Source organism: Pezoporus wallicus, unplaced genomic scaffold, assembly GCF_028554395.1.
Source record: "Pezoporus wallicus isolate ANWC-B61680 ecotype Strahan unplaced genomic scaffold, APGP_CSIRO_Pwel_v1 contig_6566, whole genome shotgun sequence".
Classification (NCBI taxonomy): domain Eukaryota; kingdom Metazoa; phylum Chordata; class Aves; order Psittaciformes; family Psittacidae; genus Pezoporus; species Pezoporus wallicus.
In genome coordinates, this window is record NW_026638763.1 from 2,893,377 (window position 1) to 3,099,373 (window position 205,997).

The 205,997-nt window shown below is 43.8% G+C and overlaps 4 protein-coding genes and 1 long non-coding RNA gene across 7 annotated transcripts; 2 read left to right on the forward strand and 3 right to left on the reverse strand.

Annotated features, from left to right (window-relative positions):
• Positions 1-1,049: 1,049 nt before the first annotated feature.
• On the reverse strand, positions 1,050-18,203 carry ACADL (acyl-CoA dehydrogenase long chain). The gene is made up of 11 exons (XM_057412303.1): positions 18,099-18,203; positions 15,842-16,003; positions 12,720-12,857; positions 12,118-12,282; positions 11,107-11,173; positions 9,736-9,900; positions 8,979-9,080; positions 7,622-7,735; positions 5,434-5,561; positions 3,396-3,482; positions 1,050-1,698 (listed from the first exon to the last, which is right to left on the reverse strand). The coding sequence occupies exons 1-11, from the start codon at positions 18,170-18,172 to the stop codon at positions 1,605-1,607; spliced, it is 1,296 nt and encodes a 431-aa protein (XP_057268286.1). The 5' UTR covers positions 18,173-18,203; the 3' UTR covers positions 1,050-1,604.
• A 5,123-nt stretch (positions 18,204-23,326) lies between these two features.
• Positions 23,327-65,293, forward strand: LOC130600727 (uncharacterized). Its single transcript, XR_008972520.1, has 3 exons — positions 23,327-23,507; positions 23,600-23,673; positions 65,160-65,293. It is a non-coding gene; the product is annotated as an uncharacterized LOC130600727 (long non-coding RNA).
• MYL1 (myosin light chain 1) lies at positions 31,473-49,743 on the reverse strand. Of its 3 annotated transcripts, none has more exons than XM_057412307.1 (7): positions 49,480-49,743; positions 38,311-38,338; positions 35,046-35,189; positions 33,767-33,940; positions 33,206-33,283; positions 32,627-32,679; positions 31,473-31,773 (listed from the first exon to the last, which is right to left on the reverse strand). In XM_057412307.1, exons 1-6 carry the CDS (start codon positions 49,597-49,599, stop codon positions 32,651-32,653), a joined length of 573 nt encoding a protein of 190 aa, XP_057268290.1. In that variant the 5' UTR covers positions 49,600-49,743; the 3' UTR covers positions 31,473-31,773; positions 32,627-32,650. The 3 variants fall into 3 exon arrangements, with proteins under 3 accessions (XP_057268290.1, XP_057268291.1, XP_057268292.1); XM_057412308.1 differs by lacking the exons at positions 38,311-38,338; positions 49,480-49,743 and adding exons at positions 38,587-38,611; positions 39,399-39,536; XM_057412309.1 differs by lacking the exons at positions 38,311-38,338; positions 49,480-49,743 and adding exons at positions 38,587-38,611; positions 39,376-39,490.
• A 904-nt stretch (positions 65,294-66,197) lies between the features above and the next one.
• On the reverse strand, positions 66,198-83,649 carry LANCL1 (LanC like glutathione S-transferase 1). Its single transcript, XM_057412304.1, has 9 exons — positions 83,485-83,649; positions 83,139-83,256; positions 75,673-75,880; positions 72,192-72,327; positions 71,724-71,870; positions 69,986-70,168; positions 69,392-69,568; positions 69,037-69,109; positions 66,198-68,172 (listed from the first exon to the last, which is right to left on the reverse strand). The coding sequence occupies exons 1-9, from the start codon at positions 83,566-83,568 to the stop codon at positions 68,096-68,098; spliced, it is 1,203 nt and encodes a 400-aa protein (XP_057268287.1). The 5' UTR covers positions 83,569-83,649; the 3' UTR covers positions 66,198-68,095.
• Positions 83,650-85,332: 1,683 nt separating this feature from the next.
• CPS1 (carbamoyl-phosphate synthase 1) lies at positions 85,333-192,953 on the forward strand. Its single transcript, XM_057412335.1, has 39 exons — positions 85,333-85,614; positions 104,120-104,270; positions 110,417-110,520; positions 115,698-115,842; positions 116,940-117,029; positions 117,737-117,793; positions 120,154-120,246; positions 124,361-124,450; positions 125,536-125,664; positions 126,221-126,327; positions 126,728-126,869; positions 127,391-127,468; positions 128,881-128,976; positions 129,637-129,732; positions 133,224-133,413; positions 133,892-134,049; positions 134,622-134,750; positions 138,225-138,369; positions 138,737-138,947; positions 140,053-140,251; positions 142,948-143,124; positions 146,759-146,877; positions 157,239-157,380; positions 159,868-159,933; positions 160,500-160,563; positions 163,601-163,782; positions 170,042-170,236; positions 170,811-170,878; positions 172,667-172,742; positions 176,627-176,704; positions 177,311-177,418; positions 178,078-178,167; positions 179,506-179,676; positions 181,050-181,124; positions 184,457-184,555; positions 188,979-189,038; positions 190,536-190,648; positions 191,194-191,323; positions 192,587-192,953. The coding sequence occupies exons 2-39, from the start codon at positions 104,142-104,144 to the stop codon at positions 192,683-192,685; spliced, it is 4,500 nt and encodes a 1,499-aa protein (XP_057268318.1). The 5' UTR covers positions 85,333-85,614; positions 104,120-104,141; the 3' UTR covers positions 192,686-192,953.
• The last annotated feature ends 13,044 nt before the right edge of the window (positions 192,954-205,997 follow it).

Consider the following 205,997-nt stretch of genomic DNA (forward strand, 5'->3'; position numbering starts at 1 on the left):
AACTAATTCCTGTTCTGTCTATAATGCCATGTATTTGTAATATAACATCTGAAGTTGGTTTTAACATATGCTAAACTTAAACACTTTCTGTAGTACATGACAGGTGCCTCTCTGTGTAGGTTGTACATGTCTCTAATATAAACACACATAATGCTTTCAGATCCATTTCCCTATCAACATTTCAGTTATCCTTACAAATTTCACTCTTTGAAGAATGGGCCATAAAACCTGGTCTTAAACAGCACCCATTCAGCTCTTAGGCACTGATTCAGATGACTGGAATTTAAACTCCACAAAATATTGACAGGACTTCACAATGCGATCCAATAAGGAAGGAGAGTCCTAAGGCACACAGAGTAGCTCTCTGAGTCGGTACATCTATTAGCATTATAACCATGCTCTGCTCAGTTTAATTTTTAGTACTTCGTTTTTATTAAATTAAGCACACAAAAGAAATATCACTTGGAAAAATCGACTGGATTTCTCTTCTTGCATAATGGTTACTTTGCTTCCCACCGCTAACGGGTATCAACCTCAGTGGTTTACAACCAGGGAGCTGATGCACAAAGTGGATTAAATCCTTGCTCAAGAGCACACGAAGCTGAGGGGACGCACCTGGAGCTGGGCTGCTGTCCAGAGTTTTGCTATCTACTTTATCTACTCAGTTTTATGAGTAATGATCTGGGGGCTGGGAAGCCAACTGTGTCAGGGTCACTAGGAGGCAAAGGAATCAGTGGTAATCTGTTTACCACAAGGAAGTTTCAAAGGGGGAACTTAAAAAAAAAACAACATAAAAATCACACATGAAAACGCTGGGTGAAGCTTTCCGCCCATCTGCTGACCAAAATATTAAAAAAAAACGATGAAAAAAGGTCAAGGCAGCACAATTTCAAACTTTTTTAAACGCGTACAACTTCGAAATGTTCGATAGCATTCGCCAGCCTCACAGTCCGCTTCCTCACAAGTCCTCTTCGGAGCCCTGAGACGAATAAGGGCACAGAGGAAGCAACTCTCTCTCAGGCTTTAAAGTAATGCAGACGACTGTAAGATTGCATAGAAATGCTTTATTATATTTATTTGAACAAAGTAATTAAAATAAGGCAGCTTAGATTACATGTAAACATCGAGGTCAGCTGTACAGTCCCTCCCCAAACTGTATAGTGACAGTAGTTAAGTTTCAACACCAGGTTGTCAAAGGGGAATACAAATTCAGTGATAAATGCTAACGTAAGTTCTGTTCATTTGTGAAGAATGTGGCTTCTCTGGAACTATGATTCTGAAAAGCAAGGGCTGGATTCGATATAATGGCATCAAGTCTGAAATACTACCCATAATGGCCCAGACACAAAACTGCCTTTCACCACCAGAACTGTTAGAACCCAGAGGATTACTCTGTGTTGTCCCGAAATACTTAAATTAAAAGGTCATTTAATATTAGATATTCTGCATAGAGCACACTGTTGTTACTATTTTTTAATACTATCACTTCCTTGACGGAATACAATATACCACATTTATTTTACTTACATTCTGATGTCTGATTTTATACCTTACATTAATACATAGGATTCTGGGAAGACTCTTCAAACTAGTAAGCACCTGCCCTACTTGTCACTGACAATGTCTCTAGCAATAAGTTCTTTCATTATTTCATTGGTGCCACCATAGATTGGCTGAACACGGGAGTCCACAAAAGCTCTGAAGGAAAAAAACAAAAAAAGGGAAGATTAAAAACAACTCTTCAGAATGGACACACAATCAGAACAAAAAGATACCACTATCCCCCTTAATTAAATAATTACATTAATTAAATAATTACATTAATTAAATTAATTAAATAAAACTCTATAAAACAACACTCTTACTACTTCACCTCTCAACTCTTATTCCCTCCCTCTAATGCTCCCTCTCAGCACCAGAGCATTAACCCAGCTCCAGACACCAAAGCTCCCATTCCCCCATCACACTTGTCCCGCAGAACAGCACGCCTGCATGAACTGCTACACCCAGGTGCTTCCTTGTTGTTAAAAAACAACTCCTGCAGAGCCAAACTGATAGTTATCGTGGTAGATTGCTCTAATGCCCTGGCCTGTCTGATCCTGTCAAGAGGAGTGCTAATGGTGTTGTCAGTTCTTTCTTTGAGGTGGGCCTCAAACACCCTGGGAGGAGAGGAAAGTGTCAATGGTTTTCACATCAGCTGGCTACAGCCTTCTACTGACACCAGCTCTATTTGGGCCAGCAGCCGAAAGCTGCATGCAGCCAAACCATTTCCATCCTTATGCTGGAACCGGCCCCAGTACAGGCATAGCTGGTGAGAGCACACAGGACAATGACAGCTTGCTTTTCCATCTTGATTCTGCTTCATTATTCAAAGAGCAGCCCAGGAGCAATACAGCATTCTCTGGAAACAGGCATGTTGCTGAACCATGGGGATAATAAAACCCTGTATGGACAACTACTGCACACACAGATAAGCAGCGGTTCGAGGACATCCTAAACAGAACTTGCTGGCCTTCCAACTTAGATAGGCTGCAGGACACTCACAAATTATACTCATTAAAAACATGCAGAAAAGTTATTTTAAAACAACATTTCACACTCAATGTATTTAGAATAATACTGATTTTTTTAAAAAAGTCAAACCTACTCAGTTAAACTTAGTTTGTTACTTATGACAACCGCACAGCACTCCTGGTTTTCCTATTCCTCCTATCAGATCACATCCACTTTCTGTTTTATTAAAAACAGCTCCAGAAAAGTCTACTTAGTGTGGCAAATGGCACGTACACAAAAGGAAACACATCTTGACAGATAATACACAAGGAAATATGTAAGAACTCCACAAATATCCCTAAATTCATAAAGTAAGACAAAAATTTGGAATAGCTAAACCCTGTTTTTACACGTAGATCTCTGAGCTTTTTCACTTAAAAGGATGTAAAAAGCTGAATGTAGTCAATCATACTCTTGTTTGGGCAATTTGTTATGCTAGAGTATTACACAAGATTTAGACTGACCAATGGGTTTTCCTTCCTTCATACACATGCATTTTATTTCAGATAAAACATGCTAACTACCTGTCCTCTTTTTTACTTTTACATTGCTTCCCTTTTTTTTACAGTTAACATTTTCTTCTAGAAAAGCAACTTCTGTTTTGTGGAAAACAGATAATAATATAGATTAATTGCTCATCAGCTTATGAATTATTTGGAGAATCAAAACAAAGCCTTCCTGCAAACATCCATACAGTAGACTGCCTTTCAATAAACATGATGAGAAAAGGGACAGTAAATCAGTTCTAAACATTAAAAAACTGACAAGTAGATGTAAAGGGGGTGCCTCATTTTAGTTTGCTGGTAATCTCTCATCATTCAAGTCTGAAATGCTACACTTACTTTGCAATTGGATACTCCCACATGTACCCCCATCCTCCATGCAGTTGCACGCACTGAGTAGCTATGCTGTTTTGGAGATCAGAAGCCCTTAAACAGTCAAAAAAAAAAAACTGGTGTTTAGAAGAATGTTATGCTATGAAACATCACGAGATACACAGATAACGGAGCAAGTCAAAAATAGAAGCAAACTTTTATTCTATATACAGACAAGCTTGCTTACCTTTCTCATAGCCACAGAGGTTTCTTTTGTAATGCAGGTTGATATAGTCTCTTTTCTTACCAAATCCCTCAGCTTTGTCAAAAAGTAACAGCAATCACAGGCTGCCCCTTACACTCCCACTAGCAATACACCACGATGCTCTTGAGTATATCCATCACCTGAGCATAATTTATTTTCCCTAACAGATGTTAGTCTTCAATTCTACAAAAAACTGTAATTCTTAAACAGGATTTCTTGCTGCAAAATTCAGATTTTACTTCAAAATAAAGATCTGAACTGCACTGGAAGGTCAAGCTAAATTTGAAAGATACCAACCCTCCCACACACACTTTCTAAGCATGTAACTTTCAGAGAAGGAACAGGAAAAAAAAATTACAATTCAAGTCAATTTCTTCTCAATGAAGAATGTAAGAGTCCTCTTCTTCAAACTACTCCTCTCCTATTCTCCAAACCATTCCCTCATCCAGTTAAATCCTTACAGTTTATTATATGAACTTTTAGTCTACAGCAGTGAGTTATTGCAACTCTCTTTCCTAAATATATGTTCAAATTAATTTAGGTACACAAAACAAACTGTCACCACAAAATAAAATCTTCAGACCTTTCATCACATATTAGAAATGAAATGCACAAACTGTGCTTTAAAATCCTTCAAAGCTCTAACTCAAGTCGAAGACTATACAAAAGGTTTGAAGCAAAACTAACAGGAGACGGTCTCCTGAAGTAATAGGGAATAAAGCAATTCTACATTTTGGCATTTTCTAGACTCCATTAGGGAAAGGGGAAATCCATAACAAATTGTGCCACTAAACAGTTGGGAATGTAGGGGAGTTCAGATGGCTCACTCTGTGAAATTTGTTGAGGAAGTAAGTCTACATATCTGAGCTGACACTAGTTGCTTCCTCCTCCTCAAAACTGAATGCCTCTGCTTACGTACCTGGTACTTCTAGGTAATCACTGCCAAGAACAGCACTCAATCAAAATCCTTCCTTTCACTGTAAATACTCTCCCTGGATTTCCTCAGTAATCTCTGCTCATTTCTAGGAGCTGTACACCAGTGCATCTTCCACAAAATTATTTTTTCATGTCTGATGTGCTTTTTTTCCCTCCCATCTTTGCAAGCAGAAAGAAAACTATACAAATTTATGTGCCACTATCTTAGATGTTTCTACTCATCCAGCTTTCTCTGGTTAAATGTAAGTTAGCAGATAACACCACCAAGTACAGGGAGAGGAAGGAGGAGCTCTGGCCAATAAAGGAAAGCACTGTTTAGTCTCAGTTACAGCAGTAACTGTAGCCAACTATTTCTTTCCTAAACCAGACAGCTTCAGAGACTGGGTGGGCAAAAGGGCTATAGCAAAGTAAAATTAATTCATTAACTATTAATAACCATGTGAGCTTCAAATAAACCTGTGCTTTAAAACAACAAAACAAACACCCCCTTTAAAAAAAAGAAAAATAACCCCCCAAAAAAAAAAACCTCAACAACAACTTGCTACAGAAAAATATAAATGTTTGTCTGAATACCAACAAAATACTCACTTCTACTCAAAGCTAAAGCCGAGTCCTGATCTGGTTATTAATGGAAGCATGTTTTAAAAGCACACTATGGCTTGGAAATCGATCTGTTTAAGCAACACTGGTTTTCAATGTAATAAAGTTTTTTGATGGCTACACTATTAAATCTAAAGCTAGTGGTCTGTATTAGAAGCTGACTACGTTATTATTAATCAGCCAGCAATGTTACCTTTTCAGTAAATCTGAACAGTTCAGTGTTTTTATCAGCCTCCTATCAAGATCATACAAGTAACTACATACCAATACTTTGCCATGGAAGCTGTGGGGGAGTCCAGACGTTTATCTGCATGCAGCTGCAAACAGCTGTCCAGAAAAGCTCGGCCCACACAGATCTGTGTTTTCATTTCTGCCAACTTGTGCTGCACCGTCTGATGTTGGAAATGGACAAAGAAAGAGCAGAAGCAGGACAGTTGTAAGTGATCCATGAAGTAGAAAATGGAGCATTTTCTAAAAGGGTTTATGTTAGAAATTGCCATTTCAAACCACTTTGGCTCTGTGCACCAGAAGACAGCTTACTCTCCATACAATTATGGCTTTATCAATCTTATTAGAGAAAATTACAACCCTTTACTTCTCAACACCAACTCAAAACATGACTTTACAAGAATCTGAACCCCAAGAACCTGGACACAAATTCCTAGAGAGCAGAGAAGGAGGCACTGGGTGCTCTGTCCCTCTTGGCTGCCTCTTGTGGGGGAATGTCCCTTCACTTCATAGAACCACCAACTTCCCCAGTTAATATCATTTCATTATCTACTGAAAGCTTTTTCTATGCATTCAGCTCTTGAGAGTTTAAGTCATATGCAAAGGGACACAAGCAAAACCAAAAGGAACTTTTAGACTAACAATCAAAGTTTTTCAACACTAAGTTCTGTCACATTGTAAGAGTTTCTAAGTAGAAGAGGTAAAAGAAACTTAAAACAAATCCATTGCTAAGATTCTATAAAGCCAGGCCACGCAAGCATCCACCCATCTTTGTTATTCTGGTAGGAAGGGGATAAAACCAGCACTCGGCAACAACAGGTTTTCTAATCTCACAGTTCTGAAACTGTGCGTGTGTGTATATATATATATATATATATATATAAAAAATACCTTCTTGCTTCCCTTGACAAGAAATATAATGGACCAGTCTACTATTACAAAGATTTGATTTCAAACACTACTGTGGCATGACTAATCGAATTAGACAAGGCAGAGTTCTAATTAGAAAGGATTTTTCATTATATGCATATTCTAGCTGTCAGCAACAAAAAGGAAACTGAAGAGATATGCAAGAATGGATTACTTCAGCAAAAATAATATACTTCATTAAGTTTATTTGCCACCTGGTGGTTGGTACTGGGCTAGCCTAAAAAAGGGGATTATTTTGGAGGTCTCTGCGCAGTGAACTATCAGAATTAGGAAGCATCCTTTACCTACATTACAAAAAAGGTAAAATAAATTTCTTTTGTGTTAAAGCTGCACACTGCATATTACTACATTTCTGAATGTTAGCTTTAAAAACAGATGAAAATCATAATTTTCTGAAAGACATCAAGTAGTCCAGCCTTTAAAGGGCCTGATTCTGCTGCTATTCACAGCTAAAGGTTTGATTTTGACAAAGGAAGTCTCAACAACATCCTCCAACCCATATAAATCACTTCTGTCCTATAAACCAAATGTGCAGGAGCTTGGTCTGCTCCAGTCCTAACAGCTAACGTGGTTTTCAGGAAAGTTCGAACATCACACTACTGGGGAAAGCAACATCTGTTTTATGACTGCAACTAAAGAGCGTAGGCAGAAGTGTCTCAAATCACAATTAACTACCACTGTCAGGAGTGAGGTATGCTCACAGAGAATGATTCAACACTTTCATATGCAGTCACTTGAATACACAGCTAGCTGGTAGCTGAGGAATCTCATTACAATACCCATACAGCAGAATACAAACACCTTTGTATGCAGGCAGCAAGGTCACTGCCCAGGAGCAGCCCCCAGCATCAGCCTTGAAGCTCATTTTTCTGCAATGCATTGTGTGCACAGGAACGCAGCACCTGCACATGCACCAAGCTCCTCTGCAGTCTGTAGAACTTCAGGCAGATACAGACGCATACGCACGTGTAACAGACCCTGTGGTTAAGACCTCCGACAGTAAAACACAAGCCTAAGAGCAACAAGGCGATTTTGTCTCACCAGCAGAAAAAAGCCTGTTTCAGCTTGCACATTTCACTTCCAAAAGCAGCATTGCTGGGAGGTATCTAACTGAACACGTACATTAAGGCTTTTGTGGTGTTGGGCATGGAAGCAAACAACAGCCATGGTCCAACAGTGGAACTGTGCAAACAGTCCTTTGCAAACAGCCCAGTGATTTTCCTTTGCTCCCTACTTCACATATAAAGCAAAAACACACTGGTATCTGTACACAAGTCTCTCAGCTCAAACTCACCTGTAAGTGTGCAACTGTCTTCCCAAAAGCTTTTCTTTGCTTCACGTAATTCCTTGTTTCTTCAAACATGAATTCACAGCTGGCAAGAGCTATGTCAGCAATTAGCAGTCTTTCCTTTTGAAACACAAATTACAGAATCCATCTGAATGAGACCTACATTTCTCCGTATCAGATGCACAACTGGGGCACAGGGGTTCAGTGTTGTTCATTAAGAGAGGGGGGCAGAAGTCACATGAAGTATCAAATCAGACACATTGCATTACTGAAATTAATGAGTGGGACAAATGCCTCCTGCCTGAAGCTCTGTTAAGTCTTTTCCAGGGTAGTATTCTACCACAACGACTCAGAAAATAGCTACAAATCAACTACAGGCCTTGTGCTGACTGAAAAATACACACCAAATTCTGGTTCAATCTTTGGTTTTCACTGCTGAGGTTAAAGAACAACTGTATTTAACCATTTCAATGGGACAACTCAAAAATAAACCAAAACAAAACCTACCAAAAAACAACTAAATCCCTGGCTGTTTTTTTCCTTCATCATAACATGTTGAAAAACAGGAACTAAGTACAGAACAATTGCTTCTAGCACCACTGAAATCATCTGATGCATCAGATTGAACCTGTTCATGAATGCAGCTATTTCTTTAAGGCAGTAAAACATTTCCTTTGATCAGGTTTTGTACTTGCTCACAGGATAAAATTAAATAAACATGTCCCCTAACAGATAAGGCAAGTACATAGTTTTGACAAAGCAGTCATGCTTTGAAAGACCACATTGCTTCTTTATCCTCTCAAATAATTACAAAACTTCATAAACTAAGTCGTAAAAATGTTATTTCCACTAGCAAGGTATTTTGGCAACTTCTTTACTTTGCTATAGGGACAAAGAAGAGTTCCTTATATCTTTAATATGCTTCTACTGGTGTAAGAGCTAAAATAGCAGTGTTTGCTTGTTTCTGTAAAGAGAATGCCAAATGCATCTGACACCTCCAAGCTGTATTTAATTTCCTAAGCAAAGTGGTTTCATGATAAAATTATACAGAAAAACTGTGGGACATTCTTTTAAATACACTACCTTCAGCTTCTTCAATAGCTAGGGCGTTGATTAAGAGATAGGGCTGAGCTGGTGGGATATCAACATTTTTATCAATGCCCAAAGAATTACACCATTAGCACTAGGAACTGTGTACTCCAGTTAAGCAGCAGTTATTGACACAGTCTTGCCTACAGACATCCCGATTCTGAGCCCAAGGCGGCTCCCCATGATACACTATCATCAAGTGTATCAAATTCTAATGATGACAAAAATCATCCTGTATTCGTCCTACAGACAGCAAACACTCAGTTCCTCTTACCTGAGGGAGTTCTGCCATCAGATAATAGAAGCCTTTGTTCTCTTTTCCAAGCAAGGCACTGGCTGGCAACCGCACATCTTCAAAAAACAGCTCTGCCGTGTCCTAAGAGGATTTTAAACATAACCATTCAGAGCCTGACATCCTCCTCTCTTCATTCCATTTGCCTCATTTTTTTCTTGCTATTGTACACTTTAATTTGAAATCATAGAACCATTTAGGTTGGAATCGTCCTCTAGAAGTTACCTTGTTTCTCTCCTTCCAACAGCAGCTCCAGCAAAGCAAGCAGCTGAAGGCCTCGTCCACTTCTTTCCAAAGCTCCTAATATGAAGGCTCCACAACTTCCCTGGCCCCCTGTTCCACTATATGATCACATTTATGGTGATCTTTTTTCTTAATACCTACTTAGAATTTTCCTTAACATAACTTGTGTCCCTTGCCACTCTCACTATGCTCCTCTGAGAAGAATCAGGTGCTACCACCTCTACAGCTGACTGTCAGGTAAGCTGAAGACTCCAATAAGATCCTGTACTTTCAGGCTTCTTCAGAATGAAGAAATCCAGGTTCCTCAAGTCTCTCCTTACTGAATGCTGCAGACTTACGTAGCCAAACTCAGCATCATACCTTGCATGTATATCACTTGTGCTCTAGAGCCTAAGAACTTGAATAGCATCAGTTTTTATATTTATTTAGCTAATGCCAGGCATGAAGTGATTTTAGACTTCCTCCAAGCTACCTGTTACGGATGGTAGGAACTCACCTGAGCTTTCAAGCCAATTTTGTTCAGCTTGCGTCCCTTGATGAAACCTTTTGTTCCATTTTCCACCAGGAAAAGGCTGATCCCATGAGCAGGAGATCGGGCCTCCCGGTTGGTAACTGCAACCACGATCACTACATCACTCATCCAACCATTAGTGATAAATACCTGCAAAAAATGCAACTTGGAATAAAGCAACATGCTAGAAAAATGGCATTAGCTCTTTCAGGGGTGAGCTGCAAGTGTCCAAAAGACGTTAAAGCTTCCAGAATTAAGTGTTTTTAAACCAGGTCTATGAAACTAGGAATTAGTTTGAGAACTGCTGCATGGGTCAGAAGTATGAACTTAAATGCAAATATCTGTTTCTTTTGCCTGCCCCATGATAAAGAAGGAGTATGTTATTGAATGTAGAGATCAAATGAACACAGAGGATCTCTTTCCCAGAAAATTAAATTAGCAAGGTATAACATCTAAAACTATCAATGGCTCCTTGTCATAACTGCTTATTATAATCCTGCAAATTAACTCATGAACCTGCCAAAGTGATCCATCTTAACTCCAACTAAAGAAATGAGCTATCTGCCCTGCTTGGCCTCAACTGTGCAGCATGAGCAAATACCCTTTTGAATAGCTATACATACATACTTCCTTGCACACATTCTCACCACTGGAAATTCTGCTAATGAGAGAAGTCACTATCAGTACCATGTTATCAGCAGGAGTACAAAAGAAAGTGGGGAGAAAGAAGATTAAGACATTTCATAGCTTTAAAACCAACCCTGTTGAACCCACACTTCCATTTGCACTACCCACTGCCGGCAGTGAAGAAGAAGTTAATGCTGCCAGCTTTGCAATAGCTTGACAACACACACACAGCATCTGATCCAGTTGGGTTCTTTCTCCTAACACAACCAACGGGTTCCTGAATAAAGATTCCACAGCCTGCATTACGGCAATGCCAAGTTTTCACTTGGGCCACAGATTTCACAGTGATAGCATATCTGTTTTGTTGCTCAACCTCAGTGCTAAAAAACAGCTCTGGTGCCGCTTATTTCTATGCAGAACTTATTTTCTCCCCTCTCCCCTCTTCTTCCTAGTTTAAGAGAAAATGGGCCTTTTGATAAGGTTATTTAAAAGTTACAAAAATAACTTACTCAAGCCCTTCCATAACTTGGTCTGCAAACTGACAGCACCATCTCAAGTCCTAGGAAAAAATAACTGGGGAACAAAAAAACTCACCATCACAGCATAACCCACAAAATCCCCCAAAAATGACAGGGCTGGGGGGAGATAATAACACTGGCAAACATCCTTCACTGTCTTGGATGCATTCACTTCCTGAAGCCTATGAGGTGCGTATGTCTGTTCACTTACCTTGCTCCCATTAAGAATCCAGTCATTTCCATCTTTTTTTGCATATGTTCGGATTCCCTGCAAGTCACTAAAATGAAATTCAAAAGGTCCTTCAAGAAACCATTGCAGAAGCTTCAATTTGCATCTTGAATTCTACCCAATATAAAAGAAAGTAATTTTATACTGTCCACGAATGGGGTCAGTGAAAATGCAGACAGTGAAACACGGCGAAAGAACTTGAAGCATAACACAGAAACCACAAGCATGTTGTGGAAAGCGATGATAAATCCATACAATTGTACAAGAACAGGAGGTCCTGTTTTCATGGGTCTGCTTGTGGAAGGTGGTGTCATAAGCACTAACACCAACAGGTCAGTATCCCCTTACACAAATATGTCTTAAACGATAAGCACCAGACAAAACCGCATCTTCTAAGCAGGCTCAACCCTTATCAGGAGGTTCTGTAAAAAGCCACTGGCAACATCTACCATTTGTAGAAGCACGACACCAAGTTTTGCTTTTCACCTGTCCCTCTCTGTTTTGGGAACTGGCCAGATCAGCTGTGTCTACTTCGAACGTGTGCTGTCTGCCCTTCAATAATGATGGGCAAGGAGGGACACTTCTCTGTTTGAAAGGATTCAGAGGAGACAAAACAGGGCATTCTGTTCCACAACAAAAGCTAATAGTAAAAGTCAAGCCCTCTTTACTGAGGTATATAATTTTCTCCTGACTACCTTGGGTATTAAAATTATGTTCACATGACAAGCAAGTTAGTAACTATAAACTCAGACTATAAAAGCAAACACAAAGCATTATTTGCCCACAGTGGGATGATACAGAAATGGGTTGTCATCAAGCATCTTGAAAATGACAAAGCTGTAAAGTATAACAGGGTTTTTGAGGTCCTACCTAATCACGGGTATTGTCTAATAACCAAAATGACCACATAACCAGGAGGCTCAGAATTGCTTTCACTGACAAATCAACAGACAGCACATAATGTTAAGACCATTGTTTTACTATTTAGCTTACCTGCCAGCCCCAGGTTCTGTCATGGCAATAGCTCCAATGCACTTGCCTGCGATCATTTCAGGGATAAAGTGTTTTATCTGCTCTTCAGAGCCATAGTTTGCAATGTAGGGCATGACTATATCTGAATGAAGGCTGAATCCTGGGCCAGTACAGTTAACATACATCCTTGGGGAGTAGGGGAAAAGAAGTCAGAAGTTCAGAAAAAGTGCCACAAGGATTAAACACTGAGCTTTACACTGTTACAACACAGACCCAACAATGAAGAAAGCCCCACCACACAGAAGTCTCACACAATCTGAGCTGTGGCACTTGCACTGTTATTTATAGAATGTATTTTCACAGCCAAATGGGTATATAGCTTACCAGACTAATGAAAACCCTTCTCCCAGCCACAAAGCCCTAACAGTGGAGCACAATGACATTTGTTACTTAAAACAATCATCCATAATACTTAAAACAAGAGGGTCTAAGCTATTAGTTCTATGAGGAAGATAACACTATTTTCTGTAAGCAAACATATTCTACAATGAGGACACCTAATGGAAAAATAACAGTCTCTTGATAATATCACTGAAATTCTTCCCAAAGCATGTGATACTCACTGCTCCTCCCAGACCACAGCTGAAGAGAGGATATCCGCTCCGATGCCTCCATGCTTTTCAGCGATAGCAACACCCAGCAATCCCTGCTGCCCAGCCTTTTCCCAGAGCTCCCTGCTCACCTGGCCATCCTTCTCCCACCTGCAAAATGAGCACAAGGACAGCTATACATTAAATCCCCCATGTGCTACTGCTTATTTATCAAGGCTGCTGGTTCACACTGCAACACCCACAGGTGGGTTTTACCACACAGGAAGAGGCGTTCAGTCTCACCAGCAGACAATGTGTAGGGTATGTGGACAACGATATTTTGCAGCTAAGAAGTGATAGCTTAATAATAGTTCTTTTATTCTTCAAGTCCACAGATGCCACTGTGGACACAATGGGGCACCAACTGTACAAGAAGTTTTAACTCCTGCTTCCAACATATAACCTGACATCTCTTTCAGAATTGCTATGGAAAGCAGTGCTGTCTATTGCACTGAGTACCAGACTGCTTTAGCTACAACCAGCTGGATAATTATGAGCAGGTGTTTATCTTCCTGATATTCCATTTTCCCCATATACAAAATGAGTGGAACACATCACTACCTTTTGTGAAAGATTTCAACTCTACCAATGAGAACTGCTTCATCAGAACCGAGCATTAACATATTTGTCACCTTTATATAAAGTCAGCTCCTGTGCACTTACCACAAGTCAGTTCTGTATCACGGTAAATTACTGCTTTAAGGAAGTTTCAAGGCTGTAAACAGATACTTGAGGCTTATTTGCTGACACTTTGCAAACTTTCAACACCACAGGAATCACTTACTCTTGGAAAAATGGTGCCTCTTTACAGAGTTTGCCAACTCACCGGCAAATCAGACAGACATTAATGGCCCAGCTTTTGCTTTTAATGCCTTTTTTTTTTTTAAACCACAATTTTAAGGTCCTATGGAAGATAGATTATACCAGAACCTCTCCTCTGACACACCTGTGTGCAGCAGAGCCATGCCACAGAACTTTATCCACAGTTAATCAAGTATCTTATCCTACATATTTAAGCTCATTCCCAGACCTTTTGTTCTTACAGGGGAAATCTAAAACAAACCTCTCTCATGAGCATCTCTGCTTCCCCACCACCACTTTCAGGGCCATTCTTGTCTCTACTTGATAAACTAAGCCTGAAGCCTCCTTTAATTGAAAGGTCTGAAAAAAGAACAGTTCATAGGTTGATGAAGTGATATAGAAATACAAGTGCAGCTTATTCCAGTTTGCCTGGCAAGCTAGCTGGATATTCACCAGTCTCAAGCAGAGCCAGTACCCATTCACAGACCTACATTAGAAGTCATTTTAACAAAAGATGAGGGAAAACATCTGTTTTTGTGGATAGGATATGACTGTTCAGTGGAAAAGCATCCTGCTTTGAGGTCACGGCTGGAGGATGAAAAAAAATAGCTGGCAACAACCCTGATGCAAACTGTTTCCATTGCCTCCTGCTGTTCATTTCTGCCCCAGAGCCTCAACACCCCACCCACTCAATTGTGCCACCTCAGCTGTTTATGGGAACACACTGTGAGCTGCATCAGGAAACTCATCTAGCAGTGAGATTCAAGAACAATGCAAGTGCAATAATTAATACTGCAAGGCCTGGGTTGGGGCAATCCCAAGTACAAACATAGGTTGAGCTGATAATGGGTTGAGAGCTACCCTGAGAAGAAAGACTTGGGGGTGTTGGTTGATGAGAAGCTCAGCATGACCCAGTAGTGTGCTCCTGCAGTCCAGAACCACCCCTGTGTGCTGGGCTGCACCCCCAGAGCATGAGCAGCAAGTCATGGAGGGGATTCTCTTTGCTGCGCTCTGGGGAGACCCCCCCTGCAGTCCTGATCCAGCTCTGGGGCAACAGCACAAGAGGGACATGGAACTGCTGGAGCGAGTCCAGAGGAGGCCATGGAGATGCTGCAAGGGCTGGAGCAGCTCTGCTCTGGAGCCAGGCTGAGAGAGCTGGGCTGGTTCAGCCTGGAGAAGAGAAAGCTCCAGAGAGACCTTACAGAAGCCTTTCAGTATTTGAACAGGCCAACAAGAAACCTGGAGAGAGGCTTTCAAGAAGGGTTTGTAGCAATAGGACAAGGGGGAATGATTTAAACTGACAGAGGGGAGATTTGTATTACACATTAGGCAGAAGTTCTTCCCTGTGAGGGTGCTGAGACGCTGGCATAGGGTGCCCAGAGAAGCTGTGGCTGCCCCATCCCTGGCAGTGCTCAAGGCCAGGTTGGACACGGGGGCTTGAAGCAATCTGCTCTAGTGGAAGGTGTCCCTGCCCGTGGCGGGGATTGGAACTGGATGAGCTTTAAGGTCCCTTCCAACACAAACCAGTCTGGGATTCTACGAACAAGCCCTTCACTAACCCCTGGTGTTTTTGCAAGGCTATTTTTCAGATAAAGAAAAATTGCTTAAAGACACTTCTGCAGCTTAAGGTTTTTTGTTCAAAAACATGTTCTTAGCTAATTTACTTTCCCCAACTATAACATGACTTGCTATAACTAAAACAAAGTAGAAAAACACCCTCCAGCTCTAGTTCAATAGAAGTACAATGCTTCTAATCAAGACCACACATTTCCATGGAAGCAAAAATTAAAAGACAGAAATGTAAACAAAGATACTCTGTGCAAGTGTGTTGGTAATACATAATTACCATCCTACCTGTACCGTGTTGACAAACCTACTGCAATGTAACCCAGACACAGTGTCAATGTTTTTTTTAGATCACAGCAGTGCAATAGCTCAAGAACTGAATTGTTTCCCTAATTCCACCCCCAGGACATTAGTGTCAGAGTTACTACCTACAAGCAGAGATTCTTTTGCTGCAACTCAACAAACTGCATTTACCTGTTCATAGGATTAAAGACAAGATTGCCTGCACTGGAGCTCAAATAATGCAGTGAATTTTGTTTAGGTGTGATTTCTCCTCCCCTCCCCCCATATGATTTTCACAGGCATGTTTGTTTTAACTGAGTAAATTAAAAAAGCTTGTGATGAGAACAAAAATTCTGTTTATCCTGTCATATTAACACCCCAAAAAAGCATTTTTGGGGAAAAATGCATATTATTTGGCAAACCAGAACTTGTAAGAGCTATCTTACTCTGCATGAAAAGGCAGCACTTCTTCCTGAAAGAACTTCCTGGCACTCTCCCTGAAGATATCATGTTCTGATGAGAAGATCCTCCGAGTGCCTATATCAAGCAAGCTTTTAGCAGAAGATGGTTCAGGGCGCTTTGTGCCATGCTGCTCAGCTTGCAGAGGACTAAAAAAGACAAATGAAAGCATCTGTTAGCACACCCCATTTGCATAACCCTTTAAAAGAAAGGGGACACCTGCTTTGTTAAACATATTTCACGTCCCAAGCCTTGCACACTGTTAGGTCTAAACGATACCCACAATAAATGTAAAACTTAACAATGTACTTCACTGGGCTATGAAAGGTGGTAAAGCAAGACCAGTTTGTCCTTAACACTTCAGCTAAACTAAAACCAATAATAATACATACGTAGGTGAGAGGGTAAAGTTTCTACTCATTAGAGATGCTAAAAATCATCACTGCCTTCTCTCTCTGCCACCCAACCTCCAAGATGCACTTCAGCTCAATTTAAACTGAAAGGGTAAAACTTTTTGAACAAGTACACTTTGTCAGTTTTGTTCATTCTCTATACACTCCCAACAGCCTCCAAACCCATGACATTGAAAATTCACACACTCAAAATACAAGCAAGTATGATATGGATTTGCTTGCTCTGAGGGCGGTAGTATACGCTGCATTCTCATATATATACCTGCATAGTTCTAACCTAAACTTTGAAATTCCTTCTAGCTTTCAGTATCTTTGCTGTAGAGGAAGGCTAATCCTCCCAAAACTCTGATACAAACAAATCTAAAAGCAGAAAAGCTCCTTTAACAATAAGCAAGAACTGAAACAATGGTAGATGTCAGTAGCTGAAACCACAAGGGAAGTGCAATTACAAAGTAACAAGGAAGGGTTTGAAGCTTTTGAAGGGGCTTAGAGTGTCAAGGATGACATACAACTTTAGGGCTGAAATAAAAAGTCATTTCTTTGTGTTCCTTGACTTGCTTTTATTTTATTGCCACAAAACACCAGAAATTAGAAATACAGAGCTGAGCTATATTAAATAGAAAAGCATTCACTGTTCCTTTCTCAAACTATTTTGTTCCTCTCTCCTCAGATCCTCAGCACAGTAATTTTGTGCAGTCCCACAGGGCTTAACTGAGCCTACACTTACTCACTCCATTACCGAGACAAAGGTCTTTATTTACTGCCACATGAAGTTACTCATACTGTTGCTGGTGCAAAGGATTAAACGTTCCTGAAACACAGACTCTATTTACTCCTAGTGATAGCTGAAAGCAGCAGGCTACTGCAACTTGCTTTGGACCCCCAAGCACAGGCTTTCCATGCTGGGCTCTCCCAAAAGCTCCATCTTATGTTTAAAGCTGTTTAAGATGCTGCTGAGCTATATTTAAGACCACTTAATTGTGGCTCACAGCTCATGAGGCACACAGGAAGGGCCAGGCTGCTGCAGCACACCAACCACATCCCTAGGAGACACAGCCTAAAGGTCAGAGGAAGGATGAAGATGTCCCTGCATTTCTGCTCCCCAAAAACACCATTCCAAGTGCCCTGCTGCCATGGGTCCAGTGTTCCCAGGAGAAGGCATGTCCAGCCTGTCACCTGCTGTCATTATGGGACTCGATGTTCCCAGAGCGTGGATGGGAAGTGGAGCAAAGGTCGGCCCGATCATGGGATACGTAGGAGATTCCGAACCTGTCAGGCACTGGGGGCTCAGCAGGCTCCTGGGCCTGGGGCAAGGTGGCGGGGGGGGGGGCGGCATGCCACAGCCCAGAGTATCCAGGGGGGCTCCCAGGCCTGGGGGGAGCCAGGCCACAGCCCAGGGCATGGGGCGGGGGGGGTGGGGTGAGGGGGTGGTGTCCAGACCTGGGGGCCACCAGACCCCAGTTACCTCCTGCAATGGAGGCACAGGCACACACATAGATCAGTATATACACATTATACACATAGACCTGTGCCTATAATCTTCCTGCCACACATACACATAGCACGCACCCGCACCCCTCCAAATGCATACACAGGGACGCCCACAACGTATGTATATTCACACAGTATACATACGGATATATATACACACATAGTATATATATGTGCATATATACATATAGCATGTGCAAGCCCATCAACACATATACGGAGTTATACCCCAGACTCTGGCAGCCGGGCACCCCCACCACACATCCACCTCCCCACCCGCGCCTCAACCCCGCTTTATCCCCGGTGCTGCCCACCAGGGCAGGCCCCACGCCCCGCTAACCTGGCCTGGGCAGAGAAGGGCCGGGGGCCGACGGCCCGCAGCAATCCCCTCAGACAGAACAACCGAACCGCCATCTTACGCAGCGGCGGGACGGGACAGGACAGGACAGGGCAGGGCAGGGCGGTCCGGCAGCAGGCGGGGCACGGTCACGTTAATAACAGATTATTGTTTTCTTTCCGGGTCGCTCTCCGGCGGCTCCTGGGTTCCGTCTGCCTCCCCTCAGCCTCTGTGGTGTGGGCGTTTCTGCTGCCCGGAGTCTCTGTCACAACACGCACCCCTGGAGCCATCCCGGCTCCCGCCTTAGCGGGGTACAAATCCTCGGCTTGATCCGGGCAGGATTACGCTGAAACATCTGTATTAATTGTTATAATAACGCCGTTTTAAAATCACGTTCCAGAGGGGAGCGGGAACAAAGGCCGCTCGTGGGCACCGAGGGAGGGGGCGCGAAGGGGATTTCGGCTCCAGGGGTTCCCGTTGTTGCGCGGGGTCACAGCCGCTCCCGGCTTTGTCCTGGCTCCATCCGTACCCCCTCCTCAGGGGCGGGTCTGTCACCCCTTCCGGGTCTGCGGGAACGAGGGAGCCGGGGGAACCTGCGTTCTCCTGCGGTGCGGGACGGGACGGGAGGGCACAACCCGGGCCAGCGATGGCCCTCGGGGCCCGTATTGGCGGTAGGACCCTGGCGGCCTCACGTCAGTGGGTTTTGGTCTGTGGAACCTGCACACCAAAATCCTTCAGTGAAGGTGAGGAAGGTGTTTATGATCGTTGTGTGCAGGAGGATGAGAGAGCATTATTGTCAGAAAAACAGTGGAGGTGGGGAAAAGAATAAAGATTTAGTTCTTCCTCCCTTCAGCTCATGTGCTCGCCACGCTGCACAGGTGATAGGTAATACTCTCCTGAATCCACTGTTTTGAGCTACAGGTGGTCATCTGGAGAGGGGCTTTGGGCAAGGGCCTGTAGGGTCAGGACAAGGGGAATGGCTTTAACCTGCCAGAATGGGGGAGACTGAGATGAGCTCTTAGGCAGAAGTTCTTCCCTGTGAGGTTGCTGAGGCGCTGGCACAAGGTGCCCAGAGAAGCTGTGGCTGCCCTGTCCCTGGCAGTGTTCAAGGCCAGGTTGGACACAGGGGCTTGGAGCAACCTGCTCTAGTGGAAGGTGTCCCTGCCCATGGCAGGGGTTGGAACTAGATGACCTTTAAGGTCCCTTCCAACACAAACCAGGCTGGGATCTTTCAGTGAGAAAGGAGCTCCTCCCTGCTTCCTTTACCTACAAAGCCCTGAGCTACAAACTGACTAGAAACTACAACCACCACTGTGATGAGAATTGGGTTAAAGCAATATACAGGCCCCATCAATAGGGTTTTACCTGCTTTTCTCCCTCTCCACGTGGCGTTGGGGAGCCGTCACGCGTTGCGGAGTCACGAGGTGGCACAAAATTTGTAAGCAATCAGCCTTTGTGTTTCCTGAGAAATAGAACAAAATCTAAAAAGCAAGATTGCAGTGGCTCAAAACACAAAGCAGATTGAGCCAGAAAACAATGGTCAAAATCTTGTCATTTAAAAGCTAATAATTGATTGAGAGGTAAACTGTAGATAATCTGTTGAGAGAATTCCCGTGGTTTGGCTGTTTCGACATATTGATCCATAGTCTAAAGCTGTTGTAACAGTTTTTAACAGATAAATATCTTTTGATAAATCCATTTCAGCTAGATTGTTCCTACACCCTAATCCAGAAGATGGCACTACAGGAAAAGCTATTCCTATCGATGGCCCTGCCTGGAAGGACTCCAGCCTCTTGAAGGGTGTACGTGTATTCAGTGTGATGTAGTGGCAATGCAGAGAGCTGTCTGTCTGTCTACTTACAGCCAGAAGCACCCATGTTACTAAACCAGTTGCAGGCTGAAAACTTGTGCTATGTTTTCATTTGGGTCTGATCTCGTATTTTCAGACTTAGGCAGGAGGAAACCATGCAGGGGCAGTTGAGAGGAAAGAAGTGAAATAGAGTCTGGTGGGAATTACTGAATCTGGGTGCCAAGAGGTAAGATTTGGGCATTGTCTGTCAGATAGAGCCTCCTAGGGAGTGTCCTCCTTCGGCTGACATAGGCTACCAGGTGAGCCCATCACCTTGGCCTTCGGGCTGTTAGCAGGCAGGAGGCTGGCAGGGAGGTTCACATTCCCGGGGGTGCCAGGTCACCCAGTTCACTGCCTTGTACAGTCAGCTTTGTTACAGCAAAAAAAGATCTGTCAGGACCTGTCTCATCACCCATGCACAGGGTAAAGTGATGAAGGAACTGAGCGATGGTAGATCCTGCCCTAAGCCACAGAAAAGCAAACTGTCCAGGTTGCAAGTGTCAGTTCCTAGGGTCAGAAAGTACCTCAAATGGACAATGACAAACAGATTGACATTTTTTTTATACCATTTTTGGTGGGAGAAGGTTGGTTGTTAAAAATTGGTCATTAAGAATAATGTTGAGGTTGTTTTGGGTTTTTTTTTTGCATGTGCTTGCAGAAAACGGAGAAGAGATAGATACTGTAGCAAGGCAGAGAGTTAAAATGCATTCTTGGCCTTCTCCCAGATGCTGTTTCCAGTGCAGCAGCCTAATGGTACTTTCCAGAGACACAGCATAGCCAGTGTTAACTGACAGTGGTGGACCCCTTCCTAGTGCAGGCTGGTCCTGGCACCTCCATTGCTCATGTGGGTGAGCTTGTAATGCTGATTTTCCCCTTTTTCATGGTGCTGCCTTCTCTTTGTTGTGGTTATCTCCACACTAGTAAATGGCCTGTCCATTCTTCCTGACCTGTAGTATAGATGGATCAGGGGAGAGGAACAGTTTGCCATGTTATTGGGTGCAAATTCTCCTGAATTAGTAGCTCTGCTGCTGTCATATTGTGTGGTTAGTGGTAAGCTTTTTCCTTTGAGACTCCAAACTGCTGGAGATCTCTGTGTTACACTGGGAAACACTGCATTCCCCCAGTCACACCCAGAACTAGCAATATCCACCCCTCTCATATTAGAAGTATTGAGAGCCTCATGTGAAGGCACCAGTCAGTGGGCTCCTCGTGTACAGAATACTGCCCTGACCTGAGGACTCTGTGACATTTGGGCTTTGTTACAAATTAGTTTTGTTGAACAGTCTCTTTTGAGTAAGATACGTTCTTTTTCATGATTTTCAGTGTAAATAGCTAATTGCTACAGCTGGAAAGGACGTATCCTCTTCAGTGCCTGCTTTGTTGGGAAGAATGTCCAATGTGTTTAATACAGTGAAAGTAACTTAAAGCATTATCTTGCTGAAAAAAAATGCATGTCTTGTAAGACACAAAGTTAGCAAATAAGGGAGTTGTAGGTTACCTGGAGTAAAGGTGTTCAAGTAAAGCTCTGTGAGTAAGGCAGGTTGAAATGAAATTTGCTTTGGTTTTGATCAAAATCAGTGTTTCTGTTGTTCCTCTGAGGAGTACCTGTTTTCCAGACATGAAGACTGTACAAGTATATTCAGATCAGAACAGCCATAAAGGATGAATTGTCTTTTTTTTAGGAGAGATACTCTTTGCTGTATCATTCCTACAGCAACTCAAAGAAATGTTAAAGGAATTGAGCACACAAATCTCATTGCATGTTTTTTCTGTCAGATAAGTCACCTACTACTCTCCAGGTGTGTTCTTGAGCTGGGACATCATTAGTCCTATCACATCTGCAGCAGCATCTGTTCCTGTGGAAGAGTGTTCTCCTCCAGGGTTAGGTGTGTTGGATTTGGGTTTGGTAACAGACTGCTTAATGTGGAAAACTACCCTTGGATGCAAATGTCCTGTTTTTATTCAGAGCTTTTCTCGTGCCACTGGAATGTACTTGACTTCTAATAATTTTTGATATCCAAGGTACAAATCTGTAACGGAAGAACTGCTTATAGGTATGTTCTTCTTGGCTGATCAGTCATTTAAAAGAGATCCTCTGACAGTTGATAAACATCATATACAAGCCCTGCAGGTGATTTCTGCCAGATGGCTCTCTGTGTATTTGGGTAATAGAGACTCCTGTTAAAAGAGCCATGGTTATGTTTATTCCTGTGTGCTACATGTGATGATGATGCTGCCTGTAAAGCCAAGCTGTAGGATCTGACTAGAAGTTTTGAAAACACAGCAAGAGTCAGCACTGACTCCTCTCACAAAGCACTTTATCCCCTTTTTAGACTTCCAGTCTGTGTTGCGAAGAGTGTGTCCAACTGTTCATGTCTGATATGAATAGCCTAGAGGTCTGGTTTCTGAGGAGGTTATTTAAAGCTTATTTGCTGTCTTCTTTCGAGAAGAAGGGGACCTGTGTGCTCTTCATCCAACTTTTTTATGTTGGCATTATAGCACAGGGCAAGCTGCAATAAGATGCAGAACTCTCAGCTTACTTCTCCGTTGATACGTGACTCTCCTTAGGGTGCCTTTGCATGGGGTCACGCAATGTCAGTCATGTGGGTGTGACATGAGGTGGCCAAGAGAGATAGGCTGCAGCTGATGGCTTGTTCCTTCAAGTGGGTCTCCTTAGGGCACAGACCCCTGGTAACCACCTCACCTTCCTCCATCCTGGCCTCAATTCCAAAAAACTGCTCCATTTGGCTGGTTTAATAGAGCTGAAATGCTAACGCTGAGATTAGCCTTCATGGAGTGCTTTTTCTTTGTAAGTGATAAGTAACTTTGATGCTATGGTTTCCTAATCCTAAATTTTGTATCTTTACTGCTCTTTTAAGAGTCTTTTATGTTTAGAGCACATATGTATCCTTTCAGTCAAGAATCACTGGGGGTTTGGATATAATAGCTCTAGTGAGATGCTGTATCTACTACTGTGGTAGTTAGCTGTAATGGACTGCTCATCATTTCCTCCACATGTCTTCGTCTGAAATTCAGCCATTAACTAAAGCCATTCTCACCAGTTCAGAGTTGGTGTTGTGAAAGGAGCTTGAGAGGTCTCAGCTTCATTCCCATCCTTTGTGCTAGTTGTGTTACACACAGAGACCAGGAGTTGTTGAGCAGCCATGGCTGCACCTGTTTGTCCAGGCAAATAGAAAAGTTTTCTTATCCACAGTTTAGCAAGGGACTGAGAGAGAACTGGTCTGCGTGGCAGAAATGGTGTGAAGGAAGCAATTATTGAACTGGGTGAATTAATGCAATGGGTTTAACCTGCCCTGAGGAAAGGATTTCTTTAACAGGTGCTTTGCTGCTTTCAACAGCCTAGATTAGATGAGTACCACTCTTGCACAGGTGTAGGTGTTGAGCTCAGAGGATGTAGAAAATTATGCTGAATGGTTGCATTACTAATGTAGGGATTAGCAAGGCTGCCTTGTGATTGTAGGGATGTACTCTGAGCTTGTGTAGGTAGTGGCATGCCTACTTTGTGGGACTTGTTTCACAACCTTAGCAAACTTGCTGAGAAGGTAGATAACTCCTGCTCTTCTGAAAGCATGTTTTTGCTATGTGTAGTGTAGCTTATATGTATTCAACTAATCGCTGGGTTTTATTCTATCAGGGATGTGTGGGAGATTCAGATTAGAAGATCAGATGCTTTTCTGGGTGACTAAGGAACAGACCAGAGGAAACTTCGTATGTTGAAGAAAAGCAGAGGTGTTTAGTTTGTTGTCTTCTGAAAATAACCTTAGCTTTTTAGATATACAGGAATGTTACAGATGAGAAACTCTGAATTGAAACCACTTTTTAAACTAATGAGGCAGTTAATAAGCACTGTCATTTGCATGGAGGAAAACAACTTGAAAAACGGTAATATTCAGTATAGCATGGAGTAAAAAATGGATCTGTTTCAGTCTCACAAAGAGCCAAAGAAAATGCTTTCCTGACCAAACAGTTAGGAGAGCTGATATTGAGAAAGATAAAGAGAAAACTTGTTTGGTTTTTGTGCCTCTGAATTGGTAGAGGTGAGTTGTGTAATAGCCTAAGGAGTGTAAAGAATATGAGAATTATTCGTGTCAAGAACTTAGAAATCATTGTTACCAGTGTACCTATGACCAGTGTACCATGTGTGGAATGTATAAAAAGGACCTTGATTATAATAAATGTTGGTGTCAAAGTAATGATGGGAAAGAAGAAGAAACAAGGGAATAAGCTAGTCCCCTCTTTAATCATTTAGACTGTTAAAACAATAAGGAACGCTTTCAGCTTCGTTTAGCTGCTTGAATGCTTTAAGGGGGTTAGGTAACCAAGGAGATGCATCCTGTTAAATATACGGGTCTAAGATTGTGGTTAAGCTTGTGATAGACATCTTTCTGTTAATGTATTACCGAGAAGTTTCAGTATGTTTCTTTACCTGGAGAGAAGACCACAGCAACGGGACAGAAACAAATGAAAAGGACCCACATCGAGTTTCGGGCAAAGAAGACAACAGGATTGGCTGAAACTCAAAACCAGTAACTGAAACCCTGGACTGAGAAGTATAAGAGACTGTACCCCAAAAACCCTGGTGTGCGTTGTTGGCGGAGCGGAGACTCCCCGCACACCCAGTGCTGCTTGCTTATTGCCTCTTGATATTAATCTATTGTAATAAAATAATTAAATCAGATCATGGCCAAGGCTAAATTTTTATAACAGGAGTGTGCATAAAATTCCCATCCTCACTTTCCCCTGGGGTACCAGGTGATTCTGGCGCATTAAAATACTCAATGCTTATGTTTTTCCTTGAATGATACCCAGTTTAGGATATGCACATCTTCTGTAACAAGAGCATAGGAAGCAATTAATCCCTTTTACCTGGAATGAGGTGTAGCTTTCTCTCCTTTTTGCTGGGGCTTTTGGGATTCTGTGGAGCATGTGTTTGTTTGAGCCCTGGAAAAGTTTACTTAATGGGGACTAAGAGCGTGTGAATAGAAGCTTTCCCGTCAGAGCGAAGAGACCTTCTATGCGCCTTAAGTACCAGGAACTCTGGCAAAAAGTCTAGAAAATTTGCCTGCTTACTTTAGGAAGCAGATCTCTATACTATTCTGCACTTTAATGATGGGGTGGACAGCAGTTTCAGTTTTAGTAGCTATTTTAAAGCCTTATTCTGTCATCATTTCTTGTAAATTAAACTTTAGAACTGACCCACAGGTGCTCTGTAGCGTCTCTCTAAGCATTTAATACTGTATGGTATCTCCAGACATAAATTTACTGCAGGGTAGCTGAGGGTCATGTTGTTACCACTAGCTACTTAGCTAGATTGTAGGAAGCGCTCTCTCTCCAGCTACCTAAAAGGAGGATGAAGTGAGGTGGGGGTCAGTCTCTTTTCCAAGGAAAAAGGGATGGGACAAGAGGAAATGGTCTCAAGCTGCACTAGGGGAGGTTTAGATAGAGAATAGGAACAATTCCTTCCCCGAAGGGTGCTCAGACATTGAAACAGGCTGCTCAAGGCAGTGCTGGAGTGACTGTCCCTGCAAGTGTTCATACACTGTGTAGACAAGGCCCTCAGTGACATGGGTTAGTGGTGGCCTTGGAAATGCTGGGGAACAGTTGGACCTGATGTTCTTAAAGGGCTTTTCCAACCTGGTTAAGTCTATGAAACTAAATACCACCGTCCTCACTGTAGGTGTGGGCAGAGATGATCACTGTTATGTTGTTTTGGAGCATATGAAGAGAATATTGAACAAAGGAGACATCTAATGAGGTTTTTGTGATAATAAGCTTTAACTTTTGAGGTTGTGAACCCTGTGCTATACTGACCTTCCTATAAGCTACACCTGACTTCAGTATTTTTTTCCTTATATTCTGCTGTGAAAAGTTAAATGTGGCTGTGTTGTAGTGCTTTTTAAACTCGAGCAACGGTGCCAGTTCAGGAGGGGCTTTTATTCTGAAAATTAACTTCTTTTTTTAATTGGCCTTATCACAAGGCTCCTTCCATGTAGTGGAAGCATTCTGTGGCTCCCAACTGCAAGTCTACATAAAGTTTCAAGTGATTGGCTTAAATACACAAGACTTGGTTTTCCTCAGGTATAACGAATGATGGGTGCTTTGTTTCTTCACCTGTCCACTTCTAAGCCTGTTTCACAAGTTTAATGGCAACCATGACAGAGAGAGAGAGAGAGGTTTACTCTTTTTATTTCATGTGGTGCCTGTCACTTGTGACCTCCTAGTCCTTGTAGCTGAGAAAAATAACCTCAAGTGTGGCCAGATGTGTTGAGGTAGAAGCACTCCTCCTTGCTTCTGCTTCTCTTAAGGATCTGCCTTTGCGAAAAGTGGATGTGACCTGTACTACATAGCACTGTCCTGCTAACTATGCTTAAAAGTGGTTGGAAGTTGTTCAGACCTATGTGCTCTGATGTAGACCAGAGGCACAGCAGTCTGTCCCCGGCATACAACAGAGAGGCAAGGAAGGAAAAGGTCAGCACAGAGAACAGTGCCCCCAGGGAGAAATGTTCCAGATGGCTGTAGAGAACATAACTGAGGAGCCAGTTTGAGGTGCTGCTTTTTTCCTTGGCTTTCTCAAGATTTTGTGCTGTCCACCTGTCCTGGTTCCTCTGTTAACATGCTCCTCATTGCCCAGTTTTACTCATGAGACCATGAAGAGGCCAAGTGAGCTTCAGCAGATGGTTGTGAGGTTGGGCAGGAGCTGAATTCCCTCAGAGCCATGCCACTGGCTGCAGTTCAGCCCCTGACATTTCTCTGTGCCTGAATGCTTTTCACCCAGCAGAAAACTGTACGCCATGAAGGAAGTACACAACGCATGTAAACTGTGGAGACACAGTAAAAATAAATTTGTCTGTTTAAAAGTATAATGGCAAATAATAATCATCATAATTGTTCCTTTTAACCAGCATAAATAATCCCTCTTGAAATCTTTTTCATGCACATGCATTTTCATTGCTTTTATTCACCTCCCTCATTCACTTCTTAGTGCAAGGCCTTTCCAGAGGATTTGCTATAGCCTTTCTTTTACAACAAACAGTTTGATTTAGGAGTACTGCTGCCTGTTATTGCTACATTGGTGGAGAAATGAAATGTTTATGGACCAATCTATACCATTCTCCCAAACCATAGATTTTGGTAATGGAAAGTGCAGGTTAATGCTTTAATAAAGCATGGTCTGATATGTACTGTGCCAATTAATCTAGAAGGTAGATGTGAGAGCAAGATTTTATATTTTCAGCAGTATTTCAGATTTCATTTTGAAGTAAATGTAAGTGCCTTGGTAAATGAAAGTGTTGCGTTTTTCATTATAAAATAAAGGAGGAATAATAGGTTGCTAAGGAAGCATTTCTTCTTCATTACACATTTGAGCACTTCCTTGTACCCCTGTAGAAGTTAGCCTCCCCAGCATAAGAATGGAGTAGACTTAAAGCTGTAGAAGATAGTACTTGGAAGAAGACTGTTTGAATGTGTTGTGTTTAAAGCCTGAGATTTGGTTGAAAATCTGCTGAAGTGGAGCAATTGTTCTTGTAATAATGATATGAAATACCTGTAAGAGGGGAGCTATGGGAAAGGAATGTATTTTGGTATGGAAGCAACTTCACATCACTGTGAGGGTTACCCTTGTGGAGTTTGTTCAGACAGCAATCTTGTACATGCTGTGGCTTTTTAATACCTCAATAAAAATGGAGAGAAGATGGATATGAAGGCTTAGAGGGCTTAGTGGTGTGAACAGCCAAGTTTGCCTACCAGAAAGAGTATGTCTTTTTGCCAGACTTTCTCTTCTTGGTTTTGCTGTCACAGCACGAGGGCATGAGACTAAGCAGATCTGTGTGAAGGACCCAGGTTACCTTATATAGTGATGTCAGACACCTCAGAAATAGGGAATAATCACGTATGCTGCTGTTGTGTAAAAGTATTGGAGATGTCTCCAAATAGGTGGCAAATTTTCAGGGCCTTGGTCAGCTGCTGTGAGGTGGCAGTGAGTATATACGCTGGTCCTGCACTGTTTGGGTCAAGTGTTCCTTCTTGCTCTAGGGAAAAGTGATGCATCTGTTGTGCTTCCTTGGTTTCTTATTTTGTAGTTAGGCAGGAGAGAGGGTTGTGAGGAGACATGTCTGAACAGCCTTTGCCCAAATGAGCTTGGGGCAGTAGGTGGAGTGTGCTGTGTACAACACTCAGGTGCTGTAAGACCAGTAAATAACTCCTGCACCATCAGGCACACCTGACAGCTGTGTTTTGTTGCCATGGATAAATTCGCCTTCCTATCCATCTGGTCTCTCTTTCTGCACAGAACTGCACCACCCACTGGCTGGAGACCATTCTTCTAAAATAAAGTCTGGTTCAAGACTAGGGAGAACATCGATGCAGTGCAGAAACAGCTCTTCATTTTAAGAGCCCAGTGTCCGTGATTTTGACACGCAACTCCTGCATGTAAGAGGGAAGCACCTGTAATGTAAGTGGGACAATGTGGACAGGTGACTGTGTCTGATGGTCTCTTTGGCGGGTGTTGATACTGTGGATGGCTGTGCAAGCCCATTTGGGTCTGGGATATTTCCAGAGCAAAGCACTGTGAGTAGTGCAAAACAGCTTCTGCCTTTTCCTAGCTGAGGATCCAGACCCTCAAGTGATGCTAGACAGAGGGTCACTGTTCCTCTTTGCAGTTCCCTGCCCTCTGAAATTCATCTTGCTCAGTGCATATGGATCCCCCTCTTGGAGGGGCTTCTTGGCTATCCCTGACCTGGCAGAAACAGCTGTGGGGATGTCTTTGCTCAAATGTGTGGTGGTAGCTTGCTCTCAATGAATACAGCCTGTGTCAAGAGCAGAGTTGCATTCTTGGGCTTGGTGACCACCTTTCCTCAATTGTTCTGACCTTTCTGCCTAGGTTTTGTAGAGTGCCTGTTCATGGGGCTGGTCTAGGGCTGCATACCAAGAACTGGAGTTCTGCAGCTTGACCTTTCTCTGGGGATTTAGCCCTGCTCCTGAGGAGATAAACTCAATTGTGCTGAGTAGTGGAAAGTATGTATATTAACAGTGTTCTATTTAAAATACAAAGCACATGGAATGATGGCAAGAGGTGTCAGATGGCAGGGACTGAGAATTACTTTTTCTATTTGGAGCCTGAGCAGATGCAGGGCAGCCTTCCCCAGCTGCTCTCTGTGGGTAAAGGAGGAGCTTGCTCAATGGGGCATCATGTGCTGTATGGGACTGAGTGGTGGGACTTGTATTTCTTTCCTTTGGTGAACAGAAAAGCAGCCTTTTTTGAGGAACTTCCCCTGTGACAATGCTCATGTTTCAACCTACTGTCTCCATACTAGAAATAAGTTCAACCTTTAAATAGGTTGGAGGCAAAGCAGGAGGTTTCCCTGCTCTCCTGTAGATGAAGCATTTCCAAACTGTACTTTCAGGTTGGGTATCTCCTGGATGGGATTTACTGATGAAATTCAAGCTGACTGCCAGAGAAGGTTTGGTGTGTTTCTCAACTAAAAAATCCCCACACCATGTCATTAAAGTTCAAAAATGCCTTGATTTTACATTTTCAAAGTAAGTAACAAAAGAAATTAGTTTGTGTTGGAGCTGTCCCTGGCTCAAATAAGCTCCTGTATAAGGAGTTTGTAAATGACTGAATTAATTAAAATCACACCAAAATGGTTTTGTCTTGTAAGAACATGAAGTTTTTTTTTTTTTCAGATATTTGCCTCTGTCTAAACTTGGGATCTTGTAAAATCGCTAAAACCTTTGAATAGTGTCAAAAATCTATTCGTTGTGCAGCTCTGTGAAATACTTTGAGACTCGGTTTATTGGGAAAGGAGTATTCTCTTTGTTTTCATCTGTTTTGTCTGTCAAAATGATTTCTGGTTTAATTTTGGAGAGTAGAGTGTAGGTGATGTTACCTTCATTCCTTCAGTTATCATTCAGAGCGATGTCTCGTCACCCAGTTCCAGCCCCCTGCCATGGGCAGGGACACCTTCCACTAGAGCAGGGTGCTCCAAGCCCCTGTGTCCAACCTGGCCTTGAACACTGCCAGGGATGGGGCAGCCACAGCTTCTCTGGGCACCCTGTGCCAGCACCTCAGCACCCTCACAGGGAACAGCTTCTGCCTTATATCCAACCTGAACTTCCCTTGTTTCAGTTTGAAAACATTACCCCTGAACGTGAGCTTTTACAAATGGGTGGCTTAACAACCTGTATACTTCTGCAGTGGTGAGGAGTCATCCCATTTTGCTTGTCCTGAAGGTTTGGGCCCCAAATAGTTTAGAAATTTGTAAAACTTGTGATTTCAGCAAGGAAAATACAACGGAAATTTCTGCCTTTCCTTTAGGGCTGTCCAGTCTCGGATTAGGCTGGTTCTGTGACTTCATGTCAATGCAGTGTGACGGAGCAGCGTAAAAAGGAGGCTGACAGCATATATGGTGAGATGTTTTGAGTTTTGTTTGTTTGCTTTCCCAGCAACTGAGATCTGTTTGTGTGTGTGTGTAGGCAATATGTTGAGGAGCAGCAGGGTGTCTAGCAGTCCCCTGAGAGAAACACTCTATAAATAACTTGCTTCAATGTGTATCTCACTTATTTTGGCTGCCTTTTCAGGATGAGGTTAAATAGCAACTTCTATCGAGTGTTACCCAATGTGCATGTGGCAGCTGTAAGCCCCTGTAAACTACCTGTCTTTGGGCAGGTATAATTCAGAGATTCATTTAGCCCTTCCTACCAGCACGGTGAGGGTTTAAATGGGAGGTGATTTTTGGGAAGTTTCAGGAAAGCTGCTGTTTGAACGGCTGCACCTGCTGGAACTTGAATTATGGTTATCCCATTCATAGTAACTTCAGATGAAATTGGAATGCAATAGAACAATCTTGACACTCAGATGGGGATTAAGGCGGTTTCAGGAGTGCTTAAGGAAAAGAGAGGAGCTACATTTAGGGTTAGGGTATGTAGGTAATGATTTCCCTGAGTGATAGGAGAGTGTCACTGGAGAAGAGGTAGTTGGACTCCTCTTGCCGTGGCCCGGGGAGTGATGGCCCCAGGGCTGGTCCTTTGGGGTGGTTGGCAACTCTGACTGCTTTTTCTAGTTGTCCATAAAGCTGTAAACAGACACAGTATCTAGGATCCTTTCGTAGTAGTGCTGTGGGCCTGCTGTTACAGCATTTTGGAGGAGGTTTTGTAAGGAAACCCCACAAAATCTCTTCATGGGCCACCCTGGCTGGGTCTGGGTCTTGCCTGGTGCACAAGGTGCCACACTGGGAGCTGTTCTGACACCAGCTACCAGGTCTCCTTCTCCTAAAACTTTAAGTGCTGATGGAGGTGATAGTTCCCAAATTACTCCTCTTCCCAGTCCCCAAAGAAAACACTTTTCATTCAGATTAAGTAGAGTGACCTGGAGATGTCTGTCTTTTCCTTTTTCCCTTTTTTTCTGATAAAACTTTATTTTGTGAGATACAATATACAGAGAAAACAAATCAGGTCCTGAGTGCATTTGAGCAGCTTTAGAGGAAAAAAGGTACTTTATAGCCACAAAATGACCACAGGGATGTATTGATGCTTTATTTTTTCCAAAAGATTCCATTGTTTCAATGCAAACAACATGGAAAGAGATGCTCAGGATGGATGGATCCTGGATGGCAGCTTGCCTTGGTGAAAGTTCATGTTTTTGAAATGAAAGTGTATGACCCAGAGGTGATACCTATGGATGCACAGGTAAAACTGGTGGGGTCGGAGGCATATATCATCCAGTTCTATCCAGTTTCCATGTCAGTGGTGACAGACTGAGCAGACAGGCAGATCTCGAGTGCCATCTGGTCTTCCTGAATTTGGCTTGTTCTGGGAAGGAATGGGAGAGTTGGACTTGAAGTTGGCTGAAAAAACATTTGCAAAATGACAAACTGAGCCCTTGATTTCTGTTTTAAGGCGTTTGTTGCTTCATACGAGAGTTGGCAATGTATCTTTCTTGGATAGAATAACTAATAGGTCAAATAAGACCACACAGACATTTTAAAGACAGCTGCTGGGTTTTACTTTGGACAAAATAGCGGCATATCAAGGTTGTGTGAGGGTTTCTGTTTAGGGTGTTTTTTACCTCCTACTTGTAGGACAACTGCTAAATGATTAGGTATTTTTGAAGCCCTCTTTTTGCTGTTGATCGTGCCTGTCAGAATACTCTTTTTCAGATGATTATTGAAGAGCTGTTCTGAGTAGTTCACACAACTATTCAGGCTACATAATTTGTTACAGATTTCTGTAACATTATCAGAAGGTGTTGCTTTGATTTCCTTTAGAAAACCAAGCAAACCACAAAATCTCAAGATGCTTATAGAATAAATATGTTAGGCTGTCAGTTTGCATAGCTCAAACTCTTGATTTTTTATGACAAGATCTAGGGTGATATTTAAGCATGAACATTTCCATGCTTGTGAATAAAAGGAGCATTTCTTTTCACAGTTTATGTATGTTTGAAAAACCCACTAAACAGTTTTCAACTACTTACAGAGCTGTGAACATGACCCAGGGATCTGCACTCGTTTGCTGTTAGACAACAGTCTCATTTTGTTCTATTTGGACTATTGAGGAGAAGGTGTCATCTTGGTTTTGTAACTTATACTTGGCCCATGGGCATGTAGAAAGCTTTAAGCATAGCAAACGTACCAGGTTAAGTGTGCACATGAGAAGAACATACCGTGTGGCATCTGAGGAAGTCCACTTAGACAGACAAGATGTGCTTTACAAATGCTGTGGCAAAAATACAGATATGCTAGTTAGAAAGAGCAGCAAATGTTAATTTGGGAAATACCTTTAAAAATAACAACTGTCCCTGAGCTGGTGGCATTAAAATACATGATCCTGATCATATTTGACCCAACAATGTGATAGAAAGTTGTAAGTGTCGTGTTTGTTGTAAAAATATATTCTCTTCCTGCTTAAGTGTGGTAAGACTAAATCTATAATGAATAGAGCACTTTTCCTAAGCATTAGCTATAGGGTTGGTTCCAATCACTGCAACTGCTCTACAGAAAGCCGGAGAGTTTAGAGATACAGTGTTGATCAAAGTAGCCTTCTCAGTGACTGAATCTAGTCCTTTCAGTGGTGTGACTGCAGGCTAAGCATGTTGCAACAGTCATTTCCACACATAAGCCTTTCAACCTAACTCAGCTGTAGTTGTGTATATTTGCCTGAGAAGCTAAAAGCAAACTGCAATGAAGCTCTGAGAGAGGAAGAAGAAATGTAGGATGAGAGGGTGTTGAGCTCTTGCACCTACCCTCGTAGTTGATGCAGCCGTTGGAGTCTTCCTGACCTTTCATGAGTTCGTCTACTTCCTCTTCTGTCATCCTCTCACCTGAAGAGTTGAGAAACCTCTGTTAAACCTACAGGTTTTCCAGGGGCTTTCCTTATTTCCTGAGTTAGTATCAAAAAGACCTAGACATGAACTGAGTGTTAGTAGTCTTAACTTTCAGTAGCAGTTTTACATGTGCTTATAGACACAGGGATTCCAATTATTCCTACAGAGTAAAGAAATTATGCAGCAAATCCTCTGCCTTTGTCCATGTGTGTTATGTCCCTGAGGTATAGAGCCTTTTCTCCCTATTCTTTATATAACGAGCACTCAATACTTCCTCTGAATTTAGAAGTAATAAACTAAGCCTTTTCCTTTGGGATTTCTACTGAGTTTTGTGTTTTGTGGGTTACCAGTTAGGAAACCCAGTTTTGTTTGGCTTTGTAGGCTCCTACTTCTCCAAACTGGTTAGAACATCCTTCCTCCCTCTCATGCCATCTACCAGAAGCAATTTTTAAAGTGCTTGTAATGAAGATAATCCCTTACCCAGAGTAGCCAGTACGTGACGGAGCTCAGCCCCCATGACTGTGCCATTGCCTTCCTTGTCGAAGACACGCAGACCTTCAACGAAGTCTTCATAGGTACCCTGCTCCTTGTTGTTAGCAGCTGCTTGCAACATGGGCAGGAACTCCTCAAAAGTGATTTTCTTGGCATTCATCTCTGGAAAGAAAGCATCAGTTGCTGCTACATGCTAGACACTTCAATGTGTGTTCTTTTGGCATATTTGCCCCGAGCCTCCCACCTCATTTGCACACCTCTTTCAGTCCTTTACTCTAGTCTTTGCCTGGGGGTTTGGCAGTTCCTCTGCAAAACCTGCATTCTCTCTTATGAGAGTTAGTTTTCACATCCATCTGATTTTTCACCTACTTGCTCCAGCGCTCTTCTCATATAACTTTATATGCTTACATGCACATCGTATTTCTCTTTCAGAAATGAAACTAGCTGGCTGAGTTGATCTTTGAAAGGATTTTATGAATGGGGGAACTACAGAATACAATAACCAGAAATCTTGAGCCCAAACAGTGGGGAAAAAGTAGAGAGTGCGGTGGACAATTGAGATGAGCCCCTGAGGTTGCTGGCATGTTAGTGACCTCTTCAGGGCCTCTTGGATGTGGTAGCAGAGACTATTAGTGTAAGAGCATAGCAACTATTAGCATAAGAGCAGAGACTATTAGCATAAACTAATTGAAAATATGAATGTCCAGTGGGGGTGGTGTCCAGATTTACTACTGACATCTTCAGTGTGGAGGCTTAAAGACTTGCAAGCTCAGTGCATCTGAGCCAGATGGTCTTATCTCTAAGAGGGGACAAAATGAAATGGAAAATGACTGCTACGTAAGTGGCCAGCATATGCCTCAGCATGCCCTGGTTTGTGTGAGTTTTGAGCAGACCACCTCAGCCAGCAGAAATTTATGGGTGGGTTTCCATTCCCAGGGCGTGTCTTGGCTCATGTAGAAGATCCTGCACTAGAAGCATCTGAAGAGAATCAGCTATTGGAAATGGACTTAGCAAGGGCTGGGGCATAAATGGACTATGTTGCACCTACGTCAGATTGGCACCAGAATGGTTCCTACAGGAACTTCTGTACATCTGAAGGAGGTTTTTCTCCTCATGAGCATGGATTTCATCCTCTTCAAAAGAAACTAGAGAATTTCCACTCCCTTTCAGAGCAAAAGATCTTCTCCCTCCTGCTGCGACTGCTGATGTTGCCTAATGACAGTTCCCAGCCTCAGGAAGGGCCCAGCAGAGACTATAGGGTACTTACCCTCTTTGCTGGGGTTGCCCAGGATCTTGTTGATCTCAGCATTTGTAGGGTTCTGCCCCAGCGCCCGGATAATATCACCAACCTGGCTCAGGGTGATCTTGGCATCACCAGTCCTGTCAAAGAGGAGGAAGGCCTCCTTGAAGTCTGCAAGGGAAGAGCAACGGTTAAACTGGGCCAGGCAGCTCCCTACTGACAAGTTGTATTGACAAAGACGTGAGCCTGTTGTCTCCTGGCACTGCTCCACGGGAGTTAACCAGGGGAACCTTTGGCCCACAGTCGCAAGAAAAACTCCTCCCCTCTGACATTTTGGTTTCACTATTTTTAAACTTTTATATCTACATTTCATGGCTCTAATAGCCATCAATAGCTTTCTGATTGACCCCATGGTTATTTCAGGCATGGGGCAAGATAAGCTTTCTACAGACACTGCCATTCAAAGACAGGTGTCTTTGCATGACACAGAAGCAGAAGGTACCTCACCAAGGACTGGGATTCTTCTGTCAAAGCACCTTGCAGTGCAAAACATCTGGCTGTTTCGATGGGTCCTGCCTGCAGTCCCAGCATTTCAACTACACAGTGCTAATGGGAAACAAGAAGGTGGATTTCAAATGCTTCTACTTTCGTTTGCCTTTAAAGTTGCCTTACAATAGCAGTTCTGCCCATGTCTGCTCCCTCTCTTCTCTGCTCTTTGTAGTCCATCCCTGCTTCTTACACATGCACAAATATCCAGCTTTTCCAGTGGTAATACTTGTGTGATGCCTTATTCCAGTGCATTTCCAGTGTGTACACTTTGACACTTCGTTTCTTTCAGTGCTGCCAAATGATCAGCCTTCACTTATTTCCCCCTTGTTGCTGACCAAAGAATTGAGGCACACACATTTCTACTACAGAAATCAACCCAGGTGGTTGCCTCATTGCATTGCCAGTCCTCATCTTCTGTTGCAAAGCTCCATGTTAATCACCTTACTATATTTGTTGCAATGAATAAAGAAATGTGCTGAAGGGGGGCAAAATCCAGGGTCCAGCTGAAAAAGCATCCTTGAAACTCATATGTCAAGAGCATCTCAAGACTGCTGATGATCTTTCCTGCACTGCAGTATCTGACGCTGCTGTGTTTAAGCTCCAAGTAAACCAAGTGAAATGTCTCCTGTGGTTGTGATATGCTTCCAGCAGCTAGGCAGGCTTTGTTTCACAGCTCGTGTAGGTGGAATGTTCTTTCTGCCTTGGGGCATGTTTAGAAGCAATAAACCACATTTCAAATCATGTCTTCATTCATCTTGTGCTGGGGACAGGTGACGCAGAGGTATTTAGGTTCTTGCTTTAGCCATTCATATACCTATGCCTTAGTGGGGGTGTTGCTGGCACCAGTAAAGCTGCTGATACACAATGTTGGCCTGCTAGGCTGTAATCTAATACATCTGAAACTAACCCTCTTACTGTCTGATGTGAGAGACCTATAACCCTTTACTGTGAACCCTCTCCCCTTACAGCTTTTATTGCAGGGTATGAAATCAAGGCCTTCTGGACCTGTGTGGAGCTTCCCCTTACAATATATCAACTTAATATCACGGTCTGCTTTAGCGGCTGAGGTCGATAGGGCTGTAGTGATTTATACCATATGATCCCATCTTTCATTCAGTGCATTAATGACATTTAGCCAGACTGAGGTATAAAACAATGCCAGTTTGCTATTAGCAAAGCCATCAGGAGAGTTTCTCGTTTGTAAATCCTATGAAGTTTTATCTTCACTGGTTCTGAACACTGGGAGAAAAGGCCTGATTTTTTTTTTGTGTGTGTCTCAGGCATGCATTTCATTGAGTTATCTTTGCTGTGGGGTTTATCTTTTTAGGTTTGAGTGGTGTGTGTATATATGTGTATATACATATCTATTCCTAGTTTATACCTCTGCTGGAATAAGCATGTCTCAAATCTCTCTCTGAGGAGGGTACCACCCAGCTGCTGGTGCATCAGCCTGTGTGGATGAAGATAGTTATGGAGGGTGGGACACCCCTTTTCCTGGGAAATTCTGCCTCTCAAGTAGCTTTAATTGCTCTGCTGCTTGGATCAGTTACCACAGCATTACAGCAGCCGGATGAGCTGAAATATGTAGGGAAGCTGAACAAAGCCTTTTTCTTTGTTATAAATGCCAGCAGCTTGGGGTTGATGACATTTTTCCATAAACTCTCCCAACCCTTTGGTAAAAGTTTTGGAATTAAAAAGTGAGGAAGAGTCCAAATGATCTTTTTTGTGACCAGGAGTGTTCAGACTGCAGGAAGAGAAACATTTCCTGTCTCACTTACTGCGCTATACCTGTCCTTTATTGCTTTGATAGTGTAACCCAGAGCAGGCTGATGTTCAGGAAGTTTAGGTTTCTCCCTTAAGACCTGCTTCTAGCTATTCCTCTCCCTCTGGATTTCTAGTAAATCCCTGTATCTTCCTTTCTAAGCACTTTGTTCACAGTGAGAAGTCTACTATATTTGCTACTGAATTTTTGACATTTCTTTAAAAACTGTATTATTTAATATAGCCTAAATGCATCTCTTGGAATATTTGAAACACTCCAGTATAGATTTCCAGAGCTTCAGTGGGGATTTTTGTTCATGCCAGAATTTTCAATCTCTTTCTAGCAGATTTAAAAACCAATTTGTAACTTGCTGGTGAAGCAGAGAATATAGCAAGATGCTCAAGAATTGCAGCATAGCCACACCGCATTTGTAAGTAACAGTTTAGATAAGTCACTTATTTGCTAACTATTCTCATGCGTAATGGATGTATTTACAGTAAAGCAGCCCTTGTTCCTTCCTTCCACAACACCTTCTAGTAAAAGTGATGTACAGGACTCCTACATCTTCTGTTCATGTAAAATTGCAATGTCATTGGAGCTAAGTTAAGTTTTCAACCCACTCCCTTCTGCTGTCCTTCATCTGCCTATTCCCACTGTGACTTCCAAATGCAAGACTTGTTTTCAGCATCCTTGTGAATGGCCAGTACAGGAGCACAACTGAAAAATGTTTAGTAGGTAGAGCTGGTAACATGGCATAGACTTCTCAGCTTAGGCAGCATCTAAGCACCTAGATAAATGATATGTAAATCTACAGTCACATTCTTGTTCAGCATAAGTCAGCACCGCTCCTCTGAAGTCAGGAGTGTGGTGATTTATAGCAGAAGTCTTAGCTCATCCCTTCATAAAGGTTGAGCTTCTGAGCTTGTAGCTCCTCTCTGAACCCATGTACATGTAAAACACATCAGGTCTCTTGTAACTTACCATCCTGTTGCTCCTTGGAGAACTCGATCTGTTGGAAGGAAATCAATCACAAAAAAATAGCTTAGGAGGGGGGGGCTGGGGGAGAACCTGTTTGTTTCCTAAAGCATCCAGCTCAATCCATGAGTCATCTTCCAAAACAGCAAAAATGGGTCTGTCAGATGCGCAGAAGTAATGCAGATAGCAACAGAGCTGTTAAGGCTAGTGAATATTAGCATTTGGTGGCCATTATATACCCCCTCCTGCCCCATGTTAAAGTTTAACTTTTATTTCACTTACCGTTAATTTGGTCAGGAGTGAAGGACTGCAGTTGGGAAGAAAAAAAGAGAAAAGAGAACTAGTACTGCTGAAAATGCACTGAGGGAAATCAAATAGCACAGAGTAGTTGAGTGCTCACATTTGTCTTGCCTGGTCTAATGAGGCCATAGCAACCTAAGCCAGCAACTTCCCTTGTAAAAATGCATCACCACGTCTATCTTTAAAGATTCCATTAAAATCTGCATCCCAGGGTAAGCCAGGGTTGTGGCTAGAAGTAGCAAAAGTCTAAAGTCTCTTAGCTAACAAAGAAGTCACTAATCCGGCCTTTTACTGTTTTATCATAGACCCGTTTCGTTAAGACCATTTGAAGCAGTATTGCTCAACAAGCAGCTTGGGTTTTTTACATGAACATAGCAATTAAACCAATCCTTTGCAGTCTGTGTTTCAGATTACTTTTTTGGCAGTAAATTGTTACATAAAGTACTAAAAATTACATTTTCTTATATTAAATATTACTCTGCTCCTTTGCCACTTTAGCAGGTTGCATCTGATCTCAGAACTAAACTAAAATGCGTAGCAGACAGCAGTAGCAAATTTTAACACTCCTGTCTGAAGCTATAGGAGCTGCACATTTACCACTGCCTGGTGCAGAACTTGAGACTAACTGAAGAACCTCGCATAGCCCTTTAAATTTAAGGAGGAAAGCCAAGCAAACCTAAGCTGTCTTCTGGTCTGTCCTTCCCCACCCCAGCACTACCTTGAGCAAGAAGCCTGATTTACTTAGGTAAAATACGCTGGCTCGCTGCTAACCATTAGCTTTCCAGTGGACCCACCATAGTTGAGTTGGAAAAGCAGAGCAGCAGACGGGCAGGAGGGATTAGCTGAGAGGTCTCGAGAGTGGTCCTGCTTTTCTGGCCTTTCTTCCCCTTATTTATCCAGTGGCGCTGACGGCATCGCCTGGATTAGGTGTCAGAAGGAAGCAGTCCCTCCCCTTGGCGAGTTCTTTAGCTTTCTTAGGGCAAAGTGACAGAAGGCTCCATGTCTTGATGGACATCTGATGATGGCTATTTTTAGGAGGCTGGAGAGGGGCAGGGAGTAGCAAGCAGTAAGTTTGATTCAGGTCAGCAGTTTCTGGATCCATACTGTCAAGAGGAGATATTTCTTGTCCAGGCCTAACAAGATTTCCTTCTAGGGAAGGACTCTTATTTCTCCAATAAGCTATAAAGTCAGAGAGCAAGGAGAACAGAAGATGAGAGGTGCCATGTGTTTGTCCAGCTGACTGGTTTTACACATGGCTTGCAGGTTGTATTAGATGCAGCTGGCTGGTCCTCATACCTTTGCTGGGGTTTGCTCGGCTTTACTCAAGCCCTTAGATGATAGTGCAGTGCCGAGAATTAGGTGAGTGGTGCTGCTGCTTGTCTGCTCAGTGATCCAGTTGTTGGCGTTGAGCAGAAGATTAACCTGTTGATGGAGGTGGTATCCAACTGTGAAGCTCTTCATCTGCACTCATTACATTGTCCTGTTTCCCAAAGCTGGAATGTTTAAGGAAGAATTTATCCAGTTTTGGACCCAACTGTTGCTAGAGGCTAGCAGCTGATGTGGTGCTGGGAGAGCCTGTGCTCCCTAGGACACTTCTAGGGCTGAGGTTAGGCAGGGCACCAGCATGCCAGCTTCAGAGCTCACTGGTGTGGTGAGAGTAGGTATTGCTGAGGTTTTTGTGATGTGGAGGCAAGGGAGAAACTGTGATAGGAGCTAAGACCCCCAAAAGCTTTGTGAACTGGGAGGATTACTATTCATGGTGCGGCGAGGAGTTGCAGAGTGAAAGGGCCATGGTAGAGCTATAAATGGTGAGTTTCTAGGTAGGTTCCAGGAGATAGAGTTTGCACTTTCTTTGGTAGCAAAGACCTAGTCCCACCGTGTAGAATCCTCCAAGGCCAAGGTCAAATCTCTGAACTGATGCTGTGAGACATTGTAAATATCTTTGAAAACCTTACTCCAAACTTCTTCCTTTCCCTGTCACCTCAACTGGGTCAAGCGTCTCATGGAGCCAGGGTTGGAATGGTTGTGTGACAACAACACACTCCCTGTTGCAAACTGAAATCCCCTCACTAAATTCTGTTAATTTATTTTGTTGAGCATTCCCTGCTCCAGGTTTTCTAATGACAAAATGAAATTAGTGAGGGACATTTTCTCCTGTAGCTCGCTTCGTTACCCGAAGATAAGCATAGTGCTTGTAAATGTCTCTTTGCAGTATATTGAGGTCTCTGAGAGCAAGAATCAAACCCAAGCACTGGTTTGGTTTGGTTGTTTTTTAAACCAAACAATCAAAGTCAAAATATTTAGTTGGATTTGAGACCTAAACTTCCTACCTGCTATTTTAAAACCTAAAGATACAACTGCAAAGAGTTCTCAAAGCTCAGCATTTTAGCTGGGAAACATTCTGAACCAACAGATTTAGTTGCATTTTTGAGAAATAGTTAGAAAATATGCTGAATAGGGAAAAACGCTCCACTGCCAACGTGCATGTTTGTGTTTTCTGCTATTTGTAATCTATGAACCTGTGGGACCAGGTATGCATTGAGAACAAAGCTTAGCTGTGACCAGGTGTGGTTGTATAGAAAAGGGCATTGATATTTTTGTCTGAATTGGCTAACATAGGTTAAGTTAACACAGTGCAGACCACCTGGTTAACGCTGGCTGGAACTCAGTGAGAAAGCTAACATGGATCTTGGCCATCAGTCCCACTGCATTAATAGAAGAGCTTTCTAAAGGCTTTGGCAGAGCTGAAATGTTGCCTGGGTCAGTTCAGTGTGTTGTCTTTGGCGGAATTTTCCTTCTGCCCTCAGTCTCTTGCCTCCCCAGTGCTGCTACTGGGAAATGTTCCCCTGAAAACAGGATTTAAACTAAATATATATATGTAAAAAATTAAGGGAAACTTAGAACAATTTTCTTCAATGTTTTTTCTTCCTTCTAGATAATCTTTATGATTGGCTACAGCAAAACTTGTCCCAGAGGACTTTAGATGCCAAGCAGAAAATAGTTTGGGTGTGTTTGGCTTGGGCATAGAAAACTGATACCTGGATTAGCCATGTGGCTTGAATGGGCTATCAAATATGTATAGATTGAGAGAAGCCCACATGTAAACTGTGAGACTTTGGCTCAGAATTTAGATGAGGAAATACTAGCACACCACATGAGCCTTTTATAACTGATTCTGAATAAAACCTCACAAGAGTTTTGTTGGGGAGAAATATTCTAACACGGGCATGTTGCATTCACTTGAATTAGGAACCACCTTGCTTTAAGCCAATAGAGTCAGTTGGGTGCTGAAAATGCTACTTGCTTTGAGTAAGGCCACAGTATAGAAAATATTTCAGCCTTAAAAAAAACTAAAGGTAGGGTTTCTGATCCTCTAAGGGTCTCTCATGAGCTTCAAGAGATAGAAAGAAGTATTCTGCAGTGATCTGATCTGTTTTAATCCTGGCAATGGCCTCTGCATTATCAAAGAATGTGTCTTGGGTCTTCAGGGAAGATGTTGAAAGTTTAGGGAGCTTGGCTTTACAAAAAAAGAATGCACCTCCTCCGGAGGAATAATGAAAGGTTGAAGGAACCACAACATGTGGAAAGATCACAATGACCTGGAGTTCTGTAACTTGGCTTAGCCCTTGTTTATGGGCAAAGTTATTATCCAGAAGGTTATCACCAAGGGGTGGGGGTAGGAGGTGGTGGTGTTTGGGTTGGGAATTTTGTGATTAAGGTTTCTTTGATGTTGTGTTTTAAGGCTTTTCCCTGTATAATATATGACCACCTTATAGTCATCTTGTTGCTTGATAGAAACATTTTGACCAGGTTTCAAGTTGTATAGGGTGGGGTGAATAGGGTTATATGCAACTCTATTGACAGCTAAGCAGAAGACCCAATCCACACACATCTTTATTTCCAAATTATTACCAAAGTTCCTAATTTCCCAACAGGTCATTAGTTCATGGGCCTTAGGGCCCTGACCCTTGCAGCATGGTGATGTGCTCACCTATTTACCTATGAGACTAATACAGGCCTGCTGAGTGACAGTCACTTTGTGCTCCTTGTAAATGTGTAGGTGTCTGGCCAGAGTGAAAAGCCTTGGGAAAAGATGCTGCTGGGAGTTAAAGCATTCAGCTGCTCCATCCCCTTGTTACCCTTTGGGTGAATATAAAGAAGGGAATCATCTTAGCATTTTGTTAGAGAGTCACTAGGTATTTCAAAGTACTCTCTCTGTAGAAGAGACCAAGAACGTATCAGATGCCTTGGAAAATCAGAGAGGGGAAAATTTGAGAGTCTGTCAGGATACTCACTGTATATTTAGCTTTCTGTTCAGGACTGGTGGGATTTCTCTATTTTTGGCTGGAGATAAGGTAGGATTGTGCCTACAGCAGTTCATGTGATACCTACTCACCATCAGTGCCTGCTCCATGATTACTACAGCTGCACATCTTTTCTAGTAGACATCACTGAGTGCAGGATTACACAGCTCTCAAACCCCTCTGCAAAGCAGGCTGTGATTCCCCTGTCCTTCACCCCAGTTTGATAGCTCTTGTGATCAATGCCACAGATCTAAGAGAGGCTACTTCTCATTTAAGTAGTAATCAATGGCCTGATGGATTTAGCCTCATGTCTTTTATGAAGCAGAGAAATATTAGGAGCACGTATGCCTTGAGAAAGAGAACTCTGTTTTGAGAACAGAGCTGCCTGGCAGCACGGTTGAAGAAAGAACAAAACCAACCACCTTTAATGTAGGTGAGAATATTGCACATGGAAGGCACCATGAGGTTTGGAAGAAGAGTTTGAAACCTCCTTGAGTTTAATGGACTTAACTGCAGATGAATTTGACCTTTTTTTCTAAGCATTCCATATAACTTCCCATTTTGTTTATTTTGAAAGGGTTTAGTATTGGTTTGATTTGTATCAATGCGTGTCGGTGGGAGGAAACGCGAGGCTCTGGAGCTCTGCTCTCCAAGGGATTTGTTGTTTTAACGTGCCTCCCAGCGGCAGTGTTGGAGTACTGACAGTATTTAGCCTACTGCTGCTTGACATTTAAGTGCTATGTGGCAAATCAGCCCGCTGAAAGTGCTTTTTGGCAATGGGTATAAGATGTAATAAAGCCTCAGTGACATGGGGTGAATTTCCAGATCGGTTGTTTCATATCTCCTTACAGACAACTTCTTTCTTTACTTGTCATTGGCTAAATTAAGTCACCTTCTTGCCTTCTGTAAGATGAACTCAGATATCTTGTTACTGTCTGTTACAATCTCTCTGTGCTCCAAGGGGGCTTAAAACAGTGTTTTAGATATACTGGGGGGTCGTTTTGATGTATTAGTTGATAGGAGAAAGGCTCTTCCACACAACTGGTGTTAACACTTGAAATTACTCGGTGAGCTCTTGAAATGTTACTAATTTGCTTTAAATTCCACACTTTATGCCAAAGTGTGTTGCTCTCCAGACTCTCCAAAGCCTATAGCTAACACTTTAAAATGCTGCCAAAGCTGTGAATTACTAAGAATGGATCCTGGAAACAATTCATTTCCAAATGATTTTTCAGGTTAGTAAAGTGTCTCCTATATGTATGGACATATATATAGTAGTATATATATAAATTGAAGGATTCCTTGTTTAGGAAGAAATGGAGGCAAAGTTCTTCTGGAAACCTTGTAAAGAAAACTAAGTGGTGGCTGTTCAGTTTGCTTTTCCTTCTGCAGTTTTCAGCAGTACCTGAAGGGACGTCTTGGTATGTTGCTGAGTCTGATGTCCAGGTTGCTTGTCCTGGGATACCTTCATGCCATGCCTTGCCCATGCAGTGATTTAACAACTGCCACCAATGCAGGTCTAGTATCAGTAGTGAGATTCATGGGGGCAAGGGGGTTGGCTGGGGTGGTCTGCTCTGGGTTGAACCCTGAATGATGCTGTACCTCAGTGGTCAAAGCAGTAGCAGAAAGATGGTCTGGATGGTGTCAGATAGGCACCTTTACATTTCTTAAGGCTAAGCCATGTTTGCCCTTGTCCCCTTCCTATCTGAAAGAGCACTTGGTACTGGTGACCTTGTGCAACAGGTATATCAGTCCTAGAGGATCCTTCTGGAGTCATTGCTGGAGCTATACCAGGCATAATCTGAAGACCTGAGCCAAAAAAATTCAGGGAAAAACCTGCCAGTTACCAAGAAAGCCCTTAGCACTCTGAGCAAAGCTGCTGTTACCATTCCTGTTCTGACACCACAGCTTCACACTGAGTTTGTCTGCAGTGTAATAGTGTCTTGCAGCTGCAAGTGCTCCTGCTGACATTTGCAGCCCTGCTTGCCCTCCAGCCCAGAAGGTTTCTGTCAGTGCATTTTAGTGAGTTTCTCTTTGGTTATACCCAATGAAATGTCTGTTCAGAGATGACCTACTTGAGTAGTGAATATCATAAGAATTAAGGACACTTGGTGGAACACTTTCTACTGCCTTAAGAGCTCTGTATTTAAAACCAAATAATCACACAGGTTTGCTTCCATGCAGCAGGCTTCAGCATGCATCACACAGTTATACAAGGTCTTTGCAAGCCTTTACTAGTTGATAGCTTCTAATCATTTTTCCCCTAAAGATGTAGGTAGCTTATCTGCAGTAGGCCATGGAGTCCTGGCATTTTGGTCTTGTGAACACCAGCATGGGAAGCCTTGTGTAAAGGCTGAAGTAGAGGGCCTGGTGTGACACCACATCCGGGTGCTACATATTCAGAGCACCATGTGCAGAGCAGAAGCCTTAGGAGCACTGCACTCAACATCTCCAGCACCAAAACATCACAGTGCTAGGAGCCTGGGCTTGGTCCAAGGATAGGTTGTGTGTGCTGGGAAAGGCCCTTAGATTTCCCATTAAAAAAAACCCCACATTTAACATGTTGGTGATAGGGACAGAGTTAAACCAATTTGGGCAATATGAAATTTATCCATTTCCTACTGCTTCTATTGGAAAACCAAGCATGAGACATCTCATCCCAGTTATTGCAGACACAGACCCATAGTAATGCTGTTCCTCAACTCAATGTTTCTTCTCACTCAGGCTCATGTGGGAGAATGAAGTTAAAGCAGATAAGCTGTCTTTTGGGGAATGTCCTTGGCTACAGTTTTAAGAGAACCCCAAGAATTCTGTAGTTAAGAAGAGGAACCATACAGTCATTTTGCCTTCAGTTGCAGTTGGTTCCTGGTGGTAATGCTCAGACAAATCCATTACCCTGTTCTTTGCTTCTCAGTTACGATTTAATCTTTGATCTTTGTATCTATTGCTTAAATCCAGGCCATGCTAGTAATAAGGAAAACTGAAGATGTAAGTTTGGTCTAGACAGATTTGTGCAAAGCAGATTGAGTTTTATGTTATTTCCTGAGTAGGGGAGAAAAGGCTCTTTACATCTTCATTTAAACCCAAATTCTTCCACCCTGCCTTGCCTCTCTTCCTGTGATTGTTGCTCTGTAATCTGAAGTGAGCCGAGAAAGGGCTGAGTTTAGAGATTTGAACCCTTAAGTTACATCTTCCTGTTACTCAGTTTTATAGTCAATAGATGGTGCTCAAAAATAGAAAATCCGACACCAGCTGCTATCAGTATGAACAAATTACCAACTATTTGCTTTAACTGGGTTAATTTAAAGTGGGGAAAAAAGAACAAAAGAGGCTAAAAGACCTGCCACAACTTCTGCTGGTGACAGGCAATTGGGGGTGCCTGTATTTGCAAGAACACAGCCTGAGACTTCTTAAGAGGGGAAAGAAAAAGGTACCTAACTTTCAAAGTGTGCACTTCAAAAGGCCCACAAAACCAGATTCCCTGAAGATGGAGGGGTACCGTTGAAAGAATGGCTACCCATGTTTGTAAACCACCTTCTTGTTTGTTTTGAAGAATATTATGATCTCTGCTAATTTAAAATGAGGTGCACTGCCAAATGTGGCTGCTGTGGCTGCTGTAAAACCCTTATTAGGCAGCTCTACCCTTACCTGCTCCAGCTGTAACAGTTAAAAGGGGGTTGGATGTCTCCTTATAAAAGCTAACAAAGCCTTTGTGTGTGTTTGCCTGCTGCGTGACTCCCTAGATCATCCTGGTGCTGCAGCCTGGCATTCCCAGACACCTCTCATCAGTAGCAAGCTCCAGCATGGCTGCTAACTCCCCTGCAGAGTGGAGGGGAGCCCCTTGATGCCCTTGTTCAAAGTGCTGGAGGCTCTGGCTCCACACCTGGTAAATCAGCGCAAGGAGCCCCAGGACAGGATCATTCACTGAATCTCAATCAAAAGCTTAGCTTTAAGTACTCCCTGGCTCCAGAGGTTTGCTGGAGGTGGTGCTGTGCCTTTTCTCATGCTGAGACTTTGGTGCTTGAGCAGAAGGCTTAATTAATGCTGATTAAGAGACTGGGCTAAGACTCTGCCACATCTCCCAGGAAATGGCTTACAAGAAGACATTGTTTCCCTTCACTGCCTGAGCTCCCAGAGATCGAAAAAGGATAACCCAGGCTGGCTGGCCGGGACCCTGGGCGGTTGTCCAGTCCCTGCCCTGCTCCAAGGCAAGGTGGAAAGCACCATGGTTGTTCCTCGTGCCTCTCAAAGAGCCCATCACTGGAGGTGCCACAGTCTGCCTGGGCAGCCCTTGACCATTGTGGGGTCTCAGGTGAGAGGAGGATCAGGGATAGAGGGGATGTGGGTTTCTGCATCACCTTGCAGCCATATGGTTGGGTAGAGTCCCCTGCTGAAGCAGGGGAAGTTCATTCACTCCTGCAGCTCTGAGGCACCCTGCTCCTTGCCTGGTAAGGGCATGATGAAGAGTGGAGGAGATACTTATAGAAAGAGATCTGGTAGTGATAAATATGTGGGGCAGGAGGCTGTGCCACCCACTGCATTGCAGAGTAGTACTGTAACCTCCATCGTGCTTCTCATGTCACAGAATGGTTTGGGTTGGAAGGGACCTTAAAGCTCATCCAGTTCCAACCCCTGCCATGGGCAGGGACACCTTCCACTGGAACAGGTTGCTCCAAGCCCTGTCCAACCTGTCCTTGAACTTATCTTCACTTATTCACAAATAGAAATAGTAATGTTTATGTGTTGCCATTAGTGTTAAAAGACTAGTTTTCCCTTACAAGCCAGTTCCTTACCTCCCTTTCAAGGAGAGATATATTTTGTCTGATATTAGCTTTCAAAAGAAAGAGACTTCAGGGAGGCTATCTTCCTTTAGCAGTCTGACTATGATAAAACCTGTGCTACCAGGATGCATTTCCTGCCATTACAGAGAGCTGTCTGGGTAAAGGAGTGAACAGAGATGTCTCAGGCTGCAGCCAGCCATTGTTTTTTTTAGCTGGTAATGTGCTATTAAGCCTATTTATGTAAAGATAGATTAGGTAGGATCACTGGAGTTGAAAATTCTATTTTCTCCTAATGAACTGGCCATAGAAAGCTATAAAATCCCATTAAATTATTTAGTAGGAAATCTAGCTTGCATTCCCTTTCATTTCTGGAGATGAGTGAAATGTGAGGTCTGATCTGATTTTCAGACAGTATTCTAAGAAACCAGTGGGCTTTTTATATAGCCTTTACTATGATCACCCAAAGTGTTTCAAAGTGTCTTTTTTGCCCCCTCTTGCACTTATTTTACTTTGCCAGCAGGTTCAGCTTCTGTCTCATGGGAAGCTACAGACTATCCCAGAAAAACACTGACTACTGATTGTGAAAATTAAAGTAAACTTCAAGAAATCTCATTAAATGGGTCATAATCCTGGCACTACATGTATTAAGATACCTGAAACAGAATTCACCGTAAGATGAAAATGAGTATGTCCTATTAGGAATCTTTGTACTCCTTCTTTTCCCCTTAATAGGCATGATTCCTTATGTAGAGTTCAGCAGATAGGTCCCAGGACCAATCAGCTTGGTGGGTAGGTGGAGAATAGCTATTTATAGTCCTACCCAGAGAAACTGGTCTGACTTCATCTCTTTAACCATTTAACCTCCTGCTCCTCTTTCTCAAGTAAAGAATTGCCCAACATGGAGGAGTTTTCTTTGAAGGGGTAAGGCAGCAACCAGAGATGCAGGTTGGCATGCGAAGCTAAAGACAGCATGAGATCAAATAGAAGTTCAGTCAGAGGGAAATCTCCAAAAGACTCTTCCTCTTTGTTGCTTTCAGTTTGCAGCCAATGACAAATTCTGAGCAAATCTGTAAAGGTGAGAGGAAATCACTTCCATTCATGGCTTTCCAGCTCATGGTCTCGACCAACCAATGTTTGTTGTACAATGCAAATGGAAATAGGCAAAACTCCTAATTCATTGAATGGTTCCCTCCTCTTAAATCTGTTTTCTTTCTGCTTTTAAAGATAAGCCATGCTGACCTCGAAATACATGACCAAAGGGTCATCAGGTGCTAGCAAAAATTTGAGAAGGAATTGAGGGCAAACTGCACAACAAGATTTGGTTTTAGTACACCACTATGGGAAAACATTGTGCTTCAAGTTTCAATAGTCCCTTCCTGTCCTCATGCACCTTTTCTGGGGGGGGGGGGGGGGAAGTGAACAGGGAATGGGGATGTTGTTGCTGTTTTTCATTTTCTTTTATATTTAGTTTTACCAAACAGATCAGACTGATACTGATTTGGTAAAAAGTTCTAAGGGCCACACTCCAAAATACCTTGGAAATCATCAGGTTTCCCTCTTGTGTTAAATCATGCGCCATGCCTTACACCCATCAGCTACTAACACAATCAAAAGCTCAGGCAGGTCAACAACTCCATCCACTGAGGTTACTCATTCATTTCACTCCAGTCCCCAAACCGGAACCAGCCACACACAATGTTTCACTGCAGGTCTCTGTTAGCTGGGACTCTGCTAGCTTTCCCCTTTGGAAGGGCTTTGGCTCCATGATCAGCACGCTTTCATCCATTTACCTTGATGCTCTTGAGGTCGATTGCGGGTTGTTTGGGTGCTGCTGGCGCGGGTGCTGGTGCTGGCGCGGGTGCTGGTGCTGGGGCTGCTGCTGGCTTCTTTACGTCCTTCTTTGGTGCCATTTTGTGTTGCTTAAACTTGAAAGTAAAGGTGCCCCCCAAAAAAACCCTGCAAAACCCCTAAAAGTGATTCCTGGGAGAGAAGCAGTGGTCAGAATGAGCTACAGCCTGTGCCCTGGAGGTGGACCCAATGTGTTAAACTCTGTAAGGGCATATATATATTTCACTTAGTGCCTCGTACAGTCCTGACACATCCAGCTGGATTGGACAGCTTGCTAATCAAGGGGGATGTCATTCCAGCTCGAGCTATAAATGGAATATAAGAGTTCAGGGCTTCGTAAGATCAAGGGACTTCAATGGCTTTCCCCCCCCTCTTTAAAAACTCCAACCACCTCCCCTGTGTGTATATGTGTATATATATATATATATATAATTATTTTAATGCAGGCAAAGGAGAGGGCAATACAGCAAACCCAGTTTTGGATCTGCTGTTGATATTCGGGCATGGATTGAACAGTCCTTTTTCTCATCAGAATTTCAGTTCTGCTTAAGTAATAAATCTTTCTTTCCTTCCCTCCTCTTTTACCCCCACGCCGCTGTAGTGGTTCAGGAGGATTCAGTTTCCAGTAGGAATTTTGACTTTCATGGCTGGGAAGATCATCAATTTCCACCCTCATTTGCCTATCTCCCCACAGCCCCTCACTCCTTCTCTGGTTCCTTCTTTTACAAGGAAGTGTTGATCAAGCAAAGGCTCTGCGTGTTTAAAAATAAAGCAGACAAATATGGAAAACACTGCAGGACCTTCAGCCAAGGCATCTGTCCTAGACCCAGAGTGTTCTTACTATTTCAGCTCTTCTTACTATTCCTTTCTATCATGTTAAGACTGTACTTAAAATTGAAAATCCTTTTAATGATTTTAATCTTTTCCTTTAATCTTTTCCTGTCACCTTTCTTCTCTCCTTATGGATAAGCTGTGCCCTGATAGACTGGAGATCAGCTGGACAGTATGTTTTCGTACACAAAGGCTTCCTTTTATAATGTAATTATGACTGGAAACTAGCCATGAAGCAAAGGAGGCACTTCTGTTTTCACCTTTTTTGCTTGCCCATCCTGTGACTTTTGTGTCTCTTTCCACTCCTAGGTCTCCTAATGGACCTCCCTGTTCCCCATGCTCTCCAGGAGACACAGCTTTCAGGAGAAGATGGCTTTTCGGGTTTCAGTAGACTTTTTCCAGCACAGCAAAAGAGCTTCTAACTCTTTAAAACCTGATGGCTCCCCCAGGTTGGTACATTGAGATTTCCTGCAGGAAAACCCAGGCCAGCTGATTGTTGCTCCCTTGCCCAGCAGTCTCTCCCCCATTTACTCTCCAACCTCCTGAAGTTCGGTGCTACTGAGTGCAAGGCTTTTGATGGGCTCCTTATTTCTGTCTTGTGAACACTGTGTAGTGTTTTGTAATGAGAAACAGAGCCTGAAGTCTTGGACAGACACTTTGCATCCAAAGGCTGGCAGTGTATCCAGGCACGTTCATTTTAGATTAATGGGCTTTAAGGAAGGAAAACTTACAAAGATGCACACCAAAAAAAAAAGGATGGAGAGTGGGTAAAGGTGTATTTTCATGTAAGAAAACACGTGCTCAGGTTTAGCAAAATCCACCAGATCCTGGAGGTATGGAAAAATGGATCCTGGAGGTGTAATTTGAGGGTGGAAGTAGGCAGTGTTTACAAATTGTGGAAATAGATCTACACCTATGAGAATTTCAATTGCAAGGAAGAGCCAGTGATGATCTAGTCACTTCTACAGTCACCTGAGGTGACTTGAAGTGAAATAAGACTGAAAGCCACCATCAAATATATTTTGAAAGGAAGACAGGTTTTCAGAAATGAGCTATGAACAACATAGTCCTGGCTCTGCACAAGTAAGAACTTGGATGTGTCTGAACATGCTTTATGCTGCCAGGAAAGGAGGGTTTGTGAGGAACTGCCATAAAATAAGTGTGTATTGATCAGGTGAGAAGATAAACAGGTACAGAGGAGGGTGGCAGGTCACTGCTTCAATTGCTGGGATAAGGATTTGGATCCAGTCAGTTTTTTGAGCTTGGGACAGGGTTTATCTGCCTGGTAAGTTTAGATGAGTCCCAAGACATCTCTGGGAGTGCATCGGGTCTGTCCCTAGGGAGCAGAGTTGTCCCAGGTGATGCAGAGATGTGTCCCTGTGCTCTCGCATGGAAGCTGATGTTGTTGTACCATCTCATCCAGGGCTGCAGCAGGAAGGCTCCTTTCCTGCTTTTAGCAGCAGCTTGGTGTGAGCAGAAATACAAGCACAAACCCCTCATGCTTGCTGGAACTTGCCCAGATCCACTTCTAAGGGAAAGCAGCAGCAGCTGAGGATGTGAGTTATCACTGGCATCTGCCTTGTCTGCTGCACAGCTCCTAGGGAGTGCATGGATGCCCCTCTCCTGCAGGAGAATCCATGTCAAGGGGAGGCATAACAAACAATGACAGAGCTTCAGATTTCTTAAGGCCCCAGAAAATCCAGTAGTGAGAAAGCTGCTGATTGGAAACCATGCCCTTGTAGTCCTGCTGCTCACTGAACTAGGGGTCAGCTTGCTTGGGGCTTGCCCGGTTTTTACAAATGGTTTAATTGATAAGGATGAAGTTCTGGTCAACACAAAACTTCCATGCATTTGGGCTGCATTTAGTTCAGTTAATGCAAGAGAAGTGTGTTTTCCACCCAGAGCATTGATAGGATTTATTCTGAAACTTCTGAAGTGGAATATGTTCCTCTTCTCAGGCTAAAGTCACACAGAAGTGGCATTGACTGCAGCGCCAGAATGGGAGTTTCATTGGACTGCTGGATTGCAGTTACTCTGAAGTCTCTGCGTTTCTGATCCAGTTTTAAGAGGATGCCTCTGTCTTCAGGTTTACTATAGCCCAGGGAGTCAGGCCCTCCTCTGTGAGGAGTGAAGCAATGGTTTAAATCCATGCAATGAAGTAGGAGTCTCGATCTCCCTATTTCAGGGGAGCGTGCAAGTCATGGAGCTGTTTGAAAGGGTGAGCACTGCTGCTTCTGTTTCACAATGAACTTTGAGACTTTTGCCTTTTGCTGTCCAAAGTGCCTAAAAAAGCAATTAACTTCGCATTTTGCCAGCAACTTAAAACCAAAGTGTTTGCTTTTTCATTATCCACATAGCAGCTTCTCTTTCCTTTTACACTGCTGATACGTCCACCAAGCCTCACATGCTATAGTGACTGCCCAGCAGACATTTGTGCTAGTTAGTGTTGTGCAGGGGTCAGAAGATAAAGCATGCTTCTTTCAGGGTAAATTTGCTCAGAGGAGCTTAAGCCAGTGATTTCTTTCTGGGCGCTTCACTTTGCTCAAGGTAGCCAGAGTACTGGTTTAGGAGGCCACAGAGGAAAAGATGCTTTTTGGGCAAGCACACGCTAATTTATATGCTATGACCAAAAGGGCCACTGCAAGTTTAGTGCATCTGTTTACCTGTTTCAAATGCGGTTTCCTTGCTTGTTGTCAGGTTGATCCCAGGGTGTCAGATCAAGCGGCTGGGGAAGTGTTGGTTACTCAGAAAGATCTGGTGGGAGTTTCCTTTCAGACAAGGTGAGTACCAGTGAGAATACAGACTGTTTATGAATACCAAAGAACAGTCAACCTATTCCGGTCTCTTCTTGGACCCTTTCTCCTGTCCCATGCACACTTATCTTCTATGTTTCAGCTGTCTGACATGTTCTGTCTTTCCTGTGATCAATTCCTGTCTGACACCTGTTGCTGTTACATATTTGCCATGCTCCTGTACTGAAGGTTGGGCGGCTGCAGTGTCAGCAGGAAAAATCCGAGTGTACGTGTACCATGTGGCAAGTATGAGCTTTGAGAAGGACCGCAATGGTTTGGAGTTACGCCGTGGTACGACAACCTGCTTTATTCAGCCCATTAGTGGGAAGCAATGCCATTATCCAAAGTTACAAGTGCAGGGAAAGTGCACTTGTAGAAGTGCAGGGAAATTCATGGAAAAGCCTTTTGAATGCAAATAGGGGGAGGTTTAGTGAAATTGAAAACTAATACATGGGAATTGTTTTTTTCTAGCACCAGTGTCCTGGTTTTGGCTGTGATTGGGTTAATTTTAGATTGTGAAACTCATTGCCGGGGGACTATTTCAGGCAAAGAACCTAATAAGAAGCAGGAAGGAACTGGCCATTTAGGCAGTTATCGAGATTATCAGTGTTACTGTAATTCATAACAAATTTGGAAGGAACATATATTCCATTTCATTGAGCTTAAGCAGTTCTTGAACTTGATAGAGACTGGGTGCATTTTCCCAGATGATGTAGAGATCTCTGTGTTCTCTCTTAAACATGTGGGTTTGGTCGTAAGAGAGAGCTGACCACCTCTGCTGGATGCTCCTCTCGTTTGAGTCTCACACATTTCACCACACACTTCAAGGAACAAGGGACCTGCTGCCGGAAAACCATCTCAAGACCTGGGATCCAGGCTGTAATGCTGTGTGCAGCAGGGTGCCTAATTAACCTGCTAATGATCTGGATTTGTCAGTACTTACAATGCGTGAGGCACTGTCAACACAGAAAGGCAAAGCCATTTGCTATACAAGCTGCTCGCAGCTGCAGGACATCCTGATGAGTGTGGAAGCTTGTGCAGAAGAGAGTCAAGCCCAATAAATGGCCAGGTCAGCATGTTTCAGTGATCTTTGTCCAAAAAGGGTTGTCCTTGGGAAGGTGATCTGGGAGCAGGGCACAGCACAGGAGGTGGTGTACACTGGGGTGACAGTGCAGGAATGTCACCAGGAAACAGTCAGGGCACCATGGAATTTGCAGGTGGTGGGCAATAGGGCAGTGATGGATGAATGCTGGAGACAACATTGCATTTTATTCTTTCACTGTGAGGCTGCTAAAGCACTGGCACAGGGTGCCCAGAGAAGCTGTGGCTGCCCCATCCCTGGCAGTGTTCAAGGCCAGGTTGGACACAGGGGCTTGGAGCAACCTGCTCTAGTGGAAGGTGTCCCTGCCTCTGGCAGGGGGTTGGAGTTGGATGAGCTTTAAGGTTCCTTCAACCCAAACCAGTCTGGGTTTCTATATAATGCCACAAAGGCTGGATTATGTGCACAAGTGAAGGGCTCCGTTGGTTTGAGGGAGGTGATGAGTGTGTTCTGGACGGATTCACCTCTTGGCTTCTTCAAGTGCTGTGTAAGGTGTTGGTAGCCTGAACGCAGCCAGGACCATGAGGAACCACTGGGCAGAGTAGGGCTGAAGGAGCAGGCGCAGGAATGAGTATGTGAAGAACGGGAAAGAAGGCACCAACTGGAGAGCCTCATATAGCCTGTGGCTGACTTAGCACTTGTGCTGCATTGCCCTCCTGCTCAAGGTTTTCTAATTCTGTCCCAGCCGATGTCAGTGTGTCCCAGCAACTGGCAGTGACATACAAGGCATTCCTTGGGCAGCCTGCAGCATCTCAGTCACTGGCTGATGGTTGGGAGCAGCTTGCTGAAGGTGTGCTGCTTCTCACCTCTGCTAGGTGACTCGGGGCTGCCTTCAGGTCACCTTCCCAATGACATCGTTCCCAGAGGAAGAAGATGCCACCCAAGTGCTCTTTGCAGCTTACTTTCTACTGCCCTCTAAAGCTTTCGATCATTTCTTTGATGTCTTGGTTTGCTTTGCATGAGCAGCAGTTTATAGATCACTGAGCAGCCAGGCTCTGAAGTACACGTGCCTGGTTGAAATGCAACTGAAATATGCAGGACTGTGCCTTGCTCCTGTTGCCCAGCTCTTCTGGCAAGGGCTGCTGCTGAGGGAGAATGTGTGTATCAAATCCTACTGCACAGGACTCTTTACCAAGTAAAACGCAGGCTGACAGGCCCAGAGGGATACTATGTAATTTTAAACATAAAGGTTAGGCACTACATAAGATGTTAATCTCTGCATGCTTTCTCACACTACATAGGACAAAATACCCAATGGCTGCATTTAGAAATTGGGATTCCTGCAGCTTCAGGGTCCCACAACCTGTGCGTGAGCTGAAGAGATTTGATGCCTTTCACCTCCTCTCTTTTCCCTGGAGCATGCGGCAGAGGAGTTAAATTGGTGCCCATTTAAAAGGAAATGTGTCTTTCTAAGATCCCACTCTTTGTGATCATACATTCTCTGTCTCTGTTGTTGAAATCCTGTCTCTGGCAAGCACGTGGTCTGCATTTGCTTAATATTGCTAAATGCCCAAACACTCCAACATATGTTCGATGTACCAGAACACCCTGCTTTCTAACAGCATGAATATGTCTTGCTGTTGTATTAGGGTTTAAGTAGCGTGTAGCTCAGTCATGCAAACCTCGAGACAGCCCAACAAGAATAAAGCTGTAGGAACTAAAATTTTCCAGCTATTTCCATGTCTAGAGGTAAGTTCTTCAGAGTTATGGAAGCTGTGTAGGTTTCAGACAATACCTGTGTGTTTTGAATCATATCCATGAAGATGATGTCCTTTGGGCAAAGTTGTTCTATGATCAACCGTATGTATCTCAGAAAACTATTTGAAGAATCTAAGTAGCATTGTCAAGGCTTAGTAAGCCTGATGAAGATCCACACAAATATCTAGAATATAACGTGTACCACGCTTATCTGAGTGAACACAAATGGGCATATCACATTTGATGAGCTCCTTCATTCTCATGAATTGCTATGAGAGTGTTTCTGAGCATCCAGTGTAAAAAGTGTCTGCATGTAGAGACTGACATGGAAAGATTCTATAATGCTAAGATGGAGCTGACATCTTGCTTTTGATGTTTGGGGATTTGAGGCAGAGTGTTCTCTGTGTCACTCCAGCTGCAGCATCCTTGTATAATTGACACAGCACCTTTGGTCCAGCCTCCCAGACAGGCTGGATGTGGTTCTGGGCAACCTGGTCTAGTCGAAGATGTCCCTGCTCATTGCAGGGGATTGGACTAGATGAGCTTTGAGGGTCCCTTCGAAGCCAAACTATTCTATGATTCTGTGGTGTTCAGCTCGATGTTATCTATGGACTTGCAGTCTTCCATAGCATTAACAGGTGCTTTCTAATGGTACCGTGTCCTATTATCCTACTAGGATTTCTATTCTCAGTGCCCAGCCCGCGACTGGAGAGGCGTCCTCCAGCCAGCAGGCAAAGATGCTGCAGGGCCTGGCAGGGTTTCCTTGCACTCCTCTAGTCAGCCAGGGATAGTGACCATCAGCTTAGAAGTGTCGTGAGAAGATGATGTGGGTCCCTTAAGGATTTCGGTGGGAGAGGGGATACTCAGCAACCAGTTGTGCTGTGGACCAAGGGGACAGAGCACACAGTGAGCTTCCATGTGCTTCTTACAGGAGGCAGGAAGGTCTCCCTGCTGCCAGCGATAAACTGGATAAACCTTGCCAAGCTGTGTAAAAGTAGCTGTGATAGATAGAGCTTGGCCTTTTGTGCTGTGCTCATGACACCTCTGTTCCCTCTGCATGTGAAAACAGACCTTGGTAAAGCACTGCAGAACCCTCCCATTGAAGCCGCTCGTGAGTGCGAGGCCGCTGTTTGGGGAGCAGTGATGCACACACGTGTCACGTCTGTCCTCCAGGATGTGTCAAGTAGCTGTGCTGGCTTTCTTTAAATAGCCTGCTACTGCTGCACCCCTTATTTAGCTGTAGGGAGGCAAGTGGCATGGTGATGCTCAAGAATGTCATTTTGCTGCTTGTTTGACCTATGAGATCAGAAGTGGTTCGCAGGAGATCACATATATGCTCTCACAGAAGCTGCTGCTGAATTGAGGACCTGGAACTCATGTGAGGTTGGGCAAGATGTCAGAGCACAAGGGCTTAAGGGGACCCTCTGAGAGGTCCCTCTGGCCCTAGGGAGTGACTGAGCACCATAAAAACCCTAATGAAGCTTTGTGTGCCCCATGTTTGGCAGCCAGTGTGAGCTGCCTCCGCCTCCATCTGCAGCTCCCTGAACTATTGTGTTTAAAGATGATATTTTGTAGAAGATGCATGGAATCAGGACTCTGGAGGTTTGCTTACAGAGTGCAATATGAGCAAGGCTTCAGTTCCAGCCACTTCTGCTTGAAGAGCCAGCCCTGAGAGCTTCTCTCCTGCTTGTTAAACCTCTGTCAAAGTCAGTTGCTTTGCAATATGAGATGCCTTCAGTGCTGCTGGTGAGAAGCTGATGACACACTATATGAAGACTGTTACCCCCAAAGGTAGTTCAGAAATGCCTGTTATTTTTATTAGATACCTTTCTCCCAAACTCATCTCCCCCAAGCGACTCTGCTGATAGAACTGTAGCAGTTGGCTGTGGGCCGCTGTGTGTGTACGTGCGGGTGTGACTTAACCCTTCTTGCTTACAAGATTCTTTCTACCTTTCTCCTTGAGAAATATTGGATCATAGAATGGGAACAGCAAGTGCAGCTGCACCCTAAATGCCAAGCTGATTTGGATGACTCTTTGTAGCAAGGACAGCTTAAATGACAGTGGTAGGTACTGTGGAAGAGGCTTTCATTCACACCTTCTGGGGCTTTGAGTTAGGTGAGAGATTGGATCCCGAAAGGTGATGCTGCCATGCAAGTCTCCTGATAGCAACTCCAACCTCATGATGTCGAATCAGTCGAATCACCCTATTTCTTTGGCAACGGTCAAATTTGATTTCCTCCCCCTACCCCAATTCATTTTGGCAAATGAACTTTACTTTCCGGGTTTGTCAAAGAGGGTTAAACATAACTATTCACAACTGAAAATCCAGCCAGGCTTGATTAACAGGTAGACCACATAGTATTTTTACTTCCTGCCTGGTTTGTCTAACTCTCAGCATATGGTGATGATAAATTTCTGCAATAACAAGTTCATCATGAGTTTTAAGCAAATATTTTGAAAAGCTTTTGTCAAGTAAATAGATTTGGAGAAGACTTTTGCTGAAGAATATAAGACATTTCCACAAAATGGAAGTGATGTATTTAGTAGTGATTTCCCTGCCGCCGCCACCACCACCCTGTACTCAAAGAGCAGCATTATCTACGAAGGTATCTAGTGTGTTTTACAACATTCAGACACGCTTTTCACCTCTTATGTAGAAATGAATTATCAGTTTCTGATACTGACTTGCTATTTCAGTACCAGTCTGTGGCACCCTTCTGTCCCAAGAGAGCAGATTTCTGGTAGCGTTTTGCAACTGGTGTGATAAAATGAATTAAAGTTGGCTTCATCACAAAGGAGCTTCCTCCACCTTTGCCAGTGGCTCCCTTCCGTCTTTTCCCAAGTTGAATGTCAGTTTGGCACAGCTTTTAGGATAGCTTGGAGAAGGGGGGCTTTTCAGAACGCCATAGCTACCAGCCTGTGAGGTTTGAGGCTGTAATGTCGCTTTTCCTGCCCACTGCTTTTGGAGTTGGGAGCATCTCTCTCCCATTTGTGCTTTTTATGGTCTGAAATCAATTCAGTCCCTTAAAATCAGATGGCATATATGCTCCTTTAGAGCATCACTGTGGAGATGCCTCCAAGGAAGCCTCCAGTGTGGATGCAGTCCCTACCATCTTCTCTTGGAATTGTTTTTTCTTACTTCTTACAGTTCCCTTCTGTTGTCATTATGAAGGGAAACAAACCTTCCTGAGAGCTTCAATTTCCACAAGGATTTTGCTTGGCTTTTTCATCGTCATTTTGACAGCATTTAAAGAGGAACTGTAACCAAGTCCCTCAGTCTGCTGTGGGGTTTAGCATTTAATACCAGCAGGCTGCAGATCCTGGGTAGCACATTTGCTTCTCTACCTGAGGGTGGTGAATGCTCAAAAGCACCTTGCCTCAAAAGTCCCAGCACATCTCATTTAGCAAATCTGCTTCCTTCACAGTAGAGTTCAAATCCGACATTCGTCAATTCCTAATCCACTTGACAAGTGTGTTTTGTCCCACAAACCTGTCCCGTAAAGGGAAGCAGAAACCCAAAGCTACATCACACTGTGAACACTTGTGGTCTGTCTGCTCTGTGGGAGGAAGAGGAGCTGTGTGTTTGCTGCAGCTCAGGATTAGACAGCTGAGGAAAACTGTGGCAATGGTAGCTCTTGGGAGAAGGTGACATCTGCTAGCAGGAACGTGGTGCTGGTAGCTTCAACTGCTCTTCCCCTCTGTGTGCTCTGATGCAGACCCACTTTCCCTGTCAGCCTTTGCTTGGTAATGAGGATGGTAATTGTTATTTATTGGCCAAGGATTTCAGTAGTCACAAGTGATTTTGAGACCAATTCTGGCTTTTCAGACAGTGATGAACACTCTCCTCTTTAACAAACCCAAATCAAACTCCTCAAAGTCCCCCTGCAGCCTCTTTTCATGGATGTTTAAGCTGAACATCCTCCAAATCAAGGTGTCTCAACTCACTTCACTTAGAAAATCTGTTACTGCAGATGGGATTTTAAAGAGCAAGTGATAGCTAAGTCTGCTTCTAATGATGTCTCTGGGGCCATGAGGATGTGTAGTATACTATACATTGTATGTTGCATGATCAGGGTTCAAATTAAGGAGAAAAAGAACCTAATGGGAAACAGTAGTATGAGGAGGATGAAATCAAAGACATAAATACAGCAAGGCCTCAGGTAAGTGGGTTCAAGGGATAGGGAGAGCTAGGAAAATATGTACAAACAGGATTCAGGTACCCAGCACAAAGGTGTTGCCTGTGAATGCTTGGGTGCTGAATTGATGGGACCAGGTACACCTTTCCTTTCTGAGCTCTGGGCCCAGAGCAAGTCTGTGCAGTGGCCACACCATGGGGCCTCAATTCCCATCCCAGCGCTTTCATGATTAAAACAGAAAGTGCTCTGTCCCTCTGGAAAGCAGAGATACAGGGCATTTCATTTCCAGTTCATTTTAAGAAGATCACAGTTCAGTGTGGTTTCTAGCTCCCTGTTTTAGGGTCAGAAGAGACTCTTAGTATGCTGCCTTCTATTTCTTTTTAATGCATTTCTTACCACCTTCTGTCTGGTCCTAAAGGATGCCACTTTTCACCTTCCATGGCCATTGCAAAATGCCAGTCGGACTCTTTTCCCTCTGTGTGTTGTCTTTTCATCCATTCCTAAATTTGTGTTCATGCAGGCTCCCAGCTCTGTGTCACATCTAAAGGTTATGTCCAGTGGTTTAGCTGGAACTGAAGATGATGTGCCCAACAGCTACCGGGGCTCTTGGGATGCTGTAGAATGGATGGCCAAGAGAGCCTTGCTGTTTCTATCAGCTCTCTGACAGTTCTGGCTGGCAAACGTGGTACGCTTCATTATAACTCAGTTTTCCATGCAGGCAAGTGACCTTTGCAGTGGTTAAGTAAAGCCCCTCATGGTGTTTTTAAAGACCTGATGATAGTTTCCTTGCTGTGTGCTCTTCAGAGCTCCTATGGGGTAGGCTTGCATGTAGGCAAAGGGCAGGGCTGTGATCCATATCCTAACAGAGAATACTCCACCTCAGTCTAGTTTCCTGGCACCTACCTTCACTGAGCACACCTCCTGCAAGCTCCCAGGACTGGGCAATGCTGGCTGGGAGCAGGGGGTGTTCTGCCCACCTTTCCCCCCCTTCTAGCTGAGCTGGCGGGCCTGGCCAGAGGCAGGGAGAAGGGAAGTTTGCAAAGCAACAGGGCTGGCAGCTATCTGTGAGATGTGGGATGCTGCTGCCCTCCTGATGGCTGTGAATCCAGTCCCAGCTGCAGGGCATGATGGTAAAGGGTTAATCATAGGAGAAATGATTCAGATGTTTCTTTGCCTGGGAAATGAAGCACTTTTTTTCCCCAAGGTATTCTCTCACAAGACTCGAAAGGCATAATGTTGGAGACAGAGCATTAATTTCGCATTGCTTTCAGTTCTGTATTTGTACACTTGGGGTTTTGGGTACCGATTTCTTCCTTGGCAGCTTGTGAGCATTTTGAAGGTGCTGTAAAATTCTTACTATTTTCAATATAGCAAATGCAAATGTTTTCAGAGTTCAAGCTCTAGCTGGGGTCTCTGTGATGTGCGGACACCAGGAAATAATGAGAAACCCTCCCTCAGAACTGCTGGGAAACAAGCAATAGAAATGGGAGAAAACCAAAGCAGAGAGCATCTGAATCACTTGTTGGAGGAGCTCAGCTTGGCAGTTGCAGACAGAGGAAGTCGATTTGGCTGCTGAGTCCCAGTTGAAGGCAAAGCGCATGGAATCATAGAATAGTTAGGGTTGGAAAGGACCTTAAGATCATCCAGCTCCAGCCCCCCTGCCATGGTAAGGACACCTCACACTAGACTGTGTTGCTCCAAGCCCTGTCCAACCTGGCCTTGAACATTGCCAGGGATGGAGCACTCACCACTTCTCTGGGCACCCTGTGCCAGCGCCTCACCACCTTCGCAGGGAAGAACTTCCTCCTTATCTCCAACCTGAACTTCCCCTGTTTCAGCTTGAACCCATCACCCCTTGTCCTGTCACTGCAGTCCCTGATGAAGAGTCCCTCTCCAGCATCCTTGTGGCCCCCTTCAGACACTGCAAGGCTGCTCTGAGTTCTCCACACAGCTTCTCTTCTCCAGGCTGAACAGCCCCAACTTTCTCAGCCTGTCTCCATACAGGAGGTGTTCCAGTCCCCTGATCATCCTCATGGCCTCCTCTGGACTTGCTCCAACAGCTCCATGTGTTTCTGACGTTGAGGACACCAGAGCTGCACACAGTGCTGCAAGTGGGGTCTCACAAGAGCGGAGTAAAGGGGCAGGATCACATCCACTAGAACGAGCTGCCTCACCTGAGCAGCTTTCAGACATCACCTCCAGCCCCTCTCCTCCAAGTTTTTGTTCTTTTGGTGAAACTATGGTGATTAGAGCATCGTTAGGGCATCACATAGAAACTTTTTAGGCTGGAGCCCAACCCTATGGTCCCACATGCGTTGAGGCTTTCTCCCAGTTCCTAGTAGAGCTCCCAAAGCTGCCTTTGGAAGTGGTCTGAAGGCACCATCCTGAACTGATCATACAGAGAAGACAGCTGCTGGAGCAAACCTGAGTTTTCCATGTGGATGCTGCATCTCATTTGGATCAGAAGTGGTGGCAGGATGGGATGTGAAACTTCCATCATCTGAAATCATTAAAGGGCTCAGCTTGGCCTGCATGGGCACAGCATAAACCTTTTACAGTAGAAAATGTGTTTAGGCTACTAATGCTCCCAAATGGTGCCATTCACTGGGGAATTTATCCCTCATTTTATCTAAGGGAGATCCAAGCTGCACATGGATCACTGAAGAGTTCTGTTCAGGTACATCTAATACATTTGCTAAGCCAATAGTTTGGCTGCAACTTCCATGCTCAGAGTAATATGATTCACTGTTCTTGGCCTGGTTTCCTAAGAAGGTGAGGCTTAAGGACTTGCCTTGCTTGTCCATATTTCTGTATTCTCCCAGTGATGTTTGTGTCTTTTGGACTATTTCAGCCAATTTAGAAAGGACAGAAGTGTAGGAAGGTGATCACCTTTCTATAGGCTTTGTGAGAACTGCTGCTGGGAAGAGTCCCAGGTCAGGCCCTCTTATTATAAAGCATATATTTAAATCTTCAAGTGAGAAAAGCAGGGTAAGAGAATGTCTTATTTTACCCTTGCTGATATCGCCTGTCACAAATCAGGGGTATGGGAACTAAGTGCTAATATTGCTCGTTCGTTTTACAAGGCAGTAATTCAACACTGGCATTCATGGACTATGCAGTGCAAGGCTAAATGGTTACTGGAGTGAAGGGATGAGATTATTGCTGATGAAAACCAGGGAACTGGAGCTATTGGTATTGTGAAGATAATAAAAGAGAGGGGAAAGGCAATTGTCCTGTTTTAAAAGGGTCTGTGTGCTGACACATCTGTACTCATTTGGGATCCCTACATCAGGCTCTGTCTTCTCTGTGTGCTTGTAAAGCATGGGCTCAGCCCTGCTGGAACAGGATATTTCCCAGCTTTGGGTGGTATAAACACCCTGGAATTTATCCATCCTCTGTGGTGATGAATCACCAGGGCTTCCCAAATGCTTCCACTGGCAACTTCCCACTTCTGGTCCAGAGCCCAGCTTCCTGCACGTCAATTTGTCAGGCTTTTAAACACTCAGCACTGCAGTCTGGTGGGTGGTGAGCCCTGTTCTGGAGCTGCTGGGCTGTACCTTGGTGTGGCTTTCACCTAACTGCAACCCACTGAAGCTGCACCCAGATGGGGTTTGTCCTCTTTCCCACGGGGATAAATGAACTATGAATTCCTGATAAGGGTATCCCTGGATATAAGAGGCGCTCTCATCCAAAGCTTATGTTTCATGGTGACCCTCTTGCAGTCTCTTAGACTTTGTCTTCTGAGGTTTCTCTCTCTTAATTTTCCCAGCCACTTGTAATGATCAGATTGATCCCTTCCTGTTTACTACTGGGAGCATCAGCATGGAAGAGGAGCACCTCAGTGACAGAGCAAAGTGCTACAAAACAGCTCCAAAAAGCTTCTGAGAATAGGGAGTACCTCTGCACCTTAAGGGGTACATTGGGTATCCCCTGCAAGGAAGCTGTTTGGCACTACTGGGGTCTCCCCTGCACTAGTGAGGACTATCCTTAAGGAGGAATAATTATAATAGAACTCAGCCAAATGGTGGAAATATGATTGACTCCTCAAGCTGATCAGAGCCAACAGCCGTTATGTGGAACATTTGCTCCCACCCTGCATGCAGCTGCATGCTCCACAGTAACTATTTTTGGGCCCGGCTCCAATGGGATTTAGGGATGGTGAAGTACTACCAGTGGATTCAGTTACTGCCCGAGATCACTGCAAACGCTGCAGCAAACTGGCTGCAGAATGAGCTTTTCACAAGGGCTGCCTGACACGTGTCCTGCCAGCAAGAAATGCCCCAGCTATGAGGAGATGGAGCTAAATGGCTCCCCACATTCCCTTCCTAAGGCTTTCAAGTTGGTTTTGGTGCTGCCTCTGTGCCTTCTCCATCACTGGCTGGAAGGAAGCAGAGCAGTGTACTGCCATCCACAGGCTTCAAGGGTGGCTGTCCATTACAGGATCTGTTGTACTTTCTGGCTAGATTTGCCATCTTTCACCCTCCGGGAGAAGCAGAGGGAATGCTCAGTGTCTGAGCATGAAGGTGTCCCATCCAGCACAGAGAAGGGCAGAACGAGATGCCTCTTGTGCCTGTGGAGTTGAGGGCATTGTGAAAAATAACTTAATCCTCTTCTCCCCTTTCTGCTGGCAACTCTTAGCATCTAGATGGCCCAAATACCGCCCTCGGGTGGTCCTGGGCTGTGTTCAGACGCTTGCTCCCTGTGAGATATGCAGGGAGGGCACAGGTTTCCTTGTGCTAAACTGGTTCTGCCTTCCTCCCGCATGGCGTTTTGCCTTCCACTTGCTGTTGTGCTGTACACTGGATTTGTGCTGTGTAAAATCCACCACCCTTTTCCCCAAAAAGGGCAGCATGGAGACAGAAACGAGTGGGTGAAGGGGTTGAGGAGAGAGGTAAAACCAGAAGTGTGTTCAGGCAGATCTGCTGCAGGAGGAAACAGTAGGGACCACTATGCTGGGAGTGAAACCAACACTTGGGAACACAAAGCTTTGTGGGTGAGGCAATAGCAAGCTTTGTCTCAAAGCTGCAGCTGTAATGAGAGCCTTTGTTCTGCTTTTCCCCAACAGCTTTTGAGGAAGTGGTTTTGATTCTGAAACAGCAAAAATCCTGTGGGATGCCAAGATGTGACGGTCCTCTTTGGCTCTCAGAGCAGCTGTGCCTTGTGCCTGACACAGAGACCTTCATCGTCTGCTTTCAAAGGTCAGTTGTGCCATTGGGTTGTACCGTGATGGTGGGAACCTGCTCTAAGGACATAGGACTCACTTAAGAGGCTATGCACTTTTGAGAGGTGTCCACGTTTCTCCCATCTCTGTCATCCCACGCAGTATTCCAGTACAGCCTCACCTGTGTGTGCTGTCTGGTTTGAATGACATTCCCAGGGCTACCCAAGAGCTGAACGACAACTCTCAGGTGGGATTTAGCTGCCAGGGGTGCTTGGCAGTGGCTGGGTGGCTCCTGCTGCCGAGCTGCATTGCTACCTGCTGGGTCCACCCAGCCCTTTCCAGAGGCCACCAGGACCCAGTGTTCCTGCTAGGGGCCAGCCCAGCTGTGTCCCAGCATGTTGACAAACCATGTGGATGACCCCCTCAGTGCCATGGGTTAGTGGTGGCTTTGGCAGTACTGGGGAACAGTTGGACTGGATGAGCTTAAAGGGCTTTTCCAACCTGATTGATTCTGTAAATGTATCCTTCCTCAGATGCTTATTTTGGGCAGATATGCTGCCTCCTCCTCTACTGGGTTTTGTCTTCAGTCACTTCACAATGTTGTAACTCTTGGGGTTTAGATTTCCTGGTCTGGGTATAGGTTTTCCATTCAGGCTTTTTTGATGCAGGGGACACTGTGGCAAAGGGGCTCAGGCATTCTGGGCAGGAACATGAGAAACCTGAGTTGTTCTTCCCTGTAAGAAAAAACTTATTTAAACATAAAATCTCTTGCAACAAATCAACTGCACGTGCTGGGACACAGGGAAAAATGTGAAATACTCTTCACACTCAGGGTGGGTGGGAGGCCAGTGAGCCCCCAGAGCAGCTATTGTGGCATCTCTTGATCTCTTTGGACATGAATCCTCATCATAAAGCTGGGGGTAAAAATAACACAAAGTTCAGTAGTTTTGGTGTTTTTATTAAACAGTGCTCCACAAAACACTTGTACACCAATACGCATGGACCCTGATGATCCCCTGACCATCAGTGTACCAACCCTGGGACTTGATGCTGCCATGGCACCAGGCTGCAGGAACTATTTCCTTTGCAGCAGCAGTGCCCAGAAGAAACCCAGGCTCAGAGCAGTGTCCTGCACTGCCATCACACCAGCCAAGCCGGAAGGTAACTGACAGCAGACCTCATGTCCTGCAGGATCCTACCCCCAAACTGTCTGATTAGCCAAATCCTGCCCTCAGGGCTGTGCTTCCTCCTTTCCAGTCACCTCCCTGTGTTGTTTAGGCTCTGTGAATGACAGGGAAAGGTTTGCACGAGCTTGAGGCTTCCAACAGGGATGCCCAGCCCAAAGCAGATAGAGCTTCTCTGCATTTCAGGCCGTCTTTGGATGAACTTTGAGAAACATGTGATGGCAGCAGGAGGCTGGGTTTTGAGGAAACAAGTAGCCTTCCAGGAATGGTTTCTACTCTTTGCTGGAGCAGCCCATCCAGGAGGTTCTTGAGGGTCTGCCTATGCTGTGGCTAGGCTACCTTGCATTCAAGCACATGGGAGCTAGCTGTGTTAGTGTGGCAGGTTTGGTCCTTCTGCTTCACTGTCACTGGTGCAGGAGTGCTGGCTTGGAGGCTGCTTGTGCAGGCTGAGGAGCTGCTCTCAAACAGCATCAAGCACTATGGCTGCATCAGTAGCTTTTTCACTGTGCTCAGTGCTTAGCTTATGCTCAGTGCTAAGAATGTCCTTTACAGGATCAAGTCCCTTGCAAGTATCTGATCTGCTCAATGGGTCAAACCTATTTAACCTAGAGCAGATGTTCCAGGTGGGTAGATGTGTGGTTGCATATCAAACTACAAGAAGCAGTAACAAGGCAAACAAGTGATTCAAATTATCCAGGTTCAGAAAAGCTTATAAAAGCATGTAAACAACATCCATACAGGGAATAGGTTAAAGGTGGCAGAACTCAGTGGAATACGTTGCTTTTCCCATGCTGCTGCTGGTGGGCCTGGAACCACCTCTCACCCATCATATTCATATACAACTGTAACAAAAGACTTCATAAGAAACCTTCAAAGCTAAGCAGAAGAGACCACACCAGCAAGCATGCTTAGCTCACTTTTGGAGTTTACCATTAGATGATCAATGGCCTTTTGCAAGGTTTAGCGTAACATGGCAAATAGGCACAAAAGCCAGTGGATTATTTGTCTGTCACTGGGAAAAAGTGCACAGAAGTTATACATAGCCTTTGTCTTTAAAGCAGGTAAGTGGAAATTCAGGACAGACCCAGCTGTGCCACTTGCAATTTGATGTTTAAAAAACATATACAAACTCTCCACAGCCCATCACATTTGCTTTATGTGGAGCAGCCCAGATACTGAACTGCCTGTTCCCTGGGTGTTCAGGCAGGAAACTCTTACAAGCAACTTGCAGGCCAATAGTCCCAGTTTTTCATCTTTTGTTTTCCAAAGGCAACCAAATCCCTGCTAGTATTTGTCAGCACAAAATAATAAACAGCGAAAGATGCATTCAATAGAAAACTTTCACCCAGGAAACAGGATACAGGAAATGGGATACAAAAAACAGCAGAACACTCTAGCCAACAGAATACTGTGTATCTTCTCCCTGCTCCCACCTGCAGCCCTGTGTTTTTAAGACACCAGCCAAACCTGCATTCTGTCTTTTAAATGGAAACAATGCAATGAGATGACTAGAAGTATTAGAGAACTCAGCATGCCCTCAGGAGGATGGGTTTCCCTTCAGTTAGGTGAACAACAATGACTTCGGAAGGAGAAAGCGGATCCAAACTGCATTTCCAAGTGCAGACGGATTCAGGCATGAAACTGCCAAGCTCAGATTTAGAGTTCAAATGCAGGGAACTTGGCCTTGGTTGGCACCAGCAGGTCAGCAAGGAAATAAATCGTTCCAGCCATTCCTGAGGGTCAGAAAACACAACGTGCTTCAGAGAGATTCCCCATGGGCACCCTTCCTATCAGGGGCTGAATGGGTCATAAAGACAGAAGAAAGAAAGATGTTTTCAGATGGTCCTAAATGACTTCCGAGGTCTGAAGTTTCACAAACAATTTAGGTATGCCAGTGGGGAAGCATCTTGAAGTTCATCAGATGTTGGAAAGCACCTGATGGATCTTCCCCCCCTCCTGCTTTACTTACCCACAGGTTTAACAATACGACTGTCTATGCAAAACTTTGGACCCTGTGACATTGCTGCCTCAGGTCCCTGCTGAGGTAACTGCCCTTGTTCCTTGGCCTGTGGCAAAGGCAGGGAGATCCCTGTTAGCTGAGGAACCTGCTCTTTCAGCAATACCAGGTGATGGTGGATTTTGGGGGGAACTGTTAGCAGGAGCCATAAGGTGCCAATAGGAACCAATGAGTCTTATAAAAGCAGCCCCATTTGTTACTCACTCACCTTTGGAATGGCACTGGAAAGCTCATGAAGGATTTTAATCCTTAAAAATGCATGGAAAAGAGGCTGTCCAAGAAACCAGGATACAGATTACTATAAGGCAGGCTTTGGCCTGTACCCATTACGGAATTCCCCTTGACACCTGCGTGCAGGATTTGTACAAGAGGCCAGAGAGGACAAGATGCTCCAGCTAAGACAGCCTGTGCTGAAAGCAGACTGCTTCTGGGAAAAAGGGTAAGAACAGGGAATACAATTTCCTCCCCATCTTCTATACTGACTTTTGCAAACACTTCAGTGGAGCATGTATTTGGGTTTCTTTGGTGCTGTACTGGCTCAGACCCAGGAGCAAAACACAAGCCTAGAGATGAAGGTTACCTTCAAAGAGAGAGAATGGAGTGTCTGGAGTCCGGCACCCATGCTGGCCATAGCTTAAACACCACTCTGCAAACTGAGGAAAGAGGAACAAAAGGTGTTCAGGTTTTGTTAACAACAGATCTTACAATACCACCTTCATCCTCACATTATTCCTTCCAGAGCAAGGCTTCTGCAGGATGTTCCTGCTCTACAGGCTGTCAGACAGTGACTGTGCTGCTGAAGGACTACTCTGGTGGAGCTGCTCAGATCTGAGCTGCATCTCTGCCACACTAGAAATCGGATTTCAAAGGCAATGGCAGTGATGTAAAAGGTAGAAGAGAATGATCCCCTCTCCCTTTCTCACACAGGCTCTTACCTTGCAGGCCCTGTAAAGGTATTTCATGTTCTGAGTGAGGTTATACAGTGCCAGGAAGCTGTAAGCATTGCCAGCTGTGCCATGGCACAGTCCATAACCTTTCTTCAGTAACCCATACTGCCAGATGACTTCTGCACACTGCAGGGCATCATTTAGGTACTGCTGTTCCCCAAAGACCTGTAGAGACAAGAAATATTCCCCCTTACTGAGGCAATCTCCTCTATACAAAGAGCATCCCTGTGTGATGGGGAGGCTTGGGTTAATTGGTCGCTCTCCTTCTGAAGTCTTAATGCTATGACTTTGCTCTCTACTTTAAAGGAGGATGGTTTTGATATGATGAATGGGGCTGTGTGATCATTACTTTGCACACTATTGTCACCAGTCAGCTGCAACAGGACACCCCATGCAGCTGATGGCCATTTTCAGATATAATTTTAAGAGACTGATTTCTCTATCAGCCAGTGGTCCCCATGGGATGATTTCATTTTAACCAGCAATCCTACTCTCAGGCAGGCAGGGTCTCAACAGAGCTTTCTCCATGATGGAGTTTGACATTTAGGGATTCCTAAAGGGTCTCTGCAAGATTTCCGGTACCTTGTAGGCCTGGAGAAGCATGTAGATAACACCTGGTGCTCCGTGGCACCAGTGCACGAGTAGGTCTCTGGTGTCATTGATGCAGGGAGGGTAATTGCCAGATGGGAACTTGAGCTGGCAGACGTAGTCCACGCTGGGTTTTACTGTGTTGTGCAGTTTTACTTGACTTACTCCAAGGCCAGGCTAAGAGACAGAAAGCATTAAATCAGGCAGAATTACTGTTCTCTCTATCTCCAAGAGGCCCAAGATCTTCATGAAAGGCAGAAACAAAACCAATTGTGGTCATGGTCCCCTCTTGCTCCTTGTAAATGAAGCACCTTTTTCGTTCAGGCTTTCACACATCACAAATACTCACTTGGCCTGAGGCTGCTCTGCCCTTCTGAAAAGACTTATCTCCAGTCATATGCTTGCACCCTCAGAGACAAAGACTGCCCTGGCATGTAATCTAGCCCTCTAAGGAAGGGTGCTTGCTGCTGCTTCTCCTGAATAGTTTCAGGTACCCACACTTGGAGTAAAGACAAAAACTGTCTAAAATCAGAATTAAGTATGAATAGAAGGGCATCCTTTTACAAAGGCCTGTAGGGACAAGGGGAATGGCTTTAACCTGCTAGAGGGGAGATTGAGACGAGCTCTTAGGCAGAAGCTCTTCCCTGTGAAGGTGCCGAGGCGCAGAGAAGCTATGGCTGCCTCATCCCTGGCAGTGTTCAAGGCCAGGTTGGACAGGGCTTGGAGCAACCTGCTCTAGTGGAAGGTGTTCCTGACTGTGACAGGGGTTGGAAATGAGTGAGCTTTAAGCAAGGGGGTAACTTCACTGCTGACCTCAGATGGAAGCAAGGGAGTGACTTCAGTGTCCTCTTCTAATGACACTGCTGCATATGCAATCTGTGCAGCTTAATTTCCCACTGCAGGCTGCACTGAGCACTCCAATCTAAGGATCACACTGTTCCCAGGTTGAAAACTTGAAAGTTAAACATCAATACTTGTGCTGTAAAACTATTACAGATAAAAGTTCAATGCTGTCCTCTCCATTATTTCCTGTGTTTGCTTCCCCCAAGGCTTTCTGTGCATCCTGCTTGGCTGATCCTGGTTCCCTGTACATCATACAGCTGAGAAGTGTGAAGCCCATGCAGTATTTTATGGGAGACTTACAATGATTTAAAACATCAGCCTGGGAACAAGTGCAGGGACTTGGTGCACATTTGAGCTCACAGTGTATTGCTGCCTTCCCTGTTCCCAACTAGCTCTTCTGTACAGCTTGCATCCGCCTCTTGTCAAATCTCCTTCTGTTTAAGCACCACCAACCACTCCTTCCTCTCTGAGTCATGTGAGGGGGTTATATTCACAGGAACTCTGCTTATCCTGTGTATGGGCTTGAACTTTGAGGGCCCTGAAGCAAAGTACTTGAAACCTGGTGGCATATTTTCCACCTGCTGTGAGACTTGGGTCTAATAAAAGATCTCACCTATTTCGATGAACATTGCTACGCTAAGATCATCTGCCTTGCTCAGTGGGTGCTCTTAATGCTTTGAAAATGCAATGTTATTTATTGCTGTTGTTCTTCTAAGAGCTTAAGCACTGTAAATTTATGCACAGCGACCCACAGAGGGGAATTACCACCCTAGATACAGGCCCTGATTTGGAAACAAAGGCATTTCCCACATCCCTATGATGAACACAATCTCTGCTGGTATAATGCAGGTCACATTTCTCTACGCCCCTCCGCTCCAGTGCCTTTTACCTGCATCAGATAGTAGTAAATCCCAGCCAAGCCATGGGCTGCTCCTACATAGTACTCCTGGTACCACTCATACATCAGTGGGCTCTTTGCTGTGAAGTTCCTCCTTTTGGCCAAGCTCTCTCCTGAGGCAACAACAGCTTCACAGACCTGTGGATGGGAACAGGTGCAGGTGAGGGAAATGCTGCTGCCTTGGACACAGCACAGTCAGTATCCCGACCACAACAACAGAGTTGGTTTGCTGCCCAAGCAGAGGGAAGAGTGTGGGTGAGGGAGTTAAGTGTATGGCCTAGGGATTTATATGGATGGGGGGGTGGTGGTGCTTTATCCCTTTGGAAGAGCAGCAGGAATACCATGGTGTGCTATATACCCTTGTTGCCACCGTTCTCTACATCTAGCATCGACTTTTACCTGCCCAAAGATGAGCTGCATAGGAAGGGACAGCTAAAAAGTCAGAGGAAGCCATAGTACCTGCTGAATATGACTCTGAGGGATCTTTTCCTCTCCGAAGTGCTTGTTCACAAACATCAGTGCATAGAGATAGCCCATGCGCCCGTACAGCAGCTCATCTGGCACTCGGGGGTCAAGCTTGTGAAGGTGGAGCAAACTGCAAAGATAAATTCACATGGGAGAGATTAGAGGCCACTCAAAGCCACTTAACTAAGCAGTGAGACTGGAGCTCAAGACCATGGTTTGTTCCTTCATGCTGCCCACACCCTGGGAGGTGTCAGTCCCGTCTCTGGGTCTCAGCCTTCCACCTACGCAAGGTGTGAAATCCCTCCTTCCGCTCTGCTTTTTGTTTGGCTTATTGCTTTATTCTGCACAGATTTTACAATGTACTCATACTATGTGCTTGGTTACTTGTGGGGAAACCTGGGCTATAGGAAACGTTCAGCATACAGCTGCTGACTGCTCAATTCAGCATGAATTACCTCCCTATGGTGCTGTTGACAAGGCAGACCCTCAGCCAAAAATGACTGTTTTCAAGTAAAACTGCTATCTGTTTAACTTGGCTGTTTGAGGAATGCTAAAAAGTCAAACTAGTGCTGACAGGATGTGGGAAAACTCTCACCTCTTGTGCTTATAAATCCTGATAGGAAAGCACCTTTCTCTCCATGCCTGCAAATAGGGCTCTACTGTCAGTGGAGAAATAGGTGTCTCCATGAGCTAAACAACTAGGTAAGAGGTGGGGAGAAGCAGCTGAAAATGATGTTTAACATCAAGCCTCTGTGGTACATGTAAGCAATTGTCTCTAGGAAGAGCTGAGCAGTAGTGAGGACAGCCTAGCAGTGAGTGCTGTGGGCTGTGACTGTGGTACAACCCCACACCGAGGGGGTTGTTGCAAAGGAAAGAAGCAACTAAACATCCAGAGTACCCTCAGAGCAGAGAGAGGATGCTGGGCTGTGACTCCCCACAGCAGGAAACTTTCCCTTGGCAATGGACTCAAAGTGAGCAGGGATATTGAAGGAGAAAGCAATGTCCCAGAGTGGATGGGCCTCGTCTCCTCCTGTATCACTTGAGACGTGTACTGCTCCATGCAGGAGATTTCTCATGGATTAAACCTAAGAGACAGATTTTACATCCAAGACTAGGAGGAGTAAGCACAAGGTCCCTCTCTCAGCTGTGTGGCCTGCAAGGAAAGCCCTGCTACCTCCTCATGTGCCCTGCCCCCAAGTCCGAGGAAAGCAGATGAAGTTTCCAAGGAGGAATAGTGTTTCAACAGATGGACTCTCTTCTGGCTGGTGATGTTGTTCAGCTCTGAGATGTCAGGAAGATGTCAGGTGCAACAGAAGGAATGGATGGGTGGATAAACAGTAATACCCGCAGTAGGGATTTTCTGAGGTCTGGATGTGAGATCATTTTGTGGGGAGATCTGGAGCTACCGTCCTTGCTCCATATGTGTTACTGCTTCTAACTCTAGCTGCTTTTTCAGGCAGTATCATCAGGGGAGGAAGCCTGCCAGTGATTTCTGGGTTTGAAATGTGGCGCAGGGCTGCACGGCATGCGTGCAGCAAGAGACGCCTGGGATGCTGCTGGACTGACTGCATGCACAATGCATTTCTCAGGTGTGAGGGGGTAAATCAAGGTCCCTGAAAGGAAGAGCCACTCCTGCTCACATATTGCCTCAACTGTCAAAAATCACTAGTTTCTGGCCCCAGGGCAAGCGAGGCAGCTGTAGAGCAGGATGGGATATTTGTATCCACCAGCTCTAAAAGCAAACCTTTGACCTTCTGAATTGGTGTAAGACTGGTGGGAAAAGAGGACTCCTGGACCATGGCTAAGATTTTCACAGGCTCTTGGAAAATGGGCTGCCCTGAAGCACTAGTCTCCAGAGCATGAAAACACATTTGTTGGTCATGAACTTATTTAGGCAAGAGCAAGGAGCTAAGGAAAAACAAGCTTCTGTCTATTCCACTGCAGGTAAAACCTGGCTGATCGATTCTCTCCTCGGGCTCTGTAAAGATGAGGTGCTTTAAAAGACAATAAAATGGAGAGAGGCCTTCCTTCTCCCCAGCTGCAATGGAGGGGAACTTTCTATGCACCTGCACTGCATAACTTAGCAACTGTTCTGTAACTAAACAGCATCCTCCAAACCCATTTAAGAGTTGTGATTAAAGGCGCTATTTCTCAACAAAATCCTCTCTTTTTAAAGGTAGCATGGTCAGGTTAACTGCTCTGGGAATTGGTAGCACACAAGGACAGTCTAACTGCTCCTGTGAGAAAGCCACGCTCGTCTTACTGCCTCCCTTCAAAATGCATGAAGAAACCAATTTCCAAGGCTCTGCCTTCATCGTGCCATTAGGTGGCAGTGCAGAACTAATCATGAGTTTCCATTCTTCCACAGAACTAACTGTAGGCAGAAGGGATACAGATACAGAAGGGAGAGCTGCTACAGCAAGAATTAGGGATTTTTCACAACTTGGGGCTTATGCATTGAGCACAACTGACCAGTACTATTTGACGGATTAGATCCTTTTTTGTTAGCATTTAATCATAGTGAGTCACACTACTCACTATGGGATTAAGCAAAACCTGAACCATAGATTATTTCAAGGACAAAGAGGAGAGTTCTGTCCTCAGACTGACCGTATCCATGTAAACCAGGGCATTAAAGGGTGTTCAAACCATACAGGCACCTGATTCCCACCCATGGCTTTCTTTAATTGCTACTATGCATCACTTGCTCATGGCTGTTTAAGGGCACTCAGTGTGTTCTGAATCGTCAGGGGTTTTGTCTTGGTTTTGTGCTGACCACAGGTAAATGGAAACTCTTTACAGGGCTGTTTCTCACATTCTTAAAGCTGATCTCCCTTAAGCAAGAAAAGCTTGCAACTGCATCTCCTTTACTTTCTTCCTTCCTCTGCCACATGCTGATCTGACTGTAGGACTGCTTTATTTGTCCTTTTTTTGTCTTAAGTACCCAACAAAAATACATTTGAAAATAGTTGAGGAAAGGCAGGAAATAGAAAGAAATGAATCATAACCAGCTGCATTCAGCAGTTGAAAGGATGCTGTCAATCTTAGGTTTAAGTCAAAGTCAACTAACAAATAGCAAGTGGAAGCAAGTGACAAAATTTATCTAATAATCCGACCACTTTCCTCCTCTTCATCAGAATAGCTGCAAAGCTAAATTGAAGGGTTCTGAAAATACATCAAACCTCACCTTCTGGGGTTTAATTCAGGCATTTTTGTCTTCCTGTGTTGATCGGAACTATTTTTAAGATAGCAATAGCAGCTGAACTTGCTCCCCAGCCTGCAGGCTGCCAGGCAAGCACGTCTGTCCTTGAGCTAGCTCTTTCCCTAGGGCACAACTAGTTTGTGTTACTGGATTATCCCACTCATAAGGTTACAAAAAACTTATCCAGGCTTGGCAGAGAGTGCCCGGTACAAGCCCAGACCAGCTCTATGAGCAAGAGGAACACTAGGTCCAAGACATAACCAAGCTTTTTACCGAGTGATACAGTCCTCTGACTGCTTCTGGTTCTGCAGTTTGTGGTAGACAACAGCAGCTACTGCCAGGGGCCCGGCATCTCCACACAAGAATGTGATGGATCGTCTTGTCAGACAGCTCAGGCTCTTCTTTACATACTCATGGGCAGCTTGAAGGTAGGCTGGGTCTCCATACACATCATAGAGGTGCAAATACAGCACAGCAATGCCTGCAAAAGGAACATAAAGGTTGCACTCGCCAGAAAAGTTTACCTTCCTTGCTCTCTGTCCTGGCTGTTGAACCTAAAAGCCCAGCCTCATCTAGGGCATAAGCCTTCTAGACAGGTTTCTTGAGCACATCCAGGGGCATAACCCATAGCTGCACCATCCACAGCTTCTTTTCCTGCTTTGTGACCTCCTTGTACTTGATGCTGCTTATGAGTGGACTGCAGGTCAAGACAATCAGCAGTGTGTGTGACCCAGGAGGATCTGATCACTGGTCAGTGCTGATCCTGGAGGACAGCAGAGCTTCTGATACACAGGTTAAACACAATTCAGCAAGGAGCAAAAGATAAGATCTCAACAAACCCACCTAAATCTATCAACTGTACCTGCGACTGTTGCTAAACAGTGGAGGGTAAAGAAAGAATCATCTCTGGGCAGGACAGTACTTGTGGCAGAGTAGAACTGGATTGTTATTATCCTTTATTTTTTGCCAGGCCATGAGGTACAGGGCTGGGTCTCTTAGCCTGGACTGGATTTTACAAGAAGTGACACATCATCAGCACTTGGGAGCAGCACCCATAAGACTTGGCTTTTCCCCACCACCTCACTCCCACTGGGAAGCACCAGTAAGGTTGTTACAGCTCTGTGGACATTACCCCCTGCTGCTGAGCAGGTCCCAAGCCCTACACCAAGGACTGGTGTGCCCTACAAAAGTCAGGGCTGCTTGACTCTCCTCTGTGGTACATCATTCATGCAACCAGCCCTTGGGTGAAACATGAATAGCTACCTGGAATGCTGGAAAAGGCTGTGTGGCTCTCCCTGGAGGTTTTCAATGGGCTGGCCCGATACAGAAACAACTCTGCTACATCAGTTGCTGTCCTTTGCCTGTCTGCAGCCAGCTCTTGAAGCTTTTAGTAGGTGACTGAGGAGTCCTTAGTCTGTGTCTGAAGGGTCTGCCACATTTGAACCATCCTTCAGATCTGGAAGGTATCCTCAGACACGCACAGAAGAAAGCTATTGGCCTACATTACTTTGAGAAAAGCTTATTTCTCCTTTTACCAGCATCCATTTCTAAGACACTTCAGCTCCTGCATTTAAGCCTAAATTAATACAGCCCATCTCTGCAGACTTTGCTGAGGTAAGGTAAATGGGGACAAGATGCTGCAAAATTAATTTCCATGGTACTGAGAACAATTTTAAATGTAGGTTGTTTTCTCATTTTGCATGGGTAATCTCCAAAGGCTCATGCTATAGACAATTCAATTCCACGTGTATATTAAGGGCAAGTTTCTATTTCCTGCTGAAGCTAATAACCTTGTCCTCTCTCTAAGCAGTTCAGTGTTAGGTTAGTATTTCTAGAGAGAGCTCAGACGTACGGTGCCATCACTCAAGTGCATAAGGATGTGCATATGAAGCCCATCTTTAAAGGGGAACCCTCCTCTTCCAGCTTGCAGATGATTTATTTAGCAGCTAGCACAGCTTCTAGACTTTAACAGGCCTGAGAGCTGTCTGAGCACAATGTGCACTCTTGACTTACCTGCTTTAATATACAACTTTGTGCTTTGTAAGTAGCTTCTATTCCCACTGCCATCGTACCACCCTTATTACATATGTAACTACCACACTAAGACCACTTCCAGAACTGAATTCTTAGAAAGTCAATGTCTCAGCATTGTTTTCCTCTGCCTTCTTTTGCCTCTCCTCTTTTATAGTGTTTCTCCCTCCCTTTCCTCCAGGCCCAAGCATCTTTGGGAAAGGCTCTGAAGAAACACTGACCTATACTAAAAGATGAAAGGGGTAAGTTGCTTCCCCAAATCATTCATTTTCCCTTTTACTTCAAAACCAAAGGCCTTATAAACTGAATCTAAAGCAAATTTCCTCAATTCAGTCCTGAAGGAATTCATACACCCAGGCTGATTAGAAGGCCCAATGCAGTGCTGCTTTCAGCCCGCTGCGTGCTCTATTACTAGGAGCCCCAAAGTAGGGGAGGGCAGGCCCATGCATGAAGAGACAATGTTTAGACATGTAGAGGAATACAAAATGCAGTCAGCTGGGTGGGGATTCTCCTATATCCTGTGTGCCAAGATACAGGAAGTGTATTTCAGAGCTTGGAGACAAGAGACTTTCCACACCTGATGAACTTGGCTCAGTGAGAGTGTTGTTCTGCAGAAGCTATTCCACAGATCCCTCTAAAGTAATACCTTCTTCACTCTGACTGATGGGGTGTTTGGTATGCAGTAAGTGCTACGCAAACATAGCATCATCATTCAAATGTGGCTAGATAAGCAGTGGATCTGCTCCATTTCTGTGTTCAGCGTCTCAGTTGGAAAAGTGACCTATTTTTGAGACCTCTGAGTCTCCTGGTTGCTTCCAGCAGAACAGTGGCTGCCTGTGGCCTGCTACTGCCAAAGATGTATGGGCTTTTATCTGTTTATTGGTTACTCTTGGACCTTTTTCTATGTAGTTTCTCCAGACTTCCAAGGTTTTTTTGCTCCTTGAAGTGCATGAAGCCAAAATACTGCTACATAGCCACGTATGAAGGAGACTGTATCAGACATCACTTGATGGTGCAGGACTGCAGCAAACACATGTGCTACTGGCATATCCTTCAGCAGGGCTCTGATGATTGAAACTGTCACCTCTAGTATGCAGGAAGCCAATACACTGGAGTGTTAATGCTTGAGGTGCTTGCTCACTGCAGGGAATGAGGAGGCAAAAATGAGTTCTGCGTGTCTCTCACAAAACCTGTTTATTTAACATCTTCAGTAGGATAGTCAACATCTCTTGCCATCCTGTATGAGGAGTACTGTAGATGCAGAGGGGTGATTTGCCTTAGAGATTTCTTCTTAGGTGGGCAGAGGAGGAGACTTAAATCTACATAGTAGAAATGGACTTGTCTGCACCAGTTGGCTAGAGCTGATGGCCCTGACTTTCAACATTGGTTTCAACAGAGCAGACATCACTGGAGGTACCAGAAAAGTTCTTGCTTGAGAGCTAAAGCTCTATAGCAGGGTGAAAGAGTAGCTCCTCCAGATGACTGTTCTGCTGATCAAAGCGCAGTAAAGATGCACCTCAGCTTCCTTGCATTACCACTGCAAACAGTTCTGCTGGTGGGAGAACAGCAGTAGTGAGACAAAGCTTCCCCTTCACGCTGAACAGAGAGGATAAAAGTGAGAGGTGTCAGCACCACTGCAGTCCCCTTGCTGACAGCACCAGCAGATATGTCCATTAGGCTGTTCTGAACATGCCTCCTTGTCCATTAGAAGCTAAGCTGCAAAGTGGTCCTTTCACAAAAGGCACTAGGTTGTCATAAGAGGATTTCTTGACCTAATTTGGACCATTTCAAAACCTGCCATCTGCAGTAATAAAGAGCTCTGAGATCTTGCACTGATCCAGGGAAGTAAGCACCCTCACAGCACAGTGTCTAACACAGAGAGCAAAAGTGGGAACCCATCTCTGCACATAGTGATGGAGCCTGATGTCATTTTAATGAGTCAGGCATGGGGTAAGTTACAGAGGGGGTGGCATAGCTTTACTGCCCAGCTCAAAGGAGAAGAAACATCTTTTCTGGTGCAGACACATGGGATATTGTATTTATAAATACGTGCCAAAGCCATGCTGAATGGGACAATGAGACATCTCTGGAGAACTGTATTATTCCATGTCCAGAACTGTCTGGTGACCCACAGGTGCATTTGACTACTGCTTACTTTTCTAGTGCACCGTGGGACATAGGGCATTCCTTAGGGTGCCTCAGCTTCTCCAGCCTTAAAACCTGCATAACAAAACTTCTTTTGTAAAGCAGAAGAAGCATTTCACTAAAAAAAAAAACAACAAAACCAAATGAACAAACAAACAAACCCCAGCTCAGGCCAAATCAAAACTACCCATTACCTCATCATAGAACCCTGCAACATGTTAGGTTAGAAGGGATCTATGGAGGTGATTTGATCCAACCCTCTGAAAGTAAGGCCAACTTCAAATTTATATCCCATTGCTCTGATCCTTGTCCAGTCAAATACTAAGCCCAGAAACAGAGATGTCACAAAAAAACAACTCACCAAGCACTTGGCAGCAATGTGGTTTATGTGGGTGACACAAGGCACTCTATTCTCTCTCATCAAATGCAGCCTCACTGGCTCTTACTCTGTAGGGATTGTCTGAGGATTTCTGTTTTCCTGAACAGAACTCTCTGTTGATGCAATTTCTCTGGGTTCCAAGATGAAAACAAAGATATTAAACTAAAATGAAGGAAAGGGTTTTTTCCAGAAGCTTTCCTGAACTGGTCTGGTCAGGATTTCTATCCATTCTTAAATGGCTTTTATTTCATCTGGTGTGTCTTTTGAATAGCCCTTTCAAAAGGTAACTCAGCCCTGTTCCTTGTCTCCACTTGTCAGCCAAAAGCTCTGGATGGGGCAGGCCAGGTGGACTCATCAGTCTCAGAGGCCCTCAAGCTCCAAAAGCCACAACTGCTAGAGAAGGGAATGCTCACATGGAAAACAAGTTCCCAAGGCACTGCCATAATGTGGAGGAAGGGGAATATATACCTTATATATACCCTTATATACCATTTCAGATGGCAGATCACCTCATTGTCTGAAAAGGACACAACAGTCCAGCAGGCACTGGACTTGGGAGCTTCCCAGGTTCTGCAGTCAGCTAGGTGACAGGAGTGAAGTCAGTCGCCTTCCATTCCCTTTTCATTGTCTCTGCTTCCAGCCAAGGTAGTCTTTGGTGCAAGGCCCCATGCACTATAAGAAATACCAGCACACAGAGTATGTGCTCTTCAGCATCCTCATGTGAAAATCGATGAGGTAGCTGTACTTCTGCCAGGATTTGAACTGATTCTGATCCAGGATTAGCTGATGGCAGTTTACCTTCCCTCAGTCAACTCTTTGATACCAGTGAAACAGATTAAGACCACAAAAACTCTTACAGCAGTCTGGCTAAACTGCTTAAAAGACAGAACATAACAGCCAAATCTGGTCTATACCCAGCCACATACCTCGTGCTGCCTATGGACCTTGGTCTCTATGGAGAACTGAATGAAACTAACAAGCCAATTCAAATCTGTTTTGAGGGCATTCAGCCGTATGCTGGATAATCTTGATCCAAAATGTGTATTTACTGCCTCTGAGCTGAAAATATAAATTCTTCCCTCCCTCTGCTCCAACTTCACGTGCCAAGAAGCCGTGGCTTCCCTAACACAAATGCTGGCTGGAGGAACAGGGCTCCATCAAGTGTGTTGGGAAAGAAGCAGGCACCAAAGTAAAACGCCAGCATATGCTGTGTATTACTGGGTGTAATGTAGTATACTCAAGTATGTTACATTTCACGCAGAGTTTGTGCTGAGAGAGCCATATTTCAAATCTCTCTTATTAGCAGCCACAAGAGTGTGGGTTGATTTCAGACTGCTGGGCAATGATTTACATGAGAAGATACTCAACAAGCCTTTTCTACATAAGCAATTACAAGGAAAAGCTGCTGTCTTGGCCCAATTAATTTTGTCTCCAGGAACCAGCACTGAATAAATTAATGTAGCCACGATTAGAAAAGAAGGGAGGGTGGCAAAGATACAGTGTAATATCTGCAAACTTCCCTTCGCTGGCTGGGACCTGCAGGAAATCTGCCTACAGGGTTTTTTCTAATCCTATTAGCCAAGGTAGGAAGATTGTGTTCCAATGGGGAATGATCCCTAGGAGGAAAAGAGAAGAATCCTTCTTGAGAAACTCCCTTCCAAATAACAGTGAGCTGAAATCCTGACAGTGCTCTCAAACACTGCTTCAACAACTGCAGTTACTTTCCAATATGAAGCTCTTTAAGACACCCTAAGGAAAGGAATACAGCCTCTGGGCTTTCAGAGTACTCCTAACATCAGCTAATTGTCCTCCTCCTTTATCTCCTGGCGAGAGATAGACTACCATCATACCAAGTAGTACCCTCGTGACTTCAGACCATCTTTACATATGGGGTGCTTCCCATCTATGGGGACCTCAGAGCAGGGTCACACAGACTGTAGGACTGAACCTGCCTCCCAGTGTAAAATCAGCAAGCACTGAAAAATAAAACCCTTATAAATTAACAGGCAGCAGCAGACTGCTGTCAGGCAGCAACTGATGAAAACAGTGTTCTCCCACGCTAGAATTTAATACTAGCATCCTAGCGTTTCTTAGGAACTGCTCTAGAGTGCTCTCAGTCTGTCCACCTTACTAAAATTGTTAAGCTGTCATCGAGCTGCAGTTATTTTAGCACCAACACAACAAACACCATTCTGCCAAGCAAACTGTTGGCATCAAGTTCCACAGGATCCAAGCACAAGCCAGCCACACCCAGATCATCATGTAGAAAGTTGTCCTTTAGGATTGCAGTGCATTGCCAAAGGAAAAAGGCAGCAAAAAATCTCGCAGTAAGCATGAGAATAATACAGGATTAACTGCAAGCACTCCAGAGTCCCTCCCTAGAGTCTGGCTCGGTGCAGAAGTCAGGCAAGCTGACAAAGCACACAGCACTAGCCAAGGATCAGGCATCAGTGAAAGGTGCATGCTCCCTGGCTCCAGTGGTAGGAATAGGGAGGGGAAGGCAAGGCATGCTCCCAAGGAAGGAAAGCCAGGTTGAAAATGCAGAACAGGAGAAAAACAAGCTCCTGGAAGCTTTGCAGACAGAACTTAGCGTGAGGAAGGCTTCCATCCTTCATTATACTCACATTTGCATTTCTGCTCCCTCCAGCAGGTACTGGAGCAGAATTAGCCCTGGCTATGCGGAGGGGCACTGCCTGAGGAACAGGAATGCAGCAACCTGCCCATCAGACAACATCATGAGGTAAAATTCAGTCCAAACAGAGAAGGCAGACATCATCTCAGGCCTTAAGTTCACCGCTGCCATGTGCAAGGACTAAATGATCTACCACATGCATCTGCCTACTTCAGGGAGCACTGGTTTACTTGTCATCATCCTCACTGGGACCAGATTTGGAACTAGTCCCTTCGAAGGCTCCCATGTTTGCTCTCTGTTGTGTAAGTTTGACTCTATTAACCATGAGAAGGCCCTGCAATGCTACAGTCTCTGCAGCTTCAAAGCCGCTCCAGAAACAGGGAGTCCTGGGAAAGTCAGCCTCTTATTCTAATGGTTTAAAACACACAGAAGCAGCACCGTTCTTGACTGGTATCTACGCTGATCATTCAAACCCTGTGATCTGCCTTGGCCTGAACCTAGAATTCAGCTCTGGAGAGCTCCTGCTCCACATGATCTGCTCGGCCGCACTACCTGCCCAGCCAGTGTATGCGGTGCAGTCCTGCGGGTCTGCAGACTTGAGGCCCCTCTCCATGTGCTGGAGCAGCTCCCGGATCTTGTTATTCAGCCTCTGCGTGAATTCGGGGGTCAGCTGTGGAAATAAAAACCCCCAAGCTACTAAATACGAAGGAAACACCATCAGGCGGGTGGGGTTTTGGTCAGCTGGGGATGCCCGCAGGGAGCACAACCGGGCGCTCTTTCACCTGACAGCCCCCAAGGGTACCTCAGGGCCGGGCTGGCTCCCGGCTCCTCAGCCTGGCTTAGCGGCCCGGGCGGGAGCAGGCACCTCCCGGCCCCAGCCCACCGCGGCCACACTCACCCTCCCGGCAGCATCGAAGTAGCCGGTGGCCAAGGACTTGTCGTAGTCGGCATAAGGGTTCGGAAGTGCCCGCTGCGCCATCATGGTTCCGCCGGCCCCGATCCGCCTCGCTCCGCTGCGGCCCGCCCGCGCTCCGCCCCGGAAGGCGGCGGGTGTCGGTGTAAGCGCCGTCGCTGCTCCCGCGCTCCGCCGTATTGAGGCGCCGGTGCGGGTCGCGCCCTAAGGCTGAGGGAGCTGTATGGGGGATAGGGAGCCCGGTGTGGGTTAAAGGCCTCTTGCAGCCGCCTCTGCGGGGTTTAGAGGCGGTTTTCGACTCGTCCTGTAGGGTTTAGGGAGTGATTTAGGGGTCCCTTGCTGCACCTCTAGGGTTTAGGAACACATGTTTGTTTGCTGACCCTGTGGTACTTGGGGTCCTACGTTGCTGGCTCTGCGGTGGTTAGGGAGCTGTGTGGGATTTAGGGGTGGTATGTCAATGCTCTGTGGTGTCTAGGGGTCCCGTGTGGCTGTTTCTGTGGTGTTGAAAGTTCCGATGAGGCCAACGTTGTGGAGTTCAGGGAGCTCTGTGGTGTTTATGTTGATGGTTCTGTGAGGTTTTGGGGGTCTTGTGGTTGGTCCTGTGGGGTTTAGGGCTCCCAATGTGGCTGGTCCTTTGGTGTTCAGGAGCTCTGTGGTGGTTGGGGTTGCCATGTCATCAACTATTTGATGTTTAGGGAGCCCTGTGCAGTTTGTTTTGGCTGTCGTTTGGGACTTGAAGGCTCTGTAGGGGTTTGGGGCTTCTTGAAGCTGGCCTTGGGGGCTTTGAGGTCTTGTGGGGATCGGCACCGTGGTGGGCCTATGGGGCTGGTGGCCGTATGCATGTGGTGGCAGAAGGTCATTCCCAGGAGCGCATGTCGGGCCCTGCTCCTCTCAGCAGCAGTAGCTCCTCATGCAGGTAGGGCCTTGATGAGGGACAGGAGCTCTTCCTTGCTGCCCCTGCTGAGCTGCTCTGTCTCACTGTGTTGGCTGAGCCATGTCTTCCTTGTGAGGGCTGATCCCTACAACTCAGTCCTGAGCAGTGCTTTGCTCAAATTCCACTGGTGTTGGGGTTCTCCTTGCAGTCATCCTGTGGCAGTGAACCTCTGAGCAGCCAGCCATGTTGGCTGCATGGCAGCATTCACTGGGCAGTGTAGTCCTTATGAGCTGTATTTCTGGATCCAGGCCTTGCTGCCTTTCTGCTTAGTGTAACTGTGCCCAGCTCCCCTTTTCCTGACCCTGTAGGCCTGAGATGGGTTGTAACATCCCTGCTTGGGGTCTGGCTTGCTGAAGTGCAGCTCTGGAGCTCCCCAGTACTTCTAGCTCTGCAGGAAAGCCCAAATGAATGTGGCTGAGCTTGAAGCTCTTGGGTAGGTCTAAGTATAGTGATGCTGACCCTTGCAGGAGCTGAATCCATCTGGGTGGGTTTAAGGGAAACAGGTGCTGTAAGAATTTACTTTTTGGTAGTGATCAAGAGCACTCATGGGAATACTGCATTCATGCTTGAAACAATTGTATTATATAAGGGATTCTGGTTTTCTACCCATGTGTCAATTCTTTATTACAATCTGTAAAAATCAGAGCTCAAAGAAAAGAAAAAAAGATATTATTGCAGGAGGTGGTGACAACCAAGCAGCAAAGAGGGAATCCCAATTGGATTTGCTTTCAGTTCCTTTTCACTCAGCTGTTTCTTGTTTAGAGAGTTTCAATCATGTCATTGCCTTGCATTCAAGTCTGGGAGGAAGGTTATACAGCTCTAGCATCAGCAAAAATAATGTGGGGTCTTTTGCTTATGGCTAAATTCCCAGCCCTGTGGTTTCCCTTCCATCTGCAGGTCAAAACAATACTCTCTGCTGTCTTTCCCCCAGGCACAGTTCAGTATTAACTTCCAGCGCAAGGCATTTCACCTTTAGAGTCTTTCTTTTGTCTTTGATTCCTCTTGTATTCTCTTTTTCTTTTTCCAGATCACTTAACAACAAAGATACTTCTCCCAAATTATCCTGCCTGTTGCCAAGCAGTTTCGTTTCAGTATGTTGTTTTCTAAATGGTTATGGTCAGTTGGACCTGCTGCTGCCCAGGATAAATCCAAAGTACCTGTGACTGTCACCCAGAGCTCAGGTAAGTGACTCATGATTCATCCTTAGTAACCTGCCTGTGCAGAACAGGGAATGAAAGAAGGAAATGAGCCTGAGAGGGAAGCTGCTCATGTGTTCTCATTGAAGTCTGTGTCACATTGGGGTGTTTGGGGTGAGGAACTTGTTTGTTTGCTTTCTCTGGAAAGGGTCATGCTGGATTTGCTGAAAAAAAGACAATTAAAGCAGGTCTGCTCTTTTTCAGTCATCAGAGTGGATGGAGAAAATGGTGAGAAAATGGGTGCAGTAGCCTTCCTGGCAGGCCCGTCACAGCCCTAGAAAAACCTGATTCTGAAGTGACTCATCATCAGTGGTTGAAAAGATGTCCCAAAATCTTTCTGCCTGTGAGAAGAGTAATATTTTCTGCTCCACAGCATTCCCTGAAAGACAGATCCTTACTGAATTTTAACAGCATAATGATCCTGCCTGTTGGTAGTCTGTACTGCACTGGTAGCATGTCTGTTGGTCCTGGGACTACATGGGTAAAATAGATGTTTCACAGTCTTTCTTGAAGAAAACCTCAGGATGCTTGGGTGTCTGTTCCCTCCTCATTCCAGTGAGGATGCAAATCTCTGCCAGGTATACAGCTGCCTACAGACTTTGGCATCCTGCCTGAGGACTAACTGAAACACCTGCTTGAGAGGAGATGCTTCCTCCTGGTGTTACTGTCCTTCACTGGCTATGGGCATCCATCAGGTCTGTAATCTCACCTAGTGCTAATCTCGTCAGCAGGTGCCCACATTGGGCAATGCACATGTGGAATTGCAAGTGGCCTTTCCAAAATGGTGCTTTGGCATCTACCCCTCCTCATAGCCTCCTCTCAGGGTCGGATTGACCTGGCACAGAGGCCTCCATGCTGTGGGCCAGATGGGCTTGGCATGGTAATCCCATAATAATAAATGTGAAGGTTGCTTGTTTTGCCTTTGTGAGTGCATGCTTTATGTGAGGGGAGTGCAGTGAGCAAGGATAAGGTGTCCTTCATAGACTTGTCAAATAGAAAATGGGATTTGGGAGGCTGTGTGTGGAAGTGCTCTACAGAGCATAGCTCTCCTGGAAAACTGTACAAGCAAAGCACTTGGGCAGTGAGAGAGGTTTTACCTGCTGAAGAGTTGCTCCAGGGGTGTCTTGCCATGGTCACAGAACAGCTGCAGTATGGAATTTTTTGGACAGTTAAGATGTCATCAAACCTGGGGCATTTATCTCTCAGTTTCTCTTTGTTTTGTCTCTTTTTTCTGTTGAATTCTTTGTGTTCAAGCTTCAGACAGTGCGGAGTAGAAGTGAGAAGCTTCCCAGCTCCGTTTGTTAGCCTCTCTTTACATGTTGTTTATTCAGCAGCAGCATGGCTAAAGGTATTACGTATTTAGGGTGGATATCCAAAGTGTCCTAAGAAATATGAAAGATCAAAGGTGTCAGTTTCCTCTTTTAAAATAATAATTTTGAATATTGGTATTATTTCAGCTGTAATGCTCTGTATAAACCAGGGATGATTCTAGAAACTTTGCTGTGCTTTCCTATTAGAGCCATGGCTCACTGTATTTGCTCTCAGTAAAAACTCAAACCTATATTAAGAGATTGAAAGCCTTAGTGCCATTTGAAGCTAAGCAGACTTGTTTTTGGAACGTAAAACAAGTGTTATATCTTGGCATTATGATGGCAAAGTTTTTCATTTTAGGAGGATATCCAGGAGAGGGAAAAAGCCTCTTATTTTATTGGATTCTTTTTTCCAATGCGCAGCAGCCATGATTGCAGGTGGCATTGATTGTTTTAGCACCTTCTATGAAGAGCCCAAAGCCTCAATGTTGGTCACAGTAGCTGAACTAAGCTAATTGATTATATTAATAGTATGTGTGGGGCACAGCTCCCCTATATCCTGCCTGCATTTATTGTGGTCATAGGTTAAGCTAAGTGTTCAGTAACAACAGATTGACTCTGTATACACACCATAGTAGACTTTGAGCTAGCAATTCCCATTCACATCTTGGGGAACATAGTGGGTGATTCAGTGAAAACACCTGCTCACTAGAAGGTAAAAGAAAGTCAATTGATACTGGGAAAGGAGAAGAGCCGAAAACTAAGAATGCTGTTATGTATGTCTGTGGCTCACCTGCATCTCACGTATTTGTTCTGATCTCAAACAGGACAGCAGAGCTAGAAGTGGTACAAGTTGTAGAACTAATCAGGCCAAAACAAAGGTCATCAACTGTATGGAATGGCATATGTGCAAGCACTGAGTAGCTAGGCTAGGACTACTCAGGCTGAAAAGAGACATCTAAAGAGGGCTGTTGTAAATGTCTGTAAAGTCTTGAAGTGTCATGGATGTGAAGAGGGGAAGGTGACACTTTGGCTTTCAAAGCTAGCAGACATCAACTGAAATGGCTGGAGTAGCATTCAGGGGTGAAGGAGTTAAGTCATGACAGGTTGTCACTGTGCTTGTGTACAGGAGGTGCCTGAACCACCAGTTTCTGGGAGTTATGAGAGCATGTTAGGGGCAGCTTTCCAATATCTGAAGGGGGCCTACAAGGATCCTGGAGAGGGACTGTAGTGATAGAACAAGGGGTGATAGGTTCAAACTGAAACAGGGGAAGTTCAGGTTAGATATAGGGATGAAGTTATTTACTGTGAGGGTGCTAAGGCACTTGCACAGGTTGCCCAACGAAGTGGTAAGTGCCCCATCACTGGCAGTGTTCAAGGCCAGGTTGGACAAGAGCCTTGGGCAATATGGTCTAGTGTGAGGCATCCCTGCCCGTGGCAGGGGGTTAGAGCTACATGATCTTAAGGCTGTTTCCAACGCAAACCTTTCTATGATTATATGATTCTGTGATTTGGTGTTACTGCATGTGTTTGCTGATATACTGCCTGAGCATCAGACAGGAAAGGTGGTATTGGAGGATTTCCTCAGAGCTGGTGTGCCTGATGCTATGGGTTTATATTTTGCTTTATGGCATGTTAGCCTGAGTAGAGCAGTTAATGGCCTAACGGTTTTGTTTCCAACATCTGTCTCCGTGTCGGCAGCAGCTGCATCCCGTTTCAGCTACCAGCATATCCCTAGTCGCACGGTAGCTGCAACTTGTGTTGCTGTTGCTTTACCCTGCTCTTCTTGTTCTCAGCCGCTAGATGTCCCTGTCCCACAAGCAAGAAGCTGGAGGAGCCCTGCTCTGCCTGCCATCCAGGGAAGGCAGCTGTATACTGCTCAGTGCGGGCCATGTGGCTGGCTTCTGCTGCAAGAAGCAGAGGTCAGTGGTTCTGAGCATCAGGCCAGAACTCTTTGGAGAAACGCATGTAGCAATCCTCTGTGACATTCTTCCATTTTCTTTCTGTACCGTAGGAGATCTACTCCAATACAATGGGAATCCATCTTTCTTAGCAAATGAAAGGGAGAGGTTGGAAACTGAGGAGCTCAGTAAGGGCTATATGTGGGCAGGAGCAAAGAAAAACAGACAGGAAACTGCTGAGAGCTGGATTAAAGACTGTTTTGGTGATGAGGTCATCTGGAAGACAGTAGGGTTTGTTGAGACTTTGATACACTTTGATCCCTGGACAGGACTGACGTCAGATTTCTTTTGCTTTGCTGCAGTGACTAAAGCAGTCTGCATAGGGCACTTGCATCCTTAATTCTGTCTTTAAAGTTCAGCATGAGGACTGGATATGATTGCTGGTGAAAACATGATGTGGGTTACGGCTGATTGCTCACCCTGACTTTGTATTTGACATCCGTCTGCCCCTGCATTCACCTTTGCATGTCTACAGGACGAGCAGTGCACAAGCATGACTATTGACTTGTTTGCTTAGTGATGTGAGCAGTTTGGAGTGGCAGTGACCAGGGACTTTGTGATACTGAGCAATAAAATTAAGCTGTAGAGGTGATCTAAGGACTCTGAAGGGCACTGAAAGAACCCTCTTTTTTCATTTGGTACCCTATGAAGGTACATATTATGCGTTCCTTCTAGTGGAATCTGCTATTGCTCAGAGTGTGCTAATGGTTTTTCTGAGGGGTGAAACTTGGGTGTCATGTTTTTAAAGGACCTTCAGTCTTGAGCATTGTCGTGGTTTAAACCCAGTCAGGTAACTCGTTCGCTCACTTCCCCCCCCCCTTTCTTGCCCTCCCCCTGCTCTCGGAGGGACGGAGAGGAGAATCGAAAAGAATGCAACTCCCACGGGTTGAGATAAGAACAGTTTAGTAACTAAGGTGTAACACAAATCACTACTGCTACCACCAATGATAATAATGATAAAGGAAATAACAAGGGAAGAGAATACAACACCTCACCACCAGCCGACCGATAACTTACCCCCCCAGCCCCGACCAAGCACCGACCGATACCTCCTCCAACCCTGCAGTCTCCCAGCCCTTCCAGCTAACTCCCAGTTACATCCTGGGCATGACGTGCTGTGGTATGGAATACCTCTTTGGGTCAGTTTGGGTCAGGTGTCCTGTCTCTGCTTCCTCCTGGCTTCCCCTCCCCCCTGACAGAGCATGAGGCTCACAAAGTCCTTGGCCAAACCGAAACATCACTATCAGCTCTGTTCCCAGGCTGAAAGTCAAAACACAGCACTGCACCAGCTACCAAGAAGGGGAAAAATGACTGCTACTGCTGAACCCAGGACAAGCATCTATACCATCAGCAATGGAGACACCCAGGCAGCATCGCAAGGTCTGTTCTGATCTGGCAATGCTTTGGCACCTCTGCCAGTATCTTGATATTCATTCTCTGCCTCTACCTTTATGGTAATAGGTTTGTCCTGGTCAGGAAGTATGTGCCATCAGACCCCTGCATCTGGATTACCCACTGAGTTCACTCACTTTGACTCTTGTCCCCTGCCCCTGCAAGGCTTGTGGCTGACTTGTGTTTCTGTGGCTCTTTCCAGAGAGAGAAGTGTGGTGGCTGGCTCTGAGGAAGGACTTCTTCAGAGCTTCTCATCTCCTTCAGGGAAACTTGGTAGAGGCTGATTCATTTCATATTCCTCAGTATGAGGATGATGAGGCATTGGCACAGGATGCCCAGAGAAGCTGTATCTGCCCCATCCCTGGCAGTGTTCAAGGCCAGGTTGGATGGGGCTTGGAGCAACCTGCTCTAGTGGAAGGTGTCCCTGCCCTGGGCGGAGGATTGGAAGTGGATGAGCTTTAATGTCACTTCCAATCCACACCATTCTGTGATTCTGTGATACTTGTCCCTTATAAATGTGTAATGCCACCTAATCAACCTCCTTTCCTACAGATTTCTGTTTCCTGTTGAATATCTCAGCGGCTATTAAGCTGTGAACCTTTGCTGAACTCTTTCTCATGGTTCAGATATTCAGAATGGCCCTTTGCAAACAATTCCAATGTCTGATATCCCCCATATGCAGCTGGGCACTTCTTGGAGTGAAGCTGAGCACTGTTTCATGCCTCAAATGTGTCCGTAACTCTACATGCTTTCATTTTCCCTACAAAAATCAAGCTGATGTGCTGAGGCTTTCAGAGGGAGGGCTTGTCCCAGCTGGTGCAGGGCCAGCACAGCTGTCTGTCACTCAGCCACAAGCCATGCTCCAGTGCCAGGAGACAGAAGCAGGCTTTCTTCTCCAGAGTGACATCTCTTGGTGGGTGGCTGCCTAGAACACAGGAACAGAGCTTGCCATGTGTGCCGCAGTTTCTTGCTCTCCTTGTCTGTTATATATTTTGGCACGGTTTTGTTTTCAGAAAGGCTTTATAAAGCTTAGCTTTTAAGGACTGAAATAGTTTGCAAATTCATGATGTTGCTCAAGGCAAAGGGGCAGTTTCCCCACTACATTCTCAACCTTGTGGCTTCCCACTGTGCAAGGATAATGTTTCATCTTAGTTACTTTCTTGTGACTTCTCTCAAGATGCAGATGAAAGGAAACTAATTGCTCAGAGTACCAGTGTACATGTTATACTGAAGATACTCTTCCTTTGGGATTCTGTTCTGCAATTACCTCATTTCTCACTTTCTAATTTTCCTGTTCAAGGAGTTCTCAAAACAGTATACAATGGAAACAAGAGGAGATCCTTTGCACAAGGAGGGAGCCTTCCAAAGTAAGTGTCCTGGATTTGGTGGTGCAGATGTTTGGCACTGAAAATGTTTGCCACTCTGCAGGTTATTGTGTGCTCATGACCCCATGTGCTAGATCAGTTGATGTGCTTCACAGAGAGTGTGCTCAGGTGCTGGAACAGGCTGCCCAGGGCAGCGGTGGGGTGACCGTCCCTGGAAGTATTCACGCAGTGTGTAGATGAGGCCTTAAGTGCTGTGGGTTAGTGGTGGCCTTGGCAGTGCTAGGTAATGGTTGGACTTGATGATCTAAAAGGTCTTTTCCAACGTGGTTGATTCTATGATTTTACTGCTTCCAGTTTGAACAACTAAAGATACATTGACAAGGCCCTTGCAGGCAACTCTGCGTGAGGGATATGAGATAGGACAGATTCCTGCATTTAGTCAGTAGCAGCACTGTGCTCGAGCCGTGAAGTTCATGAGCCTCTATTTTGGCCTTGTCTTGTTCCGAATGGTTCATGAATGCAGGCAAAGCAACCGCAGGCTTGTCTGTGAAGGACTGTCTAGACTTATGGTAAATGACACAGATGTGGCTTTAATGCTTATATATTCCTCAGCCATGGAGCAATATGATGGAAATGTCCCATCTGTATTGTCCCACTATTTTAAGCATGTGGAGGGTAGGGAAAGGGTGTGCATAACGCCCTTTGTGTTAGGTGGTGAGTTTGAAAGCTGATGACTGTCAAAACATAAAGAATTTCTTATTTTACTTGAGTGATTTTTAGTTATTTTTTTTACTTGCTCTCTGGAGAAGCCTAAAATGGGTTGTACTATGGCTTTTTCTTACTGAAGCAGGAGCCCTTCCTGCCTCTCCCTCCCTGTTATTGAACCTTCTTGTGCCTGTGAAATCACAGTCCATCTGTTGTAGGAAGCTGATGGGAGGGTGGTGATAAACAGACAACTGGAAGCATTCACACCATACCAGCACTGCTGTTCTACCTGCTGGATTGCACAATTAAATGTATTGGGGTCAGAACTCTGATGCAAAAAGGTGTATTTTGCCAGGATGAGGTGCTGTAGTAAGGGAGATGAGAGGAGAAGGGCTAGGGCAAAGCCAGACATTTGTGTGGGTAAGGGTTTTGAGCTTCATGCGGATCAGCAGAATAAAGAGTTGGAGACTTTTCCGAAGTCATGACTTGAGACCAATTTCTTGTGCTGTTGATGGTGGAAATCAGACCCATGCTGCCTAAAATGAGCCTCTAAATTCTTCAAAGCACGTTCCTGAGTGTGCCACAGCTGCAGGGGGATTGCTAGGGGCGGAAGGGAAGCAGAGAGATAATTAGGTTGTCTGGAAAGATAAAATCTGATTGCAGGAGTGCATGACTGGCTTGACTCCCTGACTGAACAGGAAAGAGTGAAACTTGTGTAAAGCACTCTTTGCAGATGATGTCCCTACCATCATTTCCATCCACCCTGCCTACCAGCTGATAGGCTCTTTCCACTATATCATTTCTAAATGCCGTGTGCTCAGGTCAAATGGTGCTTTCTGTTTCTGTGACTTTGTGTTGCTCAGAGGCACTGTGTGAGGCTCATACAGTGGCAAGTTGTATCCTGGTTTCCTGTGGCTCTTCTGCATTGCTTGAAGCATTGCTGAGCTCTTCCTTTACAAAGCTGTCTCTAGATAAGCTTTCTCACTTCTAGGAGTCTGGTTTAGAGAACTCAGTTTAATTCTTTTCTGTGCCAGCCATGCTGTGACACTTCAGATGCTAATGCTGCAAATAATTACCTCCTCCCTTGCCTCTGCTTTCATGTATCAGCTTTGGTGGTCCTGTTCTGTAGCCTGAGAGTCTCCTGTGCAAGATGACCCCGTTTCTAGACAGTTGTCTGAGATAGAGAGCTTATGCTTGCAAGAAGCCTGTGTGGCAGGGAGTAAATGCAGTAATATACAGTTGTTTAGGCAAAGCAGCACTTCAGTGTATTTTTGTTCCATATTTGAACAACCTTGGCTAAGCTTGAACCAGAGATACAGCATGTCAGCTTACCATGGATGACAGCCAGTGATTTTGGATGCCTCACTGTATGGATACCTTCTATTGGAGGGCTTCCAGTTCTGAGGGGTCTGTATTTTTCAAGCCTTATTTTCTCTCTCAAGTTAGAAATGACAAACTGAAGCTCTTCTTGACTACATGGCCCATATGAGCCGGCTCCTTATTTTTGCTGTGAACTCCAAAGCACATGCTGTTGTTGAGACCTCTGTGATCAAAGTAATGAAATGAAAACTTTCCAGTTATAATTAACTGTCATGAAATTTCATCACTTTAATGCGATTTCATTGCACTGGATGTGGTAGTTTATGATTGCTTTGGTTATAATGGATTGTAGCATGATGGAATCCATGGGAAGTGGGAATAGGTGACTAGAATTTATTTTGGTTTGTTTATGGCAGTGGATAAAGATGGAAACCTGAGTATTTAACTTATTTAATCAGTACTGGCAAGTGAATAAGCTGCCTTTATACTATTCTCCTTTAAATTTGATTGCTCATTTTACCAAAAATCTGGTAATAGCTTAATCACATCTGTTCATGAAGTCAGCTATTTGTACAGTAAAACCTGTGTTTAGTGTTTTCCTCCCATGGGTTGGTTAATTTAAACCCTGCTGAACACCGGTAGGTGTCAGGGTGAAATGAGTGATGAGAACAGTACAATACAGAGTATCTTCAGGGAAAGGGCATCTTAACTTCACTCAAGGCCTACATTAGTGGTCCCACTCATTTCTGCCAGGGTTGTGTGTGATAAAAGCCCCTGATCCAAAGCACAGACTCTCTTTAAGCCAGCTGGTCTTTGTGGGCAAGAACCTGTTTCTGGGGGTTTTACTGGTGTGAAGAGCTGTATTTGTTGAAGTACAGCAATGTATATTGCTGGGCATAAAACTGTATCAGTGGTCATTGTCTTATAATTAACTTTCTTTGCTATTATAAGAAAACTAGCTGAATAGACAGTTTTGGAGTTGCGGGGTTAAAGTCCTGAACACAACCTGACAGCATCAATTACTTCTTCAAACATCTTTGCTTTCCTGCCCTAAAATGTTTTTCAGTCAGTCAAAATTGTGTCCCGTCTCCTACTTCCCAATCAAATGACATTGCAGATCTATATAGCAAGAATTTGTTGTGCTATTTGAAGAGAGATCTTCATCCTCAGGCATGTTGTCTGCTTAATCTGTAGGTTCAATGAAATGCTTCTGTGCATAGCCCAGTGTACAAGAGCCAAAACTTTTGTCTTTTTTTTTCCCCAGGGTAACCACAGGAAGGTTATAAAAAGAAATAAAAAGACAAACAAGGTTTGCAGGTCCTTCCAATCTGGAGCTCCAGGCATGAAGCAACAAGGAAAATGCTGATTGACCAGGGATGCTGGATTTATGGTGAGAGGCCAAGGCCATGTTAAATAGCTCTTATGAAATGTTAAGGCCCCCTCCCACCAAAACCAGGGATATCCAGCCCTTCATAGATGTGTGCCAAAGGGTAAGAAGCTAGCATGGGGAGAAATGTGATGTATTTCCTTTTCAAAGAATAAACATATTTATTCCAAAGGGAATATTAAATCACTTTTATTCACTTGAAGTTAGGGAAGGACCTTTGTGTGGAACACTTTCTGTGTCTTCTCATATAGAATACTTAAGTTGGAAGGGACTTGCTGTAAGCATCCAGTCCAACTGCCTGACCAAAAGTTAAAGCAGGGTATGAAGGGCATTGTCCAAATGCCTCTTAAACACTGACGGGCTGCGGCATCAATCACCCCTTTAGTAAGCCTGTGCCAGTGTTTGACCACTCTCTCAGTAAAGCAATACATCGAAATGTCAAGTCTGAACCTCCCCTGGTGCAGCTTTGAGCCATTCCTATGTGTCTTGTCACTGGATATGACATCTGTTGTAGTAAAAAAAAATGTTAGAGCACATAATTATTAGACTATTTCTTGTTCAGAACAAGCTTGATTGAATAAGGCTTACTGTCCAGAAATCCTGAAGGTACTAGCTCAGAAGCTAATCATCAGGACTCATCTTGTGCTCCACTACTGCAGTGGAGCTGCTTTTCTCCTTGGAATGAGCCTAGCTTTAGGCCTGACCCAATAATGTGCTAGGAACAAGAACTCTGTTTTTATTTGGGCTGTTTTATAGTCTGGGGAATGGGTAGAAGTTACTGTGAATCATATTCCATAGTGCCTACCTGTGATGACCTGTTGTTCTAGGAAATATATAGGTCTATAACATACCCTTCTGATCTGGTGCTTACCATCTTATGATGGATGTTTTATCTCTCTACTCATTTCCTTACTTTCCTTTTGGGTCACCCTAGTCATAGATCTGAGATCACAGGGTGGTGTGTGGTGCGTCTGGCCAAAATCCTCTGTAGATGTCCACCATGAAGGCTGGACCAAATGGTCTGTCCCAGGTCAAAATGTCCATGAAAACAATTTGGTCATAGAAGTTTTAATTTTAGCAAACTTATATTGCGCTTGGGGGGGGTGGGGAGGAAGGGACTATCAAGTCAAATTAAAATGACCAAACTGTCCAGTGAACACAGTATGTGCCTGTGCAAATGCACATCTGCAGTTTTATGTGCATAAATTAGCAGTTTAGGGGCAGTTTCTGTTGTAGCCTTCATTCTAGGAAAAGCTTATTTACTTATCATCTAATCAAGGGCGAGTCAATTTTGTTTTCCTTTGCTACAACAAACACACTGGGCTATGATAACCTATCAAATATTCACCCATGACAGGATGGCCACAGAAGGCAGCGGGTGGAACATGAATCCTGAGCAAATGTAGCTAATCTTGCATTGTAAGGTCATGTTATTCTTAAACTGTGTAAAGAATGTGCAGCATGGGGGAGCCAGTGTTTGTGTAGCCCTTTTGATTTGTTTTTATTTCATAAAGCCAGTTTGGCCTTTTTAGTGTTCCATGGGAACAAGCCAGCGGAATGCCTGAGCCTCTGGAATCACAAGGGAAAAGGTATGACTCCTAATCCTGGCCCCTATTTGTAAAGATGTCTTCTTAGAAAATGTCAGGGAATGAGAAGTCTTGCTGCCTCCAAACATCTTCCAGTAAATAGAGTTGAGCTCTGGACTGAAGTCAGACAATGCAGACTCCTATCTGGCAGCTCTAAGATTCCTGGCCCCGTTTCCCTTGGTTGCATCAGCATGGACATAAGACTCGTGTCTGAGGTGTGGTGTTCAGTTGTGTCACTGGGAGCAAACTGCACTTTGTATAGTCATTATTACCCCTCAGGCAATGCTCTTCTGGCAGCATTCAGTTTTAGCTACCTAAGGGGTTTCAGAAATTGGCCTTTTGGAATAACATCAGTGTCTTTCAGTAATTGCAAGGGTTCTCTCTTATTTCTTCCAAGTCAGCTGAACTAAGAGGAACTGATAATCCCAGTGGCAATGGAATTTGACCCATTTTCAAGACATTGATTCTTTTTTCTCTTGCTGAAGATAAGGGCCTTATCTTTGTCAAGTTTGGGTGAAGCATGGGCTCTGTGTCCCAGACAGCAAATGAGTATACCCTGGGCTGCTCAAGCTTTAAGGAAAAGCTTTAATCTTCTTGAAAATGGATTTTCTGCGACCTGGGAATAGATACATAAGTCTTGTCAAGCATTATAGAAACTTTATTAGTCAAAAGGCGGTCTTGGTTACTGCTTATACACAAGATATGTAAAAGAAGAGATGTGCAAAGATAGGCAATTCAGAATCAATAAGAAATTTGCCCTTTTTGTTAACTCTCTTTCACATGGCCTTGGTTTGAGATTTTCTTTTGTTACAGTACTTTTTTCATGTTATAAGATGAAAAGCCTTTATTAACTTTTCAAACTCTCGCATAAGGTGTGAACTGAAACTTTTTCACAGGGCCTGTTGGTTGATGGTTAACCCTTCCGCATCCTGAATCCCTTTGGTACTTGCAACCACCCCTGGATGCTTTGTTTTCAGGCATATTTCCTTAACTTCATAAAACTGAGCATTGGGCATGAGGGTCTGTTTCCACAACTGAGGATTTGCCTTGCAGAACTCAATTACTATTAGTTGTCAGACAGACTGAACTAATATTTGTGAAGAAAGGCAAAATTACATCTCAGTTTGAGTCTGATGCTTTTTGACATTTTAATTAAAGTCCTGAAAAGAAAGTCTTCATTTTTTTTTTTTTTTTGTTTTTAACCAAAATTCACTTTTCAGTTTGTGCTTTGAAAACACACAAAAAAAGAAGGAAAAAAATAATGAAAAAGAGGGAAAAATTTGATTTAAAAGAGGAAAAACATGTTTCTCTAAAAAACCCAATCAGTAGTTCCAGTAACTGCTTGGAGTATGTCATAAAGTGAGATTTTGAGCAACTCTGTTTAAAACATGTCTTTATACTTTTTGGTTGGTTTGGACTCCCAAACAAAAGTGACATTCAGTCAGAATTAGGAAGATGTTTCAAGTTATAGTTACAGTATGAATGTAGTTTAGCACATCTTGTTCAAAGCACACTTGCACGTTGTGTTGTCCATTGATTCTTATTGTTGGCTTAGGGCTCAGTTCTTTGAGGTCTCCTTCACCCAGACATGATGTTTTCAGTGAGCAAGGACTGCAGGGCTGGGATTTAAGACTGTAGTCTTGTTGTGTTATTAAAACCAGGTTTCATGCTGGTTTTCATATTGATTATTGCCTTCTGCAGAAAATGGTTAAGGTTTGGTAGGATTTTTACTGTTTCTATTAGCAGACATGGCAGTCATAATCTGGCCTTGCAGGAAAAAAGAAAAGTATATGAAAACCAAAGAGAAAAGGTTTAAAGACAAGAATTGATTCTGCTTTTCAGGCTTATTTATATAATCCAATTACAGCTATCAATATTGTCTTTGGAAGCAGATAAAACTGTCCTTATATTCTTTGTTCAGTAGATACAGAGGATAAATAAAGGAGTGTGAAGACATAAAAAGGCCCCAAAAGGTTAACATCTGATGCTGTGACTGATCTGATATGAACTTGCCATCATTCTGGTGGCTGTGAGGTGATACTTGCCACGTACTCTTCCTAATAATTTTAACTCCACTGTGTTATTCAAGAGGTGCTGATCTTCAAGAGGAGGGCCTTTGTCAACATCACTTGGAACTGAAAAGAGCAGGATTTGTGACACTCTTGCAAAGTAAAATGGTTGGCATAAGGAAACAGTTCACTTGTGGATGAATGTAGAGTGTGCTTCCCTGAGACATCTGAACCTGCATTTAAAGTCTTATGGTTGTCTGATATCATGCTTGCAAAATGGAGAACAGTTCCTGGTGAAGTCAGCAGACCTATTTGTAAGGTAAGACACCAGCTGCCCCATCAAGCTGATGTGTTACATATTGATAAATGAGATTTTCAGGGAATTACAGGAGAAATGCCTGCCACTACCACACAGATGTATATATAAAAATATATATTATAAAATGTGCAACAAATGGTTTGTTCACTCTTATTTTTGTTCCGTTCCTGTAAATGAGTACTAATGGGGGAAACTGAACTTCTGTAGATGGGAAGGGTGATTTTTTTTTTTTTTTTTTTTTTTTCCTTTGGAAGTGTGCTCAAGAGAAAGCAGCTTTCAGGACCCATGAAGTGTGATTGGCAGGAGAAGTCCCATCACGGAGCTGGGAGAATGGTATTCATGCAGAGAAACTGTGTAAGGAGGCAGAGATTAAAAAGCCAGGACTCGGTAGTAGAAAGGATTAGGGACCAGAGAGGAAAGGGGAGTTTACATCTCAGAAAGGCACTGAGTTGGATGGAAACAAGCTTCAAGCAGGAGCACACCTATAAAGACACAGTGGGCAGCTAGGAGCAGTCTATTTTTACTTCTTACTTCTTCTTGCCTTGTCACTTGGAATTGTTTCCATCTAAAAAATAAATCATGTGAGTTTATGTTCAATCATTCCTGTCACGGTCATGAGAGTTGCTAAGGGTGAGTCAAAATGCAGCACCCCAATCTAAAGATCTGCTATGAACCTCTCCCATTAAAATTTAAAATACCCTTTCCCCCAGACCTCCTCTAAAATAGAACAAACTGTATAGAAAAAAACCACCTGTTCTGGCTGTGGCTTAAATAACAGAATTAAGGAGAGCCAAAGGGCAAGATCTCCACTTGATTCTTATTCCTTTCATTTTCCTGCTATACACTCAAGCGAAGATCAGCCTTAGTTTTGGAATCCTTGGCTTGTTGCACTTTACGTTGCAATTACTGTGTTTCCTAGACATTGTGAGTTTTGTTTGAAATGCTTCATTTAATCTGAGATTGGCTCAAAGCCGCCCATCTGAAAGTGTACCTGAGCTTGCTTTCTGTCTTGGAGCAACCCAAGAGGGTCAAGTGATGGGGAAGCCTGGATGCTGTTAGTTCATTTGCATGTGAAAAAGAGAACTTTAGTTTAGTCCCCCCTACATACTGCAAAAAGACTAAGTTGTGGTCTCTGAGGTAGTGGAGTTGTTAGCCATGTGCTAAGAACAGAAATTGTTATCTGGCTCAAACCTATTCCTGTATCCATTGCAGTGATATTGCTTGATAAACTAACACCTGGTTAGAAAATACATAGCAAATCTTAATATTTTTCAGGTACTTCCCAAACTCTTCCTGAAAGTTCCTTGGAAAGCACGTGGAGCTTGCCTTAAAGGCAGGGTTTCCAAATCACTGAGGGCTTTTCTCCTAGCTGTAGGGATGGAGAAGAGCATTTATCTTATTCCCTGTGGCAGCAGAGGATTTCTGTTGTGCTGCCACCTTCAACTATTCTGCTTTTCCACTCAATATTTTTGAAATGTGTTAAATATGTTTTAGTTGGGGCAGGACAGAACCTGACAGATGGCAGGAGTGATTTCTGAAAGCATCTGAAGGACACTTAAAGGGGGAAAAAAACTCCTCTCTGATCTCACAAGAAGGAGAGTCCAAGCAATTCACATGGACTGCTTGTTACACTGATCCCAGTCCAGGAGAGATTTTAGCCTCTGGAGCTCCACTGAGCTGGAGGCAGTTACTTTGGTCTTGCACTATCATGAATCTGGGCCACTATGCCCACAAATTGGCCCTGATCTCTGGTCTTCCAAGCTTCTCTTCTGGAGTAGCAGTCCTGTGGCACCTAAGCAGGGCCGCAAGTGCTCTGAGCACTTCTGAAGATCAAGCAGTTTGCAGTTTGTTTTAAGCCTCTGAAATGTAGGCACTTAGCTTGCTTTGGATCTCTTGGCCCTGGGGATTTGCAAAGCCATAGACCACTGATTTTGTTTGATCTTTACAGTTCAGTGGGACTGTGTGACAAATTTAATTCCTGGTGTTTTTTTACTTGTAAACAGTAAGAAAAAGCTCCTCATTTTAATGAGCACTTTGCTGTCCTTGTCCTACTTCCTATCTGTGTAGGATATAGTGTAAATGAATATGAAACAAAAGGTAGTTTGCCTTTTTCTAAACACCTATGCCAAGTGAAGACCCTGTTAAGGAAGCCTGAATTGTGAATAGTTCCCCCTCCACTGTTTGAATTGGTCTTACAGTTCACAGAAGAGTGACTCTTCTGCCTTTGTGGCTTTACGTTCCTGATTTCTCTGATGAGAATCCTTCTTCCGGAGCCCTGCCCAAACTTCCTTTCCTGAAGGGGTGATACAATTGCAAGTCATGTACTGGCAGGCAGGTTTTAAGCTCAGGCAGCATGGTTGCACCTCCATAAAACCATTTGGTTGCTGCTCTCCTTTTTCCACTCTTCTATGGTTGGTTCCGTTTTCCTTATTGATTCCCTGCAGCAAGCGAGGAATTCCAAAACTAAGGCTGAGTTTATAGAGCGAAAGTGAAAGGAATAAGTGATTCTGCCTCTTCTGGTCTTTGTGTTAAGCAAAGCACATACATAAGATCTGCCCAAACCACAGAAGGCTTGTTTGTATGTTGACAGGTTTTTGTGAACTGGGGCTTCTCTCAGGAATACCTGGTATATTTTCCTGGCCTTAGAGTCAACAGTTCATCACCTCTTTTTAGCATGTTCGCAGTGAGACAAATAGCTTGATTTGCTGGCAGAGGGAAGTTCCTCTGTAATGGTGGAGGCTTTAAAAGGGAAGGTGGTTCATGGACTGGAAGGATAACCTTGCTAATCTCAGAAGGTCTGAGGTGGGCTTAATTTTGATAATAAAACGTGGGTGAATGAAAGGGAAGACAGCAGTGTCAAATCTATAGCAGTTGTCAGTGAGGCATCCTTGCAGTGGAGAGGAAAGCATTTTTTGCCTATTATTCCCCATATAGCATTTTGTCCTTAACATATATGTCTATGTATGTATTCCAGATCCATAACTGAAGCCAGTTCATTATGTGGTTATGCAGCTCTTTTCACCTGGCAAAAGATGCTGCTCTGCCAAAAGGCATGGCTCTTCTTCCCCTCGCTCCTTATGTTCGTGAATGGCCTAGTGGCAGAAGGCAAGGGTTTGTTTTAAGCTGGATCTGTCTCCTTGTGTAGCCACACTGAAACTCAGGTGGTGGAGAGAGGATAGTTGGGAATTAGCAGTTAGGGTGCTAAAACTGCCAGTGTGAATTGGTTCTAGTTCAAGCACATCTATGCCCAGGGCCAAAATAACTGCCTCATGTTGGCAAAGAGTAAAATGGAGTGCAGAATTTGCCCTTCAGTATGGCCATAACAAAGGGTAGCGTTTGTAACCTTCCAAATGCTGTGTCTGACATTCCTGGTGGTGTAAAGCTAACCGAATGTGAAATGTGACTTTGGAAGAAAGCTGGCTGCTGAATTGCATGTGTGAATGCACGTGTGCTTGTATATTCAGATGACCTTTCCAGTACAAGATACAGGTCTTTGCCATCCATTTGCCTGTAAGCATGGCTTTGCTTTCTGTACCTTCTGTCTCCTGTGTGTATCTCCAACCTGGATCTCTACAGGCTGGACCCAAACAAATAGAGCTAAAAACCCAAACCAACCCCCATTTCCCAGTTCTCTGTATTTTGTTGTTGTTGCAAAAAGCAGAATCTGCGTGTCTCGAGCTCCTTCTATGAATCAGAATGATTGTCAGGTATCTTCTTGTAGGAAAAACAGTTCTGTCTTTTCTAAACTGCACTCAGGTTACCAGAGAACATTGTGGACTTGCTTCTCCCAGCTCTGCACACATGGAAAGCTCATATTAAAGCAGTGAGCTCCTCCACACCCAGTCTGTCTTCCACCCTGTGTCTCTTTCAGTCACCTGGATTCGGGGCTTTCCCATGTGTCTTTCTCATTCAAGTTTCCAGTAAGCTGTCCGTGTACCAGAGAGTACCCAACCCCACTGCCCTCTCTTATTTGTCTTACTGTGTGCATGACTGTTCAACCTGGTGCTAGAATGAGCTGTGCAGGAAATATTTGTATGTGATGCTGGCATGAATTTTGACTAATCTCAAACCACTGTGTACAAAGAAGTCCTGATTATTATTGTCAATGATTAGAAAAGGTCAACTAAATCCTTTACAACAGTATGTGTCCAGCTGCAAAAAAGCTTATATCTCTTGGTTTGCTTTCTTTTTCCTCCTGTGTCTGAGTGAATTGAAGTTTTAATCCCCTGGGTTTCAAAACAGGCCTCACCAGTTTTTGTTCTTGAAGAGTATCAGTAATGTACATGTTTCTCCCAAAGCTTTTGCCTTCATTAGGCGTTTTCATGTCTGGATAATGAGCAACATGTTTCTTATAGTTTAGGTGTCCTGTTTTCAGAAGTGATAGTCACAAAGGTCTGTAGTCAATCAGGGGAAAGCATATGGAAAACTTCACCTTATTTCAGCTGCTGTCCATTGAAATTTACCAAGAAGAGGTTTTTCTCTTGTAGCCATTTATTTTTCGTGGTGATGTGCTTTTCATTTCTTTGGGAAGGGGCAGAAAGGGACCTGTGCTAGGGCTGGTGCCTGTCTGTTCTCCAAACAGAATAAAAGACTATGGCTTTCCACAGAATTTGGTGGCATTTGTACTTCCTTTAGTACAAATAGCTTGCAGCAGCCTCAGGCTGTCCAACTAGCTAATATGCAGACCCCAGATCGCACATTGAAGAGCACTCAAAAGCACACTATGAACAGACTCTTAATTTCCTCAGACCATGTGCTGTGAGGAGAACAAGTGGTGCTGTTGTCTCTTCCTGAAACATAAAGTGTTTATTTCAGAGTGAGAACTGTCTTCACTGCTGTAGCTGTGATTTCTCCAGCAGGTTTTGCCGTCTTCCAGCAAGCCTGGCCTATGATACAACCCCTGCAGCAGTGCTTAGAGACCAGCCTGAAGAACGTGTTGCAAGGGTGTCTAAGCAAGCCCCTCTCTGAGGGGCGGGAGGAGGTGGGGCTGCACCAGAGGTGTTTGATGGCAGAATAAATGGGAAGGTGTTGGGCAGCTCTGTACAGTCAGTCCACGACACTCTCTGTGTCTCTGTCCTCTTCTCATGTGAGCTGCAAGAGTGTATTGTCTGCACCAAACCCTGAAGAAATACCTACAAGCAGACTGTTGTTTTGTCTCATCTTCTGTAAACTTCAGCTGCCCATCAGCAACTTTCAAGATGACAAGAATTTTGACAGCTTGCAAAGTGGTGAAGACTTTGAAAGGCAGATGGGAGTTTTGCAATTTGTCTGCTGATCACTGGAGTTTCTCAAGGGCTGCTACGAGGTTGTTGAGCATCAAGGTAACAGTAACTGAGCTACTGTGGTTTAATAGATGGCTTTGGTATGCTGAGGGATAGCTTGCTACAGATAACTGGGCTTATCTGGACCAAAGCAGGTTTGTCTGAACCCTGAGCAAAGGAATTGCTTGGCTAGATGCTTATATTAGCAAAGCAAACACGCTTTTTGTGTAGTCTGGAATGGAAATTACAGGGTAAATTGCACCAGAAGGTGGAAGTTCAGGGTTTCAGTTAATTACTATATGGTATCTTCTTTAGAAACAGCCCAGCCTTCTATAGGACTGATAGCTAATAGAGCAGGTCTTTCAGTCCGTGTTAGCATGAATCAGATTTAAAAACATGCATCACTTGAAGCATGTGATTAATCCCGTTGGATTCACAGAGGATTTATTTTTGATGTATTGGGAACTATGGTGGCTCTGAGATTAATTAGAGAGGTAGACAACTCTTTGTGAATGCACGAGTGTATCAGCTCTTGATTTACCGTGGCTGTGGTTATAAGTATGCTGTGGTAAAAGGCATCTTCCACTGGCAAAACTTTGTAGGCCATGGTTAGGATTGCTGCATCGCCTTTTGAACAGACACAGGATAATTCTGGTAGGCACCTGAAGTAGGCTGGATCTGATGAATTCTTACACTGACGGATTAGCATCTGAAGTTTGGATTTGGCATCTTAAATGACAGATTGATGGTGTTAGGTACGTGTTTTGTCACTCATTCAAGGACCACACGGTGATAGACCTACAAGGTCACATTTCATAATGCTGAGGCATCCAATTAAGAAGTTTCATGCTTGTGGAAAACTGCTGCCCTACTCTGATGGAGTTAAAAGTACCAGCTGTTCTAGCATCTACCTAATTCTGTACTTGTAAAGCTAAAGACTGATGGCTTAAAGCCAATGACACCAATGCTGAAGGCAAGGAGAATGAATACCTGTTAAGAAAGCAATGCCAAGTGAAACCCCAAACCCTATTTTAACCTTGCTCCCAGCAATTGCAGATATACCTGAAGTGGGTCAGAATGAACTGGGCCCCTCTTCTGTTTCAAGGTGTATGACAGGATCTATTGCAGTGTGGCCAAGACCTGCTGTGCATCTGAAATGCTGAGTCTGGTGAAGCATCTGTCCTGGCACTGGGCTCACTAGATGTGGTGCTAGCCAGCCAGCCCCAGAAGTCTCTTTCTGACACGTATTATGTGACAACTCCTGCCTTGGCATTACAACTGGGGAAAGCTGTTTTCTTATTAGACTTGGTTATATGAGTTCAATACCTGCCGGAGTTTGTGCTGTCAGAGTGGATGCTTGTAATCACGGAGACTAAGAAGGCGAATACCTATTGTAGTTTAAGAGCCTGTGGCTCTTGAGATCTTGGCTGTGGATTTTTAGTACCACCTTTGTAGGGGCTGCATGATTTCGTTTGAATACAGGATCTGGAATACAAAGCCGTGAAGCTTTCCTGGCCTGGGGATTTTGCTTTGAGAGAGTGACTTGCTTATACACTTTTTTTCCACGGTAGCAGAAGTACAAGAGACTCTCTAATACATATATGAAGCAATAAAGCAGCAGACCTGAGGGAAAAGTTAAGGAAGAGGTCTTAAAAAGCCAACCTATTGCATGGCTTTGTGTCAAAGTGTGGAAGTTAACTGTATTTGTGAGACAAGTGACCAAGTAGTGACTTATGGCTGGGTTCGGGGTTCCAGCCATCATTAGAGGTAATAGATATGTGTAAGAAGTTTGGAGATGGAGTGAAATGCAAAGTAATTAAGATGTGTAGGCTAATGATGGTACAGGTAATGATCCCATTCTCTCATTATCGCAGGCTTAAATGAGCTTTAGTTGCCTTTTACTGCTTTTTCTCAGTGGGCTATTTTAGGGAGCATAACAAAATACAATGAAAATGTGTTTCTAACCAACATATAAGCTAAGTAAAGTATTAGAAAGCATTAGGGAGAGGAGGTAGTTATTAGAAAGCCTAATAATTCTTCTCCCAAGTCCCTTTTCTGTCCAGTTAACTCAGCCTGTGTGGGGAAACACAACTGTAGGTGAGCAGTCTGAGGTGTGGGGACACGCGGGTCCATATTTCCCTATTGCATCCCACCCTTCAGTTGTAATGGAGAGATGAAGCATCCAGGAGTGAAAGAGGGGCACAGACAAAAGATCAGAGAGCCCTATGGGCTTTCTGAAGGGGTGCTTAGCATCAGTGGTGTGGAGGTAACCAAGCTGCTTGCTAATTCAGGAATGGGCAGAGAGACTGCAGCTCAAAGCTCCTCTCATTTAATGCTCATCTGAGGCCAATATAGTTAAGTGGGGATGTAAAGAGTAGTACATGCAATAAATAGGTGGCTTGTAGGAGTATAGCTGGATCAGTAAGGAGAGGACTGGGAGAGCTATAAAAACCACCAGGAACAAGCTAAATATATAGTTAAAAATGAAAGGGAGAAGAAGGAAATTTTTGAGCTCTGGCTGTAGAAACTGTTTCAGGTTACTGTAAAAGGGGCTTTCACATGTATTTTGAGACAGGTGAAAAGTAACTGAGAAAATAACTCCACTATTCTCCCTCTGGAGGTGGGAGTGAAAGGGAGGTAAAACAGGGCCTGTTCCCTTAGAGACTGGGGGAACTTAGTGAGCTGCTGCAGTGGGGACACAGAGGGGTGCTCATTTCCTTGGGTGCTGAGTGGCTTCTCTGAGGTGCCTCTACATTCCCCCTCCTCTGATTTTTGTCACAAATATTTGTGACATTGGTGTGAACAGCCTTAAGAAGAGGTTAAGTTGTAGGAGCTGTGACTTTTCTACCATGGTACTCGTGTTGCGTTTCTGGCTTTGGTTTGGATGGTAAAGGAACTCATCCAAAGCTTCTCCCCAAAGTTAGCATAAGCGACTCTTCTTTGGTTTATCCCAAGATCCATTCTTTAGTCTTTCCCTTTCTTCTTGTCCTAATACTAGCTAGAAGCAAATGTGCCAAAATAAAACTATATATATATATAAGGGGTTAGCAAAGGAAGTCTTAGCAATGTTCAGACAGTTTTCCAGAGTACTCACAAGAGGAGACATTTTTCTGTCAAAGAGAAATAATCTGCCTTTGTTGCTGATTATTTGGTCTTGAGACAGTGATGTAGCACAGTCCTGGCACCAGCTTTCTACTGTAGAAGAAGTCTGGTGTCTTTTGGATGCTTCTGTACTTGTATTTTGGCTGTTGTGTAGCCAGCCAGAACTGTACGCCAAGAGACTATCATCCTGCATGGAATCATGGCCTGCCTTAGACAGATGTTTTGCCATCTTCTACTGGAAGGAAAGAAACTGGTCTGCACTGAAACCAAGACCCAGCTGTGTCTCTGCTGTACAGCAGTGTCCATTCTGGCTTTGGCACTCTGCATACACGCAGCTCTCCAAGCCAGCGTTCAGTATTTGGCTTGCCCTTGCCAAGATAAACTGAGGGATTTCTTTGGAGGGGAAAGACGTGACTTCCTTGGCTGGTTACTTTGTGAAACAAGTAGAAAAGAGGAGAAATAGCCTGTTCACTTTCCAGTACAGGGGGTTATAGCAGACATACTTTAAGAAGTAAATTGTACTGCAGGTATTTTGAGCTGTTGCAAGTCTCCATTATCCATTGTGTAGATGGGAAGGGCAGGAAACTAACTGCAACTAAGTTAATCTGGTTTGTTACATATTGTTTTGGGTTTGTTTTTGAACTGCTACAGTGTTTACTTCATGTGGGAAGTCCTTAGTGAAGTAGGGCCTGAACTAGTTAACTTTGGAATCTGCTTTGACAAAATGCACCAAATATAGCAATGCTGTAGCCAAGAGCATGACCCTTTCTGTTAGTCATCTCCATCCTCAAAGCTCTTCAAGAGCCCAACAGCCTCTCCGTAGCACAGGGAGCTCTGCTAAAGGTAAAGCTACTGGCATGTGGGAGGGACAAATCAAGTTGCAAACCATGTCTCACGCTGGGGGTGTGTGTGGAAGAAACATTCCAGTTGAGACTACAACAGAGACTTGAGTGAAACTTCATGGGGATGCTTCTGAGAAGGCTGGAGACAAAAGGTCCTCACAGAAGCTTTAGGAGCTTTGTTTATTTCTTGTTGGCTTTGTGAAAGCAAAAATCTCTCTCAGCTAATCCCTGACAGAGCCAGCTGGCCTTCTTGCTAGCCTGTAAATCACTTTCCACATTAAAACATAGGTGCAGAGGCAAGGTAGGCTGGCAGCGTGGGGAGATGCTAACACCTCCGCTAGAAATCTAAGCAGGAATAATTGCTTCTAGAATGCTCAACAAACAAACCAGCCACTTAATTAAGAATAATAAATCAAGTAAGGGAGGGAAGCATTTGAACATCTATCCCTTGCTATAGCTGAACTTGCAGGCAGGTTATGGCTGCTCGGGGACATTCTGCATTACTTAAACACTGTGTAGGGGATCTAATAGTACAATGGGGGTTTCTGTTCAACAGAAATGGGTTCTGTGCTAGTGTGTAGAAAGGCAGGTGGTCTGTGGTGGGAGTGAAGACATGCAGATTTGTGTCAAGTACTAAAAAGAGAGTAAGGTTCTAGAGGTCACACTGATTGCTCTAGGTTTTGGCCCCTCAGGATTTAGATGGATCTTAACTTTTCTGGTCATTCCACTATTATGGATGTTGCTTCCTGAAGGATTTTCCCAGCCTGTTTGCAGTTGGGACTGTGATTCAGATCATTATCCTAACTTGTGCCAGCAAAGGGCAGGACTTGCTTGAACTGGAGCTGATGTTTGGGTGGGCTCAAATAATGTGGCCTGTGGGGGGAAAGGGTCCATCTCTTCCAAGGCTGAGGAAAACCAGTTCTTACAGCCAGTCTCCCATGTCTACAGCATGGGCTTGGCTTTCAGCAGGCTTCAGAAAGGGCAGGGGGCCTGTCCAAAGCCCAGTCTGAGGCACCCAAGTGACCTCTGTGCTTTGTAATGGTTTAGGCTTTCTGTAATAAGAAGCTTAGTGAAATATGGGAGCTGACCAAACTGTAAGTTTTATTTGGGCTAAACCTAGGGGACATATTTATAACTGGGGAGGGAAGGGTTTTTGGCACTGATGACACTTCAGTGATTTCTGAACCTTTGGAGAATGCCTGGATGTTTGGCATTAATGAGGAAAAAATGCAAGGCTAAAAGCATCCCAGATGCACAGAATTCAATTACCTGTTGGTGCAGTTTGATTTTTACCATGTTTTTCAGTACATTAGTAATTGATCTGTGCAGTATTTGTAACTGCAGAGGAGCTCGAGATGAATGTTTGCCATAATTGTTACAAAATGTTCAATGCTGGGAATGAAATTTCTCCTTGCTGTGATTGTTCGTCTGATTTATGGCTAATGGAAAGTAGTTCTGCTCCTTTCTACAGCAAATTGATCTTGATTCTTCTTAAAATCCCAGCAAGAGGAATTGTTCTGTAACAAAACCCCAGTATGAAGTTAAATCATGGTGAGAGCTGCTGCCTGGTGGACATGCTTGGCACATCCCCTGTGGGGTTTTGCACTGGTGGTCACTCTGTGACTGCAGCTCTGTGCCCAGGAGGCAGCTGTGCTGGCATTCCAGAAGAGAAGTTCTCAGGGCCCAAAAGGTTCATCATCAAGTTCTTTTAAGCCCGGATCTATAGAAGCAGATCTATTTCCAGCTTTGCTTTCTGTCTCCCCCTGCATGTCACCAGTGATGCTGGTGTGTGAGGGAATCTCCCAGCTCATTCTGTCATTTCTGGTGTACATGTACTCATTACTTTTTTGGTGGAAGCTGGAGTTCCCAGGTGGTTTCCCAACCAATATGTGGACAGGCTAAGCAAGCCTTGAGCAAAAACTGGGAGGAGAGGTGATCCTTTCTCTACACCTGGTTAATTCCAAGGTATAATGGGGGAAGAAATTAAAGTGATATGGAAGGGTGATCCCACAGTGATAACAGCACATGCTCTGCTCGCGCTGAGGTTTGCCTTGCCCTCATTAGGAGCATAATGTGTCCCAAGTGTTGGAAGGAAAATGAGCATCAGGAGACTAGTAAAGGAGACTGTATCTTGGGAGCTGGATTGGGAAAGGGGCATGAATATTTCCCAAGTAAGGCATAAAAGGCAGGTTTCTTGGGTATTACCTCTATAAACATCAAGCCTGTTCTTGTGTTTGAGTCTTTTCATGTGCCTTTCTCCAATTGCAGACTGCGAACTTGGTGCTGGAAGATGGGATGAAGATGAAGGGCTATTCTTTTGGCTATCCATCCTCCACAGCAGGGGAAGTTGTATTCAACACTGGTCTTTCTGGGTAAGATAAAAGCAAATGAGTGATAAGCACCAAAATTTGTCTGGGAGACTGTTAAAGTGTGAAAGCTGCTTTTCCCAAGCTTGTAGGGTCCTGATGCAAGCATGTAGAACGTACTCCAGTGTTGTGTATTGGGTTTCGATAGTGTGGGGCTACAGGGGTGGCTTCTGTGAGAAGTTGCTAGAAGCTTCCCCTATATCCAATAGAACCACTGCAGCTGGCTCCAAGATAGACCCACTACTGGCCAAGGCTGAACCCAACAGCAGTGGTGGTTGCCTCTGTGACAACATATTTAAGAAGGAAAAAAGCTGAAGTGCAGAAGAAATTGCAGCTGGAACATATGAGAGCAACAGCTCTGCAGGCACCAAGTGCAGAAGGAGGGAGGAGCTGCTCCAGATGCCATAGCAGAGATTCCCCTGCAGCCCGTGGTGCAGACCATGGTGAGGCAGGCTGTGCTCCTGCAGCCTTTGGAGGAGATACCCACCTGCAGCCCTTGGAGGATCCCATGCCAGAGCAGGGGAATGCCTGAAGGAAGCTGTGGCCCTGTGGGGTCCCCACACTGGAGCAGGTTTAGTGGCAGGAGCTGTGACCCTGCAGGGGACCCCAGGCTGGAGCAGCCTGTCCTGAAGGACTGCACCCCATGGAAGGGACCCACGTTGGAGCAGCTCATGAAGAACTGCAGCCTGCGGGAAGGACTTGTGTTGGAGAAGCTTGTGGAGGAGGGACCCCTTGCTGGGGCAGAGGAGGAGTCTCCCCATGAGGAAGGATTGACAGAGAAAATGTGTGATGAGCTGACTACAACCCTAGTCCCTGTTCCTCCACACTGCTGTGAGGACAGGAGATAGAGAATGGGGGAATAAAGCTAAGGAGGGGAAAGGTGAAGGGAGGTGTTTCTAAGGTTTAGTTTTATTTCTCATTACCCTTTTCTCATTTGATTGGTAACAAATGAAACTAATTTCCCCAAGTCAAGTCTGTTTTGCCTGTGAGGGTTATTGGTGAGTGATCTCTCCCTGTCCTTATCTTGACACAAGAGCCTTTTGATGCATTTTCTCTCACCTGTCCAGTTGAGGAGGGCAATGACGCAGCAGCTTTCACGGTCACTTGTTATCCAACCAGGGTGAATCCACCATCTCCAGATATATATATATATATATAGTGATAGTTAATGAAGAGACTTCAGACAGTCCATTTGTGTCATAGCATTTGTTGTGATGAGCAACTTTAAAGACTGATAGAGCTAACCATGATAGTGAGTTATGTGTGGATCTGATCACCTCCCATTGAAATGCAGCCATTGCAGAGGAGCTGTCTTTGTTCTTCCAGCAGTGCCCTGATCAAACAGAGGTTTGAATCATTTGCAGCCTTTTGAGTAATGGAACTTGGCTTCCAAGTTGGTCATGACCTATCTCTTATGACATTCATTGGCTCATACCACAGTTAAGGATGCATTTAAGCTCTGTGTGGTTTCCAGATAAAAGGTAGGATCAGCCTCATGCCTAACCTTGCATGACTCTCTCCTCTTGAGGGATAGAAGCCAGTGGCTGACTGAAGATGGCAGCCAAATACTGCCAGTGCTTTTATTGAACTGCTTGAGTGGAGGAAATCTGCCCAGAAGAATGAGTGTTTTGGGTAGAAGAGGGACATGTCCCTGGGGATGTGAAACAGCTCTGAGGTGGCTGGTGCTTGAGCTTTTCCTGCAGTCATTCATAGCTGTCTTTGTCCAGCTGCCTTGCATTTCCCAAGTTCTGCTCTCCTTTGGAGAAACCTGCACTCTGAGGATGAGTTTTTAAATGACCTCATTGATGAGAGTGTTCAATTGCTGTGGAGGGGAATCCGGTTGCAGGGTTTTGCATTAGAAGGCAATTATTTAAGTATTCTGACAGCACTAATTACTGACTGTGTTAATATACCCGCCAAAAAGCAAGTGTTTAATGTAGAGCAGAATGATGCAGGGCACCAGAGTTCTTTTCTTGGTGATAGATTATAGGCAATAAATCTTGTCACATCACAAAAGTCAAGGAGGACCTGGTGGGTTAATTTCCTCTCCACATGTTACTGTGGCAGCAGAAGCTGCATTTTCTCATTTTCAAATGATTTGGAGAAGATGCCTCTGAAAGAGATCTCTTCTGTGCTGGGGAGCATATGGGCACGGAGGGAACATTCAAAATGTAAGGTTGTATCTTCAGAGCGCTCCAGGAACATGATCTTGATTGATTCAGAGAAGAGAAAAAGTTTGCAGCATTGCTGCAGATCGTAGAAGTGACAGATTTGCTATTAGTCCAAGGATTGCTGTCATAGAATCCTGTACTGGTTTGATTTGGAAAGGACCTTAAAGCTCATGCAGTTCCAATCCTCTGCCACGGGCAGGGACACCTTCCACTAGAACAAGCTCCAAGCCCCTGTGTCCAACCTGGCCTTGAACACTGACAGGGATGGGGCAGCCACAGCTTCTCTGGGCACCCTGTGCCAGTGCCTCAGCACCCTCACAATAAAGAATTTCCTCCTTATATCAAAACTAAATCTCCTCTGTAGCTCTGCCCAGTGCTTCTGAGCATAGAGATCAAGACCTTATGTATCTAGAGGAACCCAGCTACCTGTTTCCATTGACTGAGTCAGAGGCTAAGTGTCTGTGTGAAAGACGTGCCCAAGGTTGGGGTGTTCTACAGACTGTCGGGGTCCATAGTGATTTGTCAGAATAGAGAGCAAGAGGCTGCTACAGAGGTGCTTTTGCCATGGCTGCTGTTAAGCCTCAGACCATACTTTCTGTGAAGCAGGCGTTTCTAGATGCTGAGTGGGGTCAGCCTAAGCTCTGTGCTGGGATGATTAATATGCTGCTCTGCACCTTGTCTGCTTATCTGGGCTCCTACATTTTGACTCATGTCATAGAACTGAGAGACAGAACACTTTATGTGCATACAGCTTTCAGGCTTGAAGTAGCTAAAGCTGTCTGAAATGTTGTCATTGCTCTGGAATAGAGGGCAGAGAGCAGTGTTTTGGGGGTGAAATGGTGAATTTTCATTGGAAAAGCATGAGAAGGAACTTTTCAGAAAGATTTGCTCAAAAAGAAAATAAATCCTGATATTGCAGCCATCTGTTTGGTATAGGAAGAAAAAGGAAGAGAGATTTCCAATTAGGAAAGAAAAAGAATTACAACCTATAAAATGTCCCCATGTTTGTAACAGCTCAGTAAATGCATTTGCCTCTCATAAGTCTGTGTGTGTTCCCCATGATATTCTAGCAAGAGAATTGATTAACTGTAATTTACTGAACTCAGGCAGGCCTTTGGGCAGGCACAGCAAGGATTAGACCTTGCAGTATCTTTGGAGCTTGTGTTCCCATCTGCTCTTCTGTGCTGTACGAGGCGTTGTCCCTGCTTAAATGCCATTGTGTCTCAACACAGGGCTGTGTCTTCATGCCCTACCCAAATGCAGTGGCTCTCTGTACTTGCTTGCTGATTACCAACAGCATGCAAAGGTTAATTACATTAGCTTTGTCATTAACAGAGTCTTTTGGTAGCATAACCAGTTGACTTGGAAGGAGAGAGCAATGCCAAATGTACACATGTCATGCACTTACTGCAGCATTGTGATCACACTGCACCTTATGTGGTTGTTTACCTGCAGCAGGAAGTATGGATCTGAACAGCAGGAGAGGCTTACCTGAAACTGTTTCATGGCCATTGTTCATTTGATGATTCATTTGTCAGAGCTGGCTGGTGTGCTGTGTTGTCTGTATCTGCCTGCAACCATTCCAGGTTTTGTGAAGTTTCCCAACATTTAGTAATGAATCTTCCGGCAGGACGTCTGATGTTCCATAAAAAATGTCTCTTGTGACTTGCTGATATCTGGTAGATGGCTGAAGTTGCCAATTATGTATTGTTTAAACAATAATAAATTATATTCTGTATAGGGCAGATTAATGCTGAATTGTCTTCATGCATTTGGCTGAATATTGGTGTGGATAACTTCATTTGTTGCTAAATTACAGCTGCTTTTGGGTTAAAAGACAGCAATTGTGTAATGGATTGCCATATCCTGCAGGATAAGGGAGAAAGTAAAGGACTGGTGTTAAGTTAAAGCTGAGGAGCAGGAGCATGGGCATGTAGACCATGTTTACTCTGTTCCCCTCTACTGGATCCAGAGCTGGTACTTTGCAAAGACCCTTGGTTTGCTCCTCCACTGCAGAACACTGTTTCACCACACTTCTAGATCTGTCCTTGCTGAGAAAGGTATTCAGGCAGGTGCTCAAAGCTGCTGTTCCTGAGGCTTCAGCCTGCGCTAGAGATACAAGGACATGCTCTGGGGACTTGTGACCAGGGAAGACTGCTGAATTCTAAAGCATTGCCTTCAACCTGCCTTCTTCCAAACCAGCTTCCAAGCAGTTAGGAGTCTTGTCAGGTAAAATGTATGGTGGAACCTGGAGATTGCTTAGGATGGAGGCCAGGCCTCATGCTGTGAGAAGCTGCAGAAGTGTTATTATGGCAGGGCTTGTTGACAGAGCAAGTAGGAGAGAACACAGAGCAGTAGTGAGGAATCACAAGGATGGTTCACAGCTGCCTTACCAATCCCCAGACAAAAAAAGGTAGGCACAGATTTGTCTACCTGCTTCCCCACAGCAAGAGCAGTTACAGCCTTGAACATCTCAAGACCTACAAGCTCCAGAGCACGAAAGGGACCAACTCTGGACAATTTACTCTGGCTTTTCAGTTTGAGCTTTCTATTGCTGCTGAGAGGGATAAGTTCTTACACCTCATGAAGGGAAGGACACAGCAGTGCCAAAGTACTGCCCACACATGGGGAATGACCAAGCCCAAGCAATAGCTTGGGTGAAGCAGTGGGCCATGCAATTACTGCAGTTTGCAATGGCTCTGCACTTTGTGCATTTGTTCGCCTTATGTTATATCACAAGGAGCCTGAGTTTAACAGCTCTTGTGCTTTTCTTAAATGAAACATGAGAAGCCAAAGCCTTGCCTTGTTCTCAGTATCAAATGTTTAATCACAGATGGCAAAGTCAGAACAGATTCATGGATGTGTTTGCTTTTATACTGAGACTACTTTCACACAAATTCCATTTATGACTTTTTGTCATATAGGAATTCAGACCTGTCTTGTTTTAGTGGCTCTTTTGTTTTTCTTTCAACTCCAACAAAGGTATTTTTCTTCTATTGCTTCTTCATCTAGATACACCGAAGCCTTGACAGATCCCAGCTACAAAGGACAGATTCTTACACTAGCTAACCCCATAGTTGGGAATGGTGGCGTGCCTGACACAGCTGCTTTGGATGAAATGGGTCTCAGGAAGTTCCTGGAGTCTGATGGGATCAAGGTAACAAGGGGAGATGCAGACCTGATCAAACGGTGGTGTTAGCAGCCTGAGCATGTGTGTGTGCAAGAGTTTACTGCCAGCCTTATAAAAGTTAGAAGGAATCAATGATACTTAGCCTTTCACTTTCTTCTTCTGGATAGTGTTCTTTGGAGGAAGGTGGGAAAAGATAATCCATCTTTCTTTCTGTGCTGGGCTCTGTGCTGTCTGAAAGCAGTGTATTTCCCGTCAGTGATGGACATGCTACAGTTCTTGTGAACTGCTGTCTTGTGAACTGTTGCCCCAGAGAGAACAAACGCCAGTGAGAATGAGAAGCTTCTGCATACTGAGACTTTTCTCTCTATATCTGCTCTACCATAAACAGGGGAGGTGACAGTTGTGTGAAGAAGGCTGTATGTACTAGTGCAGGAACCAGTATTTACACTGTGGTGACGGGGAATGTTGAAGTAGGGCTGTGTCCATGCAGTGGTGGCAGTACTGAAAAATGGAGCAAAACCGAGTGATTGCAGAACCTGAGGTGAAATGGCTCCTTTATAAGCTAACTCCACTGGAAAATGGAGCTGATGTTTGAAATGAAATGTCACTTCAAAGTGAAAAGCTTTCTTAAGCAAAAGATGAATCAAAATAAAACATTTTGTTTTGTCTTAAACTTCCATTTTCTTTCTGATAAGAAGTGTTTTCTCAGTTCCATGCAATTTGCAGCTTTGGTTACCTGGAAGCCCCATTACTCTACGAATTTCCTAAGTAAAATGGCCCAGCTACAATCACAGAATGGTTTGGGTTGGAAAGGACCTTAGAATCATCCAGTTCCAACCTCCTGCCAAGGGCAGGGATGCCTCATACTAGACAATGTCACCCAAGGCTCTGTCCAACCTGGCAGTCATGACAGAACATGAAGTCTTTAGCCCTTTGCAGGGTGCACTCTCTCTATGAAGACTCAGATCTGCTGTCTTTTTGTTATAGAAGAGCAGCCATGCCATGCCTAGCCTTGTGTCCTGTCCATGATACGGTTTGCTGTGGATGAACAGTGAAAACTCGGGAGGTGCAGAGCAAGTACAAAGTGATCCTTCAGTGCAAAATGACATTTCTTCTCTCTGTAGGTTTCAGGTTTGCTGGTGCTGGATTACAGCCATGAGTACAGCCACTGGCAGGCTGCTAGGAGCCTTGGAGAGTGGTTGCAGGAAGAAAAGGTGAGTAATCTAGGGGTAACTACATGAGAACAGAGCTGTATGTGTGGGAACAGGGGGAAGAACTGCTGTCTTTGAGCTGGTAACAGCTCTTCTCCTCAGGTATCTTCACCAGTCTGTACTGGGTTCATTCTGTGCCTCTTAGTTCTCCGATTCTTCATCCATTTCTCTTTTTCAGGATGCCGTGGTATTTCCAAGATCTGTCTAGAAGGAATGTTAATTAAATGGGAATGTTTGCTTTTCCATGAAAGTGATACACATTAGCATTCTGTCAATTGTTTCTGTAGAGCTGCTCCTAGTAGTGCTGTTGTGGTCATAAGCACAAGAGATGTTGGCTGCCAGAACCCCACTGGCTTGGAGCCAAGGGGGTCAAGGATGTGTCAGTAGACTGCCACTGACTTGGGACAGCTGGGAGGGTTAGGTGCTTATAAGTAAGACAAAATGGGGCTCAGAAATGAGATTGCTACTTGCCACATGAGCTTTTTCATTTAGTGCTTTTTAGGGCAGAAACTAGACTTGAAGAACAAGGCTATTTTTGGGTGGAAATAGGGAGAAGTGTATAACAGGAAGGAAGGCAGCCTAGGTAGGAATGCTGCTCTTGCCAGAGCTCCTTAAAGGACACGTTCTTCTCAGCAAAGTGAGCTGGCTGCTATCTTCTTCTGTCCTAGCTGCTTGTTTTCCAGCTTACCCTTCTCTTGTGTTTTCTTCAGGTGCCTGCACTGTATGGGATTGATACCAGAATGCTGTCGAAATTAATTCGTGACAAGGTATGATCTGCTTCCCTTGATCTGGTGTGTTAACCTTGCTACTTCTGGGCCTTTTTATTATCAGAGCAGCAAACCTGGGGTAGCAGTGTTACTGCTGGGCTGCCTTGACCTCAGATGCTGCTCTTCCTGTGCCCTGTGCTCTTCCAAAGGCTCCCTATCCTCTCTACACAATGGTTTGAGGCAGAGCAGATCCCAGGGAGGCCCCTCTTCTTAGCTCTGCTTCGAGTTTTCTGTTCCACATAAGTGAACCAGTGTAAGCTGATGTAGATGAAAGGCCTCAGGTAGCTGTGTCTGACTAGTGTGCCAAACACAACAGGTACTAGTGTCAACTGCATGTTGCCTTGGATAGTGACAAGAGAGAGCGACAGTTCTGTGAGGCATTTTGCATATTAGGTCACAGACAGCACCTTTGGTCAGTGGAACTACTCCTGCTCCTCAGAGACAAAAGAAGGCCTACAATAAACTGATCTGGCTCCCTAACTCAGGCTGAAGCCTGTTATTATCTTTAATAGTCATTACTATTCTCTGGTTTCCAAGAGCTGACAATTGAAGGACATGAGCAGGTTTATGTTACTGAGTGGAGGTTAATGTTAAGGTACACTTCACACTGGTTAAAAGAGTGATCAAAGCCAGTCTGAATGTAAATGTGCCTTGGAGGATCTTTTGTAATGGATTATTTAAAGTTGCTTTTTTCTGTAGGTGATCAATTTGCAGTCTGTAGTTCAAGCCCACACCCCCTTTCATTCCACAGAGCAAAATGTGAATGATCTAGCTTGAACAGATAAGTAGCAGGAATGAGCTCTGGCAGGAAGACAGATTATTGTCCTGCTCTTACAGACCGCAGACAAGTGCAGTTTAATACAATAGAAAATGGCAATATGTTTTCTACTTTCAGAAGACCTACTGTTTAATGGATCAGCGTTCCTTTCATCCGAAGTGAAAGCACTTCCCATGTTTACCCTGTAACTTAGCAGTGCATGGGAGTAATGCCCATTATACTGGGCCTCTGAGTGGTATTGGTTTATGGCTTTTAAAATAGTGCATAATGTAGCCTTTTCTCCCATTCTGAAAGAAACAGCACTTCACTCCATGTCTGTTTATAAATTGAGGGGTGAGAACAGGGATTCATTATGATAAATTACAGAAATGAGTGGTGACTTGTTAAATTAGTCTCCAATGGTAAATGCAGGGGAACAATCTGGCAGAATAACCTGGCAGCAAGGCAAGACATGGGGTTCCTGTTTGAGAGCAAGGGCTTTAGGGCTTTGTCATCAGTGTATATGGGACTGACTGGTGTCTCTCATCATCTTCTGTGGGTCCCAAGAACCTGACTTGTTTAAGGTGATGCTGAATTTCTCAGCTCTGGTCCGTGCAAAGCAGCCTGGAGTTGCTTTTGTTGTGCTACTCAAGATGAGGTAGGATGTCAGATACTGATATACTGTCTTTAAAATTTACCCATAGTAGTGTGCATGGCAATGCAGGATGCTGTCTCCATCTGGCCCTGACAAGGATATTTCAGGTATGGCCAATGATGGCAGTATCTCATGGAAGTGTCACCAAACCCAATGAATAATCCAATGAGAGTGCATGCTAGTGTGATGTCCACAGGGTGGACTAACATCTTTTATATGAAAGTTAAAAGTTACAACAAAACATTGACTTATTCTGTGTTACTTTCCCCTTCCATCCTTGAAAAGTTCTGTACTGCACACCCTGTCCCCATGCTGAGAAGAGGTTAACCCTAGGTTAATCCTACTTATTTCAGGAGTGGGGCAAAGCCAAACCACTGAGAATTTGAACGAGCAGAATGCTGCTGGCAGAGCAAGCGTGGCCTGGCTTCTGTGAGGTGCTAACAGCAATAAAGAGTAGAGCTTGTGGAGGTGTTTTTTTTAAGCAGTTTCTTCAGAAAACAGTGTGCAGACCTGCCTCCTACATAGCTTTGCCTTACACCAGCTCTACTTCCTTGTATCTATGCACAGGAGGTGGCTAAAGATCTCACAGTGAGTTTCTATAAACCAGAAAGCTTCAAACTGCTTTGTGGATTACTCCCAGATCTATGGGGATCTGAATTCTAACCCTCTTGGAAGGCAACCCATTTCACGCTCACTAGACAGCTTGCCAGGCTGCCTATTAACAAATGTTACTGCTGACAATGCCTCCCCTGAATGAAGGATTTTAAATAGGTTATTTGATACCAAGTAAGGTTCAGGAACTTCTCTAAGATGCTAGAAATGGTTGTAAGCTACCAAGAAGCCATCTCTAAACAGCTGTTTCAGTTGCTGTGCCTGTCAGCACCTTGTCCCTGTGTTCACAGCCTTTCCTTTGCTAGTGCTTTTTTGTTGACTGGTGTATTTCCACAGGGCACGTTACTTGGGAAGATTGAATTTGAAGGTCAACCCGTGGAATTTGCAGATCCAAATAATCAGAACTTAATTGCAGAAGTTTCAACAAAGGTGAGAAATTCTTCTGTGGTCCCAAGGCTGTACACTCCAGGTGGTAACTGCTCCCCATTTGCTCTGGGGATTAGCCAGTCAATTTGGGAACCTTTTATATACCATGTACCTTTCCAGACCTTTGAAGGACTGTTGTCTCAACATCGTCCTTGCAGAATCCCCATGGCTTCTCGGGTACAGAGCTGAAGCTGTAAAATGAGCTGCGTTGAGCTAGATGTAGTCTGAACAGTACTCTGATCAGAGGACTGTGTGTTACAAAGACAGGATTGAGAAGTATTAGTGATAAGTTAGACCTAGTATATAGTGGGCATTTTCAAATGGAAGAACTACTAGTAAAAAGAATGGTTGTTTTAAGTTTCAGGAAAGCTCACAAAAAGATTTTGATAATCTGTGTTCAGGCATAGCTTTGTTGAGGTGATTCCAGAAGATATTTCTAGATTTCAAAAAGAGACCAGGTGAGGAATCCCCTGGATCTAATATTACTGGTGTTAGCTGGTTTGTCTGTGGATGTGTACAGATAAGCAGTTAAATTCGTGCCTCTGTTAGCTGGATATACAAACTATCTTCCACCATGAGCTGAGAAGAACATTACCAATCATGAGGACTTAGGAAACCAGGCCCATACTAAAATTAGTAACTATTCTTGTACCAATGCAAAGGCTAACATCTTAAATTGTGGACCCTTTGGGGTTTAAAGTGGGATAAAGTGTGTGTTTGGGTGCTTAATCCCATTGAAGTGAGAACAGGGTGTATGAATCTCTTCTACAAATTCCATGCTTACTGCAGCTTATTCCATGCTGTTTGCAGCTCCTTCAAGATCAGTGAGGCTGTGGAAGAGCTTTGCAAATAGTTGCTTGTTTACTGTTCTGCACACAAGCTGATATGAGAGTGAGCATGTGTGAGAAGCAGTCCTAAACAGGCTGGTCAGTGAGCAAGTGGGAATTTGAAGCACAGTCTCCATTCAGGCTTGGATTTACAGCAGTACCTGGTTACCTAGGATGCTGTTGGAATCAATAGGCCACTTCGTGAATATCACCTTCAGGGATCTCGCCAAATCATGCCAAAGCCTCCACTGTATTTTGAGTCAGGGCCTTGTTGCTACACAGAAGGATGGCAATTGCTTATTGAGATTGTGATCTATGATTGCAAGATGCAGGTGAAGCCATTTTGAGCAGTAACTCAGGAAAAGGTAAGGTTGCTGATGCTGAACTCTGCAATTACTAAGACAGAATTGCTGTAAAGATGCTGAAAATAGCTTCTCAGATGGAGATGCAATGAGATTAACAGAGCCTTGGTGGTCTCATTATGTTCATAACTTTATTTTATAGGCTTAAAAAGCAGCATTGCAAATAAAGCTGAAAATGAAGTTAGCTGTTCAGTGTTGATAATTACTGGACGTGATAATCTATATGTTGCCAAATAACTATTTTCATGTAAATCAGGATACAGTAAGATCAGGAATCTGCTTATCAACTGTATATTAGGAGTGATTGATTCCCCTCACCTCCCCACTTCTTTAGAAGGCTGATGGTATAGCCCATATTCGCCAACATTGCCTGTACAGGGTGGGGAATATAGAAAGCTGCCAGTATTCTGCAGGGACTTCTGTCAGAGACTTATTTTGGTGCACGTGGTGATCAGGGTCCCAGAGCAGATGAGAAGTATTTAACCACTTGAGCCTAAAAGGCTACTTCCATCCACACATAAAGATAGCCCTATTCCCACATCATCCTTTCAGACTGAGACAGTTTCTTATAGGCTGTGCAGTGAACAGATGAGGGAAGTCCTCTTGCTTTAGAAGGAATATATTTGAACAGCTCCCTGATCCAGTTCCCAGTCTGGTTTCTGTCTAGGCATACTCTGGGCCGGATGCGGAAGTCAGAACTCTGCAGTACAGAGGAATAAGAAGTGTGAGAAGAGGGGCGAAGGTTGTGAAGAATTTGGCACCTACAATCAGCCTAGCTGCTGAAGGACATGTAACAAATCACAACCTAAGTAATTAGACAGGGAAGAGCTTAGAGAGTGAAGTAATTAAAGTATCTCAAAGCAGTTTTGTACCTCAACTCCCTCTGGCCATTAGAACAGCCAAGGAGAACATCTGAGAGAGATCTTTGCCTCATAATGTTTTGAGACTTTAAAGTATGGATGTTGTGAAGAGTTGGGGGGTCTCCAGAAGCCCTTTTGAAAGATAAGGTGAATTTATTCTAAGGGACTCTGGCACATGACAATAAATTAGTTTCTGTGGAAACTGAACACCTTAATCTTGAGATTATTGAAACCCACCTTCCAGAAGCCTGAAGGTCAGCAGGTAAAAGACCCGTACAATTCCTGTGCAGTGCTGCAGTTCCACCATAGACTATGGAAGTAGAATCTACTTGTGTATTGGTGACTGTGAAGACATTGTCGTATTTGATGTCAGGCATGGCTTCATATCAGAAGTCTTGAGTGATCTAACAAGACCCAGTTTCAATATGATTTCCATTCTACTCATTCTCAAAAAGAGATTGTAGGGTACTTTGCCATCTGATGTAATAGCATGAACTACAAGGAATCTTCAGATACAAAATAACTCCTTTCAGCATTGCACAACAGGAATTATGACAGCAGTCATGTCCTCACAGGTCAGCTAGGGACCATTGGTGACTCATGTGTTGTGTTGCTGCTCAAAGCCTTGTAGTGAAGAGAGGTGGCTCTTTGCAACCCATCTCTTCCACCCTTCCTCCTTAGATGTCAATAAGTCACTCCTGTTAACGATCAGAGCTTGCCTCACATGGGACATGCTCTTGCATCCTAAAACTCTGCTTCTCAGTCTTTGAGCAGGTAAAAGTTCAAACAAAAACTGAGTTAGGAGAACACAGGGGGAGGAGTTGTAATATTCTGCTAACAACCTTCATCTTGAGTTCCCTGTAGGGGGGATGTCTCTCCTTCTGGCTGGTCATAATCCTCCCATAAAAGGTTCGGTTTGTCACCCTGCAACAGGTGTATTGGGGATGGATTTTAGCATCTCTTCATAAAGGGCCCAGCAGTGAAATATGAATGCCAGGGAAGCTGATTAAACAGGAGTTACTTAGTTTAAAAAATTAAATAGAGACTTTATTTTCAGTGGTGTGTTGCACGAGAGAAAAGCCACTTAAAGTATGCTTATCAATATCAGCTTGCAGAAGCTGAGTGTAACTAAAGGGAAGCACAGAGATTTTTACAAGGAAGAAGACTGCCTTATGTGCTTATTGATGAATAACATCCCAATGTGGTGATAACAGCAGTCATGTAACAAGTAAAGTATTTCAACAAGCTTCAGAAAGAAGCTGTCTGTAAATAACCTTATATTAGTGCTACAGCCATCTGTCAGTATATCTGCGTGTTGCAGTATCAAGGCCCATATGGTGGTTTGACCATTTTTTTTTTCATGACTAAAAGATAAGTGGATGTACAAAGCATAATAGTTCGGATTTGGGACTGGTGATGATTAACTTTGTGGACTGGGTTAAGGAAGAGTAGCTGAAGGAGGAGGAGAAATGTTGTCTGACATGTCAAACTGTCAGGCCCATATGAGCAAAAGCCGTGCTCGGTGACATGCTTAGCCTGGTCTGTACTGCTGTGATGCACTGGAGGTCACCCATAGGCGATCTCCAGCTGTGCTATGCTTTGGTCTTACTGTGATTGGAGGGTCAGCATAGTGTTGATGTGGTGGATCTGCAGCTGGTGTGGAGCAGCCTCACTCCACTGGCATTAGCAGGATGACTTAACTGCAGCTGAAAGTCTCTTGCTGTGTATCTGGTGTTTCTCTCGGGCTGCACTAATCAGTGAGAACTGGCTTGCTGCTTCACTGCTAATGAGGTAAAACACAGGAAAAAGCTTGTCATTAGCTATGGAAACAAGTGATTTCTTAGGAATTGCTGTAATCAAGAGTGTATAAAAGAGCATTATAACTTCTGGTCTCACAGAAAAATGAAGGAAGTGCTAATGCCTGCAGTGCTTCCAGAGATTTCCCTGTGAATTGATTGTTAAGTACTAGTTCTGGACGGTGGTGAAATGTTACTCTGCTCCCTGTCTTCCCTGTGTTCTGTGAGCAGGGGGTGATCGGTCATTTACAGCATGGTCTGTCTTTCTATAGGAAGTGAAGGTTTATGGCAGAGGAAATCCAATTAAAGTTGTAGCTGTCGACTGTGGGCTGAAGTACAATATTATCCGCCTGCTAGTAAAGGTAGGTCAGTGCTTTATGTCCTTCATCTCTTGTTTTGCTTTGTCAAAAGCCTAGACTGTTCTCATTAGCCTTCCTTCTACCTGGACACATCCATTCCAGTAGCAGTTGTGCTCCTAAAATGAGGTACACTTTTTAGGAAGATTTTTATGGGAATGTGGTGCACTGTATTGAGGAGGTAAGGAGCAGGACCTGTGCAGCAACCTCTCAGCCATGAGAGGAGTTCCTAGGTGAACTTTAAAAAAGACAAGGCATGGCTTCTGTAAAGAGCAAGCAAGGAAGGTCAAGCCAACACTGTAAATAACAAATAAATGGGGATAAGATTTTGCAGTGAGGGTAGTGAATAGCTGAAACAGGCCCAGAGAAGCTGTGGAATGTCTGTCCTTGAAGATATTAAAAACTCAACTGACCAATGCTCTTAAGCAACCTGCCAGCAAGCTGAACTTACCCCTGCTTTGAGCAGGGATTGGAGCAGGTGACCTCCTGGAGTCCCTTCATCCCAAGTTATTCTTTAAGCCTATGATTCTGTGAAAATCTTTTCCTGTTGTTAGCACAGTGATTGAGCAGTCCTCACTTCTGTAACCACACAGGAGGATTAAAAGGGGTGTCCTCTCATTCTCCGGATCTACTGGGTTTCCCTGTTTTTGTTCTTTAGTTTATGTGGATATTCCCATTTTTCCCATTTTTCATGTGCAGGATCATTTTTCACATGGCACAGAATGAGGTTGTGAAGTCCTAATTTAGCATTTAGGATGAATGCACTGTGTAAAAATGACCATGTTTTACATGTGTGCATGTGTTCACATGTGTGTATGCTTTGTTTTTGCATTCCATTAGTAAGTTTTGATCTTGGTGAATTTCAGACAAACTTGACAGACATCGAAACAGCTCAAAGTTACTAAATCTACCAGTTTTGTGAAAATAATCTGGTCAGATATGGAGAGAAACCTTGTTTTTGTCCCTGGCAAAGGGATGACTTGAAATCCAAACTCAGCCTTTGGGACATAAGAGCACAAGAACAACCTCCTCACAAAAATGCATTTCTTCCCCCCCTCCCCATTTCTTGTTCCCTGTTCTTTTTCTCCTAGCGAGGTGCAGAAGTGCATTTGGTTCCATGGGACCATGATTTCACCAGCATGGAGTATGATGGGCTCATAATTTCTGGAGGTCCAGGAGATCCCATGAAGGCCCAGGAGGTGATTCAGAATGTCAGAAAGGTACAGTGTAATAGCCATAGGTCAATTGTTCTTCTTTGCCCCTCTTTTCAAGTGCCTGACTTCTATACAGTTGATGGTACTAACATGTTACAGACCAACTGTTAAATGATTTCATCTGCCTGGGATATTTCTCATCTTCATCCCCTGGAGTTGCCTTCAGACCAGTAGTTACAGTAAGGATATACAGACCTCAGTGAGCAATACATGATTACTGTGCTGACCTTGCCGGTGCCTCAGAGTAGCCTGTGCTCTTTCAGGACCTCTGTGACCTTTTGAAAGGACACTCCCAATTTCACAGTGTTCCCATTTGAAACAATGTCACACACTGAATGGCTGTAATGCAGAGTGTCACTGCATGTTCTCCTCGAGGAGACTGAGACATCAAACCGTGTTCTGAGGCTTCCCTCTCAAAGGAGAGGAGTAAACTTTTCCTTTATAGGCTGTTACCACCCATACATTCAGCTTTGTTGTGAGTTTGTGAGAGAACTGGCATGGTTTGTGCTGGAATTGCTGAACACAAACACTTCAGTGTCTCCTGAAAACCTTTTTGTTTTAGGTCCTGGAGAGCAATCGTCCACAGCCTTTGTTTGGAATTAGCATGGGGAATCTAATCACTGCGATAGCAGCCGGAGCTACTTCCTACAAGATGCAGATGGCCAACAGGTATGGCAACTCTTCTGCTTCCCAAGACCCAGACAAACCAGCTCAGCATTGCAAAAGGCCACATAGAAGCAGTGCATTACTTCTGAACTGACTTAATGAGAGCTATCATGTCGGTAACATTACTTCTTCATTCCAGCTCTTCTCCTTGCCTTTAATTTAAACTGCCATGTCATGTATTACTTTTTCTGAGGGTATTTTGAAAGTCTTTGATGTAATTGATCCCCATCAAACTGAAGAATAGCAGAGCTTCTCCTAGGATTTATCATTTTGAGATTGGCTTCCAGTATTGAACAGCTAGTATTGAACTGCTCTGTATAGCCCCAGAGTTATCTGCTCTAATAGTGATATTTGAACACATCTGACTCTTCTGCCCTTGGTTCTCTGATCTTTTCTCTTTCAGAGGACAGAACCAGCCTGTCCTGAATGCAGTGAATGGACAGGCTGTCATCACTGCTCAGAATCATGGTTATGCTATTGACAGCTCTACCCTCCCACCTGGCTGGAAACCTCTCTTTGTGAATGCCAACGATCAAACGAATGAGGTGAGCTCATGCTTTCCAGGAACCTGCACATAGCAGCCCCTAGTGAATGAATACTCTCTCTTACTTTATTTCACCTCCTGGAAATTTGCTGTCAGATTACTATTAGTTATTAGGGCTAAACTTGGTGATCTGACCATCTGCTTTACTTGGGGTTTTGCCTGACAGGCCAAAAGGGGTTGAGCCATTACCACTGTTCTCCATACTAGCCCAAAGTGTAGGATTGCAACACTGACCATGTGATTTCTCTTGAACAGCTGCCTTATTAACTTTTGAGATCTCCCTGCTATCAGTGATGCTCATTCAGTTACTGTCATCTTAGGACTGGTACCATAGGTGTCACAGCCTGGGTCATTATTCAGTTGTGTTGCTTCTGTGTTGCCCAGCACAGAAAAGGAGTATTATTGCAGTCTACTTTGGCCTGTTGTTGTAATTTATATCAGTTATTTAGGTATTTTCAAAAGAAATTTCCCCCATGGAAAGGAGCAAGGAAGTATCTGAGACAATCATTTTCATTCCTGCAGGGAATTATGCATGAGACCAGACCGATTTTCACAGCACAGTTCTACCCAGATGCAAATCCTGGGCCAAGGGACACAGAGGTACTGTATGAGGGCTGATATGAACTTGGTTTCAGAGGTAGCCTAGGGGGTTCAGATATGTATCAGCTACAATTACAAGTCTTTATGTTGGTGACAGTCCCAAATCTTGGGGTTTGAAATGTTGGGATCCTAACAGAGGGCCCAGTCATGCATAGGCTTGTGTCTGCTTAGCTTGATCCCCAGCTAATTCAATCAACAGCAAGGCATCTATTGACTTCTGTATGCTTTGGATCAATGATTCCATTCATAGGATGTGTATGCTTGGAGCCCTGATGGGATTATCTGTGTGTTCGAAGTTACTGAAGTGTTTAAGCCTTTGCAGGATCAGGCTCAAATCTCTTGAGGGGTAATTGCAAAAGGAAAAGGTTTTGTTTTTTTTTTTTACCAGGAAAATACGCTAGCCAGATGCTTTGTAATAAAACCATTAACTTTCTAGTATGTTTTAGTTCCACTTTCAAATCTTATAATTACCGTAGAGTTATGTAAATGGATTCACACTTCCTCACTCTGGTTCTCCTAAGTGAAATGAAATTTTAATCCCCCATCTGTGACTTTGCACAAACTCTGTAACAACTGGCTGTGTAGCTGCAGAGTATGACTAAGCAGCAACAGGGGATGTGGAATGCAAAGGGGGCATGTCTAAACATAAATAAACCATTTAGCATTACTTGAGATAGGAGGATGGAAGAACGTATCGAAGTGCTTATTTTAATCTTAATTTCATGATATTGATTAAACCTTCAAGTAAATATCTTGATATCAAGAAGTTTCATAGCAATCTGATTGACTAGTGAATCTTAGAGAACTCAAAACAACCCTCAGCTGTACCTTTCCCCAGTCTGTGCACTCTGGCTGCTGGCATGAGTTCTATAACACAGTGCCTATCGTGATGGTCATGCAGGACCCATCTGTGCTCCTTCCATAATTCCCAGCAGACAGCTTCAGGAGTGGTGTGGACAAGGCTCTGCAAGTGTGTGGTCAGATGGGGAGCCTTTCCCACTGTCTGTAGCTTCCTCTGGAAGGACAGTACTGATGTAGCACAACTGATGTTTAGAGATACCTGTTCAGATCCCAGATCTGCAGCAGGCTTCATTTGAGATGGTTCCTTTGAGCTAGTTAATGTCTGCTTTTCTGTATTTTAGCTTTTAATGCACGTTCATTCATTGCATTGCCAGCCATATACAAGCAGAGGATACAGATGTGATTGATATGTGTTTTCTTCCTGATATGATCTCACTTCCTTGAATTCAGCTTTGTCAGATACATCAAACTTGTTAGACAAATTTCAGGCAATGATCCCCTCTTCTCTGATGGTGTAAATCTACCTTCTGAAGGCAGCAGAGCAGAGCTAAGAGCTTGGCATTTATTTAGTTCCACTTTGGTGATTAAATACATGTGTTTATTTTTCCTAGTTCCTATTTGATTCATTTATTGCACTGATTAAGAGAGGGAAAAGCTCAGTTTCCTCGGTCCTGCCCAAAGCTGGAGTGACAGCTTCCAGAGTGGAGGTCAGTGTACAGACACTCATTATTCATGCCTGTCAGTGAGGCACTTGTTAATTCCTACTGAACCTATGGTACAAAATGGCACAAAAAGCTGACCAAGGAAGTCAGAGGAGGCTTCCCTTGCAAAAGACTTGTCAGCTGCCTATCTCACTGTCATCAGGGGTTTCATGTGTTAACAACTCCTTTTTCTTTGAAGGTTGTAAGATCTGATGTTTCATGTGGGGTACTCTCATGGCAGTATTCGAGGTGCCCTGGGATAATCTGGCCTTGAGATTCTGTGCCAGCAGCATAATCTTGGTGTTCTGTTGCTTAGCAAATAAGTCTGCAATTCTTAGTGTGAGCTGAATTTCACAGTGTTGCTGTCTTAGAAGGCAGCTGGATTTTGCGGGCAGCCAAAGTTAAGCTCATGATACAACTAACAGGTTTACTGTATGCCCTGAATATAAGTCATGTGTTTCTCTAAGCAGAGATATATAGGACAAGTCCAGTAGAAATATTCTTGGAAGTAAAACTGCAGTGGTTTTGGACTTGACTTTTCTCTCTTTAAGACTTCTGTTTTGTAATTTGAGACCGTTCAGTGCTGAACAGTGTCTGTTCATTCCAACATCCTCTATGATAGGACTGATTTTTTTTTTTTTTTTCCATGCTGTTTGACATTTCTAGGTCTCCAAAGTGCTCATTCTAGGATCCGGGGGTCTGTCAATCGGTCAAGCAGGGGAATTTGATTACTCTGGATCCCAGGCTGTGAAAGCCATGAAGGTGAGAGGATGCTCTGAAAATACTGACTTCATGTGTTTCATTTTTCCCCTCTCCCAGCTAACTCCTCCTCTGACTGGGGCAGGGAAGCTGGTGAGAAAAAAGGACTAGGAAAATCTAGTCATTTTTTGTTTGTGAACTTGTTGGTTGAGTGATGTGAATTAACCGCTCGGAATTATCTTCCAAAGAGATATGTTCTTAAGCTTTCCATTGCAGTCTTCGAGCAGTCTGTTGTTTGGGATATGTGACTGGTGACTCCAAGCTTGTAAAGATCAGTGGAAATGAATCACAGAATAGTTAAGGTTGTCAAGGACCTTAAAATCATCTAGTTCCACCCCCCCCTGCCGTGGGCAGGGACACCTCACCCTAGACCATGTCACCCAAGACTCTGACCAGTTGGGCCTTGAACACTGCCAGGGCTGGAGCATTCACCACTTCTTTGGGCAGCCCATTCCAGTGCCTCACCAGCCTCACAGTAAAGAACTTCCTCCTTCTATCTAATCTGAACATCCCCTGTTTAAGTTTGAATAGAAGGAATAGGGTCAGCAACACGTGAGCTGCAATTACTGGAAGTTTTGTGTTGTGCCAACACATTGCAATGCAGAGAAATATCAACAACAGCTAAGATGGTTGGCTGCTGTCAAGATTGTTATGCAAAAGATTTTGAACCCCTTATCAAGGCAGGTTTTCTAAATGCTATTTGTTTTAAATGGGATGAACTTTTTAAAGGTCATATATGCCAAGTTTTGTTTCCAGAATAGATTGATAATCTTGAAAGGAATGAATGAGAAGTCATTGCTTTGGGTGAATTGATGAGAACTTGATGATCTTTAAGAAAGTTCCTTTCAACCCTAACCATTCTGGGTTACATGCTATGGGAATTCTCCCAACTGTTCTGAATACAGGTGGGTTTACACCAAAAGAGGAATGGAACCCTTCTGGAGTATTAGTCATGCACTGTCTTAATTAAGTTGTAACAAAGGTCCCCAGTCAAGATGGGTGGCCGTTGTGCAGAGTGCCCTGTGTTTAAAAAGGCAGAAGTTGGAGGAAGGGGTTGCAAGGGCAAAAAGTGAGTGGATTAAAATCCAACATCCCAAACAATGTGTTATCAGTAAAATGTGTCCCTCTTAGCAACAGTGAGCATTAATTCTCTCATTAATTGTCTTCCTTATCACTGCTAGCTGGTCCTTAGACACCCTGCCCCAATAAGTAGGGAAGAAAGGGCTGAGCTGTACAGATACACTGTTGTTGGCAAGTGAGGTACCTCTCCCTCCCCCATTCATTACTACCAGAATTATAGCTATGAATTTCTGAATATGTTCATTAGAGAAGATAATTTGCTCAAAGATCTCCCCTTTTCCTTCATCACTGCCGTGAAAGCTACCCAGTTTGGGGTCATTTCTCTCAATTTTCCATAAGGATTTTCTCCCTTCTTTCCCTTTGCTGCACCACACATTTCCAAGGAAAGTGTTTCATGGGGCAAGAAGGTCAGCAAAAATTTACATCTGGTCTTCAAGGCAGTATTTGAAGTTATCAAAGGACAGAGCAAAAAGGTTATACCTGAACGGAGGAGTCAGAGCTTTGAGTGAGAATCCCACTGCTCTTGGCAAACTGTGTGTTTGTTCCCCCAAACCAATGGGTCAAACACTCACAAGTTTTAATCAAACACAGAAAAACCCTATGGCATTTTCATGCTTATTGTAAGCTGGGCAAAACTAGCAATTTCTGTACTGGTCCTAGGAAGACTTTCATAGCATTTACGTGAGGAATGGCTGACTGAATCCAGCAACATTCTTCCTATCCTTTATTACTCTTCACAATTCCTGTTTTTATTACAGTCACAGTTGTTTCTTAACCTCCACAACTTCCATGTCACAAACCTTTCTATTCAGGTGTATTCTGCATCTCTAATCAGCATAGTTGGCAAATGGTTTGTTTGTAGAAGTTTATTGCTTTCCAAGAAGTTGATGGAGATCAGAGTGAGTCAGAAAAATGAGGCCACAGCCTTTGCTCTTCCCAACCCTCCTTTGCAACAAAGCACTAATACACTTCTTTATCTGCTTGTGGTTAGCTTGGGTCTGTTTTTGAGCTTGGCCACATTCTGGTCTCATCATTATTAGTAAAACTTAGTAGGCTTCCTCATTACACTAATATTCACTATATGAGGAGAGTTGATCTCCCTCAGACTTTTTCTACTAATGAGCCAACTGCAGTGAATGTCTGTAACTGTCCTGGGTTCAGCAGTAGCAGTCATGTTTCTCCTTCTTGGTAGCTGGTGCAGTGCTGTGTTTTGACTTTCAGCCTGGGAACAGAGCTGATAGCGATGTTTTGGTTTGGCCAAGGACTTTGTGAGCCTCATGCTCTGCCAGGGAGGAGGGGAAGCCAGGAGGAAGCAGAGACAGGACACCTGACCCAAACTGACCCAAGAGGTATTCCATACCACAGCACGTCATGGCCAGGATGTAACTGGGAGTTACCCGGAAGGGCTGGGATCTGCAGGGTTGGAGGAGGTATCGGTCAGAGCTTGGTCGGGCTGGGGGAGGGGCGAGTTATCAGTCGGCTGGTGCTGAGGTGTTGTATTCTCTTCCCTTGCTATTTCCTTTATCATTATTATCATTGGTGGTAGCAGTAGTGATCTGTGTTATACCTTAGTTACTAAACTGTTCTTATCTCAGCCTGTGGGAGTTGCTTTCTTTTCGATTCTCCTCTCTGTTCCTCCGGGAGTAGGGGGAGGGCAAGAAGGGGGGGAGTGAGTGAACGAGTTACCTGACTGGGTTTAAACCACGACAGTAACCAAGAGTGGTAAAACTCCCACTGGTATAGCAGGAAACAGATAAACTTTATCATCACCCTATTTCTTATATGTGACAGAGAAAATACAGCGTGAAGTTTTGGCTAACCTTTGTCCTGCGTTTAAAGGCAGAGTTTGTCTGAGTACATGCAGTATCAAATAAAAATGTAATAGGACAAGATTCTTAAAGCAATAACACCGGGAAAAGTAAAGTATGTTTAAGGAAAGTCAGAGCAAACAATGTGGGTTTGTACTGTTACTAATTGGTACAAAAGCTGATAACTACCTGGATATCCCATCAAAGACCTACTGCTTGGCAAGAAAAGATTGGGTTTTCATTAATTTTTGGTGACTTCTAGACTGACTTTCAACAGAACACAGACATGAGAATGCTGGAGTTTGTTCCTGTCTCCGCTGTGTAACTCCTAAATGTACTAAGCAATTTCAACCATGTTTCTGAATCAGGTGGGAATCACCATTCCCTGAAGAGCCATTGACATGCAGAGGCACGAAAGTAAAGAATTTCCATTAGCTCAGCCTGTTACAAGAAAGCGGGGATCCCTTATGGGAGAGTACATAGGGAACCGGACTTTTTAAATGCTGCTGTTGGTAAACAGCTTGTTGAGCCCCATCTCTCCTTGCTGCTGCTGTTAGATCTTTTTCCACATATTCTTAGTTTTAATGCATATTTTCATTTTTTCAGGAAGAAAATGTGAAAACTGTCCTCATGAATCCCAATATTGCTTCAGTGCAGACCAATGAGACTGGCTTAAAGCAGGCTGATGCTGTCTACTTCCTCCCCATCACTCCACAGTTTGTCACAGAAGTCATCAAAGCAGAGCGTCCTGATGGATTAATTCTGGGCATGGGTGGCCAGACTGCTCTCAACTGTGGTGAGTACAATATAGGCATTTTGGCACTCCTTGCAGGCAAACTCATGGTTTTTACTATGTGTTCAGCAGGCTTTATTTGTGCAGACATGCAATACCCATGTGCCTGGTACATTGTCTAAGTTACTAAGGACTACAGGCAAAGATACTGACCATGGGGGAGTGAGTAATTGCTGAGTTGTGAACATAACATCGAATTGCTGATTTTGATACTTGTAGACCACCTTGAGGCAGAGATCAAAAGGAAAAGTTAGCTTCTTCCAAACACTGCGCTCCTTTGCTTTGTGTTGGAGGTGATGGCCAAGTAGTAACTTTACTGATATTCCAGGTTTCATAGATATGAGGACAGAAACTTTCATGTTATGGTTCTGAGTTCTAATACTGACAACCTATAATAAAATAGCTGCTGAAGAGGCCAGAAAAGTTGTCAGCTAGTCAGCTACCTTTTGAATACTTTCTTCTTCTTCTGTTTACTCTGCAGGAGTGGAGCTCTTCAAGCAAGGAGTCCTACAGGAGTATGGTGTGAAGGTCCTAGGTACATCAGTTGAATCCATCATGGCGACAGAGGATAGAAAGCTTTTTTGTGATAAGCTGACTGAGCTAAATGAAAAGATTGCTCCTAGCTTTGCAGCGGAATCGGTAAATCAGATGATTTTGAAGATGTGATTACTATTACTGTTGTCCATTGGAGTTGCTAAAAACTAAATCTAGTTTTGTTGAGTGAAAGCTGAATACAACTGTGGCTACTGTAGTTTGTACGCTTTCACCATCACTCCCCACTGACTGATGCTGGTTCACCAGGATTTAGAATGAGTGCAAATGCAATTAAGCACTCATTTACTTGTTGACAAGAAAAAGAAATTGGGTTGAGGTGGCTTCTGTACTGCTCTTGTTGGAGTTTGGAGGAAACTGAACCAGGATGTTTGTTGGAGGGGTTATTTCATGCTAAAAAGTCTGTGAAGCCAGACCAGATAAGGACTTTGTCAATAAGGAAGTCCACACATAACTAAGGACAGAAGCCCCTCCTTGAGTCCATGTTCCTGTTTCCTGCTGTTTGGCAGAACAAAGCAGTATTATAAAGCCAACTGTTACTCTTTTCATCTTATAGTGTCTTACTGATGTGATTTCCAGTTAACAGTGTAACCAGAGTTGAGACTTTGTTCATTTGAATTGTTATTATACCTCTGAAAACTATTTCCATGTCCTTCAAGGTTGAAGATGCTCTGAAGGCAGCTGAAAAGATTAGTTACCCAGTCATGATACGTTCTGCTTATGCCCTTGGTGGTCTAGGGTCAGGAATATGTCCCGATAAAGAAAGTTTGCTGGACCTTGGTACAAAGGTACGTCTGCAATTGCAAGCTCCAGGAGTAGACCTGAACATCCGGTTTTCTTAGATATTCTTCTGATAGTCACAGACACTGGAATTGTACATACCCCACCTTTCATCTTACCTGTAAATTGTTATCCTGATTCCTTCTCATGCCCTCTGTTCATGATTCCTGCTGACTCGGATAACAAACATGTTAAAATTACAGATCTATTCAATTCATGAGAAACAAGTCATTACTTGACTGTTTCAGCAATTTGGGTCTGAAAATAAACAGATTGGACTATATTCACCTACTTGCGGGAGTAAATGGCACATGAAGGCTGTCAAGGAAGTTGAAATGTTTTAAATGCTGAGTGACAATGCATTATCAAGGACAGAAGATAGGCTTGGGCCTCTGTTGTGTTTCTGTCTAAAGACAGCATTTTTGATGGTCAAAAGCTCATGTAGGGATTTAATGGGATGACACGTCATAATTTGACATCTACCAGCTGTCTCTGGCTATAGAAACAGCTCTTCCATAGGAAATCTGGGATTGGTTTTATAAATTTGCTGTGAAAAGTAAGCAGATAATTGAGGAAAACAAAACGAAACCCAAAAAGCTTTTTCCTTGGCAAAAATGTGGAATTTTAGGAAATAAATCTCTGTTTCTTAGTTTTTTTCTTTCCCTGATTTGCTGAACCTCTTAATCTTTCATGTATCTCTAGGACAAAACACAGCAGTGTTTTGTCTCCAGTGTCTTACTGGGGCCAGTAAGATATGTCTGTGAAAATGCCATTTGTGTATCCTTCCATGCTGCTCCCATGCAAACGGACTTTGGGTTTAGTGTGCTTAGTGCTGAGCAAATATCTGCTCAGGCAGTGTCAGTTGCAGGGAGGCCCAGTGGACAGGACTTGACAGATACAGGAGGAGACATTGGGTGCAGTAACCCCACCTCACAGATTGATGGCTGAAGCTGGAAACACTTTGCTTGCCCAACACACATGGGCTTTGTTCAAAGAAAGCAGAAATTCACTCAGGAACTCTGGGAGTGCAGCTGTCTGAAAAAGTTGATATCCAAATATTTTTCAGTAGGAAAACCTGGTTTTGATCAGTGTTTCTTGGTGTTCTTTTAAGGTGATTTTGAACATCTCAGTTTTTCCCTGAGATCTGTAAACCAGCTGCTCTTGATAAGCATCTTATTAGCTATGAAACTTCAGAGTTGGGCAGTTCATATCTTTAGTAAGTGTTTCACAGTTCTGAAACTCTTTCTTTGAAAAGCCTGATTCTGTTTTACTTTCTAAATAAATGTTTTCATTTTCTCAAAAGTTATACTAAAAGAACTTCGGCATTTTGAATTGGAGTAGAACAGAGTATTTAAGTTGGAAGAGAGCTACAATGATCATCCAGTCCAACTGCCTGACCCACTTCCATGCTCACCAAAAGTTAAGGCATTGTCCAAATGCCTCTTAAACACTGACAGGCCTGGGGCATTGACCACCTCTCTAGGAAGTCTGTGCCAGTGTTTGACCACCCTCTCAGTAAAGAAAAGCTTCCTAATGTTAAGTCTGAACCTCCCCTGATGAAGCTTTGCAGAATTCCCATGCATCCTGTCACTGGATACCAGGGAGAAGAGACCAGCACCTCCATTGCCACTTCCCCTCCTCAGGCAGCTGTAGAGAGCAGTGAGGTCACCTCTCAGCCTCCTTTTCTCCAAACTAGACAAGCCCAAAGTTCTCAGCCACTCTTCATAGGACTTTCCTTCCAGCCCTTTCACCAGCTTTGTTGGCTCCAGCAACTCCTGTCCCAGTTTATGCTTGTGCCTGGCATTAGTCCATCCTGGGTGCAGAATCTGGCATTTCATCTTGTTAGATTTCATTCCATTAATCACAGCCTAATGCTCCAATCGATCTAGATACTTCTACAAGGCCTCCTGTCCTTCAAGAGAGGCAACAGCACCTCCCAGTTTGGTATCAACATTTCAAAATGTGCAGCGGAAAACAGTTTGGGTTAGAAACCTAGACTCATAGATAGGGTTGGAAAGGACCTTAAGATAATCCAGTTCCAGCCCCCTTGCCATGAGCAGGGACACCACCCACTGAACCATGTCATCCAAGGCTTTGTCCAACCTGGCCTTGAGCACTGCCAGGAATGGAGCATTCACACCTTCCTTGGACAACCCATTCCAGCGCCTCACCACCCTTACAGTAAAGAACTTCTTCCTTATATCCAATCTAAACTTCCCCGTGTTTAAGTTTTATCCTGTTACCCCTTGTCCTATCACTGCAGTCTCTAATGAATAGTTCCTCCCTAGCATCCTTATATGCCCCTTATAAATTAAATGAGTTAAATTAGCTCAACTTTGGATGCTCGTGTCTACAGTCCAGCAGAAACTCCCTTGTTCTCAATTACAAAGGTGATCTGTAGTAATTGTGTGAACTGGGTTTTCAGACATAGGACTCTGAATTGTATGTAATTCAGAGGACTGAACAGTGGATGTTTCATAGCCCACATACTTCAAGTAATCTGTTCGTGTTTCCTGAGACTGCTCATTTTGAGTGAGAGAAGGCAATAGACAGTAACACAGGAGCAGCTTGGATTGTTTTACAAGTGTGATTGGGCATTCCTGCTACATCCCCACAGATTCAGTGTTTGTGCTGAGTGTGAATGTGAAGTGCCACTCCTCAAACTACTTTTGCTTTTCATTTTCTGTGTGCAAGTTTGACAACAGAGCTAAGGGCAACAGCTGACTAACAGCTTGAGCTAACTACAGAGGGCACCAGGCTGCAGACTGATGGATGGGCAGCATTAAAACAAGAAGCTTTGCTAAAGGATGGATGAATAATGTAGCTCTTATTTTCTAGGATTTTAGGAGACAATTGATTAATGTTTTTTATCTGCTAATATTAAGGCCATTTATTCACTTTGATTATGCTTGTTTACCAACAAGCTGTATTTTTCATTTTGTCGCTTTCACTGAGGAGTGCTCTGAAGATCTGCTTAAGAATAGATCATGAATCTTGCTTCTGGTTAGTATGCCAATGATAAGCAGCATTATTAATACTATTAATTACATAGTGTTTGCTGGAACCCACATCCCCATCACTTAGTCAATTCAGTCTTCTGCAGTTCTGTTGAAGTCCGTGGGGCTACCCACATCCACAAAAAAAAACCCACGTGTCTGCTGCATGATTGAAGCCTTAGATGTTTTTATATTCCTGTTTGTTACTTATATGCCATTGCAAGCTCATGTGCCCTGCCTTTGTTTTCCCATCAGGTCACATAAATATTTTCCTGTACTTTTCAAATGAAGCTAATCTTTTTTTTTCCTTTAAAAAAGAGAAATATAAAGTGCTTGTTGTCAGTGCTGTGAACTTCACTTGCCTTTATCTTTCAATTTTCATGTTGGTCTGGGATGTCTGAAGATAAGCCATAGAAGTCTTAAATATGGAACATGGTCTAATAAGTTTTTCTTTTTTACTGTTTCTTTTCCCTAACATATTCCCAGGCATTTGCAATGACTAACCAAATTCTGGTGGAAAAATCAGTTGTTGGCTGGAAGGAGATAGAGTATGAAGTTGTGAGAGATGCTGCTGATAATTGTATTGCTGTCTGCAATATGGAGAACATAGATGCTATGGGAGTCCACACAGGTAGGCTTGGCCACAGGCTGGGTAACTGGAAATTAGCTTTTTTTATGCCATGCCCTTCTGGCTGCTGTTACTGACATAGGTTTGTGGTTGATGAAGTCACTCTAGAAATACTCTTCAGATCTTGGGTACAGCCAGCTACAGTGTGAAATGGACCCCTATGATCCCTTTTACTGTGTGACTGCCTGACCACTCCAACTCTGGGCTTCTGACTATCTGTGCTTTTCATCAACTGTGCATCCACAGGTTAGAATGTCTGTGCTAACTTCATTATTGCAGTGGGTTAGCAAAGAAAGTGACCTGTGTGGCTAGAATTTATCTGCCACTGAGCAGCTTCTTATTTTCCTTTTCTGCTACCTTGTGACAACAGGAGATTCTGTTGTAGTGGCTCCAAGCCAGACACTCACTAATGAGGAATTTCAGATGCTGAGGGATCGTGCCATCAAAGTCGTCCGGCATCTGGGCATTGTGGGAGAGTGTAACATCCAGTTTGCTCTGCATCCAACTTCCCTGGAGTACTACATCATTGAAGTTAATGCCAGGCTCTCGAGAAGTTCAGCTTTGGCTTCCAAGGCAACAGGGTAAGATTATTTAACCCCCCACCCCCCAAGAAAAAACCAACACAAAACTACAGAACAAACAAATGAATAGGCAAAAAAGGAGGGGAGAAGAACAGGAAGAGAGAATTCTGATAAGGAAATTGGATCAGTGTTTATTTAAATATATGGGAGACAGCTGCAAGGAAGAAGAGCTCCTGCATCTGCTTTCCATTCAGTTAAGACAAGGATGTGTAAGCCTGATTTGCAGCAAGGAAAACTGAAGTTGGTTGTTAGGGAGAGCTCTGGAGCAGTCAGGACAGTAAGGTGCAGATTTATGCATGAGAAGCTGCTAAGAACAACTCTTGTCAGCATCTGCTAGGCTTGACCCTTGGAGAGTCAGTCCTGCTGGGAGATGGAAGAAGGGGTTAGTGAGCCCTCCAGGTCTAATCCAACCTGCTGCTGCTGTTACTACAAGTGGAAAAACTCCCAGGAGGTGTGTGTGGGGGAGCCTAATAGCTGTCCTTACAAAGCATATCCACTGTATCCATATGTTGGCTGCAAATCATCTCTAGGACCCAGAGGACACAGTTATTAATGAGCTGTCTGTCAGATTGATGCAAATGGTGTTGCTAGCTGCCTTTGTTTAGTTGGCTAATCATAAACTAATCAAGATAAGGATGGTCAGAGCAGGCTATTTAAAAATTGGCTTAATAACACTTTGCAGATGCTGTAGAGAGGCACAAATTAATCTCTACTTTTCAGTTCTCAACAATTCTTGTGGTTGTTGAAGTGCCACAGCAGACTGGAGGTAAGCCATGATGTTGGATAGTGGACATTTGATTGGATGCCATTCTTTTTGGATGGTAGTCTTGCAGCAAAACAGATCTCTGTGTGTGGTCTCACTGTGGGCATGACAGGTACTTAACACAGGTGGCTTTGCAGATAATAAGTCCCAGATCTCGGTAGGTAGCTCTCCAACTTATTAAGGTAGGAAGCTGGATGAGCCTGCCTGCATTCAAGCACAGTAACCTTCTGTTGTGTTGAGGAGGGAAAATCACCTCACATGTGTTTAATTTGATCCATTCCTGGGATTTGCAAAAGCAAAGTACTTCCCACTCTGCTATTCTCTACTTGTCCTCTATGCCAGGTATCCATTAGCGTTTATTGCTGCCAAAATTGCCTTGGGGATCCCTTTGCCAGAAATCAAGAATGTGGTGACAGGAAAAACTTCTGCCTGCTTTGAGCCCAGCCTGGATTATGTTGTTACCAAGATACCCCGCTGGGATTTGGACCGTTTTCAGCATATGTCCAACCAGATTGGAAGTTCCATGAAGAGTGTGGGAGAGGTGAGTGCAAGACTCTCTTTTTCTCTTCTTTTCCACCACTTGGGAAACTCATTTCTTTTTCTTGGAAACCCTCATATCATCTCTTTTCAGGGCTTTTGAAGGTATTTATCCAGCTCAAATAATTTTTATCCAGTACTATAATTAATGACAATGAGTTAGGATTGTGTAATCTTGGATATCACAGAGTGGATTCCTAAATGGTTTGATTCCTAAGGGAGGAGACCACTGCATCACCTGAGGTTGACTTCATTCATTCTTCATTCTTAACACTTGCTACAGGACTCTCAAAATTATTTTTGTTGAGGGTTCTGTAGTAGTGGTGAATTAAAATATAACATCAAGAGTTGTGGCCTGTTAAGATTACCGGTGATGCTGATGAGCTACAACTCTCATGTGTTCCCATAGTCATTTGTCCTCTCTGTTAAAACCATACACCAAGTCTCAGCCTAATTCTGCTCTTGAAATGCACATGTATGTAAAAATACGACCCGAAATCTAGTTCTGAAGTCTTGACTTCTCTAAGTGATTAAGTCTCTTGTATCCTGAACATGACAGTGTGACTTTTAAACCCTTATTTTAAGGTGTCTGGGACAATAACAGCATTTTTAGGCCCTTACTTTAAAAGGAAAGAAATGAGGCAAAATGGCACATTACCCACTTTGTTAGTTAATTTCCTACCAGCTACCAAAGCAAAAGAATTAAAGTGTATTTTTTCAGCTGCTGTGTTTACCTAATGCTTTTCAAGTAGCTCTTTTATTAAATTGTTTTGACATGTGAAACCTTCCTGACATCAGTTCTACCTTGCTCAAGCAACAAGCCATCATACAACTGGAAGGATTAATTAGAACTTGATTATCCAGTGGCAGTTTTGGCTTTTAATGGCAATGAGTTTGACTTTTTTTTCAGTGAGTTGATTCTTACTGATAATAACTCTCACTGCTTAGGGGTTGTTGGACTGTTCTGTAGAGCTGGGGTTCTTAAATACTGTTGCCTTGTGCACCATCAGCTGTAAACACTTCCGGGCCATTCCCATTAGGAGGAGGAAATATTGAGTCTTTGCAGGTCATGTATCACAAAAGCAAAACTGCGTGAACCCCGTGTCCTTCTCAAGGCCGTTTGCTGGGTAAAGGGAGGAGGGAGATGCAGGAAGAGTCAGTGCTCCAACAGTGCAGGTCTGTGACTGCTGGGGGGTGAACTGAAGCAGGGATGGAGAAGTTTAAGGGATGCAGTTTGCAGCTGGTGGAGCTACTCAGTAGAAAGGTTAGTCTGCAGGACCTGGGAGCAGGAGAGGGTGTCTGAAGCAAAGAGCTTCTTGCTGCTATGTCTATATTGGTATGGCACAGCCCTCTCCCCTGGCCTGAACTTGAAGCCAGATTGCAGCCCCTACTGCTCTTTCATTAATCAAACAGCCTGGCCTGGTCTGTGTTTTTTTCCTGAACTCTGTTGGGCTGGGCAGTGGGCCTGGAGCAGTGGGAAAAGAGAGAACAATGTTATTCTTTTGACATTTTCAGTGCTGTGTTTGGGAAGGGTTTTACGCTGTGAGGGTTTCACTGCACTGGGAAATAAAAATGTAGAAACTGGAGAAAGAGCTCTGTTACCTCACAGATTTCCACAGAGAAAGGCTTGCTTTCCTATTAGATGTGATGTCAAGATTGAAGGAGGGAAATCCCAGTCCTGCCATGCCTAGGAGGAGTAATCCTTTAAGAGAGCCCTCACAGGGGAGAGTCACTGTTAAATGTAATTTAAAGGAAGAGGCGCAGATTTGATCTGAACCTTAAAATTCCCACTGTGAATTTCTGTCTCTAACAGGTTGTTGAACAGAAATATCTTTCTATGTTACAACACCCATGCTGCAGCATATGCTTCCCTCTGTAAAGTGCTTCAAAGGAATTTACAGAGGAGAGCAGCAGCTTCCTGTATTTTACAGATAGGGAGACGAAAGCAGAAAGGAATCACTCATCCGAAACTCCCTGTTGGTAATGCTAGCAGTCAGGCCTAGAACTGGTACTCCCAAAGCTCAATCAGCTGTGCCTGTCTTCAAGTTAGCAGGACTATCACAGGGGGAAGGTCCAAAGGCTGTAATCTTTCTGAATGTCCATCTTCATGGTTTAGATCATAGAATCATAGAATGGTTTGGGTTGAAAATGACCTTAAGATCATCTAGTCCTAACCCCATGCAATGGGCAGGGACACCTTCCACTAGAACAGGTTGCTCCAAGCCCCTGTGTCCAACCTGGCCTTGAACACTGCCAGGGATGGGGCAGCCACAGCTTCTCTGGGCACCCTGTGCCAGCGCCTCAGCACCCTCACAGGGAAGAACTTCTGCCTTATTTCTAACCTAAATCTCCCCTGTTTAGGTTTGAACCCATCACCCCTTGTCCTGTCACTACAATCCCTGATGAAGGGTCCCTCTCTGGCATCCCTGTAGCCCTGTGTAGGCTACTGTGAGGTCTGCACGCAGCCTTCTCTACTCCAGGCTGAACAGCCCCAGGTATCTCACTCAGCCTGTCTTTGTACAGGAGTGCTTCAGCCCCCTTATCATTCTTGTGGCCTCCTCTGGACTTGTTCCAACAGTTCCATGTCCTTTTTACATTGTCTTATGTTTTTAAATTGTCACTCCTCTGTTATTCAGAGGGCAGCTGGGCAGCAGCTCAGCACTGCTAACATGGTCTCCATAACACTGCTCTCCATTGCAGGTCATGGCTATTGGACGTACTTTTGAAGAGAGCTTCCAAAAGGCCCTAAGAATGTGCCACCCCTCTGTAGATGGCTTCACTTCGCATCTGCCTGTGAATAAAGCCTGGCCAGCTGTTGTAGATCTCCAGAAGGATCTCTCTGAGCCATCCAGCACTCGAATATATGCAATAGGCAAGGTAACAAAAGACAGAAAGCTCTTGACCTGGGCCCCCTGCATTATAGCAACTAGATTGGGCCAACTTAGGTGGCAGAGATTGAGTATTGTTTATCTCCTGGTTTGCCTCTGTAAGCACACTGGGACCACCTTGTGTAGGATCCTTGATTTTGAAGTACAGATATTCTGTCGCATGTAATTTCCTCTGCACAACACAATAGCAGGTGAATACATGACTTCAGTTTGTCCCACTGACATCTGTATTTTCCTGCATCTTCTGTACTCATGTAACATGTTTGTCTTTTGGTACAATCTTAGCCAGTGCTCATTGAATTCAGGTGCATTCCTGTGTTCTGGTACTTTTAGCTGAGTGTTGATGGAGACCTGGACCGCTTTCCTTTGTTTGTTCCTATGATATAATTGTTTGCTGAGTATTCAGCCCTGATTTACACTAGTCTTTCAGTCAAAGTTGGCTGTTTTTGCAGATTACCATTAATTTATAGGAAGGGAGGAAAGAGAAATTGAAGATGCTTTTGAGAATTGAACAAAGGATGATAAAGCATGGCAAGCTGCAGTCTCCTGAGAGCACTGCCTTTTTGCAGTTGCCGTGTTGGCATGGGCTTGAAACAAACAAATACAAAAAATATAATTCTATCTGAAATTTAGCATACAGGAAATTTCCTATTCCTTGAAATAAGATCAACTTCCTTTATATTCTTTTAACCACTCTCCTGTCGCACTGGGCAAATCACTTCATCTTTCAGCGTGTCTTGGTAAGAGGGGAAGCCTGGGTGTGAAATGACTTCTTCCTTCAGCTCCATGGTGTTTTCCTGTGTATATCACACGGCAAATGTGGGATTAGTTACTTTAGAAAGTAGGTGCAATTGCATGCTGTGGTTTTGCTGCAGCTAACTTGTCCATCTGTCCATACCCTCTATGAAGAGGATGGAACAGTTGCCTTTTATAGCTCACGCTTACCTCTTGGTTTTTTCAAGATTGCAAACCTTCCTGGTGGGGAACACCTATTCACCAGTTTTTGTGCCCCTAACTTTGTGTAGTGGAGTCTTTAAGCCCTTTGTGCTCATGTGTTGATACATTTCATTACATCCTTCACATGAGTGTAGGGAACTGAGGTTGTGCTGTATTTGTAACAAGGTTTACACATAGCTTGTTCCTTTTGTGCTGCTTGTTCAGGCCATTTATAAGATGTTCTATAAATGTGTGGCTTTGTCCAGCTGTTGACTCTTGGTTTTCAAGCTGGGGAAGTGCTTAAGTGTAGAACATCCTTCAGCAGCTGTGCTTGGTCTTTGTTATTGTGGCTGAGAGAGAAGTCTTGCTTCTTGTCTCTGCGTGGCTCAGAGAGCTTTTATGAAAGGTTAATCTTAGCCCCATTGTAACACAGGGGATCTGGGGGGGTAGAGGTGAGTTTGGGTCACACTGAACACTCTGGGTGTTCCCAGCTGGTGGCATTTTCCCTGGGAGCTGTTGAAAAAAAGCAAGATCAGAGTCTTAATCCCTCCCTGTAAAGAGCTGCCTGAGCCAGACACAGTGCATTAATTCATCCCTGTTAATAACAGGCAAGTAGTATCAGTGACAGGTAGTTCTGGCAGCTGGGGCTGCCTGCCTGGAAATCCCTTTCCAGCCTGCTGACATTTAAAAGCCAACAGTTAGTTTCCATTATCCGTCAGCTTTGTTTGGAACAGGATAGAGCTCCTTGTATGTCTTCTCTTCCCCCTTAAGCCCCACTAGTCAGCTCTCCAAGGCTTTTTACTTTTTCTCTCTCCTTTGTCTGTTGGATGATGAAAACAGTAACTGTTCAGGTGAAAGGGACGGGAGTTCAGCTGCCATTCAGAGCGATTGCTGTTGTAATGGGACTCCCTGTTGTAATGTGAAAGAAGGCACTAGGAAAGAGGCTGAAATAGATGAGACTTGTTTCTTGGCCAGAGTGGCTAACTCTGGGGATGGAACTGCCTGATGAGCAGGGCTGCTCAGGTTATATCACATCTTTTCTCTGCCCTCTTAAGGTTGTATGCAAGTGGCATCAGAAAACATAGGCTGTGGATTTGGTCCATGCTCTGTTTCACACCAGGGCTTTGGTCTTCTAGCTGTTCACTAAAGGAAGCTAAATACTTCCTTGTGTGAGGAGCAAGGATGGGACTGAAGGAGCAAGGGTACTGGCCCCAGACACAGCACAGAGCTCAACTGCCCTCCCTTGCTTTGCCTGCAGACCAGGCTTGCTCCCTCACTCACCATGTGAAGGCAGTCCTATAAACTCCTTTGCTTCCTAGCATGGGGCCAGTGTCTACTGGGTGGGATGCTCTTGAAGGTGAGGAGGGATCTGAAGTCATGCTGTCCTGCTGTGGCTCCCTCCTGTCTTTGGAAGACCAGTGGCTGGTGGGTGCTAAGCACTAGCTGAAGGTTCAGTGTGTAAGTGACTGGTTACTCTAAAGGAACAAAAAGTGCATTGGAGATTTTCACTGCTGCTTGTAAGCAAGCAGGATATTCAAGTCAGTACCTTCTTATCTCTCAGGACAAGAGAAAGGTTGTGAGAAAGATACTCGGCCAAGCTGCTTGGAAACCCTTTAGTTGTTTGTTGTTTTATCAAGAGAGTTGTAACTGTGCACCACTGGTGAGACCCAAGGAATATTGCTGGTAGAAAATACAACTGTATCATGCTAGGGGGCTCTCTAGCATATATATATATATACATATATATATATATATATGATTGTAATCCACTGTCTTATGAATAGTACCTCTGTGGGGTTCCTTTTTACCCCATGCTTGCAAATAGTTGGATCAAAACAAAAAAAAAATTATTGCCCCAGCAAGATAATGCAGGTAAATTTGAATGATCTTGACATTAACTTGAGATACAGTGAGAGAAGCTCAAGTTATGCCATAGCTTTGACATTTTGCAGTGTTGCCTCAGGACTGGACTTACATAGAAACATAGAATCCTAGAATGGTTTGAGTTGGAAGGGACCTAAAGCCTCATCCAGTTCCAAGCCCCTCCCATGGGCAGGGACACCTTCCATAAGACCAGGTTGCTCCAAGCCCCATCCAGCCTGATCTTGTACACTGCCAGGGATGGGGCATCCCTTTCCCTTGCTTCAGAGGTATTTCAAGCCCACGTGCTTTGATTCAGCTTTGTATTTCGATGGTAAATCAATATTTATGCTCTAAAGCAAAGAGTTCCTTTTTATCTGAGAATCTGTCCTTCCTGCCTAGCACTTGCAGCTAGGAGGTTGCCAGAGGGTCTGAGATTTAGGCAACTTGACTGGGAGTAGGTGCAGGTGAAGGAGTCGGCACTGCAGGTTGCATATGCACCCCTGTAGTTTCTTAAGGCATATACTCAGTGGTCACCAAGCCTTGTTACCATCAGTTTAAGTTTGGCTGCTGACTGCAAATTACCTCTCTTGCTTAAACAGAAGCCAGCTTTTGGTACGTGGTGCCTCTCTACACTGCTTGAGGGCCCCATTTTCTGTTGCTGCAGGAGACAAGGTGGGTTCGATGAACCTTTATTTGTCCAGCTTATTCTACAGTACTTTCTATGTTTTTGTGCTATCCAGTTGCTCCTACCTATTTGCAGACTAAATCTCGATTTATGAAGCATGTATTAAAGGGGCTGTTTGGTGCTGTCTTTTGTTTGGCAGGCATTGGATAATGAAGTCCCAGTGGATGTCATTCACAAACTCACAGCCATTGACAAGTGGTTCCTGTATAAGATGCGTGGCATTGTGAACATGGAGAAAATCCTGAAGGAAGTTAACAGGTAAGAAAAACCCACCAGCTTTATCCTAGGACACAATGGTCCTTCTGGGCATCCTGTTGGGAAGCCCATGGGAAGCCCTGAGCACAGATGTAGTCAATGCTAAGAAGTTTATTTCAGTGCTTGGAGTAAGCAGTGTTGTCTTAAAACCCAGTTCAATGCCTCACCCAGGCAGAGGACATTTCTGAGAACACTCTTAGGCTTGTGCTTAGGCATTAGCTGTTCCTAGGGATTATGGAAGTTCTGGTTTACTTTGGAAAATCCTCATTGTATCTCTGAGACTGAGGCTGGGATTGTGGATGGCCTGCAGTGAGTAGTCTGCACTCATGTGCTGAGGGCAGAGCATCCAAACACAGGATTTGTCGTCACTTACTACACCTGAAGATCAAATACACTGTCTTTTTCCAGCCTGGCCAGTTGATTTTTAAGCTTTTCTGCCTTGCTGTGATCATGCAGTATGTGCTGTTTTGTACTTTTAAATGTCTGTAATTCCAGCCATATTTAAATATAAATCTTCTTTCTTCAAGAAAAATGACCGTATAAAACTAAGCAGGAGAGGTAGCAGTAAATTAACGTGCTGGGCTGTATTTCAGTTCCAGCTTCTTGCTGACTTGAGCTTTGCCTTCATGGTTTACGAGGTAGGGAGAACCTCCTTGCTGAGTTATGGGTTGTGTGTCCGCCGGCTTTTCTGCTTCGGGTACCCCTTGTGTTAAGCACATTTCGCCACACGATGGCACTGGGAGCGCACCGTAGCCAGTGCGTCACTGAGGTGCTTGTTAGTTCATCCGCTGTGATTTTTGCTTCTTTGACCAGCTGCACGTTTTTAATTAAGCAGCCCTTGCTCTCCCTTGCCCCCCGGAACAAGCTGGATGTGCAGCTAAACAAAAATAAATGTGGAGGGAGGTGGAAGAGAAGGAGTAGCTTAGTTATTTACTGAGATCTGTTGTTTGGCCTTGTGCCCGCTAACATCTGTGTCGTGTTGCGTTTATCTGGAGCACCTTAAATATATATGTGCAGCTCCTGAGGAAGAAGATCAATATATCCAGAATCACTTTGATTTCCTTACTGTTGGAGTGGCTCTGGAATGAGGTGCTTCGGATCCTAAATCCAGTATTGCTTCACAGGGGCTAATCAAGCTGAACTATCCTATATCATTGAGGCTGCTTTCCCTTTCTCTGCAGTGGGTGACAGGCCATAATACTACTAGTAATGTGACCAGTAGATATCGTTTTTCATCCTTCTGGTGACTAGGCAGCAGACTATAGGCAGCCTGCTACAGAAAGCCCTTTTGCATTATCCAGTCTTGCATTTGTATCATCCATAACCACAGTTGTGTCCCTTGCAAGTGGATTCATGCAGTTCAACCTGGATTGCAGACTGTGCAAATTAACTTAGTCTCACCCATTTATCAGTGAAGGTTTTCACTCTCCTATCCTTACCTAGACCTTCCCAAGGAAACTATCTTACCTCGCAACCTCCAGTGGAGGGAGGGGATGGACTGTCTGGCTGCGTTATGTTGAAGGCACATTGGCACAAGGCAAAGGGCCAGGGAAAACCACTGCTGACCTGAAGTAAGAGCCTAGTCCAGTGAGCCCCATCAGGAAACCCATCTCTGCAATAGCCGAGGGAAAGCTAATTGAGTGATGCAAATGAGACTTGGCCCACACACATGCTCTTCCTGCAGCCAGCTGTTTCCAGTCTCCGGCATGCCTGGCATGAGTTTTACCTGTGGTACAGGATTATTTCCAATTGAAAAGAATGAGCTGTGACACTGTCATTGCTTTAAATCTTTATGATGTTGAAATACAGTTACCAGAACCAGAACTAATTGTCCTGTTCCCAGGCACTGTTGCTGGTTACATGCTCACTCTCTGGTCAAATCCATCCCTTCCTTTTTGAGGTTTTGGTTGCAGTTGGAGTAACACCTCTGCCAGAAGTCTTGATTTGAGCCCTGCAGAGAGAGACTGTAGAGACTGATAACGAGGAGAATGTCTCTGCCAAGAGGAAATTTAGAGCTTGAACAAGTGGTTATGACAGATGTGAAAGGGGGATCAGAGGCAGGTGGAGGCCTTTGTGAGCAGTTCAGCAAGCAGCATTCACACACCGCATGCTGCCTCACATCCTGACCACATGGAGTGATTCAGTTGTGAGCAGAAGGCCTCACCAATTTGTGCAGGGAGTCTTCTTCCACGTGTCGAGGTTGTATGGGATAATGTTAAGGGGCAGAAAAATCCTTTCTGACCTATCAGTATTTGTTCTCAGTGGTGTGCAGGCAAGCCCAGTTATGTGCAGAGAGAGTAGAGACTGGGAAGGGCACCTTCTGCCCTATAGGCATTTGTCGCAGTGAACTTCTTTCCAAAGAAGATTGGACCTGGTGATGGTGACACGATATAGTTGTCATGCTGCAGCAATGTTTCCATTTGACTCAGCCTCTGGGCCCTCTGAGATGGTGAAAGAGTTGTTTTGCGTTGTGATATGGCTGCAGGGAAGTGAATGGCCTGAGCTGAATTGGAAAAAGAAAGCCATTTTGAGAGTACTTGTGGGAATATCCAGTCGTATCTCACACATGTCAAACGTCCCTCTGCTGTTTCCCCTGCAACCTATGTATTCTTCATTTTAAGTAGAAACTTACATTGTGGGGGGTTTTGTTGTTTTCTGACCATTTACCTTCATACCTTCAGTAATGTAATGTAATCTTAACCATTACCTTTCCATCACAAACACAGAAAAAAACCCACATATACCTACACACACAGAAAGAGTAAGTGCCATCCTGTGCTATAGGTGATGGTGTATGGAACAGGGGAAATGCAATAGAATATGCTGTTTTCCAGAAATTTTTTTCTCTGGATTTAGCCTCACCTGTCCTGTGAGAGGATAAAAGGGGAAGGGGGAACAGAGTGGAAGGGAATATCCCTAGAGTGATCCCACTGACTTAATCACACTGACAGATCATGAAGGAGATGGGAATTTGAACAGACCATGTCTAGCTGTCTGAGGCAGCAAGGAGGGAGATGTGACTTTAAGCTCAGGGTTATGGACCCAGTCCAGAGCAAGGCAAATTTGCAGTAGTGTCCAGTAACACCATCATCCCCAAGAGCACAGCTGAAGCCCAGACTTGGAAGTGATATCTGGGGCATATTTGACTCAAGACACTGATGGTGTGGGTGCAAGGGAATTTGCATCTGTTCTTTGTCTGCAGTGAGTATTTGTTTGCATGTGGTCATGGTTATTTTTGACCTGTTCCTGATTTTGTGATCCCTGAGAACTCTGGCTGAATCCAAGCAGAATGTATGCCAACTACCATTAAATACAGGTAATACATAGTATTATGTATTATAAATAGTTATTATATTATTATAATAATCATTATGGTACTATAAATTATAATGATAGCTATTATTATAATATTATATTATAATAATATTATATTTTATTTTCTTCTTATATTATCTTTATTATTATAATATTGCTATAATTATTACAATATTATTATAAATAATGCGTAGTATTATGTATTATAAATCCATAGTAGGCAGCTATGGTGAAATCATCACTTATGCACAAGTGACACTCGGACAACTCCTTGTTGAAAATCAGTAGAACTTGTAAATCAGTAGAAAATAACGTAAAAATCAGTAGAACTTGTCCTCCTAAGTTGCTTAGGCATCTCCTTAGCAATTGAACTTGCAACTCCTTGTATTTGCCATTACTTGGGAGTTCTTGTGGGAAAAGGAGAGCTAATAGGGTCAAGTTCACTGCTGGAGAAAATCTGAGGGAAGATTGGGCTCTCTAGCAAGAGGTGTGAGTATATTGCCCAATGAGGAGCATTTCAAATTGATAAAAGGATGTAAAGTAGAATTCCAAGTGAGAAGAGGGGAGCACGATAAAGGCCCATTTTGCAGTTGAGAAACAAAGCATGGAGATGATAAGCTTGCCCAAAGCTCAAAGGCAGTCTGGCAGAGCAGTGAACTGAACTCTGCCTTCTCAAATCTTAACTCTTCAAATCAATGAAGAGTTAATTCATGAAAACAGAAGATCTTCCATTTGGTGGATACCAAATTAGCCAGTATGCTAACAGTGGGAAATGGTGGCACCAATCGTGTATTGGTAACTTTATACTTTGGAGCTTTGTTTTGGAGGAGAACATGTCCTCGGTCTGTGGGCATTGAGTGAAAACACCTCCTGACCTGTGGTTTCCTTGAAAGTGCAGTCCTGAGTATTGCTCTTGTCCTGCCTAAAAAGACAGAGGTTAATAGAGGGGAAAAGAAAAGAAAGCGGGAGGATGCAGTCCTGCTTCAACCCAGCATTTGTAGCCAGGTGCTCTGCTCAGTGGCCCGTGGAAGAGGTTGCTTAGTGTGAATTCCTTTTCGAAGCTCATGTCCTTGGGTGTGTGAAAGGTGTGCTTTGAAAGCTGCTTGCTGGAAGTGTGACTTGATTTCAAAACCCGATCGTGGTGGAGTAGCCACAGAAACACGGGTGCTGGCAATAAATCCCAGCTCACACAGGGAGTAAAGGTCAGACAGGCCATCAGTAACGTGCTCTTCCACAGCGGTGGTTGCACACCCTCTTTTCTCAGCAGTGGTGTTTCTGCTGACTTGTGCGCTCTTGGGACAGGTCAGAGATCCTAAGGCAGACCTTGTGTGAGTGTAAAGCAGAGCAGGTCCGGTGATGCTAAATGAGGCTACAGTGACTTACACTGAGGAGCTGTCACTGGGTTATTTATAGTACTTGCTTTTAACTAACTGGGAAGTTTACTTTTGTCTTCTTGGTGAACTGTGGAGCCGGAAAGACTCGGGAACAAACCAGGAATTCAGTACATTAGGAGAATATCAATTGAGCAGCTATTCAGCGCTGTGTGTGCTTTGGGTGGATCTGACATAAGATACTTTCTATTTGTTTTATGGCTCTTACTTGGTAATTATTGCCAATGGCTCTTTGTTTTATAGAGCCATTGGTAATAATTTGTCAGTTGCGTTTTCTTTCAAAGCACCTGTACATTTGTAAAAACACAGTATGCATTTTTCCCTTCATATAGAAGGCATACAGACATCACCATTTAAAAGCCATCGGGCAATCTCTGTAACCAGTATGTACAATACCAGAAGCAGGAATCGCATGACATCTCAGCAAAGACCTCAAAGCTGTCATTTGCTGAGGGTACAAAATAGGCTTTGAAGAAGCATCTATGACCTATTTTTTCACTATGTTTTGGTGTGAGCTGCTGCTTCAGCACATCCCTTAATCCTAGGTGTAAGCCATTTAGGTCTTAGGGGGTCTAAGATTCATATTACTTATATCAAGATGTCCACAATGAGATTTGTTAGCCTAGGAACCTGGATGTTGAAGATATAGAGTGCTGGAGTGATAGTTGTTCAGTGAGCAAGATTTGTTGGTTTACAGCTCCTGCTCCCCTAAACACTCTTTTGACAGCTTTTTGTCAGTCATGTCATGAGTTTCTCAGGAGGGGAAGAATGGTAACAATCTGTCTCCTTGAGAAGAGAAACGGGGAGAGAATTTATACGCCGATCTCATTATTTTAATTGTAGCATGTTCAAAATCTCGTAAAACATCAGGAGCAATCAAGGAAGCCACTAGGAGCCTTGGAGCAGAGCAGGACAATGAAGAGAAGAGGGAAAATATGTCATTGTACATAATCCAGCCTGAAATCAAGTAGGCTTTTGAAACCCTCCAGGTCTATGACTACTGAGAGAGGAAGAGCGCTCTTGGGACTGGGCCTGAAGCAGTGCTTCTTGCTTTTGGTTCGCTTTGCTTGCCATAGTGAAAATCTAGTCTGGGCTTAAATCCACTCCTTCCAGCTTTAGGAAGAGTTCAGTTTAAAGCTATTGGGCTGAGCTGAAGTGTGCTCATCTTTGCAGATCCTGTGTGTGTGTCCAAGCCACATGAACTGCTGCTGAGATAAACCAGAGGTGACCAGGGCTGAGCCTGTGGGCTTACTGGGCAGATGTTAACTGACACAATAGCTGTGTCCCAAAGGCTTCCACCTCAGGTTTTGGCCCTCAGTTCACAAAATATCCCAGATCCTTTTGATCAAGACCCATTAACATGCTCCTGAGTAATATGTGGATAGGCGTAATCTTCACAACACACCTAAAAAGAAGCAGAGCCTGACTTAGAATCATAGAATAGTTAGGGCTGGAAAGGACCTTAAGATCATCCAGTTCCAACCTCCCTGCTGTGGGCAGGGACACCTCACACTAAACCATGGCACCCAAGGCTCTGTCCTGGCCTTGAACACTGCCAGGGATGGAGCATTCACAACCTCCCTGGGCAACCCATTCCAATGCCTCACCAGCCTTACAGTAAAGAACTTCTTTCTTATATCCAATCTAAACTTCCCCCATTTAAATTGGGAGACAAGGAAAAAAGTGCTTTTTCCCATGTCAAGCTGGGCTTTCTGCTGGCATGTTTCTTTAGCATTACTGCTAAACTGGTGGATCAGATGAAAGCCAGTCAAGTGGAAGAGAGGGCTGTGCTGAAGCAAACAGGCTTTCCTGTTAATTGCAATGCTGCCAGTGTTCTTCCAGTCACTTACTGCATTTGCCCAGGTCCTCTGTGCCAGGTGAAAATTTCATCATTGGGGGAATTTATTCCATTTCCTTTTATCATTTGTTATTGAAGAAGTGAGTGGATGGAGTTCCAGAAACGACAGGGTGGAATCAAAACAACAGCAAATCAACACTGGAAGCTGAAATGGAGGCATAAGCAAGGATTGAGAAAGGCCCGTATTGTTCAGAAACTGCAAAATGTGCAGGGGACTTCAGCCTTCTGAGGAAGTGAGCAGCCACTTAATACTCATGGCAATGTGCAAAAGTCTGTAAGGGTCTGATGCTCTAAAACATCTGACTGTCATTTTACAAAGGCAAATGCTAGGGAAAGGGAGCGCTGTAGGAGTCTGGAATCACAGCCACGTAATCGTCCCTTGTTTCAGAAGTGATTCTAAACCAGTGAGGGAGTTTAAGCTTTGGGAGACATTTTGCTCTGTGTTTGAAAAGTAAGTGACGCTCCAGGGGGAAGTGGGAGGCAGTGATGTAGGACTGGGTCATGTGTTTGGGAATAGCCAGAATAGAGAATTTTTGTCTTTTAAGTGCTGGATTTCTGGTGAGCTCTTGGAAGGGTTATTTGCACTCAAGCATTGAGAGAGATCAGCCTGGTTGTGCTCTTGCTGGCTTTAGTGTCTCCAGCAAGTCGGAAGGGCTTTCTTTGAGTAAAGGCAGTGGGAATGCTGGATCTTAAAAACCACCACCTCTTAACCTCTGCATGTCTCAGTTTTGCTATCTGTATGATAAGCATCACCCTGCCATGCTGTTTGCATCTTTTCTTATATTCTTTCCATGAAAGTTGAGATATAAATACTAAAAATTACCCTTATTACTAAATGGATATTATTCAGATATGAAGATGTGTGTCCAGTACATGCAGGGGGGCAGCCTGATTTCCATACCAGTGCTGAGGGTTTGCAGCTCTCTAATCCAGTTCCCTTTAAGTGTAGTGGAACAATTCTGGTGGTTTGTTTACTCAGCCTGCCCCTTCTGATTGTGCCTCTGAATCCCTGGGAGCTGCAGTTTCTCATCTCATGGTAGATTCTGGTTGCAAGTGCTTGGAAAGCAGCACTCCTGCGTGTTTGACTTTTGCCTGTTTTGTGTGAAGGTATTAAATAGCAAATAGAGTAAGAGAAAACCCTTCCTGTCTAGGTGCTGCTGGAATAGAGGTTCCCACTGCGTCTTTCCTATTAGCTACACTGAAAGCTACATCTCTTTACATCTCCAATCTTTTTCGTTTGTCATGTGTTGGAAGCAGCAGAGGAAATAAATGTACAGTTTCATTTCCCCTTTAGGTACTCAGCTTTTCTCTTGCGCGTTGGTTGTCCTGTACAAAACCGGTTACCTTTTTGCATGGATTAGTAAGTGTCTTAACCTAATTTATCCTGCTAGCCCAAGGCAATAGAATCATGTCACCAATCACTGATTCTCTTCTACCCACCCTGCTGGGGGGTATGACAGTGAATGATACTCTTATAATGAAATACAAAGAAACTGAATTGAAACAAGCTGCAAATGAAGGCAATTTTCTTTCTCTGTCAGTAATCAAATGACAGCCAGCGATGTGTGTTTCTGAGGCAAAGAGTAAACTGCACTAAACAGGCTCATTTTCTTGGGGTCATCAGGTTGCTCACTCATACCTAGGGAATGCTGGATCTAGGAGGGAAATCTGACGTGGCTGCATTCTTTTTAATAGCTGGTGATGGCCAGTTTTTGTTTTGCCAGAGAACTGGTGGATTTTGCTTTGTTTCTTTCTATAAAAGACACATTCATGCCTTATGCAAAAACTCCTGCCTCTGAGCTGGGATCAGAGAGTAGAAAGGGCTGAGAGGAAGAAGAGGAGTTACGTGGTGGAGGCATTAGTGAATGGGAACTGCAGGCTTTAATGTACTCCGGTGCTGCAAAGTGGGTCTTACTTTGGGAAGTCTTTCTGCAACCAGGAATAAATCCAAAACCTGGGAATCTCAACCTGTTGGATTAGGTAGGACTCTTTCCTTCTGATGCTAGCAAAGAGCAGGATCTGCTGGACTAGAAGGGTGATGTGGTGGAGGGTTGTGGAGAAAACAAAGGTGTTATTCTGGCCTGGAGTTCCCTGAAGACAGAGCAGGCTGGTGTTAGTGCCAGGGACACAGTGCAGAGGACAGTAGTTACGAGGGCTTCCTTTCTGAAGATCCCCTCACTAGCTGCCTGCTCTTGCTATTGTAGGGAGGTGGAATACCCTGTTCTCATATTGCAGGGGAAGGAGAGGTGGCATTGGGGAACTCACAGAAGAAAACCCAGGGATCTGAACTGAACTCCAGCATCTGGACCTCAGTTCTGCTCTCACAACACCTGGTTTGAGGTCCCTTCCAACCCAAACCATTCTAGGAGTCTGACATTCCTGTGACTCTTGCTTGTTTTATGCTAGCCTGACTTCACCAAGGGCAGCAGAGCTGCTCTGTGCCTAAGCCAGAGTGGAAAATCCAATCCAGTGACTCTCTTTCATGCTTCAGCTTCCTGACAGATTCCAATAAAGCGGTCTTACCCCTCTCCTCCCACTCAAATAACATAATACTATTTATTTAAAAATACCATCAAGCAAAGGACACAATTCAAAAGCTCTGATTTAGGAAAATTGCTTGTTTGCTAATCATTTCCTTTTCCTGATTCAGAGCTTGCTTGCTCATAAAATATTGATATATTGGGCAGGCAGGGATGCTCTTGGCAATGAAGATGAAAAGCAGAAGTGCTGATAAAAATACATAGGCTTTTTTATGCTTGTGCAAAAGCTAAACTTTGGAAAGGTAGCTTAGAAACTGGCAGGCAGAAACTATGAGGGCTACAGGTGAAGTCAGACCAGAGTGGAACGAAGATATTGTGGGACAGAAAAAAGTGGAGGGAGTAAAAGGGGAATGGAGATGGAAAAAAGCAAAAGCAAACTGGGCAGGAAACTGTTGAGCTGCAGAGATGGCTGGGGAAAGCAATATGTTTGGAATAAACAGCAAAAACTAGGAGTCTTGAAAAGCCAAACCAGGAGAACAGAAACAGAGTTGAGAGAGCATGCAAACATGAAAAAAAAGGTGTCCCTGCCTTACCCTGGCTATACCACTCTCCCCATTTTCATAATAGGAGAAAGAACACAAATGACATGGAAAAAAGTATACTTGAGACTGTCAGAAGGAAAAACCTACCTCACATGTGAGCTGTGCTGGTTGTTTCTGCTGTGTATCTCTGAAAGTCTGCTGCTTTCTCTGAAGAGTGGCTATTTCTGAAGGTAGAACATCCTCAACAACAGAAAGAAGGTCTTCTATGGAACAAATTGTAGGCCTGTATTTTGCAATTTAGACTGGGAGGAGAAAAGATGGAGTTAAAGCTTGGACCTGGAAATGTGGGGATGCTGAATCCAAGAAAGGAATCTCTGCAAGTCCTCCATGGAGGCTGTAATGCTAAATGACCAGAGTTGTTACGGATATGGTGACCTTGTGCTAGCCTCATGAAGAATGCTGCCTAGGAGGTGATGGACTTCACCATGAATCACTCATTCTGTCTCAAAAATGCAAGGAAAGGAAGTGTTTCACTTCCTAGCATCAGTAGCCTGCCTGTAGACTTTCCCTTGTATGTGCTTATGGAGGGAATCCAGCACACCGAAGATCTTTTATGTATGAGGGCTGCATAAATGAGCTGGGTCTTCTTCCCTTTCTTGCCTTTATGTGTACTATGCTATAGCAACCCTATTGCAGTATAGAAGACCCAAGCACTCCTATATCTTCTAAGTATTCCTGTGAGGCCTCATGCAGAGGTGTTTTTCTTATTCAATCCCAGTGAAACAGTTCCAGAAGAGACACTGAGGAGAGCCAAACAGATCGGGTTCTCAGACAAACAGATTGGGAAATGCCTGAAGCTGACTGAAGTCGAGTGCCGTCAGCTGAGACTGAGGAAGGATATAGTGCCCTGGGTGAAACAGGTACGTGAGAACATCACTCTTCAGTGGAGGCCTCCAGAAGTGCAGGGGGCAGGAGATCTCTGTGTTGTTAGAAACAGATGAGGTAAACCAAGTGGAAGCCCTGGCTCTGTTAACATCCCTGAGCATTTTGACATTGACATTAGAGAAGAACAAATTTCACCCATGTAGCTGTGACTTCCGTACTGCAGGCATCAATGTAATGACATGATCATCCCCATGGAGCGACTCAGAATAGTCTCGTTCATATTCTGTGTGACTGGGGGGAAACACAGCTCTCTGGCTTCAGGGAAAGGCTGAGTGAGAATGCTGACCCTCCATGGTGTGACCATGAAAAGTGTCATATGTCTTTTCTTTTGGTAGTAGCTTTTTACAGGCTAATACTTTATTTTCATTATGCTGTTGTTATGGGTTCATTTGCTGTTCATTGTGACAGCACAAGCATAATGAGCTCATCTAGTATTCATGGCAGTGTCATGAGTGCTTTGCCAGGTGTTCTGCTGCTGCATTTAAGGTATGTTGGTACTGAATTGCCATCAGTTGGGTTTTTTTTGCCCTTAAAAAGGGAGGAAAAAACCCCAACCCAAACTACTGAATGTATCTGAAAGAGCTCACATGTATCCTCAAGCCCAATTCCAGGTGACATGAAGTCCAAGTTGCAGTATTAGTAACAGTGATGAGCAGCAGACACGTAGTGCTAATGACATAAGGTCACATTCTTCATTAGTCACAAGGATTGGGGCAGGCAGTGGGAATTCCTGAGAATACCTGGGACAGGTTTTTAAATGGTATAACATGTAAAAATTCATGTCAGGACTGCTTTACTATAGCTTCCTGATCAGTATTCTGTGTAGAAATGGTTCAGCTCTTCATTCAGGGAACTTCAGCAGTCGCTGCTGACCTAGATGGGCTAGTTACCATGTATAACATGCAATAAGTAGTTGACACAAATAGATTGTGAGCAGTCTAGCAAGCAATTATTCTTCTGGGTTCTCTGGTGACTAATTGCATAAGAAATTGTTGAAAACTACCTATAAGGGGTGGTTGAAAATCCCTCTTGCTTTGTGTACCATTTAATTATCAAAGCATGAGTTATATTGTAACATAAATACATGGTACTTGCACTGCTTGCTGCTACTTGGCATGATCTCAATGTAATATTGTGTGTGTGTGTTAGTATTCAGCGTGGGAGTGAGACGAGGTCAAGAGTATAGTGTGAAGATCCCAGAGCAGCTAAAGGGGGCAGGAGACCTGGAGGAATGGAGACCTGTGTAGTTAGTAATGCCAAACTAACTAGAGAATGAAGGCCTCAGCAAGAAGGGATGGGCGGGGAAAGTTCTTGGGCTGTGAAGGTATTTACCAAAGAGATGCAGAGCTAAAACTGCAGCTCAAAAAGAGGTGGTAGACTGTCCTGCTGACTGCACTGTGAGGTCTTGGGGGAAAGCCAGGCATATGCTGTGTTGCCAGCCCAGATCACCACCTTTTGAGGAAAGACATGATGGGAAAATAATAGGGGAGAACTAGGAGTAGAAAAGGATTAGTATGTCTGGGTCTCTGAGCAAAAGCAATCCCACGAGTGGGTTTGCGTTTACCTGAAGCAGGAATAACCCAGACTGCCTTCCCCAGCAAGTTCTTTATATGCACAACTGGGACTTTCTTTATCCTCCTTTATAGTATGTAAAAGTTCTGACTGGGCTGGGCCAGCCCTGTTGGCAGATCCTCTGGTACTGACCAGCCAGGTGGCTTTTGGTAAATGTGCATCCCAATACTCGAAAGTCCCACCACTCATTGCTCTCAGTGTAGTTTTTAACAGCCCATTGTACCTTTCAGTTTTCCCAGAGGCTGGTGTATGGTTGGGGATGTGATATACCCACTCAATGCCATGCTCTTTGGCCCAAGTGTCTATGGGGTTGCTCTGGAAATGAGTCCCATTGTCTGACTCAATTCTCTCTGGGGTGCTGTGTCGCCACAAAATCTGTTTCTCAAGGCCCAGGATAGTGTTCCGGGCAGTGGCGTGGGGCACAGTGTATGTTTTCTGCCATCCGATGGTTGCTTCCACCATGGTAAGCACTTGACGCTTGCCTTGGTGGGTTGGTGGCAGTGTGATATAATCAATCTGCCAGGTCTCCCCATATTTGTACTTCAGCTGTCCTCCATACCAAAGAGGCTTTAACTGTTTGGCTTGCTTAATTGCAGCATGTTTCACACTCATGAATAACCTGGGCAATAGTGTCCATTGTTAAATCCACCCCTTGATCACGAGCCCATCCGTATGTTGCATCTCTGCCCTGATGGCCTGAAGTGTCATGGGCCCACTGGACTAAAATTTTGCAAGCCATGATGGGAAAATAATAGGACATGATGGGAAAGGGATAGGAGAGAACTAGGAGTAGAAAAGGAAAGAGGGAAAAGAAAAACCCCAAAACACTTGCATGTAAGAAAGATCTTGCACTGTCCGAGTTACAGTCCCTCCTCTTCTTCCCCATACAGATTGACACACTGGCAGCAGAATACCCAGCTGTAACTAATTACCTCTACATCACCTACAATGGGCAGGTAGGCACGTTTGGAAACAGCAGTCTCGTTGCTGTCTAGTTTGATCTCTTTCCTGTGTGCTGCATTATTTCTGGAGATCTTGCAGAGGTGTAAGTGTCTGTAGCAATTATTCTGGATGGTGTTACTTATGATCCCCTTACAGTGGGCCTGACGCCTTCTCTTGCTCAGAAACTGATCCAGTGCATTTAATGTTAATGCCCCTTTCTTGTTATGATCTCTCATGTATCACCTGTACTTGCATCCTCTGTGCACAGGCCAGGTGCTGGGAATACAGAACTCATGTTTCACTCATCTCATCCTAGCATTCATTTTCGTGTGAAGCTTAATAGCTTCTTGCACTGCTCAAATAGCCAGGTCAGTGATGCTGTGTCTCCTTCGGTTTGGGTGCAGCACTCTTAATTCCAGTAGGGTTGCACTTGACTTACACTGCAGTAAATGAAATCAGACTTAAAGCCTGAAGAATCAGACTGTTAGATATGGGCTGAGCACCAGAAACTGTTCTGAAAAGCATGGAGTTAGGTGCAGTGGAATACAGATCCTAATGACTTTTCTCCCTCCCTTCTCAGGAACATGATGTAAAATTTGATGACTGTGGGGTGATGGTGTTGGGCTGTGGACCATATCACATAGGTAAATCTTTCTTACAACTCCTCTGTTCTCCTTGTACCCTCGAGCCTTCTTTGGATATTCTTGTGGTTCATTTGCTCCTCCTCTTATATGGTGACCAAACCCTCCAGAGCACAGTGCACAGGACATCAATTCCTAACACAAGGTTTGCCTTTTACACTTACTTGGAGTCTTCATTTCACACCCTGGAAAAAACAGGAGAATTTTATTACTTTTCACTGAGTCACCAAGTCGTGATTTCCACAAAGTTTTAGGGATTTATTTTTAATCTCACTTTTTGTGCATGTTGAGGTTTTGAGAATCTGATACCTCGTGTAGCAGTTTATTGCTCCCATACCTGTCCTATGTGTTTACTGCCAGCTCCTGACTATGTTGTTACATACTATACGTTTTACTACTTTAAGTATAGGTGACTATGACAGTGTTTGGATACCTTCAGCTGCTTTTGTTCAAGCAGTTCTCTCTCTGTTGTTTTTTTAGCCCACTCATATGATTATGCAGCATAAGAGTTTCCTCGTGGCTATGAGTATTGAGCAGTCAGACTGCTGAATCCTCTCTATGGTGAATTTCACTTATTCTTTTAAAGGATCTTTCCAAATAGCTTGCAGTTATTGACAAGAAAAAAACTGCTTGTGATTCAGAAATATTTTTTGCTCTGCCTCTCACAAGCAGTGGTGATGGTGTTTGAAAGCTGAAATGGAAAACTGCATCCATTAGTTTCGCTTGGATGGACAGGTCACGTGCCACACTCCTGGTGCTCATTGCAGGATGTGTCTTTTTGCACTCAGTTTCCAGTAGGAATGTTGAGATAAGTGAAATCAGGAGGAACACTCCATGGTGATGCTTATTTTTTTTATAAGCCTTTCTGCCAGTCAGGTGGGGTTTAATGATTTGATCAAATGTATATGAATATATTTTGCCCTTTTCACCTAAAACTCCCTATTCTGATCTTAGTCTTACCTGTTCTATAGCTTTGATTAGATCGAGACAATGTTTTGAAAGAGGTTACAACTAAATAAATGCTGCAGAAGAAAACCATTCCTTGAACCTCTAAAAGATTTCCTTTCTAGGTGCAATAGCCAAGTTGATTTTTTTATTCCTTTTGCAATCCTTTGAAGGCAAGTGAGCAGCGTGCTTTTCCTCTCTGCTTTCAGAACTGTAATCGTAATTCAGTGAAATCAAGTTAGTGTTCCCTGTGGATTTACATTAACAGAAGAGGAACGGGTCAGAAAAGGGCTCAGTGATTTAGATGGAAGATAAACATGTGATGTTACTTTTATTTTAAACAAGATTCCTATTTCCTTTGTGAAAACTGAGAAACGTGATGTGAATCTGCTCAGCTGCACACTCTTGAACTTCAGAGCTGGCTTTGAGGCACCTCAAAGCCTGAGCTGCAGTGTGTGACCTGTGCTCCATGGCGTATTGCTCTTCACTTGCTGCCTGTCCTGGAAGGGGAGTTTGTTTGTGTGAAAGTCAGCCCTGAAAGCTGTGTAAAGCTGTTTCACCAGCTGTGTGGACCAGCAGCATGCTCTGTAAATTTTAAGGTGTGCATGTAGGTTTAACATGGTTGAAACCTGAAAGTGAGTTCAAAACCATGACTGTATTGATGTAGCAATTATCTTCTGAGGAGCAGTGTCTGTTTATATTGCAACAAACGCTACAAGTATTACTAATTATTTGCTGTCTTCCCTTTTCCTACTGTTTAGACTTGAGCATTACCAGATGTGACTGGAATATATTTACAAGTGTTCAGCTGTTTTCCCAGGTTGTATCTGAAGCAGTCAGATGGGGACTCCAGGTGACCATTGTGTCCTAAAGTTGAGGTTTCTTACGTGTATAAAGATTTGATTTCCCTCCTCTTCTGTGGAGTTTTAGCAGAGGCCTAGGCATGTTTTGAGGTTCGTTTTTGAAGGAAGTAGGGAAATAAATTTTGTGTTTGTGAGTGACCTGTGACAGCCATCTGTTTGTGACTAGGTACAATTAAGCACAGGCTGAATTTCCAACATATCTTGGCACACACTTACATAAAAATAGTATCGGTTGTTATCACGTAATGACTGTGAATGCATCACGATGAGGCCAAGGTTTGTTTTGTAGACTATAAGCATTACTATTTAGCGATGTTTTCTAATATGCATCATTCCATGGTTGTGGTACTCCTCCTAGATGTTTGAGTGTTGAAATTTATGGGACAGTAGCTGTTAGAACAAGTCTGAAATCCAGCACTGCCTGAAGCCTGCAGCATTGCCTGAGTCTCAAGTCCTGCAGCTTGCCCAAGACCAAGCCTCAAGTTCTGGTGCTCACCTCGCCTCCCTCTGTGCCTCTTTCTTTAGAGGTGGCTGCAGCACTTACTCAGGGTTCAGGACAGTAAGGACATGCTTGCCTTTCAGTGTTGCCACAGTCACTGTGGCCTTTGAACAAAGATAAAAGGAGCACAGAGTGGCTCTAAAGGTGTTGTGCTACTGATTTGCCTCATCTAGGGTCACCACAGAAGTCAAACCCACTGACCTGCAGATTTTCTGTTGCTAGGTTAGCTATACTCTGCTCTTCTGGAAGGTACAAAACACTTCAGTCTTCTGTTTTTTAAACCATATCTGTACAAATATTTTGTGCTTCCTGGAATAAATGTTACTATCTTAGAATAATGGGCACTCAATTTGGTCACCTCTAAGCTTCTGCCTCGTATCTCAAAGCTCATTGGTTGGGAGGCAATAGTAGTGGGATGGGCAACAAGAGCAGACAGAAGTATTTATGAGCACAAGATGACAGACATAAGTGTTTATGAGCACAGGATGACAGGCATGTTATAGAGGCCTGTCACTCCTGAGGAGCTGAGCCAACTTAGCAGTTGTGCTTGGAGGCTCACGTTTGTGGATCGTTAGTTTCCATGGGAGGACAATTAGATTTTTCGTTCTGAGATGACAGGAGGGAATGCTGTCCTGGTTCTTTTTCTTTTTTAAACTTGAATGCTGAAAATGTCTGCTTATGTATTCTTCTTTGCATCTTTCCTTTCCTTGCCCACTTTTCTGTCTCCTGGCAGGCAGCAGCGTGGAGTTTGATTGGTGTGCTGTCTCCAGTATCCGCACACTGCGTCAGCTTGGCAACAAGACTGTCGTCGTGAATTGCAACCCAGAGACAGTGAGCACAGATTTTGATGAGTGTGACAGACTGTACTTTGAGGAGCTGTCACTGGAAAGGATCCTGGACATCTACCAATATGAGGTAAAGGAAAGCAGAAGCACAACAAAAAGCCATGAAGCAAACCGAACTTCAGAATTCATGTCACTATCTTGCTTTGGTGGAGCAGCTGAGGGAGAGGGGGAAGAGCTTGCTAGTAAAAGCTGTTTGGTTTGGATCCCAGTGTTGCATTTTACACATCATTGATGTTCCTAGCAGCCTGCTCAATAATGAATGCCAAATAAATATTAAATTATTTTGCAAGATGCCATATTGTGCAATATTTACAAGCAGATTTAATTTGCTGCACAGTCATTTATCGCACAAATTGTTCTGCCCTTGTGGTGCTGAGCTGTAGCACTTAAGCATATCCTTGACTTTATGCACAAGTACTCCTCCTGAAGCAGTAGAATAAGTGATGGGCGTAACACTAACGTGTGCTCAAGAACCTGCAGTCTTGGGCTTGCAGTACAGTGGTGATGTGGTCCAATGTGCAGGCAGATCAGGCAGGGGCATTAGAATGGCCATCAAACAAAAACATGATCCAGCTCCTGATCCAGACATGGCACTTGTCTGTTAAGGAGTTTTCAAGTGTTCAGAAGTGCTGATACTAAGAGATGAAGAAGAGTCCCAAACAGATTTGGTCATGGGAAGATATATATTGTAAACAGCTGGTCCCAGTATGATAAATATTTCTAACTGGTAACAAACTCATTTTGATTTGTGGCTGAGGGTTTCAAAGGTATTTACAGGAATCTCACCTCCCTTGAAGTTCAGTGTGAGTTGACAGTATAACTTAGTGAAGCAACTCTGCAGAACCCAGGCCATAACCCAGGTTAAATCCATAAGTTTTAACTTACGATTCTCTTATGCCTATTTTCCCCAATATATGACAATTTGAGCTTATCTCCTTTATGAATGGCTGCAAGTTTCTGAAGTGTTTTCTATATGTTTGGCTATGTTTGATCAATCCCAAATTTGGAACCAAGCAAAAGCACATCCATATTCAAGGCCCAGTCTCTAGGCTCTGTTCTTAAACAATTTGCAGAATACTATCTAGGACCATCTTTAGATTGTGTGTTCACACTTTCCTATGTGTACATGTTGGTTTAGCTCTTTAGATTTTCATAAAATGAGACCGTCCTACTGGAAAGCATGGATTTAGGACAGGCCAAAAGACTCTTGTGGAGTCTTCAAGGCTGGTTTTTGAGCGAGGCTTTGAACTCTTGTTTGCTTAAGCAAAACTGAACTGCTGAACTTGAGGCGTGGAAGAAATTGCTGGGAGTTTGTCAGACAAATAACGCTGATGAAACACATCATCTAATTACTGCAGGATCAAAGAGGAGGTAGAGATAAGTGATGAGGGAGCAACTACTCATTTAAACACATAGTGCTAGTAATTAGCAAGTTGGGTAAGAAAAATGTGTGAAAAGAATAATGCATATATATTGAAACTTGCATCATCCTGCTTGTCACAGGAGAGCTTGGTGAGTTTGATGGGAGGTGTTGCAGATCTCAAGGTCTAATAGCAGCATCCTCTGGTACCCCAAGCTGAAGAGGAAGAAGACTCTGGCAGTTTCCACAGCTCAGCCAGCTGTGCTCATCAGAGGGACTGTACTCATGCTTCTGGGCATGCACTTAGCCTGTTTTGCTTGTGAAGTAAGCCAATAAGTGGTTGTAAGAGCAGAGAAGGCACAGAGAAGCCAGCAAGAGGTGGTGGGAATGAGAAGGGACAGAAGAGATGTGCTGAGAGTTAGCAGAGGATTCTCCTACTCTGACTTCAATCAGAAAACAGCCAATTTGATATTTACTGTGGAGGTGTTAAAGCCATCAGGGGGTCTCAGCCTCAACATCCAAAGTTAGGGTTGTGCAGGCTAATAAATCCCAAGATAAATAATAAACAGTTGTTTTACAACACTTAAGTAGCAACAGAAGGGAATGGCATCATTATGCCTAGTTTGTAAGTAGGGAAATGGGGTCTGTGAGGAGAGGCTGCAGAGAGTCATGTAAAAGGACATAGGCAGACCTGGGGACAGGCTTCAGACCTCCAGCAGAGTGTAGTCTAAAATACATTATTTGCTATGGATGAGCCAAATGCTAATATCCTGTTAACAGAATACTCCCTCAGGCAAATGCAGTTGGAAGCCAGTCCCTAAGGAAATGATCAAATTAAGAAGTCAGGATGCAATTCTGAGACTCCTCACCAATCCTGCAAATAACCATCTCTCCCAGCTTCATAGACAAAGCATGAATAATGCCATGCTTTCAGACTGATCTTTTAAATAGTCCTGCTCATTAGCCTCCTCTGGTGTTCCAGTCTACAGTGAAGAGAGAGAAATACTCTGAAAAGTCCTGGATCATTGGCAAAACGTAGGTAAAACCATCACAAAACCATGGAATCATAGGACCACAGAATGGTTTGGGTTAGAAAGGATCTCAAGATCATTTGATTCCAGCCCCCTGACATGATCCACTAGAGCAGGTTGCTCCAAGCCCCTGTGTCCAGCCTGGCCTTGAACACTGCCAGGGATGGGGCAGCCACAGCTTCTCTGGGCACCCTGTGCCAGTGCCTCAGCACCCTCACAGGGAAGAGCTTCTGCCTAAGAGCTCAGCTCAGTCTTCCCTGTTTAGGTTTGAACCCATCACCCCTTGTCCTATCGCTGCAGTCCCTGATGAAGAGTCCCTCTTCAGCATCCTTGTATCCCTCTTCAGACACTGGAAGCTGCTCTGAGATCTCCACGCAGCTTCTCTTCTCCAGGCTGAAAAGCCCTAGTGTTCTCAGCCTGCCTTAGTATGGGAGGTGCTTCAGCCCCTGATCATCCTCTGGACTTGCTCCAACAGCTCCACGTCCTTCTTCTGCTGGAACACTGGAACTGCACATAGTGCTCCCCATTTCCCTCTGTGCAGCAGATACATCAACTCCCTAAACATTTTTAGGTTAGCAGCAAACCTTTGACGACTGTTTAGCTCAAATAAATAGATGTATTCACTTGTTCCAATTTTTCTGATTAGATAAATGAAGCTCAACTGGGAAGCAAGGTAACCACCGGGATGGTAGGCAGGTTCCAGCCACCTTCAAGACATAGCTTCACACTTAGATCTAGTCCTACCACAGGGATTTAGTCAGCCATCCCTCCTCTTTCTCTTGTGTCCTCCTTTTACTTCTCCCCCTCCAGTCGACATTCATAGCTCCTGTGACACTGGGGACAGCACAGCCCTGCTTTGGAGGGAAGTTTAATTTACTGTCAATGTGCAATGTTAGGTGGCAGTCTATGAAGACAATAACTTATAGAAAAAAACTAATCCTTCCTTCAGATTTATTGGCTCTTTGTTTCCAGAGAAGATGTTCCCTTTTTATTTTAATATCTATCTGCTTGAGGGCCTCTTCTGATTCTTTTTCAGTTTCTAGGATCATTCTGAAACAATTCATAAAACTAAAGGAGGCTCTTAGGTACAATTTTAATGGTCTAATTTGTTTTCAAACTCATGGAAGAAGAAAACCCAACTGTATTACTAATGACATAAAAGCAAGGTAGTAATAAAAAGACTGATTTTTGTTATAAAGGGGAAAATAATTCTCTCCAGGCTTCTTCCACGAGATTATGTATAGCATATATCTTAAAGGTATCTAATGGCAAAGATGTTATTCATTTTCTTTATAATTAAAATATGGCTGATGACAAAGTGGTATGCAGTGAAGTCTATTTCTGCCTGTCCACATTCCTCAGTGGAGCAGTCCTGTTGCAGGGCAGTGGGCTGCTCTTTGTGTGAGAGTATACTTTGGGAAATAACAGTGGAATTTTAAAGGAAGATGGAAGCAGCAGCTGGGTCTCAATTTATGGTTCTTTTGGAGTAAAAATGAGTGTATGATTCTTTGCTATCTTCTTGAATAAGCCATCTCCTCTTCCTCCTTGGGGCTGGAGTCCCCATTGCCATTCCAATTTGGAAGCAGGCACTATTTGGACTTTAGAGGCTCAGTGACTTGAATTGTTTTAAAGGAAGAAATATGCAGCAACTGAAGAGAAACTGTTAGCTGGGACATTCACATTTCCAATGTGTTGAGGATAAATTAAGATGGTTGACCTTGGCAGCAAAGCTAGGTTGACCTGTTATCAAACAGAAACCATTCCAAGCTGCAAGAAGGGGGTTTGCATATTCACTGTCTGGTTCTTGTCTATGTGGGATGATAAGGGGCCCAGGGACTAGAGGTAAGTACTGTATTTTGGATGGGTCTGGAAGCAGTGAGGAATCGATTTTTCTTCTGAGTTGGAGATAGCAAGCTCTGATGTTATCAGAAAACCCCATGTGGGGCCAAAAGAGTCTCTGTCCTTGCTTCACCCTCTACTACTCCCTATCCTAAGCTCTTTCAGGTGGCACTGTTGGCTGGCAGCAGCATGTGTTCCCATGACTGCATGGTGAAAAGGAAAAGAAACTGTCTCCATCACTGTATATTAGCATGTAAAGCAAATAGTGATCTTGCAGACCTTTGGATAGTAAGTGCTGCTTGAATGCCAGACTTTTTTAGTGGAGTTTTATTATGGTAGGAAATTAACCACATTAAAGTTGAGCAGGGTTTGTAGTAGCACTTATCATCTGGTTGTTCTCAGTCACTTCTAGTCCATCCTGCTCTCAGCTTACAGATCTGCCACTTTATATCCCTTTCAATCCCTCATTAAGAAGTTCCTCTTTCAGGAAGGCCAGTGGGGCAAACCATCTTCAGGAAAAACACACTTGTTAATTAAAAGAACACTGGTACTATAAAAGAAAGAGCCAAGCCATGAATCACTTGATTTATGTTTCTCATTTGCTAAAGGTGGGTAAAACTGTGAAATACATTTGGTTCCAAAGAGCTTTTTCACTGCAGTTGTCCTGTGGGTCTGGTTCTCCTTTGGGCAAAGCTTCACCAGCTTTAATTTGGAAGCAAAGTGCCTGTTATTGAATTACTCGTACTTATTACGCAATCTAAATGTAACTCAGGGCCACATAATTGTTGCAGGTTCTAAGGCTTTTTTTAACTATTGAAAGATTTCACACCAGACTAGGTTGTGCTTGAAAGCATTAGGGGCTCTGTGTAAAACTAAAATGCCCATATTTGCCCTGAAGAAATAGTTGTATTTGCAAGCAAGCTTACCTGGCTCGCGTTATTTGCTGCTTATTATTTCCTCCCTTAAAATGTGCTTACCCAGTGACAGACATGAAATGTGCCATCTGTGGCTGGAGGATGCTGTGCCTCTTGTCTTGCCTTGTTCAGTTCTGGAATTGATGTGCTTGCAAATAGCGGAAAAGAGCATATATGGTAGTTTGGCTGAAATAGTTGTTACTAGTAAGTGTGCTACCAAAAATGAGGAGCGAGGTAGGAGTAATGTGATTGAATTAAAAAAAGGGGCTAAGTGTGTCCAGAGTAATTCGCCATCACAGGCTGTCTGATGGATTGGGCTCTATTGAAATAGACTCGTGCTTTGCACAGGCCAGCAAGGAATCAGCAGTGAGCACTCCTTAAAGACTGGCTTCTGGAGCTAGGGAAGGTTGGTTGCTGAGCAAAGTACAGTGCTGGCAGAAAAATAAAGATCCAGTTGTTTCCCATTGTCTGTCTGCTGGAGGTTACTTCCCTTGCAACTCTGTAGGGAAAAAAAACTTTGGGTGCATGTCTGTTACTGTGGAAGTCTCTGACCATGAGCATGGGAGAGGCTGTTTTCTTATAAGAGCTTGACTGAGAAAGAAAGGGAACCTAAAGCATCTTGTTTGTTCATGCTGCTGGGTTCAAAGGTGGCAACAGGCGAGTGGAAACAGGCTCAGATCTGATGGTCCCCATATTCACATGTGTAGGAGAACACAGAAAGGAGACCTGACCCCACCAAGCAGAGTTTTGAGTTTCATTGTGGGATGTCACACTTTCATAGCACAGCGCCCTTTCTGTGTGAGGCAAGGGAGCATATGTCAGATCAACGCTGGGAAAGCAGCAGCAACACCTAAACATGACATGAAAAGAAGGTAAGTCTGGCTATAGCAGAAGTTATAAAGTCATGGCTTGGTGTCAAAAGGCTTGTGAACACTGCATTTTTCTTTGGTTTCCTGGGGAATTTGACCTCAAGTTACTGTTGGGTTTTGAGAGGATATTGCTGTTTTAGAGAGCCTACGCACTCTGAATCACACTTTGTAGCCTCTGGGTCAGCACAATTATGATCTACCTTTGCTCATAGCAACCTGAAGAGTGATATAATCTAAATATTGGATTCCTAGTTATAGCAGCTCTTAATGTTAAGCTGACTTGGACATGACTGTGCCCCTTTCTGTCTGCCAACAGGGATGCAGTGGTTGCATTATTTCTGTAGGAGGGCAGATTCCCAATAACTTGGCAGTTCCACTGCACCAGAGCGGAGTGAAGATCCTTGGCACAAATCCTTTGCAGATTGACCAAGCAGAAGATCGCTCTGTATTTTCAGCTGTTCTGGATGAGCTGCATGTGGCCCAGGCTCCCTGGAAGGCAGTCAGCACACTGGTAGGTTGGGATATGCATTTGGGAAACAGTAGAGCAGTGGGGCTTGTTATGAGCATCTGCTCAGGGTGGACCAACGTACTGATAAGTTTCAAGATTCCAAATACGTTTGACAGCTTTTTACTGCTGATGGTAAGGAACTTTTTGACCCCTGTAAAGTGGTGCTATAGCATCTCTGAGAGTGGGATGGAAATTGGAAAGGAAGTGTCTTTAAATCACCTTTACTCAACATGGCCTATAAAGCCAGCAGAAGTCAGCACCACTCTCAGGCTACTCTAGTTTACCCAACTGGCCTTGAAAACTGTTCCAGGAGGTGGAGGTGGCAAAGAATTGGAAATGTGTCAGCGCTGCTCTTTTTTTCCTGGTGAAGCTCTATGAACAGGGAGGATCTGAAGATGACAACTCTGGAACTAAGAAGTGATGTATTACGTTCAGGCCAGGCTGTAGTCCCTGATTTTCTCCCTCACCCCCCAAGTCTTAATGGCTGATAAAGTGCAAATGCAGCTAGAGGTGAAATTTTGGAATGACTTCAAAATATTTTCTTGTTCACAGCATGCTTTTCCTCCCTTTCTTCTAGAGAGATGCAGTTGAATTTGCAAGCTCTGTGAGTTACCCATGTTTGCTGAGGCCTTCCTATGTTCTGAGGTAAGGCTTAACCATCGGAGCTCATCAGTTTTGGGGTATGAACTACCCCAACTACTTTGAGACAATGGAGAGTAATTTCAGGGAATGTGTGGAACATACTGTGCTAGGTGCATGTGGCATAAATCTTAATGCATGTGCCACCATCTTAACAGGGATGGCAACTACATAAACCAATCCAGGAAGCCAGTGGATCCCTTATGTTCATCAGGCACATATCAAAAGTAGAACATAAGTGTAAGAATGTCTGTTTAGCTGCATTATCTTTTCCATACCTTAAGGCTAAACCCACAAGCCATTTATGTTACTTAAGGTTCTTGAGACTACTACCTGTACAATTGAGCCAGAAGATTGTTTGGCACCAGGAAAACCAGAAGGGAACATGCTGAGGCCATTTTCTGGGGTTGGCATCTGTTTTCAGAATATGACTACACATCTTTTGAATTCAGCTTCTTATTTGCCAAGCTTCTCTGCTTACAGGCATGTTTTATGTCCCTAGATTGTGGCAGCTGCTCCTCATTAAATAAGCATTGTGCAGCGCCACACACTTCCAACAGCTTGACTTTCTGAAGACGTTACAGCAGCGCATACCCACAGCGAACTCGTGCCTTCTGAGTGATCACTCTTCTCTGCGAGGAGTTTCTTCAGAGCTGGATGACTAGGCACAGAGAGACAGTTTGCTGGGCAGTTTACAAGTGAAAATAAATTGGAGACAGGATCCTTTCTGCATGAGAAAGAGATGCATATCAAAATGGAGAGGCACTGTTCATTTTCAGGGGAGAAAAAACAAAACCCACACCACCTTTGTATTTAAAAAGAGAAAAAGGAGAAGGATTTATTGGGTGTTCAACCCTCAAGGAAATATCCTTTAGGAGAGACTGCTGAATGTGATTTTTCTATCCAGTTTCTCAAGTTTGCAGTGGGGTTGTGAAGCAAAGCTAAAAACCAGCACTCGGATAAAGGGGAGAAGTTAGAAACAGCTCCTGACGTAATTCTTCAGGTTTTTAGGGAACACTTCTTTTAGCCTGCTGTTTCCATCTGTCTTAAATCCAGTATAGGCCTTCTCCCTGTAAGTGTTTGCTAAAGGGTGTTTGTGCAGGTTAGGGCGACTTCAGGGAGAAAGATGGAACTGGAGGATGTAAAACTTGAGGAAAGAGAAAGTGAAAAGCTCTGGCACAGCACACTGCCTGGCCTCTTTTTGCAGAACAGCAGCAGGTCCACAGTTAGACTTCATCATCCTTTGAACAGATACAGCCTTTAATATCTGCCAGTTGCCTTGGAAAACTAAATGCATTTTTCCTACCAGTTATTTACTGTGTTTACCAGCTTGCATCCTTAGCAGTGCTATTGACATAGGTCCTTGGATTTAATTGAACACTATTGATTTACACCAGCTGAAGAGGTAGTCAGGTAAGTATAATCACACAAGTACTTGTGTCTATTTATCATAGGCTGAAGTGACTGATTTTGTAGGATAGATCCTTCCTGTACTTTTCGCCACAGCTTCTGTGAGTTTGCCCATCAAAACAAAGAGGAAGCTGAGCATCAGTGGTAGAAATGACCAACGTGACATCATTTTCAAAGGGACCTGAATCACTCACTGGAGGTTCATTAGGTATCAGCTCTGCCTTTCTTTCAGTTAAGAGTGAAACAAGTGACAAGTCAGGAGCTTGCTTGGCTAATCTGTCATATAAAGGTAGTTGGCAACCCCGTGCTGTGGTATCTAACAAGCTGGTCTTCTCCCTCAAAGTCACAATGGAAGCTGATCTCGTTTCTTTGCCATTCGTACAGTGGATCCGCAATGAATGTTGTATTCACTGAAGAGGAAATGAAGAAGTTCTTAGCAAAAGCCACCAGAGTCTCTCAGGTACCAGTCTTTGTGCTGCTATTGTGTTTTTTGTTTGCTGTATCTGTTCTGTCTCTGCTGCGTTTTCCATCTCTCTGTTTCTGTGTTGCATCTTCCTCACCCTTTCCCTTGCTTGTTTGGTGAGGAGGCAGTGAAATTAGAGTTTGACTCCTCTAGCAGGCAGACTATGGGAGCCTGTGCAAGCATCCTTAACTGACAACACTGAGATGCCCACATGGAGCAGGGGTGGAAGTCAGCTGTTGTACCCAGGCATCAATTTCTGAGCAGTTAATTATGTAAATAGATGTAGGGTAGCTGACTGGCACCCTTCCTACCCCATGCAAGCTCACTAGTAGTACGTTGTGCCAGCCAGCACAGAACTCATAGCATCTTTCACTCACTTTCTGAACTGTTTTGTCTGGCTTCTTTGACCAACTTCAAACTTCATCCTGGCATCTTCTCTCTCACCAGTCTCACCAATGACTTTTAATTTTTTAACCTTTTTAAACGCAGCAACATTTGCAAGCTTTTGCTGTGACCTTTAACTCTCCAAACCATGTGCTGAGAACTGTTTTCCTCTGATACAAAAGCAGGACTGCTGCCTGCTTGCTGTTAATCCAGTGGGATTATTGATCTGCAGAGTACACAATGCACAAGATGAAAGCTCTGGTTTCCATTTGAAATGTTTTTCAAAAGCTAATTTGGGGATTTTTAGGTGTCCTTTTTTTCCTATCAAAGGGAAGGATTTGGTTTAATACATTGAAATTTAGAAAAGAAAAATCTAAGTAATTTCCCAAAGACATAAATGCCTCAGAACATAGTAAACAACTCAAACCCAGAATTTCTTCTATACCTTCTGTCAGTGTTGTTGTACAAGGGATGTTTGGGGAGATGAGAATATGGCAGGAGAAGAAAGTTAAACACTTGAGGTTGAATGAAGACCATAAAGAATTCAACAGTCTGACCTTTCAACAGTTCAGAACAGTGCTGTAGCACCATAAACACTGCTGTCACAGGAATCTTGGAGTTAAAAATGAGTAAGTCAAAGATGAACTCTCTGAAAACACAATTGGCTGTGGAAGCCAGACATATTACTGCTTATTCAGGGGATTTCTTAGGTGATTAAAGCTTGAACAAGAGCAAAACCGTGTGGTTTTTAAGTGTATGAGGTAGCATTTCTGCAAGAAAAGATGGAATGAAAGAGAATTTGCAAAGTGATAGTATCCTGAAGGATAGGTAAGTGTGGAAGCAAGCAGACCACTCATCACCATCTTTGAACAACTTTAAAGGGATTTTTGAAAGCAGAAGGGTATCGCTGTTACTTCCATCAGAAGGAATTCTAATTCTCAAAAGCCTACATGGTCAACCACTGGTGGATTCTTAGCAGTGCTCAGCCTCCCAAAACACCTTGCTTCCTTCTGTACTTTATCTTAAGTACTCTGCTTTGTGTTTCCAAACACATATACAGAAGCAGACTTTCTGTGCTGCTGGATGGCTTTGTGATGGCCATGGATACTCTATAGGACCAGGAAAGTGACCCTGTGTCAGCTTAACTTGTCACAGCTTGATTGACTTGAATTGGGCAGTGTTGTTCTGCATTGCTGAGGTGTTTTGTCCCTGGTACAGGAGGCCCTGCTGGGAGTAGAAGTTAATACATGATGTATTCCCAGGGGAGAGAGTGGATGTTCCCATGGGATGCTTGCATCCAGTTCTGCCACACAACATGGCACTGGCGCTTGCTGCAGACATGAGTGGTTTTACACCATGAGTCTTCAGATGCTCTAGCCCTGTTCCTGCTGAAACTTACACTAGATTTCAACACTCAATTTTTCCTAGTGTAGTCAGACTGCTATGGAAAGACTCCTTTTTTCATCCAGTATTTCATATTGACAAAAACTATAGCATAGTTGAAGCTAAACCTGCAAAAGGAAAACCAGAACAAAAGTACTGTATTCTGCTTCTAAATTAGGGAGGTTTTTTTAGTCTCATCAAGTCTTTATGGCCTGTGAGTGGTCCCACTATTGTTAGCAGTGAGCATACAACTAAACCTAAGTACATGTTCAGTTTGTGGGACACTGGCTTCGTTTTTCTGCTTGCAAAGCTTCCCCTGGTTGTGCTCCATCCAACCGAGCATCTCCAGATAAAGTGCCTGACCAGCGGTGGTCTGTTGTTTTAGCTACTTTGCTGTTAGTTTTGTGTCATTATGGCATTTATGTTGCCAGTCATGTTCAAAACTTCTTGTGTGAGATGCATTGGAGTAAGCAAATGTCGTGGTTTAAACCCTAGCCAGACAGCTTGTTCACTCACTCCCAGTGAATGGTGCTGGGCGGAGAGCAATCGAAGCCCCCCTGCCTCCCCATCCCCCCCCCCCCCCCCCCCCCCGAGCCCTCCCCTTCCCCGCTCCCAGAGGAACGGGGAGGAGGATCGAAAGAGTGCAACTCCCAAGGGTTGAGACAAGAACAGTCCAGCAACCAATGTACAACACAAATCACCACCGCTACCACCAACGACAGCAATGATAAGGGAAAATAACAAGGGAAGAGAATATGATACCACCAGCCAAGAAACGAGTCCCACCTGGAAGCCCGTGTCCTTCCAGGTAACTCCCAGTTACCCCCCACCCCAGGCATGATGTGCTGTGGTATGGAATACCTCCCTGGCTAGCCCGGGTCAGGCGCCCCGTCTCTGCTTCCTCCCGGCTTCCCCTCCTCCCTGGCAGAGCATGAGCCTCCCAAAGTCCTTGGTCAGGGTAAACATCACTTAGCAACAACCAAAAACATCGGTATCACCAGCACTGTTCCCAGGATGGAAGTCAAAACACAGCACTGCACCAGCTACCCCGAAGGAGAAACTTGACTGCTACTGCTGAACCCAGGACAGCAAAGTTCTATGGACATATAAAATCTTCTGGTGGAAAACTGCAGCAAGACAGCGAGTTACAGGACACAAACCCCAAAATTTATGAAACCGTGTAGGCTGTGGCATTGTCCTTGCCTGTGAATTTACCCTTGCACTGATAAATGTAAGGAATTGTCTTGCAACCTTTGGAGTTGCTCTGTTTTTTTTTTTCTGGAGGAGCCTTTTGAGCATGCACAGACTGTCATTTAGTCCATTTTATTCTCTAATAAATAACAGGCAGTTAACAGTGGCTGGGACAGGTAAAATGTTGAGACATAAAGCTGGCCAGGAAGAATGTAGATTACATTTTTAACTGTCTGTTGGAGCCAGTGTCTGGAAGGATAAAGCACTAGAGGAGAGTGGGAAGTGTGTGCTAGCATCCTGGAAATAAGCAGGAAGAGGAAGGAAAACAGTGTATACTAGGCAACCTACTGGGAGTCAGGACAGGTTGCTCCTGGCCAGCTGTAATTAGGGCAACTCTCTCCCTGGGAGGCTTAGGAAACCCAGCAGAGAAATGAGAAAGGAATGGATTGGTTGCCTAAAAATTTCTTTAAAGTAGTAAGCACTACACAAAGTCATTAAGTCTGCTAAGAATCAATTACTTTATGAAGCAGTTATGTACAGGGAGGTGCTGGGAGGCTCAGAGGGAAGGAGAGTTGAAAATCATGGAGGTAAGGACCACTGGATCCATGCACATGTCCCACTCTCTTCTTTCTGCCATGATCTCACCTGAAAGCTCTTTGTGGCTTTTGTCCCAAATTTCTATGTCATTGTGACTTTATGGAGAACTCAGACTAATTCATCAGTGGCTTTGGGGAAATCACGACAAGTTCCCCTTCATTATTTCTTTGCAAAGTTCACTTATCTGTGGAAATAAAGATATTAATAGATTGGTCTTGTGCGATTCTGCTTCCAAAGGTTTTCTGGTAGTGAACAGTGGAGCACTTGGATGATCCCCTGATTCTCTCAAATAAAAACTGTCTTCTTTTATCTTGTCTTGATGACAGGATCACCCCGTGGTACTCACAAAATTCATTGAAGATGCCCGCGAGGTGGAAATGGATGCTGTAGCTAAGGCAGGAAAAGTAAGAACTTTGCTTTTCTTTAATATTAAGCTTGTTTTTCAGGATCAGAGATTTGTGAAAATGTGTGGTTTCAGTGATTTACTCTACAGCCATGGAGTCATGCTGAGAAGAGCAGAGAAACAAGTAAAGATGAATTCATCTTAGCTTCAAAAACATCGTGCTAGGAAAGCTCAACCTACTATATTGTATAAATAGGGTTTTTTTTTAAAGTATTGCTTAACCATTTGAAGGAATCCTTTAGAACATAATTTTTACTGGATTGACAAATCATTGGCTTCACAAATGACTTTGGTGGGGATTGTATCAGCATGTGTTACGATATTACCACAGTGTGTTAGAGAGGAAGGTAACTTTAGGAACTCCAGATGATGGTAGGTTTTATCATGTTTGCAGTTTGTTTAACCAGAGACACTAATATCATCCCCCTGTTTCCTATGTCTTGTGTCTGCTTCAGGCCTAAAATATTGGGAAATTCCTTTTTCTGTCCCTCCCCCCATTTGTATTCTCTTTTGAATACAGCTCTGTTCAGGAGACTGGGCTGGAGATGGGGAAACAGTTCATGGGAGAGGGTGAGGTGCCTAACTGCTGTCTTGTTACTGTCTGCAGGTTATTTCACATGCTATTTCAGAGCATGTGGAAGATGCAGGTGTTCACTCTGGAGATGCCACCCTCATGTTACCCACACAGACTATTAGCCAGGGAGCCTTGGAGAAGGTAGGCATTGGAGTAGCACTGAAAAGAGAGAAGAAAATCAGAGTTTGAAGCTGATTTCCCCTTTTGCTTGGGAGAGCTTGGTCACCAGCAGAGAAAACAAACCACCAGTGGTTTTTTAAAAGCCAGTGCAATAGGTGCAAGTGTAGGATGTCAGTGTGCTCCCTGTGTTTTGCTATACTGTACACAGGATCGTCTGATCATCCTTTAATTTAAGTATTAGACAGACACACTTTCAGACTCACTGTTTTTTTTTGTTTCATTGGCTTAAAACCAGCTCCTGTAGCAATAAAGGATTGTCTCATTCATTTATATGCCACAGTTCACTTTTGACTTCCTTTTCTCCCACAGTCCTTAAATGATTAGATCAGGTGTATGACTTTCTAGCTGCCTGCTTTTCCACAAAGGATATCAGGATGGATGAACTTCACCTAACATTGACTTTTCAGGAATAAGCATAGTGATACAGACTTAGTTGTCAAAATGCATTTTCTAAATGAAATGTGCCAGAATGAGGGTAGAGAGAAAAAATATGCTAGAGCAGAGAGATACAACATTTAAAGGAATCCAGATGTGAGGTGACTTTTTGACACGATGCTGTCTATTTTATGGATTGATTGATTCATATATATAGACACACACATTTTTATTTATTTTTATAGGTAAAAGCTGCTACAAAAAAGATTGCAAATGCCTTTGCCATCTCTGGTCCATTCAACATTCAGTTCTTGGTGCGAGGCAATGATGTGCTGGTAAGAGCTCTTGTGGCTATTGGAGGAAGTCAGGCTCTGCTTTGGCTAATTAGGTGCATGGCTCCTGCATTCCCTGCCATGGAAACTCTGTGGCACCTGTGGGTTTCTGACTGTCTTGTCTGATGATGTGTGGCTCACCTAGTCACACAGCTCTCCCTGTCTATGTAGGGGAGAGCATGGAGGGTGAAGTGAGTCTGACATTGTCAGCACTGGATTTGTTCACTGTGGGGTGCTGTCCTTCCCAAAATTATCAGTTTTGAATATGATGGACAGCAGTGGGACCCGTGCCTCATCCTATGCACTGAACATCATTGCTTTTAGATTTCTGATATCCTCTCTCATTTTTAGCTATTTGATCATTAAAATAAGCCTCCCATAGCATTGGAAAGAAAGCAAGAAAATTTAAGTGTTTAAGCCTTTAATATAAGCCATTAAGATGGTTATCTAAATTTCATAGTCCTAGTAGCTATCACCAGCAGAAGCACAGCCCTCTGACCCTTCATGAGTAACAGCTGACTTTCTGTTGTTAATGGAAGAAGGTCAGAGGAATGTGAGCAGGGTATGACTGAGGAAGTGGTGAATGGGAAGAAAACCTGATGTGTGGTATAGAAGAGATGCATTATTGGTGAAAGATCCTGTTTGAGCTATTGCTTGAGAAAAATGTACTTGCCATTCTTCGCCTTGATTCTGTTTCACACATAATTATTCAGAAACTCTACAGAGGGGAATGCTGGAGTATTTCCATCCTTACTTTCCCTCAGCTGTGCTTGCCATTCTATCTTAACTTACCTATTCTTGCCATCCTTCATTCTCACTCACAGAGATTTCTCTTTTGCTAACAACTCCGTGGTGCTCTTCTCAGCAGAATACAGAACTTCTTTGTTTCTTGCTTGGGTCACTGAATGACTTCTGCATGTGGATGAGGCACATTGGTAAGGATTCTTGTCATTCCTGAAGCGCCATTACCATGGAAAAAGTACAAAGTGGGCTTCTTAAGGCTGTAACTAATGCCTGTGCATAAGTTTCCATGCCTCTTGCACGTTACCTGAGGGTATAGTGCAACACATTTTCCAAAGTGAATTTTGGATTACTCTCAGTTCTAATTTTCATATAACAGAGATGAAACTCAGCTGCAGAACATCAGGCTCCTTGTATCTCAAGCTGGGTACTACCCATCCCTCACTGCTGTTTGTAATTCAGTTTCTGTGTCTTTTAAGTGGTAATCTGATGAGCATCTCTACTAAGAGGAGTAAGGACTAATTTCCAGAAATATGAATCAATCTATTTCTTCACTGCACAGTGTCTGACCCTGGTATTTCTCCTTTTTAATCCCGTCAGGTGATAGAGTGCAACTTGCGGGCTTCACGTTCCTTCCCTTTTGTATCCAAGACGTTGGGTGTGGACTTCATTGATGTGGCCACAAAAGTGATGATTGGAAAAGAGATTAATGAGTCATCCCTCCCCACATTGGAACATCCCATTGTTCCATCCAAATATGTCGGGATTAAGGTATGGTTTCCAAAAGAACACCAAGAAAACCCCACAACAGAGCATTAACAGGCAATTAGTACTTTAATGGCCAGAAAGATTAATTTACTCATTTGCCAAAGGCCAAATTGACCTTTGTAGTTTGTATGATGGTAATGTATGTTGGAAACTTTAGAGACAACTCTAAAGGGAAGGGAAATTAGCCAGTGATTATTAACAAAATCAATCTTCCTTTATCTCTTACTTCTGACCTACTCTGAATCATGTTTATGAACTACATAATGAATATGCACTTGCAGAATTGAACACTTAAGTTCAGGCTGTTTCATAATACTATCTAATATATGCGTGGACATGTGTTTTGAATGCCCCTCCAATTTTATCTTCAGGATCTGGGACATGGCCTGTTGAATGCGTGGAATCCCCTTTATATACACCACCAGTTAAAACAGGAGTGAGTTTTTTAATTTCAGGTCCTTTAATTTCAGCTAAGATTTTATTTTTCATAATTACTAAGCTTATATAGCACCCAAGGTACCAATGTATACTGTAGCTGTTTTGAATACTTAGTGGAAAAAAAAGACTGAGGTTCATCATCATAAAAATCTAGAACAGCAGAGCAGAAAATACAACAGATAATGAGAATTGTTTCTACAAACACTTTGAAGCTTTAATATCTTCCATATCAAGTGAAAATTAAGGGCATAGAAAGCACCTAATGTTCTTCTTCTGATAAAAGACCTATTAAAATATAAGCCAAATCTGTAGCCTAAGTCAGATCAGGTTATTGCCAAGCCAGTCAGTCTAGAAGTAGCTTTACATTTGATTTTGATGCAACAGATATGTATTATCTTAAATTCTAGTCTGAGACCTTTTTATTTTTGTGAACCTCATTTATTTTTATAAATGTCTAGTATTAAGAGCTGGGGCTTCTGCACTGTGGTTAGTTTAACAGTCAAGAGTTTTGTCTCTTCAGGGAATGCTGGCTACAGAGTGGAAAACCCAACTATATTCTGAACGCTTCCCTACAAAGCCTTTTATACAGCATGTATTCTGTGTGGATGTTCTGCTTCAGAATGATATTCCTAAAAATTATAGTGATAGTGGGCTACCACAGATTAGAAATCTGCCATCAGAGTGTGAGCAGGACTGCAAGAGTTAGAAGGATGATATATTGGTGAAATACATGTTTATTTGTTCCAGCCCATCATCAAGATGCTGAGGGAGCTCATTTGCCAAGTGCTCAGCTGCTTACCAACCTTGACCAGTGCTGTTTTTTGGATCGATTCATGTCTGTCTCTTTCTGTCATTTCCAAGTGTAGCTGGATTTTTATATTTTTAAATGATCCATTAAATTTTCATTCTCTCGCTCTCCCCCCTCTTCCTTTCACCAGGCTCCAATGTTTTCTTGGTCCCGGCTGAGAGATGCTGACCCTGTTCTCCGATGTGAAATGGCCTCTACTGGGGAGGTAACTTTTGATTTGTTATTTTTTCTTAAACCAAGGGGCCTTAAACATCATGAATCTTTGAAAGTGATCTTATTACTGCCTGAATCATGATGGCATCTGTAGCTTCTTCAGAAAATTGAAAGCATCTTTCATAGCTGTAGAAACACATTCTCCTGGAAAACCCAGTTTATTCAGCCACTGGATGGCCCTCTTTACCTGCATGTCAGCTCCATGAGCTGGACCTAATAGGTGTGACAGCCTGTAATAAGTTTATCTGAGAGCTGTTGGGTTCTGGGAGGTTCTTGGTGGGTCAGTCTGTTTTATGAATCATCTGTTTCTGGAAAGACAAATGCTTACAGCTTTCAAATCCCTCCATTGACACATACCAGAAGAGCAGTATCAAGACTCCAGGTCATGAGCGTTTGGCCTTGGAACGTGCTGGTTACTTAAAGGCAACATATATGTGTGGTGATATTTTTTCTTGTTGCCTTGTAACCATCAAGGCATGTCCCTAGGTGCAAAAGGCAAGGAAGAGTGAATAAAATGTGATGGCTGCAGTACTGGCTGTCAGTAGGATGAGGGGGAGACTGGGCTAGTTTACCCACTCTTTCTATAGCAGGGCTGAGAGTTGCATCTGACATGTGTCTTCAGTGTACACTTGGCACACTGTGAAGGCACAAAGCTGCTCCTCTTCCTGTGTTGGCTCAGCACTGATGGGAGTTCTCACCCCTCAAGGGGTACAGGTTTCCATCTGTGTCAGTTGAAGAGATATTAACTCATGTAGAACAAAGAGGTTTGTTTATGAGTTATTGTGAGCTGTCAATAGTTTCTGTAGATAGACCCAAGCTATCTTTAGACTTGCTTGTTCTGTTACTTGTAAAGAAGAGTTGAAGTAGCAAGAAACTTGTTCTGGGTTAGAAAGCCAACTTGGGAAGTGATTAAATGCTGAGGCAATTAGATTAGGCTTAACTGTGCTCTAACACAGCTAGGCAGGTGGCAGAGCCTGGGCTGCTCCATTTGATGTGAGCTTGGGTATGTCTACATGAGTTGCTTTCATTAGGAAAGCCTTATCATTTTAGTATAAAAAAGCACTATACCCAGATACAAGGTAAGAACAGCCATAGGTTTTCTACATCTCTCTAGAATTACTTTATTTTACTCTTCAGAATGTGTAGGAAATCAGTACTGCAGAAGATTTCAATGTAGTTAATAGGCAGATAAAAGCCAAGTGACTTCATGACTTCCTTATTTTCAGAACAAAATTGACTACAGAGGCATCCCTCCCCCCCAAAAAAAAAGAGAAAAAGAAAAAAATGTAACTAAGGGCAAGAATTATTTTTCTGAGCTTTATATGGAGTTAGCGATTACCTTGGTCATAAAGAAGGGATTATTAACTTTTACGAGTTGGAAAGATCCATATTCACAAATGCCATAAAATGTGACAGTTATGAAAGTCTTTCTTATGAGTAAAGTAAGGATAATAGCTTGCTTTGGGTAAAGTGCTCAATTATTCCTCAAAGACTTTCTTCACACACACACGGCTTGGATTTGTCACATTTGTCTAGCAGAGATGTATTTTGCTGGAAGTCATGGTTCCCACAACAGTAGAAGACACAGTGCTTGGGGTCCCTTGGTGTATTATGACTGTTTTGACCACACCATGATAAACCTCTCCTGGCAGACTGGAAACCCCTGCTCCAAGCCTTACAAGGCTGTCTACTGCCCTGCAGTCCAGGACATATGTAGTCCCTCAGCCAGATACACTGCAGAACAGCCTGAATACTCAAGGATGAGTGTTTAGAGAAAAGCTGACATACTAGTTGTCATTATTTGAATAACCTGCTCTAGGGGAAGGTGTCCCTGCCCATGGCAATGGGTTTGAACTAGATGAGCTTTAAGGTCCCTTCCAACCCAAATCAGCCTGTGATTCCCTAGTGGGATGTTTGTTTGTTTCATTGCTCTTTTATTAATGCACAAAATCTGGCAAATCATCAATTATTGTTCTCATACCATGAAATACTGGTTTCTGCTCACCATGGTAATAGCCCATGAATGTGAGTGCTCACTTTGTGATGGGAAGGACCATAAGAGGAAAATGGGACAGCAATTCTTCATAAGCCCCTTTATCCGATCTCTGTGTGTAGATTTGTTATTTCAAAGGGAAAAATCTGTGGCAGTTTCTGCTTCTGGTTTTCAAGACATGTGTAACTGGTCAGAAAAAGTGAGGATTGGTTTGGTTGGCTTTTCATTTTGTTTTCTTTTTGTCATTTTTAATTTTCACAAACATTTGTGCATTCCTCTTTGTCATCAGAATCCCAAAGTTTAGAAAGGAACACACTTCAGTTCCTTCAGAAGATCATTACCACCTGTGAGCAACTGAGCTCCACAGGCAGTTCTGAATGATGGTGAACTGCTAAATTATTTGTATTGATTTCTTTATCAGGTTTTAGTTTATATAAAATAAATTACTATGATTTAGCATGATTGCTTTGTTCTTTTCTTCCAGTGCCTAAAGGGGGCCTACAAGGACACTGCAGAAGGACTTTTTACAAGAGCATGTAGTAACAGGACAAGGGGGAATGGCTTTTACCTGTCAGAGATTGAGATGAGCTTTTAGGCAGAAGCTCTTCCCTGTGAGGGTGCTGAGGCGCTGGCACAGGGTGCCCAGAGAAGCTGTGGCTGCCCCATCCCTGGCAGTGTTCAAGGCCAGGTTGGACACAGGGGCTTGGAGCAAGCTGCTCTAGTGGAAGGTGTCCCTGCCCGTGGCAGGGATTGGAGCTGGATGAGTGTTAAGGTCCCTTCCAAAACAAACCATTCTGTGATTTTTACTTGAATTTCATACATCTGTGGACTTCAAATGGAAAAGGTATCTTTTTATAACGTGGTTTACTCACAACAAAGTCCAGAAGTACCTGGCAGCACCAGTGCCGTCTTAGCCCCATTTGCAGTGTGCACACAGTGCACCACCGTGCCTGCCTGCAGAACACTCACTGCTGTTTTAGCATTATGTAATGTTCAACAATTTGCAGTGTGCTCCCAAAGATCGAAGCTGTGTACAGCATTCCCATAACTCAGCAGAATCAATTGTTGTTACTCCTTGGTGTGCTGTTTGAAACTAAAGCGTTGCTGATTCCTCCATTATTGCTTCATTAAAATGATGCGATTTGTCTGCAGCAATTTTCTGATTCCTGCCCCCTCCCCCCCCCCCACATGCAGGCTCCATACAAAAGCTGTCTGATTTTACATGGAGCAGTCAAAAGAGCCTATTTAAAGAATTCATCCTGTTTCTTTTTAAAGCAATGGGGTTGGTTTGGGTTTTTCCCCTCATGCTGCCTTCTTTGTTTCTTTGCCAGGTCGCATGCTTTGGGGAGGATGTGTATTCTGCCTTCCAGAAGGCTATGCTTGCCGCTGGGTTTACATTCCCTAAGGAAGGAATTTTGATTGGAATCCAGGTGAGTCCTGAAAATCAAATCTGAGGAAGGACTGACACAGAGAAACTCAGTAACTGTTGCCTTGTTTTCATTCAAGTGTATGGCTTAAATGTGTTTCTCGGCAATCCATCTTGAAGAAGATACTCTTGAGTTCAGAGTAATGTCCTAGCTAGAACTCAGAGCCCCTTCCTTGCTTTCTCCCAGATGGGCACCCTGAGGATGCTACTTTCCAATCCTAATATATAAACTCCCTTCATATGCACATTGTCTCTTGCCTTTTTGAAACCAGTCCTCCTCCATCCCCCCAGAATGGTGAGGCAGTTTCCATACTGCAAAGCTAGACCTGCTGAGCTTTCCATTTCATTCCAGGCAGACCTGTAGCCTCATCTGACTATAGAAAACATGATATTGCCATCATGCCCTCAAAACAGGTTGCCCAAGGAAGGTGTGAATGCTCCATCCCTGGCAGTGTTCAAGGCCAGGTTGGACAGGACTTGGAGCAACCTGGTTTAGGGGAATGTACCTCTTCTGTCCATGGCAGGGGGGCTGGAACTGGATGATCTTAAGGTCCTTTCCAACCCAAACCATTCTGTGATTTTATGTTTTTAGGGTGTTATGGGATAGTTTTTGGTGTTTATATATATATACTATAGTTATAACACTGTCAGGCAATAAGACCTCCACCAGGTACGATGCTGTCATGATCCTCTCCTTGCTGGAGTCATGGTGGGAATATATTTGAGTGCAGTAGGGCAAGGGATTAAAGGACAGCAGTCTTCACCCTGCAGCCTGCTTTCCTGGCTGCCTAGAGGCATGGCTGCCACTATTCCTTTCCCTGTTTGGTGATGGTGCATGGCCAATATTGTTCCCTACCATGCAGCTCCTGTCAGCTAGGAGTCAGTAGCTCAGAAAAGAAGGACCAATGCTACATTTGTGAAGTAGTGTTTCTGGTTTCTGTATCTTGCCTCTTTGAGACTTCCTCTCAGACACATGTTCTGCAGGTCCAATGATTCCATACCAGAGTAGAGCTTGGACTTTAGGGGGTTAGGTATTACTGCTTGTAAGAAGCTTATGTCCTACAGGATTGCATAAAGCCAATAAAACAAAAAGAATAGATGAATTTTCCTGTCAGACAACTGGGGTGTGAAAAATGTGTTGGGCTGCCTGTGCCAGCAGAGGATGTGAAGGAAGTGCATGAAAAGTGACCAGAATGGAACATGACTTCTGCTAAGACAGATTACTGCTTTGTCCTTAAATATACACGTGTGTACACACATCTGCAGATTGAAGCTGTTGCTCTAAGATACCTCAGGTTAGCAGAAAAGTCTTTGCTTGCTGCCTAGATAAAGTGTAAAAGTTCAGTATGAAACTCTGGGCAGTTGTTGCTGTATGTCTGCTGTATATCTAATCACTGCACATTTTAAACCAGAATTTGAAAAAGGGGAAAATAAAAGCCAGGAGAAGAAAATAAAAGGATAGAGCTCAGTGTTTAAAATTTAAGCTTATTTTCCTGATAGCAGCTAAAAGTGAGCAGGCAGCAGAGAGTAATTTTAGCTATAGAAAGCATTTATGTAGGTTCTGTGTCAGTATCTGCTAAACTGAGCCAAATATTTTTTGTACAAAGGTCTTAACAAAAATAAGAAGGGGAAGGAAAAGGTAAAACAACCCCAAAAGCTCAACCTCCCAAACCTTTTAAAAGGAACAAGATTTTGTCCTCTTTAATGAGTGGTTTACAGTTCATTTTCTTGAAAAAAAAACCTTGGAAACAACAGATCAATCACATAAAGGTCTCTCTTCATCTCAGCATATTTCTTACATAATTAAACTCCAAAACAAGAACTGTAAAGTTAATGCTGAGAACCACGGATTGCTCCCTCACAGCTCTGGAGTTTGTCACCTACCTCCTTTTCAATGGTTTGTTTTGAAACAGAGGGGAAGCAAAGCCTTGTAAGAAGGGAAGGTTGAAATCCTGACCTAGACCTGAAGTGTAGCCTATGAGTGGTCTTCCTTGAATATTAAGGGCTGGAGAAAAGGGGAGCCTCTCACTGCAGAAGCAAGGAATGGGGCATAAGGTGGGTTGTGAACACCGGCAGCCTTGTTCTCATTTTAATCACAAACATGGGGTCATTTACCTCAAAGAGGCAAAGCTGTCAGTGTATCCTCAGAGGGGAAATACAGTCTTAGAAGGACAGATGCCAGGTCACCCCTCTCCACAATCAGTATTTAAATGTCATTGCTGTGAGGGGGTGACAGGGTGGAGGTGTCTCCCCAGGCAGAGGTCCTTGGCTTTCTAACTGCAGGATGGTTTCTGCAAGCTGTTCTGCTTCACTTGCGGCTGATTCTTATCAGGACCACATACATCAGACCACTTGGTTGTCCTTGAGGAAGGTGCGATGTTCCATCTGCAGTGGATGGTGAATTCCAAACATATCCTGCTTTTGGAGGTTTCATTGCTCCATGACTAGCAGCTTGCTCTGATTTTCAGACTGGACTTCTAACATTTGCAGGCAGAGAAATAAGAAGCCAAATGGGTGACATGGTTTAGTGGGAGGTGTCCCTGCCCACGGCAGGGGGGTTGGAACTAGATGGTCTTAAGGTCCTTTCCAACCCTAACTATTCTATGATTCTATGAAATGGTCTTGAACTCTGTTTCCCTTAAAGGTGTTTAGACTCAACGTATTTGTGTTGTTTGGTATCCTGCACCTTGATTACGTTGAGGTGAGAGGAGGCTTCCTTCTTGAAGGCATCAAATAGATGTAGTTAACCATAGTAGAGAGGGAGATCTTGATTTCCTTGCAAATATTTCACTCTGGGGTAGTTTGCAAATCAAGGGTCCAATGACTGTGCTGTGATCTGCACTCCAAACAGGTTGCAATAATGAATCCAGCCTTACTGAGGGGCTCCCACATTGATGTGCTTACAGGTTGCAGTTCCAGTGGTAATCCTACTAGGATTATGTTGCTAACAAAGCAATCCTCCTCAGGGTCAAACAGGCGAGCACTCACTGAGGTCTGTGGGACAGCACAAGGCAGGTTGGGCAGCCGGCCAGGACCATGAGCGCACTGGGGTGTCCTTCCCTTGTGAGCACTCTGACATTGCATGGGTCAAGGTTCCACTGGATTTTAAAGGCCTGAGACTCTCCCATGGTAAACGGAGAATGGCTTTCTCATTAGACAGATGAATCTGCCAGTTTATACAAGTTGATGGTCTGACCTCTTTTCACAATCTGAAGAAATCCATGATGCTGAAACCCTGAGCCTGCCATTAAGCAATTTATATTTTATGCAAGAGGAGTTGAAAAGCTCATTTTATTTTCTTCCCTGATTGGGCTATTCAGTGATATCTCTGGGATGGAATGCGTCTGTCTTACATCTGTGCTGGTGACCACGAGATGCAGAAAGCATTGATGGAGTATTTTATTTTTAAATCTCAGCACTCCCAGTCTGTTGTTTCAAGGTAACCTTCTGCCTTGGTTCCTTACACAGCAGAGTTTCTGCAGGCTCCATGCTGCATTTGAATACAGGATTCAAGATTATCACAGGAGATGAGTGGGCTTCATTTTGAGTTGAATCTCAGTGAGAACTGGTGTAGTGGTATTGAATTAACTGAAGATGTAACCCTTCACAAATAGCAAGGCATGCTGGAGAGAGGTTATATGAGATAGAATGTTTCTGATAAAGGAAAAGGGTACAATTCGCCTACAATAAATATCTCCTACTACATAAATCTGCTTGTACTTTTCACCTTTAGTAACTAATGGTTTCTTACACAGGTTCTTTCAGGGAGCTTGTAAATCTGAGGCAGCTCGGATGCAGGCTGACAGCTGTAATTTCTTTCCATGGAGAGGCTGTTTTATGTGTCACAAGTGTTCAGTACATGTTTGATAGAAGTTTATAATAGTGTTGTGAAAGCCTGACCCTGACCAGAAGGCAGAACCATTCTCTCTGACTGGGAAGCTGCCAACCCTCTCACATTGTGTATTTATATTTTCCAGTTAGTGTACAGAATGAGGTGGCTTTCAGAATAAGGCTCTTTGCAGAGTGCTCAGAAAACCCTTTTTGTTTCCTTTTCTTCGTAGGAAATCATTCACCCTTCAGAATATCAAAATATTGAGCTCTTACCCATAAAGGTTAAGCTATGAATAGCTCCAGCAGTGACAAGGGAGCTTGCAGTAATCTTACTTGCAAATGGCCATGCTAGGCTAAGGGTAAAAGCAAGGTTTGCCCTGCCTTGGCGTTGAGAAGTGCATGTGTTGCATCCGATCTTTGCGTTGCTGCACCTCCAGCATCCTGAAGAATGTTATGCTGGGTTCAAATTTTCACCCACCTGTAGCTCCAAAATGGCTTGTTCAAGTGCAGATGCCTACATGAGGTCCTCTTATCTTTACTTCCAAATGCTGTTAGGTGTGGGTATGTATTATGAATTACATATTTCCTTTTTCCAGAAGTCCTTCCGCCCCAGATTCCTCAGTGTAGCAGAGCTGCTGCATAAGGAAGGCTTTAAGGTAGGTTCTTTCAGTTATTTAAAGCTAGAGTGTTTTCAAAATCTCAGATGACCTCAGCCTGCTACAGAAATGGAGAACACTGAAATTTATTTGGAGGTAGAGGAAAAAAAGATGGTTTTTTGAAGTATAAGAGGTTTTTTAGCCAAGTGATCCGTAAACCAGAAGTTTTCGTGATTGTTTAGTTGAACATAGGGGACTGTCATGAGGGAAAGAACAACCCTGGCTCTGCTGTCAGCCTACAGCCAGGATTTTGTTTTATAAACTTGTGGTTTAAGCCCAGCCAGCAGCTCAGCCCCACACAGCCACTCACTGCCCCCAGTGGGATGGGGAGAGAACTGGAAGGGTAAAAGTGAGAAAACTCATGGATGGAGATGAAGTAGGTAAAGCAAAAGCTTCCCACACAAGCAAAGCAAACCAAGGAATTCATTCACCAGTTCGCATCACAGGCAGGTGTTCAGCCATCCCCATGAGAGCACGGCTCCATCACCCATAACGGTGACTTGGGAAGACAAACGCCATCAATCTGAATGTCCCCCCTTCTTACTGCTCCAGCTCTATGTGCTGAGCATGATGCCACATGGTCTGGGATATTCCTTTGGTCAGTTGGGGTCAGCTGTCCTGGCTGTGTCCCCTTCCAACTCCTTGTGCACCCCCAGCCTGCTGACTGGTAGGGTGGTGTGAGGAGCAGAAAACACCTTGGCTCTATGTAAGCATTGCTCAGGTGTACCAAAACCATCCCTGTGTTATCAACACTGTTTCCAGCACAGATCCAAAACATAGCCCCATACCAGCTGCTATAAAGAAAATGAACTCTATCCAGGCCAAAACCAGCATAAAACTCCTCTAAGCTCTACAAGATACAAAAATGCCAACAGGATGCCACATATGGTAGGGGGAGAGGAAGGGGAAGCCTTTTATGTGGAGAAGGTCTTTCCAGTGCTTCATCTTCAGTACTACTCCCAAGCTGCAGACAGCTTTTGGTGGTGTTTACATCCCTCTTGTAACTCTTCTGCATAATTTTGCATCCATATCCCTACTGAAACATAACTGACAACGCAGCCACAGAAGATTGGTGAGAGTATTTGAGTGCTATTTTCCTCAGTGGCATTAGTGTAGCTACTGGATTTATGGATTTACAGCTCTCCCTTTCAAAGCTTGGTGCCTAGGCCAAAAAAGAGCAAAATTACAAGAGGCTGAACTTAAGCCCTATTGAATGTCAGAGGGATTTAGGTTTTACTAAGCCACTTAACTGCTTCTGAATGTGTTACAACCATTCATTGACTATCATCCATTGGCAAATCACAGACAACAGAGAGATGGGAAAGTCATGCTGTTCTCTGTGTGTGTCCCTGTGTGGAGAGACACCCTTGTGATGAAAAATGCCCTCCAAAATCAGCTCTGACAAGCAGGCTGTGTATTGGATCAGACCCACATGCAGTAAATGAACAGTTTGGGTATTATAAAGCACACAATAAGTAACCTTTTTTCCCTTAACAGCTTTATGCCACAGAAGCAACCTCAGAGTGGCTCAATGCTAATGGTATCCCAGCAATTCCTGTGGCATGGCCATCACAAGAAAGCCAGAGTCCAAGCCTCCCTCCGGTCAGGAGGTAAGAGTAATACCCACCTTGTCAAACTTGTGTTAACATCCAGGACCGCAAATAGAAGGGGCAAATTGCTGGCTCTATGAAGATCAATGATAGTGATCTAACGGAACTTCGGAGTGAATCTAAAAGTCTTGCTTTATCTGATTCTGTCTGGAATTGCCACAGCAGGGAGTTTTCAGCTTAGTTAATGAACATCTTATTGAACAACCCTGTTTAACAGGGCTTGGATGTATTGCTCCGTGTTACATTTTCACACAAGGATACATGACATCTGTATATTTTAGTCTCTAATGACAGTCATTCATGCCTTTAACAAAATTGTGCTGAGCTTCTTGCAGGCTGAATATTGCTTTGTATCACCTAAATAGAACAGAAATAAAGCCTGAACTCCTGAGCCACAACTTAGTGCCTTTAACTCCTCAACCTTCCTCGAGACTAAGCTCAAAGGAACATTTTCAGTGTTGTTTACCTCCATGGCTGTCTTATTCATCATAGGTTTCCATTACACAAGACACACTGTGATGCTTTCTTGTGCATTGTCTCTTCAGGCTGGTAAGGGATAGGAAAATAGATCTGGTCATTAACCTGCCTAACAGCAACACCAAGTTTGTCCATGATAATTATGTGATCCGGAGGATGGCTATCGACAGCGGGATTCCTCTGCTCACTAATTTCCAGGTACTTCCCATGTTGCTCTTTCTCCTTTTAGCTGTAAGAGCTTTCAAGCACTTGTGACCTCAGATTTCAGTGTGTTGGGACCCTCATTATCTCTGACAAATAGCAGCGTGCATGCAAACCATGGCAACACAATGGTTTGAATGTGTATTCTTTTTGCTCCTATACAAAATAACATTGCTCAAAGTTAAACAGTGGCACAAAATGGAGACAATCTTGAGTCCTGTAGTGCAGCTGTAATTGTTCCTGTATCATTTTGACTTCTGAGCAACCTTCTTGCACAGGATTGCCTGTAACATGTTTAAATTATGCATGGGAACAGTTCTTTTGTGGGATGTTTTTCCCAGGATGGTTCTTAAGCCTTACAGCAGGATGTAGCAAGGCTTTCTTGAATGAGCCTTGGGACAATCCAGTTCCAAAATGCCATCCAAGTGGAATTGCTGCCTGTGCTGTTGTAGTCCCCAGTTGCCAGTCATTATGTGTTTGTCGATCCTGATAAACCCCTTTCACATACTGATAGGGGAAGAGATATTTAGTAATGCAAAGTGGGACTCCTGCTGCCAGCAGTGCCTTGACTTCCTTTGCAAATGGCTTTGACTGTCACAAGAGCCTCATCTGGCTCTCATTAAGCACAACAGCCAAATTCCCATTGATTTCAGTGGGCACTGACATGGAACCCAGTGACTTGAACTGGTGTCCAGCTGTGCGAAATCTTCTGCTGTGATTGGAGTGAGTGGAGAGCATAGAGAATGCCAAGCTGCAAATTCATAGGCAGGATAATGCCAAACATCATTAGCAGGAATGGAAATCGAAGACCCATCCTTTGCCTACCAGTGAAACACACACTGACAACCAAAGCAGGGGTCCCCATCCAGAATTGATTACCACACCTGCTTGATGCATTTCATTGAACCCTTTTGATGGCGGAGTTTTAATTCCCTGAGCTTGAGAGAGGAAAACAACCCTGTTTTCTCTTTAAGGCTTGGGCTGTAGGAGGAAACAACAGCTCTCATGGGACAGAGCTGTCTTCCCAAAGCAGCCCAGCACCTCTACATTTCTCCAGCAGGACAAGCAGGCTCCAGAGGGCTGGAGGAAACAGCCATGAACAATCACCTTGAACCTGATATTGATTTGGAGGGACTCAAGGACTGAACCTTCACAGGGTAGTTTCAGGGTGACAGTGTAGAAGTGTGGACCCTGCTCTGTTACTCACCCTTCTGCAGAAGGCTTTGCAATGCTCAGTCCTCCTCTGCTTTATATTGACAGGTGACAAAGCTTTTTGCTGAAGCTATCAAATACTCTGGGAAATTGGACTCCAGGAGTCTCTTCCACTACAGACAGTTTGAAAATGGAAGTACTGCATAGAAGAACTACCTCCAACCTTCAATCTTACTGCTTCTGGCACCACAAAACAGAGGGGTTCTCACATCAGTCATGTAACTGATAATACATAATACATAACCATGTATTTTATACCATCTGTGCTGATTGTATTTCCACCTCACATAAAGTAATTCCTAGCCAATACTTCAGATGGCTCAGTGGAAAGCCATCCTCTACGCAGCCGCTCCATCGTCTTCTTCCCATTTCCACAGAGGATCAGGTATTAGTTACTTACTAGGTCCAGTCACCACCATAGGAGAGGAGATGAAAGGAGATATAAATGATACTACATGGGCTTGGTTCCTTCTTTTCATAACCAAGACTGCTCCTCCTTAGAAATGCCTTCCTTGGGCCTGAACTCCCAGCTATTCTCATGCTGGACTACTAGAGCCTGGCCCCAAACTCCCATAGAAAGACACGTATTTTTCCCTTTCCATTGCTGATTATTGAGGATGTTACGACTTTATGTAACAGTCTGCTGTTTGATCCACCCAGTGGTACCATGGATACCTGCCACAATGATATATGATAGGAGCTCTTTAAAGGCAGGGGAACAGGAATTCCCCATGACTCCCTACAACAGCTGACAGACTTTATGCAGCTATGTTTTGCTTGGTTTGTAACCGTGGCCAAGAATCATCATCTTCAGCCTATAGATTTGATAGAGAAGAAGGCTGTTATGTGTGTGTCTTGGAATTGCTTCCAAGTTCTGCTCAATCCTTCAGGCTGTCGTTACCATTATTAATTCTGTTTCTGAATTCAGGTAGCTCTCTCTGTATCATAAAGGCTGTTTCAGCTTTGTATCAGGCTCCAGAAGTGGAGAACTCCCCCCAGACTTCTGTGTGTGGCTGTCCACCATTTTGTCATGACATGGGAGCTGGGTACCACCCAGCAGTGCTTTTTCTGAAGCTATCAGCTCTGAAAGCATCATAGAATACCAGGTTAGAGGGGACCCTAAGGATCATCTGGTCCAACCTTTCTTGGCAAAGCATGAGCTAGACTCGATGTCCCAGCATCCTGTCCAGCTGAATCCTGAGTGAGCAGAGGCTATGATGCCTTTGGGTACCATGGGGCTCTCTGAAAAATAGGTGCTAAGTGCCAAGACCAAATTTTGAACCAGGTGTGGACTTCAGTTCTGATGTGGTTGATATCCCAAGTGCTCTTGTCATGGGCATTGCTTCAGTACTAACTCTTGTGGTGAACACAGCCCTGCCTGCCATGCACAGAGCTTTGCACTGTTAGAGGTGTTACTGAAAAAAACAAAACAACAAACACACAAAACCCCAACAACAAAAAAAAACAAACCAAAACCCATGCTTTGGGCAGAGGAGCCCAAAGCCATCAGTGTTCACCCGTTCAGTTGTGAAATGCATGTCTAATGGTGGTTGGAGAAGCAGCATGGAAGTGCATCCTGCATGTTATTTTCAGTGGCAAAAATCCCACTAACAGCTGGTGTCATCTTACAGCCCCCCACCCTGCTTTATCTCTAGGAGTGGAGAAAACAACAGTGCAACACATCAGAATTCTCTTGTTCTTCCTCTTCTATTTTGTCACTTCTCTTGTGAGCTGAAAATGAAATAAATGCCTTGGATTGTGACAGCTGCTCAGATGGAATTCTGCATGGCCTGGATTCTCCTGTTTATTTCTTTAAGTATTTATTTATACATTTTTAAGTATTGATGAGCACTGGCCTGATGAAAGACCATTATTCTTGCGTTTGACAGTGAATGCATCATTTAATGCAAAGCTGCTGTGTGCCTCAGGTGAGGAAGCGAAGGGGAAAGAGCAGCAGGACAAAATGAATACTCTTCCTCTTCAGCTGCATGTACACAAGGGAAAGGAGGAGCCCTGGTTCCCCAGGAGGGACAGTGAAATGTAAATGAGGAGCCAAGTGATAGAGCAGGGGGCAAGGAAACATCGGAGAGATGGGAACTTTAAAGAAGGGGCTGTCAGTTTTGGAAAATGGGAAAGCCTTTACTGCTTCTAATTCAAGTTCTTAAACATTCTCCTGCCTATACCTGACAGTGTCAGTGTATATGTATCTGCGTATACATAGCACCATAGAATGGTTTGGGTTGGAAGGGACCCGCAAAGCTCACCTACTCCAACCCTGTGCAATGAGTAGGAACACCTTCAACTAGCTCACGTTGCCCAGAACCACATCCAGTCTGGCTTTACACATTCCTGTTGTTACTTATTGCAGCAGCTGCAGATACTTAAACTGCAGCTGCTTTGGTGTCCACAGACTCTCACATAATTAGAGTGGAATTTAGTAGAAAAATACACCAGGTCTGAATATGTACTGAGTACTCTGTAATTATGTAGTGATAATGTTTTGTTTCTGGTGCTAAACACTGGTCACTTCCCCACTCTCCTGAAGCAGGTGACACTAATGTCCTTCCACCCTTAATCAGACCCATCTGTATCTACACTACCCCCTGTGCTGTCTTTTCCTCCACCTCCCTTTGGTGTCTCATCCACTTCCCCGGTTCAAGAAGCTCTTTTTGCTCTGACTGATGCAAGATGGAACTCATAACTCCTACCATGGGCAAAAGGAGCCAAGAAACCATCTTCCAGTTTACAGTGTGCAAACATTTGAGAGCTGGTTGACTTTGTTTCTCAGTAAGCTTTCCTTTTTTGTGTAATGAAGGTATGGACACTATAGGGAAAGATTTTGAGGTATCTATTGTTGGGATCAGTGCAGAGCTGAAAAAAAAGGTTGCAGTTAATATCCTTTGTACAAAGCTCAGCATTGCTTTCAACAGATCTTCTTTATAAATGTCTGTTTCTTATTAATCTTGGGGAGGGTGACAGTGACAGATGAAAGGGGGCGCTGTTCAGAGCAAGAAATTCACTAATCTATGAGCAGTCAAGTAACTTTATTCTTTTTTACTGTTGATAAAGAGACATATGAAGATGCGGGAGACAGTCCAGAGCACAGCTTTTGAGATAAGCACAAGAAAAGTTGGCAAGAGCCATGGTGAAATGTGAAGGGACCTGAGTTTTAGTAAGAGAGACTGGTTTCTTTTTCTTGGTAGTCAGCCTGGAGCCATAACTCTCCAAGTGTGCCAAGGGCTGGGAGGCTCTGGAGACTCTGTTTCCCAGGAGGAAACAGAGGCCAGGCCCTTTACCCAGTTGATCACCTTCTTGGATTTACTCTTCTGCCATTAGCACCATTTAAATCACATGGAGATGGCTCAGGCAGCAGCTGCAGGGTTAGTAGCAAAGCAGTGGTAGTTCAGCATGTTGAAGGCAAGAAGAAAAGAATGAAAGAGAGTGAAGACAATTTATTGCTGCCTGGTAGAGGAATTAAAACAGGGAGATGAAAGGTTATGCTTTATATAAATGGGGAAAGAAATAGTAAAGAGCTCTAAGAAACCTCTTTACTCTGAGGCCACTTGAAACAGTGAAAATCAGGTTTCTGAAAGTCCTGGGAAGTAGTCAAGTAGGAAAGACACCATGATCTTGGCAGTGAGCAGAGAAATAAGTCTTGTTTGGCTTGCAGGTCTCTGAGTTTTCCTGGACTGGATGTTGCCACCAGGCTGGAAGGCATCTTTTTCTCCTTCCCCCACATACCAAGTGTATTTTGCACTCTCAAGGATTAAAAGCCTATTTGTGCTTTGGTTCTCTGTGCTTGCATCAAAAGCATCTAGGTGTCTGGCTGGGAGCTTAGCACCTCCGTATCTTGTGATCCATAAAAGCAGGGAAGGGGTTGGAAGCTGGCACTATACTAAACCCCACAACCACAGTGTGTGTGCAATACCAGCAGCTGGATGCATGCCTGCTGCCTGTATCCCACTCAGATGTGAACAACCACTAGCAAGAGGGTGGGCTCATGCAACAGCCAAGATGAGGTGGTAAAAGGAGACAGCATCTCTGGCTCCTGCTGTTTATAGTGTTTGTAACACCAAATTGTAGTTAGAGTAGCCCTGGACCTTGGGAGCCTTTCAGCAGACAGAATTAGTGCTGTTGTCATCTCAACAAAGACAGGAGGTGCTGCCATGCTGTATGAAGCACATGAACGATACTGCTATAGCCAGGACATTGAAATCTGCTATTCTACAACTGTCAACTGCCAAATAGTACCCAAAGCTTCTGCTTTTAGTTCCTTCTGCATCCCAGTGTCTAACATAACCTAATGTACTTTTTAGGGAATAATCTAGTTATGCTGTAACATTTGTTTCACCCTTACATTGAAGAGAATTTAAATATGAACCTTTTAATATATCCTAATTAAATGGAGAACATGATATTCTGTCATTAACTTGGTGTAGGCTAAACTCTTACCCAGCCTCATAATTAAGTTATATTGAACCCTGCAGACTGATAATAACAGCTGAGAGAAACTCAAGGAAGTTTGTCATAGATGAAACTGAGAGACAAAACCATTTGTTAAGAATGATATTCAAGCTTAATGATAATGTACTTTGGGGAAAAAAGGAATAATTGCTAGGGAGCAATGTTAGTGCTTTGGGATTACCATAATCTTGGATAAATGCTCTGGATCACCAAAAAAACAGTACCCAAGAGTAGCAAGTGCCTCTGTTTCACAGGGAGCTGCAAGAAGTGCTAAGAGTTTGTAGTTCTGGCAGAATTCTTTCTCCAAGGGAAAGTTTCTTGTTATTAAAGGTCAAGTTTTTTCTCCTATAACATGGAGTTTCTTCAGCTCTGTGGATGTGTTTTTTTGTCAGTCTTCAGAGTTGCTTACACTACTGCAAAGCCAGCATAATGTTGCTGTGCTGATTTTTACAGTGCTTTTAGCCTCTGGTATAAATGATTGCCCAAGATACTCATTGTAGAGAATCAGGTGCCTTCGCAGGAAAAACTTTTGCTCTTCCAGCTCTAGACAATCTTGTTCTTTTTCCTGACTTCCTGAGCATTACTAAATGCTGCCAAGCTCTTGCCCTTCAAGATCTCTTGTAGTAATGAGACCTCATTATAGCTTAAAAGCCCTCTGCTATTCACTGTCTTTGAGAGGCATTACAATCCATCCCCTCATGACAGAAGCACTTGGAACAACTCTTAGGAAAGTGGGTTATGTTCTGACTAAGCATCATGGGGCATGGGTTGAAGTGTTTGCTGCCTTTCAGGATTCATGGGAGACAGAATGCTGGAGGGGAAGAAGTCAAATATGACCTTGAGGGTCAAACCTGAGCCTTTAGTCAAGTTCTGAATGCGTTGATGTGGCCAGCTGGAAGCAAATACATAGTGTGTTCTTACTGCCAGCAGGTCTGAGTTCTTAGTAATAAGCATTGAAATCTTTCATAGTGGTCTTCCAACAGCTATAAAGGTACCAGTATTTATCTAGTTTGCAACTTGGCCTGAGCTGTTGATCCTGAAATGAGGGCCTTGGCAATGCTGTGCCATTTATATCTCATTTGAATACCCAAGCACATGATGCTCAGCAATACTACCTCGTGGGGAATCCCTCCTATGCAGTTTTGATACAGACAACAAAACATGGTTGGCATGAGGTAAGCAAAAAAGTAACAGTGTGAGAAGGAAGTATATGCCCATGTCATCATGGACATCAGTAACGTATAGTAATGCCATTCACCATCTGAACACTGTGCAAACCACACAGAGAAAATACAGGCTCCTAAGAGCACTTGGGCACAGATAGAGAGTACAGGGGAAGAAGGATTGACATTGAAGTTGCTGGGCAAATCCCAGATTACTGGCTTTCATTTGTTAGTAAATGCTTTTAAGTCATTTCTGGTAGATATGATAGTCTCAGAGGCTGTTATACTTTGAAAGGGCTGGAAGCTATTCCAAGTGCAAGGGAAGTCATGCTCTGCAGTTAGCTGGGAGAGAAACAGATGGGTGCAGCATCAAAATCAGAAATACCAGAGTTCAACTGATAGTCCTTCTCCATCCTCCTGCTCTCCTCATGCAGTTCAGGCTGGATGAGATGTGCTGCTAGGCATGTTTCTGTTTGAAACTGCAGCAGCATCTGATACAGAAAGAGAGTGAACGTGGGCCACAAGCAACATCTGCACAAAGCAAATCACCTGGCTATGCTGTGGTCTGAGCTACTACCACTGTTACACTCCAACTACAGCACCTAAATGAGTGCATGACAAAACAACCACTTTCAATTTCTGTTTTCACTAGCATGAATATACCTGAAATGAAGCTGGAGACATCCAGCTGTTCTGAGATGAAAGTACCTCTGAACAGTTAATAAAGATCTGAGACCTCAGTGGAGAGGAGAATGGCAATTATATAAAAGCATATCCAAGAGTTCCTCGAAGATTGCATTTCTGTCCTGTGGGATCTAAACTTGGCACAATATCACTGTTCTGTATATTAGTGTGAGCCTAGGCATCCTTAAGTAAAAGCTGATATGTTTTTAAATTAACTGCAGGAAAACCAGCCTCAACAAATTCTGCTCACTATCTGCCATCAGGAAAAGCCTATTAACAGTAATTGCTGGGGCTTTAGTTTTCAAAGAAGCCATAATTAGATTTTATTGTCTCATAAGTGATTAGAATTAATTGCTTCCACACTAGCTCTGGTGCTCTTTATCTGCTTTAAACTGGGAGTGGCTCTTCTGCAGAATTCCTTCATTTACCACAATCCTTTTCTGTTATGTTCCTTGCCAAAGAAAATCCATTGCAAAGGCTCTTCACTCTAAGGAATTCCTAGAAAGTGGCAGGTGTTGATTTAATACATCTTCTTCAACAGATCAGGATTAACTAAACAGAATGGGTTCTCCCACTGTTCAAACATGAATGTTTGTCGGAGAGGAGGGTGAGAAAGCCAATTCCACATTAGTTACACAGAGGGCTGTGTGTGAATTCTCTTTTAAAAGGTTTTCTGGTGCCAATCTGAGAACTAATCCTGTGTCGAGGGGAGGATGTATTACAGATTTACCCATATGTTACAATAAATAATGACAGTTGTCTTTAGCTGCTGTTATGCTGATTTAAGACCCTTTTCTCACAAAAAGGGCTTGAGTCTGACCTCCCAATCATTAGAGCTGTGACTTCTGTTAAGCTTGATTTGGACGCTGGGTGGCACTTGCAAGTCCTACAGACTTCCTAAAGGGCTACAGTATGCTTTGTTGGAGACCGCCCACATGTCATTCTCTGTCCATAGACATTCCTTGCCGGTTGGGATTTGCCCAAGCAGAACCCCTGGCCACTGGACTTGCAACATTATTCCCCCTTTAGCAATACTCTCCTGTAAGGGTGTTTCTAGCCAGCACGAAGGGATCAAGGTGTAAGCCCTGGTCTCCACCTATTACACGACCTTCCTTTCGCTGCTCAGGGTTTGAGTTTGTTTTCCCTTCATGCACAGTAACTATTTGCATCAGAAGGTATTTGGAAAAGGAACTTGCTTTTATCCTGCATTAGTTCTCAGGTACTATGTGGCCAGGCCAAGGTCTCAAGCCTCATGTCCAAATGAATCTAAGCCATCAAAACACCTTCCAAAAGCTGCAGGTTAATGACTGTGCTCAGCAGCAGTGCCCCTGGGGCTTACCTGAAGAATAGGTCTCATCTTCTCATGACTCTTCTCGTGGGTCACTCTCTGAAACACAAATCCCACAGCCTTTCCCTGCCATGCACGGTGAAGGTGTTTGGACATGTCTCTGATATTAACCCCTAGCAATGGGCAGCTGTATAAATCCACTTATGCGAAGAACCTAATCCAAATCCAGCCTCAATTCTACCCTGGTGAGAGAATGACTTAGAGGATGCCCGCATCCTTTGAGGGCACTGTGTAAGGCATCTGGTGAATGGGCTTGCGTAAGAACTGTATAGATAGAATACTACAGTGCTTAATACAGTGTGACTTCACTCTTAGGCTGTATTTTTAGGGGGTTGGAGTGCTTCAGAGGATACATTTATAATAAGGACATGTTTTCTCTGAATTCAGGATGCTGCTTTTATGGAAAAATCCTATACAAATTTTGTACACTTGTCATTATACAAATTATAGAGAGTATGAGGCCCTTTGTTACAAACCTTGAGAGTTTAGCGGACAAAGACTTACTCCCTCTGAATTGTGCTAACTTCTGGAATTGAATGGATTTAATTTAATTATCTCTCATGGAAAGTTATCACTGTCTATTCAGCTCCAGGATACAGCAGAAGGTAGGAGCAATTTGCGCTGCAGAAATGGGAGAATTAGCATGTAGGTAGCGTAGTCACAGGGAATTGATGTGAACAGTGTCTAGTCCAGCTGAATTACTTTATGTATGTGAAAATATTAATGAAATGGATTTCATTAAAGTGTGTTAATAGCAGCAAAGAATGCTCTCAACTTCTCAGTTCAGCAGCTATATGTCTATAGGTGCTTGCATAAGGAAAAGCCTCAGGAAGGCCAGGAGGTTGTGCTCTATAGTGACCCTTGAAAGGCTGCATGGGAGAATGTGTACTTACAGCATTTCATAACTGATAGCACCACACATCACCTTGATCCCAGCTGGAGGGGATCACAACCTTGCACTCCTCCTCTAGGATGCTGTGATTTATGTTTCCCTCCTCTTATTCCCTGGGGAAGCTGGATGACCAGCTCATCAGGTCTGTCTGATCATAGCTGCTGCTCAGTGGTTTCCTTATATGCTCATGGGTGGCTTTATAGGGTGAGGGAAGATTTTTTTCTCCAGGCATGTAAATTGTGCCACTAGCAGCAATTCACCTTCTCTGCAAACCTGGCTCTGGGCAAATGACTCCTCTGAAGGACTGATCTGCTGCTCCTGGGGATGTACACCTGGTAGTAAGTGTAACCTAGCAGCTGGGTGCTAATGAGGGGTAATCCCTCTGATGACTGCTGCCTTGAGCAGGTCAGGAGTTTAAATTCATACCTGGGGTTGCAGAGATCTTTGTTACTCTGGGTAAGGATCACAGAGGAAACCTGCTGAGGTTTCTTTGCTGGCTGGTTCCCACGTGCCCTGGACACATCTCTTCATCCGTGGTACTTCCTGCAGGCTGCCGTGCTGGCGTGCCCCAGTGGGTCCTGAAAGGGGAAAGTATTCACACAAAGAAATCTTATTTCTTTCCATGGGCTTATTTCAGTGTTTCTTTTTTAGAAAGAATACAAGAAAAGAGGAAAAATATTTAAATAATACTTTCTGGATCATTTTTGTTTACAGTTGTGTTAAAAAACAAAGAAAGAGGCTCCTAAAACCAGACTCTCCTCATAGTAACCCCGGTAGCAAATAGTGCCACTTTGGTAAATGTTACCATTAATTTTTCAATAAATTACCAATTTATACTTCTGAATGTGGTAATAAAAAAGAGATAGAAGGACAGAAGAAGGGGGAAAACTTGGGAGGTTTATGTTTACTGCCAAGCATTTGGTTTTATGTTGATCTCATGGAAAGTAACTGTATATATCATGATAATTGACTTCACCAAGTGCCTTTGAAGAAAAAAGCTTTGCTACAATAGCATCTTGTGCTAGAGAAGGTTTTTTTCACTAAGTAAAACATTCTCTTTTGAATCAATGGTTTAAGCTTTTTGCAGTGTTCCTATTTTGTCATTCATTTGCCCAGTTGGTGGCTGAGAACAAGCAAGGTCATGGCATAAATAAAAGCAGAATGTTTATAGCTCCCTTAAACCCCAAACAAATCATCTCTTATCTACCATCACTCCAGCCTGAGAACTTTGTGGGGTGAAGGCTTCCCCCACACACACACACTTCCAGCTGTTTGCTTGTTGCCATTTTAACTGTAGTGATTCACAGGCAACTCTTCTGCACTCCTGATCAGGGATTTTGATCCACCAGACTTCTGAGGGGCCACCAGATTCTTCCTGGGACAGGAAATAAGGACTGTCAAGCAGCTGAGAGTCTGAATTTTTCCATCACTTAACACAACAAAAGCAAGTTTCATCGCTGATCTATTTTGGAAGCAACATTTGTGGCAGTTCCTCTCTGAGTCAGTCAGAAGAGCAGAGGATGGGATTGTGGCAGGCAATAAACAGCCCTGCTGCTACTATAGGGACTTTAATTACTCACATCATTCCAGGTGAGACCAATGGAGGTTGGCAGCAATGCCAGCTCCAACACAACTGTGAAGGATTTATTTTTCTCAATGAGGAGTGGAGAAGGCTGTAAAAATACTGTACAGGGTTGGCTAATAAACTGTATTTTATTAGCCATCCTTATTATGAGTGTTTATAAGCTAGTGTGCTGATAGGCATTTTGATGAGATAGTATTCCTTCATTGCAATTGTTTTGGGATTACAAAACAAAGCATAGATAGGCCAGAAAGCTGGAAAACATAGCATTTGCATATGTCAGGTCAAGATTTATAGGCAGATAGTGAGTAGTGAGCTTGGCAGCAGCTACTCTAAATTGTTACAGTGCTGGCATCGTCAAGGCATTTGTGGCTTGTTCTAAGCAGATTGCTAGTGCTGATTTGTGGATGTTGGTAATTGAGAGGAAGATGTACGTGCTTTATCCATGGATCTCCTTGGAACATCTTAGGCTATAAGCTATGATAGCAGGCCAGTGATCTGGCTGCGTTCCCTTCCTCTATCCCTGGTTCTTCTTAGGGTAGACAGCCTCCCCATGCCTTCTGATGTAACAAGCCCCTTGCAAAGTTAAGACTTAAACTTGGGGGGTTTGATTCCGATTCTAACACCACCAAGCTCTACTGTGGTTTTCTTTGTGTGGAGTTACAGCACAATTCCCATTTCGTAGTGCCTGCTTAGCAAACTGGCATCTGGCAGGTTGGAGCCATTTGCTGGAGTGCTTCCAGCCAGTAGTAGCAGTGCTCTTCCTAGAAATGATGCTTGGTTAGGGTTTACAATGTACTCCCCTCTTGGCAGCGTTACATCTCAGGCTGTGATACACCAATAATAACAGTCCTATAATCAAAGTAATGACAAGCTAGTGGGAAATTAAGGCTAATCTGAGAAGAGGTTCTGTGAAAATGCCTTTGTGCTTATTGTTTTTGGCTCTCTGTTGCCTTTCAGTCACCCAACCAAAAATGTGCTCTGCTTACAAGCAAAAAGGTTTTACTGATTTGTAGTTTTATTTTATTGTGCTTTCTTCTTGCCTTCCCCCTTTGCTGCCAAACCTGCAACTCCAACCAGATTTGCCAAGAATTATGCTGGTTTCTTTACTTTTTAGGTCTAATATCCAGTAGTAAATGTTCTGCAGGCAAGCCACATCCTCAGTGGTAACAGTGCCAGCCTGTTGTAGGCTGATCTGTCCAGTGTGTCCATGTGGTGCTCGAGTACAAGCTGTAAGTGATGCATGATGCATCACAAAGAAGCAACTTCATGCCACACTTAGCCCTGGTAGTGTGGCAGCTCTGACAGCCAAAACAGGGAAAAGGGCTGTGGAAAGCAGGGAGCATTAAGAGCAAGGGTCACCTAGGACCAAATTTGTCAGGAAATGAGGTATGTAAGGATGTAGGTCAGGGGAAGTTTCCTAATTGCATGCTTTTGTAAATCATGCTTTGTACCAATTTCCACTTTAGGAGTCTTAATCCCATTCAAACCTTGCCTTTTATTCCATTCCCTCCTTGATAAAGAGGAAAAACCAGGTATGCACTAATCTGTGGGAGTGCTGTAATAACACGTCTGTGAATATCCATGATAGTGATGAAGTTTCTGACTTCTGGCCTCCTGAATACTCTTGGGAAGCTTTCCATTAATTTCTTTAGGGCTGTGGAGATCCCAGAGGATTATTTCCCCAGATATGAAAGGATCAAATAGATTTGTGGCTTCTCTTCTTCTTTCCCTGAGCTCCCTCTCTTTTCATTGTTTGCATCTGGCAAAAGTAGCAAGAATACATATATCCCCATATTTTAGGACATAAGAATGGCTACCAGCCATCTTGAGAATGTAATGCCTTTATGAATGGCAAAGTAGGTGTTCTCTCTCTTTTGCCCTGAAACAAGTAGCATCAATGAGGAAGTCATCCAGCTACAGATGTGGTCCATGCTCCCAGACATCTCTGTGCTAAGGCAGGATAAACAGCATCCAATTGCTGGCTGAGCTGCTGGGGAAGTTGGATAGAGTGTCATTATGCTCAGCAGACTTTTACCAGAACACTTCTGCAGCATTCAGATGGATGATGGATACTCTCTCTGTTGTGAGGGCTTTTTTGTCTCCTTTTGGCAACATTTTAGAAATAGTATGTGACTACTCTGTTATTTTGAAAAGAAACTTCTGTTCTCATTATACTTCCAAAAGCAGTCATGAAAATGGTTTGGGTTTTACAAACGTAGCAGAAAAGCCCTCCTACAAATCTCTTGGTATGAGTAGTGTTAAGAGTGTTTGTGAGAAGAGGAAGTATCTTGAAAACTGATAAATTAAAGACAATTTCAAACAGCTTTATAGAAATAATTTCTTTTGTGCCCAGTGGTTTAGCATCAGATCTTTGAACAATACAAGCAGGCAGAATAGCTTGACCATCTCACTGTCACCTTACCAAAACTAGTCTCCAGCCTACTGCAGACCTGGATACTGCTCACCATTAACTCTGAGAGTAAAGGAAACACTGTATTGAATCATTGATAGCCTATCTTTTAAATAATGAGTAAATGCAACCTTATGTAGTTATATGGCAGCTGGAGAAGGGTTTTTTTTTTGAGAGAATAGAGCATAAAAAAAGAGAAATCCAGCAAAATTGCCTGTCTGCATTTTGTGCAAATCAGCTGAGTGCTTATTTCCTAATGAACAGTCTTCCTGCTTCTCTCTTCAGTTCAGGGAGTGCAGTGAGTGCAGTGTTCATTTGTCTGGCTGAACAGAGAAGGAAAATAACAAGCAGGGAAATTAGGGTTAGGTCTGTCAGTGTGTAAGTACTCTAAAGCTTGAAGTTAGGAACGTGATGGTCTTGTTTGTTCGATGAGCACAGTGAGGATAGTGGCCATATGTGTTAACATCTGCACTGGAAGATCTAAGACTAATCATACTGAATGAATGAGACTTGCACAAATACAACTCCATCTCCCTCCATATGCTATATGTAAAATTGCAGGTGGCCATAATGATGTGAGAAGGGGACATATGGCAGAGGAGAGGTTTGTCAGACCTTAAATTTAGGATTGAAATTTAAGAGCAGGAAAAAAATTGAGACTAACCCTTCCGAAGGTGTATACACTCAGTGCAAAAGTGGAAGGTCTGTCTGCAGAGTATGCTGTATTGTGTCTTGTGGTTCCCACCAGTGTTGACAGCAAGGGAGGAGAAGGGAAGTCTTCTGTCTCCGGAGAGATAAAGGGCTGAAACTTGCATTTTTTGAGTACTACTCCAATACTAATTCTAACAGTAATGATGTTCTGCCAGGAATTGCAGACCCACTTTTCTGTCTGGTTGTATACAAGGGCTTGAGT

What these genes read in the sequence shown, in the direction of transcription:
- ACADL (XM_057412303.1), bottom strand. Translation starts at nt 18,172, where the DNA reads ATGGCGGTTCGGTTGTTCTGTCTGAGGGGATTGCTGCGGGCCGTCGGC. An exon ending in GGATTCTTAATGGGAGCAAG is followed by an intron (nt 9,901 to 11,106) that starts GTAAGTGAACAG and finishes CATTTTTTGCAG; the next exon opens with GTATTTATCACTAATGGTTG. An exon ending in GCTTCCATGGCAAAGTATTG is followed by an intron (nt 3,483 to 5,433) that starts GTATGTAGTTAC and finishes TGACTGTTTAAG; the next exon opens with GGCTTCTGATCTCCAAAACA.
- MYL1 (XM_057412307.1), bottom strand. Translation starts at nt 49,599, where the DNA reads ATGGCACCAAAGAAGGACGTAAAGAAGCCAGCAGCAGCCCCAGCACCA. An exon ending in GGGCAACCCCAGCAAAGAGG is followed by an intron (nt 33,941 to 35,045) that starts GTAAGTACCCTA and finishes CTTTCTTTCCAG; the next exon opens with AGATGAATGCCAAGAAAATC. An exon ending in CGGCTGCATCAACTACGAGG is followed by an intron (nt 32,680 to 33,205) that starts GTAGGTGCAAGA and finishes TTTTTGCCACAG; the next exon opens with CATTTGTAAAGCACATCTTG.
- LANCL1 (XM_057412304.1), bottom strand. Translation starts at nt 83,568, where the DNA reads ATGATGGCGCAGCGGGCACTTCCGAACCCTTATGCCGACTACGACAAG. An exon ending in TGCTTCTCCAGGCCTACAAG is followed by an intron (nt 69,569 to 69,985) that starts GTACCGGAAATC and finishes TTGTCTCTACAG; the next exon opens with GTCTTTGGGGAACAGCAGTA. An exon ending in TCCATTCTCTCTCTTTGAAG is followed by an intron (nt 68,173 to 69,036) that starts GTAACCTTCATC and finishes TCTGACCCTCAG; the next exon opens with GAATGGCTGGAACGATTTAT.
- CPS1 (XM_057412335.1), top strand. Translation starts at nt 104,142, where the DNA reads ATGACAAGAATTTTGACAGCTTGCAAAGTGGTGAAGACTTTGAAAGGC. An exon ending in AGTGGTTGCAGGAAGAAAAG is followed by an intron (nt 117,030 to 117,736) that starts GTGAGTAATCTA and finishes TGTTTTCTTCAG; the next exon opens with GTGCCTGCACTGTATGGGAT. An exon ending in CCAACGATCAAACGAATGAG is followed by an intron (nt 126,870 to 127,390) that starts GTGAGCTCATGC and finishes TCATTCCTGCAG; the next exon opens with GGAATTATGCATGAGACCAG.